The 288,358-nt window shown below is 39.0% G+C and overlaps 2 protein-coding genes across 2 annotated transcripts; one reads left to right on the plus strand and one right to left on the minus strand.

The window, feature by feature from the left end:
- Positions 1-54,200: 54,200 nt before the first annotated feature.
- Positions 54,201-57,309, minus strand: LOC110605844 (peroxidase 4). Its single transcript, XM_021744505.2, has 4 exons — positions 56,936-57,309; positions 55,463-55,654; positions 54,960-55,128; positions 54,201-54,768 (listed from the first exon to the last, which is right to left on the minus strand). The coding sequence occupies exons 1-4, from the start codon at positions 57,164-57,166 to the stop codon at positions 54,377-54,379; spliced, it is 984 nt and encodes a 327-aa protein (XP_021600197.1). The 5' UTR covers positions 57,167-57,309; the 3' UTR covers positions 54,201-54,376.
- Positions 57,310-60,914: 3,605 nt separating this feature from the next.
- Positions 60,915-61,619, plus strand: LOC110606296. Its single transcript, XM_021745044.1, has one exon. The coding sequence runs from the start codon at positions 60,915-60,917 to the stop codon at positions 61,617-61,619; it is 705 nt and encodes a 234-aa protein (XP_021600736.1).
- The last annotated feature ends 226,739 nt before the right edge of the window (positions 61,620-288,358 follow it).

Here is a 288,358-nt window from a genome sequence, read left to right on the forward strand (position 1 = left end):
AATAACATAACTCTACTCCTGCTGACCTCCTGGTCTACCCTGTACCTACAAACTTGGGGGTTAAGGGAGAGGGGTGAGCTATAAAGCCCAGTGAGCAGAATAATAACATATTCAATTTATATTTCATGCTTTTATGAAATGCAACGCAGCACAAACAAATCACACCAAGGATGGACTTGTCACCAATAGTCCTCTACATAGTCCAATCATGCCAGGGGCGTAGAATGGGCCTCACTGGTTTTTCTCTTAACATAACATAACATAACATAACATTCCATAGTGCCAGGGGCATAGAATGGGCCTCACTGGTCTTTCTCTTAACATAGTGCCAGGGGAGTAGAATGGGCCTCACTGGTCTTCCATACCGTATCATCATCATAACATATCATACGAGGACTAAAGGATCATTCAACATCCATCCACATCATCATCAAGTTATGCAATGCAACATATTCGTGAATTCTAATGCATACAACCTAGAATATCTCATGGTATATGTGATGCATGTATCATGCTCAAAATTTACTTAATTGCTTTGAAACATAAAGAGTTATTCCACTCACCTCTAGCTGAAGCTCTAATGACTCTGAAGCAGCTATCTCACTGCTGAGGTCCTCGGTTCCTCGGGTCTGAACCTACACAGGTGGACTCAAATGAGGGACCAAACATCCATGAACATGACTCTAAAATACTCCCCAAAAACCCCCTAAAACACCTTAAAACAATCATAGAAATCATGCAAAGAAGGGCTAAACAGGGCACTTTCGGCGGTAGGTTCGGCGGCCGAAAGGCCCTCTAGAGCCGAAAGTCATGCACCTTCGGCAGCACTTTCGGCGGCTGAAGGTTCCCTCCAGAGACGAAACTCATACATGTTCGGCGGCACCTTCAGCGGCCGAAACTCCCTTCCAGAGCCGAAAGTCCTCTTTCGGGGGCAGGGTTCGGCAGCCGATACATGCCACCATAGGCAGGTTCGGCGGCCGAAAGAACCTTCGGCTACCGAACCTGAGTTCTTCCCAAAGGGCAGAAACTCAGCTCCAACATGCACAAAAGTCTCCCAACTCATTCACACATGCATTTTCCTAGTCTACAACATGCAAACTCAAGCCAACAAGCACATAGGGGTCTCAAACTAACTTAAACCCCAACCAAAACACATCAAACATGCATATTCAACAAACATTGTTCATAACCACACATTTAACCAAAAACTCATCATAAATCTACACATGCATTTCTACCCCAAGAAACTTCATAAAACTTGCTTAAAACATGAAATGAACTATGGATCTACTCTTACCTCTTGAAGAACGAGAGGAAAGACGATCCTAGCTTGGAGATGGGAAGAAACCAACTTGTAACGACCCCAAAATGGACCGTCACCGGCGCTAGGATTCAGGTCGGCTTAAGGCCGCCAGAACCCGTAGCAAGCCTGCTATACTCTCTGTGTACCTGTAAACCTCATACATGATCATACATTTTCTGTGAAAATAAAACTCTTTTCTGAACCAAGGCTTAACCTGTGCATGCACTATCTCTGTACTCTGTACTCATGTACTCTGTACTCTGTATCCCTGACTAGAGCTTGCTCTAGATGGGTTAACTCATACCTGTTAAGCCTGGTTTTCACATACAGGAAAACATATATACATATACAGATCATGTACAAAACATACATCACTAAGTCAAGCAACAACTATTACATCTCTTTAATATTACATGTCCACTCTAAGCTATTACAGATCTCTTTACTTTTCCTGTACTCTGCTGGACTGTCCCTGTACACTGTACACTGAACCTGCAAAACTGGGGTTAAGGGAGTGGGATGAGCTCTATAGCCCAGTGAGTAGAACAGTAAAACATCTCAGTAAAATATGATCTCATGGAATGCACCATATCACAGACAAGCCACATCAAGAGTAAACCTGTCACCACATAGTCCCAGTAACTCTGTGCCAGGGCGTAGAATCGAGCACCTGGTCTTCCTGTCATATATGTATATGTGTATATAACACCTCTGTACTTACCATTGCCAGGGCGTAGTCAAAGGCTCCTGGACTTTGCTATACCTGCCAGGGCGTAGTCAAAGGCTCCTGGACTTTGCTATCATTGCCAGGGCGCAGTCAAAGGCTCCTGGACTTCCTGTCTGAGACTATTGGATCATTCAGCATTCACTCACATCACCAAATAACAATGCAATGCAACATATTCGTGAATACTAATGCAAACAACCTATGGCATAAACATGATGCATGAGATATGCTAAAAGCAGTTTATGGTTCAATTAAAAGTCATAAGTTTAGTTCCACTCACCTCTGGCTATCTGGACTGACTGACTCTGCAGGCTCTGATGGAGCAGTACTCACTGCTGCTCTCTCTGGTTCCTCTGGTCTGTACCTATACAGATGGACTCAAATGAGGGACCAAACAAACGTAGAAATAACTCTCTTACACTTCCCCAAGAATCCCCTTAAACTCACTCTACTATCCATGCAAAGCATGCAAAAGAAAGCTGGACAGGACACTTTCGGCGGCAGGTTCGGCGGCCGAATGTCCTCTCCAGAGACGAAACTCAAGCACCTTCGGCGGCACCTTCGGCGGCCGAATCCCTCAAACAGAGCCGAACATGCAAAACAGGCTGTGGCAGCTACGCCACCATGCAAAAGGTTCGGCGGCCGAATGAACCTTCGGCTGCCGAACCTGAGTTCATCCAGAACTCAGCTTCAACGGCAAACCATCTTCTCCTTCCCTTCAACCACTCAAAACATATATACTCCAACTCCTCAACACACATATACTCACGTATAGGATCACAGGGGTTGAAGGGAAGGAGAAGATGGTTTGCCGTTGAAGCTGAGTTCTGGATGAACTCAGGTTCGGCAGCCGAAGGTTCATTCGGCCACCGAACCTTTTGCATGGTGGCGTAGCTGCCACAGCCTGTTTTGCATGTTCGGCTCTGTTTGAGGGATTCGGCCGCCGAAGGTGCCGCCGAAGGTGCTTGAGTTTCGTCTCTGGAGAGGACATTCGGCCGCCGAACCTGCCGCCGAAAGTGTCCTGTCCAGCTTTCTTTTGCATGCTTTGCATGGATAGTAGAGTGAGTTTAAGGGGATTCTTGGGGAAGTGTAAGAGAGTTATTTCTACGTTTGTTTGGTCCCTCATTTGAGTCCATCTGTATAGGTACAGACCAGAGGAACCAGAGAGAGCAGCAGTGAGTACTGCTCCATCAGAGCCTGCAGAGTCAGTCAGTCCAGATAGCCAGAGGTGAGTGGAACTAAACTTATGACTTTTAATTGAACCATAAACTGCTTTTAGCATATCTCATGCATCATGTTTATGCCATAGGTTGTTTGCATTAGTATTCACGAATATGTTGCATTGCATTGTTATTTGGTGATGTGAGTGAATGCTGAATGATCCAATAGTCTCAGACAGGAAGTCCAGTAGCCTTTGACTACGCCCTGGCAATGATAGCAAAGTCCAGGAGCCTTTGACTACGCCCTGGCAGGTATAGCAAAGTCCAGGAGCCTTTGACTACGCCCTGGCAATGGTAAGTACAGAGGTGTTATATACACATATACATATATGATAGGAAGACCAGGTGCTCGATTCTACGCCCTGGCACAGAGTTACTGGGACTATGTGGTGACAGGTTTACTCTTGATGTGGCTTGTCTGTGATATGGTGCATTCCATGAGATCATATTTTACTGAGATGTTTTACTGTTCTACTCACTGGGCTATAGAGCTCATCCCACTCCCTTAACCCCAGTTTTGCAGGTTCAGTGTACAGTGTACAGGGACAGTCCAGCAGAGTACAGGAAAAGTAAAGAGATCTGTAATAGCTTAGAGTGGACATGTAATATTAAAGAGATGTAATAGTTGTTGCTTGACTTAGTGATGTATGTTTTGTACATGATCTGTATATGTATATATGTTTTCCTGTATGTGAAAACCAGGCTTAACAGGTATGAGTTAACCCATCTAGAGCAAGCTCTAGTCAGGGATACAGAGTACAGAGTACATGAGTACAGAGTACAGAGATAGTGCATGCACAGGTTAAGCCTTGGTTCAGAAAAGAGTTTTATTTTCACAGAAAATGTATGATCATGTATGAGGTTTACAGGTACACAGAGAGTATAGCAGGCTTGCTACGGGTTCTGGCGGCCTTAAGCCGACCTGAATCCTAGCGCCGATGACGGTCCATTTTGGGGTCGTTACAGATTGGTATCAGAGCCCTAGGTTCACATGATCGGACCTATAGAGACAGTGTTGGGCTCAGACAGGTTAGAAGTGGTCAAGCACAATAGGAAATCATGTCCACTAGGATAGGGTCTGGAGTCCTATCTGCTATGCTATGATATGCCATGAGTGTTGTATGTGTATGATTGATATATGATGTTTATGTGCTAAAGTGGTATGTTATATGTTGTGTTTCGAGAGAGTAACGATGCGAGGAACTCGTCGATCAGCTCGATTGACTGGAGTCCCACCAGAGAATGAGAGACCAGCTGTTCGTCCTCCTGCATTGCCAAGGGCAAGGTCGCAAAGATCTAGCAGGGAAGGTACGTCAATAGACCCTAGAAGGTCTGTCGACGAGAGCAGAAGAGGAACAGCTAGAGGAGGAAGCTCAGAGGAAAGGAGGGAAGCTATGGAGATTGATCAGTCTAGAGATGACAGCATGGGTATAGGCAGTTTTGAGGAAGGTATGGGCGAGTCGCAGGGAGGTGCTCAGACCTCAGGTTTTGGCTATCCAGAGTATCCGATGGGAGGTATGTCGGAATACTCGAGTTTTGTGCCATATCCTCCTTATATGCCTTATATGCCTTATCCTTACTATCCACCATATCCTATGTATCCCTCTTCCCCTACCCATCCAAGTGCAGCACACCTAGAGCCAAATGAACCAGTACTACCACCAGAACCAGTAGTCCCTGTTGTTGACAGACATGAACCTAGCTCATCTGGAGGTAAAGTCCAAATGACGGAGTATCCTAAATACAACACGGGAGATGATCCATTTGATTACCTCAGAGCAGTTAGGATGATAACCAGTGAATTGGGAGCAGATGATAGGAGAGCCATTGAGATGGCAGGTTTCACAGTCAAATGCAAGAAAGCCAGAGAATGGTTTAAGAATTATGTGGAGCCTAGAATGGACAGCATGTCATGGGGAGAGTTCGCCAATGAGTTTGCAGGGTGGGCTTTTCCTGACAGTTCGAGGGAGATGAAAGTAATTGAATTTGAACAGTTGAGACAAACAGATGAGATGAGTGTTGATGAATTCACAGATAAGTTCCTGGATCTGCTTCAGTACGTGGGTCAAGCTTATGATACTGATCAGAAGAAAGCAAGGAGATATACTATGAGACTGCATCCCAGGTATGCTTCCTTGATTCTTCCAGCAGAAAAGGAGAGTTTCCATACCATAGTAGACGCAGCAAGGAAAATGGAAGCTAGTGCCAATATTCAGAAACAGTCAAAGGCACAGGCTTCGGGTTCTAAAGCCCCCACACCAAGCAGTAAAAGATGGGATAGAGCAAAAGGAACAAAGAGTAAGTTCTGGAGTAAAGTCAAGTCAGGTCTGGGAATAGGTAGTGGCTCTAGCTCTGGCACAGCTCCAGTCTGCAGACGATGCGGAAAACCACATGGAGGAGTTTGTCGGTTGGGATCTACAGCTTGTTTTCGATGTGGACAGGAAGGGCATATTGCTCGGGATTGTCCACAGATGACTTTTGCACCATCCCAGCAGATGAGTTCAGGCAGTGTGGTACAGCCAGTTGTACGGCCAGCAGCTCCAGTCATGCTTCAGACTAGTGGCAGAGGTAGAGGGAGAGGGGTAGCCTCTACTTCAGCAGCAGGTTCCCGAGGTGGAAATCCGGTAGCCCCAGCACGGATTTTCACAGTGACACAGGAGGAGGCTAACACGTCGAACACAGTGGTGTCAGGTAATCTCATCATTGGGTGTTCAGATGTGTATGCTTTGATGGACCCCGGTGCTTCTCATTCCTTTATTGCTTCGAGAGCCATAGAGCGATTGGGTTTGATCAGTTCTGAGTTAGAGTATCCTCTCTGGGTCAGTGGACCTAGATGTGACCCATCAGTGGCAGTGTCAGTCTGTCGTTTCAGTCCAGTGTTTATCGAGGGTAGATACCTTCCAGCTGACCTTGTGGTTCTAGACTTGACAGATTTTGATGTCATTCTAGGGATGGATTGGTTATCTACATATAGTGCTACGTTGGACTGTCGAGAGAAGCTAGTAAGTCTCAGAGACCAGGATGGGTCAGAGTGTGTCTTCAGAGGAGACAGGAGAGGTACACCCAGAGGTCTGATTTCAGCCCTTCAGGCTCATCGTTTGCTTAGGAGGGGTTGTCAGGGGTTTCTAGCTCATGTGAGAGAGCTAGACAGTCAGGTGAGGGAACCAGCCACAGTACCAGTAGTTCGAGAGTTTCTCGATGTGTTCCCAGACGATTTGCCAGGACTACCACCTGATAGGGAGATAGGGTTTGAAATTGAATTACTGCCAGGTACCAGACCTATCTCTATTCCTCCCTACAGGATGGCGCCAGCTGAGTTAACAGAGTTGAAAAAACAGTTGCAGGACTTGGTAGATAAGGGTTTCATCCGCCCTAGTACCTCACCTTGGGGTGCTCCAGTGCTCTTTGTCAGAAAGAAGGATGGATCCCTTAGACTTTGTATCGACTACAGACAGTTGAACAAGGTCACTATCAAGAATAGGTATCCCTTACCTCGGATTGATGATCTATTTGACCAGCTAGTTGGAGCAGGTTGTTTTTCGAAAATAGATCTGAGATCTGGGTATCATCAGTTGAGAGTCAGAGAGGCAGATGTGCCTAAGACAGCTTTCCGGACCAGATATGGGCATTATGAGTTCTTAGTGATGCCGTTCGGGTTGACTAACGCCCCTGCAGCATTTATGGATCTCATGAACAGGGTATTCAGTGAGTTTCTGGATCACTTTGTCATTGTGTTTATCGATGATATCTTAGTGTATTCCAGAGATGCAGAGGAGCATGCCCAGCATCTGAGGATCGTTCTGCAGACACTGAGAGAGCATGGTTTATATGCCAAGTTCTCGAAGTGTGAGTTTTGGTTACGGAGCATTGCCTTCTTGGGACATGTGGTATCAGCAGAGGGTATTGAGGTAGACCCCAAGAAGATAGAAGCTGTAGCTAACTGGCCCAGACCCACTACAGTGACTGAGATTAAAAGCTTTCTGGGACTGGCAGGTTACTACAGGCGGTTCGTTCAGAACTTCTCAAAGATAGCAGCTCCTATGACCAAATTGACTCAGAAGAACCAGAAGTTTATCTGGTCAGACCAGTGTGAAGAGAGCTTTGAGGAGCTCAAGAGGAGATTGACAACAGCACCAGTGTTAGCTCTGCCTGTCAGTAATGAAGCGTTCACAGTGTTCTGTGATGCATCTCGAGTGGGATTGGGTTGTGTATTGATGCAGAGTGATAGAGTAATAGCTTATGCTTCTAGACAGTTGAAGAAGCACGAGTTGAATTACCCTACCCATGACCTAGAGATGGCAGTAGTTATCTTTGCACTTAAGATGTGGCGGCATTACCTCTACGGGGTTAAATGCGAGATCTTCACCGATCACAAGAGTTTACAGTACATCTTAAGTCAGAGAGAGCTGAATTTGCGGCAGAGAAGGTGGGTTGAATTGCTCAGTGATTATGATTGTAAAATCCAGTATCATCCGGGTAAGGCGAATGTTGTCGCAGACGCCCTAAGCCGGAAGTCACTAGGCAGTTTATCCCATATAGCAGCAGAGCGGAGACCAGTTGTGATGGAGCTTTATAAGCTCTTTGATGAGGGATTACAGCTAGAGTTGTCTGGTACAGGTGCGTTGATAGCACAGATGAGAGTGACACCTGTGTTTCTGGAGCAGATAGCTCAGAGACAGCACGAGGACCCTGAGTTAATGAAAATTGCCAGGACTGTTCAGTCAGGCAATAGTGTAGAGTTCAGATGTGACAGCAAAGGAATCCTAGCGCCGGTGACGGTCCATTTTGGGGTCGTTACACAACTCTTTAGTCTCCAAACTTCCAAACTTGCTCTTTTGCTCAAATATCTTCAAATCAACATAAAGCTTGTTAAAACGTGAAAGATCGGAGGAAAAATATCAAAAATGAACCATGGGAGAGCAACAACTCACCGTGGCCGAAAATGGGGAGAAAACTCACCTGTTTCGGCCATGGAGCTCTTATATAGGGACTGCCAGACCACCTTTCGGCAGCCTAAAGTGCCTCCAAAAATCATGCAAGTTTGGCGGCCGAACATGAGGTTCGGCGGCCGAACCTTTGAAACTTTCGGAAGCCTAACTTGCCCCCCTAAACCATCCAATGTTCGGCGGTCGAACTTGAGGTTCGGCAGCCGAACCTGGAAATGCCTCCTTGGTCTTTTTCATTCAAAACTCAATTCCTTTCTAGCTTAAAACCATAAAATACATTAAAACATTTTATAAAAACATGGTTTTACCCTTCTAGAGGTTTTCGACATTCGAGATTCCACCGGACGATAAGAATTTCGATACCGGAGTCTAGCCGGGTATTACATTCTTTCCCCCTTAAGAACATTCGTCCTCGAATGTTCACCAAACAAACATAGCATGGCAGAAAAACATAAACACACAACAAAGGCACATAAAACTCACCTTAGAAGAGATGAGGATATTGCTGGAGCATGGACTCCCATGTCTCCCGGGTACACTATTCGATGTTGTGATGATTCCAAAGGACTTTCACCATCGGGATCTCCTTGTTTCTCAACTTTCTGATCTGAGTGTCAAGAATCCGTACTGGCTGTTCAACATAAGTGAGATCCTCTTGGATCTCCATATCAGGCTCACTAAGAACCTTACCCGGATCTGACACAAACTTTCTTAACATAGAAACATGGAAAACCGGATGGATTCTCTCCATTGAAGCAGGTAAATCTAGCTTATATGATACATTCCCAATCTTTTGCAAGATCTCAAAGGGCCCAATGTACCGTGGAGCTAGCTTACCTTTCTTCCCAAACCGAATCACCCCTTTCATTGGAGACACCTTGAGCAATACCAAATCCCCCTCCTGAAACTCTACTTGCCTTCTGCGGATGTCTGCATAACTTTTCTGCCTGCTCACAGCAGTCTTCATCCTTTCTCTAATTATGGGCACCACTCTGCTGGTGATCTCTACTAGCTCAGGCCCTGCTAAGGCCTTTTCTCCAACTTCTTCTCAATAGACAGGCGATTTGCACTTCCTTCCATACAAAGCCTCATAGGGAGCCATCTCTATGCTAGCATGATGGTTGTTATTGTAGGCAAACTCCACCAAAGGTAGATGCTGCCTCCAAGAAACGCCAAAATCCAGCACACACATTCTGAGCATATCCTCTATTGTCTGGATGGTCCTCTCTGACTGTCCGTCCGTCTGTGGATGGAAAGCAGTGCTAAAATCCAACCTGGTACCCATAGCATTCTGTAGACTCCGCCAAAACCTGGAGGTGAACTGGGGCCCTCTATCAGACACTATTGAAACAGGAACCCCATGCAGCCTGACAATCTCATCTACATACACCTGTGCCAACTTGTCCACAGAATAGCCACTCCTGACAGGGATGAAGTGAGTAGATTTGGTCAATCTGTCCACAATCACCCATATGGAGCCCAATCTGTTGGACGCCGCCGGTAGCCCCACCACGAAGTCCATAGCTATATTCTCCCATTTCCACTCTGGAATAGGCAGTGGGTTAAGCATTCCAGCCGGCTTCTGATGTTCTAGCTTCACCCTCTGACATATTTCGCAGGCTGACACAAACTGTGCCACTTCTCTCTTCATAGCTGGCCACCAATACACTCTCTTCAGATCTTGATACATTTTGGTGTCTCCAGGGTGAACACTGTATATGGTATTATGAGCCTCTCTCATAATGTCTCCCTTCAATCCCACGTCATCTGGTACACACAATCTATTCCCATAGCGGAGGATCCCCTTACTATCAAATCTGAGCCCTTCATTCTTGCCTGACTGAACAGTCCTGGCAATCTTCACTAACTCTGGGTCCTCGTGCTGTTTCTGAGCCACCTGCTCCAGAAACACGGGTGCTACTCTTATCTGGCAATCAAAGCACCTGTACCAGATAACTCCAACTGTAGACCTTCATTAATGAGCTCGAAGAACTCCCTCACTACTGGCCTCCTCTCTACTGAAATATGGGACAAACTGCCAAGTGATTTTCGGCTTAAGGCGTCTGCCACAATATTTGCCTTACTCGGATGGTACTGGATCTTGCAATCATAGTCACTGAGCAGTTCTACCCATCTTCTCTGCCTCAAATTCAGCTCTCTCTGACTCAGGATGTACTGCAGGCTTTTATGATCAGTGAAGATCTCACATTTTACCCCATAAAGGTAATGCTTCCACATCTTGAGTGCAAAGATTACCGCTGCCATCTCAAGGTCATGTGTAGGGTAATTCAACTCGTGCTTCTTCAGCTGCCTAGAAGCATAAGCAATCACCCTTTCATTCTGCATTAGCACACAACCCAATCCCATACGGGACGCATCACAAAACACTGAGAAGTCCTCATTACTAACTGACAGAGCTAACACTGGTGCTGAAGTCAACCTCTTCTTGAGCTCCTCAAAGCTTTCTTCACACTGGTCGGTCCACACAAACCTTTGGTTCTTGTTAGTCAGTCTAGTCATAGGAGCTGCAATCTTAGAGAAGTCCTGGACGAACCTCCTGTAGTAACCTGCCAAACCCAAGAAGCTCTTGATCTCTGTCACTGTAGTGGGTCTAGGCCAGTTATCTACAGCTTCCACTTTCTTGGGGTCTACCTCGATTCCATTTTCTGACACAATGTGCCTCAAGAATGAAATGCTCCTCAGCCAGAACTCACACTTGGAGAACTTGGCATACAAGCCATGTTCCCTCAAGGTTTGCAGAACTAATCTCAGATGATGGGCATGCTCCTCTACATTCCTGGAATACACTAAGATATCATCTATGAAGAAAATAACAAAGTGATTCAGGTACTGGCTAAACACTCTGTTCATGAGATCCATGAATGCTACAGGGGCATTGGTTAACCCGAACGGCATAACAAGGAACTCATAGTGCCCATATCTGGTCCTAAATGTTGTCTTTCGCACATCCTCTTCTCTTATCCTTAGCTGATGATACCCCGATCTCAGATCTATTTTAGAGAAACAACCTGCTCCTGCTAGCTGGTCGAATAGATCGTCGATCCTTGGCAACGGGTACTTATTCTTGGTAGTGACCTTGTTCAACTGCCTGTAGTCGATACAAAGTCTGAGGGATCCATCCTTCTTTTTCACGAACAACACTGGAGCACCCCAAGGTGAGGTACTCGGTCAGATGAAGCCTCTATCTACCAACTCTTGCAACTGCTCCTTAAGCTCTTTCAATTCTGCTGGCGCCATCCTGTAGGGAGGGATAGAGATCGGTCTAGTTCCAGGCATCAACTCAATTTCGAACTCTATCTCCCTAGCAGGTGGTAAACCTGGCAGCTCGTCTGGAAAAACGTCTAAAAACTCACTGACCACGGGCACCGAGGCGAGCTCTCTGACATGACTATCCAGCTCTCTCACATGAGCTAGAAAACCCTGACAACCCCTTCTGAGCAGCCTATGAGCCTGTAGGGCTGATATCAAACCTCTAGGTGTACTCCCCCTGTCTCCTCTGAAGACAACCTCTGACCCATCTTGACATCTGAACCTGACTACCTTGTCTCTGCAGTCCAAGGTAGCACCATGGGTAGATAGCCAATCCATCCCTAGAATGACGTCAAAATCTATCAAATCTAGAACCACAAGGTCGGCAGAAAGGCATCTCCCCTCAACAAAAACTGGACTATACTGGCAGAATGACTCTGCCACTAACGGGTCACACTTGGGTCCACTAACCCATAGGGGACACTCTAACCCAGAGACCATCAATCCCAACCTCTCGACGGCCCTCGGAGCAATGAAAGAATGAGATGCACCAGGGTCCATTAAGGCATAAACATATGAGCAACCAATGATGAGATTACCTGCCACCACGGTGTTCGATGCATTTGCCTCCTGCTGTGTCATGGTGAAGATCCGTGCTGGGGCTAATGGACCTTCACCTCTAAAACCCGCTGAAGAAGAGGCTGCCCCTCTCCCTCTGCCTCTGCCACTGGCTTGAGTCGCGGCTGGAGCTACTGGTTGAGCCACACTACCAGAGGCTGTCTATTGAGACTGTGCTATAAAAGCTGCTCTAGGACACTCCCGAGCCATGTGTCCCTCCTGCCCACACTTGAAGCAGGCCGTCGTCCCAACCAGACATACACCCTTGTGCGGCTTACCACACTTCCTGCATACTGCATTATCTGCACCTAAGCTCGAGCCACTTCCCAATCCCAGACCTGACTTGATCTTGCTCCAGAACTTGTTCTTCTTTGACTTCTTGGTGGTACTGCTCCACCTCTTACTAGCTGAACTCAGAGAAGAAGGGTCCAATTTTCCCCCACCAGGGGTCTTGGAACCAGAAGGTTGTGCTACTGAATGCTTAACTTTCCCCTCGATTATTGCACTAGCCTCCATCCTCCGAGCTATATACACTATGGCATGGAAACTCTCCCTCTCTGCTGACTGAATCAAGGAGGAATACCTGGAATGGAGCCTCATGATATACCTCCTTGACTTCTTCTGATCTGTATCCAGATTCTGCCCAGCAAATGGCAACAGCTCCAAGAATCTGTCTGTATACTCATCCACACTCATCTCATCTGACTGCCTCAACTGCTCAAATTCAATCATCTTTAACTCCCTTGAACTGTCAGGGAAAGCCCATCCTGCAAACTCATTTGCAAACTCCTCCCATGATAGGCTGTCTAACCTCGGGTTCACATAGTTTTTGAACCACTCTCGGGTCTTCTTGCATTTCAGTGTGAACCCAGCCATCTGAATGGCTCTACTGTCATCAACTCCTATCTCATATGTAATCGTTCTGACCCTCTCAAGATACACAAACGGATCATCACCGATTTCAAACTGGGGAGCACCCAGCTTCATGTAATCGGTCATCTTGACTTTGCTCCCACCAGATGAGCTAGGCTTAGGCATTTGGGTTACTAGGACAGTAGGTGCTGCTGGTGGTGGAGGAGGTGCAGCATCCCCTGGGGTAGGGTTTGTTGTACCTGAGTAGAAGGACGGGGGTGGGTACATAGGGTACTGTGGGTATGGTGGGTAGAAAGGTGGGTATGGCATGTGAGAAGGGTAAGGATTAAAACTGGGGTAATCCGATGTACCTCCCATCGAATACCCGGGATGCTGAGAAAAGGGTGGGTACTGGGGTGGCTGAACAAATTCCGAGGCCTGAGTGCCTCCCTGGGACTCTCCCATGCCCTCTTCAGACATACTTACTCCAAGGCTGCCATCCCTCCTCTGATCCACATCCATATCATCCCCGACATCCTCTGACATTCCTCCCTGAACTGTTCCCCTTACTGACCTGCTTCTATTCATATCCAAAGACCTTCTAGGGTCTTTTACTGCTCTTTCCCTACTAGACCTGCTAGACATTGCCCTTGGCAATGCAGGGGGACGGGCACTCATACCCTCATCCTCCGGTGGTACTCCAGTCAATCGTGCAGATCGACGAGTTCCTCTCATCCTGTTTACTGAAAAACAGCACACATCACATAAACATTAGCATCAAATGGTTCATGTGCAAACATATGAACCCGCATCACATACATCACATACATAACATATCATTAATGCACATGCGTATAATCATGGCATTTCACATCATCATTTCAAGACATGACTTTACATCCTATCCTAGTGGACATGATTTTCCTATTGTGCTTGATCTTCTAGAACATCTATGAGCCCGACACTCTAGGTCCGACCATATGAACCTAAGGCTCTGATACCAATCTGTAACGACTCGAAAATCAGACCGCTACCGGCGCTAGGATCCAGATCGGCTTAAGGCCGCCGGGACCCGTAGCAAGCCAAACATTCATCCTATAAACCTGTTTAATCCCATACATGATCAACAATTACATCAAAATTTTAAAACTTTCTCATTTGGTCATTCATTCACTCATTCATTCATTCTTTCACCCATTCTTCCATTCATTCACCAAGCTTAACCTGTGCATGCACAAAACATAACATAAAGCCTCACACTGGAGTCCTCATCAAATACTCCAATGGGGTAACATAACATACATTAAGCTTGGTTTACAATAATCATCATTAAACATTTAAGATCATGTACTAGAAAGGGATTATCATTCATACTATGGTCAAGCACAACTCTAAACTTCCATAAGCATTATTACATTACATTTCTATACTATACTTTTACATTACATCATATTCATGTCCACATCTAGCTATTACAATAACATAACTCTACTCCTGCTGACCTCCTGGTCTACCCTGTACCTACAAACCTGGGGGTTAAGGGAGAGGGGTGAGCTATAAAGCCCAGTGAGCAGAATAATAACATATTCAATTTATATTTCATGCTTTCATGAAATGCAACACAGCACAAACAAATCACATCAAGGATGGACTTGTCACCAACAGTCCTCTACATAGTCTAATCGTGCCAGGGGTGTAGAATGGGCCTCACTGGTCTTTCTCTTAACATAACATAACATAACATAACATTCCATAGTGCTAGGGGCGTAGAATGGGCCTCACTGGTCTTTCTCTTAACATAGTGCCAGGGGCGTAGAATGGGCCTCACTGATCTTCCATACCGTATCATCTTCATAACATATCATACAAGGACTAAAGGATCATTCAACATCCATCCACATCATCATCAAGTTATGCAATGAAACATATTCGTGAATTCTAATGCATACAACCTAGAATATCTCATGGTATACGTGATGCATGTATCATGCTCAAAATTTACTTAATTGCTTTGAAACATAAAGAGTTATTCCACTCACCTCTGGCTGAAGCTCTAATGACTCTGAAGCAACTATCTCACTGCTGAGGTCCTCAATTCCTCGAGTCTGAACCTACACAGGTGGACTCAAATGAGGGACCAAACATCCATGAACATGACTCTAAAATACTCCCCAAAAACCCCCCTAAAACACCTTAAAACAATCATAGAAATCATGCAAAGGAGGGCTGAACAGGGCACTTTCAGCGGCAGGTTCGACGGCCGAAAGGACCTCCAGAGCTGAAAGTCATGCACCTTCGGCGGCACTTTCGGCGGCCGAAGGTTCCCTCCAAAGACAAAACTCATGCATGTTCGGCGGCACCTTCGGTGGCCAAAACTCCCTTCCAGAGCCGAAAGTCCTCTTTCGGGGTCAGGGTTCGGCAGCCGATACATGCCACCACAGGCAAGTTCGGCGGCCGAAAGAACCTTCGGCTGCCGAACCAGAGTTCTTCCCAAAGGGCAGAAACTCAGCTCCAACATGCACAAAAGTCTCCCAACTCATTCACACATGCATTTTCCTAGTCTACAACATGCAAACTCAAGCCAACAAGCACATAGGGGTCTCAAACTAACTTAAACCCCAACCAAAACACATCAAACATGCATATTCAACATACATTGTTCATAACCACACATTTAACCAAAAACTCATCATAAACCTACACATGCATTTCTACCCCAAGAAACTTCATAAAACTTGCTTAAAACATGAAATGAACTATGGATCTACTCTTACCTCTTGAATAACGAGAGGAAAGACGATCCTAGCTTGGAGATGGGAAGAAACCAACTCTTTAGTCTCCAAGCTTCCAAACTTGCTCTTTTGCTCAAATATCTTCAAATCAACCTAAAGCTTGTTAAAACGTGAAGGATCAGAGGAAAAACATCAAAAACGAACCATAGGAGAGCAAGAATTCACCGTGGCCGAAAATGGGGAGAAAACTCGCCCGTTTCGGCCATGGAGCTCTTATATAGGGACTGCCAGACCACCTTTCGGCAGCCTAAAGTGCCTCCAAAAATCATGCAAGTTCGACGGCCGAATATGAGGTTCGGCGGCCGAACCTTTGAAACTTTCGGAAGCCTAACTTGCCCCCCTAAACCATCCAATGTTCGGCGGCCGAACTTGAGGTTCGGCGGCTGAACCTAAAAATGCCTCCTTGGTCTTTTTCATTCAAAACTCAATTCCTTTCTTGCTTAAAACCATAAAATACATTAAAACATTTTATGAAAACATGGTTGTACCCTTCTAGAGGTTTTTGACGTCAGAGATTCCACCGGACGGTAGGAATTCCAATACTGGAGTCTAGCCGGGTATTACAGTTATGTTGGGAGTTTAAGTTAGTTTATGCCCTATATGCATGAGGGAGTGGGTATGAATGTTTGGGAGAGAGCATGTGAGGTTTTAGGTTGTTTTGGAAGGTTTGGAGGCTATTTGTGCATGAGGAGGCTGAGTTCCACCATTCTGGAAGAGCTCAGGTTCGGCCGCCGAACCTGCCTGTGGAGGCACGCTTTTGGTTGCCGAACCCTGCCCCCGAAAGTTGGACTTTCGGCTCTGGAGGGGAGTTTCGACCGCCGAAGGTGCCGCCGAACATGCACAAGTTTCGGCTCTGGAACCATTTTCGCCCGCTGAAGGTGCTGCCGAAAGTGGCTAAGTTTCGGCTCTGGAGGGACTTTCGGCCGCCGAACCTGCCGCCGAAAGTGCCCTATTCAGCCTTCCTTTGCATGATTTCTATGATTGTTTTAAGATGTTTTAGGGGGTTTTTGGAGAGTTGTTTAGAGTCCTGTTCAAGTGTGTTTGGTCCCTCATTTGAGTCCACCTGTATAGGATCGGACCCAAGGAACTAAGGAGGCCAGCAGTGTTAGCTGTTGCAGAGTCAGTCCAGCATCCGCCAGAGGTGAGTAGAACTAACTAATCAAATGTTTTAAGCATGTTCACGCATCATGACTTCCATGTATATGTATGAGGCTGTTGCATTAGATTTCACGAAGATGTTGCATTGCATAATTTGCTGTTGATGTGGATGGACCAAAGCGACCCCAATAGCCCTAGATATGTTATGTTACAGAAGTCCTGATGATACGGATCCAATAGGGCAAATTTCTAACAATGGTGTGGAGCAAACTTATGTCATTCAAATGGATCTAAAAGGAGTTCAAAATCATATTCATATGATCCATATATATTTGGGGCGTGCTTGAACTCTTATGGGACAGATTTAGTGCAACACTTGCAATCATAGGCTTAGGGAGCCTAATCAAACCTATGGGCTAAAACTACACAAAGGGAAGCCTAAAGTGAAGATTAAGTAAGGCTTTTGTGAAGATTCAGCTTTGTTATGATGGGCTTGCTATATTTTTATTATTTAACACTTGTTTTATTTTAGCTTTGTTTGGGCTTGTATTCTGGCCATACTTTATCTTTTAAGTTTTAGAGTGTTGGGCCATATTTTGGACTTATGTTTTAATACTTATGTGTTATTTTAGTATGTGATTGGGCTTGGGCCTTATGTGTTTAAGTCAGGTCCAAGAAGAGTGTCTTAGGGTTTTATTTGTTTTTCTCCTTACTATATAAGGATAAGAAACAATTGTAAGAGGCAGCTTTTAATCAAACTTTTCAGAATTCTTTTCATGCCTTTGGCGTGTATTGCTTTGAGTGAGAGTGAGGATTTGCTTTCATCAATTGCACCAAGAATCTTGGCTAACTTATCGACTATTCGTTGTGGCATTTGTCAGATTCTCATCTAAATCCTTTGATCATTGGTGTTTCAGCTTCTCTAAGTGCGGGGTGCCATAGGAGTTGGGTTTATCAAATCTTTGAATTCCATATCTACTTATGCGTGTGGGTTTGGGGCTTGTGCCATAGGGTTCCGCGTCAGTTGGTATCAAAGCCAAAGTGAGGTAAATTCTTATTTATCTCAGGATCTAGAGTTATTTTTTTGAGTTTTCTTTTCTTCGTTATTGATTTCGGTGAAAGCTTTTGTATTCATGGCTGCACCTTCTTGATAAATTATCACATAATCTCTTTTGGAACAAAATTCGACATCCAAAAAAAAAAACGAAAAAAAAAATCGCCTTTGCCTTATTTACCTTTATCTGGCCGAAATTGTGATATGCTTCTTTTTTCATCTATATTTCCTTACCTATCTCAATTGATTGCTGTAGTTTATGGGAATCAAGTTTGAATTTTGAATTGGGTTGAATCCAGATTAGGAGAAAAAGAAATCTGCCTATTTCTTAAGGTGCACATTTAAGGCAACTGCATCTAAATCGATTTTATTTCAAATCCATCTTTTAATGCCCATTTTCATCCATGATGCAGCACTGAGTGAGATATATTTTTTTTTAGTCTATTTGTGGGGTTTTGATACTTTCCTTTTTGGGTAGATTTAAATAGATCCGTATTTAATTTGCGTTGAAGCGAATTAAATTCAAACTTTTGTCCAGATTCGTTTTTATTTGAATTCAAAGTTTCGTTTTTGGTTTAAGCTTGCTTTTACTTCCTTTACATTGCTGGAGTATTGTTTGCTTATGTCTATACTCTAGGTGATATTTTTCAAGTAGCACAAAACCTAGTTCATGTGTTACTTTCCAAATTTTCAGTGTCTTCTTTCTAGTTTTTGCGCGCTTCCTTCTTTCTTTAGGTTTTCTTCTTTATTTCATTAAACGCACCTTGTGGTTGGTTGGTTGACCTTAGTTTCTGAAGTGCAATTGAAGAATCAGCAAAAGAGTGGTAAGTGTGCAGACACTTGAGTGCTTTCCTTTCTAACACAATAGTTGCTAGTTCTCTTTGTTCTTTGTTGATTTAAGGTAGAATGAGTAAAGACAAGAATGTGGTGGATCGTACTGATGAAAGTGAATCGAATATGGGTAACGATTATAAGCTCTTTAAGAAGTCAGTCAGTGGTGAGTTACAAAGGCTCAATAAGACTCTTAAGAGGTTAACTGAAACTATGGAGAGTTTGAATGTCTCATAAGCTTCCACTTCTACAAGAATACCTCAAAGAACTCTTAATTGCAATAATGACTGTGATGATTCGGATGTGTTGGTTAATAATGTGTTGCTTGCTGCACATTGTGAGATGCTTGTTGCTAGGCGTGCTCTGAATATGCAGGTTAAGAAAGAAAGCCTAGAACAACGGGAAAACATATTTCACACTAGGTGTTTGGTTAATGGAAAAGTGTGTACTCTCATTATTGATGGAGGTAGTTGCACAAATGTGGCTAGTGTGTAAATGGTGGAGAAATTGAGCTTGGCTTCTATTGAACACCCTAAGCCATACAGATTGCAATGGTTGAATGATTGTGGTGAGGTTAGGGTTACACGCCAGGTGGTTATACCATTTTCTATTGGTAGGTACAAGGATGAGATATTGTGTGATGTGGTACCTATGCAGGCAAGCCATTTGTTGTTGGGTGGGCCGTGGCAATATTATAGAAAGGTGCAACATGATGGGTTCAATAACAAGTACTCCTTCACTCATGAAGAACAGAAGGTTATACTTGCTCCTTTATCACCTCAAGAGATATATGTTGATCAAATAAAGATGCTGGAAAGGGAGAGGGAGGCTTCGGCCTTGGCCACAAAGGGGAGTGAGAGCTTGAATTCTGCAGAAAAGATGAGAGAAAAGAGTGAGTTTGAGGGTAAAGAGGCTGGAAAAGAATCAAGACTAGTTCCAGTATGGAAGGTGGAGAAAGAAAAGGAGAAAGAAGAGGCTAAAGTTCCAATCTCAACTTCCATAGAGATTGAAATTGAAGAGGAAGTTGTAATGCATGAATCTAATGTAGTTGTTATTGAGAATTCCATCAATGAACTTATAGAAGAGGTTGTGAATGATGAGGGACATGGGGAGCACGTGATTGATGAGGTGGAGGAGGCGAATGAGACTGTTTTGGATGTTGTAGAGAAGAATGGGTCACATCCACAAGATCTTTCTATGACTAATATTTTTATGCCTAGTTCATTTGTTCTTGATGTGCAGGTTATTGATGAAAACATTCATGACGAAAGTTTTATCCTATTTCCACCTATTCAAAAGGAGGTCTTTGAAGATACATGGGTTCCTAAAGCTTCCCTTTTTGACATAAATATCAGCAAGATTCGAGGACGAATCTTTTCTAAAGAAGATACGGATCCAATAGGGCAAATTTCTAACAATGGTGTGGAGCAAACTTATGTCATTCAAATGGATCTAAAAGGAGTTCAAAATCATATTCATATGATCCATATATATTTGGAGCATGCTTCAACTCATATGGGACAGATTTGGTGCAACACTTGCAATCATAGGCTTAGGGAGCCTAATCAAACCTATGGGCTAAAACTACACAAAGGGAAGCCTAAAGTGAAGATCAAGTAAGGCTTTTGTGAAGATTCAGCTTTGTTATGATGGGCTTGCTATATTTTTATTATTTAACACTTGTTTTATTTTAGCTTTGTTTGGGCTTGTATTCTGGCCATACTTTATCTTTTAAGTTTTAGAGTGTTGGGCCATGTTTTGGACTTATGTTTTAATACTTATGTGTTATTTTAGTGTGTGATTGGGCTTGGGCCTTATGTGTTTAAGTCAGGTCCAAGAAGAGTGTCTTAGGGTTTTATTTGTTTTTCTCCTTACTATATAAGGATAAGAAACAATTGTAAGAGGCAGCTTTTAATCAAAATTTCAGAATTCTTTTCATGCCTTTGGCGTGTATTGCTTTGAGTGAGAGTGAGGATTTGTTTTCATCAATTGCACCAGGAATCCTGGCTTACTTATCAACTATTCGTTGTGGCGTTTGTCAGATTCTCATCTAAATCCTTCGATCATTGGTGTTTCAGCTTCTCTAAGTGTGGGGTGCCATAGGAGGTGGGTTTATCAAATCTTTGGATTCCATATCTACTTGTGCGTGTGGGTTTGAGGCTTGTGCCATAGGGTTCCGCATCACCTGAGGAGCCCCTTCGAGGGCCGGGCACCATGATATGTTACAGAAGTCCTGAGGAGCTCCTTCGAGGGCCGGGCACAAACAGAGGGAGTTTTGGTGGTCATGTCCATCCGTGATGTGAAATGTTTGTGATGTGACGCATTCCATGATAGCATATGATTTATTAAACTTTTTTTCTCTGTTCTACTCACTGGGCTTTTTAGCTCACCTCTCTCCCTAACCCCCAGGTTTGCAGGTCTGAGGTAGTCTAGGAAGACATCAAGGGTAAAGGCTTTGTTTATGTAATAGATTAGCATGTTAGCGTGGACATGTAATGTAAATTGATATAATGCATTGTAAGATAATGTAATGTAATGTAATGAAATGTAGCGTATGGTAGAGTTATGTTTATGGATTAGTATTGTGCTTGGCCCTAAGGTCTGGTTAATCCCTTTTTGTACATGATGTATGTTATTTTTTATTGTTGATATGAGAAACCAGGCTTGACATATGTAATGTGGACCACACTAGGGCATTTGATGAGGGCTCTGGTGTGGGTTATATGTTTATAGTATGTTGTATGTTCAGGTCAAGCTTGGTATAGTAAATGTTTTAAAGTTTTTATGGAATGTTTGATCATGTATGGGATTATACCAGTTGTACAGGATGTATGTCAGGCTTGCTACGGGTCCTGGCGGCCTTAAGCCGATCTGGATCCTAGCGCCGGTAGCGGTCTGGTTTCCAGGTCGTTACAGATTGGTATCAGAGCCCTAGGTTCACATGGTCGGACCTAGAGAGTGTTGGGCTCATAGGAGTTATAGAAGGGCAAGCACAATAGGAAAAATCATGTGCACTAGGATAGGATATAGAGTCCTGTCTTGATGATGATGTGAAATGCCATGATTTTATGCATGTGCATTAATGTTATGTTATGTATGTGATGCAGGTTCATGTGTTTCCACATGAACCGTATGATGCTAATGTTTGTATGATTGTGTGTTGTTCTTCAGAGGAGCTAGGATGCGAGGTACTCGTCGATCTGTGGAATCGACTGGAGTTTCGTCTGAGAGGAAAGGTATGGATACCTTTCCCCCTGCTCTGCCAAGAGCGCAGCCGTGTAGAGTCGGCAGATGGAGAACATCAAGGGATCCTGGAAGGTCTTTTGATGTAAGCAGAGAAGGAATGGATCTAAGGAGAATGTCAGCTGATGCGAGAGAAGTAGAGATGGATGTTCAGAGGAGAGATGGAGATCTGGATGTGAGCATGTTTGAAGAAGGCATGGGAGAGTCTCAAGAAGACGCTCAGACTCAGGATTCCAGAATCTCAGGTTCAGGGGGAATTGATCCCTCTACCCAGAGTACAGCTGCCACGATAAGTAAAAAGTGGGGGAACACCACTAAAAAGGGAGGCAGAGGCCTCAAAAGATCGAAGAAGAACAAGTTTTGGAATCGGTTGAAGTCCAGTCTGGGTTTTGGTAGTGGCTCAAGCTCTGGCTCAGGCAGTTCAAGATGCTTGAGGTGTGGAAGGCCGCACAAGGGAGTCTGTCTGATTGGGACGACAGCATGTTTTAGATGCGGTCAGGAAGGGCACATGGTACGTGAGTGTCCCATTGCGCCCTGGTTGGCACAGTCCCAGCGGACAACTCCAGGTAGAGCGGCCCTGCCAGTAGCTCCAGCCATGTCTCAGGGCAGTGGTCGAGACAAAGGGAGAGGGTCAGCCTTTTCTTCTGAAGGTTCCCGCAGAGAAGGTCCGTCAGCTCCAGCTCGGATCTTCACCCAAGCTCAGCAGGAGGCAAACACATCGAACACGGTGGTGTCAGGTACGCTCATTTTTGAATGTTCTGATGTGTATGTTTTTATGAACCCTGATGTTTCTCTTTCTTTAGTTGCTCTAGGAGCCGTCGAGAGGTTGAGTTGATAACTTCTGGGCTAGAGTGTCCTCTTTGGGTCAGTGGACTCAAGTGTGATCCATCTGTGGTAGAGTCAGTCTGCTGGTTCAGTTTAGTGTCAGTTGAGGGTAGATGCCTTCCACCCGACCTTGAGGTCCTAGACTTGACTGTCTGGACGTCATTCTAGGGATGGATTGGGTTTTCTACTCGTGGTACTACCTGGGTCTGCAGAGACAAGGTAGTCAAGTTCAGAGTTCAGGATGGGTCAGAGGTAGTCTGTTGAGGGGACAGTGTAGGGATGCCTATAGGTTTGATGTCAGCCTGTCAGGCTCGTAGGGTGCATAGGAGGGGTTGTCAGAGGGTTCTAGCTCTTGTTGAGAGTTTAGCAGTCAGGTCAGGGAACCATCCTCCGTGTCTGTTGTTGAGAGAGAGTTCTTAGATGTCTTCCCAGGCAAGCTGTCAGGTTTACCACCTGCTCGGGACATAGAATTTGGACATAGAAGTGATGCCAAGAATCAGGTTCATCTCTATCTTTCCCTATAGGATGGCACATGCAGAGTTGTAGAAGTTGAAGGAGCAGTTGCAAGAGCTTGGTAGACAAGGGTTTTATCCGACCTAGTACCTCACCCTGGATTGCTCCAGTGTTGTTGTGGGAAAAGCAGGATAGATCCTTGAGACCCTGTGTCGACTTCGGGCAGTTTGACAAGGTTGCTACCAAGAACAGGTATCGCCTACCTCGGATTTGTGATCTATTAGACCAGCTCGTAGGAGCCGGTTGTTTTCCAAAGTGGATCTAAGATCCGAGTACTACCTGTTGAGGGTTAGAGAAGAAGTCAGTTTAGTAGACAAGAAGGGAGAAGAGAAAGGATCAGAGTGCGCAGTGGAAGCTTGTGGAGTTCAGGAGAAGGTTGGGGTATTGCTTATGGTGTCTCCAGTAAAGAGGTGATTCGTTATGGGTCGAACGGTAAAGTAGCTCCAAGATACGTCGAACCCTTTGAAGTCCTGCAAAGGATTGGGGATGTATCTTATCAGCTAGTTACCTGCTTCAATGGAGAAAATCCATTCGGATTTCCATGTTCCTGTGTTATAGAAGTTCGTGTCAGATCCAAATGAGGTTCTTAAAGAACCAGAGGTGGAGATCTCAGGGAGTCTGACCTATGTTGAGCATCCAGTGCGGATCATAGACACACAAGTTAGGTAGCTAAGGAACAAGGAATCCCGATGGTGATAGCCCTTTGAAATCACCACCTAATGGAAAAGTGTGCTTGTGAGACCCGAGAGTTCATACTCCAGCAGGACCCGTATCTCTTTTAGGAGAAATTTTTAGGCTTTGTCTCCTTGCTTTCTTGTTTGTTTGTTATTTGAATATTCGGGGACGAATGTTCTTAAAGGGGGGAAGAATGTAATACCCAGCTAGAACCTGGCATCGAAATCTAGAATTCAAAGATGCCAGAGCCTTCTAGAAGGGTAAAATGTGTTTTCTAAAATGTTTTCACATGATTTTATGGTTTTAATGCAAAAGAAATTGAGTTTTGAAAAGAAAAGACCAAGGAGAGCATTTCCAGGTTCGGCCGCCGAACCTCAAGTTCGGACGCCAAACATGGGATAGTTTAGAGGGCACGTTAGGCTTCCGAAAATGGCTTTCTTTCGGCCGCCGAACCCCATGTTCGGCCGCCGAACGTGGTGAGGTTTTGGAAGCAGCTTTGGCCACCGAAGGTGGTTGACCGGCCACCTATAAAAGGTCCTCAGACCGAAAATGGGTGAGTTTTCTCCCCATTCTCGAGCTAGGGTGAGTTCATGTCCTCCTTTGGTTGTTTTCATGCTTTTTCTTCAAATCTTTCAAGTTTTTATGAGTTGTGTCTTTGTTTTCAAGAGTTCTAAGCTTTGATCAAGTTTTGGGAGCTTGGAGATCCAAGGAGTTGTTTTCTCCCATCTCCAAGTTAGGGATCGCACCAACCCTCGATCTTCAACAGGTAAGGGTAAATCCACACCCTTTTCTTTGTTTTAAGTAAGTTTTAAGGAGTTTTGATGCTTGTGTGTGGGTAAATGTGCATGTTAAGGTTTATGTGAGTTTTATGCTCAATGTATGTTTATGTGCTGTTATGTTGGGAGTTTAAGTTAGTTTATGCCCTATATGCATGAAGGAGTGTGTATGCATGTTTGGGAGAGAGCATGTGAGGTTTTAGGTTGTTTTGGAAGGTTTGGAGGCTGTTTGTGCATGAGGAGGCTGAGTTCTACCATTCTGGAAGAGCTCAGGTTCGGCCGCCGAAGGGACTTTCGGCCGCCGAACCTGCCTGTGGAGGCACGCTTTTGGCTGCCGAACCCTGCCCCCGAAAGTTGGACTTTCAGCTCTGGAGGGGAGTTTCGGCCGCCGAAGGTGCTGTCGAACATGCACGAGTTTCGGCTCTAGAACCACTTTCGGCCGCCGAAGGTGCTGCCGAAAGTAGCTGAGTTTCGGCTCTGGAGGGACTTTCGGCCGCCGAACCTGCCGCCGAAAGTGCCCTGTTCAGCCTTCCTTTGCATGATTTCTATGATTGTTTTAAGATGTTTTAGGGGGTTTTTGGGGAGTTGTTTAGAGTCCTATTCGAGTGTGTTTGGTTCCTCATTTGAGTCCACCTGTGTAGGATCGGACCCGAGGAACCGAGGAGGCCAGCAGTGTTAGCTATTGCAGAGTCAGTCTAGCGTCTGCCAGAGGTGAGTAGAACTAACTAATCAAATGTTTTAAGCATGTTCACGCATCATGACTACCATGTATATGCATTAGGCTGTTGCATTAGATTTCACGAAGATGTTCCATTGCATAATTTGTTATTGATGTGGATGGACCAAGGCGACCTCAATAGCCCTAGATATGTTATGTTACAAAAGTCCTGAGGAGCCCCTTCGAGAGCCGGGCACAATGATATGTTACAGAAGTCCTGAGGAGCTCCTTCAAGGGCCGGGCACAAACAAAGGGAGTTTTGGTGGTCATGTCCATCCGTGATGTGAAATGTTTGTGATGTGACGCATTCCATGATAGCATATGATTTATTAAACTGTTTTTCCCTGTTCTGCTCACTGGGCTTTTTAGCTCACCCCTCTCCCTAACCCCTAGGTTTGCAGGTCTGAGGTAGTCCAAGAAGATGTCATGGGTAAAGGCTATGTTTATGTAATAGATTAGCATGTTAGCGTGGACATGTAATGTAAATTGATATAATGCATTGTAAGATAATGTAATGTAATGTAATGAAATGTAGCGTATGGTAGAGTTATGTTTATGGATTAGTATTGTGCTTGGCCCTAAGGTCTGGTTAATCCCTTTTTGTACATGATGTATGTTATATTTTATTATTGATATGAGAAACCAGGCTTCACATATGTAATGTGGACCACACTAGGGCATTTGATGAGGGCTCTGGTGTGGGTTATATGTTTATAGTATGTTGTATGTTCAGGTCAAGCTTGGTATAGTAAATGTTTTAAAGTTTTTATGGAATGTTTGATCATGTATGGGATTATACCAGTTGTACAGTATGTATGTCAGGCTTGCTACGGGTCCCGGCGGCCTTAAGCCGATCTGGATTCTAGCGCCGGTAGCGGTCCGGTTTTCGAGTCGTTACAGATTGGTATCAGAGCCCTAGGTTCACATGGTCGGACCTAGAGAGTGTTGGGCTCATAGGAGTTATAGAAGGGCAAGCACAATAGGAAAAATCATGTCCACTAGGATAGGATATAGAGTCCTGTCTTGATGATGATGTGAAATGCCATGATTTTATGCATGTGCATTAATGTTATATTATGTATGTGATGCAGGTTCATGTGTTTCCATATGAACCGTATGATGCTAATGTTTGTATGATTGTGTGTTGTTCTTCAGAGGAGTGAGAGCTTGAGTTCTGCGAAAAAAATGAGAAAAAGGATTGAGTCTGAGGGTAAAGAGGCTGGAAAAGAATCAAGACCAATAAATGGCCCATTAGTGAGAGAAAAGATGCAAGAGGGGAAGGCAAAACAGACATTTTATGTGAGAGCGAGAGAGGTTAAGAGTACTATTTCTTGAGGGCAGTCCGTGTTGCTTATAAGTGACAGTGCGGTTGTCGAAGCTGGTAAAAAATAACCTTCTTGGTTATCAACAATTTACAACTGTAGATAGTGGTGAAGGATTGAATCCACAGAGAATTGATTACCTATTTATTTTTCTCAATCAAGACCAAGAGAACTAATGGAAAACACAAGAGAAAGCAAGTAAATCAAAAGTTGAATGAAAGTAAAGTGCAATAAAAGTAAAAAAGGGGGGTTTTGAGATTGATTTGTCTAACAACTATTGAAAGCAATTAAAACAACAAGTAATCAAAATAAAAGAGGAAATCAATATGAGAAAAGTCTAGTTGAAGATATGGATCCACTTTGGTTGTTTGGGTTGATCATTGAAACTTAGATTACCTTGATTGAATCAATAGGTTAGTTATGGGAATGGAAAACGCTTCACACCACCATGTCTTTCCTTAAGAACAAATTAATTAGGGAACGTCCTCTAATCAATTACTAATCAACAAATTGCCAAGGAACGTCCTTGGGCCAAAGGCATCAAAACAATTGTCAATTGCATAAAGAACTAGAAAGATCCAACCCTAGCTACTCCAAACGCTTGAAGATGGTGCTAGATCATGCAATTCTTTGGTTTTTACACCAAGTGTTCTATGGACAGAATATTTCCAGCAATTACGGACTAAAAAATATCCTAACCAACAATCAATTAACTTTGCAATCAAGAATCAAGTGGCCAATTTGATCAAAACAACAAAGCAATCTTAGAATTAAGCACAATTGCATGAATATTGAATAAACCAAAATCAAACATTTTATGTTCAGATCTCACAACCTTTTAAACAACCTTAGTTTCAACCAAACTTCAACTAGAATGAGGGTTTCAGCCACTCATGGCTAAACCAAAACAGAAAATAAAAGAAAAGAAAGCAAGAAGATGAAGAACTAAGGGGAAGAACCCTTGGAGAAGCCTTGCCAATTCCTTGGAGGAGAGGTGTATGAAATCTACTTCTTCATGTCTTTTTGAGGCCTTTAAATAGATGTTGAGAGGCTGCCTAGGGTTTCTTGGGTGTCCATACATCTTTGTAGAGATTGCCCAAAGTGCCCTTGAGTCTTCTATGTGTATGTGTGGAGTTGCAAGCCCTTTTTGGTCTTTTGATTGATGCCCAAGTGTGTTCAATAAGCCTTCTTCACATTATTCATGCACTAAAGAGGAAGGTGGAGCCTTGATTTGAATTTTGAATGTGCATGACACTAAGTGGGAAACATGTGATATTCAAGATTTGGCTTATTGAACAAGGAGGAGGCTGTTCAGAGGGACTTTCGGCCGCCTAAGTTTAGTTTCGGCTGCAGGACTTTCGGCTCTAGAATGAAGGTTCGGCGGCCGAAGGTGCCGCCGAACATGGGTGACTTTCATCTCTAGAGCAAAGGTTCGGCCGCCGAAGGTGCCGCCGAAGATGACAGGCAGTTTTGGCTTCCGAAAGTGCTTCCGAAGGAGGTTGAGTTTCGCCTCTGGACTGAAGGTTCGGCCGCCGAAGGTGCTGCCGAAGGTGGCCTTTTCCAATTTTGGCACTTTTTAGTATTTTTAAGAGCATTTTCTCCAAATTGCTTCTTTACACCTAATATCTGCAAAACATTATTAAAACCACAAAATTAGGTAGAATAGGTGCAAATAAACATCAATAAGATCATGATAAAGTGGACTAAAATATGCTCTATCAATAAGATATAAAGAGATTTTATTTGCTGACATTGATATTAACCTTTCTTCTTTTCCTTCTAGTTTTAAGTCTATGATGCAGGAATTCACTGATGTCTTTCCAGATGAGCTACCTAGTAGATTGCCACTGTTGAGAGGGATTGAGCATCAGATAGATTTCATACCTGGTTCTAGCATTCCAAATAGACCAGCTTACCGAAGTAATCCAATGGAAATAAAGGAAATGTAAAGGCAAGTTGATAGCTTATGGAGAAGGGATTGGGGAGAGAGAGTTTAAGTCCATGCGTTGTTCCTATGCTGCTTGTTCCAAAGAAGGATGGCACTTGGCGAATGTGTGTTGATTGTAGAGCAGTTAACAAGATCACAGTGAAGTACATGCATCTTATACCTCGGCTAGATGACATGTTGGATGAGCTTCATGGTGCCAGGTATTTTACAAAAATTGATCTTATGAGTGGATATTATCAGATTAGGATGAAACCTGGTGATGAATGGAAAATTGCATTTAAGACAAAGTATGGTTTGTATAAATGGTTAGTTATGCCTTTTGGTTTGTCAAATGCACATAGTACGTTTATGAGGCTGATGAACCATGTGTTGCGTGTATACTTGGAAAAATTTATAGTTGTTTATTTTGATTATATCTTGATCTATAACAGGTCTCTCAACGAACATATTGAGCATGTTAGGTTGGTCCTGCAGGTTTTGAAGCAATAGAGCTTGTATGCTAAACTTAAGAAGTGCACATTTTGTATAGATAGACTTGTTTTCCTTGGTTTTGTTGTGAGTGCACAGGGAATTGAGGTAGATGAAGAGAAGGTGAAAGCTATAAAGGAGTGGCCTATTCCTAAATCTATTTCAAATGTAAGGAGCTTTCATGGCCTTGCAAGCTTTTACAGGAGGTTTGTGCGCGATTTCTCTACGACTGCAGCACCACTCATAGGAATTATTAAGAAGGAAGTTGGGTTCAAGTGGGGAGAAGAGCAACAAAAAGCTTTTGACTGCTTAAAAGGGAAGTTAACATCCACTCCTATATTATCTTTACCTGACTTTGATAAAACTTTTGAAATTGAGTGTGATGCTTCTAGCGTAGGTATTGGGGCTGTGTTGATGCAAGAGAAGAAACCAATAGCCTATTTCAGTGAGAAGTTGAACGGAGCACATCTCAATTATTTAACCTATGAAAGGGAGTTGTATGCCTTGGTGAGAGCACTGGATGTGTGGCAACACTATCTCCTACCTAAGGAGTTTGTGATATATACGGATCACGAGTCCTTAAAACACTTGAAGGGACAAGGCAAGTTGAATAAGAGGCATGGTAAGTGGGTTGAGTTTATTGAACAATTTCCATATGTGATTAAGTATAAGCATGGGAATGACAATGTTGTTGCAGATGCTTTGTCTAGGAGGTATGCTTTAATTAATGCTGTGAGTTCTAAATTGCTTGGTTTTGAGCATATTAAGGACTTGTACATTAATGATGCTGATTTCGGTAATGTGTTTGTGGCTTGTGAGCATGGAGCTTTTAACTCTTTTTATAGGCATGATGGTTACTTGTTTAAGGGTAAGAAATTGTGTGTGCCTAGATGCTCTATACGTAATTTACTTGTGCTTGAATCTCATTGCGGGGGTTTGATGGGGCATTTTGGAGTACATAAGACTTATGACACCTTATTTGAGCATTTTTATTGGCATTCAATGCGCAAAGATGTTGAGAAAGTGTGCGCTTCTTGTATTGCATGTAGACAGGCAAAGTCTAAGTCTATGCCTCATGGTCTTTATATGCCTTTACTTGTTCCTAGTTCACCCTGGATGGATATTTCTATGGACTTTGTGCTTGGCTTACCTAGGACTAGGCGTGGTAGAGATAGCATATTTGTTGTTGTCGACAGGTTTAGCAAGATGGCTCATTTTATTCCTTGCCATAAAACTGATGACACCATCAATGTAGCTGACTTGTTCTTTAGGGAAGTGGTTCAACTTCATGGGGTGCCAAGGACAATTGTGTCAGATAGAGATGCAAAGTACCTTTCGCATTTTTGGAAAGTAGTGTGGGGTAAGTTGGTGTAATACCCAGCTAGATTCCGGCATCGGAATCCTTACCTTCCGGCGGAATCTTCGTTGGAATCTGGAATTCTAAAGATGCCAGAGTCTTCTAAAGGGTAAAGTGTGTTTCTAAAATATTTTCACATGATTTTATGGTTTTAAATGAAAAAGAAATCAGTTTTGAAAACAATAGGCTAAGGAGGAAGGACCCAGGTTTGGCCGCCGAACCTCAAGTTCGCCGCCGAACATGGGGCTGTTTCGGGAGTGCTTTAGGCCTCCGAAGGCTTTGAGGGAAGGAACCAGGTTCGGCCGACGAACATCAAGTTCGGCCGCCGAACATGGGATAGTTTAGGGGGCACGTTAGGCTGCCGAAGGTGGTGAAGTTGTGGAAGCAACTTAGGCCGCCGAAGGTGGTTGACCGGCCACCTATAAAAGGTCCCTCAGACCGAAAATGGGCGAGTTTTCTCCCCGTTCTCGAGCCAAGGTGAGTTCATGTCCTCCTTTGGTCGATTTCATGTTCTTTCTTCAAATCTTTCAAGTTTTAACAAGTTTTAGCTTGGGTTTTGAAGTTGTGAGCCTAAGATCAAGTTTTGGGAGCTTGGAGGCCCAAAGAGTTGTTTCCTCCTATCTCCAAGTTAGGGATCGCACCAACCCTCGGTCTTCAAGAGGTAAGTGTAGATCCACACCCTTTTCTTTGTTTTAAGCAAGTTTTAAGAAGTTTTGATGCTTGTGTGAGGGTAGATGTACATGTTTAGGTTTATGTGGGCTTTATGCTCAATGCATGTTTATATGATGTTTTGTTGGGTGGTTTAAGCTAGTGTATGCCCTATATGCATGAGGGAGTGTGTATGCATGTTTGGGAGAGAGCATGTGAGGTTTTGGGTTGTTTTGGAAGTTTTGGAGGCTGTTTGTGCATGAGGAGGCAGAGTTCTGCCCTTCTGGAAGAACTCAGGTTCGACCGCCGAAGGCACTTTCGGCCGCCGAACCTGCCTGTGGTGGCTTGTTTTGGCTGCCGAACCTTGCCCCCGAAAGTTGGCCTTTCGGCCCTAGAGGAGAGTTTCGGCTGCCGAAGGTGCCGCCGAACATGCACGAGTTTCGGCTCTAGAACCACTTTCGGCCGCCGAAGGAGCCGCCGAAAGTGGCTGAGTTTCGGCTCTGGAGGGACTTTCAGCCGACGAACCTGCCGCCAAAAGTGCCCTGTTCAGCCTTCTTTTGCATGATTTCCATGATTGTTTTATGATGTTTTAGGGGGTTTTTGGGGAGATGTTTAGAGTCCCATTAAAGTATGTTTGGTCCCTCATTTGAGTCCACCTGTGTAGGATCAGACCTGAGGAACCGAGGTGTTCAGCAGTGAGTTAGCTGCTCCAGAGTTAATAAGCGTCAGCCAGAGGTGAGTAGAACTGAACTTTATGTTTAAAAATATAAATCAAATGTTTAAAGCATGTTCATGCATCATGAATACCACGTTATATAATAGGTTGTTTGCATTAGAATTCACGAATATGATGCATTGCATAATACTATGATGATGATGTGGATGAATATTGAATGATCCTCTAGCCCTCTGTACGGTACGATATGATATGATATGACATGAGATAGAAAGGCCAGACGTGGCCATATTGCCCTTGGCAATATGTTATATGTAAGAGAAGACTAGGTGAGGCCGTATCGCCCCTGGCGTAGTCAGACATGTTATGATATGAGCTATGTAAGAGAAGATCAGGTGAGGCAGTATCGCCCCTGGCGTAGTTGGACGTGTTATCATATGAGATATGTGGAGGGCTATTGGTGACAAGTTCATCCTTGATGTGTATTGTTTGTGATGTGATGCATTTCACGATGGCATATGTTTAAATGTTTTCTTTATATAGTTCTGCTCACTGGACTTTATAGCTCACCCCATTCCCTTAACCCCCAGGTTTGCAGGGATAGAGATAGTTTAGTAGGTCAGCAGGTTGTGGTTATGGTTTTGTGCATGTAATAGAATAGTAGTGGACATGATGTAATGTAAAGTTATGTAATGGTGTAAAAGTATGTATTGTAATGTAAGGATATGTAATGGCATGTCATGGTTAGAGTTGTGCTTTGTCCTAGTCATGAATGGTTAATCCCTTTGATACATGATAGTATGTTAATGTTTAAATGATGATGATTATGTAAACCAAGCTTAATGTATGATATGTTGACCCAACTGGAGCATTTGATAAGGGCTCCAGTGTGGGGTTTTATGATATCGAGTATGTGCATGCACAGAGTAAGCTTGGTAAAGGAAAGAAAAAGTTTAAAGTTTTATGTATATGTTTGATCATGTATGGGATTTAACAGGTATACAGGATGCATGTTAGGCTTGTTACGGGTTCCGGCGGCCTTATGCTGATCTGGATCCTAGCGCCGGTAGCGGTCCGGTTTTCGGGTCGTTACAGATTGGTATCATAGCCCTAGGTTCATATGGTCGGACCTATAGTGTGTCGGGCTCATAGAGGTTATAGAAGGGCAAGCACAATAGGAAAAATCATGTCCACTAGGATAGGATGTAGAGTCTTGTCTTGTATGATGATGTGTAATGCCATGACTATTGACATGTGCATTAATGATATGCTATGTATGTGATGTATGTGATGTGGGTTCATGTGTTTCCACATGAACTATATTATGTTAATGCTATCAGATGTATGTTGTGCTTTTCAGAAAGTAAGATGAGAGGAACTCGTCGATCAGCTAGATTGACCGGAGCTCCACCAGAGAATGAGGGCATGGATGCCCATCCCTCTGCTCTACAAAGGGCAAGGTCTTGTAGGACAAGTAGAGAAGGAACATCAAGGGACCCTAGAAGGTCTTTTGATGCAAGTAGGAGGAGATCAGTCCTGGGCGGAATGTCAGATGAGGTAAGGGAAACAGAGGAGGATAACCAGAGAAGAGATGGCAGTTTAGGCATGGATATGCCAGGAGAGGATATGGGGGAGTCCCAAGGAGGTACTCAGGCCTCGGGTTTTGTTCCACCACAGTATCCACCCTACCCGCAAGGGCCAGGGTATCTGATGTGAGGTACATCGGATTTCTTTAGCTATAATCTATATCCCACCTTCATGCCCTATCCTCCCTTTTACCCACCGTACCCATAGTACCCTATGTTTCCACCCTCATCCTTCTATCCAGATCTAGCAAACCCTAGCCCAGGGAATGCTGTACCTCCTCCACCGCCAACAGAACCAATAGTTCCTGATGTCCAAATACCCAAACCAAGCTCATCAGTTGGGGGTAAGGTAAAGATGACGGATTACCTAAAGTTGGATGCCCCCAAGTTTGAAACAGGTGATGACCCTTTTGAGTATCTCAGAACGGTAAAGATGATAACTGATGAGTTGGGAGCAAGTGACAGTAGAGCCATCCAGATGGCCGGGTTCACATTGAAATGTAAGAAGGCAAGGGAATGGTTCAAAAACTATGTGGACCCACGGTTGGAGAGCTTATCCTGGGAGCAGTTTGCCAATGAGTTTGCAGGATGGGCTTTTCCAGATAGTTCTAGAGAGCTTAGGATGATCGAGTTTGAGCAGCTGAGGCAAACGGAAGAGATGAGTGTAGATGAGTTTACCGATAAGTTTTTGGAGTTGTTGCCGTATGTAGGGCAAGCCTATGATACGGATCAGAAGAAAGCAAGGAGGTATACCATGAGACTCCACTCCAGGTATTCCTCTTTAATCCAATCAGTAGAAAGGGAGAGTTTTCATGCTATAGTGGATATGGCTCAAAAGATGGAGGCTAGTGCCATCATTCAGGGGACAGTGAAGCAGTCTATGGCACAGTCTTCAGGTTCCAAAATCCCGGGGACGAGTGATGTTAATCTCTCCTCTCTGAACGATGCTACCATGAAGAGTAAAAAGGGTGACAGAGGCCTCAGAAGGTCGAAGAAGAACAAGTTCTGGAACCGGTTAAAGTCTGGTCTGGGAATAGGTGATGGTTCGAGCTCTGGTTTGGATGGCTCCAGATGTACGAGGTGCGGTAGGCCGCACAAGGGAGTCTGTCTGGTGGGGACAACGGCATGTTTCAGGTGCGGACAAGAGGGGCACATGGCACGTGAGTGTCCCACTACGACCTTGGTGGCACCATCCCAGCAGACAGTTTCAGGTAGAGTGGCTCAACCAGTAGCTCCAGCCATGTTTCAGGGCAGTGGTCGAGGCAGAGGAAGGGAGGCAGCCCCTTCCTCAGTGGGTTCCCATGGGGAAGGTCCATCAGCTCCAGCACGGATTTTCGCCGTGGCTCAGCAGGAGGCTAACACATCGGACATGGTGGTGATAGGTAATCTCACTCTCTTATATTTGATGTGTATGTTGTGATGAACCCTGATGTGTTTCTCTTTCCTTGTTGCTTCGAGAGCCGTAGACAGAGTGGGTTGGATAGCTTTTGGGTAAGAGTGTCCCTTTTGGGTCAGTGGATCCAAGTGTGATCCATCAGTGGCAGAGTCAGTCTGCCGGTATAGTTCAGAGTATGTTGTGAGTAGATGCCTTCCAGCCGACCTAGTGGTTCTAGATTTGACTGATTCTGATGTCATTCTAGGGATGGATTGGCTTTTTGCTCGTAGTGCTACCCTGGATAGCAGAGACGAGGTAGTCAGGTTCAGAGTTTCGGATGGATCAGAAGTAGTCCTTAGAGGGAACAGAGTAGGGATACCTAGAGGTTTGATATTAGCCCCTCAAGCTCGTAGGTTGCTCAAGAGAGGTTGTCAGGGGTTATTAGCTCTTGTGAGAGAGTTCGGTAGTCAGGTCAGGGAACCCGCCTCAGTACCAGTAGTCAGAGAGTTCTTAGATGTTTTTCCAGACGAACTGTCAGGTTTACCATCTGCTAGGGAAAAAGAAGTTTAAATTAAAGTGATAATTGGGAACCAGACCCGTCCCTCCCCTCCCTACAGGATGGCACCTGCAGGGTTAAAGAAGTTGAAGAGTAGTTGCAAGAGTTGGTAGTCGAGGGTTTCATCCAACCGAGTACTTCACCTTGGAGTGCTCTAGTGTTGGTTATAAAAATGAAGGATGGATCCCTTGGATTTTGTATCAACTACAAGTCGTTAAACAAAGTCACTACCAAGGACAAGTATTTGTTACCTTGGATCGACGATCTATTTTAAAACAGCTAGCAGGAGCTGGTTGTCTTTCCAAGATAGATCTGAAATTCAGGTACCATCAGTTAAGATTAAGGAAGAAGATGTGCCGAAGACGGCGTTCTGAACCGGATATGAGCACTATGAGTTCCTAGTAAGGTCATTCGGGCTAATAAATGCCCCTACAACATTCATGGATCTCATAAGCAGAGGTTGTAGCTAGATTATAGATCACTTCGTTATTGCCTTCATTGACAGTACCTTAGTGAGCTCCAGAAATACAGAAAAGTGTGCCCATTATCTGAGGACAGGGTTGCAGACCCTGAGAGAACATGGCTTGGAAGCCCAGTTCTCCAAATGTGAGTTCTGGTTAAGGAGCATATCTTTCTTGAGTCATGAGATGTCGGAAAAAGGGATGTGAGGTAGACCCCGAGAAAGTTGAAACTGTAGCTGAATAGCCAAGGCCCGTTATAGTGACAAAGATCAAGAGCTTTTTGGGTTGAGCAGGTTAACTACAGGAGGTTCGTTCAGGACTTCTCTAGAATTGCAGCTCCTATGACCAGGCTGACCAAAACGAATCAGAAGATCGTTTGGTCAGAATAGTGTGAGGGAGGCTTCGAAGAGCTGAAGAAAAGGTTGACGTCGGCATCGGTGGTAGCTCTACCTACCAGTAATGAAGATTTCACAGTGTCCTGTGATGCGTCCCGTGTGGGGCTGGATTGTGTGTCATTGCAAGTGACAGGGTAATTGCTTATGTTTCTTGGCAGCTGAAGAAGCATGAGTTGAATTATCCTACACATGATCTAGGGATGGCAGTTGTAATCTTTGCGCTCAAGATGCGAAGGCATTACCTTCATGGGGTAAAATGAGAGATCTTTTCAGATCATAAAAGTTTGCAGTACATCTTGAGTCAGTGAGAGTTGAACCTAAGGCAAGGAAGATGGGTAGAACTGCATAGTGACTATGATTGCAAGACCCAATATCATCCGGGTGAGGCAAGTGTTATGTTAGATGTCCTCAGCCGGAGATCACTTGGCAGTTTATCCCATACTACAGTAGAGGGAAGGCCTGTGTTTAAAGGAAGAAGTAGAACTGTTGTGAGTCAGCAGAAGAGTTGTGTAGAGTTCCAGAAGGGAGAAGAGCTTTATCAGAGTGCGCAGAGGAAGCTTGTGGAGTTCAGGAGGAGGTTGGGGTATTGCTAAGGTGTCTCCAATAAAGAGGTGGTTCGTTATGGGTCGAAGGGTAAAGTGGCTCCAAGATACGTCCGACCCTTTGAAGTCCTACAAAGGATTGGGGATGTATCTTATAAGCTAGATTTACCTGCTTCGATGGAGAAAATCCATTCGGATTTCCATGTTCCTATGTTATGGAAGTTCGTGTCAGATCCAAGTGAGGTTCTTAAAGAACCAGAGGTAGAGATCTCATGGGGTCTCACTTATGTTGAGCAGCCAGTGCGGATCATAAACACACAAGTCAAGAAGCTGAGGAACAAGGAATCTCGATGGTGGTAACCCTTCGGAATCACCACCCAATAGAAAAGTGTTTGTGAGGCTCGGGAGTTTATACTCCAGCAGTACCAGTGTCTCTTTTAGGAGAGGTTTTTAGGCTTGCTTGCTTGTTTGTTTGTTGTTTGAACATTCGGGGACGAATGTTCTTAAAGGGGGGAAGAATGTAATATCCGGCTAGATTCCGGCATCAGAATCCCTACCTTCCGGCGGAATCTCCATTGGAATATGGAATTTTGAAGATGCCAGAGTCTTCTAGAAGGGTAAAGTGTGTTACTAAAATGTTTTCATATGATTTTATGATTTTAAATGAAAAAGAAATGAGTTTTGAAAAGAATAGGCCAAGGAGGGAGGACCCAGGTTCGGCCGCCAAACCTCAAGTTCGGCCGCCAAACATGGGGCTGTTTCGGGAGTGCTTTAGGCCTCCGAAGGCTTTGAGGGAAGGAACCAGATTCGGCCGCCGAACCTCAAGTTCGGCCGCCGAACATGGGATAGTTTAGGGGGCACATTAGGCTGCCGAAGGTGGTGAAGTTGTGGAAGCAACTTAGGCCGCCGAAGGTGGTTGACCGGCCACCTATAAAAGGTCCCTCAGACCGAAAATGGGCGAGTTTTCTCCCCATTCTCGAGCCAAGGTGAGTTCATGTCCTCCTTTGGTCGATTTCATGTTCTTTCTTCAAATCTTTCAAGTTTTAACAAGTTTTAGCTTGGGTTTTGAAGTTGTGAGCCTAAGATCAAGTTTTGGGAGCTTAGAGGCCCAAGGAGTTGTTTCCTCCTATCTCCAAGTTAGGGATCGCACCAACACTCGATCTTCAAGAGGTAAGTGTAGATCCACACCCTTTTCTTTGTTTTAAGCAAGTTTTAAGAAGTTTTGATGCTTGTGTGAGGGTAGATGTACATGTTTAGGTTTATGTGGGTTTTATGCTCAATGTATGTTTATATGATGTTTTGTTGGGTGGTTTAAGCTAGTGTATGCCCTATATGCATGAGGGAGTGTGTATGCATGTTTGGGAGAGAGCATGTGAGGTTTTGGGTTGTTTTGGAAGGTTTGGAGGCTGTTTGTGCATGAGGAGGCTGACTTCTGCCTTTCGGAAAGAACTCAGGTTCGGCCGCCGAAGGCACTTTCGGCCGCCGAACCTGCCTGTGGTGGCTTGTTTTGGCTGCCGAACCCTGCCCCCGAAAGTTAGACTTTCGGCCCTGGAGGGGATTTTCAGCCGCCGAAGGTGCCGCCGAACATGCACGAGTTTCGACTCTGAAACCACTTTCGGCCGCCGAAGGAGCCGCCGAAAGTGTCTGAGTTTCGGCTCTGGAGGGATTTTCGGCTGCCGAACCTGCCGCCGAAAGTGCCCTGTTCAGCCTTCTTTTGCATGATTTCCATGATTGTTTTATGATGTTTTAGGGGGTTTTTGGGGAGATGTTTAGAGTCCCATTAGAGTATGTTTGGTCCCTCATTTGAGTCCACCTGTGTAGGATCGGACCTGAGGAACCGAGGTGTTCAGCAGTGAGTTAGCTGCTCCAGAGTTAGTAACCGTCAGCCAGAGGTGAGTAGAACTCAACTTTATGTTTAAAAATATAAATCAAATGTTTAAAGCATGTTCATGCATCATGAATACCATATTATATAATAGGTTGTTTGCATTAGAATTCACGAATACGATGCATTGCATAATACTATGATGATGATGTGGATGAATATTGAATGATCCTCTAGCCCTCTGTACGGTACGATATGATATGATATGACATGAAATAGAAAGGCCAGACGTGGCCGTATTGCCCTTGGCAATATGTTATATGTAAGAGAAGACCAGGTGAGGCCGTATCGCCCCTGGCGTAGTCGGACATGTTATAATATGAGCTATGTAAGAGAAGACCAGGTGAGGTCGTATCGCCCCTGGCGTAGTTGGACGTGTTATGATATGAGATATGTGGAGGGCTATTGGTGACAAGTTCATCCTTGATGTGTATTGTTTGTGATGTGATGCATTTCACGATGGCATATGTTTAAATGTTTTCTTTATATAGTTCTTCTCACTGGGCTTTATAGCTCACCCCATTCCCTTAACCCCCAGGTTTGCAGGGACAGAGATAGTTCAAGAGGTCAGCAGGTTGTGGTTATGGTTTTGTGCATGTAATAGAATAGTAGTGGACTTGATGTAATGTAAAGTTATGTAATGGTGTAAAAGTATGTATTGTAATGTAAGGATATGTAATGGCATATCATGGTTAGAGTTGTGCTTTGCCCTAGTCATGTATGGTTAATCCCTTTGATACATGATAGTATGTTAATGTTTAAATGATGATGATTATGTAAACCAAGCTTAATGTATGATATGTTGACCCAACTGAAGCATTTGATGAGGGCTCTAGTGTGAGGTTTTATGATATCGAGTATGTGCATGCACAGAGTAAGCTTGGTAAAGGAAAGAAAAAGTTTAAAGTTTTATGTATATGTTTGATCATGTATGGGATTTAACAGGTATACAAGATGCATGTTAGGCTTGCTACGGGTCCCGGCGGCCTTATGCCGATCTGGATCCTCGCGCCGGTAGCGGTCCGGTTTTCGGGTCGTTACAGTTGGGTACTAAACTCTTATATTCTACTACTTGTCATCCACAAACAGATGGCCAGACAGAGGTGGTGAATAGAACTCTTAGTACCTTACTCAGAGCTATAGTGGGTAAGAATTTGAACACTTAGGAAGATTGCTTGCCTTTCATTGAGTTTGCATATAACCGTAGCACACGGGATTTTCTCCAGTTGAGCTTGTTTATGGTTTTAACCCACTGAATGTACTTGATCTTGTTCCTTTACCTTTACATGAGCTTGCTAGTTTAGATGGTGCTAAAAAGGCAAAATTGATGAAGTCCTTACATGAGAAGGCTCAGTCTAACATAGAGAAGAGGAACAAGGTGTATGCTAACAGGGCAAATAGGGGACGGAAGAAAGTGGTGTTTGTTCCTGGTGATTGGGTTTGGTGCACTTCCGAAAGAAACGGTTTCCAAATTAGAGGAAGAATAAGCTGGATGCTTGTGGTGATGGTCCATTTCAAGTCTTAGAGCGAATCAATGATAATGCTTATAAAATAGACTTGCCAGGTGAGTGTGGGGTTAGTGCTACCTTTAATGTGTCTGACTTGTCTCCTTTTGACCATGTTGCAAATTTGAGGACAAATCTTTTCGAGGAAGGAGGGAATGATACGAACCAGCAAGCAAAATCACATGAGAATCAAGGGAGTAAGGATCCATTGGTGCTCCCTAGTGGACCAGTGACAAGGAGCAAAGCTAAGAAGTTTGAAGCAGCTATGAACATACACATTCAAGAACAAGTAACACAAGAATTGACTGAGCTTGCCATTGGCAAATGTCTCTCGAAGCTTGAAGACACACCTAAGCTACTCAGGTGTGTAATGGAGATGGCGCTGTCTAATTTATTCGGTATTGTTATGATGGGCTTGTTATATTTTATTATTTAAACACTTGTTTTATTTTAGCTTTGTTTGGGCTTGTATTCTGGCCATATTTTATCTTTTAAGTTTTAGAGTCTTAGGCCATGTTTTGAGCTTATGTTTTAATACTTATGTGTTTGATATGTTATTTTAGTATGTGATTGGGATTGGGTCTTGTATGTGGTTCGGCCAGCCCTAAAAAGAGTGTCTTAGGGTTTTATTTTCTATCCTTACTATATAAGGATAAGAAACACTTGTAAGAGGCAGCTTTTAATCAAAATCTTCAAAATTCTTTTCATGCCTTTAGCGTGTATTGCTTTGAGTGAGAGTGAGGATTTGCTTTCATCAATTGCACCAAGAATCTTGGCTAACTTATCAACTATTCGTTGTGGCGTTTGTCAGATTCTCATCTGAATCCTTCGATCATTGGTGTAACTACCCGAAAATCTGGACCGCTACCGGCGCTAGGATCCAAGTCGACTTAAGATCGTCGGGATCCGTAGCAAGCCTGTTAAACTCTCTGTGTACCTGTAAAATCCCATACATGATCGTACATTTTCTGTACAAAAATAAAACTTTGCTTTGATACCAGGACTCAACCTGTGCATGCACTATCTCTGCACTATAGAACCCCTTACTAGAGCTTGCTCTAGACGGGTTAAAACTCATACTATGTTAAGCCTGGTTTTCAAACTCATCAATAATCCATTAAACAAACCATGTATACAAAAAGGGATTTACAACACAACGGGGTCAAGCACAATACTGAACTCTATACAATGCTAAAACATCTCTTTACAAAGAATACATGTCCACACTATGCTATTACAAACTTCCTTACTCTTCCTGTACCCTGTTGAACTTCCCCCTAACTCTGATCCTGCAAAACTAGGGTTAAAGGAGAGGGATGAGCTATACTAGCCCAGTGAGTAGAACAATAAAAACATAACAAACATGCTCACATGGAATACATCACATCACAAGTAAATCACCCATCTCAGATGGACTGATTAAAAAATCCCTCTGTTCTGTGCCCGGCCCGCGAAGGAGCTCCTCAGGACTTTATTCTGCACCCTATGGTGCTCTATGCCCGGCCCTCAATGGGGCTCCTCAGGACTTTACTCGGAGGGCTAATGAATCCACTCTATGTCCGATCCGTACAAAAGAATAATGCAATGCGTCACATTAGTGTATGCTAGTGCACTCAACCTATTACATATCATGATGCATGGAACATGCTAAAAGCATTTGATTTCTCATATTAAAGGATTTAGTTTAGTTCCACTCACCTCTGGCTGACTCTGAACTGACTCTGAATACTCTGAAGCAGTGCTCACTGCTGCTCTCTTCGATTCCTCTGGTCCGTTCCTACACAGGTGGACTCAAATGAGGGACTAAACTAACTCAAGAACAACTCTATAAAACTCCCCAAAACTCCCCTCAAACATCCTAAAACAAGCACATAAAACATGCAAAAGAAGGCTGGACAGGACACTTTCGGCGGCAGTGTAATACCCGGCTAGAGTCCGGCATCGGAATTCCTGTAGTCTGATGGAATCTCGGGCGTCGGAACCCTCTAGAAGGGTCATACATATGTTTTAAAGAATGTTTAAGTATGTTTTCACAGAGTTTTAAGGTTTTCAAGGGTTAGAGAAGTGCGTTTTTGAAAGAAAAGCACTAAGGAAGAAATGTAAAGGTTCGGCCGCCGAAGGTCACTTTCGGCCACCGAACTTGCATGGCTTTCGGCTCTCACGTTTGGCCGCCGAAGGTGGACTGGCCACCCATCTTTAAAAGGGCCCTAGGTCGGTCAAATGGGTAAGTTTGCTTCCCATTTCTCCAGACCTAGGTGAGATCATGCTCTTCCTTAGCTTAGTTTTGTGTTTTTTCAAATCTTCCAAGGTTTTGATGAGTTTTTATGGATTTGTGAAGTTTTAAGCAAAAAGGAGCAAAGTTTGAAGTTTGGAGCTTTGAGTGAGGATTTTGCCATAACTCTACGTTAGAGGCTTCCAACCTCAAGTGTTCCAAGAGGTAAGGGATAGATCCGAAGCTTTTACTATGTTTTTTTTAAGGTTTTATGGAAGTTTATGGGGTAGTACGCATGAGTAGGGTTCTAGGAGATTTTTTAGAGTTTTTGATGTTCAAGCATGTTTATGTGTTAGATGTTGTGTTTGTTGGGGTTATAGGCTAGTTTTAGACCCCTTTGAGCATGTACAAGTGTATATGCATGTTGAGGAATTGTGTGTGCATGTTGGGAGAAGGATAGGAGGAGGTGTGCATGAAGCAGAACAGGTTTCTGCCCTTCGGGCGAAACCAGGTTCGGCCGCCGAAGGGAGGTTCGGCCGCCGAAAGCCTTGAGGAGGTGGCTTCGGCTGCCGAAGGCTGCTTCCGGAAGCTGGACTTTCGGATCTGTCATGCACATTCGGCCGCCGAAAGTGCCGCCGAAGGTTGAGTTTCATCTCTGGACGAGACGTTCGGGCACCGAAGGTACACCCGAAGGTGTAGGTATAGGACTTTCGGCCGCCGAAAGTAGAGGTTCGGCCGCCGAAAGTAGGTGAGTTTCGTTTCTGGAAGGGAGTTTCGGCCGCCGAACCTGCCGCCGAAAGTGACCTGTCCAGTTGGCTTTTGCATGTGTTATGTGATAGTTAGAGGGCTTTTGGGGGAGTTCTTCGAACTGTTATGGAGTGAGTTTGGTCCCTCATCTGAGTCCACTTGTGTAGGAACGGACCAGAGAAACCAGGGAGATCAGCAGTGAGCACTGCTCCGGAACCTGCAAAGTCAGTCTACAGTCAGCCAGAGGTGAGTGGGACTAACTACGCATATTTAAATTCAAGAATGTTTTAACATGATTCATGCATCATAATTGCCATAATGTTAGGATGGTTAAAATAAAAGATAATAATGGATGAGCATGAGATATTAGGTTGTTGCATTGGTATTCACGAAGGTGTTGCATTGCATAATTTGATGAGTATGCGGATGAATGTTGGATGATCCTTTAGCCCTCAGTTTGGTATGTTATGACATGATATGAATTAAGTAAAGAGTCAAGCATGATAAGTGTGAGCAGGGAGGCCTAACCGCCCCTGTTAGTAAAGGGAGATAGCCAGGAGGCCTCATCGCCCTGGCAAAACGTTTTCAACAAACAGTCAGAGAAGGCCTAATCGCCCTGACAAAACCTTTGCAGAAAAGTAAGTCCTGGAGGAGGCCTAATCGCCCCAGGCACTGTGCTAGTACTATATGTGAGTCAGTTATGTGGAGGGCTATAGGTGACAACTTCTTCCTTGATGTATATGGTTGTGATGTGCTGCATGGCATACAGACATCTGTTTTATAAACTGTTTTATATAGTTCCTGCTCACTGGGCTATAGAAGCTCACCCCTCTCCCCTATCCCCAGTTGTGCAGGTTCAGAGTACAGAGAGATGTAAGAAGAGTACAGGAAGAACGTAAAGAGACGTATGTAATAGATAGTATGGACATGTAAATGTAAGAGATACGGAAATGTACAATGTATAGATGGTGCTTGATTGATAAGAGTTGTATCCCTTTTAAGTTTGTACATGATCTTATGTAAATGATTTATGTTTATGTATGAAAAGCCCGGCTTACATAGTATGAGTTAGAGCTGCCTTGAGCTAAGATGAGAGCTCTGGCAAGTTTTTACAGTAGAGAGATAGAGTATGCACAGGTTAAGCCGTGGAGAAAGAAAAGTTTTACATGGGTACAGAAAATGTATGATCATGTATGGGATTTCACAGATACACAGAGTTCACAGTAGGCTTACTACGGGTCTAAGCGGCCTTAAGCCGATCTGGATCCTAGTGCCGGTAGCAGTTCGGTTTCCGGGCTGTTACAGAGTGGTATCAGAGCAGTTAGGTTCACATGGTCGGACCTAGATGGTTAGAGATGGGTTTATAGAGGTTATAGTGAGTCAAGCACCATAGGAAGACATGTCCATAAGGCTAGGATGTTAGTCCTATCTGTCTTATGATGTGGAGTGCCATGAGTCATGCATGTGCGTTCTTTTTATGTGATGAATGTTAGGTGTTCATGTGTTTCACATGGAATATGAGTCATTGATGTGTATGCTATGTGTTGGTTTCCAGATAGTTAAGATGAGAGGAACGCGTCGATCTGCAAGATTGACTGAAGTACCACCAGGAAGTGAGGGTACAACGGCTCGTCCTCCCGCATTGCCAAGGGCAAGGAGACACAGGTTAAGTAGGGAGGGAACGTCACAAGACCCGAGAAGGTCTTCTGATGAGAGCAGAAGGGGAGTAGCTAGAGGAGGCAGATCAGAAGAAGTTCGAGAGGTTAGGGATGTTGATTGGAGTAGAGATGAGAGTATGGGTATAGGAGGGACAGAAGAAGGTATGGGGGAGTCTCAGGGAGGTGCACAGGGCCCAGGGTATCCGATGGGAGGTACGTCGGATTACTCCAGTTTTGCCCCATATTCACCCCACCTGCCATATATGCCCTATCCTCCATTCTATCCACCATATCACATGTATCCACCCCCACCACGTCATCCAAGTACAGCATACCCTGAACCAAGAGAAACAGTACCTCCACCACCACCAGAACCAGTAGCCCCTGTTGTTGAAACACAACAGCAGCCCAGCTCATCCAAGGGAGATAAGGTGAAGATGACTGACTACTTGAAGTTGGACGCTCCGAAATTCAATACAGGAGATGATCCCTTTGAGTATCTCAGTGCAGTAAGGATGATAACGAGTGAGTTGGGAGCTGATGAGGGCAGAGCCATCGAAATGGCAGGGTTCACATTAAAATGTAAGAAAGCTAGAGAATGGTTTAAGCACTAGGTGGCCCCTAGGTTAGACAGTATGACATGGGAAGAGTTTGCCAATGAATTTGCCGGGTGGGCTTTTCCTGAGAGTGCCAGAGAAAGGAAGATGGTGGAATTTGAACAGCTCCGACAGACGGAAGAAATGAGTGTGGATGAGTATACGGACAAGTTTTTGGACTTGTTCCAGTATGTAGGACAAGCATATGACACGGAGAAGAAGAAAGCGAGGAGATATGCCATGAGGTTACATCCTCGGTATTTCTCTTTGATTCAGGCAGAGGATAAAGAGAGTTTTCACTCCATTGTTGATGCAGCAAGGATGATGGAGGCAAGTGTCAGTTTTCAAGGGACAGACAAGCCATCTGTGGCACAGTCTTTAGATCCCAAGAACTTGGAGACAGGTGATGTTGATCTCTCCTCTTTACATGAAGCAGATACGAAGAGTAAAAAGGGAGGAAGAGGTCTGAGGAGATCAAAAAGGGGTAAGTTCTGGGATCAGATGAAAGTAGGATTGAGTGCAGGCAGTGGCTCGAGCGCAAGCTCAGAGGTGCCAGTATGTGCGAAGTGTGGTAGAAGGCACGGAGGAGTTTGTCTCTTTGGGACGTCAGCATGTTTTAGGTGTGGCCAAGAAGGACACATAGCTCGTGAGTGCCCTCAGGCATTTTTCACCGCACAGTCCCATCAGACAACTAGGGGAAGTGTACCACGACCAGTAGCTCCAGTCACGACACAGAGCAGGGGTAGAGGAAGAGGGTCAACCCCTTCACATGTGGGTCCTCGAGGTGAAGGTCCGTCAGCTCCGGCTCGGATCTTTACTATGACACAACAAGAGGCAGACACGTTTAACACCAGGGTGTCAGGTACTTCCCTCCTTGGATGTTTTGACGTGTATATCTACGTTTTGATGTTTTTCCCTATTGGTTCTAGAACCATAGAGCGAGTAGGTCTGATGACCTCTGGGCTTAGAATGTCATTAAAGTTAGTAGACCTCAGAGTGATCCATCTGTGATAGCGTCAGTTAGTGGGGAGTAGATGCCTTCCATCTGACCTTATGGTTCTAGATTGAACTGTTCGTCTTTCTAGTGATGGATTGGCTAGCTACTCGTAGTACTGCCGAGTTGGCAGAGACCAGGCAGATGTGTATAGAGGTCCGATGGATCAGAGGTAGTCCCTAAGAAGGGACAGTGTAGGCTGCCTAGAGGTGTGATCTCAGCCTTACAGGCTTATAGGTTGCTCAGGGAAAGATGATCAGGAGAGGAAACCAGTTTCAGTGGTATCAACAGAGCTAAGAGAGTCAAGGTTTTATCCGACCTAGTACCCCACTCTTGAGTGTTTAGTATGGATGGGGGGGAAACGAAGGATACTACCTGTTAAGAGTTAGAAAGGAAGTCAGGATAGAAGAGATGAAGAGAGAAGGGCAAGGATTAGAGTGCGCAGCGAAAGCTTGCAGAGTTTAGAGGTAATGTGATGCAGAATGGAGAGAAGAACACCGAGGGAAGGTACGTCAGTGTTGCTGGAGCAAGGAGCGTTAGTTTTTCCCCTTTTCTATGTGTTTATTTGTTTTAGGAACATTCGGGGACGAATGGTCTTAAGGGGGGGAGAATGTAATAGCCGGCTAGAGTCCGGCATCGGAATTCCTGTAGTCTGATGGAATCTCGGGCGTCAGAACCCTCTAGAAGGGTCATACATATGTTTTAAAGAATGTTTAAGTATGTTTTCACAGAGTTTTAAGGTTTTCAAGGGTTAGAGAAGTGCGTTTTTGAAAGAAAAGCACTAAGGAAGAAATGTAAAGGTTCGGCCGTCGAAGGTCACTTTCGGCCGCCGAACTTGCATGGCTTTCGGCTCTCACGTTTGGCCGCCGAAGGTGGACTGGCCACCCATCTTTAAAAGGGCCCTAGGTCGGTCAAATGGGTAAGTTTGCTTCCCATTTCTCTAGACCTAGGTGAGATCATGCTCTTCCTTAGCTTAGTTTTGTGTTTTTTCAAATCTTCCAAGGTTTTGATGAGTTTTTATGGATTTGTGAAGTTTTAAGCAAAAAGGAGCAAAGTTTGAAGTTTGGAGCTTTGAGTGAGGATTTTGCCATAACTCTACGTTAGAGGCTTCCAACCTCAAGTGTTCCAAGAGGTAAGGGATAGATCCGAAGCTTTTACTATGTTTTTTTAAAGGTTTTATGGAAGTTTATGGGGTAGTACGCATGAGTAGGGTTCTAGGAGATTTTTTAGAGTTTTTGATGTTCAAGCATGTTTATGTGTTAGATGTTGTGTTTGTTGGGGTTATAGGCTAGTTTTAGACCCCTTTGAGCATGTACAAGTGTATATGCATGTTGAGGAGTTGTGTGTGCATGTTGGGAGAAGGATATGAGGAGGTGTGCATGAAGCAGAACAGGTTTCTGCCCTTCGGGCGAAACCAGGTTCGGCCGCCGAAGGGAGGTTCGGCCGCCGAAAGCCTTGAGGAGGTGGCTTCGGCTGCCGAAGGCTGCTTCCGGAAGCTGGACTTTCGGATCTGTCATGCACATTCGGCCGCCGAAAGTGCCGCCGAAGGTTGAGTTTCGTCTCTGGACGAGACGTTCGGGCGCCGAAGGTACACCCGAAGGTGTAGGTATAGGACTTTCGGCCGCCGAAAGTAGAGGTTCGGCCGCCGAAAGTAGGTGAGTTTCGTTTCTGGAAGGGAGTTTCGGCCGCCAAACCTGCCGCCGAAAGTGCCCTGTCCAGTTGGCTTTTGCATGTGTTATGTGATAGTTAGAGGGCTTTTGGGGGAGTTCTTCGAACTGTTATGGAGTGAGTTTGGTCCCTCATCTGAGTCCACTTGTGTAGGAACGGACCAGAGAAACCAGGGAGATCAGCAGTGAGCACTGCTCCGGAACCTGCAAAGTCAGTCTACAGTCAGCCAGAGGTGAGTGGGACTAACTATGCATATTTAAATTCAAGAATGTTTTAACATGATTCATGCATCATAATTGCCATAATGTTAGGATGGTTAAAATAAAAGATAATAATGGATGAGCATGAGATATTAGGTTGTTGCATTGGTATTCACGAAGGTGTTGCATTGCATAATTTGATGAGTATGCGGATGAATGTTGGATGATCCTTTAGCCCTCAGTTTGGTATGTTATGACATGATATGAATTAAGTAAAGAGTCAAGCATGATAAGTGTGAGCAGGGAGGCCTAACCGCCCCTGTTAGTAAAGGGAGATAGCCAGGAGGCCTCATCGCCCTGGCAAAACGTTTTCAGCAAACAGTCAGAGAAGGCCTAATCGCCCTGACAAAACCTTTGCAGAAAAGTAAGTCCTGGAGGAGGCCTAATCGCCCCAGGCACTGTGCTAGTACTATATGTGAGTCAGTTATGTGAAGGGCTATAGGTGACAACTTCTTCCTTGATGTATATGGTTGTGATGTGCTGCATGGCATACAGACATCTGTTTTATAAACTGTTTTATATAGTTCCTGCTCACTGGGCTATAGAAGCTCACCCCTCTCCCCTATCCCCAGTTGTGCAGGTTCAGAGTACAGAGAGATGTAAGAAGAGTACAGGAAGAACGTAAAGAGACGTATGTAATAGATAGTATGGACATGTAAATGTAAGAGATACGGAAATGTACAGTGTATAGATGGTGCTTGATTGATAAGAGTTGTATCCCTTTTAAGTTTGTACATGATCTTATGTAAATGATTTATGTTTATGTATGAAAAGCCCGGCTTACATAGTATGAGTTAGAGCTGCCTTGAGCTAAGATGAGAGCTCTGGCAAGTTTTTACAGTAGAGAGATAGAGTATGCACAGGTTAAGCCGTGGAGAAAGAAAAGTTTTACATGGGTACAGAAAATGTATGATCATGTATGGGATTTCACAGATACACAGAGTTCACAGTAGGCTTACTACGGGTCTAGGCGGCCTTAAGCCGATCTGGATCCTAGTGCCGGTAGCAGTTCGGTTTCCGGGCTGTTACAGGCAGGTTCGGCGGCCGAAAGTCCTCTCCAAAGCCGAAACTCAGGCATTTTCGGCGGCACCTTCGGCTGCCGAAAGTGCGCTCCAGAGACGAAAGTCTCAACCTTTAGCGGCACCTCCGGCGGCCGAAACTCCCCTCCAGAGCCGAAAGTCCAAACTTTCGGGGGCAAGCTTAGGCAGCCGAAACCACCTCTTTAGCATGTTCGGCGGCTGAACCTTCCTTCGGCGGCCGAAACTGGATTTTCCAGTAAGGTAGAAACTTGTTCTGCTTCATGCAAACCAACCTCCCAACTCCCTCAACCATGCAACCAACAACTCACAACCTGCATATACTCAAGTATAGGCACAAAGGGGTCCAAAACTAACTGAAAACCCCAACAAACAACACATCTCAACACATATCATGCTTTGACACAAAAATCAACCAAAAACCCTATAATGCATCTCTACCCATAAAACTCCATAAAACCTTCAGACATCATGAAAAGAAGTTCATGATCTTCACTTACCTCTTGAAAACGAGAGGATAAACGATCCCAACGTGGAGATATGGAGCAACTCCCTGCCAAAGTCTCCACACTTCAAAACTTTGATTTTTAGCCAAAAGCTTCAAAACAACATAAAAACTTCTCAAAACTTTGAAAGATTGAAAGAAAACATGAAGATCACCCAAGGAAGATCATGGTCTCACCTCTATCCGTGAAAATGGAATAAAACTTATCCATTCACCGACCTAGGACCTTTTATAGGTGGCTGGCCAGACCACCTTCGGCGGCCAAACGTGATCCCGAATGCCATGCATGTTCGGCGGCCGAAAATCACCTTCGGCGGCCGAACCTAGCTTTTCTCCCTTGGTGCTTTTCTTTCAAAAAACTCATTTTCTTTCCACTTAACACATTAAAACATACGAAAACACTTTAGAAAAACATATCTAGTACCCTTTAGAGAGTTCCGACATCCGAGATTCCATCGGACTGTAGAATTCTGATACCGGACTCTAGCCGGGTATTACAATTGGTGTTTCAGCTTCTCTAAGTTTGGGGTACCATAGGAGGTGGGTTATCAAATCTTTGGATTTTGTATGTACTTGTGCGTGTGGGTTTGAGACTTGTGCCATAGGGTTCCGCATCACGCAGGCCTGTCACAAAGTTCGATATGAAAATTCCATCGTTTAGGGGGTCAATTTTGCATTTTAATTATTTTTTAGATATTTTGGGTATTTTTATAATTTTACACATTAGGTTTTATTTTTTATTATAAATAGCCTTCCTTGGCAATTAGAAACTCACTTTTCAATTTTTGAGGAATTTCAATAAGACTTTTAGTCTTCTAACTTATCTTTTCTCGTATTTCGTCTTAACCGAACGATATTGATTAAAACTCCTGACATAGTCTAAATGGTCCTTTATCAAGAATTTCACCATATTGCTGCACCACCCTTTAATTTGTAAGTCACAATCGAAACCTTTTAATCCTCTTCCACATTCATAACTTCAAAAAACCGATCAACCTCTTCTAACTAATCAAAGACAGATTCTACATCTAATGAACCAAAATTTTTTTGAAGGTTTATCTTTATCTTGTAATCTTCATGATGATTCTGTTAGGGATTTGCAACCACAGGATTTGAAAGTGGCTGTGGGGCGTTCGGCTGCAGCGGGTTGATTGTTACCCCGTTGTAGGGCTAGTTGTCTGATCATCTCCCTTAATTCTGTCAATAATGCCTCAATTGCAGCAAGTCGCACCTCTTGGTTGTCGGTCATGGATGAACTTCACTCTAATACCAACTGAAATAGGACTAATTAGACTCCATCAAGAGTTTTAAGTTAGATTCCATCAGGAGTTTTAACCAATAACGTTTCGTTAAGACGAAATTTAGAAAACAAAAGACTAGAAGCTAAAATTTTTTATTAAATTCTCGAAATTGAAAAGTATATAGTTAAGAAAATAGATATTTATAATAGTAAAAACCCTATTATAAAAAATTATATAAAAAAAATCTTTAAAAAAAATAATTAAACTATAAAATTATGATAGGCCTATGGCCCTTATCACATTTTTGAAAGTCGTGCATCTTGAAATTATCTTTTCGAAAAGTTATCGTGGGTTTCCACAGACGTCGACACCAAAAATTAAGTCCAGTTTAAATCTGCCCTAAAATTTAAGACTAATTGTTCCGTATCACTTAATAAATATTTAGCTAATTGTTTGTGTGTATATACATTCTCTCTTTGATTATTTTTATATTTAATATTATCTAACTATTTTTATAAATTTAATTATTCATATAATTTAAATATAACTCTTTTTCTTAAATGTTAAATAATTATTAATAATATTATAAAATAACAATATATTCTAATTTATTAAAGATTTTTAATAATATAATTTAAATAATTTAATTAATTACTATAATTTATTTTATCTAAATATCTTATATATGCATATTTATTTATTATTCAGCCATAAATATATTAATTACTTTAGCTCTTAATTATACGAGTGAATTACATATTGATAATATAATATATCTTTATATATTAATTACACGTTCATAGTTTAATCAAAATGATATAATTAATAACTATAAATAAAAAATATAATAATTTTATAAAGAATATTAATATTAATACTATTATTATTTAAATATGTTAGTTATTTACTTTTTTTTCTTATTAAATATAAAAATATTATAATTTTATATGCAAAAATAAAATTTGAATCAAAACTGAATTAAAATTAAAATTAAAAAAATAAAATAAGAATAGTGATTGAATCAGAAATGTACTAAAATTTGATTCTAGTGTATAAAAATTGAAGAACCGAAAGTTTAATTTCAGTTCTAGTTCTTAGCAAGAATTATACTAAAATTGAAATCGAACAACCTTAATTTACTTAGTTTGCATGTACTCATTAATGATTCTTCAAAGATTGTAGTTCTTCCTTCTAAGCTTTAATAGTTTATACAGATGATGTATTATTTATCGATGCATGTGAAGTTGATTTATTACCAACTAAGTAATATTGGGAGTAGAAGATCATAGTCATGGTGTGAAAGCCAACTGCCCGATTGTGGGAAAACGTTCCACATCGGCAAAATACGGTTAATCGAAATTGTATATAATAATTAGTATGAAACTACTAAAATAATATGGGTTAACCATTTTTTGTCAAGTAGAAAGTGGATTCAAAAGTTATTTGGGTAAGTTATTTGGGTTGGGTCAATCTATTTCAATTAATATCAGAGTCATACTGGGTTAGACAAATTGTGCAAACTAGTGGGCCTGCTACCCATGTGAGATGAGATGGAACTTATTAAAATAACTTGAGTTAATTATTTTGGACTAAGTGAAAAGTGAATCTAAAAATTATTTGAATCAGTTTGGGTTGAACTGTTTTACATAAATTTGTAGTATGCAAAACTTTTTATTTGGAGATTGATAAATCTTCGTCTACCATATATGTAAGCTAAAGAAACATATCTTGGATATTATTTAAGATGCGAGCCTCTCTTTAGCTAATTAAAGTGCTCTTGTTTTCATACCAAAAGGCCTTGAGGTCTTTTACAAGGATGGTGTTGCACTTACTAAGCTTTTTCTTTAACCACGCAAGTGTTGTTGCTTCAAAAGGCCTATTCGGTAAGAGAACACAACCCATCAAGGCCAACAGAACAAATAGGGGAAACCCAAGCCCAACTACCAAAATCAAGTCCTCAGCACAACCGTAAATTTGTGCCAACCGAGAGCTCCAGCCGTCGCTACTGCCTGCACCATAGCCATACTTGGAGAAGGAGAGGAAGAATCTCAAATCGTTGTCTTCTTAGAAAAAGATCAATTTAAGAACAGAGCAAAGACATACAAAACTCCAAGCCTAAAGATGACAATAGATCCACACACAAGCAAAAATCAAAACCTAGTATAAAGCACCGCCGTACAAACCATTCACCGACAACCAGAAAAGTAGCCCAAACTATCATTAAAAAAACGCTTGAGACTTCAAAATTAAATAGCCACTAACAAGAAGGCGATGCAACATAGCTCATGCCTTCTTAATAGCCTGCAAGAGTAGTGATTGTTGGATGTAATAGTGCAATTTTTGAGTTGTCGTTGTCAGGCAAGCAAAAACCGACCCTTTAAGTGAAAACAAAAATAACCTAGAGAACAAAACCTAAATAGAGATATTACTTAACATATTTGGAAACAGATACCTCACCAAGACAACCTTTGATCTACAGTACCTGATAAAATTATGTACCTCTAAACAAAGAGAAAGATCTAATTAGGTCAAAGCCTCCTCTCTATCAACCACTAATAAAAACATTTTACTTTCGCTCTCGTCGCTTTCTCTCTCTAAGAAAACTGAATAATATTATATTCACTACTTCCGCTTACTAAGCTAGAGAGGTATGGAAGGCTAGTGGGTCGAATCTCAGTTTTACACGCCTTGATATTATATTCGCAGTTCATCAATCAAGCCAGTCCATGTAATGCCCTCCCACACTGGGATGCTGCAGTCCACGTCCTCAAGTTCCTAAAGGGTTGTCGAGCTCATGGCATGTTCTTAGCTGCAGCCAATAATTTTCACCTCATAGCTTATTGTGATGTTGATTGTAAAATTAGTCCATGGGGTCTTTTGTGCGTTCTTTTGCAATTGACGCACTATCTTGAAAATTCAAAAAGTAAACATTGTCAACCATTGATATATAGAGGCTAGGAACCGCAGCATGGTTTCTATTATTTGTTAATTACAGACAAGAAAAATATTCTCATTCCCAATTTCTCGTTACATATGTAAAAAGAAAAACAATAATCGAACAATTAACATAGAATTAATAATTTATAAAAATCCCATATAGATAAAATTACAAATTTAATAAACCCTTTCAAAATTCACAAAGCTTACATAAAAAAAGATTACATCATCTTCATGAACTCTTTTGCAAGAGTTTCTTATTCAAAATACATCAAACTCAAACACAATAGAACTATATTCACACTTAAAACTCTGTAGAACATCATAAGAAAGTAGCTAGTTGACCTTGCTGCATTTCTTCCTAATTTCACCCTTAGAACCAGTGAGAGGATCAATGTCACCCATCTTAATCATTGCAGCAGCAAAGTCTGAATTGAAGGCTTTTGGGTTTTTGCTGTATGTTATAACCAAAGAATCAGCAGATCCACCGTTAAACAGAACTTGATCTGAGTGGAGGAGACCCTTTTGGTTGACGAGGTTTTTATAGTAATTGTTGTCAAAGGCTGTAGGAGTTTGGACATCCAAAGGTGCTAAGTTGTTGTCTCCTGAGCCTGTGGGAAATGGGCAGTTCTCTTGTCTTGTTCTTGCAAATGAACTGTCAATGTTGGTCTCATTGTATATGCGAGTCCTAAAAACTGTACATCTTGCTTGCCCAATTGTGTGGGATCCTTTTAAACACAATCATACGTTTTAGTAAAATTAACTATTCGGTCCCTCTATTTTAAAAAATTAATTAATTAGTCCTCATATATTCAAAATAAAGTTGTGAGATCTCAGTTGACTGAAGGTTTCAATCTTCCAATGACATGGATAATTAACCATATTACTGATGGATACATTTTAACAAATAATAACATACCAGACAAAGCAACCATGTCCCTGGCAGAGAGGCCTTTAGCTTGAAAGCGATTGATGAGGTTGCTAAGGGTAGAAGAAGGAGGAGGAAGAACACCACTATTAGCAGCAGAAAAGCTGGCTGTCTTTGAGTCCCTTCTTCCAAGTTTCACATTCCAATTTGGTCCTCCAAGCTGCAATAAATTATTAATTAACCCCTATAAATATGATGGAATTACATGTCTCTATATTCTTGAGGACTTCGCTTCAAATCTTAAATTTTTAAATTAAATAATTATTTAACATGCTATATGAGTCTTTTAAATTAAAAAATTTAAAGTTGGAATTAGTTTATTTCCACTTTAAATTCAGTCAATACAAAAACATATATATTGAAAATATAAAACTATTTTTAGGACTTTTACTTTCAAATTTAAAGTTTTAAATTGAGCGACTCTAGTGGTAGAATCTTACGCTCTTCACAATTAAAAAAAAAAAAATAATGAGAAAAAGAAATAAATTACTTACAATAACAGTAGAATCGCGAGCAGCAACAGCGACAATATCAGCACAGGAGACGATGCCTGGGCAAACTTGCTCCACTTTAGCCTTAATATCATTTATAACATTGAATCCTCTCACTGAATTGCTATTTGGACCTGCAGTCTGCTCCCCTCTGAATGAAGGTGTGTCTTCCAGGAGAATAGACCCATCACATCCCTGTTATAATTATTTAATTTACTATATCAATAAAATCAATTAAATTAATATATAAATAACTTTTAAGTTAGTAACACTGAAATTCTCTCAAGAATTACCAGATTTGAATTCCGATTGAAAATTTTTATTTTGTAATTTATTTGTTAAAAATTTATGTATTGATTAATTTCTATGAAGAATATAATATTGTAATGCACATTATGGTAATTTTGTGTGACATTGGACGCTTAAGTATATACAAATGCCAATGCCTTTTTTGCTAATTTTTATTTTTATTTTTATTTTTTTTACTTTGAAAAGTTTTAAAAAATAATGTGGGTAATAATGATTTAAATTCTTATAAAATATATTTAAAATTTAAGAATGAGCAGTTCCACACAAATTCAAATTAAGTAATTAAGTGAATTTTAAATATTAGATACATTGAAAAAAAAAATTAATATGAATATAAACACACCTAGAAATTTGATTCAAGAAAAAATAAAAAAAAAACACACCTAGAAATAAATGGTAATTTATTCGAATTGAAAAAATTAATTGAATTGAATTAATTTAAAATTTTAATTTAATTTTTTATTTTTTTAATTTATTTTGATTCGATTAATTATAAAAGAATACTCCAAAATATTCGAAATCCATAATTTTTTTTTATATTTGTGTTTAAATTTTGTTTTTAAATACCGTTTATTGCTGGCTCTTGATGGGTTTTCTATAAAAGCTTGATTAACTTCTTTCAAGTAATATAAATAAATAAATCAGAAATGAATGATATGACTTGAGGAAAAATATCATTCGTGAGATTGTGAGCGACTGCTATTATCTTATTATACTTTAGTTGAAAATGATTTTGTTATATCAATTAAAACTGATTTAACGTGTACAAGCGAAGTCAAATCAATATTCTTATGCATAAAATAATATTTTATCTAGTGAAAGCTCTACGATTCAAGCCGACATCAAACCACAGTAATATGCTCTTTATTGTTTACTTGTTTAATTTTATTTTTCAAAAAGCTATAAATTAAATCAAAATACAAAAATTATTTAAAAAAAAAAAAAAAAAAAAAACTCAGAGAAATCACACACAACAAAATAATAAACCGAACCCAACTCATCAAAACCAAAATTTTAGGTTATATAAACCAAAAACAAAACTTACTAAACCCTAATATTTTTCTCAGTATATATATATAATATAAATACTTATTCGTATGTGTTTAGAGTTATAGGAGAACGTAGAGGTAGAAGAAGCAAAAAAGGAAGAAGTGAAAGAGAGATTACATTGACAAAACAGTCATGGAAGTGGAGACGAAGAAGAGAAGCACCCATTCGCTTCTCTTTAGACACTGCATCTTCAACAACAGATCTCACTGTGCTCAAAAGCTTCGGACAACTTTTTGAGTAAAAATCAGTAGACAGTTGGGCTGATGACTTCCCTCCCAACATCAAAACAAAACCTAATACTACACAACTCATCATGCAAGAAGAAGACAGAGATTGAAAAAAAGCCATTTTTTTTTTTGCCCTTTTCTCGTTAGAGTTGCAGATTTCAATAGTGGAAGTAGCTAACTTTAGCTATGGTGGTGAAGTACGACTGTGGATAACTGGGTATAAATAGAGGTTGATGGAAGAATTTTTGGGCAGGGCAGTTGAGCTAATATGGAAGACCAGTTCATGCATTCTACGTCCAGAAATTAAAGAAAAGATATATAATTGATTAGCTATAATGGAAGAGGACCATGTATATGTGATTGAAAATGACAGATAAACTCCTTCCAAAACAAATTTAAGTGGATTGTAATGAATATTAGAAAATTATTGATGTTTAGGCAGCATTTTTTGTCAAATTAAAGGGGTCCACTGATGTGTCCTTGAAAAGTTTTAGGGTTCACTATGTTACTTTGTAGCCGCAGTCAAACGGTATTTTAGCAATTAGCAATAAATACAAATTTATTATCTTAATATTATTAAAGTAAAATTTTGATTATAATTTAAAATTTTTACAAAAAAAACACTATTATATATGATAATAAATTTTAATTTTAGAGTTTTTCTTCAAAATTTACTTTTAACAAAATAAGAGTATTTTTTATATTTGTAGGTACATAACAATTAAACTTACTGAAAAGACCTTTTAATAAATTCTTTTAAATTACAGAAACGTTTTTATCTATTTTTGAAAATTTAAAAAAAAAAATAGTTAGTTTATCCCTATCACAATAATCAAATATTAATTTTTTTAATAAATATATTATTTTTTATTTAATAAAATTATAATTTTAACAATATTTTTTTTATAAAAAAGTAAATAATTACTGATTTATACTAAAATAATGAATAATTATTATTTATTTATGAGTATAATTTAAATATATATGAGAACAATTTGGTATGATGGTTGAATCTCCATTATCATGGGTTTGTATAAGACAGAAACCTGGAGATTGAATTTTCAAAATTGCACTACTCATTTGTACACTTATTATAGTTTAGATGAGAAGTCAACAAAATCCACAATACGCTTAGCTGGCTTGCTTAATTAGCTGCAATCATGTTCGTTACTAAATGCTATTCATTGGGATTCTTATTATGAGTTAGGCTTCAATAACTATATATCCATACACAACACATTGCCAATATCAATTTCTTTTTTCCACAAAGAAAACAACAGTTGAGTATGCAATTCAAATTCCTTAATTCCCTTTACTAGACTTTTCTTGTTCAGATAAGAAAAGAAAGTTTATGCTTGATAACTGGTGAAGGATAAAAGACGATTCTCTCTTGGACCACTGGATAATTAACAAGGGAATTGAACATTCAACCTATTGACAAAGCTGTAAAACGAGAATGACAATTAAGGAAAAATAAAATAAAATTCTCCTTTCACTGCCTAACTTACATATACAGAATTTCCTGGCTAATTATTTTCAATTTGTTTATTTAATTTTAAAATTTGTTTTAACTTCATTTCATTCGTTATTAAACTCATTTTCACCTTTTATTTTAGGTTTTCTAATCTATCTATTAACTTAGTATCACTTTTATAATTATTAGTTTAATTTATTGCTAATTGTATTTATAATTTTATTGATAATATTTAAAATTCTCATAAAATAATAAAATTATACTTGTCTAACTTAATTAATTTATAAAAATTTAAAATATAATTAATAAAATTTAGAATACAACAAATAATTTGCGTAATTAATTTTTATTATCTTTTAATAAATTATTGATAATACAATTATTTTATATTTAATCGTTATAATTTTTATAAATTTAAAAGTTGAATGGATCAAATTAATTTATGTTCAATAGATTAAATTTTAATTAGTATAGAAGTATATATATAAAAGGAATCTAATTTTCAATTAAAAAGTAATCTTATTGTTTTTTTTTTTAATATAAAAATAATATAATTTTGAATTCGAGTATCTCCGTATTTTATCCTTTATATTTGACTTTCGTACCTCTTTCTAAAAACATCCAATTTTTTTTTTTTTTTTTTAATTTTTCCTTAACACATCTGTAATGGTTGCCTGGATTTGCAGTCAGCTGCTAATAATTAGCTTTCGTCATTAAATTATCACTAATGTAATACGTTGTGCTATACATATGCGGACCATTTCAAAGTTAGGCAGAAATATTAAAAAATAAAAATAAAAAGTAGGCACAAATGATATTTCTAATTGTCCTCATGCGTTATATAGATAATCTCTGCATAATATAAAGTTTTGGAAAAAATTATTATTTAATATATATAAGTGAAATTAATTATTAAATCTCTCTATTAATAAAATGATTTAAAAGTTTGTAAAAAAATTATATTTATATTCTAAAATTTATTTCTTAAATAATAAAGTTAAAATTTTAAAATTAGTCAAAATATTAATTATGACTAAATTAAATTATAAAATTAATAAAAAATTATAATATAATCCTTAAAATTTTATTCAAATAATAAAATAATATTTTAAAATAAATACTTTTATTTTAACTATATTTATTAAATTCAACAATGTCCTCTTTTGTCAAATATACTATTTTTTCCCTCTCTAAATAGTTAAAGAATTGTGAAATTTAAGTTTAAATTAAATTTAACATAACTTCATGTTTCATTAATAACATAACTTAATTTTAATGATATTTAAAACTTCTTTTACCTTTTAAAATTTTTGTACATGATTTTTAAAATCATTAAGTATCAACGGATAATTTATAAAAATTTAATTATGCTCCATATTTCATGCTCAATAAATATTGAAAATCATATAGATAATGATAACCACTAGGCCTCACACCCGTTTGGGCTGAGACGGACCCACAAAAGCAGATCAGGCCTCGAGATCGGAACACTTCTAAGTGGGCCTACCCAGCGGCTTCAGCCCGGACTTTAACCTGATTGATAGGCCGGGTCGTTTGCAAGCCCGAGCTCGATCAGAAGGAGCCGGCCTGATGATAGGACATAGAGAGAAACGAGCAGGCCCTGTCCCTTCATAGCCCTATCCACACGCGCGTTAGGGGGAATTAAATGGCCTCCCAACGTAAGGCAGACGTCTGACGCTTTCGTATGTACGGGTCTGTATGACAGAGACAGGTGCTACTGTAGTTATGAGACAAAAAAAGGGAAAAGGATAAAGGGAGGAGGGCACCTTCCCCAGACTCAAGTTTTACACATACACACTAAAAACCCTATTCTCTAGATCTCAGAACATCAATTGGCGTTGTTTGTGGGAACGAAGGAGATCTTTTCGTCACCGGAGTTCCACTCTCATTACACCCACTGAGATCCACAATGGCTAACCACAATGAAAACCACGCTGTTAACACCCCAAATGACTTGAGTTCTGCCCAAGAAAGGCAGCAGTTCTCTTTTTTCAGCCCCACAACCCCCACTGGCCAGCCATCAATGCTGCTCGTTCCCTCATCGGGTTCGGCAGGAAACATACCCCAAAACACCCTCTCCAACCAAGAACTCCAAACCATAGCTTTCCAACTACAAAACACCGCCCACTGGCTAGGACAAATGATGCAATAGAGAGGTCTCAATACCCCATTGAATGTGTCTCCCGTAGTGGAGACAACCCCTATCGTAGAGTCTCAACCAACCTTCAACCACCCAGCCCCTCAACAAAGTAGTCGCGGAGTCGGAGTAAGAAGCGGAAGGGTTGGCGAAGGAGAAGAACCGATAGCTAGGGTGCATGGAAGGAGGTTAAGGGAGCTTATTGACAATGACGAAGCGGAAAGCCATTCCGCAGAAATGGTTGGGAGGACAAGGAGTGAGGAATGGACAGAAGGATGCCGTCTGGAAAAGAGGCTGAGGCAAGAGGAGGAAGACGTGGACCACAAGTTGCGAAAGTTGAAACAGCAGCTTCTGGCCGAACTGGGGGCGAAAGAGAACAGCCAGACTTTCTTACCTAGCTCCTTGCCTTTCTCGGGATGGATCCAACAGGAGACCATCTCTAAGAAATTCATGGCAACGTACGATGGGGCAGGGAACCCGAGGGAGCATATCCTCAACTACAAAACCTTTATGGAGCTGCAGACACTGTCGGATGCCTTGATATGCAAGGTATTCCCTACAACACTCACAGGACCAGCGAGTGCTTGGTTTAATAGTTTGAAGGCAGGGAGTGTCAGGAGTTTTAGAGACCTCGTCAACGTCTTTATCAGCCGATTCATAGCAAGAGTACCGGCTGATAGAAAAACCAGCTATCTGGAGACAGTCAGACAGAAGAGAAATGAATCCTTGAGGGAGTACGTAGCCTGTTTCAACACAGAAGCCCTACAGATCCCTAAACTAGATGAAAGCCGAGTTGTGGAGGCCATGCAGAAAGGGACCACCTCCCCTGAGTTCTTTGGTTCATTATGCCGAAAACCACCCACATCCTTAGCTGAGTTGATGAAAAGAGCGGAGAAGTATATAAGGCAAGACGATGCCTTAACAACCAGTAGATTCGCCTAATAGGCGGTGGAAAAGGGCAAAGGTCCAGAAGAAAGGAGGTCGGACAGGCCTAAAAGATGGCATAACAAAAGGTCCGAGGGATATAAACAGCCCTGGGACAGAAGAGATCAGAGACCATTCCCACCTCGGGTCCCTGAAATGATAACACCCCTCAATGCCTCCAAAACTGAAGTACTCATGGCCGTTCAAGATAAGGAGTTCCTTCGATGGCCCAAGCCCATGAGGGCGAAAGCAGATCGGAGAGATCCTGACAAGTACTGTCAGTATCACCGCACCCATGGTCATGACACTAATAACTGTTACCAGTTGATCAGTGAGATCGAAAGCCTAATAAAGAGAGGACATCTCCAAAACTTTGTGAAAAAACTTGAAGGGGAGTGACCTCAACAGAATCCCGTAGCGAAAAGACCTCGGAGACTAGGAGCAGGACCAGTGAATGATGGTTCTAGCAGGACCATTAATATGATTGTCGGGGGACCGGGGGTCGAATGAGTAGGAGAGGAAAAAAGAAGGGCCCAGATGAGGAGGGAAGCAGCAGCGAAGTTTTGCAGGTGGTGGAACACTCCGCAACCACCATCTCTTTCTCCTCATAAGATGGTCATGGCATTTAAATGCCTCATGATGATGCCCTTGTCATTGAGGCCATCATCCACAATTTTCGAGTTCGGAAAATCCCGATTGACGATGGAAGCAAGGTGAATTTGCTCCCGTATAGAGTATTCCAGCAGATGGGAATACCAGAGGAAAGTTTGGTAAGGGATCAAGCCCCTATGAAAGGAATCGGAGGAACCCCGGTAGCAGTGGAAGGGAAAGTAAAGGTAGCTCTAACCTTGGGAGAGCCTCCCCTGTTTCAGACTCACCACACAGTATTCTTGGTGGTAAAGCTTCCTTTTAGTTATCACGCAATACTGGGAAGGCCAATACTGTATGACTTTGAGGCAGTGACCAGCATTAGGTACCTAACCATGAAATTCCCTACTGAGGCAGGAGTGAGAATAGTTCGGGGGCGCCAAGAGGAGGCAAGGGCAGTGTACTTGGCCACGGTGACAGAACCAGGCTTGACAAGTGAGGGACGCAATTCAGAAATTATGGAGGTCAGGGATGAGAAGAAGGAAGCGAGAACGGAACCCGTGGGAGAGCTGGAAACCTTCCCTTCATCAGATGAAGAGACAGACAAAGTTTTCAACCTTAACGCCGACTTGACCGAAGAACAGAAAATGACAGCAATGGCTTTAATCCGAGGCCATGCCTCCAGCTTTGCCTGGAAGCCATCAGACATGCTGGGAATAGACCCCGAAGTAATGACTCATAAACTAAATGTCCTTCCTGAGCCAAACCGATCAAGCAGAAGAAGAGGGTAGTGGGAAAAGAAAAGCAACAGGCCACCAAGGAGGAGGTACAAAAGTTAGAAGAAGCAGGGTTCATTAGGGAGGTAATATACCCACAATGGTTAGCAAATCCTGTACTAGTGAAAAAAGCCAATGGCAAGTATAGGATGTGTATAGACTTCACCGACCTGAATTAGGCTTGTCCCAAAGATTGTTACCCCCTCCCTGACATTAATAAAATGGTCGATTCCACGGCCGATTTTGATTACATGTCGTCTTTAGATGCTATGTCTGGTTATCACCAAATACCCATGGACAGGTTAGATGAGGAGAAGACCTCATTCATAACTGAGGACGGAACTTATTGTTACGGGGCTATGCCCTTTGGGCTAAAAAATGCTGGAGCAACATATCAAAGGCTGATGAATAAAATTTTCAAGGGGCAAATAGGAAGAAATGTGGAGATGTATGTAGATGATATGGTGGTAAAAAGCCAGACCTTTCAGCAGCATGTGGCAGACCTAAAAGAAGTATTCGGAGTGCTAGAACAGTACAAAATGAGGCTAAACCCAGTTAAGTGTGCTTTCTCCATTAGAGGGGGAAAATTTTTGGGATTCATGGTCAGCGAAAAAGGAATTGAGCCAAATCCGGAGAAGGTAGAAGCCATATTGAGAATGCCTGAACCGATCTGCGTGAGAGATGTACAGAGACTCACAGGAAGAGTGGTAGCACTTAACCGATTTATGTCAAATTCTGCGGAAAGGTGCCTACCATTCTTCAAGAATGTAATACCCGGCTAGACCCCGGCACCAGTATTCCTACCTTCCGGCGGAATCTCTGTCGGAATTCAGAATTTCTCGGATGTCGGAATCTTCTAGAAGGGTAAAATAAATGTTTTCTAAAATGTTTTTATATGTTTTTATGGTTTTATCAAGAAATAAAATTGAGTTTTGAAAGAAAAGAAAGCTTTGAAGGGGAAATGCCAGGTTCGGCCGCCGAAAGTGGCTCCCTTTTGCTGCCGCCGAATGTCAAGTTCGGCTGCCGAACGTGGTGGAGTTTTGGAAGCACCTTTGGGCTCCGAAGGTGGTCTGGCCAGCCACCTATAAAAGGCCCCATGTCCGAAAATGGGCGAGTTTTCTCTCCCCATTTTCGGGCAAAGGTGAGTTCTTGACCCTCCATGATTGATTTTATGTTTTCCTTCAAATCTCCCAGAGTTTTTATGAGTTTTTACCATGTTTTGAAGATTTTAAAGCTAAGATCAAGGTTTTAGAAGCTTGGAGACCTCAGGAGTTCATTTCTCTACATCTCCAAGTTTGGGTCGCCTCTCCTCTCGATTTTCAAGAGGTAAGGGTAGATCCTCACCCTCTCTTATGTTTCAAGTAAGTTTTGAGGGGTTTTAAGGGTATATGATGCATGTTTAGAATGGATCTAAAATGTTAGGGTTTATGGACCCGTATGTTAAAAATATGCTAAATGTGATGTTTGTTAGGGTATAGGCTAGTTTTAAGCCCCTAAATGCTTGAATATATGTTTATGTATGCTTTTGTGTGAGTTGGTTTGAGTTTGGATAGTTTGGGAGGCAAAATGTGCATGAGAGGCTTGAGTTCTCCCATTCTGAAAGAACTCAGGTTCGGCTGCCGAAGCCATGTTCGGCCACCGAACCTGTCTATGGTGGCATGTTTTGGCCGCTTAAACTCACCCCCGAAAGTTGGACTTTCGGGTCTGGAGGGGAGTTTCGGCCGCTGAACCTGCCGCCGAAAGTGTATGAGTTTCGGATCTGGAAGGGACTTTCGGCCGCTGAAGGTGCCGCCGAAGGTACATGGCTTTCGAATCTGGAAGGGGGTTCAGCCACCGAAGGTGCCGTTGAAAGTTCCCTGTCCAAGCCTTCCTTTGCATGCTTTCTATGAATGTTTTGTGATGTTTTAGGGGGTTTTTGGGGAGATGTTTAGAGTTATGTTAGAGTATATTTTGGTCCCTCATTTGAGTCCACCTGTGTAGAATTGGACCTGAGAGACCAAGGAGGTCAGCAGTGAGCTAGCTGCTAATGAGTCAGTAAAGCGTCAGCTAGAGGTGAGTAGAACACAACTCGTTTCACTAAAAGCAATTAAACTTTTAAGCATGTTCATGCATCATGAATGCCATGTATGAAATAGGGTGCTTTGCATTAGAATTCACGAATATGATGCATTGCATAATATGATGTTGATGTGGATGGATGTTGGATGACCCATTGGCCCTTGATATGATATGATATGATATGGTATGGAAGTCTAGGTCGAGGTCCATTCTACGCCCCTGGCACGATGTTAAGAGAAAGTCCAGGTCGAGGGCCATTCTACGCCCCTGGCACGATTGGTTATGTTATGTTATGTTATGTTATGTTATGTTATGTTAAGAGAAAGTCCAGGTCGAGGCCTATTCTATGCTCCTGGCACGATTGGATTATGTAGAGGGCCATTGGTGACAAGTCCATCCTTGATGTGATTTGTTTGTGATGTGATGCATTTCATGAAAACATGTGTTTTAATATATTGTTTTTCTATTCTGCTCACTGGGCTCTAGTAGCTCACCCCTTCCCTTAACCCCCAGGTTCGCAGGTTCAGGATAGATCGGGAAGTCGTCAAGAGTAAAAGAGATGTCTATGTAATAGAAAAGTAGCGGACATGATGAAATGGCATGTAATGTAATGAATTGTAAAATGATATAATGTTAAGTATTGTAATGGTGATTAGTATTGTGCTTGGCCCTAATGTTTATGGTTAATCTCTGTTGTACATGATCTTGATGCATGAGATGTTGACCCAACTGGAGCATTTGATGAGGGCTCCAGTAAGGGGTTTTATGTTTATAGTACAGTGCATGAACAGGTCAAGCTTGGTTTATGTGAAAGTTTAAAGTTTTTATGAAAATGTGAGACAGTGCGGTTGTCGAGACCGGTCAAAAATAATCTTTTTAACTACCAACAATATTAAAACTGTAGACAGTGGTGAAAGGATCATATCCATAGGGAATTAACACTTACTTACCTCTCTTGTTAGGACCAAATAAAATAAAATAAAGTGCAAGTGCATGTAAAGTAAAAATGGGGGTTTTGAAATTGATTTGATTATACTAATAAAAAGAGCAATTAAAAAGAAAGCAGATGGTAAATTAAGGATGTAACAATAATGGTAAAAACTCTAATTGAAGATTCAGATTCACTTTAGTTGATGGGATTGATCATTGACTCATATGTTCCTTTGATGATTCAATAAATTGGTCATGGAGATTGAAGAAGCTTCTCACCTCCATTATCTCTCCTTAGATTAAATCAATTAGGGAATGTCCTCCAATTAATTACTAATTAACAAGTTGTCAAAGAACATCTTTGAGCCTTAGGCCTTTTATAACAGTCAATCGCATTAAGAAATAGAGAGAACCAATTCTAGTTATCCAAATGTATGGAGACAACACTAGATCATGCAATTTCCTTGGTTGTGCACCAAGTGTTCTTCTGTTTGAACAATTCAAGCAATTACAGACTAAAAATCATTCAAACTAACAATAGATTACCTTCCATCAAATAATCAATTTAGATGTTAAATAACAAAGCAATAATGTCTCAAAGCATGAAATCACATGAATACTGAATAACAAAAGATTAACAATCAAGTCCAAGTATCTCAATCCACAATACAACTAAAGCTTCACTTGTTCTTCAACTAGAATGAAAAGGTTTCAGCCTCCAATGGCTGGAACAAAAACCAAAAAACAAAGGTAGAAGAAGAGAAGAAGAAGCCGAATGGGAGTTTTGCGCAGATGATGTTGCAAAAATGTGAGAGAGGAAGAAGTCTCTTGCGGCTGACCTTGTGCTCTCTTTAAATAGGATTAGATGCTGCCCTAGGTCTTTCTTGCTTCCTAATTAGTGTAGAGGCTGCCCATAATGCTGCCCATGCTCAACTTGCTGCCCAAGTTATTGCAGAAGAGGAAAGAATCGGACTGGAAGGCTTCAGAAGGGAGTTGGTGCGCAGATTGCTTTCAGAATAGGAAAGGAGCATACCTTGTGCTTGAAAAGGAAGGAAGAGTGATCCTAGGCTGCCAATAGAGGAAGATGGCGTGCGTAGGTCTTCATAAGGCAGGTGTGCGCACGGCTTGAACTGGATCAGGAAGGAGAGGCGCACGGATTGTGTTCTACAGAAGAGGCAGGTGCGCAGATGCTTCTGAATAGGAAGTATGAGTTGTTCAGATTTCCTATCTAGGTGGAGCTTCTTTTGAATCTTGAATCTGGACTAAATAAAGGCCGAGTGCATTAAGATCTCCTTCCCGAATAGAGAGTGGTGCGCGGATTATACTGCAGAAGGAAGTTGGCGCGCGGTCATTGAATGCAGAAGGGAAAGTGCATCTCTCCAGTCTTTCCTTTTTAGGTGGAGCGTTCGTTTGAATTTTGAACGCTGAACGCAGGAGAGGCAAGTGTGCCTTCATGAGATCTCGCTGCCTAAATTGGAAGATATGACTACTACAGTGTGTGTACATCTTTGAACAAGGAAAGAGAGATTTGTGATTTGAATTTCAAATAATCTTTTGACTGAGCTTTCCTTATTTACTTTTGCTTCTGCACTTTCCTCATTTGAAGACTTTCCTTTTCTGAAAACTTGCCTTATTTGAAAACTTTCCTTTCTTGGCACATGTTCTAAATAAGGCAGGAAAGATTCTGCAGTTCAAATTTCGAACAGTTTGCTAACTGTGCTTTCTAACTCTTTCCTTATTTGGCACTTTTCATATATGAGAACTTTCTTTATTTGGAACTTTCCATATATGAAAACTTTCCTTTTCTGGAACTTTCTATATTTGGCACTTTTTGGCAGTTTTAAGAGCATTTTCTCCAGATTGTCTTTTCACACTTAGTTTCTGCAAAACATGAACAAAACCACCAAATTAGGTAGAAATGGTGCAAATAAACATCATTAAGATCATTATAATATGGCCTAAAATATGCTCTGTCAAATACCCCCACACCTAACCTTTTGCTTGTCCTCAAGCAAACAAACACAGTTAAACAAACTCTCTTTGCTCAGCTCCTACTCGAGAACAACGACCCGGGCTAAGGCCTCTTCCTTCTGGGATTTCACCGTCTTGAAATGGGCCTGGGCATAATTGCGATCTGTCTTAGCTATCTCACATTCGCGCCAGGCCTCAAAGCTTTGGGCCATAGCTTCATCCCTCTCCCGCCGAGCTTCTTTTAGAGAGGATAACTGAACTAAAACCTCATCACAACGGGACTCTACCACAGTTGCCTTCTCGTCGGCCCTCTTAACAGCATCCCGGGTCCAGACCAATTCATCCTTGAGGTCCTTCAAACGACCTTGAGCCGCAGCAAGCTGGCCTCGAGCATCACCGGTAGCCATGAGATTTTCCTCGCGATGAGCCTCCTCAATCTGGTGATCTACGGTGCTTTGGAGAGACTAGTCGCGGGCGTCGATCTCCATGAAGACACCTGTCACCTAGTGAAAAGAAAAACTATTAAAATAGAAAACAAGGAGAATAAAGTACAACCTAAAATAGAAGATAACAACTCACCATGAGGAGCATCTCCCTGACTATGTCCCCGAGCTCCTCTCGAGTTTGAGAACAGAACGCCATTTGCTCTCGGGTAGAGCTGGCTAAAAGGCCAGTAAGGGCAAGCAGACGCGGGTCCGAAGCCTCAGTGATCCCCCCGAACATCCTCTCCCACAATAACTTTGCAATAAGGCTCGCTGGAGACTAGTGAGAGATGTCTTCTGCGTTTAAAACCTCATTGTTAGGGGCAGAAAACAACGACTCCACAGAAGTCTCCGCTTTCTCGAGGGGAGGCAGGGCTGGAGCCAGCTGTTTGGAAGCCCGAGCCTTCTTTGGAGCTGGAGGCACCGCAAGAGCTTCTGAGGAAGGGGCTCGATTGCCAATAGCCTCCTTGACAGCAATATCACTGTCGTCCGAGGTCCTCTTCCGGCGAGAAGTTGCAGGAATAAACTTGGACTTAGCCCCCTCCTTAGAGGCACCCTTACCAACAGGTGCGACCTCAGCTCCAATTACTGGGGTGTAATACCCGGCTAGACTCCGGTATCGGAATTCCTACCGTCCGGTGGAATTTCGGATGTCGGAGACCTCTAGAAGGGTAAAAATCATGTTTTCATAAAATGTTTTAGTGTATTTGATGCTTTTAAGTAAAAAGGAAAATGAGTTTTGTATGAAAATAACCTTGGAGGAAAACCCAGGTTCGGCCGCCGAACCTCAAGTTCGGCCGCTGAACATGCAGGCATTTCAGGTGTGCCTTAGACCCCTGAAGGCATTAGTGAGGGAAGTCCAGGTTCGGCCGCCGAACCTCAAGTTCGGCCGCCGAACATGGCATGCATGAGAAGGCACGTTCGGCCCCCGAACGTGGCCTGGCCAGCCACTATAAAAGGGTCCCTTAGCCGAAATGGGCGAGCTTTTCTCCCCATTTTCGGCCAAGGTGAGCTCTCCGCCGTCCCTTACCAATCTTTGAGTTCTTCCTTCAAATCTTTCACGATTTTCACAAGTTTTCATCTTGTTTTGAAGATTTTCAAGTTTTGAGCAAGTTTTGAGCTTGGAGACCCAAGGAAGTTGAAAATCTCCCATTTCCAAGATTAGGTCGTCTCTCTCTCTCGATCTTCAAGAGGTAAGAGCCGATCTTAAGCTCATTGCATGTTTTAAGTAAGTTTTATGAAGATCTATGGGGTAGAATGCATGTATAGCTTATGGTTAGGTTTATGAGCTTATGTTGTGTTTTTTAGCAATGTGTTGTTGTTGTGTGTTGTAGTTGGGGCTTAAGGTAATTTGAAGCCCCTAGGAGCCAATGTATGTATATTTTCATGATTTGAATGAGTTATATGCATGTTGGAATGGGAAGGAGAGGTTTTTATGCAAAGGGAACCAAGTTTCTGCCCTTTGGCAGAAACCAAGTTCGGCAGCCGAAGGACGTTCGGCAGCCGAAGGACTTTCGGCCGCCGAAGGACTTTCGGCCCGCCGAACCTGCCTGGGAGGCAGGCCTTTCGGCTGCCGAAGTTGCCCCTGAAAAGAGACTTTCATCTCTGTCTGGGACTTTCGGCCGTCGAAGGTGCCGCCGAACCAGCCTGGGTTTCGGCTCTGGAGGGACTTTCGGCCGCCGAAGGTGCCGCCGAACCTGCCCTGTTCAGCCTTCCTTTGCATGTATTGCATGATTGTTTTAAGGTGTTTTAGGGGGTTTTTGGGGGATGTTTTTAGAGTTATGTCCTAGTTGTTTGGTCCCTCATTTCAGTCCACCTGTGTAGGTTCGGACCCGAGGAACCGAGGACCCCAGCAGTGAGTCAGCTGCTCCAGTGTCTAGTCAGAGCTACCCAGAGGTGAGTGGAATAACTCTTATGCTTTAAATTAAATAAATCAGTTTTAGCATGATTCACGCATCATGAATGCCATGAGATATAATAGGGTGTTTGTATTAGAACTTACGAATATGTTGCATTGCATAATATGTTGATGATGCGGATGAATGTTGAATGATCCTTTAGTCCTCATATGTTATGATATAATGATGAAACGGTACGGAAGACCAGTGAGGCCCATTCTATGCCCCTGGCACCATGTAAGAGAAAGACCAGTGAGGCCCATTCTACGCCCCTGGCACAGTTGGAATGTTATGTGATGCTATGTTATGATTATGTAAGAGAAAGACCAATGAGGCCCATTCTACGCCCCTGGCACAGTTGGACCATGTAGAGGACTATTGGTGACAAATTCATCCTTGATGTGATTAGCTGTGATGTGATGCATTTCATGTTATCATATGTTTTAAATGTTTTATTATTCTGCTCACTGGGCTCTTGTAGCTCACCCCTCTCCCTTAACCCCCAGGCTTGCAGGTACAGGGTAGACTAGGAGGTCAGCAAGAGTAATGAAGTCTTATGTATGTAATAGCTAGAATGTGGACATGACAAATTGTATAATGATGAATAGTTATGTAATGTAATGACATTGAGGATTAGAGATTGTGCTTGACCCTATGTGTATGTTATCCCTTTTTAATACATGATCTTAGATGTTGTATGATGCTTATGTAAACCAACTAACACATGTTATGCCACCCATTGGGGGCATTGTTGAGATCCCACAGAGGGATCAAGTTTATGGTTATGTTTATGTTCAGTGCATGCACAGGTTGAGTTTGGTGTATGAGAGAATGTATGAAAGAAAAGTTTTAATTTTTATGTATGATTGTTGATCATGTATGGGATTAAACAGGTTTGCAGGTTACATGTCAGGCTTGCTACGGGTCCCGGCGGCCTTAAGCCGACCTGGATCCTAGCGCCGGTAGCGGTCCGATTTTCGGGTCGTTACAGGGGGCCCCCTCACTTGCCAAAGCGACCTCACCTTCACCCTGAGGAGCCCTCTCTTCGGTGGGAATGACCTCAATCTTCTACCCAGGAGCACCCTTGGAAACAGGAGCGGCCTCAGTCCTTACAAGCTGCATGTCCTCAACTAATTCCTTAATCACTGTGAGCCCCTGGGAAGTTGGAGTGGGGGTCCGTTTGGATTTAGATACTTTGGGGGATCGGGGAGAGGAGCTGGGCTTGCTGCGGCTGGAAGACTTGGAGGCCCTAGAACCTGGATCCTTGGAGCTCGGTTTAGGGGTGTGAGAGAAAACTGGGGCAGAAGGAATGGTTCGACCTACCGATCTGGGAGAAATGACCTGGGTGACCTCCTGAGTCACATCAGCTACTGACTGTCCAGCTTGGAAGGCATCCAGAGCAGCCCTCATGCTCTCCTGAGACAAAACGAAGTTCTTTAGGGGTTTGATCTTATCCATGGGAGCCTCGGAAGCTACAAGAAACAAAAACAAAACGAGTGAAAAAAGCATCCAACAAGGATTAAAAATGAAAACAAAAAACAAAACGGCTAAAATAGAGTAAAATACCCACACGTCCTTACAGTCTTGGAGACTGGACACAAACATGCATTTCTAGAAATCATACTTCTGCTCAGCGGAAGTCAACCGAAGAAAGTCGATCTGTTCAGAGAGGCTCAGCTGTGGGAGATCATTGCAACTTAGACGGACATCCCTCCAAAGGAGGTCCACCTGCCAAGACAGTTCGGGGCCACCCTTCAGCTCTACCACAGCAAACCCCTCTGCCCAGCCTTTGATTGAGTCTTTATGACCCAAGAAAATGGACAGCCCTTCTCGGGGGGCAAAGTAATAAAAACCTTGAACCACCCGGACCAGCCATAAAAAGGTAACAAACAAACGAGCTGTGGGCGCGATACCCCAGCTCAGACTGATGGACTCAAAGGAACAAATAAAAAGAATTGAATTAGGAGCAAGCATCCGAGGGGTTATTCTGAAATACTGGAAGACTTCGACAAAGAAGGGGGATGACTCTGCGGTTGTCGAAGCCGATAAAAAAATAACCTTTTCAGTTATCAACAATTTTATAACTGCAGATAGTGGTGAAAGGATCGAATCCACAGGGAATTGAAAACTTACCTATCTTTCTTATCAAGACCAAGAGAACACACTAAAAGTAAACTGAAAGCAAAGTAACTGAAAGCAAAATAAAAATAAAGTGCAATAAAAGTAAAAATGGGGGTTTTGAGATTGATTGAATTGATCTAATGCTGAAAGCAATAAAAGAAAGCGAATAGTAAAAATAAAGATATTTCAATAATAAGAAAGATCTAGTTGAAGAATTGGATCCACTTCAGTTGTTGAGATTGATCATTGACACTTAGTTTTCCTTGATAGATTCAATAGATTAGTTATGCAGATGGAAGACGCTTCTCACCACCATGTCTCTCCTTAATCATAAACCAATTAGGGAACGTCCTCTAATTAATCACTAATCAACAAGTTGCCAAGGAACGTCCTTGGGCCTTAGGCATCAAAACAACTGTCAATTGCATTAAGAAATAGAGAGATCTAATCCTAGCTACCCAAACGCATGGTGATATTGCTAGATTATGCAACTTCCTTAGTTTTTATACCAAGTGTTCTTATGTTTGAACAATCCAAGCAATTACGGACTCAAAATTATTCAAACTAACAATATATTACCTTGCAATCAAGAATCAAGTGGCCACATTGATCATAATAACAAAGCAATAATGGAATCAAGCATGAAATTGCACAAATATTGAATAACCAAAAGATAAACAACTTATGTTCAAATCTCACAATCCATAAAACAACAAAGTATCACCTAATCTTCAACTAGAATAAAAGGTTTCAGCCACTCATGGCTGAAACAAAACAAGAAAATAAAGAAAGGAAGAAGAAGAGATGGTGCCACTTGCAAGCCCGTATATGTGTCCAAGGGAGAGTAGAAAAAGCATGGAGAGGCTCCTTATGTGTCTTTTTATAGTTGAAAGTGTTGCCATAGGCCCTTACTTGTTGCCCAAGTGCTGTCCATGCCACCCATATCTTGCATTAATGAGGTGGAGCCTATCTTTGAATTTTGAATTTTGAATGTGCAAGACTTGAGGTGGCATGTGTGTCTTCTTTGGCTTCTTTAACAAGCTGAATTTGAATTTCAAATTTGAATGTGTATCTTCTAAAGATTTGACTTCTTAAATAAGGAAAAATGATTCTTGATGTAATACCCGGCTAGACTCCGGTATCGGAATTCCTACCGTCCGGTGGAATCTCGGATGTCGGAAGCCTCTAGTAGGGTAGAAACATGTTTTCATAAAATGTTTTGAAGTATTTCATGGATTTAAATATGAAAATTTAATGAGTTTTACATGAAAAGTCTTTGGAGGAAAACCCAGGTTCGGCCGCCGAAAGTCAAGTTCGGCAGCCGAACGTACATGCGTTTTGGAGGCACGTTAGGCCCCCGAAAGCATGAGTGAGGGCAGTCCAGGTTCGGCCGCCGAAAGTCAAGTTCGGCCGCCGAACATTGCATGGATGCGGAGGCACATTCGGCCCCTGAACGTGGCCTGGCCAGCCACCTATAAATGGGGCACTTAGCCGAAATGGGCGAGCTTTCTCCCATTTTCGGCCACAGCAAGCTTCCGACCTTCCCTTTGCAACTCTTGTGCTCTTCCTCCAAATCTCTTCCATTTTTCTTGAGTTTTAAACTCACATTGCAAGTTTTGAACATTTAAACCAAGTTTTGGAGCTTTGGGAACTCAGGAGCTCATTTTCGTGAATCTCCAAGTTTAGGTCGTCTCCCTCTCGATCTTCAAGAGGTAAGGGCCGATCTTAAGCTCCTTATATGTTTTAAGTAAGTTTTATGCTAGATCTATGGGTAGAAATGCATGTTAGGTTATATGTTGAGTTATGGGTTAATATTGATGTTTTGGTCAATGTGTGTTGATTGTGGGTGTTTGAAGTGTTGTAGTTGGGGTATTTGATGTTTTGAGGCCCCTAGGAACTTGTATGCATGATTTGGTTGAGATATATGCATGATTGGTGAGTTTGGAGGCGAAAATGCACAAAGGAGCCAAGTTTCTGCCCTTTGGCAGAAACCAGGTTCGGCAGCCGAAGGCACTTTCGGCCGCCGAACATGGCTGGGGAGGCAGGCCTTTCGGCTGCCGAAGTTGCCCCCGAAAAGAGACTTTCGTCTCTGTCTGGCACTTTCGGCCGCCGAAGGTGCCGCCGAACCTACCTGAGTTTCGTCTCTGTCTGGGACTTTCGGCCGCCGAAGGTGCCGCCGAAAGTGCCTGACTTTCGGATCTGTCCAGGACTTTCGGCCGCCGAAGGTGCCGCCGAAAGTGCCCTGTTCAGCCACCCCATGCATATCCCTATGTGATATTTTCAGGATGTTTTAGGGGGTTTTTGGGGAATATATTAGAGTTATGTTTATGTATGTTTGGTCCCTCATTGGAGTCCACCTGTGTAGGTTCGGACCCGAGGAACCAAGGACCCCAGCAGTGAGCCAGCTGCTACCGAGTTTGTCAGAGTCAGCCAGAGGTGAGTGGAACTAAACTTAACCTTTTAAATTAAGAAATGAAATGCTTTTATCATGCTTCATGCATCATGATCATATTATAGGTTGTTTGCATTAGAATTCACGACTATGCCGCATTGTATTGTTGTGATAGATGACAGTGAATGGACATTAGGATGATTCATTAGCCTTCCGAGTACGAAGTCCTGTGGTGCCCATAATAGGGCCGGGCAATACGAAGTCCTGTGGTGCCCATAATAGGGCCGGGCAATAACTCCGAGTACGAAGTCCTGTGGTGCCCATAATAGGGCCGGGCAATACGAAGTCCTGTGGTGCCCATAATAGGGCCGGGCATGGAGTTGAGGGATTTTTGAATCAGTCCATTCGTGGTGTGATTTGTTTGTGCAGTGACGCATTTCATGATAGCATGTTTTAAATATTCTTTTTATAGTTCTACTCACTGGGCATCTAGCTCACCCCTCTCCCCTAACCCCCAGGTTTGCAGGTACGGGATAGATAGAGAAGGCAAGAAGAGAAAAAGTCATATGTATGTAATAGTTAGTTTGTGGACATGACAATTGTATTATGATGAAATGTAAAATATTCAGGATGTTATGTAGTGAGGTTATTGAGGATAGAGTTGTGCTTGACCATAATATATTGTTAATCCCTTTTGTATATACATGATCTTATGTTATGATGTTTATGTAAACTAACTCAACACAGGTTGTTTTGCCTTTAAGGCTTGATGAGATCCCACAGAGGGACTATGTTATGTATATGATCAGAGTATGCACAGGTTGAGTTAGCTGATGACAGTATGTACGAGGAAAAGTTTTAATTTTTATGCATGTTGTTGATCATGTATGGGATTATACAGGTTTACAGGTTATATGTCAGGCTTGCTACGGGTCCCGGCGGCCTTAAGTCGACCCGGATCCTAGCGCCGGTAGCGGACCGGATTTCCGGGGCGTTACAGAGTGGTATCAGAGCCCTAGGTTTATATGGTCGGACCTAGAGTGTCGGGCTCATAGATGTTCTAGAAGGTCAAGCACAATAGGAAGGTCATGTCCACTAGGATAGGATGTTGAGTCCTGTCTTGTATGATGATGTGAAATACCATGATTTTGTACATGTGCATTGATGATATGCTATGCTATGTGATGTATGTGATGAGGGTTCATGTGTGCCCACATGAACCATATGATGCTAATGTTTGCTTGTTATGAGCTGTTTTTCAGAGAATAGGATGAGAGGAACTCGTCGATCTGCGCGATTGACTGGAGTGCCACCTAAGGATGAGGGCACGAGCGCCCGTCCTCCTACATTGCCTAGGGCAATGTCTTGTAGAGCCAACAGAGAAAGAGTGTCAAGGGACCCTAGAAGGTCTTTTGATGCTAGCAGAAGGGGGACAGATAGAGGAGGAAGTTCTTCAGATGTGAGGGAGGTTATGGAAGAGGATCAGAGGAGGGATGGGAACCTGGATGTGAGCATGCAGGAAGAAGGGACAGGGGAGTCACAGGGAGGCATTCAGGCCTCGGGGTATGGTTTTCCACCCCATTATCCACCCTTCCCACAGGGTTCAGGGTATCCGAGGGGAGGTACATCGGATTACTCCAGCTTTAACCCCTACCCTACCTACATGCCTTATCCACCTTTCTATCCACCCTATACACAGTACCCAGCTTATCCACCCTCACCTTTCTATCCAAACCCGGCAAACCCCGCCTCGGGGAATGCTGCACCTCCACCTCCACCACCTACAGAACCAGCAGCCCCAGTTACTCAACCTCCTAGACCTAACTCAGTCGATGGGAGCAAGGTAAAGATGACAGATTACCTCAAGCTAGATGCTCCCAAATACAAGTCAGGGGATGACCCCTTTGAGTATCTGAGAGTAGTGAAGACAATCACTGATGAGCTAGGGGCAAGTGACAGCAGGGCCATTCAGATGGCAGGGTTCACTTTAAAGTGCAAGAAGGCACGGGAATGGTTCAAGTGTTATGTGGACCCGAGACTAGACGGTATGACATGGGAAGAATTTGCGAATGAGTTCGCTGGATGGGCTTTTCCAGACAGTTCTAGAGAATTGAAAATGATTGAGTTTGAGCAACTGAGGCAGTCAGAGCACATGAGTGTAGAGGAGTTCACGGATAAATTCTTGGAGCTATTGCCTTTTTCAGGGCAAGCTCTAGATTCAGATACGAAGAAAGCCAAGAAATATGTTATGAAGCTGCATTCCAGGTACTCCTCGTTGGTTCAGTCAGCTGAGAGAGAAAGTTTCCACACTGTGGTGGATATGGCTCGAAGAATGGAGGCAAGTGCTATAGTTGAGGGGTCAGTGAAGCAGTCAGTGACCCAGTCTTCAGGGGTTAAGACCCCAAGCAGAGGAGGACCAGGTTTCTCTTCTCAGAGCTCAGGTAAGAAGAGGTGGGATAACACCACCAAGAAGCCGAAGAAGAATAAGTTTTGGAACAAGTTGAAATCCGGTATGGGATTTGGCGGTGGCTCGAGCTCAGGCTCAGATGGTACAGAATGCCAGAGATGTGGAAGACCGCACAGGGGAGTGTTTCGAGCTGGGACTAATGCATGTTTCAGATGTGGACAGGAGGGACACATAGCTCGGGATTGTCCTAGAGCGCCTTTTATGGGCCAGCCCCAGCAGACAGCTTCTGGTAGTGTGGCACAGCCAGCAGTTCCAGCCACAACTTAGGGTAGTGGCAGAGGTAGAGGGAGAGGGGCAGCCTCTTCTTCTGGTTCCCGAGGTGAAGGTCCATCAGCTCCAGCCAGGATCTTCACCATGACACAGCAGGAGGCTAACACATCCAACACCGTGGTGTCAGGTAATCTCGTCATTGGGTGTTCTGATGTGTATGCATTAATGGACCCGGGTGCATCTCATTCATTTATTGCTCCGAGAGCCGTTGAGAGGTTAGGTCTGATAGTCTCTGGGTTAGAGTGTCCCCTATGGGTCAGTGGACCCAAGTGTGACCCGTCAGTGGCAGTGTCAGTCTGCCAGTACAGTCCAGTTTTTGTTGAGGGAAGATGCCTCTCCGCCGACCTTGTGGTTCTAGATTTGACAGACTTTGACGTCATTCTAGGGATGGATTGGCTATCTACCCATGGTGCTACCTTGGACTGCAGGGACAAGGTAGTCAGGTTCAGAGATCAGGACGGGTCAGAGGTCGTCTTCAGAGGAGACAAGAGGGGCACACCTAGAGGTCTGATATCAGCTCTTCAGGCTCGTAGGTTGCTTAGGAAGGGATGTCAGGGGTACTTAGCTCATGTGAGAGAGCTAGACAGTCAGGTCAAGGAGCCGGCCTCGGTGCCAGTTGTCAAAGAGTTTCAGGATGTCTTTCCTGATGAGCTTCCAGGTTTACCACCTGCTAGGGAGATAGAGTTCGAGATAGAGTTGATGCCTGGAACTAGACCGATCTCTATCCCTCCCTACAGGATGGCCCCAGCCGAGTTGAAGGAGTTGAGAGAACAGTTGCAAGATCTGGTAGAAAAGGGTTTCATCCGGCAGAGTACCTCACCTTGGGGTGCTCCGGTCTTGTTCGTGAGAAAGAAGGATGGATCCCTTAGACTTTGTATCGACTACAGGCAGTTGAACAAAGTCACTACCAAGAATAGGTACCCTCTGCCAAGGATCGATGATCTATTCGACCAACTAGCAGGAGCGGGTTGTTTCTCCAAAATAGATCTAAGATCGGGGTACCATCAGCTAAGGATAAGGGATGAGGATGTGCCAAAGACAGCTTTCAGGACCAGATATGGGCATTTTGAGTTCCTTGTAATGCCGTTCGGGTTAACCAACGCCCCTGCAGCATTCATGGATCTCATGAACAGAGTATTTAGCCAATACCTGGATCACTTTGTTATTGTCTTCATAGATGATATCTTAGTGTATTCCAGGAATGCAGAGGAGTATGCCCATCATCTGCGGTTGGTCTTGCAGACTTTGAGGGAACATGGCTTGTATGCCAAGTTCTCTAAATGTGAGTTCTGGCTGAGGAGCATTTCGTTCTTGGGGCATGTAGTGTCAGAGAATGGGATAGAGGTAGACCCCAAGAAGACAGAGACTGTGATTAACTGGCCTAGACCCACTTCAGTGACGGAGATCAGGAGTTTCTTGGGTTTGGCAGGTTACTACAGGAGGTTCGTTCAGGACTTCTCAAAGATAGCAGCTCCTCTGACCAGGTTAACCAGGAAGAATCAGAAATTTCTGTGGACCGACCAGTGCGAAGAGAGTTTTGAAGAGCTTAAGAAGAGGTTGACTTCAGCACCAGTTTTAGCCCTGCCATCTAGTGGAGAGGACTTTACAGTCTTTTGTGATGCATCCCGTGTGGGACTGGGTTGTGTGCTTATGCAGAATGAGAGGGTGATTGCTTATGCTTCTAGGCAGCTAAAGAAGCATGAGTTGAATTACCCCACACATGACCTTGAGATGGCAGCAGTAATCTTTGCACTCAAGATGTGGAGGCATTACCTCTATGGGGTAAAATGTGAGATCTTCACAGATCATAAAAGCCTACAGTACATCCTGAGTCAAAGAGATTTGAATTTGAGACAGAGGAGATGGGTAGAGTTGCTGAGTGACTATGATTGCAAGATTCAGTATCATCCGGGTAAGGCGAATGTTGTGGCAGACGCCCTAAGCCGGAAGTCACTAGACAGTCTATCCCACATCACGGCAGAGAGGAGACCAGTGGTGAAGGAGTTTTACAAGCTCATTGAGGAAGGTCTACAGTTGGAGTTGTCTGGTACAGGTGCCTTGGTTGCTCAGATGAAAGTGACACCCGTGTTTCTGGAACAGGTGGCTCAGAAACAGCATGAGGACCCAGAGTTGGTGAAGATTGCCAGGACGGTTCAGTCAGGCAAGGACAGTGAGTTCAGATTCGACAATAAGGGGATCCTCCGCTATGGGAGTCGATTGTGTGTACCAGATGACATAGGGCTAAAAGGAGACATTATGAGAGAGGCTCATAATGCAAAATACAGCATTCACCCCGGAGCCACCAAGATGTATCAGGATCTGAAAAAGGTTTATTGGTGGCTAGCTATGAAGAGAGAAGTGGCACAGTTTGTGTCAGCCTGCGAAGTATGTCAGAGGGTGAAGCTGGAACATCAGAAGCCGGCTGGAATGCTTAACCCGCTACCTATTCCAGAGTGGAAATGGGAGAATATAGCTATGGACTTCGTAGTGGGGTTACCGGCAGCGTCCAACAGATTGGACTCCATATGGGTGATTGTGGACAGACTCACCAAATCTGCTCACTTCATCCCTGTCAGGAGTGGCTATTCTGTGGACAAGTTGGCGCAGGTATACGTTGATGAGATAGTCAGACTGCATGGGGTTCCCGTTTCAATAGTATCAGATAGAGGGCCCCAGTTCACCTCCAGGTTTTGGCGGAGTCTGCAGAATGCCATGGGTACTAGGTTGGATTTCAGTACTGCCTTCCACCCCCAGACCGACGGACAGTCAGAAAGGACCATCCAGACTATCGAGGATATGCTCAGAATGTGTGTGCTGGACTTTGGCGGTTCTTGGAGGCAGCATCTACCTTTGGTGGAGTTTGCCTACAACAACAGCCATCATGCTAGCATCGGGATGGCTCCATATGAAGCTTTATATGGGAGGAAGTGCAGGTCACCTGTTTGCTGGGAGGAAGCTGGAGAAAAGGCCTTGGCAGGACCTGAGCTAGTAGAGATTACCAGCAGGGTGGTACCCATAATCAGAGAGAGAATCAAGACTGCTGCCAGCAGACAGAAGAACTATGCAGACGTCCGCAGGAGACAGTTAGAGTTTCAGGAGGGGGATCTGGTATTGCTCAAGGTGTCTCCAATGAAGGGAGTGGTTCGCTTTGGGAAGAAAGGTAAGCTAGCCCCACGATACATCGGACCCTTTGAAATCTTGCAAAAGATTGGGAATGTGTCGTACAAGCTGGATTTACCTGCTTCAATGGACCGAATTCATCCGGTTTTCCATGTTTCAATGTTGAGGAAGTTTGCGTCAGATCCGAGCAAGGTTCTTAGTGAGCCTGATGTGGAGGTCCAAGAGGATCTCACCTATGTTGAATAGCCAGTACGGATCATAGACACCCAGATCAGAAAGTTAAGAAACAAGGAAATCCCGATGGTGAAGGTCCTGTGGAACCACCACAATTTAGAGGAATGCACTTGGGAGACACGGGAGTCTATGCTCCAGCAGTACCCTCATCTCTTTTAAGGTTAGATCCCTATGTGTTTATGTGCCTTGTATGTATGTTATGTTTTATGCCATGCTATGTGTACTAGTTGAGGAACATTCGGGGACGAATGTTCTTAAGGGGGGGAGAATGTAATACCCGGCTAGACTCCGGTATCGGAATTCCTACCGTCCGGTGGAATCTCGGATGTCGGAAGCCTCTAGTAGGGTAGAAACATGTTTTCATAAAATGTTTTGAAGTATTTCATGGATTTAAATATGAAAATTTAATGAGTTTTACATGAAAATTCTTTGGAGGAAAACCCAGGTTCGGCCGCCGAAAGTCAAGTTCGGCCGCCGAACGTACATGCGTTTTGGAGGCACGTTAGGCCCCCGAAAGCATGAGTGAGGGCAGTCCAGGTTCGGCCGCCGAAAGTCAAGTTCGGCCGCCGAACATTGCATGGATGCGGAGGCACATTCGGCCCCCGAACGTGGCCTGGCCAGCCACCTATAAATGGGGCACTTAGCCGAAATGGGCGAGCTTTCTCCCATTTTCGGCCACAGCAAGCTTCTGACCTTCCCTTTGCAACTCTTGTGCTCTTCCTCCAAATCTCTTCCATTTTTCTTGAGTTTTAAACTCACATTGCAAGTTTTGAACATTTAAACCAAGTTTTGGAGCTTTGGGAACTCAGGAGCTCATTTTCGTGAATCTCCAAGTTTAGGTCGTCTCCCTCTCGATCTTCAAGAGGTAAGGGCCGATCTTAAGCTCCTTATATGTTTTAAGTAAGTTTTATGCTAGATCTATGGGTAGAAATGCATGTTAGGTTATATGTTGAGTTATGGGTTAATATTGATGTTTTGGTCAATGTGTGTTGATTGTGGGTGTTTGAAGTGTTGTAGTTGGGGTATTTGATGTTTTGAGGCCCCTAGGAACTTGTATGCATGATTTGGTTGAGATATATGCATGATTGGTGAGTTTGGAGGTGAAAATGCACAAAGGAGCCAAGTTTCTGCCCTTTGGCAGAAACCAGGTTCGGCAGCCGAAGGCACTTTCGGCCGCCGAACATGGCTGGGGAGGCAGGCCTTTCGGCTGCCGAAGTTGCCCCCGAAAAGAGACTTTCGTCTCTGTCTGGCACTTTCGGCCGCCGAAGGTGCCGCCGAACCTACCTGAGTTTCGTCTCTGTCTGGGACTTTCGGCCGCCGAAGGTGCCGCCGAAAGTGCCTGACTTTCGGATCTGTCCAGGACTTTCGGCCGCCGAAGGTGCCGCCGAAAGTGCCCTGTTCAGCCACCCCATGCATATCCCTATGTGATATTTTCAGGATGTTTTAGGGGGTTTTTGGGGAATATATTAGAGTTATGTTTATGTATGTTTGGTCCCTCATTGGAGTCCACCTGTGTAGGTTCGGACCCGAGGAACCAAGGACCCCAGCAGTGAGCCAGCTGCTACCGAGTTTGTCAGAGTCAGCCAGAGGTGAGTGGAACTAAACTTAACCTTTTAAATTAAGAAATGAAATGCTTTTATCATGCTTCATGCATCATGATCATATTATAGGTTGTTTGCATTAGAATTCACGACTATGCCGCATTGTATTGTTGTGATAGATGACAGTGAATGGACATTAGGATGATTCATTAGCCTTCCGAGTATGATTAGCCTTCCGAGTACGAAGTCCTGTGGTGCCCATAATAGGGCCGGGCAATACGAAGTCCTGTGGTGCCCATAATAGGGCCGGGCATGGAGTTGAGGGATTTTTGAATCAGTCCATTCGTGGTGTGATTTGTTTGTGCAGTGACGCATTTCATGATAGCATGTTTTAAATATTCTTTTTATAGTTCTACTCACTGGGCATCTAGCTCACCCCTCTCCCTTAACCCCCAGGTTTGCAGGTACGGGATAGATAGAGAAGGCAAGAAGAGAAAAAGTCATATGTATGTAATAGTTAGTTTGTGGACATGACAATTGTATTATGATGAAATGTAAAATATTCAGGATGTTATGTAGTGAGGTTATTGAGGATAGAGTTGTGCTTGACCATAATATATTGTTAATCCCTTTTGTATATACATGATCTTATGTTATGATGTTTATGTAAACTAACTCAACACAGGTTGTTTTGCCTTTAAGGCTTGATGAGATCCCACAGAGGGACTATGTTATGTATATGATCAGAGTATGCACAGGTTGAGTTAGCTGATGACAGTATGTACGAGGAAAAGTTTTAATTTTTATGCATGTTGTTGATCATGTATGGGATTATACAGGTTTACAGGTTATATGTCAGGCTTGCTACGGGTCCCGGCGGCCTTAAGTCGACCCGGATCCTAGCGCCGGTAGCGGACCGGATTTCCGGGGCGTTACACTTGAAGATTTGAATTTCAAACTGCTCTACACTTTCCTTGTTTGCAACTTTTCTTATTTAGCACTTTCCTTAATGAGCTGAATCTTGATTTTGGATTTTGAATTCTCTTAAGGATTTGAAATTTGAATTTCAAATTGCTTTCCTTATTTGGCTCCTTTCAAGGTGCACTTGGCATGCTTGCTCTCCTTTGCTCCATTTTAGGCAGTTTTAGGGGCATTTTCACCAAATTGTCTCTTTACACCATTTTCTGCAGAATAAGATTAAAATCACAAAATTAGGCAGAAAAAGTGTAAATTAACATTAATATCATCATGATAAAATGGTCTAAATTATGCTCTATCAGGGGAAAAGGGGAAAGTTAAGCCATACTCGCGCTATTTGACAAAGAAAACTATACTGTGGCCTTTTTGAGGGTCGATTAGCCTAGGAGGAGGAGGATCCTCTCATTACGAAGGGGAGCCCGGATACGAAAGAGAGGTGTATCCAGATACTCACGGGAAAAGAAATTTCTCAGGATAGAAGAGGTAACATTAGACTCTAAATTCATGACATCGGGAAGCTTTGAGCTATCCATGGCAATATGAAAAATGTACTTTAAAGACGATTGGGGCAGAAGAACAGGACGGACGGAGCACGCAGAAGGAAGAAGGAAGGTAAGGGTTCTGTGAAGATTGGGAGTGTTTGAATTCTGAAAACAGTAAAGTGAAGAAGAGATGTTTTGATGGGAACTGCCCTCGGGCCGCACGGTCATAATGGGTTCTCGATATTTACCCCCTCATCACTCATGCAATAACTATTGAGGAGGTAAAGGGGCAATTGATAACCACTAGGCCTCACACCCGCTTGGGCTGAGACGAGGCCCACAAAAGCAGATCAGGCCTCGAGATCGGAACACTCCTAGGTGGGCTTACCTGGCAGCTTCGGCCCGGACTCTAGCCTGAATGATAGACTGGGTCGTTTGCAAGTCCGAGACCGGTAATAAGGAAGCCGGTCCGATGATAGGACATGGGGAGAAACGAGCAGGCCCTGTCCCTTCGCAGCCCTGTCCACACGCGCGCCGGAGGGAATTAAATGGCCGCCTGACGTGAGGCAGATGTCTAACGCTTTCGTACATACAGGTCTGTATGACAGAGATAGGCGGTACTGTAGCTGTGAGATAGATAAAGGGAAAAGGATAAAGGGAGAAGGGCACCTTCCCCAAATTTAAGTTTTACACACACTAAAAACCCTATTATCTGGATCTCAGAACATCAGATAAGTTTCAAGAGTTAGAAAAAGTTTTACCCTTGTAATTTAACTAACCAATTATGAGCTCACAAAATTCATTTATGTAACGACCCCAAAATGGACCGTCACCGGCGCTAGGATTCAGATCGGCTTAAGGCCGCCAGAACCCGTAGCAAGCCTGCTATACTCTCTGTGTACCTGTAAATCTCATACATGATCATACATTTTCTGTGAAAATAAAAACTCTTTTCTCTGTACCAAGGCTTAACCTGTGCATGCACTATCTCTGTACTCTGTAGTACTCATGTACTCTGTACTCTGTACTCTGTACCCCTGACTAGAGCTTCCTCTAGATGGGTGATCTCATACCTGTTAAGCCTGGTTTTCACATACAGGAAAACATATACATACACAGATCATGTATAAAACATACATCACTAGGTCAAGCACATGTCTAACTGTATACATAACTCGTACATTTCTTTAATATTACATGTCCACTCTAAGCTATTACAAATCTCTTGATTCTTCCTGTACCCTGCTGGACTGTCCCTGTACACTGTACACTGAACCTGCAAAACTAGGGTTAAGGGAGTGGGATGAGCTCTATAGCCCAGTGAGTAGAACAGTAAAACATCTCAGTACAATATGATCTCATGGAATGCATCACATCACAGACAAACCACATCAAGAGTAAACCTATCACCACATAGTCCCAGTAACTCTGTGCCAGGGCGTAGAATCGAGCACCTGGTCTTCCTGTCATATATGTATATGTGTATATAACACCTCTGTACTTACCATTGCCAGGGCGTAGTCAAAGTCTCCTGGACTTTGCTATACTTGCCAGGGCGTAGTCAAAGGCTCCTGGACTTCCTGTCTGAGACTATTGGATCATTCAGCATTTACCCACATCAACAAAGAACTATGCAATGCACCATATTCGTGGTTACTAATGCACTCAACCTAAGGCATAATCATGATGCATGAGATATGCTAAAACATCCCATTGTGAGCAAGTAAAAGAGTTAAGTTTAGTTCCACTCACCTCTGGCTAACTGGACTGACTCTGCAGGCTCTGAAAACTCTGGAGCAGGACTCACTGCTGCTCTCTCTGGTTCCTCTGGTCTGTACCTATCCAGATAGACTGAAATGAGGGACCAAACTAGCTTATGACCAACTCTATGAAACTCCCCAAGAATCCCCTTACACTCACTCTAACATCCATGCAAAGCATGCAAAAGAAAGCTGGACAGAACACTTTCGGCGGCGGGTTCGGCGGCCGAAAGTCCTCTCCAGAGACGAAACTCAAGCACCTTCGGCGGCCGAACTTCCACTTTCGGCTACCGAACCCTTTCGGGGGCAAGTTTCGGAGGCCAAAAGGCACTCCAAAGACGAAAGTCTCTAACCTTCGGCGGCACCTTCGGCGGCCGAACTTCCCTCTAGAGCCGAAAGTCGAAAAGCTCGGGGGCTAGCTTGGGCAGCCGAAGCCACCTCCTCACACCTCTTCAGGGGTTCGGCGGCCGAATGTACCTTCGGCTGCCGAACCTGAGTTCATCAGCAGGGTAGAAACTTGCCCTGCTTCTCGCCAAAACGCACCAAAACCCTCTCCAACTGCACACCACACTTCCTCCACTTGCATACACTCATGTATATGCTCAAAGGGGTACAAAACTACCTAAAAACCCCAACAACACAAAACATAGAACATACAAACATGCTTTATACACAAAATCATCAAAACCTCACAAAAACCCCTATTCATACAACTCTCTCCATAAACCCCATAAAACCTTCAGAAAACATTACCACAGGCTCAGAATCTTTACTTACCTCTTGCAAACAAGTAGAGGAAGGATCCTAATGTGGAGTTTTGGCGCAACTTGCCTTCAAACTCTCCAAACTTCACAACTTTGAGTTTTTCACTTAAAACCTTCAAATAATCATGAAAACTAATCAACTGTTTGCAAGATTTAATGAAAACATGAAGAAATACTCACAAAGGACAGAGTTTCACCTCAGAAGACAAAGGAAGCGATGATCTTACCGCTTCAACCGACTGAGGGCCATTTATAGGTGGCTGGCCAGACCACCTTCGGCGGCCAAACGTGAAACCGAAAGCCATGCATGTTCGGCGGCCGAACCTCAACTTCGGCGGCCGAACCTGGCTTTTCTGCCTTGGTTCATTTCACTCAAAAACACATTTCCTTATGCATAAAACTTAATGAACATATCAAAACAGTATAGCAAAACATAAATCTAACTCTTCTAGAGACGTCCGACATCCCGGACTCCACCGGAAAGCAGAATTCCGACGCCGGACTCTCGCCGGGTATTACATTCTCCCCCCCTTAAGACCATTCGTCCTCGAATGATCCTAAAACAAACAATGACACACGTAAAAAGGAGGAAACTAACCTCAAAACAAATATGGATTTTGCTGGAGCATAGACTCCCGCGTCTCCCAGGTGCACTTTTCTAGATTATGGTGGTTCCACAGGACTTTCACCATCGGAATCTCCTTGTTCCTTAGCTGTCTGATCTGTGTGTCCAGAATTCGCACTGGCTGCTCTATATAGGTGAGATCTGTATGAATCTCCACCTCAGGCTCACTTAGAACCTGATTCGGATCTGACACAAACTGTCGTAGCATAGAAACATGAAATACCGGGTGAATCCTCTCCATAGAAGCAAGTAAATCCAGCTTATATGACACATTTCCTATCCTCTGCAACACCTCAAAGGGTCCAATGTACCGTGGAGCTAATTTACCCTTCTTCCCGAAACGAACCACTCCTTTCATTGGAGACACTTTCAGCAATACCCAATTACCCTCCTAGAACTCTAACTGCTTTCTGCGAACGTCTGCATAACTTTTCTGTCTACTCTGAGCTGTTCTGATTCTCTCTCTGATCATGGGCACTACTCTACTAGTAATTTCTACTAACTCTGGTCCTGCAAGAGCCCTCTCTCCTATTTCTTCCCACAACATTCGCCTTACCCGGATGATACTGGATCTTACAATCATAATCACTGAGCAATTCGACCCATCTTCTCTGCCGCAAATTCAGCTCTCTCTGACTTAAGATGTACTGTAAACTCTTGTGATCGGTGAAGATCTAGCATTTAACCCCATAGAGGTAATGCCGCCACATCTTAAGTGCAAAGATAACTGCTGCCATCTCTAGGTCATGGGTGGGGTAATTCAACTCATGCTTCTTCAACTGTCTAGAAGCATAAGCTATCACCCTATCACTCTGCATCAAAACACAACCCAATCCCACGCGAGACGCATCACAGAACACTGTGAAATCCTCATTACTCACAGGCAGAGCTAACACTGGTGCTGTGGTTAATCTCCTCTTGAGCTCCTCAAAGCTCTCTTCACACTGGTCTGACCAGACAAACTTCTGGTTCTTCTGAGTCAGTTTAGTCATAGGAGCCGCTATCTTTGAGAAGTTCTGAACGAACCTCCTGTAGTAACCTGCCAGTCCCAGAAAGCTTTTAATCTCAGTCACTGCCGTGGGTCTGGGCCAGTTAGCTACAGCCTCTATCTTCTTGGGATCTACCTCAATACCCTCTGCTGATACCACATGTCCCAAGAAGGCAATGCTCCTCAACCAAAACTCACACTTCGAGAACTTGGCATATAACCCATGCTCTCTCAGTGTCTGCAGAACGATCCTCAGATGCTGGGCATGCTCCTCTGCATCTCTGGAATACACTAAGATATCATCGATGAAAACAATGACAAAGTGATCCAGAAACTCACTGAATACCCTGTTCATGAGATCCATAAATGCTGCAGGGGCGTTAGTCAACCCGAACGGCATCACTAAGAACTCATAATGCCCATATCTGGTCCTGAAAGCTGTCTTAGGCACATCTGCCTCTCGAACTCTCAACTGGTGATACCCAGATCTCAGATCTATTTTAGAAAAACAACCTGCTCCAGCTAGCTGGTCAAATAGATCATCAATCCGAGGTAAAGGATACCTATTCTTGGTAGTGACCTTGTTCAACTGTCTGTAGTCGATACAAAGTCTGAAGGAGCCATCCTTCTTTCTGACAAAGAGCACTGGAGCACCCCAAGGTGAGGTACTAGGGCGGATGAAACCCTTAACTACCAAGTCCTGCAACTGCTCTTTCAACTCCTTTAACTCTGCTGGCGCCATCCTGTAGGGAGGAATAGAGATAGGTCTGGTACCTGGCAGCAATTCAATTTCAAACCCTATCTCCCTATCAGGTGGTAGTCCTGGTAAATCGTATGGGAACACATCGAGAAACTCTCGGACTACTAGTACTGCGGCTGGTTCCCTCACCTGACTGTCTAGCTCTCTCACATGAGCTAGAAACCCCTGACAACCCCTCCTAAGCAAACGACGAGCCTGAAGGGCTGAAATCATACCTCTGGGTGTACCTCTCCTGTCTCCTCTAAAGACACACTCTGACCCATCCTGGTCTCTGAGACTAACTATCTTCTCTCTACAGTCCAAAGTAGCACTATATGCAGATAGCCAATCCATCCCTAGAATGACATCAAAATCTGTCAAGTCTAGAACCACAAGGTCAGCTGGAAGGCATCTACCCTCTATGAACACTGGACTGAAACGACAGACTGACACTGCCACTGATGGGTCACATCTAGGTCCACTGACCCAGAGAGGATACTCTAGCTCAGAACTGATCAAACCCAATCTCTCTATGGCTCTCGAAGCAATAAAGGAATGAGAAGCACCGGGGTCATCCAAAGCATACACATCTGAACACCCAATGATGAGATTACCTGACACCACTGTGTTCGACGTGTTAGCCTCCTCCTGTGTCACAGTGAAAATCCGTGCTGGGGCTACTGGATTTCCACCTCGGGAACCTGCTGCTGAAGTAGAGGCTGCCCCTCTCCCTCTACCTCTACCACTACTCTGAGGCATGACTGAAGCTGCTGGCCGAACAACTGGCTGTACCACACTGCCTGAACTCATCTGCTGGGATGGTGCAAAAGTCATCTGTGGACAATCCCGAGCAATATGCCCTTCCTGTCCACATCGAAAACAAGCTGTAGATCCCAACCGACAAACTCCGCCATGTGGTTTTCCGCATCTTCTGCAGACTGGAGCTGTGCAAGAGCTTGAGCCACTACCTATTCCCAGACCTGACTTCACTTTACTCCAGAACTTACTCTTTGTTCCTTTTGCTCTATCCCATCGTTTACTGCCTGGAGTGGGGGCTTTAGAACCCGAAGCCTGTGCCTTTGACTGTTTTTGAATATTGGCACTAGCTTCCATTTTCCTGGCTGCGTCCACTATCGTATGGAAACTCTCCTTTTCGGCTAGAAGAATCATGGAAGAATACCTGGGATGCAGTCTCATAGTATATCTCCTTGCCTTCTTCTGATCAGTATCATAGGCTTGACCCACGTACTGAAGCAAATCTAGGAACTTATCTGTGAATTCATCAACACTCATTTCATCTGTTTGTCTCAACTGTTCGAACTCGATTACTTTCATCTCCCTGGAGCTATCAGGAAAAGCCCACCCTGCAAACTCATTGGCGAACTCTCCCTATGACATGCTGTCCATTCTGGGTTCCACATAGTTCTTAAACCATTCTCTGGCCTTCTTGCATTTAAGTGTAAACTCCGCCATCTCAATGGCTCTCCTATCATCTGCTCCCAATTCACTGGTTATCATTCTAACTGCTCTGAGGTAATCAAATGGATCATCTCCCGTGTTGTATTTAGGAGCATCCAATTTCAAGTACTCTGTCATTTGTACTTTACCTCCAGATGAGTTAGGTTGATGTCTGTCAACAACAGGAGCTACTGGTTCTGGTGGTGGTACTGGGTCATTTGGTTCTGGGTGTGCTGCACTTAGATGGGTAGGGGAAGATGGATACATAGGATATGGGGGATAGTAAGGAGGATAAGGCATATATGGCATATACGGGGGATATGGGACAAAACTAGAGTACTCCGACACACCTCCCATCGGATACTCTGGGTCCTGCGGAAAGGCTGGATAACCAAAACCTGAGGCCTGAGCGCCTCCCTGCGACTCTCCCATACCTTCCTCAAATCTGCCTATACCCATGCTATCATCTCTCGACTGGTCACTCTCCATAGCCTCCCTCCTTTCCTCTGATCTTCCTCCCCTAGCTGTACCTCTTCTGCTCTCGTCTACAGACCTTCTAGGGTCTATGGACGTACCTTCCCTGCTAGATCTCTGCGACCTTGCTCTGGGCAATGCAGGAGGACGAGCAGCTGGTCTCTCACTCTCTGGTGGGACTCCAGTCAATCGAGCTGATCGACGAGTTCCTCTCATCTTTACTGAAACCACAACATATAACATAACACTTTAGCACATAAACATCATATATCAATAATACACATGCACAACTCCTAGCATATCATAGCAGATAGGACTCAATACCCTATCCTAGTGGACATGATTTCCTATTGTGCTTGACCACTTCTAACCTGTATGAGCCCAACACTGTCTCTATAGGTCCGATCATGTCAACCTAGGGCTCTGATACCAATCTGTAACGACCCCAAAATGGACCGTCACCGGCGCTAGGATTCAAATCGGCTTAAGGCCGCCAGAACCCGTAGCAAGCCTGCTATACTCTCTATGTACCTGTAAATCTCATACATGATCATACATTTTCTGTGAAAATAAAAACTCTTTTCTCTGTACCAAGGCTTAACCTGTCCAAGCACTATCTCTGTACTCTGTACTCATGTACTCTGTACTCTGTACTCTGTACCCCTGACTAGAGCTTCCTCTAGATGGGTGATCTCATACCTGTTAAGCCTGGTTTTCACATACAGGAAAACATATACATACACAGATCATGTATAAAACATACATCACTAGGTCAAGCACATGTCTAACTGTATACATAACTCGTACATTTCTTTAATATTACATGTCCACTCTAAACTATTACAAATCTCTTGATTCTTCCTGTACCCTGCTGGACTGTCCCTGTACACTGTACACTGAACCTGCAAAACTAGGGTTAAGGGAGTGGGATGAGCTCTATAGCCCAGTGAGTAGAACAGTAAAACATCTCAGTACAATATGATCTCATGGAATGCATCACATCACAGACAAACCACATCAAGAGTAAACCTGTCACCACATAGTCCCAGTAACTCTGTGCCAGGGCGTAGAATCGAGCACCTGGTCTTCCTGTCATATATGTATATGTGTATATAACACCTCTGTACTTACCATTGCCAGGGCGTAGTCAAAGGCTCCTAGACTTTGCTATACCTGCCAGGGCGTAGTCAAAGGCTCCTGGACTTCCTGTCTGAGACTATTGGATCATTCAGCATTTACCCACATCAACAAAGAACTATGCAATGCACCATATTCGTGGTTACTAATGCACTCAACCTAAGGCATAATCATGATGCATGAGATATGCTAAAACATCCCATTGTGTGCAAGTAAAAGAGTTAAGTTTAGTTCCACTCACCTCTGGCTAACTGGACTGACTCTGCAGGCTCTGAAAACTCTGGAGCAGGACTCACTGCTGCTCTCTCTGGTTCCTCTGGTCTGTACCTATCTAGATAGACTGAAATGAGGGACCAAACTAGCTTATGACCAACTCTATGAAACTCCCCAAGAATCCCCTTACACTCACTCTAACATCCATGCAAAGCATGCAAAAGAAAGCTGGACAGAACACTTTCGGCGGCGGGTTCGGCGGCCGAAAGTCCTCTCCAGAGACGAAACTCAAGCACCTTCGGCGGCCGAACTTCCACTTTCGGCTGCCGAACCCTTTCGGGGGCAAGTTTCGGAGGCCAAAAGGCACTCCAGAAACGAAAGTCTCTAACCTTCGGCGGCACCTTCGGCGGCCGAACTTCCCTCCAGAGCCGAAAGTCAAAAAGCTCGGGGGCTAGCTTGGGCAGCCGAAGCCACCTCCTCACACCTCTTCAGGGGTTCGGCGGCCGAATATACCTTCGGCTGCCGAACCTGAGTTCATCAGCAGGGCAGAAACTTGCCCTGCTTCTCGCCAAAACGCACCAAAACCCTCTCCAACTGCACACCACACTTCCTCCACTTGCATACACTCATGTATATGCTCAAAGGGGTACAAAACTACCTAAAAACCCCAACAACACAAAACATAGAACATACAAACATGCTTTATACACAAAATCATCAAAACCTCACAAAAACCCCTATTCATGCAACTCTCTCCATAAACCCCATAAAACCTTCAGAAAACATTACCACAGGCTCAGGATCTTTACTTACCTCTTGCAAACAAGTAGAGGAAGGATCCTAACGTGGAGTTTTGGCGCAACTTGCCTTCAAACTCTCCAAACTTCACAACTTTGAGTTTTTCACTTAAAACCTTCAAATAATCATGAAAACTAATCAACTCTTTGCAAGATTTAATGAAAACATGAAGAAATACTCACAAAGGACAAAGTTTCACCTCAGAAGACAAAGGAAGCGATGATCTTACCGCTTCAACCGACTGAGGGCCATTTATAGGTGGCTGGCCAGACCACCTTAGGCGGCCAAACGTGAAACCGAAAGCCATGCATGTTCGGCGGCCGAACCTCAACTTCGACGGCCGAACCTGGCTTTTCTGCCTTGGTTCATTTCACTCAAAAACTCATTTCCTTATGCATAAAACTTAATGAACATATCAAAACAGTATAGCAAAACATAAATCTAACTCTTCTAGAGACGTCCGACATCTCGGACTCCACCGGAAAGCAGAATTCCGACGTCGGACTCTCGCCGGGTATTACAATTTATCTATTTGCTAAACTCAGTAAAATAACTATTAGTTACCCATCAGCTATATTTTCAATTAATTTTACTTTTAGAGTATTTTTCTTTTCCTTAGCTGATGAGACCATATTTTTTATTTAAATTATATTATTTTTTAATATTTATTAATTATAAAATTTTTATATTCAAATTAATTTTAATATATCAATAAATATTTATAATTTTTTTTTGAATCAAAATATTTATAATTTTAAAATGAAAAAATTATATAAATGATTATATTACTTATAAGTATTTATTTTTATAATAAACGTATTTATATACATGAAAACTTTATTTTATTACCAATCATATATATATAAATTACTGGTTATATTATACTTTAATAAAAAATAAATAATATAATATATATTCTTATATCATCAATTTATATATTAATATAACAATTAAATATAATATACCAAACTCTTAAAATATTTCAATAGTAATTATCCATAATCATGAGTTATCGTCATTAGCTATCTGCAATTTAACTCAATAGTTAAATCAAATACATTCTAATTATTCAGTCATTATATTTGTTTAAATTATTAGTAATCTTCAAAATGATAAGTATAATATTTCTATATCATTCCACGAAACTTTAACATGACTATTTAGAATTTTGAATTATAATTTTATAATCTCTATAATTATAAAGTCACAATTCACCCTGTAGTTACTAGGAGGTACTAAATAATTAACTATAAACTAATTAATATATTTTTACAGTATAAAAGTCAAATAATTCAGCTAAATAATTAGCTATAAACTAATTAGCATGTTTTTATAGTATAAAACTCAAATAATTCAGCTATTTAAATTAATATATTTTTACAGTATTAATATTATACAATAATTATTTAAAAAAGTCATACGTTGACACTCGAAAAAAAATCATATGATAAGAGTCTAATCAGATGATACTCGATTTAAAAAAAAAAAGACTCAGGCACGTCAAGTCGGTCTTAGGTCGACTCAATACTTGCCCTCTCAACTACAGGACAAGACTCCATAAGAAAGTTACCGTTAGCAGCTGCAATCCAGTAGATCGCTATTATGTCTATAATCGCGGGATCACCGAACGATTAGCTGACAATATTCCTTATCAAACGAGCCGGCCACATCATTGTCAAATTTCTAAAAAATACTATAATCAACCCTATCTTTTTATAGTATAAAAACTAAGGCTCATAGAGATAAAGATATGTTTTTCTCTTACACAACTACTCTTGTGTTCTAAGTATTACATTACTCCCGTCCTTCTCTTCATCTTACTGACTTAGCATTGGAGTGGATGCTGTAGGCGCCAATCACCTCACCCTCTCTGTCTTGCAGAATTGATCAATCACAGCGCAACTCCATTGGACCCACCACAACACAGCTTTATTTCAGCCATGTTATCGATTTCTTTTGAGCAACATCATTTAGTTCTGTTGCCGAAAATTTTGGATTAAAACCGGTCTCTTACCCCATTTCTCTTAAAAAGAAGTCTTTCTTTTATGTCTCTCGAAATGGCCGGTAATTCATGAGCTGGTGCTAAAGTTGCTACCAATGAAGGCGCTATCATCTATTCCACTCTTGGTAGTGGATAAAACACACCCTTTATGGTCAATGAAGCATATCTCAATAACATGAACAATGAACAAATGCTCCAATACATGCAAAGGCTACAAGCTACTCTCAAGTAGTACAATGCTCTAGGGAGACATCATTTATGGTTCCTAGAGGAAGGGAGGAAGCCTCTATTGACACTCTAAGGAATCAGACAGAGGCGATCAAAGCGCAGTCCAAAGAGAAGGTCAAGTTTGAAGAAGAAGAGTCATCAGACGATACTCCAAAAGACGTCGACTGTAAGATGGTGCGGGCTATCCAAAGATACCAAATACAGCAAGAGGACTATGGCTTGGACGATGCCTCACCCTATCAAAAGAGATCCTAGCAGAAACTTTTTCAACCAAATTCAAGCTGTCTAACTTGGATAAATATGATGGGACAGTAGATCTCAGAAGTCACTTGACGATCTTTAGGATGACCATGCAGCTCTAGGATGTCAACGACTTTATACTATGCTTCCATCAACACTCACAGGTTTGGCTAAGAAATTATACCAGCATCTGAGCCCAAGTTTGATTCAAAATTTTATGCAATCTGCTATATTATTCAAATCCAACTTTATTACTTGTATACCTTCTAAAAAACTCTCTTTCGACTTGCAAAAGATCTGTCAGGGAGAGGGCCAATCTTTGAGAAGTTTTATCTCACGATTTAATGCAGAAGTAATACAGGTGGAGGAGTTAAACCATGAGATAGCATGTGAAGCATTGAAGAAAGCAACACGCAACATCAATTTCATGGATTTTCTATTAAAGAACCCAGCCGCTGCGTAACAATAACTAACAGAAAAGTCTTAAAAATACATGAGGCTAGATGACGAGGTCCAAATGTTGAAATAAAAACAAACTAAAACAAGACCATAAGGTAATCGCCAGGCCATCTGAGCATTAGACCTACTAAACAAGGCCATAAGGCAAATTGCTAGGCTATTGTAATGACCCTAAAATGGACCGTCACCGGCGCTAGGATTCAGATCGGCTTAAGGCCACCAGAACCCATAGCAAGCCTGCTATACTCTCTGAGTACCTGTAAAATCTCATACATGGTCATACATTTTCTGTGAAAATAAAAACTTTTCTCTGGACCAAGACTTAACCTGTGCATGCATTATCTCTGTACTCTGTACCCCTGACTAGAGCTTGCTCTAGATGGGTTAATTCATACCTGTTAAGCCTGGTGTTTCACATACTCTGTAAAACAGTTATATAAACAGACCATGTATACAACAGATTTACAACACAAAAAGAACTAAGTCAAGCACAATTCTAACTTTATACACAACTATTACATCTCTTTAATATTACATGTCCACAATATTCTATTACAAAACTCCTCTCTCTTCCTGTACTCTGCTGAACTTCCCCTGTACACTGTACACTGAACCTGCAAGACTGGGGTTAAGGGAGTGTGATGAGCTCTATAGCCCAGTGAGTAGAACAATAAAACAAGTCATTCACATATGCTCTTATGGAATGCATCACATCACAGACAAACCACACCAAGGGTAAACCTGTCACCACATAGTCCCAGTAACTGTTCCGAGCCAGGCCGTAGACTGGGGTCCTGGTCTTCTTGTACTGTATATGTATACGTGTATATAACACCTGTACTTACCATTTGCCAGGGCGTAGACTGGGCACCTGGTCTTTACTATACCTGCCAGGCCGTAGAATAGGGTCCTGGACTTTACTATACTTGCCAGGCCGTAGAATGGGGTCCTAGACTTCCTGTCTAGAACTATTGGATCATTCAGCATTCACCCACAGTAACAAATAAGTATGCAATGCAACATCTTTGTGAATTCTAATGCAATCACCCTATTGCATAATCATGGTGCATGAAATATGCTAAAAGCATTCAATGTCTCAATTAAAACGAGTATTAAGGTTAGTTCCACTCACCTCTGACTATCTGGACTGACTCAGCAGGCTCTGTAAAAGCTGGAGCAGTACTCACTGCTGCTCTCTCTGGTTCCTCTGGTCTGTGCCTACACAGATGGACTCAAATGAGGGACCAAACTAGCTTATGAACAACTCTATTAAACTTCCCAAGAATCCCCTTAAACTCACTCAAACATCCATGCAAAGCATGCAAAGAAAGGCTGGACAGGACACTTTCGGCGGCAGGTTCGGCGGCCGAAAGTCCTCTCCAGAGCTGAAACTCATGCACCTTCGGCGGCCGAATCTCAACTTGCGGCAGCCGAACCCTTTCGGGGGCAAGTTTCGGGGGCTGAAAGGCACTCCAGAGACGAAAGTCTCTAACCTTCGGGGGCATCTTCGGAGGCCGAAACTCCCCTCCAGAGCCGAAAGTCCAAAGGCTCGGGGGCAAGCTTAGGCAACCGAAGCCACCTCCTCAGCACCTTCGGCGGCCGAAGCTGGGTTCATCAGCAAGGCAGAACCTTGCTCTGCCTCACGCCAAAAAAGCACCAATCTTCCTCCAACTCAAACACCTCAACTCCTCAACATGCATACACCCAAGTATATGCTCAAGGGTTCAGAAACCTACCTAAAAACCCCAACAAACAACAAAGCATAACACACAAACACGCTTTTCTCACAAAAATATCAAAAACACTCTCTTTTACCCTAATCATGCAACTCTCCCCCAAAACATCAAAACTCTTCCATAAATCATGAAAACAAGCTCAGGATCTTCACTTACCTCTTGAAACCAAGAGGATGAACGATCCTAACGTGGAGTTTTGGAGCAACTCTCCTTCAAACTCTTCAAACTTCACAACTTTGTGTTTTTAGCTCAAAACCTTCAAAAAACCATAAAAATCAATCAAATCTGTGCACGATGTAAGGAAAACATGAAGAAATGTAAGGAAGACAGAGTCTCACCTCAGAAAGTGAAAGAAAGAGGCATCCTTATCTTTCAACCGACTGAGGGCCTTTTATAGGTGGCTGGCCAGACCACCTTCGGCGGCCACATGTGAAACCGAAAGCCATGCAAGTTCGGCGGCCGAATGTCACCTTCGGCGGTCGAACCTGGCTTTTCTGCCTTGGTTCTCTTCTTTCAAAAACTCATTTCATTTTAGCTTTAAAACATTAAAACATACTACATTACTTTAGAAAAATATAAATCTTACCCTTCTAGAGACTTTCGACATCCTGGATTCCACCGGACGACAGGAATTCCGATGCCGGACTCTAGTCGGGTATTACATTCTCCCCCCCTTAAGAACATTCGTCCCTGAATGTTCCTAAAACAAACATATAAACATATAAAAAGGAGGAAACTAACCTCAAGACAAATATGGATACTGCTGGAGCATAGACTCCCGCGTCTCCCACGTTCACTCTTCTAGATTATGGTGGTTCCACAGGACTTTCACCATCGAAATCTCTTTGTTCCTTAGCTGTCTGATCTGTGTGTCAAGAATCTGCACTGGCTGCTCTATATAGGTGAGATCTCCAAGGACCTCCACATCAGGCTCACTAATAACCTGATGCGGATCTGACACAAATTTTTGTAACATAGAAACATGAAATACCGGGTGAATTCTCTCCATAGAAGTAGGTAAATCCAGCTTATACGACACATTGCCGATCCTCTGCAAAATCTCAAAGGGTCCAATGTACCGTGGAGGTAGCTTACCCTTCTTTCCAAAGCGAACCACTCCTTTCATTGGAGACACTTTCAGCAATACCCAATCACCCTCCTGGAACTCTAACAGTTTCCTGCGAACGTCCGCATAGCTTTTCTGTCTACTCTGAGCTGTTCTGATCCTCTCTCTAATCATAGGCACTGTTCTACTGGTAATCTCTACTAACTCTGGCCCTGCAAGAGCTTTTTCTCCTACCTCTTCCCAGCAAACAGGTGATCTGCACTTCCTCCCATACAACGCTTCATAAGGAGCCATCCCGATGCTAGCATGATGACTGTTATTGTAGGCAAACTCCACCAGAGGTAGATGCTGCCTCCAAGAACCGCCAAAGTCTAACACACACATTCTGAGCATATCCTCAATGGTCTGGATGGTCCTCTCTGACTGTCCATCAGTCTGCGGATGGAAAGCAGTGCTAAAATCCAACCTCGTGCCCATCGCACTCTGCAGACTTCGCCAAAACCTAGAGGTGAACTGAGGTCCTCTATCTGAGACTATAGATACTGGAACTCCATGCAATCTCACTATCTCATCCAGATATACCTATGCCAACTTATCCACATAATAGTTACTCCTAACTGGAATGAAATGAGCAGATTTCGTGAGTCTGTCCATAATCACCCATATGGAGTCTATCCTGTTGGACGCTGCCGGTAAGCCCACTACAAAATCCATAGCTATGTTCTCCCATTTCCATTCTGGAATCGGCAGTGGGTTAAGCATTCCAGCCGGCTTCTGATGTTCTAATTTCACCCTTTGACAAACCTCACAGGCTGTCACGAACTGCGCCACTTCTTTCTTCATGGCTGGCCACCAATATACCTTCTTCAGGTCCTGATATATCTTGGTGGCTCCTGGGTGAACACTATACCTCGCATTATGAGCTTCCCTCATAATGTCTTCTTTCAGACTGCTACTATCTGGTACACAAAGTCGACTCCCATAGCGAAGGATCCCTTTGCTTTCAAATCTGAATTCTGCACTGTTGCCCGACTGAACAGTCCTGGCAATTTTCATCAACTCTAGGTCTTCGTGCTGTTTCTGAGCTATCTGCTCCAGAAACACAGGTGTCACTCTCATTTGTGCTATCAATGCACCCGTACCAGACAATTCTAGCTGTAACCCTTCCTCAATGAGCTTATAAAGCTCCATCACTACTGGTCTCCGCTCTGCTGCTATATGGGATAAACTGCCTAGTGACTTCCGGCTTAGGGCGTCTGCCACAACATTCGCCTTACCCGGATGATACTGGATCGTACAATCATAATCATTGAGCAATTCTACCCATCTTCTCTGCCTCAAATTCAACTCTCTCTGGCTCAAGATGTACTGTAAACTCTTGTGATCAGTGAAGATCTCGTATTTAACCCCGTAGAGGTAATGCCTCCACATCTTGAGTGCAAAGATAACTGCTACCATCTCTAGGTCATGGGTGGGGTAATTCAACTCGTGCTTCTTCAACTGTCTAGAAGCATAAGCAATCACCCTATCACTCTGCATCAAAACACAACCCAATCCCACTCGAGATGCATCACAGAACATTGTGAAATCCTCGGTACTAACAGGCAGAGCTAGCACTGGTGCTGATGTCAATCTCCTCTTGAGCTCCTCAAAGCTCTCTTCGCACTGGTCTGACTAGACAAACTTCTGGTTCTTCTGAGTCAGTTTGGTCATAGGAGCAGCTATCTTCGAGAAGTCCTGAACGAACCTCCTGTAGTAACCTGCCAATCCCAAAAAGCTTTTAATCTCAGTCACTGTAGTGGGTCTGGGCCAGTTAGCTACAGCTTCTATCTTCTTGGGGTCTACCTCAATCCCTTTTGCTGATACCACGTGTCCCAAGAAGGAAATGCTCCTCAACCAAAACTCACACTTAGAGAGCTTGGCATACAAACCATGCTCTCTCAGTGTCTGCAGAACTATCCTCAGATGCTGGGCATGCTCCTCTGCATCTCTGAACTAAGATGTCATCGATAAAAACAATAACAAAGTGATCCAGATACTCGCTGAAAACTCTGTTCATAAGATCCATGAATGCTGCAGGGGCGTTAGTCAACCCGAACGACATCACTAAGAACTCATAATGCCCATATCTGGTCCTGAACGCTGTCTTTGGCACATCTGCCTCTCTAACTCTCAACTGATGATACCCGGATCTCAGATCTATTTTAGAGAAACAACCTGCTCCAGCTAGCTGGTCAAATAGATCATCAATCCTAGGTAGAGGATACCTGTTCTTGGTAATGACCTTGTTCAACTGTCTGTAGTCGATACAAAGTCTGAGGGATCCATCCTTCTTTCTGACAAACAATACTGGCGCACCCCAAGGTGAGGTACTAGGGCGGATGAAACCCTTATCTACCAATTCCTGCAACTGTTCAAATTCTATTATTTTCATCTCTCTGGAACTGTCAGGAAAAGCCCACCCTGCAAACTCATTGACGAACTCTCCCCATGACATACTGTCCCTCCTGGGCTCCACATAATGCTTAAACCATTCTCTGGCTTTCTTGCATTTCAGTGTGAACACCGCCATCTCAATGGCTCTACTATCATCAGCTCCCAATTCACTGGTTATCATCCTAACTGATCTGAGGTATTCAAATGGATCATCTCCTGGATTGAATTTCGGAGCATCCAATTTCAAGTACTCTGTCATTTGCACCTTACCTCCAGATGAGCTAGGTTGATGTCTTTGGGCAACAGGAGCTACTGGTTCTGGTTGTGGTGGTGGAGGTACTGGTTCATTTAGCTCTGGGTGTGCTGCACTTGGATGGGTAGGGGAAGGTGGATACATAGGATATGGTGGGTAATAATGAGGATAAGGCATATATGGCATGTAAGTAGGATATGGGACAAAACTAGAGTACTCTGACATACCTCCCATAGGATACTCTGAGTCCTGAGGAAAGGCTGGATAACCAAAACCTGAGGCCTGAGCACCTTCCTGAGACTCTCCCATACCTTCGTCAGATCTGCCTACACTCATGCTTTCATCTATGGACTGATCAATCTCCATAGCCTCCCTCACTTCCTCTGATCTTCCTCCTCTAACTGTACCTCTTCTGCTCTCGTCTACAGACCTTCTAGGGTCTATTGACGTACCTTCCCTGCTAGATCTTTGTGACCTTGCCCTTGGCAATGCAGGAGGATGAGCAGCTATTCTCTCACTATCTGGTGGGACTCCAGTCAATCGAGCTGATCGACGAGTTCCTCTCATCTTACCTCTGAAAAACAACACATATCGCAACATATAAGCAACTCATATACCAATAAAGCACATGCATAAATCATAGCATCAAATAGACAGGGCGCAACATCCTATCCTAGTGGACATGATTTCCTATTGTGCTTGACAACTTCTAACCGCTATGAGCCCGACACTCTCTCTATAGGTCTGATCATGTGAACCTTGGGCTCTGATACCAATCTGTAATGACCCCAAAATGGACCGTCATCGGCGCTAGTGTAACAGCCCGGAAACCGAACTGCTACCGGCGCTAGGATCCAGATCGGCTTAAGGCCGCCGGGACCCGTAGCAAGCCTACTGTGGACTCTGTGTACCTGTGAAATCCCATACATGATCCTCCATTGTCAGTCAACATTAAAACTGTTCTCTAGTCCAAGGCTTATTTCGGCGGTAGGTTCGGCGGCCGAAACTCCCCTCTAGAGACGAAACTCATGCATGTTCGGCGGCACCTTCGGCAGCCGAAAGTCTCATCCAGAGACGAAACTCAACCTTCGGCGGCACTTTCGGCGGCCGAACCTTGCCTCCAGAGATGAAAGTCCCAATGTTCGGGGGCAAGCTTTGGCAGCCAAAACTGCCTCCACAAGGGGTTCGGCGGCCGAACCTTCCTTCGGCGGCCGAATCTTCCTTCGGCGGCCGAACCTGGTTTTGCCCGTTGGGCAGAAACCTGCTCTGTTTCATGCAAACTTCACCCAACACCTATCCAACATGCATAGCAACTACTCCCAACTAGCATATACCATATAACATGCATATAGAGGTCTAAACCTCTCCTACTACCTTCACAAACATCACAAATAACACTTAAGCATACATATACACCATAGATCATCAAAACCTCACCTAAACCTACTCATGCATACTACCCATACAACTCCCATAAAACCTGCAAAAATCAAGAAAGGAAGTTCAGGATCTTCACTTACCTCTTCCAAACAAGAGATTGAACGATCCCTACGTGGAGATATGGAGAAATCCTCTCTCAAACTCTCCAAGCTTCTAAACTTGCTCTTTTGCTCAAAAACTTCAAAACCACATGAAAATCCATCAAAACCATGAAAGATGTGAGAAAACACATAAATCACCCAAGGAAGATCAAGTCTCACCTTAGCTCGTGCAAATGGAAAGAAAATCTTATCCATTTGACCGACCTAGGGCCTTTTATAGTTGGCTGGCCAGACCAACTACGGCGGCCAAATGAGAATCCGAATGCCATGCACGTTCGGCGGCCGAAAGTCACCTTCGGCGGTCGAACCTTGGTTTTTCTGCCTTGGTGCTTTTCTTGCAAAACCTTACTTCTTTAACCACTTTAACACATGAAAACGCTTTCAAAATAGAGAAAAACATAAACCGTACCCTTCTAAAGGATTTCGACATCAGAAATGCCACCGGACTACAGGACTTCCGACGCTGGACTCTAGCCGGGTATTACAGCTAGGATTCAGATCGGCTTAAGGCCGCCAGAACCCATAGCAAGCCTGCTATACTCTCTGAGTACCTGTAAAATCTCATACATGGTCATACATTTTCTGTGAAAATAAAAACTTTTCTCTGGACCAACATGCTTTTCTCACAAAAATATCAAAAACACTCTCTTTTACCCTAATCATGCAACTCTCCCCCAAAACATCAAAACTCTTCCATAAATCATGAAAACAAGCTCAGGATCTTCACTTACCTCTTGAAACCAAGAAGATGAACGATCCTAACGTGGAGTTTTGGAGCAACTCTCCTTCAAACTCTCCAAACTTCACCACTTTGTGTTTTTAGCTCAAAGCCTTCAAAAAACCATAAAAATCAATCAAATCTGTGCACGATGTAAGGAAAACATGAAGAAATGTAAGGAAGACAGAGTCTCACCTCAGAAAGTGAAGGAAAGAGGCATCCTTATCTTTCAACCGACTGAGGGCCTTTTATAGGTGGCTGGCCAGACCACCTTCGGCGGCCACACGTGAAACCGAAAGGCATGCAAGTTCGGCGGCCGAATGTCACCTCTGGCGGCCGAACCTGGCTTTTCTGCCTTGGTTCTCTTCTTTCAAAAACTCATTTCATTTTAGCTTTAAAACATTAAAACATACTACATTACTTTAGAAAAATATAAATCTTACCCTTTTAGAGACTTTCGACATCCTGGATTCCACCGAATGACAGGAATTCCAATGCCGGACTCTAGCCGGGTATTACAGCTATCCGGGTGTTAGACCTACTAAACAAATCCATAAGGCAAATCGCCAAGCCATCCAGGCGTCGAATAGCGGAAACAAGGTCATAAGGCAATTCAGGTGTTGGTCTCATAAAATAAGGCCACAAGGTGAGTTCCATCAAGCCAGAAGACCGATCGTTAGTTCCACTAAATAAGCCACAAGGTGGGCTCCGTCAGGCCAGAAAATCGAGCATTGGTCCCACTAAACAAGCCACAAGGTGGGTTCTGCCAAGCTAGAAGACTGAGTGTTGGTCTCACTAAATAAGTCCACAAGGCAAGTTCCGCTAGCCTAGAAGACCGAGTGTTAGTCCCACTAAATAAGGCCACAAGGTTGGTGCCGCCAAGCTAGAAGATCGGGTGTTGGTCTCACTAAATAAAGCCACAAGGCGGGTTTCACCATGCCAGAAGACCGGGCGTTGGTCCTATTAAATAAGGCCACAAGGCAGATTCTGCTAGACGAGGAGACTAGGCATTGGCCCCACTAAATAAAGCCACAAGGCGAGTTCTACCAAGCTAGAAGATCGAGCGTTGGTCCCACTAAACAAGGCTACGCCAGAAGATTAGGCATTAGTTCCACTAAACTAAGGCATTTATGCCAGGTCTCAAGGTCATGAAGACCGAGCATTAGACCCACTAATCAAAGTACTCATTCCATAAGACCAGGCGTTGGACCCACTAAAACAAAGCCATAAGTCAGAAATCTATCAAGCTATCTAGATGTCAACCCCACAAACCAAGGCATCTTATGCTAGGCCACAAGGAGGGTATACACTAGGTCGATCAACCGAGTGACAGTCCCGCTTTATAAAAAGTTTCTAAGGGATTTGATGTCGGGACTCAAGATGAGTATATGCCAGGCCGATCGACCAGATGAAAAGTCTCGCTTCATAAGAAGTCTTCAAGGAATTTGACATTGCTCTTACAATAATCCCAGAAAATTCAAAACTTTTTTTGAAGGAAGAATGCCCCTCATAGGCAGGCGAAACTTTTTGATGATTAGTGAAGGCAGGACAGATGGTAAGCGAGCAAGTGAAGAAAATGACTAGAAACTCATTAGGGCTGGTTGGGACAATAAAATGCCCGGATGCTCGTCAGGGCTACAAAATACCTAGAAGATTGATAGAGCTGGAAAATGACCGGAAGCTCGTCACGGCTGGTTGGGGCAAGAAAATGCTTGGAAGTTAGTTAAGGCTAGAGAATGCCCGAAGGATTATGAGAGCTGGGAAATGCCCAAAAACTCACTAGGGCTGGAAAATGCCCGGAAGATCACCAAGATTGATTGGAACAAGAGAAAGCCCGAAAGATTGACAAGAATCAATAAGAAGGAAGCAAGGACAGCGCGCGCTCAGCCCGAATAGAAGTTAACTTAGTTCGACGAGTTGAATTATGGCCGCACAGTTCCACTTAGGATAATTAGTATGATTTATACTTCAGGATTATGACATATTTCGCGACTAGGCCACCAGAAGGATATCCATTGGGCTAATGACCGGGGGTCAGCCCTGATTAACCAAATTTTCAGGCCATTATCGTGACTAGGTGTTAAGTTTGGTTTATTATTTTTAATAACCATAAGGCAATTGTCATTTATAGGCAGGAGCAGGTAAAATGATGTGAATATGAAAAGGCCAATCTAAATGAGCCATATGCCCCAGATCATGAAGACGACAATCATCTTTGAACCTAAAGAATCAAAGACTAGTGGAAAGACTTCTGATATTACACAATAATCACTCAAAGAAGGCCATGCACTGGCACTCAAAGAAAAGGCCAAGTGGCAAGAGTCTGATCAAATGGAGCTCATCGCACCAAGGGAAAGAAGACCCAAGCGCATCAGATCGGTCTCAAGTCGGCTCAATACTTGCCCTCTCAACTACAGGAAGAGGCTACACAAGGAAGTTACTGTTAGTAGCTGCAATCCAGCAGATCTCCATTTCGCATATAATCACGGGATTACCGATCAATTAGCCGACAAGATCCCTTATTAAATGAGCCGGCCACATCATTGTTGGATTTTTAGGAAATACTATAATCAACCCCACCTTCTTACAGTATAAAAGCTAAGGCTCACAGAGACGAATACGATATTCTCTTATACATCTACTTTTGTATTCTAAGCATTACATTACTCTCGCCCTTCTCTTCATCTTACTGGCTTGAGCGTCGGAGTGGCTGCTATTGGCACCAACCACCTCACCCTTTCTATCTTACAGGATTGGCCAATCATAACAGAGATCCATTGTACCAACTACAATATAGATTTGTTCTGACCACATCCTCAATTTCTTTTGAGCAACATCAAGTATAAAAATCAAATAATTTTAGCCACTTAAATAAAAATCTAAAAATCTTTCACTATTTATGATTTTTTTAAAAGTTAATTTAATTATCCAAATTTATAATTGTATTTAATTTTAAAACTTAAATAGAAAAAGACTTGATAATGTGGTAAGACTACATGGCTTATTTCATTTTTTTATTTCACTCATATAACTTTATATATATAAAAAAAATCCAAAATTTTTCATTATTTTATAGTTTAATCCAAAATTTTTGAAGTTAGTACAACTTAACTAAAAATTATTAAATTTATCCTTCTTTACCCCTAAATCTTCCAAATCCCATTATTTTTCTTCACTACTTATGGTTTGGTGTAAGAAAGCATAACTTTGGTTTATTCCTATTTTCCATTAACTCCAACAGAAATTAGAAAAGTTCTTATATGTGTTACTTTCTCCCCTTCCAAAGACCTTATTAGGTATTCGTTGTGTTAAATTTCACTAATTTTTATTACCAAAAACCATTTTAACATCATAAAAAATAGAAACTATAGTTTTATTGTCTATAAATTATGTGATTAGTCTTGCAAATTTAAGCCCTCATGATATAAATTAGTAACTAGCACTTCGAGACACAAGTATAATTCCATTGAAAGCATGTACAATTGAAACCCAAAAAAATTAAGAGATCTAAAACCACATAATAAGAAGAAGGTGTGTATGTTCCCTTACACTAGAACAAATAAGGATGAAGAATAATAATAGAGTGTTGGAAATTTAGTGATAAAGGAGGATAAATTTAAGCATTTTGAGTTGAATTCTTTTAAATTTTAAAAATATAGATTAAATCACAAAATAGCAAATAAAAAGATATTATGAGTCAAATAAAAAAAATAGAATTAGTTATTTTGAATTCAAATTTTAAAATTAAATATAATTATAATAAATATTACAAATTTGGACAATTATATCAAAGTTTAATTATTTAGATTAAATCTCAAAATGTAAAAAAGAACAGTTTATGTATTAGTAGACCAATAATTTTAACAGAACTATTAATTTTATTTAGTTTTTTATTCGGTTTTCCTAATACTAATTTCTTAATAGTAAAGAGTAATTTCATGATAGGAGATTAAAGAGTAATTTTTTGATAGCAAGAAAACTTGATTTGATTTTTTAGTTTGTTTTCTTTTCTAACCTTCTTGAAACGTCTAAATCTGCTCGTCACTTTTTAACTTTAGTCAAAGGAGGATATGAATGGTTTACTCATTAATAATTTCATTTATTAATATAAAATTATTTTTTTACTTTGATTCAAAAAAAAATATTTTTTTACTATAATAATCATTTTTATTATATAGAATTTATATTGTCTCAAAATAAGTGACTAAGAGGGGTGAGTGGGTCATTTTATTAATTTTTTCAATCCTTCTCAAAACTTTATTGAAAAATCATGGCTACTAATTCTGAGAATAAAAGATGATGGGTTCAAATGACCTTTTCGAAAGTTTTCATGAAAAATTTTGAAATATGCTTAACAACAAGTACACTAATAAATAACTGAAACTTTTAAGAAAAGCGGATATTGAAATAGCAAGCTAATTTTATCAAATCTTTATCAGCAAAAATTTTAATTCACAAACAGATATCTTAAATTAACAAGAAACGTTTAAAGATAAGGGAGAAGAAAATCAAACACTGAGATTTTATAGTGGTTCGACAAACTTAGTCTATATCCACTCTCCCAAGGACCTCCCTTGAGTCTTCACTTCAATAAATCTTTTTTAACAGGCAAGAGAACAACCTTATATAAAACCAGCAAGCTTTGCAGGTACTTGTAGATCTTTACACGTTTGATTCATACTCAAACTCTCACTTAAGATTTAACAGGTGCTTAAAACCTTTATCAAGTAGTCCCACACTTGACCAATCTTATATAAGCTTTAATTTAGAAAAAGACACTCTCAGCAACTCTTTATCAGATACAGCAAAAATGCTATTAAGATGAGAGAGAGTAGATTTGCCAATGAAAATCAGATATGAGAATAAAAAAGCTTTTAATGCAAAGGTATCCAAAATGCTCTTAAGAATTTCATGCTTTCATTACTCTTTTATGAAGAGTTTTTAATCTCTTAAATAGATATTTGAAAATCTTTTTTCCCATAGCTGTAGAGATAGCTTAATGGTAATAATTTTAAAAAACTAGCCGTTAAACCATTTAAAAACTGTGCAGACTGAAATCAATTACTTTCACAATCTGAAAGTAGTTAAGTAAAAATGAACACAGACAGAAATTAGATATCTAAATTTAAACTGTTTCTAGAACTAGATGTCTAATTTTAGCCTTTCAGGACAAAAACTTTAAACATTTTCTTTGCTTTTTCAAGAAATGAAATGAGATGGACAGATTCATTATTGGCACAACTACTCACTCATTCTTTTACAAAAAAAAAAATCCTAGAGATACCTTTCTATACTTCTTTTCTTTTTTATTCATCTTGTGTTGTCATATGAATCTTCATTCTTTCAGATGTGTAGACTTTCCTTGTATTTCCAATGTTTTTCAGATATTTCACTTTCAATATTAAAGATGGTTAGATAAACATAATTCATTAAGTTTTGGTGTCATCAAAATCAAGCTCTTCCAAGGCTTATGGGGTCAACAATCTCCCCCTTTTTTATGATGATAAAACTTAACGATTTTCAGCAGAAACGGGCAGAGAAAGAAATGTACCAACATTAATAGGACAATTATCAGTGTTCAAGGCTCCCCCTCAACATATTCACGAGATATTTAATAATTTCTATGCACGCATATTATCAAAGCATGATAAGCACTAATAGATATGAAACTTTTAACGAAACTATTAACAAAAAAAATAAGCACAAGATGAGCATTGCTAGATATGACCATAATTTCTCCCCATTTTGTCATCAGCACAAAGGAAATAGGAGACCAAAAAAAAGTATTCCAAAAAAACCATAGAGGAAATTTAGAGATCCGTTGGTTGTTCCTTGCTTCCTAGTTCACCTGATTTGACAGACTTTATTTTTAAACCATTTCTTCCACTCCTTCGAAGATGAACTTTTGGGGAATCTCCTTCAGAATCAGAAGAGGAGCTTTCAGATGAATCAGATGAATTCTCATTTTCAGATTGTTTCTTAAAAACTTGAATTGGCTCCCTATCAGATTTAGATGAAGGGGTGCTAGTTTGAGACTTTGGAAGAATTGGATTAATTGACTTTTGAGCTATTGTTTTTGAAAATTTCTTTGTAGGAAAAGATGTGGAAGGAGCATCAGCAAGTTTTGGTTCAGAGGTTGCAGGTGCTTGATCACCATATTTGCCTTTGCTGATAGGTTCCTTGGGTGAGATTGGTTGGCTTTTAGTTGACTTTTCTTTCAGTGAGGCTACTGGTGATGGTTGAATTGTTTGAAGTGGAGATGGTTGAGAGAAAGGTTCATTAACAAAGGGTTGCTGGGGTTGAGAAGATGGCCTTGCAGAAGGATATACTCCAAATGATCCTTTTAATCCTGATCCTCTAATATCATCAGAAAATAGCTTCTCTAAAATTATGTCTAACTTCTTTTCAACCACTTCAATTCTATTTGACAGAAGAATCATTGAACTATCTTTGTCTTGAGCTATGGATTGTTGTAGCTTACAGGTGTCACTTAAGACATCACCAACCATCTTTAATATTTTCTAAATAGTCATCATCATTTTAAAACTATCCTTAAGAACCTCAACTATTTGTCCAAGGTTTGCCCTCATTTCTTATGAATTTCCAGAGCTAAAACTAGATAGAGAGTCTTCGACATCTACTTTTTCTATCCTTTTATATGACTTCCCTTTCTTTTCTTTCTTTTCTTCTTTGCTACTGTAGATTTCTTTTATGATCAAGGTTTAAGAGCCTTTCTTTTCTTTAGTAAAATTTATTTTCAGCCTTTTGAATATCAGAGTTAAGAACATCCAATAAGGTAGGCTTCTCATTGAGGTATTTTTAAGAATTCCTTTGAAAATTAGATAAGCTAGATTTAACTTCTTTTTTATCAAAAGATGCCATAAAATGCACTAGTCAAGATGTAATACCCGGCTAGACTCCGGTATCGGAATTCCAACCGTCCCGTGGAATCTCAGATGTCGGAGACCTCTAGAAGGGTAAAACCATGTTTTCATAAAATGTTTTGATGTATTTTATGGTTTTTAATGAAAATAAATCCAAGTTTTGAGTGTAGAGGGCTTTGGAGACTTTGCCAGGTTCGGCCGCCGAAAGTCATGTTCGGCCGCCGAACATGGGGAGGTTTTGGGAGCGCTTTTGGCCTCCGAAAGCCTTGTTTGAATAAGCCAAGGTTCGGCCGCCGAACCTCATGTTCGGCCGCCGAACTTGCATGTGTTGTGGGGGCACGTTAGGCCGCCGAAAGGTGGTAAGGACAGCCCTATAAAAGGACCCCATGGCCGAAACGGACAAGCTTTTCTTCCCGTTTTCGGCCAAGGTGAGTTCTCCACCGCCCTTCCTCTGTTTTGAGCTTTTCCCTTCGAGTTTTCATGTTTTTCTTATGAGTTTTCATCTTGTTTTGAAGATTTTCGAGTTTAAAGCGAGTTTTGGAGCTTTGAGGTTCAAGAACTCAAATCTCTCCCATCTTCGAGTTAGGGTCGTTTTCCTCTCGATTTACAAGAGGTAAGGGCCAATCTTGAGCTCACTACATGTTTTTAACAAGTTTTAAGTTGATTCTTGAAGTAGAAATGCATGTGTAGGGTTTTATGAGTTTTTGGGTTTATGTTGGTTTATGGACAATGTATGTTGGATTTGTGTTGTTTGATGTGTTGTAGATGGGGTTTTAGATGGTTTGAAGCCCCTAGGAGCTTGTATGCTTGAGTATGTGTGTTGTAGAATAGGTTTATGCATGATTGGAAGTTTTGGAGGCAAATGTGCATAGAGGAGCCAAGTTTCTGCCCTTTGGCAGAAACCAGGTTCGGCAGCCGAAGGACTTTTGGCCGCCGAACATGGCTGGGGAGGCAAGCCTTTCGGCTGCCGAAGCCTGCCCCTGAAAAGAGACTTTCGTCTCTGTCTGGGACTTTCGGCCGCCGAAGGTGCCGCCCACCCTGAGTTAGAAAAATTATGCAGAGCTAGTGGGATGCAAGGAAAGGGCTACTCGTATGAGACGAGGTGGAGCTACCCGAGGTACTAGCGAACCACAATACCCGAGGGTTCGGTCCTAACTTAGCAACTGTATCTGATTCAGCATTCAGTTGCAACGAGAACGTCGCAAATTTAACAGGAGAGAGTGTGATATTTAGCTGCTTCCACATCCCATATCGGTAAAGTACGGAAAATCAAAATTGTATATACTAGATAGCATGAAACTACTAAATAACTTGGGTTAACCATTTTAGGCCAAGTGGAAAGTAGGTCCAAAAGTTATTTGGGTCAATTTAGGCTGGACTGTTTCAAAAAGATACTCTTTTTTGTTTTTCCATTGAGCATGCTTTACATGGATTATTTTTTTCAAAGTTTAATTTTGGTAAATCTCTAACAAGATTCCTTGTTGAAAGTTTTTCAATCAGATGCATGCTTGCATGTCCTAGCTTTCTATTCCATAACCAACTATTGTCATCAAAACTAGCAAAGCATTTTTCTTTACTATTTTTGAAACACTCCAAATCAAGCAGATAGACATTATCAATTCGAGATGCTATAAACAGGGCATTATCATGTATATCAAGAATTTCACAATGTGTGGATAGAAATGTTACCTTAAAACCTTTGTCACAAAGTTGACTTACATTCAACAAGTTGTATTTTAGACTTGAACAAATGCCACATTTTTTATACATGGTTTTAATCCAATTGTTCCATTTCTGGGAATCTGTACTCTTCCTTTATCTCCAAATCTTACAAACCCTTTCAATTTTATGAATAGCTTAATGAATAGAATCTTGTCTCCAGTCATGTGATGTGAACTTGTCAGTTCCTTAGTCATAACATCACCCTTTATTTTTTCATGGATATCATCACATGCAAACACTTAGCTCTTTTTCTTTATCCATACATAATTACATTATTTGATTTACATAACCTTCATGACCCACTATATTTAATATATGCATGCCAAAATATAACTGTACTATGACGCAGAGACTCAAACAACTTGCTACGGTAATGGTCTTGAAGTCTGATGTAGATCTCTGACGACCTCCACTGTGCCTACTTTATCTATAACCTACGTGAGGTAAAAACCAACACGTTGAGCTAATGCTCAGTGGATGATTGTAAATAAATAATAAAATAAAGCAAGCGTATTCATATATATAGATAATTATATATGAATACGCTTTGCCACTGTTGCACATTTTATATTTATAGCAAATCACCATAGCTTAGTGTATGCAATAGATGCAAACTTATTAACATTCACTGATAATTTCACAAAATCGAGTATCAATCTTAATTAGGTTCTCAACCCTTATAAATACATAGTAGGGTCGACTAGGTAGATAAGGAGTTGTAACGGTAGGCACAGGGTGCCAAACGGTAAGCTCATAGGCCAAAACTGTGATAGTAGGGCTCTATGGCCATGCTTATGAGGTACCTGATACATAACCTCAAATATAGATCATGTACTATCGATATCAGTACTGTGAACTCTGTATGTTTATATGGTATGCCATATTGTTAAGCTAACCTCGACTCCTATTAAGTTTACCAGGCTAAGTATCATTAATTCAATGTATTAATTGTTCAACGTAAATGCATGTCATTTAAAGCTATTTCAATTCATTTTCAAAGCACATATATCATATGCCAAGGTTAACAAGATGAGAAACTAATGACAAATACTTCAAAACTTTATTGTCTTAGCATTCCAATATTGCGTCAAGTCAATTCACTTCTTGCATTTTGTAATATTAACAAGTAAAGAATAGCATTTTGTAATATTAACAAGTAAAGAACAACAAGATTTACTCAAATCATCATGCAAAAATAGGTTTTATTACCAAGCAAGCACGTGAAAAAATCAAGTACGATAAGCAAGCACGTGCATAATTCTTACCGATTAAGCAAGCATGTCAATTTTTATGCATTCCAATTTAAGAGAATTGCATTCTGCCATATATTGCATTAACTTTTCAAGCAGTTTAAAGTTATAATTTGGCTTAAGTTTCTCATAAAAAATGTACATTTATGTATTATATTTCCAAATAGGTATAAATCATGCAAATCTGATCTCCCTATCTTAAGTTATGAATTTTTCTTTACAAGCTGCTCAATAAGGTCTTAATCAATCTAGTATTGGTACTTGTTTATAGTATCACAAAACATATCAGATTCATATATTTTCATACAAATTCAAGCTTAATTGTCTTCTACAAAGTTTTAGGTATACTTCTTAGGATTTATTTCACACTGGTCTTAACTAATTTCATTGAGTACATAATTAGTTATGATATAATCAATACACTCTATTCTGGATGCTCTATCACTGTGTCCAGTTTAGAGTCACTTGCAATTTACATGATCTTACCTACAGATTCAGAATTTTCTAAATTCATAAAAGTTTTAGCTTTTTGTCTCAGCTTTCTTTTTCTATATTTCAGGCCTAATTTTAATAACTACACAATAATTTATAAAGTTGTTAACACAAGCTGCCCTGTTAAAACCTATCCTACCTGATTTGCACTTTTATTTCTCATGTTAAATTTTTTTACTTTAAGCCTTTCAAACACCATTTTAACATTCATATAACATATTTATACAATCAAAGAAACATTTCCAACAAGTAAAATGAATATTTAATTTCACATATTCATGATGAAATTAAAGGAAAACAGAAAATCATACAAACACCAAACCTTTCTTGAATTTCTCTTTCTTTTCCATTTCTACTCTCTAGCTATCTCCTTTCCCTTTGATGTTCCTTCACCTAGGTAAATTTATATCTTAGGGAATGATTGAATAAATTGAAAATTAAAGCTTTATAATTCAAATTTATGCGTGAAGAAGTGTGAAGATGCTATTTCCTACATATTTCTAAGCTCACCTTTGATTTTCAAACTTGGAGTATATGGAACCCTAAACTTTTCTTCTTAAATTCCTTCAATATATGGCTCTTCCTTTAGCTCTTGGTCTTAGGTAAATTTTAATTAAAGTAAGAAGTTGATTTGGTGAGAGTTTAGCTTGGATTTGGTGGAAGAAAGAAAAAGCAAAATCTTTACTTTTCAATGGCATAAGGTACGACAACAAGGTGGGTGAAGAAGACAACCCATTTTTTATTTTGATTTGTCATTTCTTTCATGCTTAGTTAGGTGACACATGGAGGGTTTAGGTGAAGAGATGAAAAACATAAAGGACTAAACTGAATTTTATTTTTAAACTTTCCATATTCACACTTTAACCTACTAAACTCTTTACCATATTTTAATTTTATTTTCAAACTTTCAATATTCATAGATTGACCTACTAAATTATGCTTTTAGCCTTTAGAAGTCCTTTTCACTTAAGTAAGCATGTCAGATTTTAACAAGCACCTGCAACAAGCACATTGGGAAACCCTAAGCACCTCTCGAAAGTGGCTCATTTTCGACTCGCTAATCACACTTTCTAATTTATTTTTAGATATGTCCATTTCTTTATTTGGTTTTTCTATAATTTAGTTATTAGCAGTTTAGAGTTACACTAGCAGCTCCCCTAAATAGTTCGGGGTAACCTAGACCTCCCCTAATGCCACTTGCTATAATAGTGAAATAACCTAACTCACACCTAGTCATGTCACTATTCCTGACTATGGGTTTCAGGATGTTACATACCTACTCATGTCACTAATCCTGACTATGGATTTTAGGATGTTACATTCTTCACCAACTCAGCTTCCTCAAAGCTTTTCCTAAATGCTTTTAGTAGATTGATTAGATCAGTAAATCTAGTACTCATTTTAACAATGTTTTCATCTAGTTTCATTTCAAATAATTTGAAGTCACGAACCAACAGGTTTGCTTTTGATTCTTTCACTTGATTTGTACCTTCATAAGTTACTTCAAACTTGTCCCATAATTCTTTTGCAGACTCACAATCTAAAACACAATTATATTCAGTTACATCTAGTGCACAATGATGTATATTTAAAACTTTAGCATTTATGGATATCTTTTTCCAATTAGCATCATTATATTCTTCTTTAGTCTTCTCTCTAGTTCCTCCTATAACCAAAGAAATTTCAGTACCTTTAATAATTTTTTGCCAAGCTTCTATATCAGCTGATTGTATAAAATTTTTAATTTTAACTTTCCAAAAAGAGTAATTTGTGCTATTAAAAAGAGGTGGTCGTGTGATTGACCCTCGATTAAAGGTGCAGGTATACTAGTAGAATTAGATGAACTCGCCATTTTAGGATCTCTCTAAGGTGTCTGAACCTCAAGCAAGAGGGTTAGGCTCTGATACCAATTTGTTGTCCCAAAATAAGTGACCAAGAGGGGGGGTGAATGGGTCACTTTCCCAAACTTTTAGCCCTTGCTCAAAGTTTTATTGAAAAATTATGGCTACTAATTCTGAGAATAAAAGATGATGATTCAAATAAGCTTTTCGAAAGTTTTCATTAAAAATTTTGAGATGTGCTTAACAACAAGTACACCAGTAAACCACTGAAGCTTTTAAAGAAAAGCAGAGATTGAAATAGCAAGCTAATTTTATCAAATCCTTATCAGTAGAAATTCTAATTCACAAACAGATATCTTAAATTAACAAGAAACATTTAAAATAAGGGAGAAGAAAATCAAACATTGAGATTTTATAGTGGTTCGGCAAACTTAGCCTACATCCACTCTCCCAAGGACCTCCTTTGAGTCTTCACTTCACTAAATCTCTTTTAACATGCAAGAGAACAACCTTATATACAACCAACAAGCTTTCCAGGTGCTTGTAGACCATTACACATTTGATTCACACTCAAACTCTCACTTAAGCTTTAACAGGTGCTTAGAACCTCTATCAAGTGGTCACACACTTGACCAACCTTATATAGGTTTTGATTTAGAAAAAGACACTCTCAGCAACTCTTTATCAGATACAACAAAAATGCTATTAAGATGAGAGAGAGTAGATTTTCCAATGAAGATCAAATATGAGAATGAAAAAGCTTTTAATGCAAAGGTATCTGAAATGCTCTCAAGAATTTTGTGCTTTCATTACGCTTTTATAAAGACTTTTTAATCTCTTTTATGAAGAGTTTTTAATCTCTTAAATAGATGTCCGAAAATCTTTTCTCTCATAGCTGCAGAGATAGCTTAACGGTAATAATTTTAAAATACTAGCCGTTAAACTATTTAAAAACCATGTAGACTGAAATCAATTACTTTCGCAGTCTGAAAGTAGTTAACTAAAAATGAATATAGGCAGAAATTAGATATCTAAATTTAAACTGTTGCTAAAATTAGATGTCTAATTTTAGCCTTTAAGGACAAAAGCTTTAAATATTTTCTTTGCTTTTTCCAAGAAATGAAATGAGATAGATAGATTCATTATTAACACATCTACTCACTCGCTCTTTTATAAAAAAAATCTTAGAGATACATTTCTATACTTCTTTTCTTTTTTATTCATCTTGTATTGTCATATGAATCTTCATTCTTTCTGATGTGTAGACTTTTCTTGTATTTTCAATGTTTTCCAAATATTCCACTTTCAAAGTTAATGATGGTTAGATAAACATAGTTCATTAAGCTTTGGTATCATCAAAATCAAGCTCTTCTAAGACTTATGGGTCAACAATAACTTTCTTACCATTTTATCTATCTCTCTTTCTAATTTTTTTTTTTTAGAGATTTCTCTCTCTTTATTTCTTTAGGTTTTAAGGTTTTAGCCTCTTTTTCGTGTTTCATAGTGAATGCTTTTTAAGGATCAACTCGTTTTGGTGCCATATGCGAAGACCTTCATTTGGCATTCTAGTGATGCTTTAGTTGTGTGCTTGTGTGTTTCTTCTAGTAGAGTGAATTCAAGGATTTTTGTGAGGTAGTAACTCAGAGATGTTATTAGTGCCCCTTGATCTCCAGTCCCTTAATAACTACAAGAGATTGAGAGTTTGCTTCTAGATGCCTCTCAAAGTCTAATCCTTTGTATTCCTAGTTACTCATTTTCCTAGCTCCAATCAATCTTTAATTTGTAATAGTGGGTTGTTTCTATTGAAATTCTAAGTCGAATAGAATTAATAGTTTAAAATAAATAGCAAGGTATTACAATTAGGATTTTGTTTAGGAGTTTTTACTAGAATTCTTATTAGGAAAAAATAATGGTTAAAAGAGTCCAATTTAAACTTTTATTCAACTAGTGGTCAGTTATAAAAAAAAAAGAGAAGAATCTCTTGAATGAGAGTAGCTTATAGTACGATCAAATTATGAGTAGTTGAGCATTGCGAGTTATTTTTGAGAGAGAAAAATTAAATTAGTAGTTGTAAATTATTTTTCCTTATTAGTAGATTTATTGTAGAGTAGAATTAAGATGAACCACATTAAATTTTGTGTTACTTCATTTGTGAGTAATTATTACAACAAATTGGTATTAGAGCCAAGTTTGTGGTGTCAAAGATGGCGAGAGGTAGAGTCGTTTGATTGTCCATCGCAAACTATCTTGAAAGATATCCTTGTATAATAAGGATTTATTAAAGTTTTAAATGAGATACAACTAGTGATGATCAAGGATAATGATTGAAAAGAGTTTCAATAAAGGGCAATGAGTACGATTAGATTGATGTTAGTTCTTGATGTAAAGTATAATATCTTTGAAAAAACGTCGTCAATTATATTATGGAAGAAATCAGAGAGTTTGTACATACAGTCATAAACTATTTGTACTTAAAAAAAGAATTGTACCAACTCGGAATGGAGGAAGATATGGGCATATGAGATCATCTTAATGTTTTTAATAAATTAAATACCCAGTAGGTTAGTGTAGGAGTGAAGATTGTTGATGAAGGCAAAACCCTCTTGTTTCTAACATATTTCCCATAATCCTATAAAAGTTTGGCGACAACTCTAACACTTCAGAATGAAATACTAAGGGTGAAAGTGGTTAGTACAATAATTCTAAATGATGAAAAGTTCAAGAAAACAAGTATTAGCAATGAAGGTGGAACTTTGTTGCTAATTTGAGTCGTAATAGAAGCAATTCATATGGAAATAATTCAAGTAGATTAATCTTGAGACCACGAGTAGATCTTGCAAATAAAGAAAGTTTCTATTATCATGAGATGAATTACATTTAATACACCTGTAAGAAGATAAAAAAAGATCTTGCAGGGTTTAAACAATTATAAAAAAGATAGTGGAAAAGAAGAAACTGTTGCATTTGCAATTGAGGATGACAAACGTGATATAAATGAATATGAATAATGATGAAGAAAATGCAAAGGGTCTCTACTATAAGATGAATGGATAATAGAATTTCTACTTGCTCTCTTCACATTTGTCGAAGAATGAATGGTTGGATGCAATTGAAAAAAAGAAAAAGAAATCAAGTGAAACTAGCCGATAAAAATAAGATAAAAGTTGAAAGTATTACTAGAGTGAAAATCAAATTACATGATAATGGGATTAAAGTATTTGACGAAGTATGTATATTTCTAACTTTAAAAAGAATTTAATTTTTTTAGGTAAATTAGATTCTTTATTTTATGAATTTTCTATTCTAGGTAGAGCCATAAGAATTAGCCAGGTGATTTTATGATCATGATGACTATAAATATTTAAAAAAAAATCTTTACACATTAAAAAGAAGCACTTTAATTGAATTGCGAGCTGAAATAAGATATAATATTAATAAATAAAAGTGCAAGTACCTAGGAAAAAAATGACTTTATACTAAATTGTGAAGGCTAATTATTTTTTACTTGAGAGTAGAAGTTGTTGAATTCCAAATCAAATAGAATTAGTAGTTCAAAATAAATATGAATGTTATTACTATTAAAATTTTATTTAAGAGTTTTAAGTAAATTTCTCATTAAAAAAATTACAGTTAGCCATGGTTTGAAATGCCAAAAGAAATAATTTTTTTTCTTAAATTTTTGTATTTGACAAAACCAATAATATAAGAATTCAATTTCTTTGAATTGTTATGAGAATTAATTTTAAATTAAAAGTAAATCTTATTAAAATTGTTGCACGTTTATAAAAAATTATTTCATTTAAGGTTATTTATATTAAAATTAGCCATTAAAAATTCTTTTATTTTTTTTCATTTAATTTTAAATTTATTTCTTATTTATAATTAATAATTACTCTTTATAAAATTATTTTAATTTAATAGTAATTATTAATATTTAATATATTTATAATTAATATTAAAAATTTATTATGTTATTTTATTAATTTAAAAAAAATAATTTTATATTTTTAATAATAAAAAATTATGTAAAATTGAGACTTTAAATGTTACAAAAAAATTAATAATGAATGGAATAAAAATGATTGTTATTTATAAGAATAAATATTTATGTTTTGTTTAAAAATAATGAATAAATTAAATTAATTTAAATTTTATTTTTAATTTATCTAATGTAAAAGAATTCAATTAAATTTTATTACATTTAAATTGATTCCAAATAAATGAATTTTTTTTATAAATAGAAATGAATTGAATTGCATGGATAGAATTTAATTCTCTTCTTAGAAGAATTATATACCAAACAAAGATTTAAAGAATTTAATTGAAATTTTTTCTTCGATTAATCTATTATAAAAAGAGATCAATTATAATTAAGGAATTTAATTTAAACTTTTTCTTCAATTAATAATCTATTATAAAAAGAGAAATTATAATTAAAGAATTTAATTTAAACCTTTTATTTAATTAGTAGTTTATTATAAAAAAATGAGAAATATATTGAATGAGAATGACATGCTCTAAAGCTAAGCTGAATTGTGAATAGGCGTGTAAATAACTTTTTTGAAATATAAAAAAATTAATTAACGATTATAAAATATTTTTTTATTAATAAATTTATCCTGATGCAAATTTATATCGAATCACGTGATATTTTATATTCTTATATTATTTATATGTGATTATCACAAAATTTCTAACGAAGATTCCCTCAGTGCACGCCGAAGATCATCCATATAGCTTTTGGCCCTCGGTGCATGTGAGGAGCTGTATCACCTCCTCTCTGTTGTGCTAATTTTTCTTCTTTGGGTCAATTGGTTTTGACAATTGCTTGATTCGGCTAAAGTATTCATTATGGAGGCAATTGAATTTAGCCAAGTCTTTTATGCTGTGAGTCTTTAGACTTGTCTATATAATGATTATCTTGCTATCTAATAAATTTATTTTCTAACAAAAATTTAAAAAGAAATAATTATTATATACAAAAGTTCATTCAAGTAAATAGTAAAAATTAGTTTTTTGTTCGAACCTGCAGTGTTATTCTAAGGGTTTTTTGGTCTTACATGTTGATTTTTTCTTTTTTCTTCCATTTATTTTTTTTAATTTTTATTAATTCTATTTCTATTTGATTTTACTTCGTTTTGTTTTCTCCAATTTATATGATTATAGGGGTTTGTGTGACGGTGCAGCTACAATAGAGTCGATTTGTCTTTTATAAATGCTTGATTTTATGTTTTTTAATATTGCATATTTATCTATTGCGGTTTGATTTATTAATTTGATTTTGTTATATTCTTGATTTGAATCGTATTCCTTTAATTGATTTTTGTTGTTAATTTAGTATAATTTATTTTGTTATTAATTTTTTTAATATTTTGGACCTCTAGAACTTTTGTAATATTTTTTGTGCTCTATTTTTTAGGCCTTATTTAAATGCTACTTGTACTGCATTTGTCAAAAAAAAAAAAAAAAAAAGAAAAAAATATTCATCTCTCTTAATCCTGCCTCTTATTTTTTATTCTTTTTATTTTTCCTAGGAAACGTAACCTTAGGATTAACTCCCATGATTTTTTCACTTGTAGTAAGCTCCTTTTTCGAAGGGATGTTTTCAAACCTTTTTGAAAGCATTAATGGCAATATATATATATATATATAATTTTTAACTTTCAATGGGTGTGTCCTAAATGTTTTTTAATAAATATACTGTATACTTTAGCAGACTAAGATCTATTAAAATATAAAAGTAGAAGATATGTATAATTATTAAAAACATAAAATTTAAGTTATTTATTAATAATTTATAAAATAATGAAAGAGAATAATAATAATAATAATAATAAATTTTTACTTTAAATGTATTTTTTAAAACTAATAAAATAATTTAAATATTTACGAAAAATCACATTTATATTTTAAACTTTATTTATTGATTAATAAAAGCAAAATTTATCATATTTTAGTCAATGGACTAAATTAAATTTAAAAAATTAACATGTAAATTGTGAGACAGTGCTTAAATTTTATTTGATTAATAAAATAATTATTTTTATTTTAATTATGTTTACTAAATTCAATAAAATCCTATTTTGTTAGTTATATTAATTTTCCTTTTCAATAATTAAAGAATCGTGGAAATTGAGTTCAAAGTAATTAAATAATCTTTGAAATAAATATTTTTTAGTTTTATTTGGATAAAAAATAAAAGATATAATAATAATAATAATTAATGGATAATGTGATTAATTAATATATATTAATTTTGATTAATTTAATTAAAGAACTTTATATGCGTATACAATATATGTAAAATTTATTGGAGCCAAACAATAAAATGTGGAGGATAGAAAATTAAGTTGGCCCCACTTAATATTCATTGGGAAGAATTTAAGGGTAATTTAGTAATTAGGGGATGAGAAATCCTTAACTCCTAAAAAACCTCTAAGCCCAACCATACATAGCGCCAATTGAGAAGTTAGAGAGAATAGCTAGTCTTCCATTTTGTCTAAAACCCCTAATTTGAGAGAACCCTTGTCTCTCTTCTTCCTATTGGTTCATGTAGATGGATAAAAGGGCTACGCTTGGGAGTCTATTCATTCGAAGCGAAGATTTGATCTGCGTGTGGATAAATAAAAGGGTCCATGTTTGGGAGTCTATTCCACTGAAGTGAAGATTTGATTTGTGCTTAAAAAAGTAGGACTCTAAACTTAGTTTTAAGATAACTAATCTAAAACCTAATTTCTCCATTTATGCTAATCGGTGTAATTTCCTAATATACAATGGTTGGATAATGATGATCAATGTTTATGTTTGTAAATAATTGAATTTTGATTCAATAAATTTAGAGTATTGAGAAAGAAATCATAGTTTTAGGAAAAAAGTTTTAAATTGTTAATTTTGCCCAATAATCCTGATTTGCTTTCATTGTGGTATTTCAATTGATTTCAAAGCCACTTCATTAACTATATGTGTGAAAGACACATGTTACAATTAATTGGGATGATTATTTGGATTTAAAACTTTTTTCACACATGTTTTTCCCAGGTTTTCATGGGTCTAGGATAAAACACAGGTTGCATGAAGAACCATGCAGTGAGAATATCACTCATGTAAATCTGGGCCTTTTTCTCTTGGTCGTATGTAAAAGTAGTAGGAAACATGGGGTGACACCTTGTTTTTGAGTGAAACACAAGGTCACACGCTACACCCTATATTTTCGTAATCTATTTTATGTTTGGAGCATGCATCCAGGATTGAAACATGGGCTAGACTCGTTTTTGGTTATTTTTAAAGTTTTTTCTTTTTTCAAAGTTGAATTTTAATTTTAATTATATGATGGGTGATCATGAATTTTAGAAGACCAATATGATTAGATTTTTTATTTATGCTTTGGGTGTTTATTATTAATTCAAAAGGCACGTAAATATTCTTTTATGGTTTGCTGCAAACTCATTTTTCTTTGTTCTTTTCGCCTTGATGTGTCAAAAGAAATTAGTGTAATATATTAATAGAGATTAAATATGGAAATGGGAGGCTCAAGCTATTGATGGTGATTAGTGGGAGCTAGCTTGACTTGAAAATCTAAAGATTTGTAATTTATAAATAGTATAGCTTCTATAATAGGTTGTGTTGGGTGAATGTAAATCTAGGATTTGCCTTTTATTTACTCAATAAATGTAATTAGAAATAAAGATAATAAAATGATACCTGCAGCTAAAAAATATCACAAGAAAATTTTGATAAGTTAATTAAATATGAAGCGATGAAATTCTGATTAGAACGTCACAAAATTAAATTTTGATAAATTACTAAAATATGAAAACACAAAAAATTAACTATTTTGCATTAAATAAAAAAACTAAAATTCTAAGAATAAAATTTCATTGTGGAGAAAATTGTAATTTCCGGTTAGAGTCCGGCATCGGAATTCCTGTCGTCCGGTAGAATCCTGGATGTCGGAATTCTCTAGAAGGGTAAGATTTATGTTTTTTCTACAGTTATGTGGTATGTTTTACTGTTTTTTAAGCTAAAATGAAAAGAGGTTTTACAAGAAAAGAACCAAGGCAGAAAAACCAGGTTTGGCTGCCGAAGGTGACATTCGGCCGCCGAACATGCATGGCTTTCGGTTTCACGTGTGGCCGCCGAAGGTGGTCTGGCCAACCACCTATAAAAGGCCCTCAGTCGGTTGAAAGGATAAGTATTGCCGTTTTTCTTTCACTTTCTGAGGTGAGACCATGTCCTTTTTGAGTTTTCTTTATGTTTTCATCAAATCATGCAAAGGTTTGATTGATTTTTATGTTATTTTGAAGGTTTTGAACTAAACACTTGAGATTTTGAAGTTTGGCGAGTTTGAAGGAGAGTTGCTCCAAAACTCCACGTTAGGATCGTTCATCTTCTTGGTTTCAAGAGGTAAGTGAAGATCCTAAGCTTATTTTCATGATTTATGGAAGCTTTTTGAGGGTTTGGGGGAGAGTTGCATGAATAGGGTTAAAAGAGAGTTTTTGATGTTTTTGTGAGAAAAGTTTGTGTATGTGTTATGCTTTGCTGTTTGTTGGGGTTTTTAGGTAGTTTTTGACCCCTTTGAGCATATACTTGGGTGTATGCATGTTAAGAAGTTGAGGTGTTTGAGTTAGAGGAAGATTGGTGCATTTTGGTGTGAGGCAGAGCAAGGTTCTGCCTTGCTGATGAACCCAGCTTCGGCCGTCGAATGTGCTGAGGAGGTGGCTTCGGCTGCCTAAGCTTGCCCCCGAGCCTTTGGACTTTCGGCTCTGGAGGGGCGTTTCGACCGCCGAAGGTGCTGCCGAAGGTTCGAGACTTTCATCTCTGGAGTGCCTTTCAGCCCCCGAAACTTGCCCCCGAAAGGGTTCGGCTGCCGAAAGTAGATATTCGGCCGCCGAAGGTGCATGAGTTTCGGCTCTGGAGAGGACTTTCGACCGCCGAACCTGCCGCCAAAAGTGTCCTGTCCAGCCTTCCTTTGCATGCTTTGCATGGATGTTTGAATGCGTTTACGGGGATTCTTGGGGAGTTTAATAGAGTTGTTCATAAGCTAGTTTGGTCCCTCATTTGAGTCCATCTGTGTAGGCACAGACCAGAGGAACCAAAGAGAGCAGCAGTGAGTACTGCTCCAGTGTTTACAGAGCCTGCAGAGTCAGTCCAGGTAGCCAGAGGTGAGTGGAACTAAACTTAATTCTTTTAATTGAGAAATGAAATGCTTGTAGCATCATTCATGCATCATGAGTATGCAGTAGGTTGTTTGCATTAGAATCCACGAATATGTTGCATTGCATAGTTATTTGTTGATGTGGGTGAATGCTGAATGATCCAATAGTCTCTAAGAGAAGTCCAGGAGCCTTTGACTACGCCCTGGCAGGTATAGAGAAGTCCAGGAGCCTTTGACTACGCCCTGGCAGGTATAGAAAAGTCCAGGAGTCTTTGACTATGCCCTGGCAATGGTAAGTACACAGGTGTTATATACACGTATACATATATGACAGGAAGACCAGGTGCTCGATTCTACGCCCTGGCACGGTAGAGCTACCGGGACTATGTGGTGACAGGTTTACCCTTGATGTAGATTGTCTGTGATATGATGCATTCCATAAGATCATGTGTTAATGACTTGTTTTACTGTTCTACTCACTGGGCTATAGAGCTCATCCCACTCCCTTAACCCCAGTCTTGCAGGTTCAGAGTACATGTAATACCCGGCTAGACTCCGGTATCGGAATTCCTACCGTCCGGTGGAATCTCGGATGTCGGAAGCCTCTAGTAGGGTAGGAATATGTTTTCATAAAATGTTTTAATGTATTTCATGATTTAAAAAAAAAAAAAGGAAATGAGTTTTTGCATGAAAACAACCTTGGAGGAAAACTCAGGTTCGGCCGCCGAACATGCATGCACTTCGGGAGTGCTTTAGGCCCCCGAAAGCATAAGTGAGGGAAGTCCAGGTTCGGCCGCCGAACCTCAAGTTCGGCCGCCGAACATGGCATGCATGCAGAGGCACTTTCGGCTCCCGAACGTGGCCTGGCCAGCCACCTATAAAGGGGTCCCTTAGCCAAAAACGGGCGAGCTTTTCTCCCCATTTTCGGCCAAGGTGAGCTCTCCGCCGTCCCTCACCGATCTTGAGTTTCTTCCTTCCATTCTTCATGATTTTTATGAGTTTGCAACTTTGTTTTGAAGGTTTTGAGCTTTTGAGCAAGTTTTGGAGCTTGGAGGTTCAAGGAACTCTCTCTCTCCCATTTTTCGAGCTAAGGTCGTTCTTCTCTCGATCTCCAAGAGGTAAGGACCGATCTTGAGCTTATGGCATGTTTTAAGTAAGTTTTAAGTAGATCTATGGGGTAAAATGCATGTTTAGCTCATGGTTAGGTTTATGGGTTTTATATGTGTTTATGAGCAATGTCGATGCTTGATGTGTTGTAGATGGGGTTTAAGGTAGTTTGATGCCCCTAGAAACTTTCATGCTTGAGTATGTATGTTGTAGATTAGGAGAAATGCATGTTTGGATGGTTTAGAGAGGAAAATATGCATGAGGAACCAAGTTTCTGCCCTTTGACAGAAACCAGGTTCGGCAGCCGAAGGACTTTCGGCCGCCGAACCTGCCTGAGAGGCAAGCCTTTCGGTTGCCGAAGCCTGCCCCCGAAAGAGGACTTTCGTCTCTGTCTGGGAGTTTCGACCGCCGAAAGTGCCGCCGAACATGCATGAGTTTTGTCTCTGTCTGGGAGTTTCGGCCGCCGAAAGTGCCGCCGAACCTGCCTGACTTTCGGCTCTGGAGGGACTTTCGGCCGCCGAAACTGCCGCCGAAAGTGCCCTGTTCAGCCTTCCTTTGCATGTTTTTGCATGGATGTTTGAGGTGTTTTAGAGGATTTTTGGGGGATGTTTTTAGAGTTATGTTCTAGTTGTTTGGTCCCTCATTTGAGTCAACCTGTGTAGGTTCGGACCCGAGGAACCGAGGACCCCAGCAGTGAGTCAGCTGCTTCAGTCAGTGTCAGAGCTAGCCAGAGGTGAGTAGAATAAACTCTTATCTTTTAATAAATGAAAATTTTAGCATGAATCATGGATCATAAATGCCATGTGATATCCTAGGTTGCTTGCATTAGAATTCACGAATATGTTGCATTGCATATCTTGATGTTGATGTGGATGGATGTTGGATGACCCATGGGTCCTCAGTATGATGAGACATGATATGATATGATATGGAAGTCCAGGTGTGGCCTGCATTACGCCCCTGGCACTATGTAAGTGAAAGTCCGGGTGTGGCCTGCACTACGCCCCCGGCACAGTTGGACATGTATGTTATGATATATGTAAGAGAAAGACCAGGTGTGGCCTGCACTACGCCCCTGGCACAGTTGGACTATGTAGAGGACCCTTGGTGACAAGTCCATCCTTGATGTGATATGGTTGTGATGTGATGCATTACATGATAGCATGTGTTTTAATTGTTATTATTCTGCTCACTGGGCTCTTGTAGCTCACCCCTTTTCCCCTTTACCCCAGGTTTGCAGGTACGGGGTAGACCAGGAGGTCCGCAAGAGTAATGAAGTCATGTGTTTGTAATAGATAGCGTGTGGACATGATGAAATTTTAATGTAATGTCTTATGTAGTCATGTCATGTAACAATGATATTGAGGATTAGAGATTGTGCTTGACTCTATGTGTAAGGTGTCCCTTTTAATACATGATCTTAGATGTTTATGTCAACCAACTCAACATATATTGTATCGCCCATTGGGGCATTGATGAGATCCTACAGAGGGGTCATGGATATGATTATGATTATGTTTAGTGCATGCACAGGTTGAGTTTGGTGTATGAATGTAAGGAAAAGTTTTAATTTTTATGTATGTTGTTGATCATGTATGGGATTAAACAGGTTTACAGGTTGCATGTTAGGCTTGCTACGGGTCCCGGCGGCCTTAAGCCGACCTGGATCCTAGCGCCGGTAGCGGTCTGATTTTTGGGTCGTTACAGAGTGGTATCAGAGCCCTAGGTTCATATGATCGGACCTAGAGTGTCGGGCTCATAGATGTTATAGAAGGTCAAGCACAATAGGAAAGATCATGTCCAATAGGATAGGACGTGGAGTCCTGTCTTGTATAATGATGTGAAATGCCATGAAAATATGCATGTGCATTAATGTTATGATTGTTATGTGATGTATGTGATGCGGGTTCATGTGTTCCCACATGAACCATTTGATGCTAATGTTTACGTGTTTTGTGCTGTTTTCAGAAAACAGGATGAGAGGAACTCGTCGATCTGCATGATTGACTGGAGTGCCACCTGAGGATGAGGGCATGAGCGCCCGTCCTCCTACATTGCCTAGGGCAATGTCTAGTAGGTCTAACAGAGAAAGAGCAGTAAGAGACCCTAAAAGGTCTCTGGATCTGGGTAGGAGCAGATCAGTGAGGGGAACAGTTCAGGGAGGAATGTCAGAGGACATGGGGGATGATATGGATGTAGAGCAGAGGAGGGATGGCAGTCTGGGAGTTAGCATGTCAGAAGAGGGAATGGGAGAGTCCCAAGGAGGCACTCAGGCCTCGGGATTTGTTCAGCCACCCCACTACCCACACTTCTCACAAAATCCCGGGTATTCGATGGGAGGTACATCGGATTACCCTAGCTTTACCCCTTATCCCACACACATGCCATACCCACCCTACTACCCACCATATTCACAATACCCAATGTATCCACCCCCACCTTACTATCCAAATCCAGCAAACCCTACCTCAGAAAATGTTGCACCTCCTCCACCATCAGCAGAACCCACAGTTCCAGCAACCCATATGCCTAAGCCTAGCTCATCTGGTGGGAGCAAGGTCAAGATGACCAACTACATGAAGCTGGGTGCTCCCCAGTTTGAAACCGGTGATGACCCGTTTGTGTACCTTGATAGGGTCAAAACCATTACAGATGAGATAGGGGCGGATGACAGTAGAGCCATTCAGATGGCTGGGTTCACATTAAAATGCAAAAAGGCCCGTGAGTGGTTTAAGAACTATGTGAGCCCGAGGTTGGACAGCTTATCATGGGAGGAGTTTGCAAATGAATTTGCAGGATGGGCTTTTCCTGACAGTTCAAGAGAATTGAAGATGATTGAGTTTGAACAGTTAAGGCAGACAGAGGAAATGAGTGTAGAGGAGTACACCGACAGATTCTTGGAGCTGTTGCCGTTTGCAGGGCAAACTCTTGACACAGACCAGAAGAAGTCAAGGAGGTATATCATGAAACTTCACTCCAGGTATTCCTCCTTGATCCAGTCCGCAGATAGGGAGAGCTTCCATGCCATAGTGGATATGGCTAGGAGGATGGAGGCTAGTGCTATCATCGAGGGGAAAGTCAAGCAGTCAGTGGCACAGCCTTCTGGTTCTAAGACCCCAGGCTCTTCTTCTCTGAGTGCAGCAGCTTCAGGAAGTAAAAAGTGGGACAGAGGCTCTAGGAAGTCCAAGAAGAACAAGTTCTGGAACAAGGTTAAGTCTAGTCTGGGATTTGGAGGTGGCTCAAGCTCTGGTACGGATAATGCAGTTTGTGCAAGGTGTGGTAAGCCACACAGGGGAGTATGTCGGTTTGGGACGACAGCCTGTTACAGATGTGGTCAGGAGGGGCATATGTCACGAGAATGTCCAAGAGCAGCCCCGATGGCACAGTCCCAGCAGACAGCTTCAGGTAGTGTAGCGCAGCCAGCAGCTCCAGCCACGACTCAGGCCAGTGGCAGAGGTAGAGGGAGAGGGGCAGCCTCTTCTTCAGCAGGTTTCAGAGGTGAAGGTCCATCAGCTCCAGCACGGATCTTCAGGATGACACAGCAGGAGGCAGATGCATCTAACACCGTGGTGGCAGGTAACTTAGTCATTGGTTGTTCAGATGTGTATGCCTTGATGGACCCTGGTGCATCTCATTCTTTTATTGCACCGAGAGCCGTTGAAAGGTTGGGGTTGACGATCTCTGGGTTGGAGTGTCCTCTCTGGGTCAGTGGACCCAAGTGTGATCCATCAGTGGCAGAGTCAGTCTGCCAGTGTAGTCCTGTGTTTGTTGAGGGAAGATGCTTGTCCGCCGACCTTGTGGTTCTAGACTTGACAGATTTTGACGTCATTCTAGGGATGGACTGGTTATCTACCCATGGTGCTACCTTGGACTGCAGGGACAAGGTAGTCAGGTTCAGAGGTCAGGATGGGTCAGAGGTAGTCTTTAGAGGAGACAGGAGGGGTACACCTAGAGGTCTGATATCAGCTCTTCAGGCTCGTAGGTTGCTTAGGAGGGGATGTCAGGGGTATTTGGATCATGTGAGAGAGCTTAGCAGTCAGTTTAGAGAGCCCGCCTCGGTGCCGGTGGTCAGAGAGTTTTTGGATGTGTTCCCAGACGAGCTGCCAGGTTTACCACCTGCTAGGGAGATAGAGTTCGAGATAGAACTGATGCCTGGAACCCGACCGATCTCTATCCCTCCCTACAGGATGGCACCAGCAGAATTGAAAGAGTTGAAAGAGCAGTTACAGGAGCTGGTAGACAAGGGATTCATCCGACCAAGTACCTCACCTTGGGGTGCTCCAGTTTTGTTTGTGAGAAAGAAGGATGGATCCCTCAGACTTTGTATCGACTACAGGCAGTTGAACAAAGTCACTACCAAGAATAGGTACCCTCTGCCAAGGATTGATGATCTATTTGACCAGCTAGTAGGAGCGGGTTGTTTCTCCAAAATAGATCTGAGGTTCGGGTATCATCAGCTGAGGATCAGAGAGGAAGATGTGCTAAAGACAGCTTTCAGGACCAGATATGGGCATTTTGAGTTCCTTGTGATGCCGTTCGGGTTAACCAACGCCCCTGCAGCATTCATGGATCTCATGAACAGAGTGTTTAGCCAGTACCTGGATCACTTCGTTATTGTCTTCATAGATGATATCTTAGTGTATTCCAGGAATGCAGAGGACCATGCCCATCATCTGAGGTTGGTTCTGCAGACCTTGAGGGAACACGGTTTGTATGCCAAGTTCTCCAAGTGTGAGTTTTGGTTTAGGAGCATCTCATTCTTGGGGCATGTTGTGTCAGAAAATGGGATAGAGGTGGACCCCAAGAAGGTAGAAGCTGTGGCTAACTGGCCTAGACCCACTTCAGTGTCAGAGATCAGAAGTTTCTTGGGTTTGGCAGGTTACTACAGGAGGTTTGTTCAGGACTTCTCAAAAATTGCAGCTCCTCTGACCAGGTTAACCAGGAAGAATCAGAAGTTTGTGTGGACCGACCAGTGCGAAGAGAGTTTTGAAGAGCTTAAGAAGAGATTAACATCGGCACCAGTGTTAGCTTTGCCAGCTAGCAGTGAGGACTTCACAGTCTTCTGTGATGCATCCCGAGTGGGTTTGGATTGTGTGCTGATGCAGAATGAAAGGGTGATTGCTTATGCTTCTAGGCAGCTGAAGAAGCATGAGTTGAATTACCCCACACATGACCTGGAGATGGCAGTAGTAATCTTTGCACTCAAGATGTGGAGGTATTACCTCTATGGGGTTAAATGTGAGATCTTCACGGATCATAAGAGCCTACAGTACATCCTGAGTTAAAGAGATTTGAACTTGAGACAGAGAAGATGGGTGGAGCTGCTGAGTGACTATGATTACAAGATTCAGTACCATCCGGGTAAGGCGAATGTTGTAGCAGACGCCTTAAGCCGGAAATCACTCGGCAGTTTATCCCACATATCAGCAGAGAGGAGGCCAGTGGTGAAGGAGTTTTACAAGCTCGTTGAGGAAGGTCTACAGTTGGAGTTGTCTGGTACAGGTGCTTTGGTAGCCCATATGAGAGTGGCACCCGTGTTTCTGGAGTAGGTGGCTCAGAAACAGCAAGAGGACCCAGAGTTAGTGAAGATTGCCAGGACTGTTCAGTCAGGCAAAGATAGTGAGTTCAGATTCGACAGCAAAGGGATCCTTCGCTATGGGAGCAGACTATGTGTACCAGATGACATAGGGCTAAAAGGAGACATTATGAGAGAGGCTCATAATGCAAGATACAGCGTTCACCCCGGAGCCACCAAGATGTATCAAGATCTGAAGAAGGTTTATTGGTGGCCAGCTATGAAGAAAGAAGTGGCACAGTTTGTGTCAGCCTGCGAAGTGTGTCAGAGGGTGAAGCTTGAACATCAGAAGCCGGCTGGAATGCTTAACCTGCTACCTATTCCAGAGTGGAAATGGGAAAATATAGCTATGGACTTCGTAGTGGGGTTACCGGCGACGTCCAACAGATTGGACTCCATATGGGTGATTGTGGACAGACTCACCAAATCTGCTCACTTCATCCCTGTCAAGAGTGGCTATTCTGTGGACAAGTTGGCGCAGGTGTATGTTGATGAGATTGTCAGGCTGCATGGGGTTCCTGTTTCAATAGTGTCTAATAGAGGGCCCCAGTTCACCTCCAGATTTTGGCGAAGTCTGCAGAACGCCATGGGTACCAGGTTGGATTTTAGCACTGCTTTCCATCCACAGACGGACGGACAATCAGAAAGGACCATCTAGACCATAGAGGATATGCTTAGAATGTGTGTGCTGGACTTTGGCAGTTCTTGGAGGCAGCATCTAACCTTGGTGGAGTTTGCCTACAATAACAGGCATCATGCTAGCATCGGGATGGCTCCATATGAAGCTTTGTATGGGAGGAAGTGCAGATCACCTGTTTGCTGGGAAGAAGTTGGAGAAAAGGCCTTGGCGCTGAGCTAGTAGAGATTACCAGCAGGGTAGTACCCATAATCAGAGAAAGGATCAAGACTGTTGCAAGCAGACAGAAGAGTTATGCAGACATCCGCAGAAGACAGGTAGAGTTTCAGGAGGGGGATCTGGTATTGCTCAAGGTGTCCCCTATGAAAGGAGTGGTTCGCTTCGGGAAGAAAGGTAAACTAGCCCCACGATACATCGGACCCTTTGAAATCTTGCAAAAGATTGGGAATGTGTCGTACAAGCTGGATTTACCTGCTTCAATGGAAAGAATCCATCCGGTTTTCCATGTTTCAATGGTGAGGAAGTTTGTGTCAGATCCGAGCAAGGTTCTTAGTGAGCCTGATGTGGAGGTCTAAGAGGATCTCACCTACGTTGAATAGCCAGTACGGATCATAGACACCCAGATTAGAAAGCTAAGAAACAAGGAAATCCCGATGGTGAAAGTCCTGTGGAACCACCACAATTTGGAAGAATGCACTTGGGAGACACGGGAGTCCATGCTCCAGCAATACCCTTATCTTTTCTAAGGTTAGTTTCTTATATGTTTCATGTGTTTTATGTGTATGATATGTTGTATGCCTTGCATGTGCTAGTTGAGGAATATTCGGGGACGAATGTTCTTAAGGGGGGGAGAATGTAATACCCGGCTAGACTCCGGTATCAGAATTCCTACCGTCCGGTGGAATCTCATATGTCGGAAGCCTCTAGTAGGGTAGGAATATGTTTTCATAAAATGTTTTAATGTATTTCATGATTTAAAAAAAAAAAGGAAATGAGTTTTTGCATGAAAACAACCTTGGAGGAAAACTCAGGTTCGGCCGCCGAACCTCAAGTTCGGCCGCCGAACATGCATGCACTTCGGGAGTGCTTTAGGCCCCCGAAAGCATAACTGAGGGAAGTCCAGGTTCGACCGCCGAACCTCAAGTTCGGCCGCCGAACATGGCATGCATGCGGAGGCACTTTCAGCTCCCGAACGTGGCCTGGCCAGCCTCCTATAAAAGGGTCCCTTAGCCGAAAACGGGCGAGCTTTTCTCCCCATTTTCGGCCAAGGTGAGCTCTCCGCCGTCCCTCACCGATCTTGAGTTTCTTCCTTCCATTCTTCATGATTTTTATGAGTTTGCAACTTTGTTTTGAAGGTTTTGAGCTTTTGAGCAAGTTTTGGAGCTTGGAGGTTCAAGGAACTCTCTCTCTCCCATTTTCCGAGCTAGGGTCGTTCTTCTCTCGATCTCCAAGAGGTAAGGACCGATCTTGAGCTTATGGCATGTTTTAAGTAAGTTTTAAGTAGATCTATGGGGTAGAATGCATGTTTAGCTCATGGTTAGGTTTATGGGTTTTATATGTGTTTATGAGCAATGTGGATGCTTGATGTGTTGTAGATGGGGTTTAAGGTAGTTTGATGCCCCTAGGAACGTGCATGCTTGAGTATGTATGTTGTAGATTAGGAGAAATGCATGTTTGGATGGTTTTGAGAGGAAAATATGCATGAGGAACCAAGTTTATGCCCTTTGGCAGAAACCAGGTTCGACAGTCGAAGGACTTTCGGCCGCCGAACCTGCCTGAGAGGCAAGCCTTTCGGCTGCCGAACCTTGCCCCCGAAAAAGGACTTTCGTCTCTGTCTGGGAGTTTCGGCCGCCGAAAGTGCCGCCGAACATGCATGAGTTTCATCTCTGTCTGGGAGTTTCGGCCGCCGAAGGTGCCGCCGAACCTGCCTGACTTTCGGCTCTCGAGGGACTTTCGGCCGCCGAACCTGCCGCCGAAAGTGCCCTGTTCAGCCTTCCTTTGCATGTTTTTGCATGGATGTTTGAGGTGTTTTAGAGGGTTTTTGGGGGATGTTTTTAGAGTTATGTTCTAGTTGTTTGGTCCCTCATTTGAGTCCACCTGTGTAGGTTCGGACCCGAGGAACCGAGGACCCCAGCAGTGAGTCAGCTGCTTCAGTCAGTGTCAGAGCTAGCCAGAGGTGAGTAGAATAAACTCTTATCTTTTAATAAATGAAAATTTTAGTATGAATCATGCATCATAAATGCCATGTGATATCCTAGGTTGCTTGCATTAGAATTCATGAATATGTTGCATTGCATATCTTGATGTTGATGTGGATGGATGTTGGATGACCCATTGGTCCTCAGTATGATGAGACATGATATGATATGATATGGAAGTCCAGGTGTGGCCTGCACTACGCCCCTGGCACTATGTAAGTGAAAGTCTGGGTGTGGCCTGCACTACGCTCCCGGCACAGTTGGACATGTATGTTATGATATATGTAAGAGAAAGACCAGGTGTGGCCTGCACTACGCCCCTAGCACAGTTGGACTATGTAGAGGACCCTTGGTGACAAGTCCATCCTTGATGTGATATGGTTGTGATGTGATGCATTACATGATAGCATGTATTTTAATTGTTATTATTCTGCTCACTGGGCTTTCGTAGCTCACCCCTTTTCCCCTTAACCCCAGGTTTGCAGGTACAGGGTAGACCAGGAGGTCCGTAAGAGTAATGAAGTCATGTGTTTGTAATAGATAGCGTGTGGACATGATGAAATTGTAATGTAATGTCTTATGTAGTCATGTCATGTAACAATGATATTGAGGATTAGAGATTGTGCTTGACTCTATGTGTAAGGTGTCCCTTTTAATACATGATCTTAGATGTTTATGTCAACCAACTGAACATATATTGTATCGCCCATTGGGGCATTGATGAGATCCCACGTAGGGGTCATGGATATGATTATGATTATGTTTAGTGCATGCACAGGTTGAGTTTGGTGTATGAATGTAAGGAAAAGTTTTAATTTTTATGTATGTTGTTGATCATGTATGGGATTAAACAGGTTTACAGGTTGCATGTCAGGCTTGCTACGGGTCCCGACGGCCTTAAGCCGACCTAGATCCTAGCGCCGGTAGCGGTCCAATTTTCGAGTCGTTACAGTACAGGTTGCACAGGGACAGGTTAGCAGAGTACAAAAAGAGTAAAGAGCTTGTAATAGTATAGAGTGGACTTGTACTATTAAAGAGATGTAACAGTTGTGTGTAAAGTTAGACTTGTGCTTGACTTAGTTACTTTTGTGTTGTAAATCTTTTGTATGCATGGTCTGTTTATATCACTGTTTACAGAGTATGTGAAAAGCCAGGCTTAACAGGTATGAATTAACCCATCTAGAGCAAGCTCTAATCAGGGGTACAGAGTACAGAGATAGTGCATGCACAGGTTAAGCCTTGGTTCAGAAAAGAGTTTTTATTTTCATAGAAAGTGTATGATCATGTATGAGATTTACAGGTACACAGAGAGTATAGCAGGCTTGCTACGGGTTCTGGCGGCCTTAAGCCGACCTGAAGCCTAGCGCCGGTGACGGTCCATTTTGGGGTCGTTACAAAAATTATCAACTTTTTAACTTCCTCATGTATGTACACAATATAGGCTATTTATAGCAAAAAATCTTCCTAAAACAAAATAAATTCTAATTGAAATAAGAAAATAAAATAAATTTTAGTTGAAATAGAAAAATATAATGTAATCCTATTTTAACCTAACTAGGACACAAATAAAAATCCACTTCTGAAATTATAACCTAATTAGAATATAAATAAACATCCACATCCTTTTAAAATTGTTACTTCTCAAAAGATAAGGAAACATTGAAAGTATTCTATTTGATTTAGGACTTCAAAATTCTTCCATCATTTTAACAAGGCAAAATCCTTCTTCATATAGGAGAATGTTGTTAGCCAATAATGTCAATTTGACTCCTAATTCATATAAGATCATAAAAGACATTAAAAACACTAAAATATTTCATATATGAGCTTTCAAAAATAAACAAATGATTGTTAAAACTAGACCATGAATTTTTAGAAAAATAAGCCCATTTTTTTCCTGTCTTCCAAATGTAATATTCAATATGAATAACTCGAATGCTTCTAGGATTTGTATGATTTTGTACTTTCCTAATTGAATACTTAAATAATATCATAATGTTCTTACGCTTCAAGTTATTGAAAAATAATGCCCCTCCTGTGCATGTATCATTTCCTCCCTTCTCATAACAATTCATTCTTGAATCGATAATCATATAGATAAGAAAAGGATTGATGTATACATATCCATCTTTATATTGGTTGTCTTTTTCAACAATCTTAGTAGCAATTAGAGATTCCAAAGGCGCTCAAACTTGATATAGGTTCATCATCTTTATTCTCTTCAACAGTGCAGTCTTTCCAATTGGATTAAGAGTTTGTGTCAAGATAATATTGAATAACATCACTATCGACATCCTCATAGTCATCATATTTAAGAGAATAGGAAAAGTGTATTATTATGAATAACAGATGAGCTTAAATACATACATATAACCTGTTTACATCCTACAAATAAGGGAGTTATACACATCTAAATACAACAGAAAGCTATTTCAAAACACTCGAAGAAGGTTTAGTATTATCCTTATCTATTATGCCCCCGCAATATGATGGTTGAGCTCCGACACCAATCTTGTTCTTGAACTTTGTAAACTCTATAATGGGCAATGGCTTGGTTAATAAATCAGCAATTTGTTCTTTAGAAGAAACATGGGTAACTCATAGATGGCCAGCTTGAACCTTCTATCTGACAAAGTGATAATCTAGTGCTATGTGTTTCATTTTGGAGTGGAAAACTGGGTTGGCAGCCACATATGTCGCCTCCAGATTATCGCAGTAGATCAATGGTTTATCCGGAATTCGAACTTTCAATTCAAGAAGCAGATTTTGTACCCAAATCAAGTTAGCTGTAGTTGTAGCCACTGACCTGTATTCAGCTTGCGTTGAAGATCTAGCAACGGATTTTTGTTTCTTCGATGACCAAGCCATGGGATTTCTCCCCAGAAAAATGACGTGAGCTCCTATTGATGTTCGATCATCTCAGTCACCAGCCCAATCCGCATTTTCAAATGCATGTAGACTTAATATGGATTGTTTATGCAAGACCAAACCATGATCAATTGTTCCAACCAAATAGCGAAGTAACCTCTTCACTACTGCCCAGTGATTGAACGTAGGCCGGTAAGTGTACTAAGAGAGTTTATTGATAACAAAAGCCACATCCGATCTAGTTAACAACAAGTATTGTAAACTTTCAATGATCGCCCTGTATTCAGAGACATCATCCAAAGCATTTGAATCATGTTTACGTAATACTATAGATACGGATAGTGGAGTGGCAGCTGATTTTGCTTCATGCATGTTTACTTTTTCCAAAAGCTTTCTAACATAATTCTGTTGAGACAAAAACAGACCAGACTCAGTTCTTGTATCTTCCACTCCTAAGAAGTAATGCAAAGTGCCCAAGTCTTTGATAGAGAATTTTCCACCAATTAATTGTATAAGCTGTTCAATCAAAACAGAGTTACTGCCAGTGACGATGATATCATCGACATAAACAAGAATGTAGACACAGTGACCATTCTTGAACGACATAAACAAACAACTGTTGGATTTCGACTGTTCAAAATCAGCAATAATAAGAAATGATGTTAATTCAAAGTACCATGCCCTTGGTGCCTACTTAAGTCCATACAACGACTTTTCCAAGTGACAAATATAATGAGGAGCATCAGTGTTGACAAACCCAGGGGGTTGCTCCATAAAAACCTCTTCAGTCAACACACCATGCAGAAAAGCATTATTAACGTCAATTTGTCTCAAAGACCACCCATGAACAACAACAAGAGATAGAATTATTCTTACAGAAGGATGTTTAGCAACCGGCGAAAAAGTTTGATCAAAATTGAAACCAGGGCGTTGAGTGAATCCTCTGGCTACTAAACGGGCTTTGTACCTCATCGGATTTCTTTGGGCATCAGTCTTGATTCGAAATAGCCATTTGCAGCTCACAACATTTGCTACTTTATCTGGAGAAACCAACTTCCAAGTATTCTGCTTCATTAACGCATTATATTCAGCCTCCATAGCGAATCTCCATTTGGGATCTTTTAGTGTCTGTGCCACTGTTTTAGGAAAAAATAACATAGTTGGAGATTGAGAAATCGTTGCCAAACACAACTTCTGAATAGGCTTTCGAATATTGTTTTTACTCCTAGTAATCATCGGGTGAATAGACTGATTTTGCACTTGAGGAACCAACTCCAACCGAGATACATCCACAGTATCGGTATTATCAGATATTAAACCAGCAGAAAAACCCATACCCATATTCGTTCCTGATCTGGATTCCAATGTGGCTCTCGGATTTGGCGTTGGTTGCAACTGAACCGGAGAAGGGGAAACCATAGCAGCCATCATCAATTCTGGCTCCTTGAGGCTGTCAATTCCTATAATTGGTAAAACAAAATGGATGGGAGACCAAGTATCTATGGTAGAAGAATTTGGGCGTTCTAGGTTTTGAGCAAGAGTACAAAAGGGGAACTCTATTTCTGCAAACTCCACATGACGAGATAGATATAGTTTCGAAGTGAGTGGATCGTAGCACTTATACGCACTCTGGGTGATTGAGTATCCTAAGAAAACACAAGGAACAGAGCATTTTTCAAGCTTATGGGAATTAAAGGGTCTGACCCACGGGTAGCATAAACACCCGAAGACTTTCAATTTTATATAATTCGATTCTTTCTTATGAAGCCACTAGAAAAGATAATTATTTTCAAGAATAGGAGTAGGCATCCTATTAATTAAGTAGACTGCCGTTTGAAAAGCATAGGACCAAAATGAAAGTGGCAAATTAGCTGAATGAAGTAAGGTGAGTCTAGTCTCAATAATATGTCGGTGCCTAAGTTCAGCAATTGCATTGTGTTCAAGGGTATAAGGCGGAGTGAGAAAATGCAAAATCCCATTATCTTGTAAAAAACTCTTTAAATAATGAAATTTCCCCCCATTGTCTGAATAGATTGAAATAATTTTCGTGTCAAAATTTTCTTATAAACAGGGAAAATAGAAGACACATCCGACTTTCGTTTAAAGGGAAAGAACCAGACATATTTAGTATAGTGATCGACAAAAATCAGATAGTAACGGAACCCATCAATAGAAGTAATCGGGGAAGGACCCCAGACATTAGTATAAATTAATTCCAATGGTTTTGAACTAGTCATTATGGATTGAGAAAATGGAAATTTGTGCATTTTGTTGCACTTACAGGAATCACATAAAAAATTATTATTGACAACTGAAAATTAAAACTGCTTCAAAATAAGTCGCAAACAGGGGTAGAGGGATGGCCAAGCCGATGATGCCAGAGAGACTGTGAATGGGCAATAGTATGATTCACACTTGGTTTTCACAAAACTGACAGATCAAGTGGCCATTCATAAATTCCATTAACGAGCTTCCCTTCCGCCAGCAGCGCTCCCATGCTCAAATCCTTCACATTAAACAAGAATGGATTAAATGTAACTTCAACATTATTAGCAGCACATAACTGATAAACAAAAATCAAATTCTTATTTAAAGTAGGGACACATAACACATTAGTCAAATGCAAGGGTTTTGAGTGTGATAAAAGTTGAACAGAGCCAATATGTGTTATAGGGTAAGAACTACCATCACCAAGAAGAACATCGTCATTGCCATCATATTTAGAATGGATTGCTAAATGCTGTAAGTCTTGAACAACATGTTGATTGGCACCGGAATCCATGATCCACTTAGAATCAGTAGACTGCCTAGTTTGTGTCACACAATTAACCTGAGTTTTGTTTGCAGCCTGCGATGCATCATTGTTAAACATCTAGGGCAGCAACTTTTTAAGTTTAAAGCATTTCTTGCTGGTATGACCCAGTCGATCACAAAATTGGCATTTGACTTTTGCTTTCGAAGTCTATCCTCCTCCAGAATTACCAGGTAATGAAACCGCAGCAGACATATTTGATCGACTCCCAGGTGATTGAGACTGAGGTCGAGCAGATCCTAATTTGGCAGTATAGTTAACCGTAGTTGGCGCAGCAACAAAACCTGATTCGCGAGCCAACTGACTTTCAAAATCAGTAAGTTTATCATGCAAAATATCAAAAGATCCCTCTGTATCTCGAGCATGAATTGCAGCAGCAACTTCCTTATATTCCGGGGGTAACCCATGAAGAACATGAAGGACGACTTCATTCATGGAAATCTGGACACTGGCGGCAGCAAGAGTGGTGGTGATAGCTTTAACTTTCTATAAAAACTCAGTGATAGTCATGGATCCCTTTCTAATGGTCAACAGAGATTCCCTAAGACTCATAATCTGAGCCTGTGAAGGTTTTGCATACGTCTTTGCCAGGGTAAGCCAGACATCAGATGCAGATTTCTCACCAACTATAAAGGTAACAATATCCGGTGAAAGAGATGCTACTAGAGCACTTCGAATTAACTGGTCTTGATGAAACTAGATTGGATCTGATTCAATGGTTACATCATTTGGTTTCTCAACATATTTAAGAAAATCATACCCCACCAACAGTGAATACCACTGTATATGCCAGGATTGGTAATTCGTGAGGGTGAGTTTGATAGTGCTTACGCCGCGACATTGATAGAAACAAGTTGAGAACCAGAGGACACAGTAGGGGACTGCACAACCGAAGGGGTTGTTGAACTCTTAACAGTAGGAGATGGTGGATCCATAACATAGGAAAAAAAAAATGTCGTTAAGCTTTCAGCTCTTATACCATAAGAGAATAGGAAAAGTGTATTATTATGAATAACAGATGAGCTTAAATACATACATACAGCCTGTTTACATCCTATAAATAAGGGAGTTATACACATCTAAATACAACAGAAAGCTATTTCAAAACACTCGAAGAAGGTTTAGTATTATCCTTATCTATTAATATTGAGGCTCATTATATTTCCAATCGATGATTTCCTTTTCAGAATAGTTCTCCTCAAACATGATTTCGATCTCAATAAGATTAGATAATCATGATGGCAATTGAGATTACTTTACTCACTATAGTAGAAGTTTCTCCAGGATTTTCACTTATTCTTGGAATTCTTTGAACTACATTTTCACGAGAGCACAATCTCCACATAAAGATTTGATAGTGTCTGACTGGTTCCTTGATTAGAACTCCTTAGATCTTCTTCTGCATGCCATGCTTTTTTTCTTTTTTTTTTATTCTCTTTTTTTTTCACATAAATATGACTGATTTTTTTTTCTTTTTTTCTTTTTTATTTGAAAGTAAAACTACAAAATAAACTAAAATAATAAAACAACAAGATAAAATGAAACTAAATAAAAACTTATGAAATAAAGAAATATAGAAAAATATAAATCTAACTGAAGTGAAACCCTGGATCGACCTATAAATAAGAATTTCGTCACATAACTTGACAACGAAAGAGACTTAGATATTTTGTAGGAGTTACTCTATCCAATTCCTAATCAACAAATGTGACTAGAAATAAAGATAAGTGATACTTCTAGCTAGAAAGTACCATAAGAAATTCTTAATCAGTTAACTAAGTATGGAACGATGAAATCTATATTAGAAAGCTACAAAATTAAACATTGATAAGTTGCTAAATATGGAGACATAAAGAATTAACCATCTTTACATTGAATAAAAAAACCAAATTTTTAACAATAATTTCTCATTATGGAGTAAAATATCACTTTTTAACTTCCTCACTTATGTACATATTAGAGACTATTTATAGCAAAAAATCTTCCTAATCCTAATTGGAATAGAAAAACAAACTAAATCTGAATTGAAATAGAAAAATAAAATAAATTATAGTTGAAATAGGAAAACATCAGGTAATCCTATTGACTCGCGGTTGTCGAAGCCGGTAAAAAATAACCTTTCTGGTTATCAATAATTATACAACTGTAGATAGTGGTGAAAGGATCGAATCCACAGAGAATTGAAAACTAATCTATTTTCTCAACAAGACCAAGAGAATTAACTGAAAGCGCAACTGAAAGCGCAACTGAAAGCAAGCAACAGAAAGCGGAATAAAAATAAAGTGCAATAAAAGTAAAATGGGGGGTTTTGAGATTGATTTGATTACCAACTACTGAAAGCAATAAAAGAAGCAAATAGTAAAAAGAAATAAAGAGATATCAAATTTGAGAAAGGTCTAGTTGAAGAGTTGGATCCACTTTGGTTGTTTGGATTGATCATTGAAACTTATATTCTCTTGATTGATTCAATAGATTAGTTATAGAGATGGAAGACGCTTCTCACCACCATGTCTCTCCTTATGATTAAATCAATTAGGGAACGTCCTCTAATTAATTACTAATTAACAAATTGCCAAGGAACGTCCTTGGGCCTTAGGCATCAATACAATTGTCAATTGCATGAAGAAATAGAGAGATTCAAATCTAGCTACTCAAACGCATGAGATGTTGCTAGATCACACAATTTCTTAGTTGTTACACCAAGTGTTCTTATGTTTGAATAATTCTAGCAATTGCGGACTAAAAATTATCCAAACTAATAATCAATTACCTTGCAATCAAGAATCAAGTGGCCAATTTGATCAAAACAACAAAGTAATAATAGATTCAAGCACCAAATTGTATGAATATTGAACAAACCAAAGAGAAATAGTTTATATTCAGATCTCACAATCCATAAAACAATCTTAGTTTCAACCAATCTTCAACTAGATTTAAAGGTTTCAGCCACTCATGGCTGAAACAAAACAGAAAATAAAAGGAAAGAACAAGAGAAGAGGAATCGAATGGTGGAGAAGCCTTGCTGCTTGTCTTGGCCGAATGGGAGAGATGGATGGGGATGATGTCCTAGTGGCTGTCCAAGCTGCTGCCCACGTGCTGCCCAAGGGCTGCCCAAGTGCTGCCCATATTTTGCACATTAATGAAGTGGAGCCTCTCTTTTGAATTTCAAATTTTGAATGTGCAAGGCATGTGTGGCATGTGTGACTTCTTTGGCTTCTTTGACAAGTTGAATTTGAATTTCAAAATTTGAATGTGCATCTTGAAGATTTGGCTTCTCAAATAAGGAAAAAGATTCTTGAAGATCTTGAATTTCAAACTGCTCTATTGACTGCACTTTCCTTATTTGGCACTTTCCTTATTTGGCACTTTCCTTAATGGGCTGAATCTTGAATTTGAATTTTGAATTCTCTTAAGGATTTGAAATTTGAATTTCAAATTGCTTTCCTTATTTGGCTCCTTTCAGTTGCACTTGACATGCTTGCTCTCCTTTGCTCCAATTAAGGCAGTTTTAGGGGCATTTTCTCCAAATTGTCTCTTTACACAATTTTTTGCAGAATAAGATTAAAACCACAAAATTAAGCAGAAATTATGGACTAAATTATGTTCTATTAAATACCCCCATACCTAGCCTTTTGCTTGTCCTCAAGCAAATAAACATTGTCAAACAAGCTTTCTTTGCTACTTGATCCTTATTTCCTCTTAAGCTCTTACTCAAGACACCTATTTTGAATCATTGCAGTGAAGAATATATGTGTGAAGATTACTCACCTTCTTTCCTTGTTTCCCTTTACTTACCATGGCTAGGATTTGTTTTCCTCAAGAGAGAGATTACACATGCACATATTATTTGTTCAGATAAGACTCTTTTTAACTTTCAGAGTGATTTGCCCTTACCTTGAAGTACTATATTCAGCCTTTTGCACTTAAGTTTTGCTTGAAAAAGTCACCAACCTTTTGACGTGAAGGTACATATTGGTGATACCCACCTCCAGTTACTCAGTTGGTCACCTGTCCAAATGACTACTGGCTCTGTTCATAGTCAATGACTATTGGAACAGTTTTTAATTGTGCTTATGAAGTCTAAGCCTTTGCTGAATTTCTTTAATCAATGCATTGGACAAATCAACACCAATTGCTAAATCAAGTCATGTTAAGTTCATTCACACAAATTTCAATTCATTCTCTCAAATGAGTGTCATCAATACATTTTTCACCATGGCAAGCTCAAAGATTCAATTCAAAAGGTAATTCTCAAACATGAATATAACTCACTGCAATTGATTCAACATAAGTTTAAAGAGTCATCACATCAATGGGGTCATGGAAAGAAAAGCTCATGCAACATAGTCTATTAGTTTGAGTAGAGCAAATCAAAAAGAAGAAGACTGTGGTTGTTTGTGTGTTATTGAAGGCAAAAATGAAAAAAAAAATTTCAACTGTGGCTATTCAAAACTAAGCAAATCGCAAAAATGGAATTGAAAGAAAGAAAAATGCAAAAATGGAACTAAAATTGAAAGACTGACTGAAAATAGAAGTTCATATATGCACCCCCACACCTAAATCATGCATTGTCCTCAATGTATAGGAAATATTAAAATGCAACAGAAAACTGAGTACTCCCCTTGGTGTGGTGTGCATGGTGCAATCCACTTGATCAAGGCTTAAATAATTGGGGAAGGGAAAAGAGTCCCAATTGAATTGAGTAGAAAGTGTAGCACTCCTTTTGATTTGGTCGTAACCCATCCTATTTTTTTTCATGTACTCATGAAGTAACATGACTAGCTTCTTCTCTTTCAGATGAGGTGTGCCTCTAGCCCTTATGTTTGCATTTTTTAGCACTTCCAACTTCAATTCATATTTCTCCATAGCTAGCTGCAATTTAGTACTGAATTCAGGCAAAACAAACTCTACCTTATCCGGAGGTTTGGGAAGGCATTGATTCGCATGGTCCTTTGGTTTAGGTGCTTGAAATTTCATTTGTTCCTTATGTGCATGGACTATTTGCATTTGATGAATGGCAGAATTGGTTTCAGTTTGCTCCTTCTGTGCAAGATCTAACTGAAAGGGGAACTGAAGAGGACTGATCTGTGATTGAAGCTGAAAGGACGCGCCTGAAAGGCTTTCAGGTGCCTCTTTCTGTGCAAGATTGGTATGCAATGGAAGGCTGGAAGGAGTTTCATGTGATGGAAGCTGAAGAGGTGCGACTGGAAGTGTTGCAGAACTGTCCTGCGCAAGGCCTTTCTGTAAACTCATCTGAAGAGGTGTGATTGAGCTTTCTTCATTCTGCGCATGGTTGCAGTTCACCTGTTGGATGCAACAGTCGGTTTCTTTTAGTTCTGGCTCTTTCTAGCTCTCTTCCATGCAAAGATCATTGTTCATAATATCATCTTGATTCATATAAAAAACATCTTTGCTCAAACAATCAATGACATCTAAACTATCAACAGGTTCTGTTTAATCAGTTTGTTTGGATAAACAGTATTCTGTTTGTTTGTCTTCAGCAGCTTATTCTTGTACTTGTGAGCTTTCATCATTTGTCTCATCATCTTGAAACTCTTCCTCTCTTCTTAACATGTTTGCATTCATTGAGGTGCCTTGGGATTCAGATCTGCTCATAGACGCAGTCAGCTGTCCTATGTCCTGTCGCATGCTTTGCATGGAACTTACCATTGTTTCCATCATCTTTTCAAGGTGCTGGATGGAACTTGGAGGTGCTGGTTGGGCTTGATATCCTTGATAATTTTGGTAATTGTTAGCTCCAGCATAGCCGTAGTTTGGATGGTCCCCCCAACCTGGATTGTATGTGTTATAGTATGGATCATGTCTTGGCTGTTCATAGAATCCTCCAAATGTATATCTAGGCTGACTATCGAATCCTCCAAATGCATGTACTAGTTGGTCATACTCATAGAGTGTAGGACATTGATCAGTTGGGTGTCCCACATATGCACCAATCCTACATGGCCTTGCTGGCTGAAATTATTGAGCTCGACTTGTGAAGAAATTTGTCATGGCAGAGGTTAGTTCAGAAAGTTGAGAAGAGAGAGTATATGTACTTACCTCATCCATAATCAATTCTGCGATGGCAGGCTTTTTAGACTGTGCACTTCAAAATTTTTTTTTTTTTTTGGATCTTAAGGTAGAATGTCCTTGAGTGCAGATCTGGTCATGAAAGAAAAACAAATAAGTTAAATCAATTCCCCGGTAACGGCGCCAATTTTTAACTCGCCGTTGTCGAAACCGGTCAAAAAAATCTTTCTGGTTATCAATAATTTTACAACTGTAGATAGTGGTGAAAGGATCGAATCCATAGAGAATTGAAAACTAATCTATTTTTCTCAACAAAATCAAGAGAATTAACTGAAAGCGCAACTGAAAGCAAGTAACTGAAAGCGGAATAAAAATAAAGTGCAATAAAAGTAAAATGGGGGGTTTTGAGATTGATTTGATTACCAACTACTGAAAGCAATAAAAGAAGCAAATAGTAAGAAGAAATAAAGAGATATCAAATATGAGAAAGGTCTAGTTGAAGAGTTGGATCCACTTTGGTTGTTTGGATTGATCATTGAAACTTATGTTCTCTTGATTGATTCAATAGATTAGTTATGGAGATGGAAGACGCTTCTCACCACCATGTCTCTCCTTATGATTAAATCAATTAGAGAACGTCCTCTAATTAATTACTAATTAACAAATTGCCAAGGAACGTCCTTGGGCCTTAGGCATCAAAACAATTGTCAATTGCATGAAGAATATTAGAGATCCAATCCTAGCTACTCAAACGCATGAGGTGTTGCTAGATCACACAATTCCTTAGTTGTTACACCAAGTGTTCTTATGTTTGAATAATTCCAGCAATTACGAACTAAAAATTATCCAAACTAACAATCAATTACCTTGCAATCAAGAATCAAGTGGCCAATTTGATCAAAACAACAAAGTAATAATAGATTCAAGCACCAAATTGTATGAATATTGAACAAACCAAAGACAAATAGTTTATGTTCAGATCTCACAATCCATAAAACAACCTTAGTTTCAACCGATCTTCAACTAGAATTAAAGGTTTCAGCCACTCATGGCTGAAACAAAACAGAAAATAAAAGGAAAGAACAAGGGAAGAGGAACCGAATGGTGGAGAAGCCTTGCTCCTTGTCTTGGCCGAATGAGAAAGATGGATGGGGATGATGTCCTAGTGGCTGTCCAAGCTGCTGCCCACGTGCTGCCCAAGTGTTGCCCATATTTTGCACATTAATGAGGTGGAGCCTCTCTTTTAAATTTCAAATTTTGAATGTGCAAGGCATGTGTGGCATGTGTGACTTCTTTGGCTTCTTTGACAAGCTGAATTTGAACTTCAAAATCTGAATGTGCATCTTGAAGATTTGGCTTCTCAAATAAGGAAAAGGATTTTTGAAGATCTTGAATTTCAAACTGCTCTGTTGACTGCACTTTCCTTATTTGGCATTTTTCTTATTTAGCACTTTCCTTAATGGGCTGAATCTTGAATTTGAATTTTGAATTCTCTTAAGGATTTGAAATTTGAATTTCAAATTGCTTTCCTTATTTGGCTCCTTTCAGTTGCACTTTGCATACTTGCTCTCCTTTGCTCCAATTAAGGCAGTTTTAGGGGCATTTTCTCCAAATTGTCTCTTTACATCATTTTCTGCAGAATAAGATCAAAACCACAAAATTAAGCAGAAATAGTGTAAATTAACATCAATAACATCATGATAATATGGACTAAATTATGTTCTATCACCTATTTTAATAAGGAAAACTAAATAAAAAATTCCTACTAATATAAGGATAATAATAATGCGAATACAACAAGGAAAATAAAATTATGACATCACTAAAATACAAATAAAAATCTACTTCCTTATAAAATTGCCGCTTTTAAAAGGATAAGGAAATATTAAAATCTTTTACTTAATTTAGGACTTTAAAATTCGTCCATCTTTTTAGCAAACCAAAATCCCTCTTCATATAGGAGAATTTTATTAGCCAATGATATCATCTATATAAGATCATAAAAGACATGAAAAAAAATACTAAAATATCTCATATATGAGCTTTAAAAAGTAAATAAATGATAGTTGAAATTGGATCCACAAATTTGATGAAAAATAAGCTCATTTTTTTTTCTTGTCTTTCAAATATTGTATTCAACATGAATAACTCGAACGCTTCTAGGATTCATATTATTTTATGCTTTTCTAATTGAATATTTGAAGAATATCACAATGTTCTTATACTTTAAGTTATGAAAAAATAATGCCCCTCATGTGCACATATCATCTCCTTCTTTCTCAAAACTATTTAGCCTCAAATCGGTAATCATATGGACAAGAAAATGATCGATGTACATATACCGATCTTCACATCGATTATCCTTTCAACAATCTTAACAGCAGTTGGGATTCTGAAGGCACTCAAACTTAACATAGATTCATCATCTTTATTTTATTCAATACTACAATCTTCCCAATTGGATTCAGATTTTATGCCAAGATCATATTGAATAACGTCACGATCGACAACATTATATTCATCATATTGAGGCTCAACTTATTTCCAATCGGTGATCTTCTTTTTAGAACAATTCTCCTTAAATATGGTTTCAATCTCAATAAGATCATATTATCGTGGTGGCAACTGAGATTGCTCTACCCATTGCAATAAGTGCTTCTCCAAGACTTTCGCTCATCATTAAAAATCTTTAAACTGTGTCTTCATGAGAGCACAATCTTCACGCAAGGATTTGAAGATGTCTAATTGGTCTCTTGATTGGAAATCCTTGGATCTTCTTCTGTATCCCATGCTTTTTTTTGTCCTTTTTCCTATCTTTTTTTTAATAGAAATATAACTAATTTTTTTCTTTTTTTCCTTTTTCTTTTCTTTTTTTCTTTAAAACAGAAAATACAAAATAACGAGATAAACTAAAACTAAAAAAAGTATGAAACAAAAAAATATAAATAAATAGGAATTTATCTATCACCATGCTCTGATACCAAAATGATGTGAAAATATAAAAGATAGATAGAATTTATCTAAGTTATGGTCTAATACCAAACTAATGCGGAACCCCGAATCAATCTATAACTAAGAACCCCTTCACACAACTTTACAACGAACAAAGCTCAAATAACTTCCTAAAGTTACTCTACCCCACTCATAATTGATAAATGTGACTAGAAACGAAGATAATCAAGCGATACTTCCAGCTAACAAACACCACAAGAAATTCTTAATAAGTATGGAGCAATAAAATCTATATTAGAATGCCACAAGGTTAAATCTTGATATATTGCTAAATATAGAGGCACAAAGAATTAACCATCTTTGCATTGAAAGGATAAGGAAATACTGAATGTCTTCTACTTGATTTAGGACTTAAATTCATCCATTCTTTTAGCAAGTCAAAGTCCCTCTTCATTTAGGAGAATTTTATTAGCCAATGATATCTATTTTTATTTCTAATCCATATAGAATTCTAAAAGATATCAAAAACACTAAAATATCTTAATTATAAACTTCCAAAAGTGAATAAATGATAGCTGCAATTGGACCCATGAATTTTAAGAAAAATAAGTCCATTTATTTTTATTATCTTCCAAACATGGTATTCAACATGAATAACTCGAACGCTTCTAGGATTCTTATAATTTCATATTTTTCTAATTGAACATTTGAAGAATATAATAATGTCTTGTGCTTCATATTGTTGAAAAATAATGCTCCTCCTATGCACGTATCATATGTTCTTCACAAATCATAATGATTTACAATAATGCTGAAAGCAATGGTAATGTCACCCAACACCCTCAATGGAAGAAAATCAAGGATTATTGGGCAAAGTTATCAAATTTAAACAAAATTTTCCTTAAAATTATGATTTCATGCTCAATACTCCAAATTTCTTGAACCAAATTCATTTATTTACAAGTAGAAATATTAACAATCACTATATAGCCATTATATATGAGGAAAATACATACATTAGCATATATGGAGAAATTAGATTTTAGACTAACTATCCTAAATGTAAGTTTAGGATCCTACCTTCTGTAGTGCAAATGAAATCTTTCATTTGGTGTAATAGACTCCCAAGCATGAATCCTTTAATACATCCATATGGACCAATGATAGATAAGTTTGCCTTCCTTGACTGAATCTACACAATTTCTCCAATTCCATTTATGACCAAATTTAAGAGATTATAATATGGATTTCTCATAAGAGATAGGTGAGATAAGCAAAAGAATTAACATTTAATTCATTGTAATAAAAGTTTTCCTATAAGTATTGGTCAAAGAGGTGAAAGAGGAAGAAGAGAGAAAAGGGTTCTCTCACTCTAGGGGTTTTAAACAAAATGGAAGACTACTTTCCATAATCCTTAAATTGGCCTCTTATATAATTGGGATTAGAAGCAATTTAGGCATCATCTCCGAGTCCCTCAATTGCCCTTAAATTCTCCCTAAATGAATATTAAATGGGCCCACTAAATTTTTCATCCGTCACTAGCTCAAATGATTTTTACATTTATCATATTCACGTATAAGATTCTTTAATTTAGTCAATTAAATTAATCACAATTCATTTACTCAGTTAATCATAATTAATTAAATTAACTTATATTAATTAAATTAATTAATCTCATTATTCATTAATCATCGTTAATGGAATTTTGGATATTTAGCCTTTAGTCTGATTAGTGATCTTACAAGTAAGTAAATTGAGCCACTGTAGATTGAGAGTTTAGCTCAATAAATAATTTTTATAGATTTAATAATATTTTGTACATGTGTCACACTTGTCTAATATTAAATATTAGTTCATTAAATTAGTCCTATTAACTTAATGAATCACTTTCTTATGAATTAATCATATTAATTGTTATGTACTAAACCAACATTTGGTCTTTCGCCCATAAAAAAAATAAAATTTAATTCTAAAGTCCATCTATTTAAAATTCATCTTATATTAAATTAAACTCATATCAATATGGCTCAATAGAATATTTTCTCTTCCAATCTCATGTCCTCTATGACTTAAATTCATCACATGAATTTTATCTTTCTCATAAGATTTATGCCACACGGATAAAGGACTATTTAAATTCCGTTAGAAATTTTAATCAATATCATTTGGTTAAAGATGAAATAAGAGAAAAGATAGGCTAGAAAATTAAAAGTCTTATTGAAATTTCTCAAAAATTGAAAAAGTGAGTTTCTAATAGTTAAGGGAGGCTATTTATAATAGAAACAAAATTCTAATAAGCAAAATTATGAAAATATCCAAAATATCAAAAAAAAAAAAAATTAAAATGCAAAATTGATCCCTTAAACGATGGAATTTCCATATCAAACTTGGTGACTTGTCACACTTTTGAAAGTAATGCGTCTCAAAATTTCCTTTCCGAAAAGCTATTATGGATCTCTATCGGACGTTGACAGCAAAAGTTAGGTTCGGTCCAAGTCTACCGTAAAATCCAAAACTAGTGGTTCCATGTCACACACGTAGAATAAATTCAATAATGAATTCAGTTCAAGTCATGACAGGGAATTACAACTCACGTTACTAACTAAATTTATTAATTAATATAATTAATTAAATACCTTTAATTAACTAATTGATTAGGCTTGCCAAGATTATTTCTTATATGCATGACTTCTCAAGTTCATAGTTAATTGGCCATAGGAATGGAAACAACTTTTCCACAAATCTTGAATGACATTCCTATGAATTTCAGTGTAATACCCGGCTAGACTCCGGTATCGGGATTTCTACCGTCCGATGGAATCTCGGATGTCGGAAACCTCTAGAAGGGGTAAAACCGTATTTTCATAAAATGTTTTAAGGTGTTTTATGGTTTTTAAGAGAAATAAATCCAAGTTTTGAGTGTAGAGGGCTTTGGAGACTTTGCCAGGTTCGGCCGCCGAAAGTCATGTTCGGCCGCCGAACGTGAGGAGGTTTTGGGAGCGCTTTAGGCCTCCAAAAGCCTTGTTTGAATCAGCCAAGGTTCGGCCACCGAACCTCATGTTCGGCCGCCGAACTTGCATGCTCTATGGGGGCACGTTAGGGCGCCGAAAGGTGGTAAGGACAGCCCTATAAAAGGACCCCATGGCCGAAACGGGCAAGCTTTTCTTCCCGTTTTCGGCCAAGGTGAGTTCTCCACCGCTCCTCCTCTGTTTTGAGCTTCTCCCTTCGAGTTTTCATGTTTTTCTTATGAGTTTTCACCTTGTTTTGAAGATTTTCGAGTTTAAAGCAAGTTTTGGAGCTTTGAGATTCAAGAACTCAAATCTCTCCCATCTCCGAGCTAGGGTCGTTTTCCCTCTCGATCTACAAGAGGTAAGGGCCGATCTTGAGCTCACTACATGTTTTTAACAAGTTTTAAGTTGATTCTTGAAGAAGAAATGCATGAGTAGGGTTTTATGAGTTTTTGGGTTTATGTTGGTTTATGGGCAATGTATGTTGGATTTGTGTTGTTTGATGTGTTGTAGATGGGGTTTAAGATAGTTTGAAGCTCCTAGGAGCTTGTATGCTTGAGTATGTGTGTTGTAGAATAGGATTATGCATGTTTATAAGGTTTGGGAGGCATTGGAGGCAAGAGGAGCCAAGTTTCTGCCCTTTGGCAGAAACCAGGTTCGGCAGCCGAAGGACTTTCGGCCGCCGAACATGGCTGGGAAGGCAAGCCTTTCGGCTGCCGAAGCCTGCCCCCGAAAGGAGACTTTCATCTCTGTCTGGGAGTTTCGGCCGCCGAAAGTGCCGCCGAACATGCATGAGTTTCGCCTCTGTCTGGGAGTTTCGGCCGCCGAAGGTGCCGCCGAACCTGCCTGACTTTCGGCTCTGGAGGGACTTTCGGCCGCCGAAAGTGCCCTGTCCAGCCTTCTTTTGCATGTTTTTCTATGATTGTTTCATGTTGTTCTAGGGGGTTTTTGGGGAGTAGTTTAGAGTTATGTTCATGTATGTTTGGTCCCTCATTTGAGTCCACCTATGTAGGTTCGGACCTGAGGAACCGAGGACCCCAGCAGTGAGTCAGCTACTTCAGTCATTGTCAGAGCTAGCCAAGAGGTGAGTAGAATAAACCTTTACGATTGAAAGTAAATAAATTATAAGGTTTTGAGCATGTTCATGCATCATGAATGCCATGTGATGAATTAGGTTGTTTGCATTCGATTTCTCGAATATGTTGCATTGCATTTATGATGTTGATGTGGATTGGTTATTGGATGATCCTTTAGTCCTCATATGGTATGATAATGTTACGGCATGATATGGTATGGAAGTCCAGGTTGTACCCATTCTACGTCCCTGGCACTATGTAAGAGAAAGTCCAGGTTGTACCCATTCTACGTCCCTGGCACTATGTAAGAGAAAGTCCAGGTTGTACCCATTCTACGTCCCTGGCACATTGGAATGCTATGTTATGTTATGTTAAGAGAAAGACCGGTTGACCCATTCTACGTCCCGGCACTTTGGAATGTAGAGGACTATTGGTGACAATACCATCCGAGATGTGATTTGTTGTGATGTGTTGCATTACATGATGGCATGAGATTTTAAATGTTGTTTTTCATTATTCTGCTCACTGGGCTCTTGTAGCTCACCCCTCTCCCTAAACCCCCAGGTTTGCAGGTACGGGTTAGACAGAGAAGTCAAGGAGAGTAAAGTCATGTATTTGTAATAGATAGGAAGTGGACATGATAAATTTGTAAGATGATGTAAAGTTGAATAGTCATGTTATGTATAATGATATTGAGGATTAGAAGTTGTGCTTGACTCTATGGGTATTGTTATCCCCTTTTATTACATGATCTCAGATGTTTATGATGTATATGTGAACCAACTCAACGCATGTTATGTCGCCCATTGGGGCTTTGATGAGATCCCACAGAGGGGTCAATGTTATAGTTATGTTTATGTTTAGTGCATGCACAGGTTGAGGTTGGTATATAAGAAAATGAATGAAAGAAAAGTTTTAATTTTTATGTATATTGTCGATCATGTATGGGATTAAACAGATTATCAGGATGCATGTTAGGCTTGCTACGGGTCCCGGCGGCCTTAAGTCGACCTGGATCCTAGCGCCGGTAGCGATCCGATTTTCGGGTCGTTACATTCAGGATCCCATAAAATCATGGTTAATATCTAACATAATGTGCCATGGCTACCTAATTAACAATGAATGTATTTTTTATTCAATTGAAACAATGATCATAAATCATTAAGCACTAGAATTCTTTCATTACAAAGTTTCGATTTAAGCTAGGGTCATGGTAAATATCAAATCCAACACTCTGGATCATAGGACTTCACTCAACTCTAATTCTTGATTAACAAGATGTACATTAGAAAACCTTTTCTCTAACTAAGTCTTACTACATCGGCCAAGGATTTCTAATAAGAAACAGTTAACAAGGGCATAAGACTTCGCTCGTTTACCTAGGATAATGAATTCCATCTCAACTAACCCTTTACCCCTATGTACAACAAACTTAAGCCAACACATGTCATATACCTATACATTGTATAAGTATGTAAGCGGTATCAACCTCAAACTATCTATATATGAGATAAGTGTCATCTCAGGTATAAGAACTATTATATACTATTATGATCTAGATAAATAAATATTGATAAGAGTAAACTCCGTGTGTTTTTCATCTAAATGTCACTTCTTTAATCCACTCATCATTACGAGTGTCCACATATCTACTTAGACATCACATGTCCTATAGTATGAAATTCACCACTCTACTATTATCAATATCTCTATATTAATCAATATGCTAACTTCGAGATAGCTAGAGATAATAATTAATAGGATTAAGCTCACACAATATTTAATCCAATTTATTTGTTAGTTAGATAACTCTTTATTTAAATTTATTTTATTTTCTAAAAAGTTTATTATTTTTCTTATAGAAATTCTTTCTCAATGATCATGATTTTTTTAATTTAAAATAACTCCTTCTTTTATTATAAAATTTATTTTAAAATCCTAAATCCTGTTTATGTCTTTTAACAAATTTATCCTTATCAAGTTTCATCCAAAACATTTTTAATTTTAAAATTTTAAGATTTTGTGTTTAATCTATGTATATCATATATACAAGACAAAAAATGACAAAGCACTTTTATTTTTAAAATTTTAAGATTTTATGTTTAATCTATGTATATCATATATACTAGACAAAAACTTCATTTAAGATCGTATCTAAAAATAAAGAATATGATACTTGACTTTGAATCATATTTTATAGTTTTTTATAGCCTCTATCGTGTCTCACACTATTATCATTAAGATATTTCATACTTTATGGTATTCTTAATTGATTTTTAATTGTGATAATAAATTTTTATAACGTTACAAGAATTTAACAAAATATAAATGAAATTTACAAACGGATATAAATCTAAACGAAATTTACAAACGGATATAAATCTATTTGTAATAATAACAATTTTATAAACGAACATTGAAAAAACATATTTTCTTTATAAATGAATTTTACGTTACCATTTGTATCAATTTAATTTTACAAACCGATTACACATCTGTTTACAAATCTATTTATATCCATTTAATTTTACAAATGGATTATACATTCATTTCGAATCTATTTGTATTCGTTTAATTTTATAAACGAATTATATTTTACTTTGTAATTTTTTTTGTTTTTTTAAATTATTTATAGAGATTACATGTCTATTTGTGTTAATTTAATTTTTTAAGTAGATAATATGTTTATTTGTAAATCCATTTATGTTCATTTAATTTTATAAATGGATTATACGTTCCTTTGTAAATTAGTTTCTGTCTATTTAATTTTATAAATTGATTAAAAATCCATTTATAAATCTATTTGTATCTATTTAATTTTAAAAAATAGATAATAAGTCAATTTAAAAGGTTTGTCATTTAATTTTATAAATAAATTATACATTCAATTTGAATCCGTTTATATGTATCTAATTTTTTAAATATTTTGAAATATCTATTTGTAAATCTATTTTCATTTATTTAATTTTACAAACACATTATACATTTGTTTACAAATTTATTTTTGTATTCATTTAATTTTTCAAACAGGTTAAGTCTAATAGTATATTTTATTCTAAATAAGATATTTTATTTAAAAATATTATTTTATTGATAATACGATTTTAAAAATTTGAAATTTTGAAAATATTAAATCAATGATAAATTTGATGAATTTCTATTATACTATTTAGTTATGCATATATTATTTTCATTTTAACCTATTGAGTTTATTAAATCTTATATATATATATATATATTTGAAAAGAGAATGACATAGAAAGATATTGATTTTTATTATTTATTATTTTATTAGATTTTTTTAGTAAATAATGTAATGCAATTGTAATGATAATTTAGAGTTTTATTATAATTATATTCTTTTATTTGATAGTAATTTAAAGTTTGGCAATAAATAATTGGTTAATAAATTTATTAATATCTTAAATTACAGTATTTTAGAGAAATTATTTACCCGTATTATTATAATAAGTCGAGTTATTAAACTCATTAAATTGAATATAATTCAATATTAAATTATTTAAATTATAAAATAATAAAAATATTATTTAAGTGATTATTTACTAAATAAACATAAAAAAAAATTAAGAGAGTGAATTAGGGACTCAAATTAATTAGTTTTTAAAATAATTTGTATTGATTTGACTTATCTTTAAAAGATTAATTTGTAAAAAAACAAAACTGTGAAATTAATGCCTCGCTTTCCCTCTCTCTGTGTCTTTCTTTTTATCTTTCTTCCATTTCTACCGACCACCACCCTCATTATCGGTGGCAGTGAGCTTCACCGAAAGACGAGCAACCATCGGCAACCTCTAAGGAGCCACGATCAATAATTTGCATGATGCGTCATGATGGAGCCACGATCAGTAATTTTCTAGTTGTTACGCTATATGTGAGAATTCAAGTCACGCTTCTTTCTTTCTTTCTTTTTTTTTTTAAAAATGGAGACTGAAAGTTGAGAGAGTAGAATTTGAAATCTCTTAAATTTATTCAAATGCACTTACCATCAGATTAAATCCATAAGTGTCAAACTACGCTTCTATTTGCATTGATTGTGTAAATATAGGTAATTTGCATGTTCAATTTTTGAACTCAGAATCACGCTTCTATTTGCATTGTTCGGATAGCTTTTGTATTATATTCAATGGTTTTGTAATTTGTTACAGAATATTCATATTAAATGTGTACAACACCTTGTTGAAATCATTGAAGAGTCATAATGATTTATTATATTCAAGGTTGAGTGAAGTTCTTGTTGCCAAGGTTTGATTTTATCCCTTTTTGGGCATTTAGAGACTATTATTATGTTACAAAAATCTTTATAATTCTTTGTGTCATTGGATATTTATAAGGAATTCTGTAATTTGTGCAAAATGTTCATCAAGGAAGGCAAATGATCAATTAAATTGGAGAGTAATTCAGAGTGAGAAGCTTGAAAATCTGAGGGAGAAGCTCCATTTTAATAAGAAGCAACTCATTCAAGGTTAGGCTCCATTTAATAATAGTAAAGTGCACCTTGAGATTAAAGGAAACTATTGTTCACTGTTTAGTCTCATTATGCCACATGAAACTTTGCAGGGAAGGCTAAGATGAATATATGTTAAGAAAAAACTCTACAGTGAAGGTGAAGGTTATAAATATTTGCAAGTTCACTATGTGTGGTAGGGAGACCCTACTTCTAAATAATATCATGTTTGCCCTTTAAATTCATTGAAATCAAGTTTTTGTGTTGGTATTAATTGAACTTGATTTTTCTATTAATTTTTATAAATAAGGTGTAAACTTATTTTGAAGTACAATTTTTAGTAGTTCTAGATATTTTTTGAATGGTTGTATTGGCTTAGATATCATAAGTAACTTCAACATTATATATATTTTTTCCTTTTTTACATCTTCTGATACATATATAAATAATGTAAAAGGAGATATGTCAACTTCTAAATATTGCCTAATTTGAAAAACATCTATGAAATCGTTGTGAAAAGAAACAAGTTCTAAATTCCTTTATAATTAATCCATTCTAATATATGTGGTCCACTAAATATGGAGGTTAGATATACATATAACTATTTCATAATTGATAACTACACTCAATATGGTTATGTCTATTTGATATCTCATAGAATTGAAGTTTTAAGTTGTTTCATTAAATTTTTAGATTTAATTAAGAACCAATTGGATAGAAAGTAACTACTTTAAGAACTTATTGAAGAACTATCTGTTAGAGCAATTCAAGGAATTGTGTTACAGAAAGGAGAAATAGAACCCTATTAGAAATGGTTAGGTCAATGATAGCAAACGCTTATTTGCCAATCATATGTTGGGGTGTTGCATTATTAATAACCACCATTGTGCTTAATTGAGTACCCACAAATCAATAATTTCCACGCCATATAAGTTATAGACTAAACGCAAACTTGATTTGAGAATATAAAATTATGGGATTATACGACTATTTCCCATGAACTTTTCCATAAATTTGGAAAACTAGATCCAAAGGGAAAGAATTGTATCTTTCTAAGATACTTTAAATAGTAAAAAAGATGTATTTCTTGGCGAGTAATAGAATAGAAGTATAACTAAGTTTGAATCATAGGACAAATTTTTCCAAAAGCATGGGAAGATAGGAAAAGTCTTATTTTTATTTAGAACTCATTGCCAGATGCTCTCACTGTAGAAATTCCAATGGATACAATTTTGAGTGGGAGTAATTTGGATACAAATGAACATATTCATTTGAATTCAAAATTTCTACCTAAAGTAACTCTAATCATGAAAACTGGTCTGAGTGAGAGTAACATGCCTATTGATGAGTCAATGAATCAATCTCAACTATGATAAATGAGATGTTTAAGGATTTCTCATTGTCATTTTTAGATGAATTGGAAGTATTCATTATTACTCCTGATGCAGATGAGTCGAGAAATAATAACGAGATCCTTAAATCTCCAACTAAGAATAGATTAAAACACTGGAAGAGGAAATAGAGTCAAGAAAATCAAACAAAGTTTGGGAATTAATAGATTTACCAATAAGGCATAAAGCAATAAGGAATAATTGGATTCTCAATATTCAAGGTAAGGCTGGAGGCAGTATCAAGAGATACAAAACTCATTTAATAACTAAAGGATACACATAACAGAAAGGAATAGATTGTGAGAAAGCTTTTTCACCTATTGTGAGATTTATTTCAATAAGATTATTTTTGCCATTAGTTGCTAACTTGAATATTGAATTACATCAAATGAATGTGAAGATGGCTTTGCTCAATGGAGAATTATAAGAAGAGTTTTACGTGGAACAACCCATAGGTTTCACTGTAAATAGCCAGGAAAATAAAATGTGTAGACTCTTAAAGTCAATATGTGTAACCATTCGAAAACCAGACCGCTATCGATGCTAGGGTTCAAGTCGACTTAAAGTCATTGGAGCCTATAGCAAGCCTACTATACATCCTGTTACATATGATATAATCCCAAACGTGATCATAAGAACATATAAAAATATTTCTATCTCATGAACTAAAACTTGACATGTGCATGCAATATAACTAAAAACATAAAATCTGTAACATCTTAGGATGAATTTTATTTACACTTTAACCTACTAAACTCTTTACCATGTTTCAATTTAGTTTTCAAACTTTCAATAATCATAGATTGACCTACTAAACTATACATTTAGCCTTTTAGAAGTCCTTTTCACTTAAGCAAGCACGACGGATTTAAAGAAGCACCTCAAGCAAGCACGTCGGGAAACTCTAAGCACCTCCCGAAAGTGACTTGTTCCCGACTCACTAATCACACTGGCTACTTCATTTCTGGATATGTCTGTTTCTTTATTTGAGTTTTCTATGATGCAGTTATTAGCAGATTAGAGTTAAGCTAGTACCTCCCCTAATGCCACTTACTCTAGGAATGAAATAGCCTAACTTGTCTTCTACAAAGTTTTAGGTATACTTCTTAAGATTCATTTGGCACTGGTCTTAACAAATTTCACTGAGTATATAATTAGTTATGGTATACTTAATAGACTCTGTTCCGGATGTACTACCACTATGTCCAGTTTAAGTTCACTTGCCATTTTCATCATCTTACTTACAGATTCCGAATTTGGTCAATTCATGAAAGTTTTAGCTCTTTGTCTTAGCTTTCATTTGGTATATCTCAGGCCTAATTTCAATAAATACAGAATAAGTTATGAAGTTGGAAACACAAGCTGCCCTGTTAAAACCTATTCTGCTAGATTTTCACTTTTAGCTCTCATGTTAAGTTTCTTTACTCTAAGCCTTTCACACACCACCAAGACTGGACTGATTAAGACCTTATTGAGTAGCTTGTAAAGAAAAATTCATAACTTAAGCTAGGATGATCAGATTTGCATGAACCATACCTTGTTGGAAAGATAAGACATAAATGTACATTTCGTATGAAGAAACTGAAGTCAAATTGTAACTCTAAACTGCTTGAAAAGTTTATGCAATATATGGCAGAATGTAGTTTTCTATATTGAAATGCTAAGTCAATAAAGGTTTGCACTATTTGCCATGAGTTTTCCATATTGTAAACCTTGGCATATGATATATGTACTTTGGAAAATGAATTCAAATAGCTTCAAATGACATGCATTTACATTGATACATTGAATTAATGATACTTGGCCCTGGTAAACGTAATAGGAGTCCAGGTTAGCTTAAGGGTATGGCATGCCATATAAACATACAGAGCTCGCAGTATTGCTATCGATACATGATCTATATTTGAAGTTACATATCAGGTACCTCATAAGTATGGCCACAGAGCCCTGCTATCATAGTTTTGGCCTCTGAGCCTACCGTTCGGCACTTAGTGCCTACCGTTATAATTTCTTATCTACCTAGTCGATCCTACTATGTGTTTATAAGGGCTAAGATCTTAATTAAGATTGATACTTGATTTTGTGAACTTATTGATGAATGTTAACATGTTTGCATCTACTAGCTTGTAATTGTTTACTTGATTATCTATATATGTGAACTTGTTTGGTTTATTCTGTTATTTGTTGCTATCACCCACTGAGCATTAGCTCAGCGTGTTGGTTTTTACCTCACGCAGGTTGTAGATAAAGTAGATACGCGGAGTTCATCAGAGGTCTACATCAGATATCAAGGCCATTATCATAACTGGTAGTTTTGAGTCTCTGAGTCATAGTACAGTTATATTTTGGCGTGTACATATTTAATAGAGTGAGTTGTAAAGGTTATGTAATCAAAGAATAGTAAGATATTAAATGACAGTTGTTAGTGTAATTATAAGTGTGATTTTCATATGTATTACTGGTTAAAGTGCTAATGAAACAGAGGAAACTCTGCCAAAACTTTTGTTTTAACATCTCACAGTTACTTTAATCACTTTCCAAAATGTACTTGGATTACCCAAAAACAAAAAGAAAAAAAAAATAACTTGATGTTTACAGATAAAGAAAATTGTTTAGTCTTGATATATCAAAAGAGGCATAGTTTGTGATATTCCTTGCTCTGTCTACACTTTGATAGGGTAAGAGGTGTTACAAAATCCATGCTAGAACCCTCATCAAATGCTCCAGTATGGTCATCATTACATGCCTTAGTTTGGTTAAAACAAAGTTTAAACTTTAAAACTTTTACATAATAAGATCATGAACAAAGGGATTATAAAAGAAAATTCAGGCAAAACATAATTCTAATCCACAATATATATTACATGTCCACAACTATACTATTACATTGGAACTATGCCATACACAATATTGTTGACCTGCTGAGATAAATTTGGTCCTACAAACCTAGTGTTAGAGGAAAGGGATAAGCTACAAGAGCCTTGTAACGCCCCGGAAATCCGGATCGCTACCGGCGCTAGGATCCGGGTCGACTTAAGGCCGCCGGGACCCGTAGCAAGCCTGACATATAACCTGTAAACCTGTATAATCCCATACATGATCAACAACATGCATAAAATTTAAAACTTTTCCTCATACATACTGTCATCAACTAACTCAACCTGTGCATACTCTGATCATATACATAACATAGTCCCTCTGTGGGATCTCATCAAGCCTTAAAGGCAAAACAACCTGTGTTGAGTTAGTTTACATAAACATCATAACATAAGATCATGTATATACAAAAGGGATTAACAATACATTATGGTCAAGCACAACTCTATCCTCAATGACTTCATTACATAACATCCTGAATATTTTTACATCTCGTCATAATACAGTTGTCATGTCCACACACTAACTATTACATACATATGACTTTTTCTCTTCTTGCCGTCTCTATCTATCCCGTACCTGCAAACCTGGGGGTTAGGGGAGCGGGGTGAGCTAGATGCTCAGTGAGTAGAACTATAAAAAGAATATTTAAAACATGCTATCATGAAATGCGTCATTGCACAATTAAATCACACCACGGATGGACTGATTCAAAAATCCCTCAACTCCATGCCCGGCCCTATTATGGGCACCACAGGACTTCGTATTGCCCGGCCCTATTATGGGCACCACAGGACTTCGTACTCGGAGTTATTGCCCGGCCCTATTATGGGCACCACAGGTCTTCGTATTGCCCGGCCCTATTATGGGCACCACAGGACTTCGTATATAGAAGGCTAATGAATCATCCTAATGTCCATCCACTATCATCTATCACAACAATGTAATGCGGCATAGTCGTGAATTCTAATGCAAACAACCTATAATATGATCATGATGCATGAAGCATGATAAAAGCATTTCATTTCTTAATTTAAAAGGTTAAGCTTAGTTCCACTCACCTCTGGCTGACTCTGACAAACTCTGTAGCAGCTGGCTCACTGCTGGGGTCCTTGGTTCCTCGGGTCCGAACCTACACAGGTGGACTCCAATGAGGGACCAAACATACATAAACATAACTCTAATACATTCCCCAAAAACCCCCTAAAACATCCTGAAAATATCACATGGAGATATGCATGAAGTGGCTGAACAGGGCACTTTCGGCGGCACCTTCGGCGGCCGAAAGTCCTGGACAGAGACGAAACTCAGGTAGGTTCGGCGGCACCTTCGGTGGCCGAAAGTGCCAGACAGAGACGAAAGTCTCTTTTCGGGGGCAACTTCGGCAGCCGAAAGGCCTGCCTCCCCAGCCATGTTCGGCGGCCGAACCTGGTTTCTGCCAAAGGGCAGAAACTTGGCTCCTTTGTGCATTTTCGCCTCCAAACCCACAAATCATGCATACCACTCAACCAAAACATGCATACAAGCTCCTAGGGGCCTCAAACAAGCATATACCCCAACTACAACACTTCAAACATGCCACATTGTTCATAAATCACATAAAACCTAACATTTGCTTAAAAACTCATACAACCCTATACATGCCATTCTACCCCATAAAATCACTTAAAACTTACTTAAAACACATAAGGAGCTTAAGATCGGCCCTTACCTCTTGAAGATCGAGAGGAAAACGACCCAAACTTGGAGATCCACGAAAATGAGCTCCTGAGTTCCCAAAGCTCCAAAACTTGGTTTAAAAGCTCAAAACCTTCAATGCAAGCTTAAAACTCAAGAAAAATGGTAGAGATTTGGAGGAAGAGCACAAGAGTTGCAAAAAGGAAGGTCGGAAGCTTGCTGTGGCCGAAAATGGGAGAAAGCTCGCCCATTTCGGCTAAGTGCCCCTTTTATAGTGGCTGGCCAGGCCACGTTCGGGGGCCGAATGTGCCTCCGCATCCATGCAATGTTCGGCGGCCGAACTTGACTTTCGGCGGCCGAACCTGAACTTCCCTAACTCATGCTTTCGGGGGCCTAACGTGCCTCCAAAACGCATGCATGTTCGGCGGCCGAACTTGACTTTCGGCGGCCGAACCTGGGTTTTCCTCCAATGCTATTTTCATGCAAAAACTCATTTAGTTTCATACTTTAAAACCATTAAAAACATGAAAACATTTTATGAAAGCATGGTTCTACCCTTCTAGAGGTCTCCGACATCCGAGATTCCACCGGACGGTAGGAATTCCGATACCGGAGTCTAGCCGGGTATTACAAGCCTAGTGAGTAGAAACATAATTATAAAATAGTTTAATAAAACATATGATCATATGAATATGTCACAACACAAATAATTCATATCAAGATGGACTTGTCACTAGTAACCCTCCATAATTCCAATATTGTCCAACCCACAACGGGTGCTACTTAGGACTTTCTTTTAAACATAACATAACATAACACATCCATAGTGCCAGAGGGGCGTAAAATGGGCAATTTTGGTCTTTCTATATCCATCATAACATATCATACTATGGTTGAGGGCTAGTGGGTCATCCAACATCCATCCGCAACAACAATTAATTGTGCAATGCATCATATTCGTGAATTCTAATGCAAAACAACCTAATCATATACACATGACATTTGTGAATATATGAGCATGCTTAAAACATTTAATTTCTTTAAAATAATAGTTTAGTTTAGTTCTACTCATCTCTGACTGATGCAAGCCTAGTCCTGAAGCAGTTATCTCACTACTGGCTTCTATGGTCTTCCAAGTCTGATCTTACATAGGTAGACTTAAATGAGGGACCAAACATAACTTTTATAACTTTTATAATTATCCCAAGAAACTCCTATAAACATATAAGAAAACCTGCAGAAAAAGAGCTGAAAACGGCTAGACAGTGGACTTTTCGTAATGGTTCAGCGGCCTAAAGTCCCCTTACAGATCCGAAAGTCAAACTTTCAAAGGCACTTTTGGTGGCTAAAGATGGCTGCCTCAAGTGTAGGTCGGTGGCCGAACCTGGCTTTTGGCTTCATGCCAAACCCAATTTTGCTTCTACAATCCAGCCTCTAAATGCAACCAAACTAACATATAGGCCTATAAAACTACCAAAAAACATAACTAAGGTCATAAAGTGACTTAGAAACAAGGAAAGGAACCGCATGAATTCATTAAATATGGATTAACGCACATATTCAAACTTTAAACTCAAAGCACATAAAAGTTCTTGCATGCAAAACCAAACCCTTGAAACAACTTATAATTTCTTTAAAAACTCAAGTAATAGAAGAGAGGTAAGGATTCTAAATTACCTCTTGGAGAAACAATGATCACAACAATCAAGAGCCAGAGAAGGGAATAAGATGAACTATGGAGAGTCCTAAATGCTAGAACTTGATCCCCAAGATTGATTTGCCAAAACAAAAGTAATAATCCATGAGAAAACTATTTAAAAGATGAATCTGTGAAGGAGAGGGGTAGGAGATTCACCTCTGCTTGAAATGGAGAAAGAAAACCTTTCTCTCTTTCGAGCTGAGACCCTTTTATAGGTGGGTCTACCAACCAAAGTTCAGTGGCCATATCTAGAAGGTTCAGCAGCCAAACACTAAATTTTTTTTAAAACACATTATAAAATGCTTAAAATTCATTTTATAAAAAATCTGTTTTATCCTTCTAAAGTTTCTAGTTTTGAGATCCTTGATTCCTACAGAATTTCGACATCGGAGTTTAGTTGGATATTACATTCTCCCCTCTTAAGAACATTCGTCCTCGAATGTTTAATCATACAAGCAACCACAAAGCATGCACAGCAAGAAAATATATAAATTATTTAACAACTTACTTCAAAATAGATGAGCGTACTGCCTAAGCATCGACTCTCTAGTCTCCCAGGTACACTCTTCCATATTGTGATGATTCCATAAAACTTTCACTATTGAAATTTCCTTGTTTCTTAACTTTCTAATTTGCATGTCTATGATCCATACTGACTGCTCAATATAGGTGAGATCATCTAGGATCTCTACATCAGACTCACTAAGAACCTTGCTCAGATCTAACACGAATTTCCATAACATAGAAACATGGAAAACTGGATGGATTCTCTCTATGAAAGCAGGTAAATCTAACTTGTAAGATACATTCCCAATCTTTTACAAGATTTTGAAGGGTCCGATGTACCTTGAAGCTAGTTTATCTCTCTTTTCAAAATGAATCATCCCTTTCATAAGAGACACCTTAAGCAATACCATATCTCCCTCTTGAAAGAGAACTTGCTTTCTACGGATGTCTGTATAGCTCTTCTGCCTACTCACTACTGTTTTGATTCTTTCTCTGATGATGGGCACTACCCTGTTTGTGATTTCTACTAATTTTGGCCTTGCTAAAACCCTTTTTCCTACTTTTTCCCAACAAACAGGTGACCTCTCCCATATAAAGCTTCATAGGGAGCCATTCCAATGCTAGCATGGTAACTATTATTGTAGGCAAACTCCACAAATGATAGATGTTGCCTCTAAGAACCACCAAAGTCTTCACACACATCCTTAACATGTCCTTTATGGTTTGGATGGTCATTTTTTACTATCCATTAGTCTACGGGTAGAAAGAAGTGCTAAAATCTAACCTTGTGCCCATAGCATTCTGCAGACTTAGCCAAAACCTGGAGGTAAACTGGGCTTCCCTATCTGACACTATAGAAACTGGAACCCCATGCAACTTGATGATTTCTTCCATGTAGATCTGTGCCAATTTGTCCATAGAGTAACCACTCTTGATAGGAATAAAGTGAGCAGATTTGGTCAATCTGTTTGCTATTACCCATATAGAGTCATGTCTGTTGGACGTCACTGGTAACCCCACTACAAAATCTATTGGCATATTTTCCCCTTTTCATTCTAGAATCAGTAGTGAGTTGAGCATTCCAACTGGCTTCTGATGTTCCAACTTCACCTTTTGACACACCTCACAAGCAGCAACAAACAGAGCCACTTCTATGTTCATAGAAGGCCACTAATATACTTTCTTCGGATCTTGATACATCTTGGTGGCTCCAGGGTGGACACTGTACCTAGCATTATGAGCATCTCTCATAATGTCTCCTTTCAAGCCTATGTCATCTGGTACACATAATTTATTTCCATAATGGAGAATCCCTCTATTGTCAAACCTAAAATCATCATTCTTACCTTGCTGGACTACTCTAGCTATTTTCAGCAACTCCAGGTCCTTGTGCTATTTTTATGCCATTTGTTCTAGAAATACATGTGTCACTTTTATTTATGCCGTCAAAGCACCTGTACCAGACAACTCCAGCTATAAGCCTTTATTAACAAGCTTGTAAAACTTTTTAAACACTAGTCTTCTTTCCACTAAGATATAGGATAAATTGCCAAGTGATTTCCAGCTCAGAGCATCTGCCACTATGTTTGCTTTACCGGATGATACTGGATTTTGCAATCATAATCACTAAGCAGTTCTACCCATCTCTTCTACCTCAAGTTCAACTCTCTCTGACTCAAGATTTGTTGCAAATTTTTATGATCTGTAAAGATCTCACATTTCAACCCATACAAGTAGTGCTTCCACATCTTGAGTGCAAAGATTACAACTACCATCTCTAGATCGTGTATAGGATAATTTAACTCGTGCTTCTTCAACTGTTTAGAAGCATAAACTATTATCCTACTACTCTGCATCAACACACAACCTAGTCCCACTCAGGATGTATCTCAGAACACTATGAAATCCTCATTACTTATAGATAGATCTAACACCGGTGCTGACATCAACTTTCTTTTTAACTTTTAAAAACTCTCTTCACATTGATCTGACCAAAAAAACTTCTGACTCTTTTCGGTCAACCTGGTCATAGGAGTAGCTATTTTGGAGAAATCCTGAACGAATCTCCTATAGTAACCTACCAAACCCAAAAAGCTTTTGATATCTGTTACCGTAGTGGGTTTGGACTAGTTAGCTACTGCTTCTACTTTCGTAGGTCTACCTCGATTCCATTTTCTAATACTACATGCCCTAAGAAATAGATACTTCTAAACCATAACTCACATTTATTTAAATTATATTATTTTTTAATATTTATTAATTATAAAATTTTTATATTCAAATTAATTTTAATATATCAATAAATATTTATAATTTTTTTTTAATCAAAATATTTATAATTTTAAAATGAAAAAATTATATAAATGATTATATTACTTATAAGTATTTATTTTTATAATAAACGTATTTATATACATGAAAACTTTATTTTATTACCAATCATATATATATAAATTACTGGTTATATTATACTTTAATAAAAAATAAATAATATAATATATATTCTTATATCATCAATTTATATATTAATATAACAATTAAATATAATATACCAAACTCTTAAAATATTTCAATAGTAATTATCCATAATCATGAGTTATCGTCATTAGCTATCTGCAATTTAACTCAATAGTTAAATCAAATACATTCTAATTATTCAGTCATTATATTTGTTTAAATTATTAGTAATCTTCAAAATGATAAGTATAATATTTCTATATCATTCCACGAAACTTCAACATGACTGTTTAGAATTTTGAATTATAATTTTATAATCTCTATAATTATAAAGTTACAATTCACCCTGTAGTTACTAGGAGGTACTAAATAATTAACTATAAACTAATTAATATGTTTTTACAGTACAAAAGTCAAATAATTCATCTAAATAATTAGCTATAAACTAATTAGCATGTTTTTATAGTATAAAACTCAAATAATTCAGCTATTTAAATTAATATATTTTTACAGTACTAATATTATACAATAATTATTTAAAAAAGTCATACGTTGACACTCGAAAAAAAATCATATGATAAGAGTCTAATCAGATGATATTCGATTTAAAAAAAAAAAGACTCAGGCACGCCAAGTCGGTCTTAGGTCGACTCAATACTTGCCCTCTCAACTACAGGGCAAGACTCCATAAGAAAGTTACCGTTAGCAGCTGCAATCCAGTAGATCGCTATTACGTCTATAATCGCGGGATCACCGAACGATTAGCTGACAATATTCCTTATCAAACGAGCCGGCCACGTCATTGTCAAATTTCTAAAAAATACTATAATCAACCCTATCTTTTTATAGTATAAAAACTAAGGCTCATAGAGATAAATATATGTTTTTCTCTTACACAACTACTCTTGTGTTCTAAGTATTACATTACTCCCGTCCTTCTCTTCATCTTACTGACTTAGCATTGGAGTGGATGCTGTAGGCGCCAATCACCTCACCCTCTCTGTCTTGCAGAATTGATCAATCACAGCGCAACTCCATTGGACCCACCACAACACAGCTTTATTTCAGCCATGTTATCGATTTCTTTTGAGCAACATCATTTAGTTCTGTTGCCGAAAATTTTGGATTAAAATCAGTCTCTTACCCCATTTCTCTTAAAAAGAAGTCTTTCTTTTATGTCTCTCGAAATGGCCGGTAATTCATGAGCTGGTGCTAAAGTTGCTACCAATGAAGGCGCTATCATCTATTCCACTCTTGGTAGTGGATAAAACACACCCTCTATGGTCAATGAAGCATATCTCAATAACATGAACAATGAACAAATGCTCCAATACATGCAAAGGCTACAAGCTACTCTCAAGCAGTACAATGCTCTAGGGAGGCATCATTTATGGTTCCCAGAGGAAGGGAGGAAGCCTCTATTGACACTCTAAGGAATCAGACAGAGGCGATCAAAGCGCAGTCCAAAGAGAAGGTCAAGTTTGAAGAAGAAGAGTCATCAGACGATACTCCAAAAGACGTCGACTGTAAGATGGTACGGGCTATCCAAAGATACCAAATAGAGCAAGAGGACTATGGCTTGGACGATGCCTCACCCTATCAAAAGAGATCCTAGCAGAAACTTTTTCAACCAAATTCAAGCTGTCTAACTTGGATAAATATGATGGGACAGTAGATCTCAGAAGTCACCTGACGATCTTTAGGATGACCATGCAGCTCTAGGATGTCAACGACTTTATACTATGCTTCCATCAACACTCACAGGTTTGGCTAAGAAATAATACCAGCATCTGAGCCCAAGTTTGATTCAAAATTTTATGCAATCTGCTATATTATTCAAATCCAACTTTATTACTTGTATACCTTCTAAAAAACTCTCTTTCGACTTGCAAAAGATCTGTCAGGGAGAGGGCCAATCTTTGAGAAGTTTTATCTCACGATTTAATGTAGAAGTAATACAGGTGGAGGAGTTAAACCATGAGATAGCATGTCAAGCATTGAAGAAAGCAACACGCAACATCAATTTCATGGATTTTCTATTAAAGAACCCAGCCGCTGCGTAACAATAACTAACAGAAAAGTCTTAAAAATACATGAGGCTAGATGACGAGGTCCAAATGTTGAAATAAAAACAAACTAAAACAAGACCATAAGGTAATCGCCATGCCATCTGAGCATTAGACCTACTAAACAAGGCCATAAGGCAAATTGCTAGGCTATTGTAATGACCCTAAAATGGACCATCACCGGCGCTAGGATTCAGATCGGCTTAAGGCCGCCAGAACCCATAGCAAGCCTGCTATACTCTCTGAGTACCTGTAAAATCTCATACATGGTCATACATTTTCTGTGAAAATAAAAACTTTTCTCTGGACCAAGACTTAACCTGTGCATGCACTATATCTGTACTCTGTACCCCTAACTAGAGCTTGCTCTAGATGGGTTAATTCATACCTGTTAAGCCTGGTGTTTCACATACTCTGTAAAACAGTTATATAAACAGACCATGTATACAACAGATTTACAACACAAAAAGAACTAAGTCAAGAACAATTCTAACTTTATACACAACTATTACATCTCTTTAATGTTACATGTCCACAATATTCTATTACAAAACTCCTCTCTCTTCCTGTACTCTGCTGAACTTCCCCTGTACACTGTACACTGAACCTGCAAGACTGGGGTTAAGGGAGTGTGATGAGCTCTATAGCCCAGTGAGTAGAACAATAAAACAAGTCATTCACATATGCTCTTATGGAATGCATCACATCACAGACAAACCACACCAAGGGTAAACCTGTCACCACATAGTCCCAGTAACTGTTTCGAGCCAGGCCGTAGACTGGGGTCCTGGTCTTCTTGTACTGTATATGTATACGTGTATATAACACCTGTACTTACCATTTGCCAGGGCGTAGACTGGGCACCTAGTCTTTACTATACCTGTCAGGCCGTAGAATAGGGTCCTGGACTTTACTATACTTGCCAGGCCATAGAATGGGGTCCTAGACTTCCTGTCTAGAACTATTGGATCATTCAGCATTCACCCACAGTAACAAATAAGTATGCAATGCAACATCTTTGTGAATTCTAATGCAATCACCCTATTGCATAATCATAGTGCATGAAATATGCTAAAAGCATTCAATGTCTCAATTAAAACGAGTATTAAGGTTAGTTCCACTCACCTCTGACTATCTGGACTGACTCAGCAGGCTCTGTAAAAGCTGGAGCAGTACTCACTGCTGCTCTCTCTGGTTCCTCTGGTCTGTGCCTACACAGATGGACTCAAATGAGGGACCAAACTAGCTTATGAACAACTCTATTAAACTTCCCAAGAATCCCCTTAAACTCACTCAAACATCCATGCAAAGCATGCAAAGAAAGGCTGGACAGGACACTTTCGGCGGCAGGTTCGGCGGCCGAAAGTCCTCTCCAGAGCTGAAACTCATGCACCTTCGGCGGCCGAATCTCAACTTGCGGCAGCTAAACCCTTTCGGGGGCAAGTTTCGGGGGCTGAAAGGCACTCCAGAGACGAAAGTCTCTAACCTTCGGGGGCATCTTCGGCGTCCGAAACTCCCCTCCAGAGCCGAAAGTCCAAAGGCTCGGGGGCAAGCTTAGGCAACCGAAGCCACCTCCTCAGCACCTTCGGCGGCCGAACCATTCTTCGGCGGTCGAAGCTGGGTTCATCAGCAAGGCAGAACCTTGCTCTGCCTCACGCCAAAAAAGCACCAATCTTCCTCCAACTCAAACACCTCAACTCCTCAACATGCATACACCCAAGTATATGCTCAAGGGTTCAGAAACCTACCTAAAAACCCCAACAAACAACAAAGCATAACACACAAACACGCTTTTCTCACAAAAATATCAAAAACACTCTCTTTTACCCTAATCATGCAACTCTCCCCCAAAACATCAAAACTCTTCCATAAATCATGAAAACAAGCTCAGGATCTTCACTTACCTCTTGAAACCAAGAAGATGAACGATCCTAACGTGGAGTTTTGGAGCAACTCTCCTTTAAACTCTTCAAACTTCACAACTTTGTGTTTTTAGCTCAAAACCTTCAAAAAACCATAAAAATCAATCAAATCTGTGCACGATGTAAGGAAAACATGAAGAAATGTAAGGAAGACAGAGTCTCACCTCAGAAAGTGAAAGAAAGAGGCATCCTTATCTTTCAACCGACTGAGGGCCTTTTATAGGTGGCTGGCCAGACCACCTTCGGCGGCCACACGTGAAACCGAAAGCCATGCAAGTTCGGCGGCCGAATGTCACCTTCGGCGGCCGAACCTGGCTTTTCTGCCTTGGTTCTCTTCTTTCAAAAACTCATTTCATTTTAGCTTTAAAACATTAAAACATACTACATTACTTTAGAAAAATATAAATCTTACTCTTCTAGAGACTTTCGACATCCTGGATTCCACCGGACGACAGGAATTTCGATGCCGGACTCTAGTCGGGTATTACATTCTCCCCCCCTTAAGAACATTCATCCCTGAATGTTCCTAAAACAAACATATAAACATATAAAAAGGAGGAAACTAACCTCAAGACAAATATGGATACTGCTGGAGCATAGACTCCCGCGTCTCCCACGTTCACTCTTCTAGATTATGGTGGTTCCACAGGACTTTCACCATCGAAATCTCTTTGTTCCTTAGCTGTCTGATCTGTGTGTCAAGAATCCGCACTGGCTGCTCTATATAGGTGAGATCTCCAAGGACCTCCACATCAGGCTCACTAATAACCTGATCCGGATCTGGCACAAATTTTTGTAACATAGAAACATGAAATACCGGGTGAATTCTCTCCATAGAAGTAGGTAAATCCAGCTTATACGACACATTGCCGATCCTCTGCAAAATCTCAAAGGGTCCAATGTACCGTGGAGCTAGCTTACCCTTCTTTCCAAAGCGAACCACTCCTTTCATTGGAGACACTTTCAGCAATACCCAATCACCCTCCTGGAACTCTAACAGTTTCCTGCGAACGTCCGCATAGCTTTTCTGTCTACTCTGAGCTGTTCTGATCCTCTTTCTAATCATAGGCACTGTTCTACTGGTAATCTCTACTAACTCTGGCCCTGCAAGAGCTTTTTCTCCTACCTCTTCCCAGCAAACAGGTGATCTGCACTTCCTCCCATACAACGCTTCATAAGGAGCCATCCCGATGCTAGCATGATGACTGTTATTGTAGGCAAACTCCACCAGAGGTAGATGCTGCCTCCAAGAACCGCCAAAGTCTAACACACACATTCTGAGCATATCCTCAATGGTCTGGATGGTCCTCTCTGACTGTCCATCAGTCTGCGGATGGAAAGCAGTGCTAAAATCCAACCTCGTGCCCATCGCACTCTGCAGACTTCGCCAAAACCTGGAGGTGAACTGAGGTCCTCTGTCTGAGACTATAGATACTGGAACTCCATGCAATCTCACTATCTCATCCAGATATACCTATGCCAACTTATCCACATAATAGTTACTCCTAACTGGAATGAAATGAGCAGATTTCGTGAGTCTGTCCATAATCACCCATATGGAGTCTATCCTGTTGGACGCTGCCGGTAAGCCCACTACAAAATCCATAGCTATGTTCTCCCATTTCCATTCTGGAATCGGCAGTCGGTTAAGCATTCCAGCTGGCTTCTGATGTTCTAATTTCACCCTTTGACAAACCTCACAGGCTGTCACGAACTGCGCCACTTCTTTCTTCATGGCTGGCCACCAATATACCTTCTTCAGGTCCTGATATATCTTGGTGGCTCCTGGGTGAACACTATACCTCGCATTATGAGCTTCCCTCATAATGTCTTCTTTCAGACTGCTACTATCTGGTACACAAAGTCGACTCCCATAGCGAAGGATCCCTTTGCTGTCAAATCTGAATTCTGCACTGTTGCCCGACTGAACAGTCCTGGCAATTTTCATCAACTCTAGGTCTTCGTGCTGTTTCTGAGCTATCTGCTCCAGAAACACAGGTGTCACTCTCATTTGTGCTATCAATGCACCCGTACCAGACAACTCTAGCTGTAACCCTTCCTCAATGAGCTTATAAAGCTCCATCACTACTGGTCTCCGCTCTGCTGCTATATGGGATAAACTGCCTAGTGACTTCCGGCTTAGGGCATCTGCCACAACATTCGCCTTACCCGGATGATACTGGATCGTACAATCATAATCACTGAGCAATTCTACCCATCTTCTCTGCCTCAAATTCAACTCTCTCTGGCTCAAGATGTACTGTAAACTCTTGTGATCAGTGAAGATCGCGCATTTAACCCCGTAGAGGTAATGCCTCCACATCTTGAGTGCAAAGATAACTGCTGCCATCTCTAGGTCATGGGTGGGGTAATTCAACTCGTGCTTCTTCAACTGTCTAGAAGCATAAGCAATCACCCTATCACTCTGCATCAAAACACAACCCAATCCCACTCGAGATGCATCACAGAACACTGTGAAATCCTCGGTACTAACAGGCAGAGCTAGCACTGGTGCTGATGTCAATCTCCTCTTGAGCTCCTCAAAGCTCTCTTTGCACTGGTATGACCAGACAAACTTCTGGTTCTTCTGAGTCAGTTTGGTCATAGGAGCAGCTATCTTCGAGAAGTCCTGAACGAACCTCCTGTAGTAACCTGCCAGTCCCAAAAAGCTTTTAATCTCAGTCACTGTAGTGGGTCTGGGCCAGTTAGCTACAACTTCTATCTTCTTGGGGTCTACCTCAATCCCTTCTGCTGATACCACGTGTCCCAAGAAGGAAATGCTCCTCAACCAAAACTCACACTTAGAGAGCTTGGCATACAAACCATGCTCTCTCAGTGTCTGCAGAACTATCCTCAGATGCTGGGCATGCTCCTCTGCATCTCTGGAATACACTAAGATGTCATCGATAAAAACAATAACAAAGTCATCCAGATACTCGCTGAAAACTCTGTTCATGAGATCCATGAATGCTGCAGGGGCGTTAGTCAACCCGAACGGCATCACTAAGAACTCATAATGCCCATATCTGGTCCTGAACGCTGTCTTTGGCACATCTGCCTCTCTAACTCTCAACTGATGATACCCGGATCTCAGATCTATTTTAGAGAAACAACCTACTCCAGCTAGCTAGTCAAATAGATCATCAATCCTAGGTAGAGGATACCTGTTCTTGGTAATGACCTTGTTCAACTGTCTGTAGTCGATACAAAGTTTGAGGGATCCATCCTTCTTTCTGACAAACAATACTGGCGCACCCCAAGGTGAGGTACTAGGGCGGATGAAACCCTTATCTACCAATTCCTGCAACTGTTCAAATTCTATTATTTTCATCTCTCTGGAACTGTCAGGAAAAGCCCACCCTGCAAACTCATTGGCGAACTCTCCCCATGACATACTGTCCCTCCTGGGCTCCACATAATGCTTAAACCATTCTCTGGCTTTCTTGCATTTCAGTGTGAACCCCGCCATCTCAATGGCTCTACTATCATCAGCTCCCAATTCACTAGTTATCATCCTAACTGATCTGAGGTATTCAAATGGATCATCTCCTGGATTGAATTTCAGAGCATCCAATTTCAAGTACTCTGTCATTTGCACCTTACCTCCAGATGAGCTAGGTTGATGTCTTTGGGCAACAGGAGCTACTGGTTCTGGTTGTGGTGGTGGAGGTACTGGTTCATTTAGCTCTGGGTGTGCTGCACTTGGATGGGTAGGGGAAGGTGGATATATAGGATATGGTGGGTAATAATGAGGATAAGGCATATATGGCATGTAAGTAGGATATGGGACAAAACTAGAGTACTCTGACATACCTCCCATAGGATACTCTGAGTCCTGAGGAAAGGCTGGATAACCAAAACCTGAGGCCTGAGCGCCTTCCTGAGACTCTCCCATACCTTCGTCAGATCTGCCTACACTCATGCTTTCATCTATGGACTGATCAATCTCCATAGCCTCCCTCACTTCCTCTGATCTTCCTCCTCTAACTGTACCTCTTCTGCTCTCGTCTACAGACCTTCTAGGGTCTATTGACGTACCTTCCCTGCTAGATCTTTGTGACCTTGCCCTTGGCAATGCAGGAGGATGAGCAGCTGTTCTCTCACTATCTGGTGGGACTCCAGTCAATCGAGCTGATCGACGAGTTCCTCTCATCTTACCTCTGAAAAACAACACATATCGCAACATATAAGCAACTCATATACCAATAAAGCACATGCATAAAGCATAGCATCAAATAGACAGGGCGCAACATCCTATCCTAGTGGACATGATTTCCTATTGTGCTTGACAACTTCTAACCGCTATGAGCCCGATATTCTCTCTATAGGTCTGATCATGTGAACCTTGGGCTCTGATACCAATCTGTAATGACCCCAAAATGGACCGTCATCGGCGCTAGTGTAACAGCCCGGAAACCGAACTGCTATCGGCGCTAGGATCCAGATCGGCTTAAGGCCGCCGGGACCCGTAGCAAGCCTACTGTGGACTCTGTGTACCTGTGAAATCCCATACATGATCCTCCATTGTCAGTCAACATTAAAACTGTTCTCTGGTCCAAGGCTTATTTCGGCGGCAGGTTCGGCGGCCGAAACTCCCCTTCAGAGATGAAACTCATGCATGTTCGGCGGCACCTTCGGCAGCCGAAAGTCTCATCCAGAGACGAAACTCAACCTTCGGCGGCACTTTTGGCGGCCGAACCTTGCCTCCAGAGATGAAAGTCCCAATGTTCGGGGGCAAGCTTTGGCAGCCGAAACTGCCTCCACAAGGGGTTCGGCGGCCGAACATGGTTTTGCCCGTTGGGCAGAAACCTGCTCTGTTTCATGCAAACTTCACCCAACACCTATCCAACATGCATAGCAACTACTCCCAACTAGCATATACCATATAACATGCATATAGAGGTCTAAACCTCTCCTACTACCTTCACAAACATCACAAATAACACTTAAGCATGCATATACACCATAGATTATCAAAACCTCACCTAAACCTACTCATGCATACTACCCATACAACTCCCATAAAACCTGCAAAAATCAAGAAAGGAAGTTCAGGATCTTCACTTACCTCTTCCAAACAAGAGATTGAACGATCCCTACGTGGAGATATGGAGAAATCCTCTCTCAAACTCTCCAAGCTTCTAAACTTGCTCTTTTGCTCAAAAACTTCAAAACCACATGAAAATCCATCAAAACCATGAAAGATGTGAGAAAACACATAAATCACCCAAGGAAGATCAAGTCTCACCTCAACTCGTGCAAATGGAAATAAAATCTTATCCATTTGACCGACCTAGGGCCTTTTATAGTTGGCTGGCCAGACCAACTACGGCGGCCGAATGAGAATCCGAATGCCATGCACGTTCGGCGGCCGAAAGTCACCTTCGGCGGCCGAACCTTGGCTTTTCTGCCTTGGTGCTTTTCTTGCAAAACCTTACTTCTTTAACCACTTTAACACATGAAAACGCTTTCAAGATAGAGAAAAACATAAACCGTACCCTTCCAGAGGATTCCGACATCAGAAATGCCACTGGACTACAGGACTTCCGACGCTGGACTCTAGCCGGGTATTACAGCTAGGATTCAGATCGGCTTAAGGCCGCCAGAACCCATAGCAAGCCTGCTATACTCTCTGAGTACCTGTAAAATCTCATACATGGTCATACATTTTCTGTGAAAATAAAAACTTTTCTCTGGACAACACGCTTTTCTCACAAAAATATCAAAAACACTCTCTTTTACCCTAATCATGCAACTCTCCCCCAAAACATCAAAACTCTTCCATAAATCATGAAAACAAGCTCAGGATCTTCACTTACCTCTTGAAACCAAGAAGATGAACGATCCTAACGTGGAGTTTTGGAGCAACTCTCCTTCAAACTCTCCAAACTTCACCACTTTGTGTTTTTAGCTCAAAACCTTCAAAAAACCATAAAAATCAATCAAATCTGTGCACGATGTAAGGAAAACATGAAGAAAACGTAAGGAAGACAGAGTCTCACCTCAGAAAGTGAAGGAAAGAGGCATCCTTATCTTTCAACCGACTGAGGGCCTTTTATAGGTGGCTGGCTAGACCACCTTCGGCGGCCACACGTGAAACCGAAAGGCATGCAAGTTCGGCGGCCGAATGTCACCTCTGGCGGCCGAACCTGGCTTTTCTGCCTTGGTTCTCTTCTTTCAAAAACTCATTTCATTTTAGCTTTAAAACATTAAAACATACTACATTACTTTAGAAAAACATAAATCTTACCCTTTTAGAGACTTTCGACATCCTGGATTCCACCGGATGACAGGAATTCCGATGCCGGACTCTAGCCGGGTATTACAGCTATCCGGGTGTTAGACCTACTAAACAAATCCATAAGGCAAATCGCCAAGCCATCCAGGCGTCGAATAGCGGAAACAAGGTCATAAGGCAATTCAGGTGCTGGTCTCATAAAATAAGGCCACAAGGTGAGTTCCATCAAGCCAGAAGACCGAGCGTTAGTTCCACTAAATAAGCCACAAGGTGGGCTCCGTCAGGCCAGAAAATCGAGCATTGGTCCCACTAAACAAGCCACAAGGCGGGTTCTGCCAAGCTAGAAGACCGAGTGTTGGTCTCACTAAATAAGTCCACAAGGCAAGTTCCGCTAGCCTAGAAGACCGAGTGTTAGTCCCACTAAATAAGGCCACAAGGTTGGTGCCGCCAAGCTAGAAGATCGGGTGTTGGTCTCACTAAATAAAGCCACAAGCCGGGTTTCACCATGCCAGAAGACCGGGCATTGGTCCTATTAAATAAGGCCACAAGGCAGATTCTGCTAGACGAGGAGACTAGGCATTGGCCCCACTAAATAAAGCCACAAGGCGAGTTCTACCAAGCTAGAAGATCGAGCGTTGGTCCCACTAAACAAGGCTACGCTAGAAGATTAGGCATTAGTTCCACTAAACTAAGGCATTTATGCCAGGTCTCAAGGTCATGAAGACCGAGCATTAGACCCACTAATCAAAGTACTCATTCCATAAGACCAGGCGTTGGACCCACTAAAACAAAGCCATAAGTCAGAAATCTATCAGGCTATCTAGATGTCAACCCCACAAACCAAGGCATCTTATGCTAGGCCACAAGGAGGGTATACACTAGGTCGATCAACCGAGTGACAGTCCCGCTTTATAAAAAGTTTCTAAGGGATTTGATGCCGGGACTCAAGATGAGTATATGCCAGGCCGATCGACCAGATGAAAAGTCTCGCTTCATAAGAAGTCTTCAAGGAATTTGACATTGCTCTTACAATAATCCCAGAAAATTCAAAACTTTTTTTGAAGGAAGAATGCCCCTCATAGGCAGGCAAAACTTTTTGATGATTAGTGAAGGCAGGACAGATGGTAAGCGAGCAAGTGAAGAAAATGACTAGAAACTCGTTAGGGCTGGTTGGGACAATAAAATGCCCGGATGCTCGTCAGAGCTACAAAATACCTAGAAGATTGATAGAGCTGGAAAATGACCGGAAGCTCGTCACGGCTGGTTGGGGCAAGAAAATGCTTGGAAGTTAGTTAAGGCTAGAGAATGCTCGAAGGATTATGAGAGCTGGGAAATGCCCAAAAACTCACTAGGGCTGGAAAATGCCCGGAAGATCACCAAGATTGATTGGGACAAGAGAAAGCCCGAAAGATTGACAAGAATCAATAAGAAGGAAGCAAGGACAGCGCGCGCTCAGCCCGAATAGAAGTTAACTTAGTTCGACGAGTTGAATTATGGCCGCACAGTTCCACTTAGGATAATTAGTATGATTTATACTTCAGGATTATGACATATTTCGCGACTAGGCCACCAGAAGGATATCCATTGGGCTAATGACCGGGGGTCAGCCCTGATTAACCAAATTTTCAGGCCATTATCGTGACTAGGTGTTAAGTTTGGTTTATTATTTTTAATAACCATAAGGCAATTGTCATTTATAGGCAGGAGCAGGTAAAATGATGTGAATATGAAAAGGCCAATCTAAATGAGCCATGTGCCCCAGATCATGAAGACGACAATCATCTTTGAACCTAAAGAATCAAAGACTAGTGGAAAGACTTCTGATATTACACAATAATCACTCAAAGAAGGCCATGCACTGGCACTCAAAGAAAAGGCCAAGTGGCAAGAGTCTAATCAAATGGAGCTCATCGCACCAAGGGAAAGAAGAACCAAGCGCATCAGATCGGTCTCAAGTCGGCTCAATACTTGCCCTCTCAACTACAGGAAGAGGCTACACAAGGAAGTTACTGTTAGTAGCTACAATCCAGCAGATCTCCATTTCGCCTATAATCACGGGATTACCGATCAATTAGCCGACAAGATCCCTTATTAAATGAGCCGGCCACATCATTGTTGGATTTTTAGGAAATACTATAATCAACCCCACCTTCTTATAGTATAAAAGCTAAGGCTCACAGAGACAAGAATACGATATTCTCTTATACATCTACTTTTGTATTCTAAGCATTACATTACTCTCGCCCTTCTCTTCATCTTACTGGCTTGAGCGTCGGAGTGGCTGCTGTTGGCACCAACCACCTCACCCTTTCTATCTTACAGGATTGACCAATCATAACAGAGATCCATTGTACCAACTACAATATAGATTTGTTCTGACCACATCCTCAATTTCTTTTGAGCAACATCAAGTATAAAAATCAAATAATTTTAGCCACTTAAATAAAAATCTAAAAATCTTTCACTATTTATGATTTTTTTAAAAGTTAATTTAATTATCCAAATTTATAATTGTATTTAATTTTAAAACTTAAATAGAAAAAGACTTGATAATGTGGTAAGACTACATGGCTTATTTCATTTTTTTATTTCACTCATATAACTTTATATATATAAAAAAAATCCAAAATTTTTCATTATTTTATAGTTTAATCCAAAATTTTTGAAGTTAGTACAACTTAACTAAAAATTATTAAATTTATCCTTCTTTACCCCTAAATCTTCCAAATCCCATTATTTTTCTTCACTACTTATGGTTTGGTGTAAGAAAGCATAACTTTGGTTTATTCCTATTTTCCATTAACTCCAACAGAAATTAGAAAAGTTCTTATATGTGTTACTTTCTCCCCTTCCAAAGACCTTATTAGGTATTCGTTGTGTTAAATTTCACTAATTTTTATTACCAAAAACCATTTTAACATCATAAAAAATAGAAACTATAGTTTTATTGTCTATAAATTATGTGATTAGTCTTGCAAATTTAAGCCCTCATGATATAAATTAGTAACTAGCACTTCGAGACACAAGTATAATTCCATTGAAAGCATGTACAATTGAAACCCAAAAAAATTAAGAGATCTAAAACCACATAATAAGAAGAAGGTGTGTATGTTCCCTTACACTAGAACAAATAAGGATGAAGAATAATAATAGAGTGTTGGAAATTTAGTGATAAAGGAGGATAAATTTAAGCATTTTGAGTTGAATTCTTTTAAATTTTAAAAATATAGATTAAATCACAAAATAGCAAATAAAAAGATATTATGAGTCAAATAAAAAAAATAGAATTAGTTATTTTGAATTCAAATTTTAAAATTAAATATAATTATAATAAATATTACAAATTTGGACAATTATATCAAAGTTTAATTATTTAGATTAAATCTCAAAATGTAAAAAAGAACAGTTTATGTATTAGTAGACCAATAATTTTAACAGAACTATTAATTTTATTTAGTTTTTTATTCGGTTTTCCTAATACTAATTTCTTAATAGTAAAGAGTAATTTCATGATAGGAGATTAAAGAGTAATTTTTTGATAGCAAGAAAACTTGATTTGATTTTTTAGTTTGTTTTCTTTTCTAACCTTCTTGAAACGTCTAAATCTGCTCGTCACTTTTTAACTTTAGTCAAAGGAGGATATGAATGGTTTACTCATTAATAATTTCATTTATTAATATAAAATTATTTTTTTACTTTGATTCAAAAAAAAATATTTTTTTACTATAATAATCATTTTTATTATATAGAATTTATATTGTCTCAAAATAAGTGACTAAGAGGGGTGAGTGGGGTCATTTTATTAATTTTTTCAATCCTTCTCAAAACTTTATTGAAAAATTATGGCTACTAATTCTGAGAATAAAAGATGATGGGTTCAAATGACCTTTTCGAAAGTTTTCATGAAAAATTTTGAAATATGCTTAACAACAAGTACACTAATAAATAACTGAAACTTTTAAGAAAAGCGGATATTGAAATAGCAAGCTAATTTTATCAAATCTTTATCAGCAAAAATTTTAATTCACAAACAGATATCTTAAATTAACAAGAAACGTTTAAAGATAAGAGAGAAGAAAATCAAACACTGAGATTTTATAGTGATTCGGCAAACTTAGTCTATATCCACTCTCCCAAGGACCTCCCTTGAGTCTTCACTTCAATAAATCTTTTTTAACAGGCAAGAGAACAACCTTATATAAAACCAGCAAGCTTTGCAGGTACTTGTAGATCTTTACACGTTTGATTCATACTCAAACTCTCACTTAAGATTTAACAGGTGCTTAAAACCTTTATCAAGTAGTCCCACACTTGACCAATCTTATATAAGCTTTAATTTAGAAAAAGACACTCTCAGCAACTCTTTATCAGATACAACATAAATGCTATTAAGATGAGAGAGAGTAGATTTGCCAATGAAAATCAAATATGAGAATAAAAAAGCTTTTAATGCAAAGGTATCCAAAATGCTCTTAAGAATTTCATGCTTTCATTACTCTTTTATGAAGAGTTTTTAATCTCTTAAATAGATATTTGAAAATCTTTTTTCTCATAGCTGTAGAGATAGCTTAATGGTAATAATTTTAAAAAACTAGCCGTTAAACCATTTAAAAACTGTGCAGACTGAAATCAGTTACTTTCACAATCTGAAAGTAGTTAAGTAAAAATGAACACAGACAGAAATTAGATATCTAAATTTAAACTGTTTCTAAAACTAGATGTCTAATTTTAGCCTTTCAGGACAAAAACTTTAAACATTTTCTTTGCTTTTTCAAGAAATGAAATGAGATGGACAGATTCATTATTGGCACAACTACTCACTCATTCTTTTACAAAAAAAAAAAATCCTAGAGATACCTTTCTATACTTCTTTTCTTTTTTATTCATCTTGTGTTGTCATATGAATCTTCATTCTTTCAGATGTGTAGACTTTCCTTGTATTTCCAATGTTTTTCAGATATTTCACTTTCAATATTAAAGATGGTTAGATAAACATAATTCATTAAGTTTTGGTGTCATCAAAATCAAGCTCTTCCAAGGCTTATGGGGTCAACAATCTCCCCCTTTTTTATGATGATAAAACTTAACGATTTTCAGCAGAAACGGGCAGAGAAAGAAATGTACCAACATTAACAGGACAATTATCAATGTTCAAGGCTCCCCCTCTCAACATATTTAATAATTTCTATGCACGCATATTATCAAAGCATGATAAGCACTAATAGATATGAAACTTTTAACGAAACTATTAACAAAAAAAATAAGCACAAGATGAGCATTGCTAGATATGACCATAATTTCTCCCCATTTTGTCATCAGCACAAAGGAAATAGGAGACCAAAAAAAAGTATTCCAAAAAAAACATAGAGGAAATTTAGAGATCCGTTGGTTGTTCCTTGCTTCCTAGTTCACCTGATTTGACAGACTTTATTTTTAAACCATTTCTTCCACTCCTTCGAAGATGAACTTTTGGGGAATCTCCTTCAGAATCAGAAGAGGAGCTTTCAGATGAATCAGATGAATTCTCATTTTCAGATTGTTCCTTAAAAACTTGAATTGGCTCCCTATCAGATTTAGATGAAGGGGTGCTAGTTTGAGACTTTGGAAGAATTGGATTAATTGACTTTTGAGCTGTTGTTTTTGAAAATTTCTTTGTAGGAAAAGATGTGGCAGGAGCATCAGCAGGTTTTGGTTCAGAGGTTGCAGGTGCTTGATCACCATATTTGCCTTTGCTGATAGGTTCCTTGGGTGAGATTGGTTGGCTTTTAGTTGACTTTTCTTTCAGTGAGGCTACTGGTGATGGTTGAATTGTTTGAAGTGGAGATGGTTGAGAGAAAGGTTCATTAACAAAGGGTTGCTGGGGTTGAGAAGATGGCCCTGCAGAAGGATATACTCCAAATGATCCTTTTAATCCTGATCCTCTAATATCATCAGAAAATAGCTTCTCTAAAATTATGTCTAACTTCTTTTCAACCACTTCAATTCTATTTGACAGAAGAATCATTGAACTATCTTTGTCTTGAGCTATGGATTGTTGTAGCTTACAGGTGTCACTTAAGACATCACCAACCATCTTTAATATTTTCTAAATAGTCATCATCATTTTAAAACTATCCTTAAGAACCTCAACTATTTGTCCAAGGTTTGCCCTCATTTCTTATGAATTTCCAGAGCTAAAACTAGATAGAGAGTCTTCGACATCTACTTTTTCTATCCTTTTATATGACTTCCCTTTCTTTTCTTTCTTTTCTTCTTTGCTACTGTAGATTTCTTTTATGATCAAGGTTTAAGAGCCTTTCTTTTCTTTAGTAAAATTTATTTTTAGCCTTTTGAATATCAGAGTTAAGAACATCCAGTAAGGTAGGCTTCTCATTGAGGTATTTTTAAGAATTCCTTTGAAAATTAGATAAGCTAGATTTAACTTCTTTTTTATCAAAAGATGCCATAAAATGCACTAGTCAAGATGTAATACCCGGCTAGACTCCGGTATCGGAATTCCAACCGTCCCGTGGAATCTCGGATGTCGGAGACCTCTAGAAGGGTAAAACCATGTTTTCATAAAATGTTTTGATGTATTTTATGGTTTTTAATGAAAATAAATCCAAGTTTTGAGTGTAGAGGGCTTTGGAGACTTTGCCAGGTTTGGCCGCCGAAAGTCATGTTCGGTCGCCGAACATGGGGAGGTTTTGGGAGCGCTTTTGGCCTCCGAAAGCCTTGTTTGAATAAGCCAAGGTTCGGCCGCCGAACCTCATGTTCGGCCGCCGAACTTGCATGTATTGTGGGGGCACGTTAGGCCGCCAAAAGGTGGTAAGGACAGCCCTATAAAAGGACCCCATAGCCGAAACGGACAAGCTTTTCTTCCCGTTTTCAGCCAAGGTGAGTTCTCCATCGCCCCTCCTCTGTTTTAAGCTTTTCCCTTCGAGTTTTCATGTTTTTCTTATGAGTTTTCATCTTGTTTTGAAGATTTTCGAGTTTAAAGCGAGTTTTGGAGCTTTGAGGTTCAAGAACTCAAATCTCTCCCATCTCCGAGTTAGGGTCGTTTTCCTCTCGATTTACAAGAGGTAAGGGCCAATCTTGAGCTCACTACATGTTTTTAACAAGTTTTAAGTTGATTCTTGAAGTAGAAATGCATGTGTAGGGTTTTATGAGTTTTTGGGTTTATGTTGGTTTATGGACAATGTATGTTGGATTTGTGTTGTTTGATGTGTTGTAGATGGGGTTTTAGATGGTTTGAAGCCCCTAGGAGCTTGTATGCTTGAGTATGTGTGTTGTAGAATAGGTTTATGCATGATTGGAAGTTTTGGAGGCAAATGTGCATAGAGGAGCCAAGTTTCTGCCCTTTGGCAGAAACCAGGTTCGGCAGCCGAAGGACTTTTGGCCGCCGAACATGGCTGGGGAGGCAAGCCTTTCGGCTGCCGAAGCCTGCCCCTGAAAAGAGACTTTCGTCTCTGTCTGGGACTTTCGGCCGCCGAAGGTGCCGCCAAACCTGCCTGGGTTTCGGCTCTGGAGGGACTTTCGGCCGCCGAAGGTGCCGCCGAACCTGCCCTGTTCAGCCTTCCTTTGCATGTTTTTGCATGATTGTTTTGAGGTATTTTAGGGGGTTTTGGGGGATGTTTTTAGAATTATGTTCTAGTTGTTTGGTCCCTCATTTGAGTCCACCTGTGTAGGTTCGGACCTGAGGAACCGAGGACCCCAGCAGTGAGTCAGCTGCTTCAGTCTTTGTCAGAGCTAGCCAAGAGGTGAGTAGAATAAACCTTTACGATTTAAAGCAAATAAATTATAAAGTTTTCAGCATGTTCATGCATCATGAATGCCATGTGATGAATTAGGTTGTTTGCATTAGAAGTCACGAATATGTTGCATTGCATTTATGATGTTGATGTGGATTGGTTATTGGATGATCCTTTAGTCCTCATATGGTATAATGATGTTACGGCATGATATGGTATGGAAGTCTAGGTTGTACCCATTCTACGTCCCTGGCACTATGTAAGAGAAAGTCCAGGTTGTACCCATTCTACGTCCCTGGCACATTGGAATGTTATGATATGTTATGTTAAGAGAAAGACCGGTTGTACCCATTCTACGTCCTGGCACTTTGGAATGTAGAGGACTATTGGTGACAATATCATCCGAGATGTGATTTGTTGTGATGTGTTGCATTCCATAATGGCATGAGAATTTAAATGTTGTTTTTTCATTATTCTGCTCACTGGGCTCTAGTAGCTCACCCCTTTTCCCTAATCCCCCAGGCTTGCAGGTACGGACTAGACAGAGAAGTCAATAAGAGTAAAGTCATATGTTTGTAATAGATAGAAAGTGGACATGATAAATTGTAAGATGATGTAAAGTTTGAATAGTCATGTTATGTATAATGATATTGAGGATTAGAAGTTGTGCTTGACCCTATGGATGTTGTTATCCCTTTTAATACATGATCTTAGATGTTTTATGATGTAGATGTAAACCAACTCAACACATGTTATGCCACCCATTGGGGGCATTGATGAGATCCCACAGAGGGGTCAAGGTTATGGTTATGTTTATGTTTAGTGCATGTACAGGTTGAGTTTGGTGCATGAGAAAATGTATGAAAGAAAAGTTTTAATTTTTATGTATGTTGTTGATCATGTATGGGATTAAACAGGTTTACAGGTTACATGTCAGGCTTGCTACGGGTCCCGGCGGCCTTAAGCCGATCTGGATCCTAGCGCCGGTAGCGGTCCGATTTTCGGGTCGTTACACAAGCTTATTGAAGTAAGTATGGCTTCCGGCTCTAGGACAAAGGTAGTAGATAATGAAGCTATGCAAGATGCAGATTTGCTGAGGTAGGGACGAAGTATTTGTTCTGTCTATAACAAGATTACTATTGGGTACAATGGTATCAATAAAAGCAAATTCGTCATAACACTTCAGCCTATTCACTTCTTTAAATGATCTAATTTTGTTTCCTTTATTTTTTACCCTAAAGGCAGATGCAAGCAGATCAACAGAAATATCAAACATGTGGTTTCTAATTTTGACTTTAAAAAGATTATTTTTCTCAATTTCTTCCAAGGTTTCATAAAATTCCTCAATCAATTCAGGATAGTATTCCTCATTTGTTTTCATGAAACTTTCCCACCCTTGAAACACAAATAACTCTAATAACTCAAAACCATGATTCAAGAAGGAAATCCATTAGATGTACCTGGGAATGAAAATGTTCCTCTTGACATGTGATGATTTTTCTTTTGACTTCATTTTCTTTGCAGCTGGTTCTGAGATAGTTATCCCGCTGCTTCGCTTTTTAAATTTTGATATTGGAACTTTTTCTTCTGTCGATTTTGAGCTACTAAAATTTTCTTCAACAGCTTTCTCTTTCATCTTTCGGTTTGCTACGTGTTTAATCCTTACCATTTTTGTGAAAGAGAATGAGAGATGAATCTTGAGACCTTTGAAGAAAACAAAGAGTATTGAAGAAGGAAGAGGATAAAACAAGTCTGAAATTTCTTGTGTCTTTAAAAAGATAGAAACAGAAAGGGAAAAAGAACAACTACCATCACTTCCACTTCCCATGTTCAAAAAGCGTTTTGAAAACTGAGCTTCCAGAAAATTAGCTAAAGTTAATGGAGTAACCAATGTGAAAGAAGTTTGTAGGTCTGCTTATAGGATTGGATTGAAAAGAGATGTTAGAAGATTATGAATTTAGACAGCTGATTTGAAATAATATTTCAAAAGAGATTTTTTTTTTTCCGCTTAAACACTAAACAAGGAGAGGATAAGATTACCCTTATTCCAAAAGATTTGAGTTTTGAAAGCTTAGAGGTTAAAAATGTTTTCTTCGCAAATCATCAAAACATTGCATTTTGAATGCGCTCAAAACACACCGTTTCATTTAATCAATTAAGCGCATAGTTTTGAAGATTTTAAAGTTTTATTGATTAGAGCACATATAACAAAAATAGATAAAATTTGACAATTTGGTTTCAAATAGACATTTGCTAGAAATTGATAAATTTAAAAACAGATATCTAAAAATAACCTGAGTGACAAAGTTTAGAGTAGAGAATATGATCATGATCTGTTCAGAGTAGTAAACAAATTTCATTCTTATTTATTCAAGATCTATTATTCATATTTCCCTTCTGATTCTACATACGGTTTCCTCACTTAAATGCTTAGTGAAAATATCAGCAAGATGTTTCTCTATTTGAACGAATTCTAGATCAATATCACCATTTTGCACATGATCTCTTATAAAGTGATGTCTGATCTCTAATGAAGCAGTCTGATCTCTATATGTTTTGTCTTTGAATGATGGACGAGATTTTTAGTTAGATTGATAGCACTAATATTGTCACATTTTATGGGCACATGATCAACCTCTATACTATAGTCATTAAGCTGTTGCTTCATCCAAAGGATTTGAGCAACACAACTTCTAGCAGCTATATATTCAGCCTCAGCTATAGATAAGAATACTGAAGTTTGTTTCTTACTAAACCAAGAAACTAAGGCATGACCAAGGAACTGACAAGTTCCAGAGATACTTATTCTATCCATTCTATTTCCAGCAAAATCAGAATCATTATAGCCAACAAGATTGAAATTTTCACACTTCGGATATCAGAGACCAACAGATGGTGTGCTTATCAAATATCTAAAAATTCTTTTAACAACAACTAGATGGGATTCTTTAGGATTAGACTGAAATCTAGCACATAGATACACATTAAAATGAATGTCGTCTGGATACAGTGAGATAGAGAAGAGATCCAATCATACCTCTATATAATTTTTTATCTACTTCTTTACCTTTTTCATCTCTTGTCCAATTTGATGTTTGAATTCATCGGAGTCCCAATCCCTTTTAGCTCATTCATCTTGAATTTTTTTTTAATATATCCTTAATATATTTTGATTGATTTATGAAAATTCCTTCATCTACTTGCTTAAATTTATAGTCCAAGGAAGAATGTAAGTTCTCTCATCAAACTCATATCAAATTCGTTCTGCATAACTTTGAGAAGTTCTTGCATAAAGAATCATTAGTAGCACTAAAAATTATATCATCAACATAAATTTGGACAGCCAAAATACCATTCTTTTGCATTTGTGTAAATAAAGTTGTATCAACTTTTTCTCTTGTAAAATCATTTTGTAACAAAAATTTGCTCAATCTTTCATACCAAGCTGTAGGAGCTTGTTTCAAACTATAAAGAGCTTTTGAAAATTTAAAAACATAATTCAAAAAAATTAGATCTTCAAATCCTAGGAGTTGTGCCTCATAGACCTCTTCTTCTATGTAACCATTTAAAAAGACACTTTTAACATCCATTTGAAACAACAAGAAATTTTTAAAACAAGCAAAAGCACAAAGCATTCTAATAGCTTCAATTTTAGCAACCAGAGTAAAAGCTTCATTAAAATCTATTCCTTCATCTTGGTTGTATCGTTGAGCTACTAATATAGCTTAATTTCTAATAACATTTTCACTTTCATCCATTTTATTTCGAAACACTCATTTAGTATACTCATTTAGTATCAATGATAGATTGATTTTTAGATCTCATAATAAGTTTCTAAACTTTATTTCTTTTAAAGTAATTTAATTCTTCTTGCATTGAAAAAATCTAGCTTTCATCATTTTGGGCTTCTTTAAAAGATTTTGGTTCTAACTTTGAACTAAAAGCAACATTACAGAAATATCTTTTCAGTTGATTTCTTGTCATTATCCTTTGATTTAGACTATCAATGATGTCTTCTTTTGGATGATATTCCTGATATCTCCAATTTTATGGAAGATCATTATGAAATTGATCATTGATTTGCAAATCTTTTACATTCGGCTGATATCCTTTACTTGTCTCTTTAGTTGAGATTTCTTCATTATCAGCATCAGTTTCATCAATTTGTTTATCTGCTATTTCTTCGTCTATTTTCTCTTTGCTAAACATATGCTTAAATTCAGCTTCACAGACATCTTTCCTTTACACAACAATATTAGATTCATCAAATGCCATATTAATATATTTTTCAATAATCAAGTTTTTTCTATTAAAGACTCTATAACCTTTGCTCGTAGAAGAATATTCAAGAAAAATACCTTCAAAAACCTTTCCATCAAACTTACCAAGATGTTCTTTATTATTTAAAATATAGCATTTACAGCCGAAAATATAAAAATATGAGATGTTTGGTTTCTTGCCTTTCCATAATTTATAAGGTATTTTCTTTAGAAAAGCTCTAATAGTGACTCTATTTATAATATAACATGATGTATTGACAGCTTCAGACTAAAAATATTTTGGAAGGTGATTTTCATTTAATATAGCTCTAGCCATTTCTTTTAAGGTTCTATTTTTCCATTCAACCACTCTATTTTGTTGTGGAGTTCTTGGTGTAGAAAAATAATGAAATATGCCATGATTTGAATAAAAGCTATTGAACATGTGATTTTCAAATTCTTTTCCATGATCACTTCTCAAAGATATAATGTAGTACCCTTTATCATTTTGAACACATTTACAAAAAGTTTCAAATGCATTGAAGGTTTCATCTTTATGAGCCAAAAAGAAAACTCAAGAAAATCTTGAATAATCATCAACAATAACAAAAGCATATGATTTTCCGCCAAGACTTGTGGGTGTTATTGGTCCAAACAGATCGAGATGAAATAGCTCTAATGGTCTTCATGTTGAAACTTCATTTTTTTAGTTTAAAAGTGTGATATTTAGCTGCTTCCACATCCCACATCGGCAAAGTATGAAAAATCAAAATTGTATATAATAGCTAGTATGAAACTACTAAATAACTTGGATTAACCATTTTGGGCCAAGTGAAAAGTAGGTCCAAAAGTTATTTGGATCAATTTGGGCCAGACTATTTCAATTGGTATCAGAGCACCCTGAGTTAGAAAAATTATGCAGAGCTAGTGGGGCTGCAAGGAAAGGGCTACTCGTATGAGACGAGGTGGAGCTACCCGAGGTACTAGCGAACCACAATACCCGAGGGTTCGGTCCTAACTTAGCAACTGTATCTGATTCAGCATTCAGTTGCAACGAGAACGTCGCAAATTTAACAGGAGAGAGTGTGATATTCAGCTGCTTCCACATCCCATATCGGTAAAGTACGGAAAATCAAAATTGTATATACTAGATAGCATGAAACTACTAAATAACTTGAGTTAACCATTTTAGGCCAAGTGGAAAGTAGGTCCAAAAGTTATTTGGGTCAATTTGGGCTGGACTGTTTCAAAAAGATACTCTTTTTTGTTTTTCCATTGAGCATGCTTTACATGGATTATTTTTTTCAAAGTTTAATTTTGGTAAATCTCTAACAAGATTCCTTGTTGAAAGTTTTTCAATCAGATGCATGCTTGCATGTCCTAGCTTTCTATTCCATAACCAACTATTGTCATCAAAACTAGCAAAGCATTTTTCTTTACTATTTTTGAAACACTCCAAATCAAGCAGATAGACATTATCAATTCGAGATGCTATAAACAGGGCATTATCATGTATATCAAGAATTTCACAATGTGTGGATAGAAATGTTACCTTAAAACCTTTGTCACAAAGTTGACTTACATTCAACAAGTTGTATTTTAGACTTGAACAAATGCCACATTTTTTATACATGGTTTTAATCCAATTGTTCCATTTTCGGGAATCTGTACTCTTCCTTTATCTCCAAATCTTATAAACCCTTTCGATTTTATGAATAGCTTAATGAATAGAATCTTGTCTCCAGTCATGTGATGTGAACTTGTCAGTTCCTTAGTCATAACATCACCCTTTATTTTTTCATGGATATCATCACATGCAAACACTTAGCTCTTTTTCTTTATCCATACATAATTACATTATTTGATTTACATAACCTTCATGACCCACGATATTTAATATATGCATGCCAAAATATAATTGTACTATGACGCAGAGACTCAAACAACTTGCTACGGTAATGGTCTTAAAGTCTGATGTAGATCTCTGACGACCTCCACTGTGCCTACTTTATCTATAACCTACGTGAGGTAAAAACCAACACGTTGAGCTAATGCTCAGTGGATGATTGTAAATAAATAATAAAATAAAGCAAGCGTATTCATATATATAGATAATTAAGTAAACAATTACAAGCATGTAAAGTGTCTTTAGTATGATGCAAAGCCTACTTGTCAAACTTCTTGGTATAAGATATGAGTGTCATATGTAATCTTTTTCACGAGAAGAATTTCCTTCACATTCAATAAAAAAAAAAAACATCTTCTTTTGCCACTGTTGCACATTTTATATTTATAGCAAATCACCATAGCTTAGTGTATGCAATAGATGCAAACTTATTAACATTCACTGATAATTTCACAAAATCGAGTATCAATCTTAATTAGGTCCTCAACCCTTATAAATACATAGTAGGGTCGACTAGGTAGATAAGGAGTTGTAACGGTAGGCACAGGGTGCCAAACGGTAAGCTCATAGGCCAAAACTGTGATAGTAGGGCTCTATGGCCATGCTTATGAGGTACCTGATACATAACCTCAAATATAGATCATGTACTATCGATATCAGTACTGTGAACTCTGTATGTTTATATGGTATGCCATATCGTTAAGCTAACCTCGACTCCTATTAAGTTTACCAGGCTAAGTATCATTAATTCAATGTATTAATTGTTCAACGTAAATGCATGTCATTTAAAGCTATTTCAATTCATTTCCAAAGCACATATATCATATGCCAAGGTTAACAAGATGAGAAACTAATGACAAATACTTCAAAACTTTATTGACTTAGCATTCCAATATTGCGTCAAGTCAATTCACTTCTTGCATTTTGTAATATTAACAAGTAAAGAATAGCATTTTGTAATATTAACAAGTAAAGAACAACAAGATTTACTCAAATCATCATGCAAAAATAGGTTTTATTACCAAGAAAGCACGTGAAAAAATCAAGTACGATAAGCAAGCACGTGCATAATTCTTACCGATTAAGCAAGCATGTCAATTTTTATGCATTCCAATTTAAGAGAATTGCATTCTGCCATATATTGCATTAACTTTTCAAGCAGTTTAAAGTTATAATTTGGCTTAAGTTTCTTCATAAAAAATGTACATTCATGTATTATATTTCCAAATAGGTATAAATCATGCAAATCTGATCTCCCTATCTTAAGTTATGAATTTTTCTTTACAAGCTGCTCAATAAGGTCTTAATCAATCTAGTATTGGTACTTGTTTATAGTATCACAAAACATATCAGATTCATACATTTTCATACAAATTCAAGCTTAATTGTCTTCTACAAAGTTTTAGGTATACTTCTTAGGATTTATTTCACACTGGTCTTAACTAATTTCATTGAGTACATAATTAGTTATGATATAATCAATACACTCTGACAATTCTGTAAGGCTCAATCTTTATTAACATAACTTGTATCTATTTATACAGAGTATACACGTGAGTGTTGTTATCTATTCTACCAGAATTACAAGTTTAAATATAACAATATCTATCTGTACAGCTATCAATATTAACAACCAACCCTTATCTCTAATATGCCCCCACAAGTTAATCTATCCTGGTGAAGAGATAGTTAACTTGTCCCGCAGCTGTAGAAAACGTCCTTTAGAAAGTGGTTTTGTTAAAATGTCGGCTATTTGATCTTTAGTGGAAAGATAACAAACATGCAGTTTCTTTTTGGCAACTTGATCCCGAACAAAATGAACGTCAATTTGAACATGCTTCATTCGACTATGATAAACAGGATTAACAGTTAAATTAGTTGCACCCAAATTATCACACCATAATAAGGGAATCTGAACTTTAATTCCAAGCTCTGCCATCATGTTTTGAATCCAAATTACCTCAGAAGTAGTATTTGCAAGTGCCCTATATTCTGCTTCCGTCGAAGAACGAGAGACACTTTTTTGCTTGCGAGAACTCCATGAAACAAGATTACATCCAAGATAAATGGCTGATAGGCGGTTGTCGAAGCCGTCAAAAATAAACCTATTAAACAATCAACAATAAACTTGTAGATAGTGGCAATAGGGTCGAACCACAGGGAATTGACACTAAAGGCTTTCCTAATAATGACCAAGATAAATAAATGACAAATAATTAAAAGAGGGGGGTTTGATTTGATGAATTAATACTAAATAGAAGAAAGCAATAATTTAAAGATGAGTAAATCAATAAGAGAAAAGCTTCTAGTTGAAGTATGGATCTTTTTCAGATTGTTTAGAATTGATCATTGATTCTTTAATACTCCTATTTATCTCAATAAATTAGTTTAGGATGTGGAAGACGCTTCTCACAATCCAAATTCCTCCTTAGTTCTAGTTTGATTAGGAAACGTTCGCTAATCAAACACTAATCAACAAGTTGCCAAGGAACGTCCTTGGGGCATTATAGCATCGAACAACTGTTGACTGCATTAAGACTTAGAGAAACCCAATTCTATCCTTGCCAACCGCGTGGTCAAGTTTAGATTATGCAATTTGATTAAATGTGTGTTAAATAATCTAAGCAATTACGGACCTAAACTATTCAAACAATTGTTACTCAAGCAATTAAAAGCAATAGGCCTAAATTGATTCTAAAAGCAAAGCAACAATTATAGAAAGATCAAATTGCATAAATATTGAAAATAAATAGAAGTTTAACAATGGAGATTTAAATCTCCCAATTCATCACAAATCTGAATTTTCCAACTTCAACTAGAAAAGAAAGTGTTTAGCCACTCATGGTGGACAAAATCACAAAAGAAAAGAAGAAAGAAGAGATTGCTGTGTTTCTGGAGAGTTTCTGAAGCTGAGAGATGATCAGAAGATGCCTTTGCTGGTTTTGAGACTCCCCTTTTATAGCTGAAGAATTCTCTAGGGTTTTGAAATCCCTTTTTGATTTGGTGTTGGACTCCTCTTTTGATGTTGAATTTAATTGCAATTGGATTTCCTTGGATGAGAAGCTCTTTCGTGGCTCTTGGATTTGTGTTGGAAGTGATTGGATTGGATTTGGACTTCTGAAAATTCGGATTTCTGTTTGCTGCCCATTTTCCCGCTCTGCTGTAATTTTCTGCTGTCAGAGTGATTTGCCCGGTGCTTTGACCAGTTTCCTCAAGTGATTGGGCAAATCACTGGGCAGATCGTTTTTCTGTGAGTCAGTACTCTATGTCTTCTGCGAGTGATTTGGCCAGTGATCTTCGAGTTTCTTGGGCAAATCACTGCCCATATCACTGCTGTCTGTTGTCTCCGGGTTTCTGCTTTAGCTTTGATCTAGGCAGTGACTGGAGTAGATTTTTGGGCAAATCACTGGGCAAATCACCCTTTTGTAAATTTTCTGCACTTTTTCTCCAATTTTGCAATTTCTTCCTTTTCTGTAAAAACAAGATAAAAACCATAAATTAAACTAAAAAATGTGTAAATAAGCAATAATAATTATGATAAAAATGTGGCTAAATTATGCTTGATCAATGGCATAACCCGTTGTTGACTTTCTATCATCAACCGATCCTGCCCAATCGGCATCACTGTAAGCATTTAACTTAGTTAAAGAGGTTGGAGAAATTGTTATTCCAAAACCAGCAGTACCGTGCAAATATCGTAAGATCCGCTTAACTTCCTGCCAATGCGAGACCATTGGAGAATGCATATATTGAGCAAGCTTATTAACGGAGTAACCAATTTCAGGACGGGTGAATGATAGATACTGAAGGCTGCCTAGCGTACTCCTGTAGAGTGTTGTACCAGAGAAAGCCGTGGTCAATTCTGTGGACTTAGAATGATTGACAGCAGCTGGAGTGGAGACAGCCTTAGAGCTGGTCATTTTGACTCTATGAAGTAGATCATTAATATACTTTGTTTGAGACAAAAACAAAGAATTACCCTTCCATGTGGCCTGCACTCCCAAAAAATAATTCAATTGGCCCAAATTTTTTAACAAAAAACGATCACCCAATTTGCCTTCAACATCGGAGGCCATTTTTAAATCATTTCCCGTCAATAACAAATCGTCAACATAAGTTAAACAGTATAAAACAGAAGCACCACTTCAAAGAACAAAAAGAGAATGATCCAATTGAGATTGAACAAAACCACAACTGATCAAAGCCTCTTTTAAGCAATTATTCCACTGCCTTGGAGCTTGCTTTAAGCCATACAACGAGCGATGTAACTTACACACATAATTCGGCTTAGAAGAATCAACAAACCCAGGAGGTTGAACCATATACACATCTTCATCCAACGTGCCATGGAGAAAAGCATTCGAGACATCATACTGTGTAACTGTCCATTTATTAGTAACAGCAATCCCAAGAACTAAACGAATAGTTGTAGGTTTTACAACCGGAGAGAATGTTTCTAAATAATCAACACCCGGTCGTTGATGAAACCCTTTAGCTACTAACCGTGCCTTGTAGCGAGCAATAGAGCCATCAGCATTCTCCTTTACCCGAAAAACCCATTTGCAACCAACAAGATTAGCATCTTGTGGTGGCACAACTAAGTCCCAAGTGCCAAGCTTAATTAGAGAATTTAACTCATCATCCATGGCCGCACGCCATTCTTTAAATGTCTTAGCTTCAGAAACACTACCTGGCTGCCTTGGAGGTGTAATGGCTGCTAATAGTTTTGGTCTTGAATTCCCGGTTTTTGACCTGGTCTGCATTGGATGAACATTACTAACAGCAGTGGATGATGAAACAGGAAGTGTCACCGACGGCACTAAACAGTCAGAAGCATCTGCTGGCAAAACAGTCGAACCAGCTTCCTGCAACTCTCCTCTTGGAGCCACAAAATCAACTAACTCGATAGAAGCAGAAGTATTAGTTGGTGTCACTGGTTGGAAAGAAGGAAAACCAAGAGAAGGATCCTGCAAACTCTCATTAGTTATTGGTAGAAAAATTCTGCATGTTTTATTAAGTGGCGTCGGTGGAGGACCTAAAATCCCAGACTCCATATTTTGAACGAATTGTGATAAACCAGGTGCGGCAACCTGCTGCTTTGGAAAATAATAAGTTAACTCATCAAAAACAACATCACGCGAAATATAGAGCCGATTTCGAACAACATCCAAACATTTGTATCCTTTGTGTATAGTGCTATAGCCAACAAACAAGCACATAACAGACCGATTTTCCAGTTTATTTTTATTGTAGGGTCGAGTAAAAGGATAACAAATACAACCAAAAGTCCTCAAAGCATGTAAATTTGGTTGTTTTCCAAACAACCGAGCAAATGGTGACATGTTAGGCAACAAAGGTGTGACAAGTCTATTAATCGCATATACAGCAGTCTCAAAAGCATAATCCCAAAATTGAAGAGGAACAGAAGCATGATTAAGTAAAGCAAGACTTGTCTCAACCACATGACGATGTTTACGCTCAACACACCCATTTTGTTGTGGAGTATGAGGACAAGACACTCTCAATGAAATACCATTGTCAGACAGAAAAGGAACCAACAACCTAAACTCACCACCCCAATCACATTGAAAAATTTTAATCTTTGAATCAAAAAATTTGTCAACAAAAGCTTTAAACTTAACGAAGGTCGCATAAACATCTGACTTGTGTTCTAAACAATAAATCCAGGAATATTTACTAAAATGATCGTAGAATAGAACATAATACCGATTACCATTAGAAGAAACAACTGGAGCAGGTCCCCACACATCAGAACATATTAACTCAAGAGGGGCTGAAGCGACATAATTAGAAGAAGAGTAAGGTAACCGATGAGATTTAGAAACGCAACAAGCTGAACACAAAGAATTTTTATTAACGGAACAAGCAATATTATTTGATTTCAAAGTAGAAATAACAGCTTTATCATGGGCATGACCCAATCTAGAATGCCAACAACGGAAAGAAACATGATGAGCAGAAATAAATGAACTCGTGACAGGGAAGAACTTGTATAAACCACGATCAACTGGGCCTTTGTGAAAAACTCTCCTCGTGCGGATATCCTTAACAAGAAAATAATCAGGAAATAATTCGAGTGAGACACAATTATCACGTGCAAAGGAATTCGCAGAGAGTAAACTAAACGGTGATTGAGACGAATATAAAATATTGTTCAAGCGAAACCTAGAATTGTCACACAAAACAGTGTTGCCAACATGTGAAATAGGAATAGAATTACCATTGCTCACCATAACCTCATCAGGACCAGTGTACTCTGCGTCAATCGATAAGTTATTCAGTGCTCCTGTAAGATGATGTGTAGCACCAGAATCAACAATCCATGGCTGAGCCGCCTGTGAGCTTGGTGCAACATGATGAGCTTGAGGCGTCTTTCGCGGACTGGGACATTGACGAGACATATGGCCAGTACCGTTACAATTGTAACAAATAACAGACCCAGCAGATGTGGAGTTCTTCGAAAAAGAATCAGATTGACTGAAATCAGACATGCGACCACTACCCGAAGATCGACCACCACCATAATAGCGTCCACCTCCACCACGCCCAGACCGTCCACCTCTGCCACGATGTCCAGACTGTTGACGATTTCCAGAAGTATCTCGACTGCTATAGAGAGCAGTAGCAGGAGACATGTGAACAGTAGCATCAAACTTTTGAAGTTGTTGTTCTTCAGAAAGCAATAGTCCCCGAAGCTCATTGAATGAAACAGGTTGCAGCCGAGCTTCAATCGATCTAGTAAAAGGGCGATAATCTTGTCCGAGCCCATCAAGAATAGCACCAACAAAGTCCTCATCTGCCATAGTTCCTTGAAGAGCACGAAGCTGATTCAACAACGTTCGAGCACGAAGCAAATAAGCCTCAATAGATTCAGTATTATTGCGCTGTAAGTGATGAATCGCACTCTTCAGATGTCGAGTTTGGGTTCGACAACCAGCAGCAAACGATGCTTCTAAACACGTCCAAGCTTCCAACGCAGATGAAACTCCAACAACATCTGCCAACATAGATTCTGATAAAGAAGAATTAATCCAACCCAACACAATTTGATCTTCAAAATACCACGTAGTAAACTCTGGATTTGACTGACCATTGATAGTAGAAGGTGGCGGCGTAAAATTCTTATCAATATGGTTCTCCAAATTATAACCCCTCAAAATCGGCAACATCTGAGTCTTCCACAAAATATAATTGGTGGAATTTAGTTTAACAGAGAGTTGATTACTAACATTAGGGACAGAAGACAAGGAAGCAAGAATCGAAGAAGAAGAAGAAGACGAAGAAGCAGAAGGGAATTTGACAGGACTCTGATCTTTTGGCGATGTATCACCCATGGTTGTTAAACCTAATTAAGGCTCTGATACCATGACAATTCTGTAAGGCTCAATCTTTATTAACATAACTTGTATCTATTTATACAGAGTATACACGTGAGTGTTGTTATCTATTCTACCAGAATTACAAGTTTAAATATAACAATATCTATCTGTACAGCTATCAATATTAACAACCAACCCTTATCTCTAATACACTCTGTTCTGGATGCTCTATCACTGTGTCCAGTTTAGATTCACTTGCAATTTACATGATCTTACCTACAGATTCAGAATTTTCTAAATTCATAAAAGTTTTAGCTTTTTGTCTCAGCTTTCTTTTTCTATATTTCAGGCCTAATTTTAATAACTACACAATAATTTATAAAGTTGTTAACACAAGCTGCCCTGTTAAAACCTATCCTACCTGATTTGCACTTTTATTTCTCATGTTAAATTTTTTTACTTTAACCCTTTCAAACACCATTTTAACATTCATATAACATATTTATACAATCAAAAAAATATTTCCAACAAGTAAAATGAATATTTAATTTCACATATTCATGATGAAATTAAAGGAAAACAGAAAATCATACAAACACCAAACCTTTCTTGAATTTCTCTTTCTTTTCCATTTCTACTCTCTAGCTATCTCCTTTCCCTTTGATGTTCCTTCACCTAGGTAAATTTATATCTTAGGGAATGATTGAATAAATTGAAAATTAAAGCTTTATAATTCAAATTTATGCGTGAAGAAGTGTGAAGATGCTATTTCCTACATATTTCTAAGCTCACCTTTGATTTTCAAACTTGGAGTATATGGAACCCTAAACTTTTCTTCTTAAATTCCTTCAATATATGGCTCTTCCTTTAGCTCTTGGTCTTAGGTAAATTTTAATTAAAGTAAGAAGTTGATTTGGTGAGAGTTTAGCTTGGATTTGGTGGAAGAAAGAAAAAGCAAAATCTTTACTTTTCAATGGCATAAGGTACGACAACAAGGTGGGTGAAGAAGACAACCCATTTTTTATTTTGATTTGTCATTTCTTTCATGCTTAGTTAGGTGACACATGGAGGGTTTAGGTGAAGAGATGAAAAACATAAAGGACTAAACTGAATTTTATTTTTAAACTTTTCATATTCACACTTTAACCTACTAAACTCTTTACCATATTTTAATTTTATTTTCAAACTTTCAATATTCATAGATTGACCTACTAAATTATGCTTTTAGCCTTTAGAAGTCCTTTTCACTTAAGTAAGCATGTCAGATTTTAACAAGCACCTGCAACAAGCACATTGGGAAATCCTAAGCACCTCTCGAAAGTGGCTCATTTTCGACTCGCTAATCACACTTTCTAATTTATTTTTAGATATGTCCATTTCTTTATTTGGTTTTTCTATAATTTAGTTATTAGCAGTTTAGAGTTACACTAGCAGCTCCCCTAAATAGCTCGGGGTAACCTAGACCTCCCCTAATGCCACTTGCTATAATAGTGAAATAACCTAACTCACACCTAATCATGTCACTATTCCTGACTATGGGTTTTAGGATGTTACATACCTACTCATGTCACTAATCCTGACTATGGATTTTAGGATGTTACATTCTTCACCAACTCAGCTTCCTCAAAGCTTTTCCTAAATGCTTTTAGTAGATTGATTAGATCAGTAAATCTAGTACTCATTTTAACAATGTTTTCATCTAGTTTCATTTCAAATAATTTGAAGTCACGAACCAACAGGTTTGCTTTTGATTCTTTCACTTGATTTGTACCTTCATAAGTTACTTCAAACTTGTCCCATAATTCTTTTGCAGACTCACAATCTAAAACACAATTATATTCAGTTACATCTAGTGCACAATGATGTATATTTAAAACTTTAGCATTTATGGATATCTTTTTCCAATTAGCATCATTATATTCTTCTTTAGTCTTCTCTCTAGTTCCTCCTATAACCAAAGAAATTTCAGTACCTTTAATAATTTTTTGCCAAGCTTTTATATCAGCTGATTGTATAAAATTTTTAATTTTAACTTTCCAAAAAGAGTAATTTGTGCTATTAAAAAGAGGTGGTCGTGTGATTGACCCTCGATTAAAGGTGCAGGTATACTAGTAGAATTAGATGAACTCGCCATTTTAGGATCTCTCTAAGGTGTCTGAACCTCAAGCAAGAGGGTTAGGCTCTGATACCAATTTGTTGTCCCAAAATAAGTGACCAAGAGGGGGGGTGAATGGGTCACTTTCCCAAACTTTTAGCCCTTGATCAAAGTTTTATTGAAAAATTATGGCTACTAATTCTGAGAATAAAAGATGATGATTCAAATAAGCTTTTCGAAAGTTTTCATTAAAAATTTTGAGATATGCTTAACAACAAGTACACCAGTAAACAACTGAAGCTTTTAAAGAAAAGCAGAGATTGAAATAGCAAGCTAATTTTATCAAATCCTTATCAGTAGAAATTCTAATTCACAAACAGATATCTTAAATTAACAAGAAACATTTAAAATAAGGGAGAAGAAAATCAAACATTGAGATTTTATAGTGGTTCGGCAAACTTAGCCTACATCCACTATCCCAAGGACCTCCTTTGAGTCTTCACTTCACTAAATCTCTTTTAACATGCAAGAGAATAACCTTATATACAACCAACAAGCTTTCCAGGTGCTTGTAGACCATTACACATTTGATTCACACTCAAACTCTCACTTAAGCTTTAACAGGTGCTTAGAACCTCTATCAAGTGGTCACACACTTGACCAACCTTATATAGGTTTTGATTTAGAAAAAGACACTCTCAGCAACTCTTTATCAGATACAACAAAAATGCTATTAAGATGAAAGAGAGTAGATTTTCCAATGAAGATCAAATATGAGAATGAAAAAGCTTTTAATGCAAAGGTATCTGAAATGCTCTCAAGAATTTTGTGCTTTCATTACGCTTTTATAAAGACTTTTTAATCTCTTTTATGAAGAGTTTTTAATCTCTTAAATAGATGTCCGAAAATCTTTTCTCTCATAGCTGCAGAGATAGCTTAACGGTAATAATTTTAAAATACTAGCCGTTAAACTACTTAAAAACCATGTAGACTGAAATCAATTACTTTCGCAGTCTGAAAGTAGTTAACTAAAAATGAATATAGGCAGAAATTAGATATCTAAATTTAAACTGTTGCTAAAATTAGATGTCTAATTTTAGCCTTTAAGGACAAAAGCTTTAAATATTTTCTTTGCTTTTTCCAAGAAATGAAATGAGATAGATAGATTCATTATTAACACATCTACTCACTCGCTCTTTTATAAAAAAAATCTTAGAGATACATTTCTATACTTCTTTTCTTTTTTATTCATCTTGTATTGTCATATGAATCTTCATTCTTTCTGATGTGTAGACTTTTCTTGTATTTTCAATGTTTTCCAAATATTCCACTTTCAAAGTTAATGATGATTAGATAAACATAGTTCATTAAGCTTTGGTATCATCAAAATCAAGCTCTTCTAAGACTTATGGGTCAACAATAACTTTCTTACCATTTTATCTATCTCTCTTTCTAATTTTTTTTTTTTTTAGAGATTTCTCTCTCTTTATTTCTTTAGGTTTTAAGGTTTTAGCCTCTTTTTCGTGTTTCATAGTGAATGCTTTTTAAGGATCAACTCGTTTTGGTGCCATATGCGAAGACCTTCATTTGGCATTCTAGTGATGCTTTAGTTGTGTGCTTGTGTGTTTCTTCTAGTAGAGTGAATTCAAGGATTTTTGTGAGGTAGTAACTCAGAGATGTTATTAGTGCCCCTTGATCTCCAGTCCCTTAATAACTACAAGAGATTGATAGTTTGCTTCTAGATGCCTCTCAAAGTCTAATCCTTTGTATTCCTAGTTACTCATTTTCCTAGCTCCAATCAATCTTTAATTTGTAATAGTGGGTTGTTTCTATTGAAATTCTAAGTCGAATAGAATTAATAGTTTAAAATAAATAGCAAGGTATTACAATTAGGATTTTGTTTAGGAGTTTTTACTAGAATTCTTATTAGGAAAAAATAATGGTTAAAAGAGTCCAATTTAAACTTTTATTCAACTAGTGGTCAGTTATAAAAAAAAATGAGAAGAATCTCTTGAATGAGAGTAGCTTATAGTACGATCAAATTATGAGTAGTTGAGCATTGCGAGTTATTTTTGAGAGAGAAAAATTAAATTAGTAGTTGTAAATTATTTTTCCTTATTAGTAGATTTATTGTAGAGTAGAATTAAGATGAACCACATTAAATTTTGTGTTACTTCATTTGTGAGTAATTATTACAACAAATTGGTATTAGAGCCAAGTTTGTGGTGTCAAAGATGGCGAGAGGTAGAGTCGTTTGATTGTCCATCGCAAACTATCTTGAAAGATATCCTTGTATAATAAGGATTTATTAAAGTTTTAAATGAGATACAACTAGTGATGATCAAGGATAATGATTGAAAAGAGTTTCAATAAAGGGCAATGAGTACGATTAGATTGATGTTAGTTCTTGATGTAAAGTATAATATCTTTGAAAAAACGTCGCCAATTATATTATGGAAGAAATCAGAGAGTTTGTACATACAGTCATAAACTATTTGTACTTAAAAAAAGAATTGTACCAACTCGGAATGGAGGAAGATATGGGCATATGAGATCATCTTAATGTTTTTAATAAATTAAATACCCAGTAGGTTAGTGTAGGAGTGAAGATTGTTGATGAAGGCAAAACCCTCTTGTTTCTAACATATTTCCCATAATCCTATAAAAGTTTGGTGACAACTCTAACACTTCAGAATGAAATACTAAGGGTGAAAGTGGTTAGTACAATAATTCTAAATGATGAAAAGTTCAAGAAAACAAGTATTAGCAATGAAGGTGGAACTTTGTTGCTAATTTGAGTCGTAATAGAAGCAATTCATATGGAAATAATTCAAGTAGATTAACCTCGAGACCATGAGTAGATCTTGCAAATAAAGAAAGTTTCTATTATCATGAGATGAATTACATTTAATACACCTGTAAGAAGATAAAAAAAGATCTTGCAGGGTTTAAACAATTATAAAAAAGATAGTGGAAAAGAAGAAACTGTTGCATTTGCAATTGAGGATGACAAACGTGATATAAATGAATATGAATAATGATGAAGAAAATGCAAAGGGTCTCTACTATAAGATGAATGGATAATAGAATTTCTACTTGCTCTCTTCACATTTGTCGAAGAATGAATGGTTGGATGCAATTGAAAAAAAGAAAAAGAAATCAAGTGAAACTAGCCGATAAAAATAAGATAAAAGTTGAAAGTATTACTAGAGTGAAAATCAAATTACATGATAATGGGATTAAAGTATTTGACGAAGTATGTATATTTCTAACTTTAAAAAGAATTTAATTTTTTTAGGTAAATTAGATTCTTTATTTTATGAATTTTCTATTCTAGGTGGAGCCATAAGAATTAGCCAGGTGATTTTATGATCATGATGACTATAAATATTTAAAAAAAAATCTTTACACATTAAAAAGAAGCACTTTAATTGAATTGCGAGCTGAAATAAGATATAATATTAATAAATAAAAGTGCAAGTACCTAGGAAAAAAATGACTTTATACTAAATTGAGAAGGCTAATTATTTTTTACTTGAGATTAGAAGTTGTTGAATTCCAAATCAAATAGAATTAGTAGTTCAAAATAAATATGAATGTTATTACTATTAAAATTTTATTTAAGAGTTTTAAGTAAATTTCTCATTAAAAAAATTACAGTTAGCCATGGTTTGAAATGCGAAAAGAAATAATTTTTTTTTCTTAAATTTTTGTATTTGACAAAACCAATAATATAAGAATTCAATTTCTTTGAATTGTTATGAGAATTAATTTTAAATTAAAAGTAAATCTTATTAAAATTGTTGCACGTTTATAAAAAATTATTTCATTTAAGGTTATTTATATTAAAATTAGCCATTAAAAATTCTTTTATTTTTTTTTCATTTAATTTTAAATTTATTTCTTATTTATAATTAATAATTACTCTTTATAAAATTATTTTAATTTAATAGTAATTATTAATATTTAATATATTTATAATTAATATTAAAAATTTATTATGTTATTTTATTAATTTAAAAAAATAATTTTATATTTTTAATAATAAAAAATTATGTAAAATTGAGACTTTAAATGTTACAAAAATATTAATAATGAATGGAATAAAAATGATTGTTATTTATAAGAATAAATATTTATGTTTTGTTTAAAAATAATGAACAAATTAAATTAATTTAAATTTTATTTTTAATTTATCTAATGTAAAAGAATTCAATTAAATTTTATTACATTTAAATTGATTCCAAATAAATGAATTTTTTTTATAAATAGAAATGAATTGAATTGCATGGATAGAATTTAATTCTCTTCTTAGAAGAATTATATACCAAACAAAGATTTAAAGAATTTAATTGAAATTTTTTCTTCGATTAATCTATTATAAAAAGAGATCAATTATAATTAAGGAATTTAATTTAAACTTTTTCTTCAATTAATAATCTATTATAAAAAGAGAAATTATAATTAAAGAATTTAATTTAAACCTTTTATTTAATTAGTAGTTTATTATAAAAAATGAGAAATATATTGAATGAGAATGACATGCTATAAAGCTAAGCTGAATTGTGAATAGGCGTGTAAATAACTTTTTTGAAATATAAAAAAATTAATTAACGATTATAAAATATTTTTTTATTAATAAATTTATCCTGATGCAAATTTATATCGAATCACGTGATATTTTATATTCTTATATTATTTATATGTGATTATCACAAAATTTCTAACGAAGATTCCCTCAGTGCACGCCGAAGATCATCCATATAGCTTTTGGCCCTCGGTGCATGTGAGGAGCTGTATCACCTCCTCTCTGTTGTGCTAATTTTTCTTCTTTGGGTCAATTGGTTTTGACAATTGCTTGATTCGGCTAAAGTATTCATTATGGAGGCAATTGAATTTAGCCAAGTCTTTTATGCTGTGAGTCTTTAGACTTGTCTATATAATGATTATCTTGCTATCTAATAAATTTATTTTCTAACAAAAATTTAAAAAGAAATAATTATTATATACAAAAGTTCATTCAAGTAAATAGTAAAAATTAGTTTTTTGTTCGAACCTGCAGTGTTATTCTAAGGGTTTTTTGGTCTTACATGTTGATTTTTTCTTTTTTCTTCCATTTATTTTTTTTTAATTTTTATTAATTCTATTTCTATATGATTTTACTTCGTTTTGTTTTCTCTAATTTATATGATTATAGGGGTTTGTGTGACGGTGCAGCTACAATAGAGTCGATTTGTCTTTTATAAATGCTTGATTTTATATTTTTTAATATTGCATATTTATTTATTGCGGTTCGATTTATTAATTTGATTTTGTTATATTCTTGATTTGAATCGTACTCCTTTAATTGATTTTTGTTGTTAATTTAGTATAATTTATTTTGTTATTAATTTTTTTAATATTTTGGACCTCTAGAACTTTTGTAATATTTTTTGTGCACTATGTTTTAGGCCTTATTTAAATGCTACTTGTACTGCATTTGTAAAAAAAAAAAAAAAGAAAAAATATTCATCTCTCTTAATCCTGCCTCTTATTTTTTATTCTTTTTATTTTTCCTAGGAAACGTAACCTTAGGATTAACTCCCATGATTTTTTCACTTGTAGTAAGCTCCTTTTTCGAAGGGATGTTTTCAAACCTTTTTGAAAGCATTAATGGCAATATATATATATATATATAATTTTTAACTTTCAATGGGTGTGTCCTAAATGTTTTTTAATAAATATACTGTATACTTTAGCAGACTAAGATCTATTAAAATATAAAAGTAGAAGATATGTATAATTATTAAAAACATAAAATTTAAGTTATTTATTAATAATTTATAAAATAATGAAAGAGAATAATAATAATAATAATAATAAATTTTTACTTTAAATGTATTTTTTAAAACTAATAAAATAATTTAAATATTTACGAAAAATCACATTTATATTTTAAACTTTATTTATTGATTAATAAAATCAAAATTTATCATATTTTAGTCAATGGACTAAATTAAATTTAAAAAATTAACATGTAAATTGTGAGACAGTGCTTAAATTTTATTTGATTAATAAAATAATTATTTTTATTTTAATTATGTTTACTAAATTCAATAAAATCGTATTTTGTTAGTTATATTAATTTTCCTTTTCAATAATTAAGGAATCGTGGAAATTGAGTTCAAAGTAATTAAATAATCTTTGAAATAAATATTTTTTTAGTTTTATTTGGATAAAAAAATAAAAGATATAATAATAATAATATTAATAATAATAATTAATGGATAATGTGATTAATTAATATATATTAATTTTGATTAATTTAATTAATTTTGATTAATTTAATTAAAGAACTTTATATGCGTATACAATATATGTAAAATTTATTGGAGCCAAACAATAAAATGTGGAGGATAGAAAATTAACTTGGCCCCACTTAATATTCATTGGGAAGAATTTAAGGGTAATTTAGTAATTAGGGGATGAGAAATCCTTAACTCCTAAAAAACTCTAAGCCCAACCATACATAGCGCCAATTGACAAGTTAGAGAGAATAGCTAGTCTTCCATTTTGTCTAAAACCCCTAATTTGAGAGAACCCTTGTCTCTCTTCTTCCTATTGGTTCATGTAGATGGATAAAAGGGCTACGCTTGGGAGTCTATTCATTCGAAGCGAAGATTTGATCTGCGTGTGGATAAATAAAAGGGTCCATGTTTGGGAGTCTATTCCACTGAAGTGAAGATTGGATTTGTGCTTAAAAAAGTAGGACTCTAAACTTAGTTTTAAGATAACTAATCTAAAACCTAATTTCTCCATTTATGCTAATCGGTGTAATTTCCTAATATACAATGGTTGGATAATGATGATCAATGTTTATGTTTGTAAATAATTGAATTTTGATTCAATAAATTTAGAGTATTGAGAAAGAAATCATAGTTTTAGGAAAAAAGTTTTAAATTGTTAATTTTGCCCAATAATCCTGATTTGCTTTCATTGTGGTATTTCAATTGATTTCAAAGCCACTTCATTAACTATATGTGTGAAAGACACATGTTACAATTAATTGGGATGATTATTTGGATTTAAAACTTTTTTCACACATGTTTTTCCCAGGTTTTCATGGGTCTAGGATAAAACACAGGTTGCATGAAGAACCATGCAGTGAGAATATCACTCATGTAAATCTGGGCCTTTTTCTCTTGGTCGCATGTAAAAGTAGTAGGAAACATGGGGTGACACCTTGTTTTTGAGTGAAACACAAGGTCACACGCTACACCCTATATTTTCGTAATCTATTTTATGTTTGGAGCATGCATCCAGGATTGAAACATGGGCTAGACTCGTTTTTGGTTATTTTTAAAGTTTTTTCTTTTTTCAAAGTTGAATTTTAATTTTAATTATATGATGGGTGATCATGAATTTTAGAAGACCAATATGATTAGATTTTTTATTTATGCTTTGGGTGTTTATTATTAATTCAAAAGGCACGTAAATATTCTTTTATGGTTTGCTGCAAACTCATTTTTCTTTGTTCTTTTCGCCTTGATGTGTCAAAAGAAATTAGTGTAATATATTAATAGAGATTAAATATGGAAATGGGAGGCTCAAGCTATTGATGGTGATTAGTGGGAGCTAGCTTGACTTGAAAATCTAAAGATTTGTAATTTATAAATAGTATAGCTTCTATAATAGGTTGTGTTGGGTGAATGTAAATCTAGGATTTGCCTTTTATTTACTCAATAAATGTAATTAGAAATAAAGATAATAAAATGATACCTGCAGCTAAAAAATATCACAAGAAAATTTTGATAAGTTAATTAAATATGAAGCGATGAAATTCTGATTAGAACGTCACAAAATTAAATTTTGATAAATTACTAAAATATGAAAACACAAAAAATTAACTATTTTGCATTGAATAAAAAAACTAAAATTCTAAGAATAAAATTTCATTGTGGAGAAAATTGTAATTTCCGGTTAGAGTCCGGCATCAGAATTCCTGTCGTCCGGTAGAATCCTGGATGTCGGAATTCTCTAGAAGGGTAAGATTTATGTTTTTTCTACAGTTATGTGGTATGTTTTACTGTTTTTTAAGCTAAAATGAAAAGAGGTTTTACAAGAAAAGAACCAAGGCAGAAAAACCAGGTTTGGCTGCCGAAGGTGACATTCGGCCACCGAACATGCATGGCTTTCGGTTTCACGTGTGGCCGCCGAAGGTGGTCTGGCCAACCACCTATAAAAGGCCCTCAGTCGGTTGAAAGGATAAGTATTGCCGTTTTTCTTTCACTTTCTGAGGTGAGACCATGTCCTTTTTGAGTTTTCTTTATGTTTTCATCAAATCATGCAAAGGTTTGATTGATTTTTATGTTATTTTGAAGGTTTTGAACTAAACACTTGAGATTTTGAAGTTTGGCGAGTTTGAAGGAGAGTTGCTCCAAAACTCCACGTTAGGATCGTTCATCTTCTTGGTTTCAAGAGGTAAGTGAAGATCCTAAGCTTATTTTCATGATTTATGGAAGCTTTTTGAGGGTTTGGGGGAGAGTTGCATGAATAGGGTTAAAAGAGAGTTTTTGATGTTTTTGTGAGAAAAGTTTGTGTATGTGTTATGCTTTGCTGTTTGTTGGGGTTTTTAGGTAGTTTTTGACCCCTTTGAGCATATACTTGGGTGTATGCATGTTAAGAAGTTGAGGTGTTTGAGTTAGAGGAAGATTGGTGCATTTTGGTGTGAGGCAGAGCAAGGTTCTGCCTTGCTGATGAACCCAGCTTCGGCCGTCGAATGTGCTGAGGAGGTGGCTTCGGCTGCCTAAGCTTGCCCCCGAGCCTTTGGACTTTCGGCTCTGGAGGGGCGTTTCGACCGCCGAAGGTGCTGCCGAAGGTTCGAGACTTTCATCTCTGGAGTGCCTTTCAGCCCCCGAAACTTGCCCCCGAAAGGGTTCGGCTGCCGAAAGTAGATATTCGGCCGCCGAAGGTGCATGAGTTTCGGCTAAAAAATACCACAATAAAGATAATAAAATGATACCTGCAGCTAAAAAATACCACAAGAAAGTTTTGATAAGTTAATTAAATATGAAGCGATAAAATTCTGATTAGAACGCCACAAAATTAAATTTTGATAAATTACTAAAATATGAAAACATAAAAAATTAACTATTTTGCATTGAATAAAAAAACTAAAATTCTAAGAATAAAATTTCATTGTGGAGAAAATTATCAACTTTTTAACTTCCTCACGTATGTATACAATATAGGCTATTTATAGCAAAAAATCTTCCTAAAGCAAAATAAATTCTAATTGAAATAAAAAAATAAAATAAATTTTAGTTGAAATATAAAAATATAATGTAATCCTATTTTAAGCTAACTAGGACAGAAATAAAAATCCACTTCCGAAATTATAACCTAATTAGAATATAAATAAACATCCACATCCTTTTAAAATTGTTACTTCTCAAAAGATAAGGAAACATTGAAAGTATTCTATTTGATTTAGGACTTCAAAATTCTTCCATCATTTTAACAAGGCAAAATCCTTCTTCATATAGGAGAATGTTGTTAGCCAATAATGTCAATTTGACTCCTAATTCATATAAGATTATAAAAGACATTAAAAACACTAAAATATTTCATATATGAGCTTTCAAAAATAAATAAATGATTGTTAAAACTAGACCATGAATTTTTAGAAAAATAAGCCCATTTTTTTCCTGTCTTCCAAATGTAATATTCAATATGAATAACTCGAATGCTTCTAGGATTTGTATGATTTTGTGCTTTCCTAATTGAATACTTAAATAATATCATAATGTTCTTGAGCTTCAAGTTATTGAAAAATAATGCCCCTCCTGTGCATGTATCATTTCCTCCCTTCTCATAACAATTCATTCTCGAATCGATAATCATATAGATAAGAAAAGGATTGATGTATACATATCCATCTTTATATTGGTTGTCTTTTTCAACAATCTTAGTAGCAATTAGAGATTCCAAAGGCGCTCAAACTTGATATAGGTTCATCATCTTTGTTCTCTTCAATAGTGCAGTCTTTCCAATTGGATTAAGAGTTTATGTCAAGATAATATTGAATAACATCACTATCGACATCCTCATAGTCATCATATTTAAGAGAATAGGAAAAGTGTATTATTATGAATAACAGATGAGCTTAAATACATACATATAACCTGTTTACATCATACAAATAAGGGAGTTATACACATCTAAATACAACAGAAAGCTATTTCAAAACACTCGAAGAAGGTTTAGTATTATCCTTATCTATTATGCCCCCGCAATATGGTGGTTGAGCTCCGACACCAATCTTGTTCTTGAACTTTGTAAACTCTATAATGGGCAATGGGTTAGTTAATAAATCAGCAATTTATTCTTTAGAAGAAACATGGATAACTCATAGATGGCCAGCTTGAACCTTCTGTCTGACAAAGTGATAATCTAGTGCTATGTGTTTCATTTTGGAGTGGAAAACTGGGTTGGCAGCCACATATGTCGCCTCCAGATTATCGCAGTAGATCAATGGTTTATTCGGAATTCGAACTTTCAATTCAAGAAGCAGATTTTTTACCCAAATCAAGTTAGCTGTAGTTGTAGCCACTGACTTGTATTCAGCTTCCGTTGAAGATCTAGCAATGGATTTTTGTTTCTTCGACGACCAAGCCATAGGATTTCTCCCCAGAAAAATGACGTGAGCTCCTATTGATGTTCGATCATCTCAGTCACCAGCCCAATCCGCATTTGAAAATGTATGTAGACTTAATGTGGATTGTTTATGCAAGACCAAACCATGATCAATTGTTCCAACCAAATAGCAAAGTAACCTCTTCACTACTGCCCAATGATTGAACGTAGGCCGGTAAGTATACTAAGAGAGTTTATTGACAACAAAAGCCACATCCAATCTAGTTAACAACAAGTATTGTAAACTTTCAATGATCGCCCTGTATTCGGAGACATCATCCAAAGCATTTGAATCATGTTTACGTAATACTATAGATACGGATAGTGGAGTGGCAGCTGATTTTGTTTCATGCATGTTTACTTTTTCCAAAAGCTCTCTAACATAATTCTGTTGAGACAAAAACAGACCAGACTCAGTTCTTGTATCTTCCACTCCTAAGAAGTAATGCAAAGTGCCCAAGTCTTTGATAGAGAATTTTCCACCAATTAATTGTATAAGCTGTTCAATCAAAATAGAGTTACTGCCAATACCGATGATATCATCGACATAAACAAGAATGTAGACACAGTGACCATTCTTGTACGACATAAACAAACAACTGTTGGATTTCGACTGTTCAAAATCATCAATAATAAGAAATGATGTTAATTTAGAGTACCATGCCCTTGGTGCCTGCTTAAGTCCATACAGCGACTTTTCCAAGTGACAAATATAATGAGGAGCATCAGTGTCGACAAACCCAGGGGGTTGCTCCATAAAAACCTCTTCAGTCAACACACCATGCAGAAAAGCATTATTAACGTCAATTTGTCTCAAAGACCACCCGTGAACAACAACAAGAGATAGAATTATTCTTACAGTAGGATGTTTAGCAATCGGCAAAAAAGTTTGATCAAAATTGAAACCAGGGCGTTGAGTGAATCCTCTGGCTACTAAACGGGCTTTGTACCTCACCGGATTTCTTTGGGCATCAGTCTTGATTCGAAATAGCCATTTGCAGCTCACAACATTTGCTACTTTATCTGAAGAAACCAACTTCCAAGTCTTCTGCTTCATTAACGCATTATATTCAGCCTCCATAGCGAATCTCCATTTGGGATCTTTTAGTGTCTGTGCCACTGTTTTAGGAAAAAATAAAATAGTTGGAGATTGAGAAATCGTTGCCAAACACAACTTCTGAATAGGCTTTCGAATATTATTTTTACTCCTAGTAATCATCGGGTGAATAGACTGATTTTGCACTTGAGGAACCAACTCCAACTGAGATACATCCACAGTATCGGTATTATCAGATATTAAACCAGTAGAAAAACCCATACCCATATTCGTTCCTGATCTGGATTCCAATGTGGCTCTCGGATTTGGCATTGGTTGCAACTGAACCGGAGAAGGGGAAACCATAGCAGCCATCATCAATTCTAGCTCCCTGAGACTGTCAATTCCTATAATTGGTAAAACAAAATGGATGGGAGAGACCAAGTATATATGGTAGAAGAATTTGGGCGTTCTAGGTTTTGAGCAAGAGTACAAAAGGGGAACTCTATTTCTGCAAACTCCACATGACGAGATAGATATAGTTTCGAAGTGAGTGGATCGTAGCACTTATACGCACTCTGGGTGATTGAGTATCCTAAGAAAACACAAGGAACAGAGCATTTTTCAAGCTTATGGGAATTAAAGGGTCTGACCCACGGGTAGCGTAAACACCTGAAGACTTTCAATTTTATATAATTTGGTTCTTTCTTATGAAGATACTAGAAAGGATAATTATTTCCAAGAATAGGAGTAGGCATCCTATTAATTAAGTAGACTGCCGTTTGAAAAGCATAGGACCAAAATGAAAGTGGCAAATTAGCTGAATGAAGTAAGGTGAGTCTAGTCTCAATAATATGTCGGTGCCTAAGTTTAGCAATTGCATTGTGTTCAGGGGTATAAGGCGGAGTGAGAAAATGCGAAATCCCATTATCTTGTAAAAAACTCTTTAAATAATGAAATTTCCCCCCATTGTCTGAATAGATTGAAATAATTTTCGTGTCAAAATAATTCTCAATCATTTTCTTATAAACAGGGAAAATAGAAGACACATCCGACTTTCGTTTAAAGGGAAAGAACCAGACATATTTGGTATAGTGATCGACAAAAATCAGGTAGTAACGGAACCCATCAATAGAAGTAATCGGGGAAGGACCCCAGACATTAGTATAAATTAATTCCAATGGTTTTGAACTAGTCATTATGGATTGAGAAAATGGAAATTTGTACATTTTGTTGCACTTACAGGAATCACAGAAAAAATTATTATTGACAACTGAAAATTGAAACTGCTTCAAAATAGGTCGCAAACAGGGGTAGAGGGATGGCCAAGCCGACGATGCCAGAGAGACTGTGAATGGGCAATAGTATGATTCACACTTGGTTTTCACAGAACTGACAGATCAAGTGGCCATTCATAAATTCCATTAACGGGCTTTCCTTCCGCCAGCAGCGCTCCCATGCTCAAATCCTTCACATTAAACAAGAATGGATTAAATGTAACTTCAACATTATTAGCAGCACATAACTGATAAATGGAAATCAAATTCTTATTTAAAGTAGGGACACATAACACATTAGTCAAATGCAAGGGTTTTGAGTGTGATAAAAGTTGAACAGAGCCAATATGTGTTATAGGGTAAGAACTACCATCACCAAGAAGAATATCGCCATTGCCATCATATTCAGAATGGATTGCCAAATTCTGTAAGTCTTGAACAACATGTTGATTGGTGCCGGAATCCATGATCCACTTAGAATCAGTAGACTGCCCAGTTTGTGTCACACAATTAACCTGAGTTTTGTTTGCAGCCTGCGATGCATCATTGTTAAACATCTAGGGCAGCAACTTTTTAAGTTTAAAGCACTTCTTGCTGGTATGACCCAGTCGATCACAAAATTGGCATTTGACTTTTGCTTTCGAAGTCTATCCTCCTCCAGAATTACCAGGTAATGAAACCGCAGCAGACATATTTGATCGACTCTCAGGTGATTGAGACTGAGGTCGAGCAGATCCTGATTTGGCAGTATAGTTAACCGTAGTTGGCGCAGCAACAAAACTTGATTCGCGAGCCAACTGACTTTCAAAATCAATAAGTTTATCATGCAAAATATCAAAAGATTCCTCTGTATCTCGAGCATGAATTGCAGCAGCAACTTCCTTATATTCCGGGGGTAAGCCATGAAGAACATGAAGGACGACTTCATTCATGGAAATCTGGACACTGGCGGTAGCAAGAGTGGTGGTGATAGCTTTAACTTTCTATAAAAACTTAGTGATAGTCATGGATCCCTTTTTAGTGGTGAACAGAGATTCCCTAAGACTCATAATCTGAGCCTGTGAAGGTTTTGCATACGTCTTTGCCAGGGTAAGCCAGACATCAGATGCAGATTTTTCACCAACTATAAAGGTAACAATATCCGGTGAAAGAGATGCTACTAGAGCACTTCGAATTAACTGGTCTTGATGAAACTAGATTGGATCTGATTCAATGGTTACATCACTTGGTTTCTCAACATATTTAAGAAAATCATACCCCAACCAACAGCGAATACCACTGTATATGCAAGGATTGGTAATTCGTGAAGGTGAGTTTGATAGGTGCTTACGTCGCGACATTGATAGAAACAAGTTGAGAACTAGAAGACACAGTAGGGGACTGCACAATCGAAGGGGTTGTTGAACTCTCAACAGTAGGAGATGGTGGATCCATAACATAGGAAAAGAACACAAGTAGAAAAGAAATGGATCGGAAAAAAAAATGTTGTTAAGCTTTCACCTCTGATACCATAAGAGAATAGGAAAAGTGTATTATTATGAATAACAGATGAGCTTAAATACATACATACAGCCTGTTTACATCCTATAAATAAGGGAGTTATACACATCTAAATACAACAGAAAGCTATTTCAAAACACTCGAAGAAGGTTTAGTATTATCTTTATCTATTAATATTGAGGCTCATTATATTTCCAATCGATGATTTCCTTTTCAGAATAGTTCTCCTCAAACATGATTTCGATCTCAATAAGATTAGATCATCATGATGGCAATTGAGATTACTTTACTCACTATAGTAGAAGTTTCTCCAGGATTTTCACTTATTCTTGGAATTCTTTGAACTACATTTTCACGAGAGCACAATTTCAACATAAATATTTGATAGTGTCTAACTGGTTCCTTGATTAGAACTCCTTAGATCTTCTTCTGCATGCCATGCTTTTTTTCTTTTTTTTTATTCTCTTTTTTTCTTTCCTTTTTTTTTAAACATAAATATAACTGATTTTTTTTTTCTTTTTTTATTTGAAAGTAAAACTACAAAATAAACTAAAATAATAAAACAACAAGATAAAATGAAACTAAATAAAAACTTATGAAATAAAGAAATATAGAAAAATATAAATCTAACTGAAGTGAAACCCTGGATCAACCTATAAATAAGAATTTCGTCACATAACTTGACAACGAAAGAGACTTAGATATTTTGTAGGAGTTACTATATCCCATTCCTAATCAACAAATGTGACTAGAAATAAAGATAAGTGATACTTCTAGCTAGAAAATACCATAAGAAATTCTTAATCAGTTAACTAAGTATGGAACGATGAAATCTATATTAGAAAGCTACAAAATTAAACATTGATAAGTTGCTAAATATGGAGACATAAAGAATTAACCATCTTTACATTGAATAAAAAAACCAAATTTTTAACAATAATTTCTCATTATGGAGTAAAATATCACTTTTTAACTTCCTCACTTATGTACATATTAGAGACTATTTATAGCAAAAAATCTTCCTAATCCTAATTGGAATAGAAAAACAAACTAAATCTTAATTGAAATAGAAAAATAAAATAAATTATAGTTGAAATAGGAAAACATCAGGTAATCCTATTGACTCGCGGTTGTCGAAGCCGGTAAAAAATAACCTTTCTGGTTATCAACAATTTTACAACTGTAGATAGTGGTGAAAGGATCGAATCCACAGAGAATTGAAAACTAATCTATTTTCTCAACAAGACCAAGAGAATTAACTGAAAGCAAGTAACAGAAAGCGGAATAAAAATAAAATGCAATAAAAGTAAAATGGGGGGTTTTGAGATTGATTTGATTACCAACTACTGAAAGCAATAAAAGAAGCAAATAGTAAAAAGAAATAAAGAGATATCAAATTTGAGAAAGGTCTAGTTGAAGAGTTGGATCCACTTTGGTTGTTTGGATTGATCATTGAAACTTATGTTCTTTTGATTGATTCAATAGATTAGTTATGGAGATGAAAGACGCTTCTCACCACCATGTCTTTGCTTATGATTAAATCAATTAGGGAACGTCCTCTAATTAATTACTAATTAACAAATTACCAAGGAACGTCCTTGGGCCTTAGGCATCAAAACAATTGTCAATTGTATGAAGAAATAGAGAGATCCAATCCTAGCTACTCAAACGCATGTGATGTTGCTAGATCACACAACTCCTTAGTTGTTACACCAAGTGTTCTTATATTTGAATAATTCCAGCAATTGCGGACTAAAAATTATCCAAACTAACAATCAATTACCTTGCAATCAAGAATCAAGCGGCCAATTTGATCAAAACAACAAAGTAATAATAGATTCAAGCACAAAATTGTATGAATATTGAACAAACCAAAGACAAATAGTTTATGTTCAGATCTCACAATCCATAAAACAATCTTAGTTTCAACTAGAATTAAAGGTTTCAGCCACTCATGGCTGAAACAAAACAGAAAATAAAAGCAAAGAACAAGAGAAGAGGAACCGAATGGTGGAGAAGCCTTGCTCCTTGTCTTGGCCGAATGGGAGAGATGGATGGGGATGATGTCCTAGTGGCTGTCCAAGCTGCTGCCCACGTGCTGCCCAAGGGCTGCCCAAGTGCTGCCCATATTTTGCACATTAATGAGGTGGAGCCTTTCTTTTGAATTTCAAATTTTGAATGTGCAAGGCATGTGTGGCATGTGTGACTTCTTTGGCTTCTTTGACAAGTTGAATTTGAATTTCAAAATCTGAATGTGCATCTTGAAGATTTGGCTTCTCAAATAAGGAAAAAGATTCTTGAAGATCTTGAATTTCAAACTGCTCTATTGACTGCACTTTCCTTATTTGGCACTTTCCTTATTTAGTACTTTCCTTAATGGGCTGAATCTTGAATTTGAATTTTGAATTTTCTTAAGGATTTGAAATTTGAATTTCAAATTGCTTTCCTTATTTGGCTCCTTTCAGTTGCACTTGGCATACTTGCTCTCCTTTGCTCCAATTAAGGCAGTTTTAGGGGCATTTTCTCCAAATTGTCTCTTTACACAATTTTTTGCAGAATAAGATTAAAACCACAAAATTAAGCAGAAATAGTGTAAATTAACATCAATAAAATCATGATAGTATGGACTAAATTATGTTCTATTAAATACCCCCACACCTAGCCTTTTGCTTGTCCTCAAGCAAATAAACATTGTCAAACAAGCTTTCTTTGCAACTTGATCCTTATTTCCTCTTAAGCTCTTACTCAAGACACCTATTTTGAATCATTGCAGTGAAGTATATATGCGTGAAGATTACTCACCTTCTTTCTTTGTTTCCCTTTACTTACCATGGCTAGGATTTATTTTCCTCAAGAGAGAGATTACACATGCACATATTATTTGTTCAGATAAGATTCTTTTTAGCTTTCAGAGTGATTTGCCCTTACCTTGAAGTACTATATTCAGCCTTTTGCACTTAAGTTTTGCTTGAAAAAGTCACCAACCTTTTGACGTGAAGGTACATATTGGTGATACCCACCTCCAGTTACTCAGTTGGTCACCTGTCCAAGTGGCTACTAGCTCTGTTCATAGTCAATGACCATTGGAATAGTTTTTAATTGTGCTTATGAAGTCTAAGCCTTTGCTGAATTTCTTTAATCAATGCATTGGATAAATCAACACCAATTGCTAAATCAAGTCATGTTAAGTTCATTCACACAAATTTCAATTCATTCTCTCTAATGAGTGTCATCAATACATTTTTCACCATGGCAAGCTCAAAGATTCAATTCAAAAGGTAATTCTCAAACATAAATATAACTCACTGCAATTGATTCAACATAAGTTTAAAGAGTCATCACATCAATGGGGTCATGGAAAGAAAAGCTCATCCAACATAGTCTATCAGTTTGAGTAGAGCAAATAAAAAAGAAGAAGACTGTGGTTGTTTGTGTGTTATTAAAGGCAAAAATGAAAAAAAAAAATTTCAACTGTGGCTATTCAAAACTAAGCAAATCACAAAAATGGAATTGAAAGAAAGAAAAACGCAAAAATGGAACTAAAATTGAAAGACTGACTGAAAATAGAAGTTCATATATGCACCCCCACACCTAAATCATGCATTGTCCTTAATGTATAGGAAATATTAAAATGCAAAAGAAAACTGAGTACTCCCCTGGGTGTGGTGTGCATGGTGCAATCCACTTGATCAAGGCTCAAATAATTGGGGAAGGGAAAAGAGTCCCAATTGAATTGAGTAGAAAGTGTAGCACTCCTTTTGATTTGGTCATAACCCATCCTATTTTTTTCATGTACTCATGAAGTAACATGATTAGCTTCTTCTCTTTCAGATGAGGTGTGACTCTAGCCCTTATGTTTGCATTTTTTAGCACTTCCAACTTCAATTCATATTTCTCCATAGCTAGCTGCAATTTAGTACTGAATTCAGGCAAAATAAACTCTACCTTATCTGGAGGTTTGGGAAGGCATTGATCCATATGGTCCTTTGGTTTAGGTGCTTGAAATTTCATTTGTTCCTTATGTGCATGGGCTGTTTGCATTGGATGAATTGCAGAATTAGTTTCAGTTTGCTCCTTCTGCGCAAGATCTGACTGAAAGGGGAGCTGAAGAGGACTGATATGTGATTGAAGCTGAAAGGACGCGCCTGAAAGGCTTTCAGGTGCCTCTTTCTGTGCAAGATTGGTCTGCAATGAAAGGCTGGAAGGAGTTTCATGTGATGGAAGCTGAAGAGGTGCGACTGGAAGTGTTGCAGAACTGTCCTGCGCAAGGCCTTTCTGCAAACTCATCTGAAGAGGTGTGATTGAGCTTTCTTCATTCTGCACATGGTTGCAGTTCACCTGTTGGATGCAATAGTCGGTTTCTTTTAGTTTTGGCTCTTTCTGGCTCTCTTCCCTGCAAAGATCATTGTTCAGAATATCATCTTGATTCATATAAAAAACATCTTTGCTCAAACAATCAATGACATCTAAACTATCAACAGGTTCTGTTTGATCAGTTTGTTTGGATAAACAGTATTCTGTTTGTTTGTCTTCAGCAGCTTGTTCTTGTACTTGTGAGCTTTCATCATTTTTCTCATCATCTTGAAACTCTTCCTCTCTTCTTAACATGTTTGCATTCATTGAGGTGTCTTGGGATTCAGATCTGCTCATAGACGCAGCCAGCTGTCCTATGTCCTGTCGCATGCTTTGCATGGAACTTACCATTGTTTTCATCATCTTTTCAAGGTGCTGGATGGAACTTGGAGGTGCTGGTTGGGCTTGATATCCTTGATAATTTTGGTAATTGTTAGCTCCAGCATAGCTGTAGTTTGGATGGTCCCCCCAACCTGGATTGTATGTGTTACAGTATGGATCATGTCTTGGCTGTTCATAGAATCCTCCAAATGTATATCTAGGCTGACTATCGAATCCTCCAAATGCATGTACTAGTTGATCATACTCATAGAGTGTAGGACATTGATCAGTTAGGTGTCCCACATATGCACAAATCCTACATGGCCTTGGTGGCTGAAATTGTTGAGCTCGACCTGTGAAGAAATTTGTCATGGCAGAGGTTAGTTCAGAAAGTTGAGAAGATAGAGTATATGTACTTACCTCATCCATAATCAATTCTGCGATGGCAGGCTTTTTTGACTGTGCGCTTCAAAATTTTTTTTTTTTTTATCTTAAGGTAGAATGTCCTTGAGTGCAGATCTGGTCATGAAAGAAAAACATATAAGTTAAATCAATTCCCCGGCAATGGCGCCAATTTTTAACTCGCGGTTGTCGAAACCGGTCAAAAATAACATTTCTGGTTATCAACAATTTTATAACTGTAGATAGTGGTGAAAGGATCGAATCCATAGAGAATTGAAAACTAATCTATTTTTCTCAACAAGACCAAGAGAATTAACTGAAAGCGCAACTGAAAACAAGTAACTGAAAGCAAAATAAAAATAAAGTGCAATAAAAGTAAAATGGGGGGTTTTGAGATTGATTTAATTACCAACTACTGAAAGCAATAAAAGAAGCAAATAGTAAAAAGAAATAAAGAGATATCAAATATGAGAAAGGTCTAGTTGAAGAGTTGGATCCACTTTGGTTGTTTGTATTGATCATTGAAACTTATGTTCTCTTGATTGATTCAATAGATTAGTTATGGAGATGGAAGATGCTTCTCACCACCATGTCTCTCCTTATGATTAAATCAATTAGAGAACGTCCTCTAATTAATTACTAATTAATAAATTGCCAAGGAACGTCCTTGGGCCTTAGGCATCAAAACAATTGTCAATTGCATGAAGAAATAGAGAGATCCAATCCTAGCTACTCAAACGCATGAGGTGTTGCTAGATCACATAATTCCTTAGTTGTTACACCAAGTGTTTTTATGTTTGAATAATTCCAGCAATTACGAACTAAAAATTATCCAAACTAACAATCAATTACCTTGCAATCAAGAATCAAGTGGCCAATTTGATCAAAACAACAAAGTAATAATAGATTCAAGCACCAAATTGTATGAATATTGAACAAACCAAAGACAAATAGTTTATGTTCAGATCTCATAATCCATAAAACAACCTTAGTTTCATCCAATCTTCAACTAGAATTAAAGGTTTCAGCCACTCATGGCTGAAACAAAACAAAAAATAAAAGGAAAGAACAAGAGAAGAGGAACCGAATGGTGGAGAAGCCTTGCTCCTTGTCTTGGCCGAATGAGAAAGATGGATGGGGATGATGTCCTAGTGGCTGTCCAAGCTGCTGCCCACGTGCTGCCCAAGGGCTGCCCAAGTGTTGCCCATATTTTGCACATTAATGAGGTGGAGCCTCTCTTTTGAATTTCAAATTTTGAATGTGCAAGGCATGTGTGGCATGTGTGACTTCTTTGGCTTCTTTGACAAGCTGAATTTGAACTTCAAAATCTAAATGTGCATCTTGAAGATTTGGCTTCTCAAATAAGGAAAAGGATTCTTGAAGATCTTGAATTTCAAACTGCTTTGTTGACTGCACTTTCCTTATTTGACATTTTTCTTATTTAACACTTTCCTTAATGGGCTGAATCTTGAATTTGAATTTTGAATTCTCTTAAGGATTTGAAATTTGAATTTCAAATTGCTTTCCTTATTTGGCTCCTTTCAGTTGCACTTGGCATGCTTGCTCTGCTCCAATTAAGGCAGTTTTAGGGGCATTTTCTCCAAATTGTCTCTTTACACCATTTTCTGCAGAATAAGATTAAAATCACAAAATTAAGCAGAAATAGTGTAAATTAACATCAATAAAATCATGATAATATGGACTAAATTATGTTCTATCACCTATTTTAATAAGGAAAACTAAATAAAAAATTCCTACTAATATAAGGATAATAATAATGCGAATACAACAAGGAAAATAAAATTATGACATCACTAAAATACAAATAAAAATCTACTTCCTTATAAAATTGCCGCTTTTGAAAGGATAAGGAAATATTAAAATCTTTTACTTAATTTAGGACTTTAAAATTCGTCCATCTTTTTAGCAAACCAAAATCCCTCTTCATATAGGAGAATTTTATTAGCCAATGATATTAATTTAACTCCTCTTCATATAGGAGAATTTTATTAGCCAATGATATCATCTATATAAGATCATAAAAGACATGAAAAAAAATACTAAAATATCTCATATATGAGCTTTAAAAAGTAAATAAATGATAGTTGAAATTGGATCCACAAATTTGATGAAAAATAAGCTCATTTTTTTTTCTTGTCTTTCAAATATTGTATTCAACATGAATAACTCGAACGCTTCTAGGATTCATATTATTTTATGCTTTTCTAATTGAATATTTGAAGAATATCACAATGTTCTTATACTTTAAGTTATGAAAAAATAATGCCCCTCATGTGCACATATCATCTCCTTCTTTCTCAAAACTATTTAGCCTCAAATCGGTAATCATATGGACAAGAAAATGATCGATGTACATATACCGATCTTCACATCGATTATCCTTTCAACAATCTTAACAGCAGTTGGGATTCTGAAGGCACTCAAACTTAACATAGATTCATCATCTTTATTTTATTCAATACTACAATCTTCCCTACTACAATCTTCCCAATTGGATTCAGATTTTATGCCAAGATCATATTGAATAACGTCACGATCGACAACATTATATTCATCATATTGAGGCTCAACTTATTTCCAATCGGTGATCTTCTTTTTAGAACAATTCTCCTTAAATATGGTTTCAATCTCAATAAAATCAGATTATCGTGGTGGCAACTGAGATTGCTCTACCCATTGCAATAAGTGCTTCTCCAAGACTTTCGCTCATCATTAAAAATCTTTAAACTGTGTCTTCATGAGAGCACAATCTTCACGTAAGGATTTGAAGATGTCTAATTGGTCTCTTGATTGGAAATCCTTGGATCTTCTTCTATATCCCATGCTTTTTTTTGTCCTTTTTCCTATCCTTTTTTTAATAGAAATATAACTAATTTTTTTTCTTTTTTTCCTTTTTCTTTTCTTTTTTTTTCTTTAAAACAGAAAATACGAAATAAGCTAAAATAACAAAATAACGAGATAAACTAAAACTAAAAAAAGTATGAAACAAAGAAATATAAATAAATAGGAATTTATCTATCACCATGCTCTGATACCAAAATGATGCGAAAATATAAAAGATAGATAGAATTTATCTAAGTTATGGAATCAATCTATAACTAAGAACCCCGTCACACAACTTTACAACGAACAAAGCTCAAATAACTTCATAAAGTTACTCTACCCCACTCATAATTGATAAATGTGACTAGAAACGAAGATAATCAAGCGATACTTCCAGCTAACAAACACCATAAGAAATTCTTAATAAGTATGGAGCAATAAAATTTATATTAGAATGCCACAAGGTTAAATCTTGATATATTGCTAAATATAGAGGCACAAAGAATTAACCATCTTTGCATTGAAAGGATAAGGAAATACTGAATGTCTTCTACTTGATTTAGGACTTAAATTCATCCATTCTTTTAGCAAGTCAAAGTCCCTCTTCATTTAGGAGAATTTTATTAGCCAATGATATCTATTTTTATTTCTAATCCATATAGAATTCTAAAAGATATCAAAAACACTAAAATATCTTAATTATAAACTTCCAAAAGTGAATAAATGATAGCTGCAATTGGACCCATGAATTTTAAGAAATATAAGTCAATTTATTTTTATTATCGTCCAAACATGGTATTCAACATGAATAACTCGAACGCTTCTAGGATTCTTATAATTTCATATTTTTCTAATTGAACATTTGAAGAATATAATAATGTCTTGTGCTTCATATTGTTGAAAAATAATGCTCTAGGATTCTTATAATTTCATATTTTTCTAATTGAACATTTGAAGAATATAATAATGTCTTGTGCTTCATATTGTTGAAAAATAATGCTCCTCCTATGCACGTATCATATGTTCTTCACAAATCATAATGATTTACAATAATGCTGAAAGCAATGGTAATGTCACCCAACACCCTCAATGGAAGAAAATCAAGGATTATTGGGCAAAGTTATCAAATTTAAACAAAATTTTCCTTAAAATTATGATTTCATGCTCAATACTCCAAATTTCTTGAACCAAATTCATTTATTTACAAGTAGAAATATTAACAATCACTATATAGCCATTATATATGAGGAAAATACATACATTAGCATATATGGAGAAATTAGATTTTAGACTAACTATCCTAAATGTAAGTTTAGGATCCTACCTTCTGTAGTGCAAATGAAATCTTTCATTTGGTGTAATAGACTCCCAAGCATGAATCCTTTAATACATCCATATGGACCAATGATAGATAAGTTTGCCTTCCTTGACTGAATCTACACAATTTCTCCAATTCCATTTATGACCAAATTTAAGAGATTATAATATGGATTTCTCATAAGAGATAGGTGAGATAAGCAAAAGAATTAACATTTAATTCATTGTAATAAAAGTTTTCCTATAAGTATTGGTCAAAGAGGTGAAAGAGGAAGAAGAGAGAAAAGGGTTCTCTCACTCTAGGGGTTTTAAACAAAATGGAAGACTACTTTCCATAATCCTTAAATTGGCCTCTTATATAATTGGGATTAGAAGCAATTTAGGCATCATCTCCGAGTCCCTCAATTGCCCTTAAATTCTCCCTAAATGAATATTAAATGGGCCCACTAAATTTTTCATCCGTCACTAGCTCAAATGATTTTTACATTAATCATATTCACGTATAAGATTCTTTAATTTAGTCAATTAAATTAATCACAATTCATTTACTCAGTTAATCATAATTAATTAAATTAACTTATATTAATTAAATTAATTAATCTCATTATTCATTAATCATCGTTAATGGAATTTTGGATATTTAGCCTTTAGTCTGATTAGTGATCTTACAAGTAAGTAAATTGAGCCACTGTAGATTGAGAGTTTAGCTCAATAAATAATTTTTATAGATTTAATAATATTTTGTACATGTGTCACACTTATCTAATATTAAATATTAGTTCATTAAATTAGTCCTATTAACTTAATGAATCACTTTCTTATGAATTAATCATATTAATTGTTATGTACTAAACCAACATTTGGTCTTTCGCCCATAAAAAAAATAAAATTTAATTCTAAAGTCCATCTATTTAAAATTCATCTTATATTAAATTAAACTCATATCAATATGGCTCAATAGAATATTTTCTCTTCCAATCTCATGTCCTCTATGACTTAAATTCATCACATGAATTTTATCTTTCTCATAAGATTTATGCCACACTGATAAAAGACTATTTAGATTCCGTTAAGAGTTTTAATTAATATCATTTGGTTAAAGATGAAATAAGAGAAAAGATAGGCTAGAAAATTAAAAGTCTTATTGAAATTTCTCAAAAGTTAAAAAAGTGAGTTTCTAATAGTTAAGGGAGGCTATTTATAATAGAAACAAAATTCTAATAAGCAAAATTATGAAAATATCCAAAAAAAAATTAAAATGCAAAATTGATCCCTTAAACGAGGGAATTTCATATCTAACTTGGTGACTTGTCACACTTTTAAAAGTCATGCGTCTCGAAATTTCCTTTCCAAAAAGCTATTGTGGGTCTCTATCGGACGTTGACAGTAAAAGTTAGGTTCGGTCCAAATCTGCTGTAAAATCCAAAGCTAGTAGTTCCATGTCACACACGTAGAATAAATTCATCACATGAATTCATAATTTTTCATATCTTTGATTTTGCTTATCATTATTGAATTCAGTTCAAGTCATGATAGGGAATTACAACTCACGTTACTAACTAAATTTATTAATTAATATAATTAATTAAATACCTTTAATTAACTAATTGATTAGGCTTGCCAAGATTATTTCTTATATGCATGACTTCTCAAGTTCATAGTTAATTGGCCATAGGAATGGAAACAACTTTTCCACAAATCTTGAATGACATTCCTATGAATTTCAGGATCCCATAAAATCATGGTTAATATCTAACATAATGCGCCATGGCTACCTAATTAACAATGAATGTATTTTTTATTCAATTGGAACCATGATCATAAATCATTAAGCACTAGAATTCTTTCATTACAAAGTTTCGATTTAAGCTAGGGTCATGGTAAATATCAAATCCAACACTATGGATCATAGGACTTCACTTAACTCTAATTCTTGATTAACAAGATGTACATTAGAAAACCTTTTCTCTAACTAAGTCTTACTACATCGGCCAAGGATTTCTAATAAGAAACAATTAATAAGGGCATAAGACTTCGCTCGTTTACCTAGGATAATGAATTCCATCTCAACTAACCCTTTACCCCTATGTACAACCAACTTAAGCCAACACATGTCATATATCTATACATTGTATAAGTATGTAAGCGGTATCAACCTCAAACTATCTATATATGAGATAAGTGTCATCTCAGGTATAAGAACTATTATATACTATTATGATCTAGATAAATAAATATTGGTAAGAGTAAACTCTGTGTGTTTTTCATCTAAATGCCATTTCTTTAATCCACTCATCATTACCAGTGTCCACATATCTACCTAGATATCACATGTCCTATAGTATGAAATTCACCACTCTACTATTATCAATATCTCTATATTAATCAATATGCTAACTTCGAGATAGCTAGAGATAATAATTAATAGGATTAAGCTCACACTGAAAGGATGTTTAATCCAATTTATTTGTTAGTTAGATAACTCTTTATTTAAATTTATTTTATTTTCTAAAAACTTTATTATTTTTCTTATTTCTTCTTTCTCAAGGATCATGATTTTTTTAATTTAAAATAACTCCTTCTTTTATTATAAAATTTATTTTAAAATCCTAAATCCTGTTTATGTCTTTTAACAAATTTATCCTTATCAAGTTTCATCCAAAACATTTTTAATTTTAAAATTTTAAGATTTTGTGTTTAATCTATGTATATCATATATACAAGACAAAAAATGACAAAGCACTTTTATTTTTAAAATTTTAAGATTTTATGTTTAATCTATGTATATCATATATACTAGACAAAAACTTCATTTAAGATCGTATCTAAAAATAAAGAATATGATACTTGACTTTGAATCATATTTTATAGTTTTTTATAGCCTCTATCGTGTCTCACACTATTATCATTAAGATATTTCATACTTTATGGTATTCTTAATTGATTTTTAATTGTGATAATAAATTTTTATAACGTTACAAGAATTTAACAAAATATAAATGAAATTTACAAACGAATATAAATCTAAACGAAATTTAGAAACGGATATAAATCTATTTGTAATAATAACAATTTTATAAACGAACATTGAAAAAACATATTTTCTTTATAAATGAATTTTACGTTACCATTTGTATCAATTTAATTTTACAAACCGATTACACATCTGTTTACAAATCTATTTATATCCATTTAATTTTACAAATGGATTATACATTCATTTCGAATCTATTTGTATTCGTTTAATTTTATAAACGAATTATATTTTACTTTGTAATTTTTTTTGTTTTTTTAAATTATTTATAGAGATTACATGTCTATTTGTGTTAATTTAATTTTTTAAGTAGATAATATGTTTATTTGTAAATTCATTTATGTTCATTTAATTTTATAAATGGACTATACGTTTCTTTGTAAATTAGTTTCTGTCTATTTAATTTTATAAATTGATTAAAAATCCATTTGTAAATCTATTTGTATCTATTTAATTTTAAAAAATAGATAATAAATCAATTTAAAAGGTTTGTCATTTAATTTTATAAATAAATTGTACATTCAATTTGAATCCGTTTATATGTATCTAATTTTTTAAATATTTTGAAATATCTATTTGTAAATCTATTTTCATTTATTTAATTTTACAAACACATTATACATTTGTTTACAAATTTATTTTTATATTCATTTAATTTTTCAAACAGGTTAAGTCTAATAGTATATTTTATTCTAAATAAGATATTTTATTTAAAAATATTATTTTATTGATAATACGATTTTAAAAATTTGAAATTTTGAAAATATTAAATCAATGATAAATTTGATGAATTTCTATTATACTATTTAGTTATGCATATATTATTTTCATTTTAACCTATTGAGTTTATTAAATCTTATATATATATATATATATTTGAAAAGAGAATGACATAGAAAGATATTGATTTTTATTATTTATTATTTTATTAGATTTTTTTAGTAAATAATGTAATGCAATTGTAATGATAATTTAGAGTTTTATTATAATTATATTCTTTTATTTGATAGTAATTTAAAGTTTGGCAATAAATAATTGGTTAATAAATTTATTAATATCTTAAATTACAGTATTTTAGAGAAATTATTTACCCGTATTATTATAATAAGTCGAGTTATTAAACTCATTAAATTGAATATAATTCAATATTAAATTATTTAAATTATAAAATAATAAAAATATTATTTAAGTGATTATTTACTAAATAAACATAAAAAAAAATTAAGAGAGTGAATTAGGGACTCAAATTAATTAGTTTTTAAAATAATTTGTATTGATTTGACTTATCTTTAAAAGATTAATTTGTAAAAAAACAAAACTGTGAAATTAATGCCTCGCTTTCCCTCTCTCTGTGTCTTTCTTTTTATCTTTCTTCCATTTCTACCGACCACCACCCTCATTATCGGTGGCAGTGAGCTTCACCGAAAGACGAGCAACCATCGGCAACCTCTAAGGAGCCACGATCAATAATTTGCATGATGCGTCATGATGGAGCCACGATCAGTAATTTTCTAGTTGTTACGCTATATGTGAGAATTCAAGTCACGCTTCTTTCTTTCTTTCTTTTTTTTTTAAAAAATGGAGACTGAAAGTTGAGAGAGTAGAATTTGAAATCTCTTAAATTTATTCAAATGCACTTACCATCAGATTAAATCCATAAGTGTCAAACTACGCTTCTATTTGCATTGATTGTGTAAATATAGGTAATTTGCATGTTCAATTTTTGAACTCAGAATCACGCTTCTATTTGCATTGTTCGGATAGCTTTTGTATTATATTCAATGGTTTTGTAATTTGTTACAGAATATTCATATTAAATGTGTACAACACCTTGTTGAAATCATTGAAGAGTCATAATGATTTATTATATTCAAGGTTGAGTGAAGTTCTTGTTGCCAAGGTTTGATTTTATCCCTTTTTGGGCATTTAGAGACTATTATTATGTTACAAAAATCTTTATAATTCTTTGTGTCATTGGATATTTATAAGGAATTCTGTAATTTGTGCAAAATGTTCATCAAGGAAGGCAAATGATCAATTAAATTGGAGAGTAATTCAGAGTGAGAAGCTTGAAAATCTGAGGGAGAAGCTCCATTTTAATAAGAAGCAACTCATTCAAGGTTAGGCTCCATTTAATAATAGTAAAGTGCACCTTGAGATTAAAGGAAACTATTGTTCACTGTTTAGTCTCATTATGCCACATGAAACTTTGCAGGGAAGGCTAAGATGAATATATGTTAAGAAAAAACTCTACAGTGAAGGTGAAGGTTATAAATATTTGCAAGTTCACTATGTGTGGTAGGGAGACCCTACTTCTAAATAATATCATGTTTGCCCTTTAAATTCATTGAAATCAAGTTTTTGTGTTGGTATTAATTGAACTTGATTTTTCTATTAATTTTTATAAATAAGGTGTAAACTTATTTTTAAGTACAATTTTTAGTAGTTCTAGATATTTTTTGAATGGTTGTATTGGCTTAGATATCATAAGTAACTTCAACATTATATATTTTTTTTCCTTTTTTACATCTTCTGATACATATATAAATAATGTAAAAGGAGATATGTCAACTTCTAAATATTGCCTAATTTGAAAAACATCTATGAAATCGTTGTGAAAAGAAACAAGTTTTAAATTCCTTTATAATTAATCCATTCTAATATATGTGGTCCACTAAATATGGAGGTTAGATATACATATAACTATTTCATAATTGATAACTACACTCAATATGGTTATGTCTATTTGATATCTCATAGAATTGAAGTTTTAAGTTGTTTCATTAAATTTTTAGATTTAATTAAGAACCAATTGGATAGAAAGTAACTACTTTAAGAACTTATTGAAGAACTATCTGTTAGAGCAATTCAAGGAATTGTGTTACAGAAAGGAGAAATAGAACCCTATTAGAAATGGTTAGGTCAATGATAGCAAACGCTTATTTGCCAATCATATGTTGGGGTGTTGCATTATTAATAACCACCATTGTGCTTAATTGAGTACCCACAAATCAATAATTTCCACGCCATATAAGTTATAGACTAAACGCAAACTTGATTTGAGAATATAAAATTATGGGATTATACGACTATTTCCCATGAACTTTTCCATAAATTTGGAAAACTAGATCCAAAGGGAAAGAATTGTATCTTTCTAAGATACTTTAAATAGTAAAAAAGATGTATTTCTTGGCGAGTAATAGAATAGAAGTATAACTAAGTTTGAATCATAGGACAAATTTTTCCAAAAGCATGGGAAGATAGGAAAAGTCTTATTTTTATTTAGAACTCATTGCCAGATGCTCTCACTGTAGAAATTCCAATGGATACAATTTTGAGTGGGAGTAATTTGGATACAAATGAACATATTCATTTGAATTCAAAATTTCTACCTAAAGTAACTCTAATCATGAAAACTGGTCTGAGTGAGAGTAACATGCCTATTGATGAGTCAATGAATCAATCTCAACTATGATAAATGAGATGTTTAAGGATTTCTCATTGTCATTTTTAGATGAATTGGAAGTATTCATTATTACTCCTGATGCAGATGAGTCGAGAAATAATAACGAGATCCTTAAATCTCCAACTAAGAATAGATTAAAACACTGGAAGAGGAAATAGAGTCAAGAAAATCAAACAAAGTTTGGGAATTAATAGATTTACCAATAAGGCATAAAGCAATAAGGAATAATTGGATTCTCAATATTCAAGGTAAGGCTGGAGGCAGTATCAAGAGATACAAAACTCATTTAATAACTAAAGGATACACATAACAGAAAGGAATAGATTGTGAGAAAGCTTTTTCACCTATTGTGAGATTTATTTCAATAAGATTATTTTTGCCATTAGTTGCTAACTTGAATATTGAATTACATCAAATGAATGTGAAGATGGCTTTGCTCAATGGAGAATTATAAGAAGAGTTTTACGTGGAACAACCCATAGGTTTCACTGTAAATAGCCAAGAAAATAAAATGTGTAGACTCTTAAAGTCAATATGTGTAACCATTCGAAAACCAGACCGCTATCGATGCTAGGGTTCAAGTCGACTTAAAGTCATTGGAGCCTATAGCAAGCCTACTATACATCCTGTTACATATGATATAATCCCAAACGTGATCATAAGAACATATAAAAATATTTCTATCTCATGAACTAAAACTTGACATGTGCATGCAATATAACTAAAAACATAAAATCTGTAACATCTTAGGATGAATTTTATTTACACTTTAACCTACTAAACTCTTTACCATGTTTCAATTTAGTTTTCAAACTTTCAATAATCATAGATTGACCTACTAAACTATACATTTAGCCTTTTAGAAGTCCTTTTCACTTAAGCAAGCACGACAGATTTAAAGAAGCACCTCAAGCAAGCACGTCGGAAAACTCTAAGCACCTCCCGAAAGTGACTTGTTCCCGACTCACTAATCACACTGGCTACTTCATTTCTGGATATGTCCGTTTCTTTATTTGAGTTTTCTATGATGCAGTTATTAGCAGATTAGAGTTAAGCTAGTACCTCCCCTAATGCCACTTACTCTAGGAATGAAATAGCCTAACTTGTCTTCTACAAAGTTTTAGGTATACTTCTTAAGATTCATTTGGCACTGGTCTTAACAAATTTCACTGAGTATATAATTAGTTATGGTATACTTAATAGACTCTGTTTCGGACGTACTACCACTATGTCCAGTTTAAGTTCACTTGCCATTTTCATCATCTTACTTACAGATTCCGAATTTAGTCAATTCATGAAAGTTTTAGCTCTTTGTCTTAGCTTTCATTTGGTATATCTCAAGCCTAATTTCAATAAATACAGAATAAGTTATGAAGTTGGTAACACAAGCTGCCCTGTTAAAACCTATTCTGCTAGATTTTCACTTTTAGCTCTCATGTTAAGTTTCTTTACTCTAAGCCTTTCACACACCACCAATACTGGACTGATTAAGACCTTATTGAGTAGCTTGTAAAGAAAAATTCATAACTTAAGCTAGGATGATCAGATTTGCATGAACCATACCTTGTTGGAAAGATAAGACATAAATGTACATTTTGTATGAAGAAACTGAATTCAAATTGTAACTCTAAACTGCTTGAAAAGTTTATGCAATATATGGCAGAATGTAGTTTTCTATATTGAAATGCTAAGTCAATAAAGGTTTGCACTATTTGCCATGAGTTTTCCATATTGTAAACCTTGGCATATGATATATGTACTTTGGAAAATGAATTCAAATAGCTTCAAATGACATGCATTTACATTGATACATTGAATTAATGATACTTGGCCGTGGTAAACGTAATAGGAGTCCAGGTTAGCTTAAGGGTATGGCATGCCATATAAACATACAGAGCTCGCAGTATTGCTATCGATACATGATCTATATTTGAAGTTACATATCAGATACCTCATAAGCATGGCCACAGAGCTCTGCTATCATAGTTTTGGCCTCTGAGCCTACCGTTCGGCACTCAGTGCCTACCGTTATAATTCCTTATCTACCTAGTCGATCCTACTATGTGTTTATAAGGGCTAAGATCTTAATTAAGATTGATACTTAATTTTGTGAACTTATTGATGAATGTTAACATGTTTGCATCTACTAGCTTGTAATTGTTTACTTGATTATCTATATATGTGAACTTGTTTGGTTTATTCTGTTATTTGTTGCTATCACCCACTGAGCATTAGCTCAGCGTGTTGGTTTTTACCTCACGCAGGTTGTAGATAAAGTAGATACGCGGAGTTCATCTGAGGTCTACATCAGATATCAAGGCCATTATCATAACTGGTAGTTTTGAGTCTCTGAGTCATAATACAGTTATATTTTGGCGTGTACATATTTAATAGAGTGAGTTGTAAAGGTTATGTAATCAAAGAATAGTAAGATATTAAATGACAGTTGTTAGTGTAATTATAAGTGTGATTTTCATATGTATTACAGGTTAAAGTACTAATGAAACAGAGGAAACTCTGCCAAAACTTTTGTTTTAACATCTCACAGTTACTTTAATCACTTTCCAAAATGTACTTGGATTACCCAAAAACAAAAAGAAAAAAAAATAACTTGATATTTACAGATAAAGAAAATTGTTTAGTCTTGATATATCAAAAGAGGCATAGTTTGTGATATTCCTTGCTCTGTCTACACTTTGATAGGGTAAGGGGTGTTACAAAATCCATGCTAGAACCCTTATCAAATGCTCCAGTATGGTCATCATTACCTCCAGTATGGTCATCATTACATGCCTTAGTTTGGTTAAAACAAAGTTTAAACTTTAAAACTTTTACATAATAAGATCATGAACAAAGGAATTATAAAAGAAAATTCAGGCAAAACATAATTCTAATCCACAATATATATTACATGTCCACAACTATACTATTACATTGGAACTATGCCATACACAATATTGTTGACCTGCTGAGATAAATTTGGTCCTACAAACCTAGTGTTAGAGGAAAGGGATAAGCTACAAGAGCCTAGTGAGTAGAAACATAATTATAAAATAGTTTAATAAAACATATGATCATATGAATATGTCACAACACAAATAATTCATATCAAGATGGACTTGTCACTAGTAACCCTCCATAATTCCAATATTGTCCAACCCACAACGGGTGCTACTTAGGACTTTCTTTTAAACATAACATAACATAACACATCCATAGTGCCAGAGGGGCGTAAAATGGGCAATTTTGGTCTTTCTATATCCGTCATAACATATCATACTATGGTTGAGGGCTAGTGGGTCATCCAACATCCATCCGCAACAACAATTAATTGTGCAATGCATCATATTCGTGAATTCTAATGCAAAACAACCTAATCATATACACATGGCATTTGTGAATATATGAGCATGCTTAAAACATTTAATTTCTTTAAATTAATAGTTTAGTTTAGTTCTACTCATCTCTGACTGATGCAAGCCTAGTCCTGAAGCAGTTATCTCACTACTGGCTTCTATGGTCTTCCAAGTCTGATCTTACATAGGTAGACTTAAATGAGGGACCAAACATAACTTTTATAACTTTTATAATTATCCCAAGAAACTCCTATAAACATATAAGAAAACCTGCAGAAAAAGAGTTGAAAACGGCTAGACAGTGGACTTTTCGCAATGGTTCAGCGGCCTAAAGTCCCCTTACAGATCCGAAAGTCAAACTTTCAAAGGCACTTTTGGTGGCTAAAGATGGCTGCCTCAAGTGTAGGTCGGTGGCCGAACCTGGCTTTTGGCTTCATGCCAAACCCAATTTTGCTTCTACAATCCAGCCTCTAAATGCAACCAAACTAACATATAGGCCTATAAAACTACTAAAAAACATAACTAAGGTCATAAAGTGACTTAGAAACAAGGAAAGGAACCGCATGAATTCATTAAATATGGATTAACGCACATATTCAAACTTTAAACTCAAAGCACATAAAAGTTCTTGCATGCAAAACCAAACCCTTGAAACAACTTATAATTTCTTTAAAAACTCAAGTAACAGAAGAGAGGTAAGGATTCTAAATTACCTCTTGGAGAAACAATGATCACAACAATCAAGAGCCAGAGAAGGGAATAAGATGAACTATGGAGAGTCCTAAATGCTAGAACTTGATCCCCAAGATTGATTTGCCAAAACAAAAGTAATAATCCATGAGAAAACTATTTAAAAGATGAATATGTGAAGGAGAGGGGTAGGAGATTCACCTCTGCTTGAAATGGAGAAAGAAAACCTTTCTCTCTTTCGAGCTGAGACCCTTTTATAGGTGGGTCTACCAACCAAAGTTCAGTGGCCATATCTAGAAGGTTCAGCAGCCAAACACTAAATTTTTTTTAAAACACATTATAAAATGCTTAAAATTCATTTTATAAAAAATCTGTTTTATCCTTCTAAAGTTTCTAGTTTTGAGATCCTTGATTCCTACAGAATTTCGACATCGGAGTTTAGTTGGATATTACATTCTCCCCTCTTAAGAACATTTGTCCTCGAATGTTTAATCATACAAGCAACCACAAAGCATGCACAGCAAGAAAATATATAAATTATTTAACAACTTACTTCAAAATAGATGAGCGTACTGCCTAAGCATCGACTCTCTAGTCTCCCAGGTACACTCTTCCATATTGTGATGATTCCATAAAACTTTCACTATTGAAATTTCCTTGTTTCTTAACTTTCTAATTTGCATGTCTATGATCCATACTGACTGCTCAATATAGGTGAGATCATCTAGGATCTCTACATCAGACTCACTAAGAACCTTGCTCAGATCTAACACGAATTTCCATAACATAGAAACATGGAAAACTGGATGGATTCTCTCTATGAAAGCAGGTAAATCTAACTTGTAAGATACATTCCCAATCTTTTACAAGATTTTGAAGGGTCTGATGTACCTTGAAGCTAGTTTATCTCTCTTTTCAAAATGAATCATCCCTTTCATAAGAGACACCTTAAGCAATACCATATCTCCCTCTTGAAAGAGAACTTGCTTTCTACGGATGTCTGTATAGCTCTTCTGCCTACTCACTACTGTTTTGATTCTTTCTCTGATGATGGGCACTACCCTGTTTGTGATTTCTACTAATTTTGGCCTTGCTAAAACCCTTTTTCCTACTTTTTCCCAACAAACAGGTGACCTCTCCCATATAAAGCTTCATAGGGAGCCATTCCAATGCTAGCATGGTAACTATTATTGTAGGCAAACTCCACAAATGATAGATGTTGCCTCTAAGAACCACCAAAGTCTTCACACACATCCTTAACATGTCCTTTATGGTTTGGATGGTCATTTTTGACTATCCATTAGTCTACGGGTAGAAAGAAGTGCTAAAATCTAACCTTGTGCCCATAGCATTCTGCAGACTTAGCCAAAACCTGGAGGTAAACTGGGCTTCCCTATCTGACACTATAGAAATTGGAACCCCATGCAACTTGATGATTTCTTCCATGTAGATCTGTGCCAATTTGTCCATAGAGTAACCACTCCTGATAGGAATAAAGTGAGCAGATTTGGTCAATCTGTTTGCTATTACCCATATAGAGTCATGTCTGTTGGACGTCACTGGTAACCCCACTACAAAATCTATTGGCATATTTTCCCCTTTTCATTCTAGAATCAGTAGTGAGTTGAGCATTCCAACTGGCTTCTGATGTTCCAACTTCACCTTTTGACACACCTCACAAGCAGCCACAAACAGAGCCACTTCTATGTTCATAGAAGGCCACTAATATACTTTCTTCGGATCTTGATACATTTTGGTGGCTCCAGGGTGGACACTGTACCTAGCATTATGAGCATCTCTCATAATGTCTCCTTTCAAGCCTATGTCATCTGGTACACATAATTTATTTCCATAATGGAGAATCCCTCTATTGTCAAACCTAAAATCATCATTCTTACCTTGCTGGACTACTCTAGCTATTTTTAGCAACTCCAGGTCCTTGTGCTATTTTTATGCCATTTGTTCTAGAAATACATGTGTCACTTTTATTTATGCCGTCAAAGCACCTGTACCAGACAACTCCAGCTATAAGCCTTTATTAACAAGCTTGTAAAACTTTTTAAACACTAGTCTTCTTTCCACTGAGATATAGGATAAATTGCCAAGTGATTTCCAGCTCAGAGCATCTGCCACTATGTTTGCTTTACCGGATGATACTGGATTTTGCAATCATAATCACTAAGCAGTTCTACCCATCTCTTCTACCTCAAGTTCAACTCTCTCTGACTCAAGATTTGTTGCAAATTTTTATGATCTGTAAAGATCTCACATTTCAACCCATACAAGTAGTGCTTCCACATCTTGAGTGCAAAGATTACAACTACCATCTCTAGATCGTGTATAGGATAATTTAACTCGTGCTTCTTCAACTGTTTAGAAGCATAAACTATTATCCTACTACTCTGCATCAACACACAACCTAGTCCCACTCAGGATGTATCTCAGAACACTATGAAATCCTCATTACTTATAGATAGATCTAACACCGGTGCTGACATCAACTTTCTTTTTAACTTTTAAAAACTCTATTCACATTGATCTGACCAAAAAAACTTCTAACTCTTTTCGGTCAACCTGGTCATAGGAGTAGCTATTTTGGAGAAATCCTGAACGAATCTCCTATAGTAACCTACCAAACCCAAAAAGCTTTTGATATCTGTTACCGTAGTGGGTTTGGACTAGTTAGCTACTGCTTCTACTTTCTTAGGTCTACCTCGATTCCATTTTCTAATACTACATGCCCTAAGAAATAGATACTTCTAAACCAGAACTCACATTTAAAGAACTTGGCATACAACCCGTATTCTCTTAAGGCCTGCAACACTCTCCTCAGACATTGGGCATGCTCCTCTGCACTTCTGAACTACACTAAGATATCATCAATAAAGACAATAACAAAGTAATCCAGAAACTGTCTGAAAACTCTATACATGAGATCCATGAATGTTGTAGGGCCATTGGTCAGCTCGAACGACATTACTAGGAACTCATAATGCCCATATCTAGTCCTAAAAGCTGCCTTAGGCACATATTTTTCTCTGATTCTCAATTGATGATACTCAGATCTTAAATCTATCTTGGAGAAACAACATCATTGATCTTGGGTAAAGGATACTTATTCTCGGTAGTGACCTTGTTCAACTATCTATGGTCAATACAAAGTCTTAGGGATCCATCCTTCTTTTTTATAAACAACACTGAAGCACCCCAAGGTGAGATACTAGGTCGGATGAAACTCTTATCTACCAACTCTTGCAACTGTTTCTTTAGCTCTTTCAACTTGCCAAGTGCCATCCTGTAGAGAGAAATAGATATGGGTCTAGATTTCAAACTCTATTTCCCTATCAAGTGGTAAACCTGACAGATCATCTAGGAACACATTGAGAAATTCTCTTACCATAGGCATTGAAGTTGGTTCCCTAACCTAACCGTTCAACTCTCTAGTATGAGCAAGAAACCCCTAACAACCCTTCCTAAGCAACCTATAAGTCTATAAGGCATATATCAAACCTCTAAGCATACCTGACTTGTTTCCTCGAAAGATAACCTCTGATCCATCTTGTTCTGTGAATCTAACTGTAACAGCCCGGAAACCGGTACCCTCTTTGTAACGGCCCAAACTGCTCGGCACTAGGATCCAGATCGGCTTAAGGCCGCCGGGACCCGTAGTAAGCCTGCTATGAACTCTGTGTATCTGTTACAATCCCATACATGATCCGACAGGACTATTACTTTTTAAAACTTGTCTTTAAAACTACCAGACTTAACCTTTAAAACACTGTACTATAGGTCCAATCATATGAACCAAATGCTCAGACATACTAATCTGAACTAGCCCTCAGGGCTATCTGTCATAAACCAGTGATACTCTACCAAGTAACCTCCATGCACTATGCTCTGAAACATAGAACCCACCCTGTAGGGTCAGCATATCATAAGTTAACTTGGCTACCATAGAGTCACAGGAATCAAACCTGGTCTTCTCTATTGGCCTCTCTATGGATCACAGGAATCAAACCTGGTCTTTCCTCCGCACTGGTCTTGGGTCAAAGGAAGTAATCCCTGTCTTCCCTCACAGTTATAATTCACTGGGTTTTCGAAACACAACATGTATTAAGCCTGGTTTGACTCATATCTCATCATGAAACTGAAAACAGGATACATGCATAGACAAGGGATAAAACATACTATAGGCAATAGGCAAAAGCACATTCTAATACATTTATACCTTAACTGACTAACTATTACATCACTTTACATATATCCCTTGACATACATCATGTCCACACTATACTATTACATATGCAATCCTTTAGCAACTCTGATGCTTCTACCCTTCCCAGCTACTCTGAACCTGCAAAACTGGGATTAAGGGAAAGGGATGAGCTTCTAAAGCCCAGTGAGTAGAAACACTGAAAACAGTTCATTCATACGCACTATATATGAAAATGCATCACAACACAAACATCTCAATATATCTTGGATTAGACATGACCCCAAAACTCCCTCGACGGGCTATTGAAGTCGCCTTGGTCCAATCCCCACTAAGGTAGACATGACCCCAAAAATACCCTCTGTCAACACTGGCCCCCCCAAAGGAGCTACACAGGGCATTCCAACAAGTAATTGCCCAACTGACCTGACACAATGACAGGAGCCGAAGCTTAGGCTATTGGAGTCGCCTGGGTCCACCTAATCTCTGATCACATAATATGCAATGCTTCACATTCGTGATTCTAATGCAATCACCCTAATACATATCATAGCATTCATGATGCATGAACTATGCTAAAGCATTATGTTTCTTTAATAAAAGATTAAGTTTAGTTCTACTCACCTCTGCTCCAAGCAGAAACCTGACTGACTCTGCAACTGCTACTCCTGACAACCTCCCTGAACTGTCGGGTCCAAACCTACACAAACGGACTCGATTGAGGTGTCAAGCATACTCTTACCAACTCTTAAACAACTCCCCAAAACCCCTTTAAAAGCTCATAAAACAATCACATAAAGTATGCATAGGAAAAGCTAGGCAGGACACCTTCGGCGGCACCTTCGGCGGCCGAATGTGCTGGACAGATCCGAAAGTCCATTCTTTCGGAGGCAACCTTAGGCAGCCAAAACTGCCTTCACAAGGGGTTCGGCGGCCGAATCCTCCCTTCGGCGGCCGAACCTGAGTTCATCCAGAACTCAGCTTCGTGCACAACCATCTCCTGCCAAGCACCAACTCTACACAATCCTGCATACACAACTCCTCAACTTGCATATACTCTGGTATATGCTCAAAGGGGTCCAAAACTACCTATTAACCCCAACAAAACAGCAACTATAACACATAATCATGCATAAACCATTAAAACATCAAAACTAAACCTATAAACATAACTCTACCCTTAACCTCTTTAAAAGCTGTTATAAATCATTAAAACAAGTTATAAGCTTCCCTTACCTCTTGAAAATAGAAGCTAAACAATCAGAACTCACAGCTATACACCAACACCTCTTTTCCTTCACCAAACCCTTAAAGCTCTCTTCTTTTTCTCAAACCATTCAAAACACTTTACCACCCTCAAACCTGTGCATGGGTGATTAAAAGCTTATAGATGAGTCATGGGAGACGTGGCATAACCTCTGGGAAGATTTGGAGGTAACATCTGTCCCAAAACAATGACTAAGGAGTGCCCACACATTGGCTGGCCAACTCAGCTTCGGCTGCCGAATCGCATGCAAAACCATGCAACATTCGGGGGCCGAACTTAACCTTCGGAGGCCGAACATTGAGCACTTTCGGCGGCCGAACTTAACATTCGGGGGCCGAACATGACAGAAACTCCTTTGGCCATTTCTCCCGAAAACTCAACTATTTCCTAATCAAACCGTGAAAACACTTTAAAACATTTTAGAAAACCTTCACTCTACCCTCAGGAAACCTCTGACATCCTTGAATCCCACCGGACGGTAAGAATTCCGATGCCGGGTTTAGCCGGGTATTACACTAACTACCTTGTCTCTACAGTCCAAGGTCACACCATGACTAGAGAGCCAATCCATCCCTAGAATGACATCAAATCAATCAAATCTAGAACCACAAGGTCGTATGGAAGGCACCAATCCTCAACTATGACTGGACTGAATCGACAAACTAATTCTATCATAGACGGATCATACTTGGGCCCACTGACCGAGAGAGAAGACTCTAGCTTATAAGGTATCAAACCCAAACTGCCTACAGCCCTTGGAGAAACAAAAGAATGAGAGACACCAAGGTCCATAAGAGCATACACATCAAAACATCCAATAGTGAGTTTACCTGACACCACTGTGTTTGATGTGTTGGCTTCCTATTGTGTTATGGTGAAGATCCGTGTTGGTGCCGAAGGACTTTCTCCTTGGGAATCTGTTGAAGAAGAGGCCATCCCTCTTCCTCTACCTTGCCCTTTATCCTAAGATGCAGCTAAAGCTGCCGGCTGAGCCACACTGCCAAAAGCCATCTATTGGGATTGTGCCACCCTAGCTGAATTAGGACTCTATGACGTGGAACCCTATGGCACAAGCCTCAAACCCACATGCACAAGTAGATATGAAATCCAAAGATTTGATAAACCCACCTCCTATGGCACCCTACACTTAGAGAAGCTGAAACACCAATGATCGAAGGATTTCGATGAGAATCTAACAAACACCACAACAAATAGTTGATAAGTTAGCCAAGATTCTTGGTACAATTGATGAAAGCAAATCCTCACTCTCACTCAAAGCAATACACGCCAAAGGCATGAAAAGAATTATGAAAATTTAGATTCAAAGTTGTCTCTTACGAGTGTTTCTTATCCTTATATAGTAAGGAGAGAAAATAAAACTCTAAGACACTCTTTCTAGGTCTAGCCGAACTACACACAAGACCCAAGCCCAATCACACGCTAAAATAACACATCAAATACATAAGTATTAAAACATAAGCTTAGGACATGGCCCAACACTCTAAAACTTAAAAGATAAGATATGGCTAGAATACAAGCCCAAACAAAGCTAAAATAAAACAAGTGTTAAATAATAAAACATAGAAAGCCCATCATAACAAGGACGAATCTTCACAAAAGCCTTTCTTAATCTTCACTTTAGGCTTCCCTTTGTGTAGTTTTAGCCCATAGGTTTGATTAGGCTCCCTAAGCTTATGATTGCAAGTGTTGCACCAAATTTGCCCTATATGAGTTGAAGCACGCCCCAAATATATATGGATCATGTGATCATGATTTTGAACTCTTTTTAGATCAATTTGAATGATATAAGTTTGCTCCACACTATTGTTAGAAATTTTTCCTATTGGATCCATATCATTCCCTCCTTTAGAAAAGATTCGTCCTCAAATCTTGCTTATATTTATGTCAAGAAGGGAAGTTTTAGGAACCCATGTATCTTCAAAGACCTCCTCTTAAATAGGTGGCAATAGCATAAAACTTTCGTCATGAATATTTTCATCAACAACCTGCACATCAAGAACAAATGAACTAGGCATAAAAATATTAGTCATAGAAAGATCCTGTGGATGTGACCCATTCTCCTCTACAACTTCCAAAGCAGTCTTATTCGCCTCTTCCACCTCATCAATCACGTGCTCCCCATATCCACCATCATTCACAACCTCTTCTATAAGCTCATTAATGGAATTTTCAACAACAACTATATTAGATTCATGCATTACAACTTCCTCTTCAATTTCAATCTTTATGGAAGTCGAGATTGGGAACTTTAGCCTCTTCTTTCTCCTTTTCTTTCTCCATCTTCCCTCCTTGAACTAGTCTTGATTCTTTTCCAGCCTCTTTACCCTCAGACTCACTTTTTTCTCTCATTTTTTTCGAAGAACTCAAGCTCTCACTCCCCTTTGTAGCCAAGGCCAAAGCCTCCCTCTCCCTCTTCAGCATCTTTATTTGATCAGCATATATCTCTTGAGGTGATAAAGCAGCAAGTATAACCTTCTATCCTTCATGAGTGAAGGAGTACTTGTTATTGAATCCATCATGTTGCACCTTTCTATCATATTGCCACGGCCTATCCAACAACATATGGCTTGCCTACATAGGTACCACATCACACAAGATCTCATCCTTGTACCTACCAATAGAAAATGGTATAACCACCTGGCGTGTAACCGTAACCTCACCACAATCGTTCAACCATTGCAATCTATATATGGCTTAGGGTGTTTAATAGCAGCCAAGCCCAATTTCTCCACCATATACACACTAGCCACATTTTTGCAACTACCTCCATCAATAATGAGAGTACACATTTTTCCATTAACCAAACACCTAGTGTGAAATATGTTTTCCTGTTGTTCTAGGCTTTCTTCCTTAACCTGCATATTTAGAGCACACCTAGCAACAAGCATCTCACCATGTTCAGCAAGCAACACATTATCAACAAACACATTCGAATCATCACAGTCATTATTGTAATTAAGACTTCTTTGAGGCATTCTTTTAGAAGTGGAATCTTGTGAGACATTCAAACTCTTTATAGTTTCAGTCAACCTCTCAAGAGTCTTATAAAACCTTCTAAACTCACCACTAATTGACTTTTTAAAGAGCTTATAATCATTAGCCATGTCCCATTCACTTTTATCATCTCTATCCACCACATTTTTATTTTTACTCATCCTGCCTTAAATCAATAAAAAACAAAGAGAACTAGCAAATATGGTGTTAGAAATAAAAGCACTCAAGTGTTTGCACTCTTACCACTCTTTTGCTGATTCTTCAATTGTACTTCAGAAACTAAGGTCAACCAACCAACCACAAGGTGCGTTTAATGAAATAAAGAAGAAAACCTAAAGAAATAAGGGAGCGCGCAGAAACTAGAAGGAAGACACTGACAATTTGGAAAGTAACACAAGAACTAAGTTTTGTGCTACTTGAAAAATATCGCCCAGAGTATAGACAAAAGCAAACAATACTCCATCAATGTCAAGGAAGTAAAAGCAGGCTTAAACCAAAAAAAAGAACTTAGAATTCAAATAAAAATGAACCTGGACAAAAGTTTAAATTTGATTCACTTCAACGCAAATTAAATATGGATCTATTTAAATCTACCCAAAAAGATAAGTATCCAAACCCCACAAATAGAATCAGAAAAAAAAAAATAAATTTCACTGAATTCAGCATCATAGACGAAAATTCTGGTGTTAAAAGAAGGATTTGACATTAAATCAATTTAGATGCAATTGCCTTAAATGTGCACTTTGGAAAATAGGCAGAATTTCTTTTATCTCCTAATCTGAATTCAATCCAATTAAAAATTCAAAAATTTAAAATTGATCCCCATAAATAACAGCCATCAATTGAGATAGTTAAGGCAATATAGATGAAATAGGAAGTATATCACAATTTCGACCAGATCAAGATAAATAAGGCAAAGGCGAGTTTTATATTTTTTTTGTCTTTTTTTTTCTTTTTTATGGATTTCAAATTTTTCTTCCAAAAGAGATTATGTGATGATTGATAATCAAGAAGGTACGGCCATGGACACACAAGCTTTCACCGAAATCAACAAGAAAGAAAAGAAAAACTCAAAAACCCTAGATCCTAAAATAAATCAGAATTTACCTCACTTTGGCTTTGATACCAACTAACGCGGAACCTTATGGCACAAGCCTCAAACTCACACGCACAAGTAGATATGGAATCTAAAGATTTGATAAACCCACCTCCTATGGCACCCCACACTTAGAGAAGCTGAAACACCAATGATCGAAGGATTTAGATGAGAATTTGACAAATGCAACAACGAATAGTTGATGAGTTAGCCAAGATTCTTGGTGCAATTGATGAAAGTAAATCCTCTAAAACATAAGCCCAGGACATGGCCCAACACTCTAAAACTTAAAAGATAATATATGGCCAGAATACAAGCCCAAACAAAACTAAAATAAAATAAGTGTTTAAATAATAAAACATAGTAAGCCCATCATAACAAAGCCAAATCTTCACAAAAGCCTTTCTTGATCTTCACTTTAGGCTTCCCTTTGTATAGTTTTAGCCCATAGGTTTGATTAGGCTCCCTAAGCCTATAATTACAAGTGTTGCACTAAATTTGCCCTATATAAGTTGAAGCACGCCCCAAATATATATGGATCATATGAACATGATCTTGAACTCCTTTTAGATCCATTTGAATGATATAAGTTTGCTCCCCACTATTGTTAGAAATTTGTTCTATTGGATCCGTATTACTCTAACATGCCATGTGACCCTTTTGCCCACATCTGTAACAAGTTGTAGTTCTAAACTGATAAAGCCCATTGTGCGCCTTTCCACATCTTACACATCCAGAGTTATCTAAACCAGAACTTGAACCATTACCCAATTCTAACTAGACTTCATCTTGTTCCATAACTTTTTTTCTTGGTCTTCTTAGTGGACCTATTCCACTTTTTACTTCCTAAAGCAGATGCATTTAGAGAAGAGAGATCAAACTTTCCTGTATTCGAGGTCTTAGAACCTAATGCTTATGCCACTTAGTGCTTCACTATTCCTTGAATGATGGAACTAGCCTCCATCTTTCTAATTGCATCCACTATAGTGTGGAAACTCTCTCTCTCTGCAACTAATATTAGGGAGGAATACCTAGAGTGAAGTCTCATGATATACCTCCTAGCCTTCTTATAGTCAGTGTCATATGCTTATCCCACATACTGGAGCAACTCTAGAAACTTGTCTGTGTATTCATCTACACTAATCTCTTTAGTCTGCCTTAACTGCTCAAACTCTATCACTTCCAGCTCCTTTGAACTATTTGAAAAGCCCATCTTGCAAACTCATTTGCAAACTGTTCTCAGGATAATCTATCCAGCTTCGGTTCCATATAATTCTTGAACCACTCCTTTGCCTTCCTGAACTTTAGAGTGAATCCTGCCATTTTAATGGCTCTGCTGTCGCTAGCTCTTAATTCATCAGCTATCATTTTCACTGCTTTGATTTACTCAAACAGGTCATCACCCTCCTTGTACTTAGGAGCATCCAACTTTAGGTAATTTATCATCTTTACCTTGCTCTCTACTAATAGGTTAGGTTTGGGTGGTTAGATTCTAAGAATTACTGGTTCTGCTAGAGGAGGTGGTGGTGGTGCAACACTCCTTGTGTTAGGGTTTGCTGGATTCTAGTAGTAAGGTGGAGGTGAAAATATAGGGTATGGTAGATATGGTGGGTAGTATGGGAGGATAGGGCATGTATGAGGGGTACGGGTAGTAGCTACAGTAATCTGATGAACCTTCCATTGAATACTCGGGTTCCTGAGGATAAGGTTGTACTGAGGTGGATAGGAGGATCCTGAGGCCTGGGCACCTCCTATTCCTCCTTTAGACTCTTCCACACCCTATCTTTCAAAGCTGATACCCAAAATTCCATCTCTCCTTTGATCATTGTGCACTGATTCCCTGACATCTGCAAACATCCTACCTAGATCTGTTATTCTTCTGTTTACATCAAAAGACCTTCTAGGGTTTCTTGGCGCTTCTCTCCTATTACTTCTACTTGTCCGTGCTCTTTATGGAGCAACAGGGGAAGGGCATCCATACCCTCTGACGGGTGTTGAATCCGTCAATTTAAAATTTACTTCCATTTTCTTGATTGATAAGAACTTGTAGACAGGGTAAGTGGGTATCGATCCCACAGAGACCTTAATCCTGTTTAATTTAGATGACCAATTTGAAATAGAAGAGTAGTTTAATACAAAAAGTGAGAAGAAGAGAATTTTTTAATGAAAGTGATATTGCCTTGGACAAGCCAATAAAAATAAACTTAAAAGAAAAAATAAATAATGTAATTGCAAATTGAGAAACAAATAATTAATTAAAACTTTCAGCTGAAGGTAATCAAATTGAGATCTTTTGCAGTTGATCATTGGTTAGAAAAATATATTTCATATTATTATCTATTGTTTGGTTATAGTGGTCAAACACGCGAATCCCACCAATTCTTCCTTATGAATAAATTAATCCGCTTCGCGCTTAAATTAATTCCTAGTTAACTAACAATCCTAACACGCGTGTAGATTTAATTAGTCAACTGCATTAAGAGAGAAGAACCCAAACTTGATAAATAAAAACACGTGTTTTATTTAAATCAAATCTATTAATTTCTTAATATAAACTAATATATTAATCCCAATTAAATAATTACGAATTTAATTAGATTAATTAGCAATATGTTGTCATCCCAAGAGATTCAATGGGCCCCTTAAATTCTCAAGAAAACAACAATGGAGGTGGTGTTCCTTGAATTCAGAAATTAATGGAAAATAGAAATAAGATGAAGAGAATTAAAGTGTATAACGTCACAACTTGAACAAACCTCAATTTAATTTAACCTTCAACTGAAAAATAAATGTTTAGCTACTCATGGCCATAATAAAATTATAACAACTAAGCAAAAGAAGAAGAAAAAGAAAAGAAGATGGAGAAGAAGGTGGATAATAAGGTGAGGGGCAGCAAGAGAGGAAATGAGAGTGAGAGGTAGAATATGATTTCCCAGGTTGAATGCTAGGAGCCTTTATATAGGCACAAAAAGATAAAATTTAAAATAAAATCTATTATCCCTATCTTATCTCTATCCTCATCTTATCTCTATCCTAATATGTTCGTTATCCTCATCTGATTGAGTTTGATTCAATTTGACTCCATTTGAAACTAATCTTATCCTTGCTTGGGTGGCAAAATCTATCTTATCTCCCCATCACCTTGGGTTACTAGTTTGGTCAAGGTTGTAGCCCCCCAGTATAAAAAATCCTTTAATTCAGCTTTTTTTCTTCATTTTCTCAACTTCTGCTCACAAACCTGTCCAAAATTAAATTGAAATTAAAATTAAATATTTATATCAAAATTACAGTAAAATCAAGGAATTAAATGAGAAAAAAATTGTGAGTTTTGCAACTCATCAGATTCCCCCACACTTGCACCTTTGCTTGTCCTTAACCACAAAAATTAAAATGAAACAATAAAATATAGCCCTATCCTCAACCAATCTGAAATTTAATTTGTCCAAAGCAAAGAACCAAATTGTCATGCAATAGGATGATAGCAGAAATAGCTTAATTCACCAAAATTCACTTCAACAACTTTCATATTTAAAACGTGTTTCTCAAGACATAAAGTTGATCCTCAATTCAATTTCAAGCACAAAAATATTAGAATATCATATAATATTAGACTACCTTTTTAAAAGAATAGAATCTTAGAACTCTTGAGTAGACTAATAAAAGTTAAAGATTTAGGGGTTTATTATTTATTGTTTACACTTCCTACTATATCTTGCCTGAAACCGATAAAGTGAACGTGAAACAAATGGTTACTGAGCCACTCGCCCTAGGTTATTCAGCTCAGGTGGCTACTAGCTCCACTCATAATTACCCAATAAAAAGGTATGAGTGAGTTTTTAAACGGCCCAAAAAGGAGTGATACTCTCCCAAACACTGATTTCTCCATACAGAATCACCTTAAGGGGTCACCAAGTACCGCACTACTTGGACCATCGGGTTGGTAACCAATTGATCAAGCAACTAGAGGAATGGGTCATAGGAATGTATTTATTTCTGATTTTTATTTTTATTTTTATTTTTAATATTTTTCTCTTTTTTCTTTTTTTGATGACACCCCTTAATTTTCACATAAATATATAGTCTAGAAAATGTCCTTTAATTCATTCTCAACAAAGGGCAGCAACTCATTTAAAAGAACATGCATTTTTTACCCAACTATTCAAATAAGGACCATACTTCATGAGATTTCAAAACAAATCTTAAAAATAAAACTAACAAAATGAACAATAATAAATTTATTCTATTTAAGCCAGCATACAAATGGTATAAGAATTTAAATTCTATGATTAAAGACATATCAATTTCTCATGGCAAGTAAGGAGCTGTAAAAAAAAAATATTTATTTATTATTTTTTTGAACAAAATGATGCCAATACTAAAAATCAATTAAATCAGAGAAACAATTTAGCAAGTGCAAGTGTTGAGAAATTACTGAGAATCATAAAAACAGATCAAGTGTTTTTAAGCTTGGACAAGCTTCTAACTCAAACACCAAAAACTAAAAAAAAAAAAAAGGCAGAAAAAGAATAAAAATTTTAAAAAATTTCAGATTACATCAGATATATATGTTAGTCAATCATCAATCATCAATCAATCTCATCAATAACAAAAAAAAACTTCAATTTTCATACCAATCTCCCCCACACTTACTCCTCACATTGTCCTCAATGTGGAAAAACAAATTCAATCAAATGGGAAAGTCCACAAAATAAAATAAAAGTAAGTTAAAGAAAACTTCTCTGAGGAGTGATTCGTATAGAACTCAGGCTGTTGGTGGTTGGGTTGCATTTTTCAATCCTGTATTTGCTTCAAGAACGTAGGTTTCACCTCCTCATCATCATAACTTATCTCATCTGCAAACATTGGAGTGTGGCTGTTGGTGGTGAGGAGGTTGACGGCAGTGTCTGGTGCATGGTGGAGGTGGCGACCAGTGAGGCTGGACTTGCGATAGGCGAAGAGGGCATGGCTGCACTGGAAATCTGCGGCGAAGATGTCGCAATCGGCAAAGGGAGATGCGCAACCGGCGAGGGAGGTCGCGCGGGCAGCGATGGTGGAGCGTCCGTTGGTTTGATCTGCGCGCGAGGCCTGGTCGCCGCGTCCGATGGGATCTTCATCGTGGTCTGGCGGCGACGCGATGAGCGGCGGCTCGCAATCGAAGCGCCGGCGGCATGGCTCTCAGCGACGAAGGAAACGGCATGGGAAGAGGTGGCGTGGGCCATCTGCAGGAAAGAAAAGAAAAGAAGAAAAAGAGAAAGATAGAAGATGAAGATGACAGGAGACAGAAAGAATTAGTTTTTTCTTTTATTTATTTATTTATTTTTTTTAATTTTAATTTTTATTTTTATTTTTGAAGTAGAAAATAAGATAAAGTAGAACAAAACTTACCTTCTTTTGGGAGTAATTTTAAAAATAATAACTTACCTTCAAAAAGGTTCCCTAAAGTCTCGAATTGCCTAGAAAATCCAATCTGCTCCAAAAATAACAAATAAATTAATTTAAAACAAAAAATTAAAAGGAAAACTTACTTGTGACTCTACAGGCTTGGGCAAGCCTGTAACCTTGGGTTGCCTCCTAAACAGCGCCATTGTTTATTGTCCTAGGCTGGATAGTGGTATGTTAAGCTTCATCCACTTCCATCTTCATATTCGTTCAACACCCAAATTAACTTCATTGCTTTTAAAGGATTCAACTTGGAGGTGATTATGATTGGAAGTGTGTTATTACTTCCCAAAAATGCATATTTCAAATGAGCTGGAAGCATTTTTAACTCAAGTTCTAGTGCCTTATGGCTTGAAGCGCCCAATGAGCGGAATATTTTTTCAATTTCTTCATTAAGTTTAGATGTACTATTGTCAAGGTAGTCCAATATCAAGTTTTCAATTGGAAGTACCTCCAACTTGTTTTTCTTGCTTAGTTCAAAGGCTTCTTGAGCGAGAGAATCAACTACATCTATGCTGCAAAGAGAAATATTATCATTAAAATACTTCATTGCATCATAAACATTAAACTTTACCTCTTCTCTATCAAACTCCATTGAGAGCGTGCCTTCATGCACGTCGATCTTCGTTCTAGCTGTGCTAAGGAAAGGTCTTCCTGGCAATAAATATGTTGTAATGACCCGAAAACCGAACCGCTACCGGCGCTAGGATTCAGATCGACTTAAGGTCGCCGGAACCCGTAGCAAGCCTACTATGCATCCTGTGTACCTGATAAAATTCCATACATGATCATACATTTTCATAAAAACTTTGAGCATTCCACGAAAAAAACCTGACCTGTGCATGCATCATAACTGTATACATAAAAACCCCATACCAGAGCCCTCATTAAATGCTCCAGTAGGGTCAACATCTCATACATCAAGCTTGGTTCATCATATCTCATCATTAAAATTTTTTTACATAAAGATCATGTACAACAGGGATTAACAAAACATAAACTAGGGCAAAGCACAAATCTAATCCATTACGTATTACATGTCCACTACCATTCTATTACATAAACATATACCATCTACCTTGTCGACTTCCTGTACTATCTCTGACCCTGCAAACCTGGGGGATAGGGGAAAGGGGTAAGCTACAAGAGCCTAGTGAGCAGAATAGTAAAAACAGTTTAATAAATATATGCTTTCGTGAAATGCATCACAACACAAACAATTCACATCGAGGATGGACTTGTCACCAATAACCCTCTACATAATCCAATAGATGCCCGGACCTCGACGGAGCTCCTCAGGACTTCCTCTTAAACATAACATAACATATCCAACTGTGCCAGGGGCGTAGTGCAGGCCACACCTGGTCTTTCTCTTGCATATTGCCAGGGGCGTAGTGCAGGCCACACTTGGACTTTCCATCTCATATCATATCGAGGGCTAGCGGATCATCCAATATCCATCCACATCAACAATAAATCATGCAATGCATCATATTCGTGAATTCTAATGAAACATCCTAGTACATAAACATGGTATCCGTGATGCATGAACATGCTTAAAAGTTTGATTGCTTTTTAAAACTAAAAGGGTTCTGTTCTACTCACCTCTGGCTGATGCTTAACTGACTTTGAAGCAGCTAACTCACTGCTGGTCTCTTTAGTCTCTCAAGTCCGATCCTACATAGGTGCACTCAAATGAGGGACCAAATGACTCGCGGTTGTCGAAGCCGGTCAAAAATAACCTTTCTGGTTATCAACAATTTTACAACTGCAGATAGTGGTAAAGGATCGAATCCACAGAGAATTGAAAACTAATATATTTTTCTCAACAAGACCAAGAGAATGAACTGAAAGCGCAACTGAAAGCAAGTAACTGAAAGCGGAATAAAAATAAAGTGCAATAAAAGTAAAATGGGGGGTTTAATTAACAAACTACTGAAAGCAATTAAATGAGCAAATAATTAAAATAAAAGAGAAATCAACATGAGAAAGGTCTAGTTGAAGAGATGGATCCACTTTGATTGTTTGGATTGATCATTGAAACTTATGTTCTTTTGATTGATTCAATAGATTAGTTATGAAGATGGAAAACGCTTCTCACCACCATGTCTCTTCTTATGATTAAACCAATTAGAGAACGTCCTCTAATTGATTACTAATTAACAAATTGCCAAGGAACTTCCTTGGGCCTTAGGCATCAAACAATTGTTAATTGCATGAAGAAAGAGAGAGATCCAATCCTAACTACTCAAACGCATGAGATGTTGCTAGATAATACAATTCCTTAGTTGTTACACAAGCGTTCTTATGTTTGAACAATTCAAGCAATTACGGACTTAAAATTATCCAAACTAACAATTAATTACCTTGCAATCAAGAATCAATTGGCCAATTTGATCAAAACAACAAAGTAATAATAGAATTCAAGCATGAACTGTATGAATATTGAATAACCAAAAGACAAACAATATATGTTCAGATCTCACAATCCATAAATCAACCTTAGTTTCAACCAATCTTCAACTAGAATAAAAGGTTTCAGCCACTCATGGCTGAACCAAAAACCAAAAAATAAAGAAAGGAAGAAGAAGATGAAGAGAAGATGGAGCCGGATGAGAGGCTTGCGCAGATGGTGTTGCAAAACGTGGAGAGTGGATCAGCTGGCCTTTAAGGAGTCTTTAAATAGGTTTTAGATGCTGACCTTGCTGCCCTAGAGGTACTTGCTGCCCAAGTTGAGTCAGAAAAGGAAAGATTCGCGTTCCAAAATTATTCAGAAGGAAAGAGGCGTGCGCTTGCTCTTCAGATGGGAAGTGGCACGCGGAATGGCTTTAAAAGGTAAGAGTGTGCTGTCCAAGATTTTACTTGCTGCCCAAGTATCTTCAAGGTGCTGCCCAAGAGGTACTTGCTGCCCAAGTTGTGTTTGGAAAGGAAAGAATCGTGTTGCAAGGGCTTCAGAAGGAAGGAGGCGCGCGGATGCTCTTCAGAGGGAAGGTGGGCGCGCGGCATGCATGTGCAGAAGGGAAAGTGAATCTGTCCAGTCTTTCCTTTTTAGGTGGAGCCTTCGTTTGAATTTTGAATGCTGAACGCAGAAGAGGCAAGTGCATCTTCATGAAATCTTGCTGCCTAAATAGGAAGATATGACTGCTGCAGTGTGTGCACATCTTTGAACAAGGAAAGAAAGATCTGCGATTTGAATTTCAAATAGTCTTCTGATTGAGCTTTCCTTATTTGCTTTTGCTTCTGCACTTTCCTTATTTGAAAACTTTCCTTTTCTGAAAACTTTCCTTATTTGAAAACTTTCCTTTTTTGGCACTTTCCATATTTGACACTTTTTGGCAGTTTTAAGAGCATTTTCTCCAGATTGTCTCTTTACACCTAATATCTGCAAAACATGATTAAAACCACAAAATTAGGCAAAAAAGATGCAAATAAACATCAAGAACATAATGATAAAATGGACTAAAATATGCTCTATGAAATACCCCCACACCTAGCCTTTTGCTTGTCCTCAAGCAAATAAACATTGTCAAACAAGCCTTCTTTGCTACTTGATCCTTATTTCCACTTAAGCTCTTACTCAAGATACCTATTTTGAATCATTGCAGTGAAGAATATATGCATGAAGATTACTCACCTTCTTTCCTTGTTTCCCTTTACTTACCATGGCTAGGATTTGTTTTACTCAAGAGAGAGATTATACATGCACATGTTCTTATTCAGTTAAGACTTTTTCTATCTTTCAGAGTAATTTGCCCTTACCTTGAAGTGCTTTATTCAGCCTTTTGCACTTTAATCTTGCTTGAAAAAGTCACAACCTTTTGACGTGAAGGTACATATTGGTGACACCCACCCCTAGTTACTCAGTTGGTCACCTGTCCAAATGGCTACTAGCTCTGTTCATAGTCTTTCAACCATTGGAACAATTTTCAATTGTGCTTATAAAGTCTAAGCCTTTGCTGAATTTCTTTAATCAATGCATTGAACAAATCAACACCAATTGCTAAATCAACTCATGTTAAGTTCATTCACACAAATTTCAATTCATTCTTTCTAATGAGTGTCATCAATACATTTTTCACCATGGCAAGCTCCAAGATTCAATTCAAAAGGCAATTCTCAAATATGAATATAACTCACTGCAATTGATTCAACATAAGTTTAAAGAGTCATCACATCAATGGGGTCATGGAAAGAGAAGCTCATCTAACATAGTTCATCAGTTTGAGTAGAGCAAATCAAAAAGAAGAAGAAGGTATGGTTGTGTGTGTTATTGAAAGCATAAATGAAAACAGACTAAAGGAAAACTGAAAACAAAAAAAAAATTGCATGATCTGAAACAAAAGAAAGCTCAAATCGCAAATCTGAAAGGAAAAGAGAAAAATTTTTCACAGAACTGAAAGCCACGTAAATTCACAAAGCTGAAAGGAAAAGAAGAAGAAGAAGAGAAGAAGAGAGATATGCACCCCCACACCTAAATCATGCATTGTCCTCAATGTATAAGAATAATGAGAGAGGAAAGGAAACTAAGTACTCCCCTAGGGTGTGTTGCATAGTGTGCGATCCTTCAAGCTGAATGAGTGACGAATAGATGTTCATTTGGGAACTCTTCTTTGACTGGACATGGCGCAGAGCTAGAGGGAAGTCGGCTGAGGTGGTCGGCTACACGATTTTCTTTGCCTTTCTTGTCTCTTATCTCCAGGTCAAATTCTTGTAGTAGAAGAATCCACCTAATGAGTCTTGGTTTTGCCTCCTTTTTCTTGATCAGATATCGCAAGGCTGCGTGGTCAGAATAGATGATGACTTTAGTCCCAAGGAGGTATGATATGAACTTTTCCAAAGCCAATACAACAGCCAAGAGTTCCTTTTCTGTTGTTGTGTAGTTGCTTTGAGCAACATCCAATGTGCGAGAGGCATAATGGATGACGTGGGATGAGTTTCCCACACGTTGCCCCAAGACTGCTCCTATAGCATGGTTGCTTGCATCACACATGATTTCATAAGGTAGGTTCCAGTCAGGTGCCTGAATAATTGGAGCAATCACAAGCAATTCTTTAATCAGATCAAATGCCTTTTTGCAGTCTGCATCAAAATCAAATGTTACATCCTGTTGGAGCAATTTGCATACTGACAATGTAATTTTAGAGAAATCTTTGATGAATCTTCTATAGAACCTTGCATGGCCAAGGAATGACCGAATTTCTCTAATATTTGTGGGATAAGGCAGATTTTTAATGGTATCCACCTTAGCTTTGTCCACTTCAATGCCCTTAGCTGAAACAACATGACCTAAGACCATACCTTGGTTAACCATAAAGTGACATTTTTCATAATTAAGTACAAGATTAGATTCAAGGCATCTCTGTAGGATTTTTTCCAAGTTGGTAAGGCATTCTTCAAAAGAGTTGCCATGCACTGTGAAGTCATCCATGAACACTTCAATTGTCTTACCTACATAGTCAGAGAATATGCTCATCATGCATCACTAAAAGGTGGGAGGTGCATTGCATAGTCCAAATGGCATTCTTCTAAAGGAAAAAGTGCCAAAAGGACAAGTGAAGGTGGTCTTCTCTTGGTCCTCTAGAGCAACTGAAATCTGATAAAAACCTGAATAACCATCAAGACAACAGTAATGAGACTTACCTGCAAGCCTTTCTAGCATCTGATCAATGAAAGGCAGTGGGAAGTGGTCTTTTCTTGTGGCTGCATTTAGCTTCCTACAGTCCATGCATACTCTCCACCCATTTTGAACTCTAGTGGGGACAAGTTCCCCTTTAGCATTTGGAACAATGGTAATTCCAGTTTTCTTTGGAACTACATGCACAGAACTTATCCATTCGCTATCAGAGATAGGGTAGATAATACCTGCGTCTAAGAGCTTGACTATCTCCTTTTTCACCACTTTCATCATAGGAGGATTCAGTCTTCTTTGAGCATCTCTGACTGGCTTGCATTCATCCTCCATGTGAATTCTATGCATGCATGTGGTGGGGGATATACCTTTGATGTCATCTAAGGTCCACCCTATGGCTCCCTTATGCTTTTGTAGTACTTTTAGGAGGCTTTCTTCTTCATTTTGGCTCAACTGATTAGACACTATTACTGGTTGTGTCTTGTCAGCTCCTAAGTACATGTATTTCGGATGGTCTAGAAGAGGCATAACAATTGGTTCTTGCGCTTGCTCTTGTGCAACTTGCTTCTCTTCCTCGAATTTGGCATTTTGAAGTTCTTTCCCACTTCTCAAGGTAATGGCACTGACATTCTATCTGGGGTTAGTTTCAGTTTGGGAAGGAAGCTTACCTTGGGATTCAGATTTTCTCATTAGCTGTCCCATTTGTTGTTGGAGAGTCTGCACAGAGTTTGTAAGTGTTTCTATCATCCTTTCAAGGTGCTGATTGGAACTTGAAGGTGCTGGTTGGGCCTGATTCCTATGATAGTTCTGATAGTTCTGATTATTATTGGCCCTTCCATAGTTGAAATAGGGATGGTCTTTCCAGCCTGGATTGTATGTATTGGAATATGGATCATGTCTGGGCCGGTTGTTGTATCCTCCAATGGCATTCACTTGCTGGCTATCCTCTTGCAGTGTAGGACATTGATCAGTTGGATGTCCTACGAATGCACAAATCCCACATGGCCTAGTTGGTTAGGCTTGTTGGGTTTGGCCTGTGAAGAAATTTGTCATGGCAGTGGTTAGTGCAAAGATTTAGGAGGAAAGAGCAGATGTACTTACCTCATGGGCTTCTCTTTGCAGTTGCTTTTCTTCTCCATATTGCCTAGATGAGGCTACAAGTGTTGAGATCAACTGTCTCATCTCCCTAGGTGTTTTGTCTGCAATGGATGCTCCACAAGCTACATCAATGAACTTCCTTTATGATGACAACAGTCCTCCATAGAAGAATTCTATGAGTGACTTGTCTGACATGTCATGTTGAGGACAACCTGTACACAATCTTTCAAATCTTTTCCAATAATCATATAAGTCCTCAGATGGTTTATGTCTTATGCTAGTGATTTCTCTTATTATGCCAATGACTTTAGATGTTGGGAAGTATTTATTCAGAAAAGTTATAACCATATCATCCTAAGAAGTAATAGATCCTGGTGGCAGATAAAATAACCAATCCTTAGCATAATCATCAAGTGAAAAAGGAAAAGCTCTTAACTTAACATGATCTTCAGAAATGCCTTGAGGTCTCATAGATGAACAGACAATATTGAACTCTTTCAAGTGCTTGTGTGGATTTTCATTTTCTTGACCTCTAAATTTAGGAAGAAGATGGATCAAACCTATTTTCAGTTCAAAGGAAACTGTTAGTGGTGGATAATTGATGCAAAGTGGTGCTTGATTACCTACAGGTGTTGCCAACTCCCTCATGGCTCTTTCTCTTGGTCTTGGTGCTCTCATGGCTGGATTTTCTTGAATTATTTGGTCATGGACAGCATGTCCATTATGGGCAGCAGCTTGTGGATGATTTTCAGCCATTGGTGCGGCTTGGTGGTGTGTTCCGGTGGTGTTCAGATGATGGTCTGCGATTGGTGCTTGTGCAATGGGTGGTTCGACTTGTGTTGGTTCCTCAGGCCGAATGACTTGCTTGCCTAGCCTTCTGATGGTGCGTTCAATTTCCGGATCGTAAGGCAAAGTCTCCCTACATTAAGATCTGGTCATAAAAGAAAAATAAGCAAGTTAGAACAATTACCTGGCAATGGCGCCAATTTTTGACTCGCGGTTGTCGAAGCCAGTCAAAAATAACCTTTCTGGTTATCAACAATTTTACAATTGCAGATAGTGGTAAATGATCGAATCTACAGAGAATTGAAAACTAATATATTTTTCTCAACAAGACCAAGAGAATGAACTGAAAGCGCAACTGAAAGCAAGTAACTGAAAGCGGAATAAAAATAAAGTGCAATAAAAGTAAAATGGGGGGTTTGAGATTGATTTGATTAACAAACTACTGAAAGCAATTAAATGAGCGAATAATTAAAATAAAAGAGAAATCAATATGAGAATGGTCTAGTTGAAGAGATGGATCCACTTTGGTTGTTTGGATTGATCATTGAAACTAATGTTCTTTTGATTGATTCAATAGATTAGTTATGGAGATGGAAAACACTTCTCACTACCATGTCTCTCCTTATGATTAAACCAATTAGGGAACGTCCTTGTAATACCCGGCTAGAGTCCGGCATCGGAATTCTACTTTCCGATGGAGTTTAGGATGCCGAACGTCTCTAGAAGGGTTAGATTTGTGTTTTGCTAAAAGGTTTTGATATGTTTCATAGTTTTAAAGCTTAAGGAAATGAGGTTTTGAGTGAAATGAACCAAGGCAGAAAAGCCAGGTTCGGCCACCGAAGTTGAGGTTCGGCCGCCGAACATCCATGGCTTTCGGTTTCACGTGTGGCCGCCGAAGGTGGTCTGGCGAGCCACCTATAAAAGGCCCTCAGTCGGTTGAAATGATAAGATCACCGTTTCTTTGACTTGCTGAGGTGAGACCTGTCCTTTTTAGAGTTTTCTTCATGTTTTCATTCAATCATGCAAAGATTTGATTGATTTTCATGTTTATTTGAAGGTTTTGAGTTAGAAACTTGAATTTTGAAGTTTGGAAAGTTTGAAGGAGAGTTGCTCCAAAACTTCACGTTAGGCTCGTTCATCTTCTTGGTTTGAAGAGGTAAGTGAAGATCCTGACCTTGTTTTTATGTTTTATGAAAGATTTTTGAGGTTTTGGGGAAGAGTTGCATGAATAGGGTTAAAGGAGAGTTTTTGGTGATTTGTGTGAGAAAAGCTTGTTTATGTGTTATATGTTTGTGTTGTTGGGGTTTTAAGGTAGTTTTTGACCCCTTTGAGCATATACTTGGGTGTATGCAAGTTGAGGAATTGAGGTGTTGGAGTTTGAGAGAGTTTTGGTGCTTTTGGCGAGAGGCAGAGCAAGTTTCTGCCTTGCGGATGAACTCAGGTTCGGCCGCCGAAGGTACATCCGGCCGCCGAACCCATGAGGAGGTGGCTTCGGCTGCCCAAGCTTGCCCCCGAGCTTTTGGACTTTCGGCTCTGGAGGGGAGTTCGGCCGCCAAAGGTGCCGCCGAAGGTTAGAGACTTTCGTCTCTGGAGTGCCTTTCAGCCTCCAAAACTTGCCCCCGAAAGGGTTCGGCTGCTGAAAGTAGAGATTCGGCCGCCGAAGGTGCATGAGTTTTGTCTCTGGAGTGGACTTTCGGCCGCCGAACCTGCCGCCGTGTTCTATCCAGCCTTCTCTTGCATGCTTTGCATGGATAGTTGAGTGAGTTTAAGGGGATTCTTGGGGAGGTTAATAGAGTTATTCATAAGCTAGTTTGGTCCCTCATTTGAGTCCATCTTTATAGGGACAGACCAGAGGAACCAGAGAGAGCAGCAGTGAGTACTGCTTCAGAGTTTTCAGAGCCTGCAGAGTCAGTCCAGCTAGCCAGAGGTGAGTGGAACTAAACTTAATGCTTTTCATTGAGAAATAAAATGCTTTTAGCATAATTCATGCATCATGAGTATACAGTAGGTTGTTTGCAGTAGAATCCACGAATATGTTACATTGCATAGTTATTTATTGATGTGGGTGAATGCTGAATGATCCAATAGTCTCTGAGAGAAGTCCAGGAGCCTTTGACTACGCCCTGGCAGGTATAGAGAAGTCCAGGAGCCTTTGACTATGCCCTGGCAAGTATAGCAAAGTCCAGGAGCCTTTGACTACGCCCTGGCAATGGTAAGTACAGAGGTGTTATATACACATATACCTATATGACAGGAAGACCAGGTGCTCGATTCTACGCCCTGGCATGGCAGAGTTACCAGGACTATGTGGTGACAGGTTTACCCTTGATGTGGATTGTCTGTGGTTTGATGCATTTCATCAGAGCATGTGGTAATGACTTGTTTTACTGTTCTACTCACTAGGCAATAGAGCTCATCCCACTCCCTTAACCTTAGTTTTGCAGGTTCAGTATACAGTGTACAGGGCAGATCAGCAGAGTACAGAAAGAGTAAAGAGATTTGTAATAGCGTAGCGTGGACATGTAATAATAAAGAGATGTAACAGTTGTGTATAAAGTTAGAATTGTGCTTGACTTAGTTATGTTTGTGTTGTAAATCTGTTGTATACATGGTCTGTTTATATGTATAACTGGTTTATAGAGCATGTGAAAAACCAGGCTTAACAGGTATGAATTAACCCATCTAGAGCAAGCTCTAGTTAGGGATACAGAGTACAGAGTACAGAGTACAGAGTATAGAGTATCGAGATAGTGCATGCACAGGTTAAGCCTTGGTTCAGAAAAGAGTTTTTATTTTCACAGAAAATGTATGACCATGTATGATTGTTTACAGGTATTCAGAGAGTATAACAGGCTTGCTACGGGTTCTGGCAGCCTTAAGCCGATCTGAATCTTAGCGCCGGTGACGGTCCATTTTGGGGTCGTTACAGATTGGTATCAGAGCCCTAGGTTCATATGATCGGACCTATAGAGAGAGTGTCGGTCTCATAGAGGTTAGAAGTGGTCAAGCACAATAGGAAATCATGTCCACTAGGATAGGGTATTGAGTCCTATCTGTTTGATGCTATGAAATGCCATGAGTTATGCATGTGCATTATTGATATGTGATGTTTATGTGCTAAAGTGCTATCTTATGTGTTGTTTTCCAGAGTTAAGATGAGAGGTACTCATCGATCAGCTCGATTGACTGGAGTCCCACCAGATAGTGAGAGAACAACTGCTCGTCCTCCTGCATTGCCGAGGGCAAGGTCTCAGAGATCTAGCAGGGAAGGTACGTCAATAGACCCTAGAAGGTCTGTTGACGAGAGCAGAAGGGGAACAGCTAGGGGAGGAGGATCAGAGGAAAGGAGGGAGGCTATGGAGAGTGACTAGTCTAGAGATGACAACATGGGTGTAGGCAGATTTGAAGAAGGTATGGGAGAGTCGCAGGGAGGCGCTCAGGCCTCAGGTTTTGGCTATCCAGCCTTTCCGCAGGACCCAGAGTATCCGATGGGAGGTATGTCAGAGTACTCTAGTTTTGTCCCATATCCTACTTACATGCCATATATGCCTTATCCTCATTATTACCCACCATATCCTATGTATCCACCTTCCCCTACTCATCCAAGTGCAGCACACCCATAGCTAAATGAACCAGTACCTCCACCACCACCACCAGAACCAATAGCCCCTGTTGTTGACAGACATCAACCTAGCTTATCTGGAGGTAAAGTGCAAATGACAGAGTACTTGAAATTGGATGCTCCTAAATACAACACGGGAGATGATCCATTTGAATACCTCAGAGCAGTTAGGATGATAACCAGTGAATTGGGAGCAGATGATAGTAGAGCCATTGCGATGGCAGGGTTTACACTCAAATGCAAGAAAGCCAGAGAATGGTTCAATAACTATATAGAGCCCAGGATTGACAGTATGTCGTGGGGAGAGTTTGCCAACGAATTTGCAGGGTGGGCTTTTCCTGACAGTTCTAGGGAGATGAAAGTAATAGAGTTCGAACAGTTGAGACAAACAGACGAAATGAGTGTTGATGAATTCACAGATAAGTTCCTGGATTTGCTTCAGTATGTGGGTCAAGCCTATGATACTGATCAGAAGAAGGCAAGGAGATATACTATGAGACTGCATCCCAGGTATTCTTCCTTGATTCTTCCAGCAGAGAAGAAGAGTTTCCACTCTATAGTGGACGCAGCCAGGAAAATGGAAGCTAGTGCCAATATTCAGAAACAGTCAAAGGCACAGGCTTCGGGTTCTAAGGCCCCCAGTTCAGGTAGCAAGAGATGGGATAGAGCAAAAGGGTTAAAGAATAAGTTCTGGAGTAAAGCCAAGTCTAGTCTGGGAATAAGTAGCGGTTCAAGCTCTGGCACAGCTTATCCAGTATGCAGAAGATGCGGAAGACCACATGGAGGAGCTTGTCGGTTGGGATCTACAGCTTGTTATAGATGTGGACAGGAAGGGCATATTGCTCGGGATTGTCCTCAGGTGACTTTTGCACCATCCCAGCAGATGAGTTCAGGCAGTGTGGTACAGCCAGTTGTACAGCCAGCAGCTCCAGTCATGCCTTAGAGTAGTGGCAGAGGTAGAGGGAGAGGGGCAGCCTCTACTTCAGCAGCAGGTTCCCGAGGTGGAAATCCGGTAGCCTCAGCACGGATTTTCACTGTGACACAGGAGGAGGCGAACACGTCGAACACAGTGGTGTCAGGTAATCTCATCATTGGGTGTTCAGATGTGTATGCTTTGATGGACCCCGGTGCTTCTCATTCCTTTATTGCTTCGAGAGCCATAGAGAGATTGGGTTTGATCAGTTCTGAGTTAGAGTATCCTCTCTGGGTCAGTTGACCCAAGTGTGACCCATCAGTGGCAGTGTCAGTCTATCGTTTCAGTCCAGTGTTCATAGAGGGTAGATGCCTTCCAGCTGACCTTGTGGTTCTAGACTTGACAGATTTTGATGTCATTCTAGGGATGGATTGGCTATCTGCATATAGTGCTATTTTGGACTGTAGAGAGAAGATAGTGAGCCTCAGAGACCAGGATAGGTCAGAGTGTGTCTTCAGGGGAGACAAGAGAGGTATACCCAGAGGTTTGATTTCAGCCCTTCAGGCTCGTCGTTTGCTTAGGAGGGGTTCTCAGGGGTTTCTAGCTCATGTGAGAGAGCTAGACAGACAGGTTAGGGAACCAGCTTCGCTACCAGTAGTCCGAGAGTTTCTAGATGTGTTTCCAGACGAACTTCCAGGACTACCACCTGGTAGGGAGATAGAGTTTGGAATAGAATTGCTGCCTGATACCAGACCTATCTCTATTCCTCCCTACAGGATGGCGCCAGCAGAGTTAAAGGAGTTGAAAGAGCAGTTGCAGGATTTGGTAGATAAGGGTTTCATCCGCCCTAGTACCTCACCTTGGGGTGCTCCAGTGCTTTTTGTCAGAAAGAAGAATGGATCCCTCAGACTTTGTATCGACTACAGACAGTTGAACAAGGTCACTACCAAGAATAGGTATCCTTTACCTAGGATTGATGATCTTTTCGACCAGCTAGCTGGAGCAGGTTGTTTCTCTAAAATAGATCTGAGATCCGGGTATCATCAGTTGAGAGTTAGAGAGGCAGATGTGCCTAAGACAGCTTTCAGGACCAGATATGGGCATTATGAGTTCTTAGTAATGCCGTTCGGGTTGACTAACGCCCCTGCAACATTTATGGATCTCATGAACAGAGTTTTCAGTGAGTTTCTGGATCACTTTGTCATTGTTTTCATCGATGATATTTTAGTGTATTCCAGAGATGCAGAGGAGCATGCCCAACATCTGAGGATAGTTCTGCAGACACTGATAGAGCATGGTTTGTATGCCAAGTTCTCTAAGTGTGAGTTTTGGTTAAGGAGCATTTCCTTCTTGGGACATGTCGTATTAGCAGAAGGTATTGAGGTAGATCCCAAGAAGATAGAGGCTGTAGCTAACTGGCCCAAACCCACGACAGTGACTGAGATTAAAAGCTTTCTGGGACTGGTAGTTTACTACAGGAGGTTCGTTCAGGACTTCTCAAAGATAGCGGCTCCTATGACCAAACTGACTCATAAGAACCAGAGGTTTGTCTGGTCAGACCAGTGTGAAGAGAGCTTTGAGGAGCTCAAGAGGAGATTGACATCAGCACCAGTGTTAGCTCTGCCTGTCAGTAATGAGGATTTCACAGTGTTCTGTGATGCATCTCGAGTGGGATTGGGTAGTGTTTTGATGCAGAGTGATAGGATGATTGCTTATGCTTCTAGAAAGTTGAAGAAGCACGAGTTGAATTACCCTACCCATGACCTAGAGATGGCAACAGTTATTTTTGCACTCAAGATGTGGCGGCATTACCTCTACGGGGTTAAATGCGAGATCTTCACTGATCACAAGAGTTTACAGTACATCTTGAGCCAGAGAGAGCTGAATTTGAGGCGGAGAAGATGGGTAGAATTGCTCAGTGATTATGATTGTAAGATCCAGTATCATCCGGGTAAGGCGAATGTTGTGGCAGACGCCCTAAGCCGGAAGTCACTAGGCAGTTTATCCCATATAGCAGCAGAGCGGAGACCAGTTGTGATGGAGCTTTACAAGCTTTTAGAAGAGGGGTTACAGCTAGAGTTGTCTGGTACAGGTGCGTTGATAGCACAAATGAGAGTGACACCTGTGTTTCTAGAGCAGATAGCTCAGAAACAGTACGAGGATCTAGAGTTGATGAAAATTGCCAGGACTGTTAAGTTAGGCAACAGTGCAGAGTTTCGATTTGACAGCAAAGGGATCCTTCGCTATGGGAGTCGACTTTGTGTACCAGATAGTAGTTTGAAGGAAGACATTATGAGGGAAGCTCATAATGCACGGTATAGTATTCACCCAGGAGCCACCAAGATGTATCAGGATCTGAAAAGGGTCTATTGGTGGCCAGCCATGAAGAAAGAAGTGGCGCAATTTGTGACAGCCTGTGAGGTTTGTCAAAGAGTGAAACTAGAACATTAGAAGCCGGCTGGAATGCTTAACCCACTGCCGATTCCAGAGTGGAAATGGGAGAACATAGCCATGGATTTTATAGTGGGCTTACCGGCAGCGTCCAACAGGATAGACTCCATATGGGTGATTGTGGACAGACTCACGAAATCTGCTCATTTTCTTCCAGTTCGGAGTAACTATTCTGTGGATAAGTTGGCACAGGTATATCTGGATGAGATAGTGAGATTACATGGAGTTCCAGTATCTATAGTCTCAGACAGAGGACCTCAGTTTACCTCCAGATTTTGGCGGAGTCTGCAGAGTGCGATGGGCACGAGATTGGATTTGAGCACTGCTTTCCATCCGCAGGCTGATGGACAGTCAGAGAGGACCATCCAGACCATAGAAGATATGCTTCGACTGTGTGTGTTAGACTTTGGCAGTTCTTGGAGGCAGCATCTACCTTTGATGGAGTTTGCCTACAATAACAGCCATCATGCTAGCATAGGGATGGCTCCTTATGAAGCTTTGTATGGGAGGAAGTGCAGATCCCCTGTTTGCTGGGAAGAAATAGGAGAGAAGGCTCTTGCAGGGCCAGAGTTAGTAGAGATTACCAGTAGAGTAGTGCCCATGATTAGAGAGAGAATCAGAACAGCTCAGAGCAGACAGAAAAGTTATACAGACGTTCGCAGAAAGCAGTTAGAGTTTCAGGAGGGTAGTATGGTATTGCTGAAGGTGTCTCCAATGAAAGGAGTGGTTCGTTTTGGAAGAAAAGGTAAGTTAGCCCCACGATACATTGGACCCTTTGAGATCTTGCAGAGGATCGAAAATGTGTTGTATAAGCTGGATTTACCTGCTTCTATGGAGAGAATTCACCCGGTATTTCATGTTTCTATGCTACGGCAGTTTGTGTCAGATCCGAATCAGGTTCTGAGTGAGCCTGATGTGGAGGTCCTTGGAGATCTCACCTATATAGAGCAACCAGTACGGATTTTGGACACGCAGATCAGACAGCTAAGGAACAAAGAGATTCCGATGGTGAAAGTGCTGTGGAACCACCATAATCTAGAAGAATGTACATAGGAGACGCGGGAGTCTATGCTTCAACAGTATCCATATTTGTTTTGAGGTTAGTTTCCTGCTTTTTATGTGTTAGTTGATTGTTTTAGGAACATTCGAGGACGAATGGTCTTAAGGGGGGGAGAATGTAATACCCGGCTAGAGTCCGGCATCGGAATTCTACTTTCCGATGGAGTTCAGGATGCCGAACGTCTCTAGAAGGGTTAGATTTGTGTTTCGCTAAAAGGTTTTGATATGTTTCATAGTTTTAAAGCTTAAGGAAATGAGGTTTTGAGTGAAATGAACCAAGGCAGAAAAGCCAGGTTCGGCCGCCGAAGTTGAGGTTCGGCCGCCGAACATACATGGCTTTCGGTTTCACGTGTGGCCGCCGAAGGTGGTCTGGCCAGCCACCTATAAAAGGCCCTCAGTCGGTTGAAACGATAAGATCACCGTTTCTTTGACTTGCTGAGGTGAGACCCTGTCCTTTTTAGAGTTTTCTTCATGTTTTCATTCAATCATGCAAAGATTTGATTGATTTTCATGTTTATTTGAAGGTTTTGAGTTAGAAACTTGAATTTTGAAGTTTGGAAAGTTTGAAGGAGAGTTGCTCCAAAACTTCACGTTAGGCTCGTTCATCTTCTTGGTTTCAAGAGGTAAGTGAAGATCCTGACCTTGTTTTTATGTTTTATGAAAGATTTTTGAGGTTTTGGGGAAGAGTTGCATGAATAGGATTAAAGGAGAGTTTTTGGTGATTTGTGTGAGAAAAGCTTGTTTATGTGTTATGTGTTTGTGTTGTTGGGGTTTTAAGGTAGTTTTTGACCCCTTTGAGCATATACTTGGGTGTATGCAAGTTGAGGAATTGAGGTGTTGGAGTTTGAGAGAGTTTTGGTGCTTTTGGCGAGAGGCAGAGCAAGTTTCTGCCTTGCAGATGAACTTAGGTTCGGCCGCCGAACCCATGAGGAGGTGGCTTCGGCTGCCCAAGCTTGCCCCCGAGCTTTTGGACTTTCGGCTCTGGAGGGGAGTTCGGCCGCTGAAGGTGCCGCCGAAGGTTAGAGACTTTCGTCTCTGGAGTGCCTTTTAGCCTCCGAAATTGCCCCCGAAAGTGTTCGGCTGCCGAAAGTAGAGATTCGGCCGCCGAAGGTGCATGAGTTTAGTCTCTGGAGAGGACTTTCGGCCGCCGAACCTGTCGCCGAAAGTGTTCTGTCCAGCCTTCTCTTGCATGCTTTGCATGGATAGTTGAGTGAGTTTAAGGGGATTCTTAGGGAGGTTAATAGAGTTATTCATAAGCTAGTTTGGTCCCTCATTTGAGTCCATCTGTATAGGGACAGACCAGAGGAACTAGAGAGAGCAGCAGTGAGTACTGCTTCAGAGTTTTCAGAGCCTGCAGAGTCAGTCCAGCTAGCCAGAGGTGAGTGGAACTAAACTTAATGCTTTTCATTGAGAAATAAAATGCTTTTAGCATAATTCATGCATCATGAGTATACAGTAGTTTGTTTGCATTAGAATCCACGAATATGTTGCATTGCATAGTTATTTATTGATGTGGGTGAATGCTGAATGATCCAATAGTCTCTGAGAGAAGTCCAGGAGCCTTTGACTACGCCCTGGCAGGTATAGAGAAGTCCAGGAGCCTTTGACTATGCCCTGGCAAGTATAGCAAAGTCCAGGAGCCTTTGACTACGCCCTGGCAATGGTAAGTACAGAGGTGTTATATACACATATACCTATATGAAAGGAAGACCAGGTGCTCGATTCTACGCCCTGGCACGGCAGAGTTACCGGGACTATATGGTGACAGGTTTACCCTTGATGTGGATTGTCTGTGGTTTGATGCATTTCATCAGAGCATGTGGTAATGACTTGTTTTACTGTTCTACTCACTCGGCTATAGAGCTCATCCCACTCCCTTAACCCCAGTTTTGTAGGTTCAGTATACAGTGTACAGGGCAGATCAGCAGAGTACAGAAAGAGTAAAGAGATTTGTAATAGCGTAGCGTGGACATGTAATAATAAAGAGATGTAACAGTTGTGTATAAAGTTAGAATTGTGCTTGACTTAGTTATGTTTGTGTTGTAAATCTGTTGTATACATGGTCTGTTTATATGTATAACTGGTTTATAGAGCATGTGAAAAACCAGGCTTAACAGGTATGAATTAACCCATCTAGAGCAAGCTCTAGTCAGGGATACAGAGTACAGAGTACAGAGTACAGAGTACCGAGATAGTGCATGCACAGGTTAAGCCTTGGTTCAGAAAAGAGTTTTTATTTTCACATAAAATGTATGACCATGTATGATTGTTTACAGATATTCAGAGAGTATAGCAGGCTTGCTACGGGTTCTGGCGGCCTTAAGCCGATCTGAATCCTAGCGCCGGTGACGGTCCATTTTGGGGTCGTTATAGTCCTCTAATTAATTACTAATTAACAAATTGCCAAGGAATGTCCTTGGGCCTTAGGCATCAAACAATTGTTAATTGCATGAAGAAAGAGAGAGATCCAATCCTAACTACTCAAACACATGAGATGTTGCTAGATCATACAATTCCTTAGTTGTTACACCAAGCGTTCTTATGTTTGAACAATTCAAGCAATTACGGACTTAAAATTATCCAAACCAACAATTAATTACCTTGCAATCAAGAATCAAGTGGCAAATTTGATCATAATAACAAAGCAATAATGGAATCAAGCATGAAATTGCACAAATATTGAATAACCAAAAGACAAACAATATGTGTTCAGATCTCACAATCCATAAATCAACCTTAGTTTCAATCAATTTTCAACTAGAATAAAAGGTTTCAGCCACTCATGGCTGAACCAAAAATCAAAAAATAAAGAAAGGAAGAAGAAGATGAAGAGAAGATGGAGCCGGATGAGAGGCTTGCGCAGATGGTGTTGCAAAACGTGGAGAGAGGATCGGCTGGCCTTTAAGGAGTCTTTAAATAGGTTTTAGATGCTGACCTTGCTGCCCTAGAGGTACATGCTGCGCAAGTTGAGTCAGAAAAGGAAAGATTCGCGTTTCAAAATTATTTAGAAGGAAAGAGGCATGCGCTTGCTCTTCAGATGGGAAGTGGTGCGCGGAATGGCTTCAAAAGGTAAGAGTGTGCTGTCCAAGATTTTACTTGCTGCCCAAGTGTCTTCAAGGTGTTGCCCAAGAGGTACTTGCTGCCCAAGTTACATTCGAAAAGGAAAGAATCGCATTGCAAGGGCTTCAGAAGGAAGGAGGCGCGCGGATGCTCTTCAGAGGGAAGGTGGGCGTGCAGCATACATGTGCAAAAGGGAAAGTGAATCTGTCCAGTCTTTCCTTTTTAGGTGGATCTTTCGTTTGAATTTTGAATGCTGAACGCAGAAGAGGCAAGTGCGTCTTCATGAAATCTTGCTGCCTAAATAGGAAGATATGACTGCTGCAATGTGTGCACATCTTTGAACAAGGAAAGAAAGATCTGTGATTTGAATTTCAAATAGTCTTCTGACTGAGCTTTCCTTATTTGCTTTTGCTTCTGCACTTTCCTTATTGAAAACTTTCCTTTTCTGAAAACTTTCCTTATTTGAAAATTTTCCTTTTTTGGCACTTTCCATATTTGATACTTTTTTGCTGTTTTAAGAGCATTTTCTCCAGATTGTCTCCTTACACCTAATATCTGCAAAACATGATTAAAACCACAAAATTAAGTAGAAAAGATGCAAATAAACATCAAGAACATAATGATAAAATGGACTAAAATATGCTTTATCACCAAACATACTCTATAAAGACTCTAAACATCTCCTTGAAAACCCTCTAAAACATCATAAAACATGCATTGAAAACAGGCAAAGGAAGGCTGGGCAGAGGACTTTCGGTGATAGGTTCGGCGGCCGAAGATCCCTACAGATCCGAAAGTCAGGCACTTTCGGGGGCAAGGTTTGGCGGCCGAAGGTCTCCACAGATCCGAAAGTCACCAACCTTCGGGGGTAGGTTTGGCGGCCGAAACTCCCCTCCAGAGCCGAAAGTCCATTCTTTCTGGGGCAGTTTAGGCCGCCAAAGGCTGCCTCCACAGGCAGGTTCGGCGGCCGAACCTGGGTTCTCCAGAATGGCAGAACCCGATTCTGCCTCAAACACTCAGCCACCAAAGCTCACCAAAACCCAACCCAACACTTCAAAAGCATTCATATTCACTTCAACATGCATAAGGGGTGTAAAACTAACCTAAAAACCCAACAAACAACAACAAAAGCATCACATAAGCATACATTTATCAAAAACCCCAACTCAAGCCTATAACTCTAGATCTAACCAAAACATGCATCTTTACCCCTTAACCCTTCATAAAACTTAATTAAAAGCATAAGAGAGGCAAGGATCTAGGCTTACCTCTTGGAGATCTAGGAATGACAGCAACCCCAACATGGAGATGAGTCAAACGGTCTCCAAAGCTTTCAAACTTCGATTTAAGCTTAAAAACTTCAAGACAAGATGAAGACTCATGAAAATCTTGAAGGATTTGAAGGAAAAACACAAAATCATCAAAGGGAGGGCAAGAACTCACCTTTGCCCGAAAATGGAGAGAAAAACTCGCCCATTTTCGGACTGAGGGCCTCTTATAGGTGGCTGGCCAGACCACCTTTGGGGGCCGAAAGAGCTTCTGCATTAGAACCATGTTCGGCGGCCGAACTTGGGCTTTTCCCACTAAGGCATTTTCTTTCAAAACTCAATTATTTATTTATTAAAACCTTAAAAACATGTAAAAACATTTTAGAAAACCTTTATTTTCACCCTTCTAAGGGATTCCGACCTCGAGATTCTGGATTCCAACGGAGATTCCGCCGGAAGGTTGGAATTCCGATGTCGGATCTTAGCCGGGTGTTACATTCTTCCCCCCTTAAGAACATTCATCCCCGAATGTTCCACAAGCATACCTAAACATAACATAAGCACAAAAACATAAAACACTAACCTTAAAAGAGATAAGGGTATTGCTAGAGCATGGACTCCCGGGTCTCCCAGGTGCACTCTTCCATGTTGTGGTGATTCCAAAGAACTTTCACCATCGCGATTTCCTTGTTCCTTAGCTTCCTTATCTGCGTGTTTAGGATCCACACTGGCTGCTCAACATAGGTGAGATCTCCTAGGATCTCTACATCAGGCTCATTAAGAACCTTGTTCGGATCTGACATGAACTTCCGTAACATAGAAATATGGAAAACTGGATGGACCCTCTCCATAGAAGTAGGTAGGTCTAGCTTGTACGATACATTCCCAATCTTCTTCAAGATCTCAAAGGGTCCGATGTACCGTGGGGCTAGCTTACCTTTCTTCCCAAAATGAATCATCCCTTTCATAGGAGACACCTTGAGCAATACCATATCTCCCTCCTGGAACTCTATATGCTTCTTGTAGACATCTGCATAACTCTTTTGCCTGCTCACCGCTGTCCTGATTCTTTCTCTGATAATGGGCACCACCCTGCTGGTGATCTCAACTAACTCTGGCCCTGCTAGAGCCCTTTCTCCCACTTCTTCCCAGCAGACAGGTGACCTGCACTTCCTTCCGTATAGAGCTTCATAAGGAGCCATCCCTATGCCAGCATGATAGCTGTTATTATAAGCAAACTCCACCAACGGTAGATGTTGCCTCCAAGAACCACCAAAATCTAGCGTACACATTCTCAACATGTCTTCTATGGTTTGGATGGTCCTCTCTGACTGTCCGTCAGTCTGTGGATGAAAGACAGTGCTAAAGTCTAACCTTGTGCCCATAGCATTCTACAGACTACGCCAAAACCTGGAGGTGAATTGGGGTCCCCTATATGACACAATTGAAACTGGAGCCCCATGAAGCCTGGCGATCTCCTCCACATAAACCTGTGCCAGCTTGTCCACTGTGTACCCACTCCTGACAGGAATGAAGTGAGCAGATTTGGTTAATCTGTCCACTATTACCCATATCGAGTCTAGCCTGTTGGACGTGGCTGGTAACCCCACTACGAAGTCCATCGCTACATTTTCCCATTTCCACTCTGGAATCGGTAGTGGGTTGAGCATCCCAGCTGGCTTCTGATGCCCTAGCTTCACCCTTTGAAAGATCTCACAAGCGGACACAAACTGTGCCACTTCCCTCTTCATAGCTGGCCACCAATAAACCCTCTTCAGATCCTGATACATCTTGGTGACTCCAGGGTGAACGCTATACCTTGCATTATGAGCTTCTCTCATAATGTCTCCCTTCAGACTCACATCATCTGGTACACATAACCTGTTCCCATAACGGAGGATCCCTTTGTTGTTAAAACTAAACTTCTCGTTCTTGCCTAACTGAACAGTCCCGGCAATCTTCACTAACTCAGGGTCCTCATGCTGTTTCTGCGCCACTTGCTCCAGAAACACGAGTGTCACTCTCATCTGAGCCACTAGTGCACCTATACCAGACAACTCTAGCTGTAAACCCTCATTGATGAGCTTGTAGAATTCCCTCACCATCGGTCTTCTCTCTGATGTAATATGGGATAGACTGCCAAGTGATTTCCGGCTGAGGGCATCTGCTACAACATTAGCCTTCCCCGGATGGTATTGGATCTTGCAATCATAGTCACTAAGCAGTTCTACCCATCTTCTCTGCCTCAGGTTCAATTCCTTCTGACTCAAGATGTACTGCAAACTTTTATGATCTGTAAAGATCTCACATTTTACCCCATATAGGTAATGCCTCCACATCTTGAGTGCAAAGATCACGGCTGCCATCTCTAGATCATGTGTGGGGTAATTCAACTCATGCTTCTTGAGCTGCCTAGAAGCATAAGCAATTACCCTCTCATTCTGCATCAACACACAACCTAGTCCCACTCGGGATGCATCACAAAACACCGTGAAGTCTTCATTACTCATAGGCAGAGCTAACACCGGTGCTGACGTCAACCTTCTCTTCAGCTCTTCAAAGCTTTCCTCACACTGTTCTGACCAAACGAACTTTTGATTCTTTTTTGTCAGCCTGGTCATAGGAGCTACAATTATGGAGAAGTCCTACACGAATCTCTTGTAGTAACTTGCCAAACCCAAAAAACTTTTGATTTCTGTTACCGTAGTGGGTTTAGGCCAGTTAGCTACAGCTTCTACTTTCTTAGGGTCCACCTCGATTCCCTTTTTTGACACCATATGCCTTAAGAAGGAAATGCTCCTCAACCAGAATTCACACTTGGAGAACTTGGCATACAAGTCGTGTTCTCTTAGGGTCTGCAACACTGTCCTCAGATGATGGGCATGCTCCTCTGCATTTATGGAATACACTAAGATATCGTCAATGAAGACAATAACGAAGTGATCCAGAAACTGACTAAAAACTCTGTTCATGAGATCCATGAATCCTGCAGGGGCATTTGTCAGCCCGAATGGCATCACTAGGAACTCATAATGCCCATATCTGGTCCTGAAAGCTGTCTTCAGCACATCCTCTTCTCTGACCCTCAGCTGGTAGTACTCGGATCTCAAATCTATCTTGGAAAAACAACCGGCTCCTGCTAGCTGGTCAAATAGATCATCAATCCTGGGTAGCGGATATTTGTTCTTGGTAGTGACTTTGTTCAACTGCCTGTAGTCGATACAAAGTCTCAAGCATCCATCCTTCTTTTTCACAAACAGGACCGGAGCACCCCAAGGTGAGGTACTAGGTCGGATGAAACCCTTATCTACCAACTCTTGCAACTGCTCTTTCAACTCTTTTAACTCTGCAGGTGCCATCATGTAGGGAGGAATAGAGATGGGTCTCATTCCTGGCATCACTTAAATTTCAAACTCTATCTCCCTAGTAGGTGGTAAACCTGGCAGCTCGTCTGGAAAAACATCTAGGAACTCTCTAACTACGAGCACTGAGGCTAGTTCCCTAACCTAACTGTTAAGCTCTCTGACATGAGCAAGAAACCCCTGACAATCCTTCCTAAGCAACCTACGAGCCTGAAGGGCTGATATCAAACCTCTAGGCATCCCTACTCTGTCCCCTCTGAAGATTACCTCTGACCCATCCTGATCTCTGAACCTGACTACCTTGTCTCTGCAGTCCAAGGTAGCACCATGAGTAGAGAGCCAATCCATCCCTAGAATGACGTCAAAATCGGTCAAATCTAGAACCACAAGGTCAGCTGGAAGGCATCTACCCTCAACAAAAACTGGACTGAACCGGCAGACTGACTCTGCCGCAGATGGATCACTGACTCACGATTGTCGAAGCCGGTCAAAAATAACCTCTCTAGTTATCAACAATTTACAATTGCAGATAGTGATGAAAGGATCGAATCCACAGGGAATTGAGAACTTACCTATTTTCCTTATCAAGACTAATAAAATAAACTGAAACAAAAATAAACTGAAAAAGAAATAAACTGAAAGCAAAATAAAAATAAATTGCAGCAAAAGTAAAATGGGGGGTTTGAGATTGATTTGATTAACAAACTACTGAAAGCAATTAAAATAAGTGAATAATAAAATAAAAGAGAAATAAATAATAAGAAAACTCTAGTTGAAGAGTTGGATCCACTTCAGTTGTTGGGATTGATCATTGACACTTAGTTTCTTTTCATTGATTCAATAGATTAGTTATGGAGATGGAAGATGCTTCTCACCACCATGTCTCTCCTTATGATTAAACCAATTAGGGAACGTCCTCTAATTAATTACTAATTAACAAATCGCCAAGGAATGTCCTTGGGCCTTAGGCATCAAACAATTGTTAATTGCATGAAGAAAGAGAGAGATCCAATCCTAACTACTCAAATGCATGAGATGTTGCTAGATCATACAATTTCCTTGGTTTTTACACCAAGTGTTCATATGTTTGAATAATCCAAGCAATTACGGACTTAAATCACCCAAACTAACATATTATTACCTTGCAATCAAGAATCAATTGGCCATATTGATCAAAACAACAAAGCAACAATGGAATTAAGCATGAGATTGTATGAATACTAAATAACAAAAGATAAACAATATTTGATCAAGTCTCCCAATCCATAAAACAACTAAAGCATCACCTAATCTTCAACTAGAATAAAAGATTTCAGCCTCTCACGGCTAAAACAAAAACCAAAAATAAAAGAAAAGAAGAAAGGTAGAAGAAGAGATGTGAATCCCATAGGTGTCTCCAAGGGGGGTTTGAAAAAGCATAGGGAGGCTCCTTATGTGTCTTTTTATAGTTGAAAGTGCTGCCCTAGAGGTACTTGCTGCCCAAGTTGTGTCTGAAAAGGAAAGATTCACATTGCAAAATTATTTGGAAGGAAAGAAATGTGCACATCTTCTTCAAAGGGAAAGTGGCGCGCGGATTGGCTTTCAGGAGGCAGGTGGGCGCGCGATCATTGAATGCAGAAGGGAAAGTGAATCTGTCTAGTCTTTCCTTTTTAGGTGGGGCCTTCGTTTGAATTTTGAATGCTGAATGCTGAGGAGGCAAGTGCGTCTTCTTGAGATCTTGCTGTCTAAATAGGAAGATATGACTGCTGCAGTGTGTGCACATCTTTGAACAAAGAAAGAGAGATCTGCAATTTGAATTTCAAATAATCTTCTGACTGAGCTTTCCTTATTTACTTTTGCTTCTGCACTTTCCTTATTTGAAAACTTTCCTTTTTTGAAAACTTTTCTTCTTTGAAAACTTTCCTTTTTTGGCACTTTCCATATTTGACACTTTTTGGCAGTTTTAAGAGCATTTTCTCCGGATTGTCTCTTTACACCTAATATCTGTAAAACATGATTAAAACCACAAAATCAAGCAGAAAAGATGCAAATAAACATCAAGAACATAATGATAAAATGGACTAAAATATGCTCTATCAATCACACTTGTACCCACTGACCCAAAGAGGACACTCTAACCCAGAAGCTATCAAACCCAACCTCTCTATGGCTCTCGGAGCAATAAAAGAATGAGAAGCACCAGGGTCCATAAGAGCATACACATCAGAACATCCAATGATGAGATTACCTGACACCACGGTGTTTGACGTGTTAGCCTCCTGCTGAGTCATGGTCAAGATCCGTGCTGAAGCTGATGGACCTTCCCCTCGGGAACCTGCTGAAGAAGAGGCTGTCCATCTCCCTCTACCTTGGCCTCTGCCCTGACACATGGTTGGAGCTGCTGGCTGAGCTACACTGCCAGGAGCTGTCTGCTGGGACTGTGCTATCCTGGCTGCATTGGGACACTCACGTGCCATGTGCCCCTCCTGTCCATATCTAAAATAGGCTGTAGTCCTAAACCGACAAACCCCTTTGTGCGGCTTACCTGACCTCATGCACCCGGAGCTATACGAACTAGAGCTCGAACCACCACCCATTCCCAGACCAAACTTCAACCGGTTCCAGAACTTGTTCTTCTTTGATTTTTTGAGGCCTCTGTCCCACTTTTTACCCTTCGTGGCAACCTCGCTCAGAGAGGAGAGATCAATATTCCCTGTCCCCGGGGTTTTGGAACCCGAGGACTGTGCCACCTACTGTTTTACTGATCCCTAAATAATGGCACTAGCCTCCATCTTCCTAGCTGCATCCACAATGGTGTGGAAACTCTCCCTCTCTGCTGCTAAAATCAGGGAGGAATACCTAGAGTGAAGTCTTATGGTATACCTCCTAGCTTTCTTCTTATCAGTATCATACGCTTGACCCACAAACTGCAGCAACTCCAGAAATTTGTCTGTGTACTCATCGACACTCATGTCCTCCGTCTGCCTCGGCTGCTCAAACTCTATCACTTTAAGCTCCCTTGAACTGTCTGGAAAAGCCCATCTAGCAAACTCATTGGCAAACTCCTACCAGGATAGGCTATCCAGCCTTCGGTCCACATAATTTTTAAACCACTCCCGTGCTTTCTTGCATTTTAATGTGAACCCCGCCATCTGAATGGCTCTACTATCACTTGCTCCTAGCTCATCTGTTATCATCTTCACCGTCTTGAGATACTCAAATGGATCATCACCTGTTTTGAACTTGGGAGCATCCAACTTCAGATAATCAATCATCTTCACAACTAGTTCTGCTGGGGGAGGAGGGGGTGCAGCATTCCCTAGGTTAGGGTTTGCTATACTTTGGTAAAAAGGTGGGGGTGAAAACATAGGGTAGGGTGGATATAGTGGGTAGTAGGGAGGGTAGGGCATGAAGGAGGAATATGGGTTATAGCTGGAGAAATCCGATGTACCTCCCATCGGATACCCTGGTCCCTGTGGATAGGGTCGATATTAGGGTGGATAAGCATAACCTGAGGCCTGAGCGCCTCCTTGAGATTCTCCCATACCTTCCTCTGACATACTTACACCTAAACTGCCATCCCTCCTCTGATCATCTTCCTCTGTTTCCCTTACATCCGCCGACATCCTTCCCGAATCGGTTCTCCTCCTATTTACATCAAAAGACCTTATAGGGTCCCTTGATGATTCCCCTCTGCTGGTCCTACTAGACCTTGCTCTTGGGAGAGTAGGGGGTAGGGCATCCATGCCCTCATTCTCAGGCATAACTCCAGTCAATCTCGTAGATCGACGAGTGCCTCGCATTCTATTTTCTGAAAAACAACATACATCATGTAATATCCAGTTAGACTCCGGCATCATAATTCCTACCGTCCGACGGAATCTTGGATGTCGAAACTCTCTAGAAGGGTAAGAATATGTTTTTCTAAAATGTTTTTACATGTTTTCAAGGTTTTAAGTATGAAAGAAATTGAGTTTTGAAAGAAAAACACCATGGAGGAAAATCCAGGTTCGGCAGCCGAACGTCATGTTCGGCCGCCGAACTTGGTGGAGTTTTGGAGCCACCTTTGGCTTCCGAAGGTGGTTTGGCCAGCCACCTATAAAAGGCTCCATGTCCGAAAATAGGCGAGTTTTCTCCTCCATTTTTGAGCAAAGGTGAATTCATGCCCTTTCATGATTGGTTTTGAGGTTTTCCTTTAATCCTTTCAAGTTTTTAACAAGTTTTGTCTTGGTTTTGAAGATTTTAAGTTCAAAATCGAAGTTGAAAAAGCTTGGAGACCCTAGAGCTCAAATCCTCTCAATCTCCAAGTTTGGGTCACGCCTTCTCTCGATCTTCAAGAGGTAAGCGTCAATCCTCATCGTCTTTAATGTTTTAAACTAGTTTTATGAAGGTTTATGGGGTAGAAATGCATGTTTAAGCTAGTTGTAAAAAATGTTAGGGCTTATGTAGATTTGTGGATAAATGTATGTAATGTGATGTTATGTTGTTGTTTGTTGGGGTTTAGGCTAGTTTTATGTCCCTATATGCTTGAGAATGAGTTTATGCATATTGTAGAATAGCTAAATGTATGTTTGGAAGGTTTAGGGAGGCATATGTGAATGTGAGGGCTGAGTTCTGCCATTTCTGGAAGAACTCAGGTTCGGCAGCCGAAGGCATGTTCGGCCACCGAACCTGCCTGTGGTGGCATGTTTGGCCGCCTAAGTTTGCCCCCGAAAGTTTGGACTTTTGGCTCTGGAGGGCAATTTCGGCCGCTGAAGGTGCTGCCGAACATGCATGAGTTTCGGATCTGAAAGGAACCTTCGGCCGCCGAAGGTGCATGACTTTCGGCTCTGGAAGGACTTTTGGCCGCCGAACCTACTGCCGAAAGTGCCCTGTTCAGCCTTCCTTTGCATGTTTTCTAGGAATGTTTTGTGATGTTTTAGGGGGTTTTTGGGGAGATGTTTAGAGTTATGTTAGTGTATGTTTGGTCCCTCATTTGAGTCCACCTGTGTAGGTTTGGACCCGAGGAACCGAGGACCCCAGCAGTGAGGCAGCTGCTTCAGAGTCAGTTCAGAGTCAGCCAGAGGTGAGTAGAACTAAACTAATCTTTTATTGCAAGAAATCAAATGTTTTAAGCATGTTCATGCATCATGTATATATAATAGGTTGATTGCATTAGAACTCACGAATATGCCGCATTGCATTATTCATTGTGGGTGTGGATGGACAACAAGACGACTCACTAGCCCTCCAGATTGTTATTGTATGTAACAGAAGTCCTGAGGAGCCCCACCGAGGGCCAGGCACAGAGCTTATTGTATGTAACAGAAGCCCTGAAGAGCTCCTTCGAGGGCTGGGCACAGAGTGGAGGGAATTTTGGGTCAGTCCATCCGTGATGTGAATTAATTGTGTTGTGACGCATTCCATGAAGCATGTTTTATATAATGTTTTATTGTTCTGCTCACTAGGCTTTTTTAGCTCACCCCCTCCCTTAACCCCCAAGCTTGCAGGTCAGAGTCGGATCAGGAAGTGAGCAAGGGTAAAGAGGTAGTTAATGTAATAGTTTAGTGTGGACATGATTTGTAAATGTTATAAAGTGTAATGTAATGTAAAGATATGAGTATAGTATTGTGGTTGGCCCTATGGTCTGTTGTAATCCCTTTTATATATGATCTGTTTTTATTAAGGTTTTAATGATATTGATGTGGAACCAAGCTCGTCTTAAGAGATGTTGACCCAACTAGAGCATTTGATGAGGGCTCTAGTATGGGGTTTATATGTTTCAGGTATTATGTATGTGAGACAGGCTTGGTATATGGAAAAGTTTAAATTTTGTTATGTAAATGTTTGATCATGTATGGGATTTTATTAGGTATACAGGTTGCATGTTAGGCTTGCTACCGGTCCCGGCGACCTTAAGTCGATTTGGACCCTAGCGCCGGTAGCGGTCCAGTTTTCGGGTCGTTACAGAGTGGTATCAGAGCCCTAGGTTCATATGGTCGGACCTAGAGAGTGTCGGGCTCATAGAGGTCATAGAAAGGCAAGCACACTAGGAAGAAAATCATGTCCACTAGGATAGGATGTGGAGTCCTATCTTGAATGATGATGTGGAATGCCATGATTTTATGCATGTGCATTAATGATATACTATGTATGTGTGGGGTCATGTGTTTCCACATGAACCAAATGATGCTAATGTTTATGTGTATATATTGTGTTTCAGAAAACAGAATGAGAGGCACTCGTCGATCTGCACGATTGACTGGAGTACCACCAGAAAATAAGGGTATGGATGCCCGTCCCCCTGCATTGCCAAGGGCAATGTCATGTAGAACAGGTAGAGAAAGAACATCAAGGGACCCTAGAAGGTCTTTTGATGCAAGCAGCAGGAGAGGATCAGATCAGGGTAGGAGGTCTTCAGATGTGAGGGAAGCTATGGAAGAGGATCAGAGAAGGGATGGGGATCTGGATGTAAGCATGTCTGAAGAGGGTATAGGGGAGTCACAGGGAGTCGCTCAGGCCTCGGGGTTTGGTTATCCACCCCAATATCCATCCTTTCCATAGGGCCTAGGGTATCCGATGGGGGGTACATCGGATTACTCCGGTTTTAACCCATACCCTTCCTACATGCCTTATCCACCTTTTTACCCACCATACCCACAGTACCCAATGTATCCACCCTCACCTTTCTACCCAAGCACAACAAACCCTATCTCAGGGAATGCTGCACCTCCTCCTCCACCCACAGAACCAGTAGCCCCAATAGCCCAAACACCTAAGCCTAGCTCATCTGCGGGGAGCAAAGTGAAAATGACAGACTACCTAAAGCTAGATGCTTCCAAGTATGAATCAGGTGATGATCCGTTTAAGTACCTCAGAATGGTGAAAATGATAACAGATGATTTGGGGGCGAATGATAGTAGGGCCATTAAGATGGCAGGGTTCACACTAAAGTGTAAGAAGGCAAAAGAATGGTTCAAGAACTATATGGACCCGAGGGTAGATAGTCTATCCTGAGAGGAATTTGCAAATGAATTTGCAGGATTGGCTTTCCCTGATAGCTCCAGGGAATTGAAGATGATTGAATTTGAGCAGTTGAGGCAGACAGAGGAAATGAGTGTTGATGAATACACAGACAAATTCTTAGAGCTGTTGCCGCGTGTGGGACAAGCTTATGATGCAGATCAGAAGAAAGCAAAGAGGTATACCATGAGGCTCCACTCTAGGTATTCCTCTTTGATTCTTGCAGCAGAAAGGGAGAGCTTCCACTCTATTATTGATGCAGCACGGAAAATGGAGGCTAGTGCCATTATTGATGGGTCATTTAAGCAGACAGGGGCACAGTCTTCGGGTTCCAAAACCCTAGGCAGAGGAAAGCTAGATCCCTCTTCTGTGAGTGCAGCAGCTTCAGGCAGCAAAAAGTGGGACAGAGGCTCTAAGAAGCTGAAGAAGAACAAGTTCTGGAATCGATTGAAGTCCGGTCTGGGTTTAGGTGGTGGCTCGAGCTCAAGTGCAGAGAGTTCAGAGTGCATGAGGTGTGGGAAGCCGCACAAGGGAGTTTGTCGGTTTGGGACATCAGCATGCTACAGATGTGGTCAGGAGGGACACATAGCACGGGAGTGTCCTAGAGCAGCGGTTATGGCGTAGTCCCAGCAGACAGCTTCTGGCAGTCTGGCCCAGCCAGTAGCTCCAGCCATGACTCAGGGCAGTGCCAGAGGCAGAGAGAGAGGGGCAGCCTCTTCTTCAGCAAGTTCCCGGGGTGAAGGTCCATCAGCTCCAGCTCAGATCTTCACTATGACACAACAGGAGGTAAACACGTCAAACACCGTGGTGTCAGGTAATCTCATCATTGGTTGTTCAGACGTGTATGCATTAATGGACCCTGGTGCATCTCACTCGTTTGTTGCTCCGAGAGCTGTAGAGAGGTTGGGTTTGTTAGTCTCTGGGTTAGAGTGTCCCCTCTGGGTCAGTGGACCCAAGTGTGATCCATCAGTGACAGAGTCAGTCTGCCAGTATAGTCCTGTGTTTGTTGAGGATAGATGCCTTCCAGCCGACCTTAAGGTTCTAGACTTGACAGATTTTGACGTCATTCTAGGGATGGATTGGCTATCTACCCATAGTGCTACCTTGGACTGCAGAGACAAGGTAGTCAGGTTCAGAGGTCAGGATGGGTCAGAGGTCGTCTTCAGAGGAGACAGGAGGGGTATGCCTAGAGGTCTGATCTTAGCCCTACAGGTTCGTAAGTTGCTCAGGAGGGGTTGTCAGGGGTTTCTAGCTCATGTGAGAGAGTTAGATAGTCAGGTCAGGAAGCCCGCCTCGATGCCCATGGTTAGAGAGTTTCAGGATGTCTTCCCAAACGAGCTTCCAAGACTACCACCTGCTAGGGAGATAGAGTTTGAAATAGAATTGATGCCTGGAACCAGACCATGCTCTATCCCTCCCTACAGGATTGCGCCAGCAGAGTTGAAGGAGCTAAAGGAACAGTTGCAAGAGCTAGTAGACAAGGGTTTCATCCGACCGAGTACCTCACCCTGGGGTGCCCCAGTGCTGTTTGTGAGAAAGAAGGATGGATCCCTCAGACTTTGTATCGACTACAGACAGTTGAATAAAGTCACTACGAAGAACAAGTACCCTCTACCTAGGATCGACGATCTATTCGACCAGCTAGCAGGAGCGGGTTGTTTCTCTAAGATAGATCTGAGGTCCGAGTATCATCAGTTGAGAATAAGAGAAGAAGACATGCCGAAGATGGCGTTCAGGACCTGATATGGGCACTATGAGTTCCTAGTGATGCCGTTCGGGCTAACCAATGCCCCTGCAGCATTCATGGACCTCATGAACAGAGTTTTCAGTCAGTATCTGGATCACTTCGTTATTGTCTTCATCGATGATATCTTAGTGTATTCCAGAAACGCAGAGGAGCATGCCCATCATCTGAGGACAGTTTTGCAGACCTTGAGGGAACATGGCTTGTATGCCAAGTTCTCCAAATGTGAATTCTGGTTGAGGAGCATTTCACTCTTGGGGCATGTAGTGTCAGAACAGGGGATTGAAGTGGACCCCAAGAAGGTGGAAGCGGTAGCTAACTGGCCTAGACCCACTACAGTGACTGAGATAAAAAGCTTCTTAGGTTTGGCAGGTTGCTATAGGAGGTTCGTATAGGACTTCTCAAAAATCGCCTATGACCAGATTAACTAAGAAGAATCAGAGGTTTGTGTGGTGTGATCAATGTGAAGAAAGTTTTGAAGAGCTAAAGAAAAGGTTGACGTCAGCACCGGTGTTAGCTCTGCCTACCAGTAATGAAGACTTCACAGTGTTCTGTGATGCGTCCCGTGTGGGACTGGGTTGTGTGTTAATGCAAAATGAGAGGGTGATTGCTTATGCTTCTAGACAGCTGAAGAAGCATGAGTTGAATTATCCTACACATGACCTAGAGATGGCAGCAGTGATCTTTGCACTCAAGATGTGGAGGCATTACCTCTATGGGGTAAAATGTGAGATCTTTACTGATCATAAAAGTTTGCAGTACATCTTGAGTTAGAGAGAGTTGAACTTGAGGCAGAGAAGATGGGTAGAACTGCTTAGTGACTATGATTGTAAGATCCAGTACCATCCGGGTAAGGCAAATGTTATGGCAGATGCCCTTAGCCGGAAATCACTTGGCAGTCTATCCCATATTACAGCAAAGAGAAGACCAGTGGTGAGAGAGTTTTACAAGCTCATCAATGAAGGGTTGCAGTTGGAGTTGTCTGGTACAGGTGCTTTGATAGCTTAGATGAGAGTGACGCCCGTGTTTCTGGAGTAGGTGGCCCAGAAACAGCATGAGGACCCTGAGTTAGTGAAAATTGCCAGGACTGTTCAGTCAGGCAAGAATGATGAGTTCAGATTTGATAGCAAAGGGATCCTCCGCTATGGGAACAGATTGTGTGTACTAGATAATATGGGTATGAAGGGAGACATTATAAGGCAAGCTCATAATGCTAGATACAGCATTCACCCTGGAGCTACCAAAATGTACCAGGATCTGAAAAGAGTCTATTGGTGGCCAACTATGAAAAGAGAGGTGGCACAGTTTGTGTCCGCCTGCGAGGTATGTCAAAGGGTGAAGCTAGAACATCAGAAGCCGGCTGGAATGCTTACCCACTACCGATTCCAGAGTGAAAATGGGAGAATATAGCTATGGATTTCGTGGTGGGGTTACCGGCAACGTCCAATAGACTAGACTCCATATGGGTGGTTGTGGACAGACTGACCAAATCTGCTCACTTTGTCCCTGTCAGGAACAACTATTATGTGGACAAATTGGCACAAGTATATGTGGAAGAGGTAGTAAGGTTGCATGGGGCTCCAATATCAATAGTGTCAGATAGGGGACCCCAGTTCACCTCCAAGTTTTAACGGAGTCTGCAGAATGCTATGGGTACCAGGTTAGACTTCAGCACTGCTTTCCATCCTCAGACGGACGGACAATCAGAGAGGACCATCCAGATAGAAGATATGCTCAGAATGTGTGTGCTAGATTTTGGCGGTTCTTGGAGGCAACATCTACCTTTGGTGGAGTTTGCCTACAATAACAGCTATCATGCTAGCATTGGGATGGCTCCATATGAAGCTTTATATGGAAGGAAGTGCAGGTCACTTGTTTGCTGGGAAGAAGTGGGAGAGCGGGCTTTAGCAGGCCCAGAGTTAGTTGAGATCACCAGCAGGGTGGTGCCCATTATCAGAGAAAGAATCAGAACTGCTGTTAGTCAGCAGAAGAGCTATGCAGATGTCCGCAGAAGACAGGTAGAGTTTCAAGAGGGAGATATGGTGTTGCTCAAGGTGTCTCCTATGAAAGGGGTGGTTCGTTTTGGGAAGAAAGGTAAGCTAGCTCCAAGATACATCGGACCCTTTGAGATCTTGCAAAAGATCGGGAATGTATCGTACAAGTTGGACTTACCTACTTCCATGGAGAGAATCCATCCGGTTTTCCATGTTTCCATGCTACGGAAGTTCGTGTCAGATCCAAGTAAGGTTCTTAGTGAACCAGATGTAGAGATCCTAGGAGATCTCACCTATGTTGAACAGCCAGTGCGGATCCTAGACACGCATATCAGAAAGCTAAGGAACAAGGAAATCCTGATGGTGAAAGTCCTTTGGAACCATCATAATACAGAAGAATGTATCTAGGAGACACGGGAGTCTATGCTCCAGTAATACCCCTATCTCTTTTAAGGTATGTGTTTTAGGTTTATGTGCTTCTTGTTGCTATGTGTTATGTTTATGCTTGTTTGTTGAACATTCGAGGACGAATGTTCTTAAGGGGGGGAGAATGTAATACCCGGCTAGACTCCGGCATTCAAATTCCTATCGTCCGGCGGAATCTCGGATGTCGGAACTCTCTAGAAGGGTAAGAATATGTTTTTCTAAAATGTTTTTACATGTTTTCAAGGTTTTAAGTATGAAAGAAATTGAGTTTTGAAAGAAAAATACCATGGAGGAAAATCCAGGTTCGGCCGCCGAACCTCATGTTTGGCCGCCGAACTTGGTGGAGTTTTGGAGCCACCTTTGGCTTCCGAAGGTTGTATGGCCAGCCACCTATAAAAGGCCCCATGTCCGAAAATGGGCGAGTTTTCTTCTCCATTTTCGGGCAAAGGTGAATTCATGCCCTTTCATGGTTGGTTTTGAGGTTTTCCTTTAATCCTTTCAAGTTTTTAACAAGTTTTGTCTTGGTTTTGAAGATTTTAAGTTCAAAATCGAAGTTGAAAAGCTTGGAGACCCCAGAGCTCAAATCCTCTCAATCTCCAAGTTTGGGTCACGCCTTCTCTCGATCTTCAAGAGGTAAGCGTCGATCCTCATCGTCTTTGATGTTTTAAACTAGTTTTATGAAGGTTTATGGGGGTAGAAATGCATGTTTAAGCTAGTTGTAAAAAATGTTAGGGTTTATGTAGATTTGTGGATAAATATATGTAATGTGATGTTATGTTGTTGTTTGTTGGGGTTTAGACTAGTTTTATGCCCCTATATGCTTGAGAATGAGTTTATGCATGTTGTAGAATAGCTAAATGTATGTTTGGAAGGTTTAGGGAGGCAAATGCATGTGAGGGCTGAGTTCTGCCATTTCTGGAAGAACTCAGGTTCGGCAGCCGAAGGCATGTTCGGCCGCCGATCCTGCCTGTGGTGGCATGTTTGGCCGCCTAAGCTTGCCCCCGAAAGTTTGGACTTTCGGCTCTGGAGGGTAGTTTCGGCCGCCGAAGGTGTCGCCGAACATGTATGAGTTTCGAATCTGGAAGGAACCTTTAGCCGCCGAAGGTGCATGACTTCCGGCTCTGAAGGGACTTTCGGCCGCCAAACCTGCCGCCGAAAGTGCCCTGTTCAGCCTTCCTTTGCATGTTTTCTAGGAATGTTTTGTGATGTTTTAGGGGGTTTTTGGGGAGACGTTTAGAGTTATGTTAGTGTATGTTTGGTCCCTCATTTGAGTCCACCTGTGTAGGTTCGGACCCGAGGAACCAAAGACCCCAGCAGTGAGGCAGCTGCTTCAGAGTCAGTTCAGAGTCAGCCAGAGGTGAGTAGAACTAAACTAATCTTTTATTGCAAGAAATCAAATGTTTTAAGCATGTTCATGCATCATGTATATATAATAGGTTGATTGCATTAGAACTCACGAATATGCCGCATTGCATTATTCATTGTGGGTGTGGATGGACAACAGGACGACTCACTAGCCCTTCAGATTTTTATTGTATGTAACAAAAGTCCTGAGGAGCCCCACCGAGGGCGGGGCACAGAGCTTATTGTATGTAACAGAAGTCCTGAGGAGCTCCTTCGAGGGCCGGGCACAGAGTGGAGGGAATTTTGGGTCAGTCCATCTGTGATGTGAATTAATTGTGTTGTGACGCATTCCATGAAGCATGTTTTATATAATGTTTTATTGTTATGCTCACTGGGCTTTTTTAGCTCACCCCCTCCCTTAACCCCCAGGCTTGCAGGTCAGAGTCGGATCAGGAAGTGAGTAAGGGTAAAGAGGTAGTTAATGTAATAGTTTAGTGTGGACATGATTTGTAAATGTTATAAAGTGTAATGTAATGTAAAGATATGAGTATAGTATTGTGCTTGGCTCTATGGTCTGTTGTAATCCCTTTTATACATTATCTGCTTTTATTAAGGTTTTAATGATATTGATGTGGAACCAAGCTCGTCTTAAGAGATGTTGACCCAACTAGAGCATTTGATGAGAGCTCTAGTATGGGGTTTATATGTTTCAGGTATTATGTGTGTGAGACAAGCTTGGTATATGGAAAAGTTTAAATTTTGTTATGTAAATGTTTGATCATGTATGGGATTTTATCAGGTATACAGGTTGCATGTTAGGCTTGCTACGGGTCCCGGCGACCTTAAGTCGATCTGGACCCTAACGCCGGTGGTGGTCCGGTTTTCGGGTCGTTACACATCACATAAACTTTAGCATCATACGGCTCATGCGGATACACATGAACCCACATTATACATAGCATATCATTAATGCACATGCATATCGTCATGGCATTTCACATTATCATCAAGACAGAACTCTACATCCTATCCTAGTGGACATGATTTTTCCTATTGTGCTTGCCCTTCTATAACGTCTATGAGCCCAACACCCTCTAGGTCTGATCATATGAACCTAGGGCTCTGATACCAACTCTGTAACGACCCGAAAACTGGACTGCTACTGGCGCTAGGATTCAGATCTAGTTAAGGTCATTGGAACCCATAGCAAGCCTACTATTGTAATACCCGGCTAGACTCCGGTATCGGGATTCCTACCGTCCGGTGGAATCTCGGTTGTCGGAAACCTCTAGAAGGGTAAAACTATGATTTTATGAAATGTTTTCATGTATTTCATGTTTTTAAGTAAGAAATTAAATGAGTTTTTGCATGAAAAGTCCTTGGAGGAAAACCCAGGTTCGGCCGCCGAACATGCATGCGTTTTTGGAGGCACGTTAGGCCCCCGAAAGCGTGAGTGAGGGAAGTCAAGGTTCGGCCGCCGAACCTCATGTTCGGCCGCCGAACATTTGCATGGATGCGGAGGCACATTCGGCCCCCGAACGT

Source organism: Manihot esculenta, chromosome 18 (assembly GCF_001659605.2).
Source record: "Manihot esculenta cultivar AM560-2 chromosome 18, M.esculenta_v8, whole genome shotgun sequence".
Taxonomy (NCBI): Eukaryota; Viridiplantae; Streptophyta; class Magnoliopsida; order Malpighiales; family Euphorbiaceae; genus Manihot; species Manihot esculenta.

What these genes read in the sequence shown, in the direction of transcription:
- LOC110606296 (XM_021745044.1), top strand. Translation starts at nt 60,915, where the DNA reads ATGGTTGGGAGGACAAGGAGTGAGGAATGGACAGAAGGATGCCGTCTG.
- LOC110605844 (XM_021744505.2), bottom strand. Translation starts at nt 57,166, where the DNA reads ATGGCTTTTTTTCAATCTCTGTCTTCTTCTTGCATGATGAGTTGTGTA. An exon ending in CTCGCGATTCTACTGTTATT is followed by an intron (nt 55,129 to 55,462) that starts GTAAGTAATTTA and finishes AATTTATTGCAG; the next exon opens with CTTGGAGGACCAAATTGGAA. An exon ending in GGACATGGTTGCTTTGTCTG is followed by an intron (nt 54,769 to 54,959) that starts GTATGTTATTAT and finishes TGTGTTTAAAAG; the next exon opens with GATCCCACACAATTGGGCAA.